This window comes from Aythya fuligula, chromosome 16 (genome assembly GCF_009819795.1).
Source record: "Aythya fuligula isolate bAytFul2 chromosome 16, bAytFul2.pri, whole genome shotgun sequence".
Lineage (NCBI taxonomy): Eukaryota > Metazoa > Chordata > Aves > Anseriformes > Anatidae > Aythya > Aythya fuligula.
The window spans coordinates 2322503-2581381 of NC_045574.1; the positions used below are offsets into that span (position 1 = coordinate 2322503).

Here is a 258879-nt window from a genome sequence, read left to right on the forward strand (position 1 = left end):
GACCCAGGGAAATGGAAGGTTTGCAGGGGAATTACAGTTGTTGAAGTTTATGAATTAAAGCGTCTGGAACAATTCAATAGTTTTCTCCCAGGGATACAGCCTCAGTGGAGCAAAGTGTACAAAAACTGGCATGAGTTCAATAGGAAATCTTACAGAAATTGTAGAGGATGGGAAGGAATAATGCAGGCTTAAGCCAAAACCTGCATCTGGAAGGACACCTTGTTGATTAAGGAAGTGTTACTCTTCTGCTAAATTGGGTCATCTACCAAGAGATCCACTTCCAAAGCCTGCTGTTTATCCCCCATGTATTTTATGCATGTTTTGTTGCATGTTTTTCCTGCTGGTCTTGGATACGTGCCTCAGATTTCCACAGAAGTGGATACTGGTGGCTAAGGACATTGCAAATGTCAGCAATCCCCAGTTTGTATTGCAGTGTTCCTATGTCAAGTTTGACATCTGATGTCCTTTGTACTCAAAGCTCATGCAGAGTCATGTCCTAATATAAAAAGACAGACAGACTTTTAGTAGAACTATTATGTACAAGTTAGGATTCTTTTTGGTATATCCATGGTAAACGGTATTGCAATTTTTAATGTAATGTTTGGGCTTTCCTCCTGGACAAGCGAAGTATTTGTCTGAAAAGTAGCAGTTACTTACTAAAATACATTTATGACTCAACAAAGCAGAAATTGGAGAAGAGATAGGAAAAGCATACTTTTGTTTCCCTAGGTACTCTGTTGCTCTCTCTAAGTGTGCTGCTCCTAAAGTCCTTGTTCAAGCTCTGAAGCTCTGGCCACTTGGCTGTACCTATCCATTGCTCTGGGTACCTCAGGTGTGTGACTCAGGTTCTGGATTTTCCAGCAAGCCGTGAAGGATTGCATACTAGTGCTAGGAATCTAGTCCTAGCTCATTTGGATGGTTTTCCAGAGTCAACAGCAAAGTTAGGAATCCCAGTTCAATGCCTTAGATTTAGTCTTTAAGAAACTCAGCTGTTCTTTAATTAATATGTTTGGTAGGGTTAGCATATTACTAAGAAGCACCAGCCATGTGGCATGGCAGCTACAGGTGTATGAATGTAGCTGTCAGGGCAGAAGTCACAGCTTATTGCTGCTGAGTTTTTTTGTACTGCTTTCAGTTCAATCTTGTCATCTCAGCCCAAAGATGCTGGTCCAGTCCCATTAACAACTACATGAGGCCTCTGTGTCCCTGTGCTGGATGTGGGAAATGCCGTCACTCTGCCAGTGTCTGAAATAGTCAATGATGAGAAGATTGTGAGAGTGTGAGTAAATCTGATGTAGTCTCAGACACAGTGTGATCCAAAAGAATTGCTTCCATGTTCTGATCTAAAACCCACTGGAGGCAGTGGGAGGCTTTCCATCTGGACTTCGGGTTCATTTATACCAGTTTGAGCTGCTGGTTTAGTATATGTCAGTAGTCTTTTAGGTTAGTTCCTAAGTTTAAACCAATCTCATGATCAAAATTAAGGGCAGAGATAAATTAGAAGAGAATTTTGCTCCAGTAGATTATATCTTAGTAGAGTCTGCTGGACAGTTCTGCAGGTACTGTCCCACCAGGCAAAGGACAGAATTTCAGGTGCCTCAGTCTGCCAGAAAGATTTCCTGTGTTTTACCTGTGGATAGCAGTTCACTTCCATCATGCTGTTGTGCCAGAGCCGATGCAAAAGTAAAGCCGATCTAGCTCCTAAAACTGCTATGATTGTCTTACACATAGGAATTAAGGGGCAAGGTGTCCCTTCAGCAGAGAGACAGATCGGCCAGAGGCATGGTGCAATTTGTGATTAAAAGGGAGCAGTGTCTTGGTGTCTCAGGGACCAACAAAACCATTCCCAGCTACCCTGGAGGGACAAACAGGCAAGAAGGAAGAAAAGCACAAAAACAAAGTGGTGACTGACAGAGTACAGCTCTGAAGAGGCGTTGTTACAGTCATAAGATTTCCTCATGACAAGACATACAGGCAAGGAAGAATATGTTCTTTGGGTCAAAGACATGAGCCTTGCCCATATAACCAATAGTGAGTGGACATTGTTTCACCATAACTGTATATATACGTACCTGTTGTGAGTATATGAATACAACTAATGTTCAAATAATGAAATAAGCACTGAGCTAAGACCTGGTATGAGAAAGATGGAAAGAAAATAAAATTAGAAACAGCCAACAAAACTCAGAAAATCAAAGCCCATAACATCAAAGTACTGGTCAGTTTCCTGTCATCATACCAAAAATATTCCTGTTTGCCCTGTTTGGTTGCACCAGACCAAACACAAGATTGTTTTCTTTGCTGGGGGATAAAAATTCAAATATTCTTAAGTTAGGACAACGTAAGTAATTCTCAAGGACAGGTGATAGTTATTTTCCTAATAGTGATCCTGAATAAGAATAAAGACTTAATTGGGCTTAAATAGAGTTATAAAGGTGAATAAATTCTAAAGTTGAGTTTAATTTTATTATCTTGAATGCTTGTGACAGCAGAGATCCTATGATAAATAAGACTCTTTTTCTCACCGGTGAGACCTTTTGCTTGGGAGATGTCTCCATGTGAGCCTGAGAAACGGTTGATAAAAAGCAAAGCCAAAGGCAAAGAAGGTTTGTGCTGTCTTCATCTTTTTTGGCACTCTACTTTGGAGATAAAATCTGCACAGACTCCCCAAGAGTGGAGCAGTGTCATTAATTTTCCTTTGGGGAGCAGGAACCCAGCATCTCAGCCATTGCAGCAGAATGTCAAGGAGCGCTTCTGGGTCTGCTGCAGTGTGGCCATGTGTGATGGCCACACTCCTGGAGGAGACAGCTAATGAGAAAGATTGTGACCAATCTGTGAGGATGTGACTTTGTTTCTAGTTCAAATACCAAATGACTAAATCAGAGCATCTCTTGAAATCTCAGAGAGCTGTGTTTTGTTTCCACATCTTTTCTGGCCTGCAGACTAGGGGCCTCCTGGGAAGAGAGATTGAGCAATCAGAACGTCTTGAGCTTTGGTTTTGGTTAGCTTTGAGGGGAAGGCTAAAGCTGACATCCTGTGAATGTCTCTGTTGAGCCGGTGTTGAAAGCTATTGTATTCTGCCCTCGGGTGCATTTCTGGGAAGGGTATTGCTGTTGTTTGTTTTGCTGTCTTAACTGCTTCTTGGTAAAAAACATAACAGAAAATCAGTGTCAAGCATGGAAATATAAAATGAGAAGAAAGATTAAATAGTTATATATGGCAAGATGCAGTCTCCAACTAAATGACAAAGGGACTAGGCTGCTGAAACTTGACTGTTATTCCTGCACAAGTTCCATGAAAGATGGAACTATGCAATGCTCTGCTTGCCTGTAACTACAATGGTGGGGGTGCGGGGTGACATGGAGGATGGCGTGTTATTTCAGTGCTTGACAGCTTGGGGCTTTTTGCAAGAATCTGGTGAAGGAGGATGTGGAAACACAGCAGGGCTTCTGAAAATGTTTAGTTGCTACCATGCTACCACAGCGCCATAGGAATACTATATGAGTTTCATCTCAAAACAAACCTGAAGGAGAAGGTACTTCTGAATCTTTGGCAAGTTTTAACTAGCTTTTTCTTGTTTATTATTATTATTATTATTATTATTATTATTATTAGTAGTAGTAGTAGTAGTAGTAGTAGTAGTAGTAGTATTTATAAAGTTGTGGGTTAGTTTTGAGTTGAATTCTTAAACCAGAAATTGTGTTGGCTAGTAAGTACAGGATAAGCCAGCACTAGAAAATGCAGTGAAAAGGGGTTATGCTCTTATGGTGAGTGCTGAGCTGAGAAAATAAACCAGGCTCCTTCATGCCTGTGAGGATCCAGGCTCTGATGTTCTTCTTTATCTCTGTCTGCAAACTCGTGGTTAGCAACTGGCTTCTTAGACTTCAAATACCTTGATGAATGGCAGACCCCATGTCAGAGAGCACTGTAAACCAAAAGAGAAACATTGTTTAATGATTGCCCTGGGATAAAGGAGTCATAAAAAGGAAAGTGGCAGCACCCCCTGTTACTGGGAAAGCCATTACAGATTTCCATAAGGGCGGAAGATGACTCTTGTATTGGGAAAAGCCTGTGGGAAAGCAGCCACCTGAATGGCAGAGGCAGAAGTGGTGGCACTGATGCAGTGAAAACTCAATAACCAAAGTTATTAAGCAGGTATTCCTTATTACGGTGCTGGGTGTGTGTGGGACTGCTCTGCCTAACACACACCAAGGGTTACTGGCAGAGGGCTTATATGAGTGAGATATATACATATTCATTTCCCCCTAAGTTTATTGCATATTAATTAGGATGAAAGAATCATTAACATAGGCTTCCACCCCTATTCACATGAGTCCTTGGGTGGTCATCCGGCATACTCTGGTGGTCTTTTGATGAAGACCAGAAGTCTTCCTCGCCACTAAACTTCTGACCTTTCCTTTCTTTGACAGATTTCAGCAGTCAAGCCAGTTCTTGCTGGTTCCGTTATCTATGCATACAGTCTTTTGACCCCTTATCTTTGGGGTCATCCTGTCCTTGTGGTTAACATACAATTGTGTTAGCTACACCTACAGAACCAACACCTTTTACCTTGTTCCCTGTCTCAGCATCAGCAGAACTTGAGTGGGTTCCTAAGTAAAGAGATATCTGTTTCTGTTTTTCTCTGTTTGTGTTTTGTCTTGTTTTGTTTTTGGTCTCAGGACTTGTTTTCCCTGCAAAGTTAGTTTAATCAGTTAATTTTGCCAAGCAGGCTATCCCAAAGTGTTCATCATTATCACAGCAACTGTCAAGTGCATACTCTGTACCCATGGCAAATGCTGCTTCTCTTCATCCCTCATTAAAGCGTGTCTAGTTAAAGTGCATCACTGTGCCTTTACCATTGGCCAAACACTTAAATACAGAGAGTTATTGCAATTCAGTGGATGATAAGCTACTGAGCAGTAGCTTATCAGATGTGCAAACTAGATACCCTACATAAAATTACTGGTGTGTCTGGTTTCCCAATTAAGTGGCATATCTTGATACACTGTTATCCACAAAAGCACTCTGTAAAACTTCTCTATATTGCAACACATAAGTGATAAAGCAGACAAGAAAGAGAACACATTGAAGGATGAATAGGCAATGCTCCATTAGTGGCCAAGCACTGCATGGATGATTGTTGATCTTCATGGTTTGTTGGTGTGTCTGTTCTTACAGACCATAAGATGACATTGTTATTGCAAGTATTCTGACTGAATTGACCATTTACAGTAAAACAGACAAAAGTGAGTATGCGATAACATCCAAAGGTGAGCATACTATGATCACTGATATTACTGGCCAAAATATTGCTTTGGAAATAGCTCAAGTCTCTGTCTTTCCAATAATGTTAACAGTTTTGCAATATTGGAAGAATACTGACCAAGAGCAAACTATCTCCAATTTTTCTTAACAGCCATGTCTTTTTTTTTTTTTTTTTTTTTTTCCTGTAAGGAGTCTGAGTAACATATAAACGTCATTAAAATGACCTAATTTTAAATGTAGTATATACTTTTAGTATATGCATTTTTCTAATGTGTGTTCTAAAGATAAGATAAGCAAGAAGTTATTTTGTGTGGCCAAAGATGATAATAAAATGAAGTGAAAATGTTCCTTTGAGGGGGGAAAAAAATGGGTATTGATTTCATTACCTGATGATGACTACCACTTGCTGGTAGTTCTCAGATTTCCTGTAAGTCTACACTGAGGAGCTACAATTTTTCACATTAGGTTTAAAAATTAAAATTGGTGGCAAGTGTGCAATTTCTTAAGAAAACATGTTATCAGTTTACATTTTAGAAAGCATTTGTCTCCTGCCTGCAAATGGAAGTTCTCCAGTGAACTCTGTGATCAGAATTCAATTTCTACTTTCATTTCAGGTTCAGGTTTCTTGCAACAAGATGGCCTACATTAAGAGATTTTTTTTAAATATTATTAATATTTTGTAATGTTAGAAGACTTTTTTCTAGACTCTCCAAGAAGAATCTTTCTGTTGTTGCCTGTTCAGAAAGAATATGACTCAATCTGTGTTTTCTTAACTTCACTGTGTGTTGCAAAACCACAAAAATCATCTGAGCCCTTCTCCTGTTAATACCACTTCAGGAAGAGTGGGTAGATTGCAGAACAGCTCTTGGACTGAGCAGGAACTGGTTTAGCTACACACAGAGCCCCAGGAACTGCCAAAGGCTATATTAGCAAAGCGACTGTCTCAGCTTCTGCAAAATATTCATTTGAATTCTGGCCAATACCCTAGGATGCATCCATCTCTTCAAGTTGAAAACAACTGACACAACCAAGGATTTATGTCTGTGGTGCAGATCTGAAAGAGACATATGGTTGAAAATGCAGGCAGCATCCCTGAAGAGAAAATGGCCAGAATGACTAAGCAACTTATTCCTACATCTCCCAGGGCAGGAATTGTCTTCCTACATGTTTGCAGAGACCATGTTGTGAAAAAGCCATGATCAAGAAGGAATCAATCTAAGGGACTACCCTTTGGGTTGCCAGACATAGATTCAGATTTCATTGTGGTTTGGTTTATTCGTTGCTGTGGCAGTAATAGAAGTCATAAATTTGGTCATGAAACAGAAGACTGTCTATTTCTTCTAGAAAAAGGGAGCTATAATGACAGACAGTGAATTGAATTTTCTCCCCTAACAACATTGTTATGTAACTTTGGGACTGCAGACTGCCTCCTGCAAGAGGCAATAGCCTCAAGTTAATTTGTTGGTAAACTCTTTCAACAAGTCAGGGATTCCCAGCTCCTCCTGTACAGAACAGACACCAGGAGCTGCTGTCCCTCACAGATACTGCTTTTCAGATGCATCTGTGCCCTGTGCTGGCTCTGCCACAACATCTGGTGTGTTGTGCTCAGTGTCACAGAGTTACAGCACAAATCTGTGTTAACCTCATCTGCCTGAACTGTGCCAGCAACTGCTGCCAAGCTTGGAAAATTGCTGAAGCTGTCTCCTGAAGAGAGACATGACCCACTCTGGCGGAACTTCATGAGAGCATCTGCAAGTAGTTGGGAAGCGATGAACATCAGAATCCCTTAGCTCCCTGTCCTGTGGTTTGGGAGTCATGTGTGATCAGGGCAGAACAATAGCTACGAAACAAATGTCAGTGGTGATAAAGCATGGGAGGTATGTTCTGAAAGGCAAGGGGACTGAGGGAAAACTGTCCAAGACATTTAAGTGCACTGGGTTCCCAGCTTTTAGTAAGCTCTTCAGGTGAAAATGAACATTTTCAGAAAGGTACCCAGAAAGGAATTTTCTTCCTTGATTCTCTCCCAGTGATGCTTTACAGAGGTGTCCTGCAGGGACACACCTGCTGAACTCCTGAAAGCCAGGCTGTCCTCCAAAGGGTGTCCCTGCAGAAAGGGTTTCGTCACGGACAGCCTCTCTGCTAAGCCAAAATCTCTCCCTCACCAGGAGATGATTCAAACTGGCCTCCTGGGCCAATTCATTTCAGAGCACTTCAGGTAAGTACCTTCTTCCTGCAAAGCTTCAGTTCAGACCAGAGTCAGTCTGGGCTGCTGCACTGTAACTTGGGCACACGGTGGGAAGGGGACATGCTCTCGAGGGTGTTTATAGAGTAAGGAGGCAGCAGAGCTCCCTACCTTATTGTAGCGCAAGCCTCACGGCACTCAGTGTGGATTTTGGTAGTTAAAAAGCTTGATTGTTTTGAAGACGTAGATGGGAGTGGATGGAGATCAGTCTTCATCTCATGCTAGCATGCCATTGAGTGTTAACATTTGTTGTGTAGGGTAGGAAATGCAGCAAAATGAGAATGCTAGTGTGGCATGCAACAAAGCAGCTGGGTGTGAGTCAAAACTTCATAAATTTCCAGGCATCTTTCAGCTGCTTTGTGTGCCCTCAGATGGGTGTACTTCAAGATCAGGGTGACCAAAGAACACTTTTTTTTTTTTCTGTCATGAATTTCTGGTTTCTTTCTCACTTGGCTCATCATAAAGAAATATATTCAATAAAAAAAGGCATATATTTACTTGTTATGAATTTCATGGCATTCCTTACTATGAAATAAACATTTATGTGAAACCTCAAACTGCTCTTTGTGTCTCCAGGCTTTTTCAGACATCTGCACTGTGAGGAGCATGGTGCTACTGACAGGTGCAGAGAAAGGAGGGCCTGGTTTCCCTTTCCACATAACCTGTTCCTTTTCTGGATCTGCAGCGCTCTGCTCAAACTCAGTCAGGGCTGGGAATTACTTTGTATTTAGTTTTGCATTTGTAGTTCAAAGACAAAAAACCTTAGATGAGTTGTCAGAAATACTGGATTGCCTAAAGTCTTTACCTTTCCCTTTACAGAGAACCCCACGGCCAATAGTAATGCTATTTCCTATTCTGGCCTACTTCCTAGAAGGATGTTGTAAATTTTATTTATTTATTTATTTGGAGTGGTCTCATTTGTGACTGGTAATCTGTTTTCTGTTTGGTCTTTTACTGTAATACTGAATATTTTCTTAGCAACCATATTAGGCACCAGTACATCATCTGCAGTCTGCAGAGAAGCACCAACCAGAGCCACTCCAACTTGTCACATCCCTTGTTGCATGGGGAGGTCAGTTTCTGCAGGTAAGTAGGGCTAGTTCTGGACTTACCTGCATGCCTAGTGTGGATCAGGGAAAGGGAGCACTGACACTTGCTGTATATGGGTTCAGGTATCCTTCAAACATCCAGGGCTGGGAAACAGTTTGGGCCCTTCCCTTCTGTAAAATTGCCACTCGTGGAGGTGACTGCACAGAACCTACAGCTGTGAGAGCAAAGAAAGATGATGGAGGGAGGGAGACACATGGCTGCCCATGGCATTCCTTGTTCCAGCAAGCTGCAGAATGGTATCTACGTATAGTGCTGCCACTGCAACATCATTACATTGTAGGAGTGGCTCACCATGCAGAGGGTTGGAGATCCTTTACCTCCCTGGCCAAGCTAAATGCAAATGTCCTTAAGTAGCCTGAATACTCCTCAAAAGAAAGTTCAGCTACTCATTCACGAATGTATTTGGTGCTGAAACTTGATTTTGTCAGATGTGCGCTTAACAAAGTGAACGCAGCTCTGGTTGTCCTTATACATGTAGAACCTGTTCTGGGAAGCCTTTGCTTTCATGCAGGCTCATGTATAAATCACCCAGATTTTTAGCTCTTGCAGACTTTTGTCTCTCTGGTGATAATTGGCAATTAAATTGCTGTTAATTTCCCAAAGATTAGCACATTCTAAAACCACTAAATTTTAGCAACTTGGCTATGTCTGGATCAAATCAAGCATTTCTCTCATGCCAGGTTGTAACTGTAGCTGTGTCTTGCATGCTCAGGGTATAAATAATCTTCTTTGTGCAATCTTCTCACAGCTCTTCTAAGAAACAAGCAGCATTCTGGGACTGACCCATTTTTAAAAATTTTTGATGATCTTGAAGACACTTTGGCCTGAAATTAAGTTTTTTATGGCAATTTCATGCAGCTAACAATCTAAAAATATTATTGTTTGTAAAGAAAGACAGGTTTGATCTTCACCTGAGATACATTTATCCTGTTGCACTGCACAGCTGAATCATCTGGCTGTTTGACAAAGTCATTTCTCACATTTTCATCACATTTCCCCTCTCAGATCCATCTGAATTCTAGAATTACTCAAAATATGATTGCTTTCATTTTGTTAACTACTGCCCATTTGTCAGAGCTCCTTCTCTAGGAAGACTGACCACTTTGGTGCATTTGTTACAGTGGCTGTATAGCACCAGCAGGTCCTATAATGATAAGCACAACCTACACACATGCTAAGGAACCAACTCTTCTAAAGCAGACCTAACTTCTTAGACCAAGGAGGTAACAAGGAAAAAGCACAGAAGCAAGGGCCTGAATTACCAATGATATTTAAGTGTCTGAAATTAATAGGCATTGAGCACTTAATATGTTCTCATAGCCTCGGGCAAAGTGAAAAGTCAGCTCCTTCAAACTTCAATTAAGCCCAAGTTTCCAGCAGTGAAGGTTCCTGCACCACCTGCATTTCTGCTGCAGGCACAGACACAACCATGGCGTTCCTCAGCACTTGCTGAGCCAGAGTGAGTGAGAGATGGCCAGTGGTAAAAGCTATCTCCTCGCAGCCATTCTTCACAGAATCACAGAATTTCTAGGTTGGAAGAAACCTCAAGATCATCGAGTCCAGGGTTTCGGTGGTTTATGCAATGAAGAACAGTTTCACAGGAATCCATGGAGCACCCCGCTGCCTCCTGGCAGCTCTATTACTAGGTCGGGTGCTGAAGGAATGGGTGATGGTGATCAGAGTTTGACTCTGGTCTGGAGGAAAAAATGAAATATAGAACATTGGCTTTCCTGCAGCCTGAGCAACACTGTTCAGAGCTGCTGCCACCTGGTCGCCTCCTGCTGGCTGGTCTGCGAGGCTCCTGTCCTGCCTGTGCACTCTGCTGGGACATGGCACGTCTGAATTAGGTTAGAGAGTCCCAGGGGGTTCAGCCCAAGGAATTTGCTTTGCAGAAAAAGCAGAGGCCAAATTGGTATAAAAGCGGGGAAGGGGTGTGCTGCTGCTGCTTCCGCAGAGGCATCTGAAGACTTTCAACAGCCTCAGTGCCAGCTGCACCTCAGAGCCTGCTGTCTGCTTTTGGCTCTACACTTCTAGGGGGCCAAGAGCAACGCTGGGAATGATTTAGGCTCAGGAACTGTGGCCGCTGTGTACCAGCCTCAAAAACAACTGATACAATACTTCCTTGCTTTTCATTGGCAGTAACAGCCTTGTAAAGGCAGCACCATTTGTTCCCACGACTAGCTATGTTCATTGTGGGAAGCAGAAGGTCTGGTTTAGATATCATGGTGCTGAGTGCAGTCACTCAGGAAATGAGGGAAGCTTTTCTGATGGTCCATGACAGTGACTGCCAAACCATGGAAGTTCGGAAAAAAAAGTATTATTAATGATGCTGTTCCCAGGCTACACAAATCAACTCTCCCATAATGTACTGTGTAGCTCTTATCTTCTCTGTGGATTTGCTATCATCATTAAATTAAGGCATTGTCTCTTAAATAGATGCTTGCCAGCCCTTCTCTGGACCTTCCAGATACAGTGGTCTTTACTGATTAACCAGCCTTTCTCATCTTGTAATCGAAGAGTATTTCCAGCTTGCTTCTGTTATATTAGCATTTAAAAATAAGATCAAAGTCTCAAGCATTCTGTTGGACTTTTTGATTCTCAAATAATTCACAGACTCAAAACAGAAATTTACTACCAGAGTGAGGGAAGTTAACTCCAACACAAGGCTACCTCTTGAACTCTCAGGATGTCTGATGAGAGTGCAACTTCATACCTTCCCTGTAAGCAATGCCATGATATGTCCAGAATAGCATTGTTGTTATTGTTGTTATTATTATTATTATCATTATTATTATAATTAATCCTGTGCCCAGGAGGAAAATTCTGAAAAATGCCACGCCTCCATTTTCCAGCCATGACTATACAGAAATCCCAGTTAGGAATGTGGATGAGCTGCACAGCATAACATAACCCAGCTGGCCACTCCGATGTTTCAAAACCTTTCCTAGGTAGCACAATAATGTGCAAATTAAAATAATACTGAATAGGTTTCCCCCTCCCAATCCCTCTGATTTTTCTACCACACCCTACCACACACTTCTGTGTACACAGCTTATGCTGACGTTCCTTGCAGTGTCTGAGTGAGGTGTTTGTTCCAGCAAAATATCTGTTGTGGCTGCAGGTCCAATGTCAGGGCTGCCTGTTTAACAGAGTGTCTTTGGTCTGTGTGAGATAGTGGATTGCTTGAAACGGCTTGTTAAAACCCACTCAGCTTTTGCCTTTTCCTCTGAGAGAATTATTTTGACTGAAGTCAATCATTTATAAATTTACAAAATAGAACAATAAGTTGCTGCTTTGGCGAAATAGATGCATTAACAAAGAGTTCTGCACCTGTGTAGCAATTTGGAACTGGATCTAACTACTTTCTTCTTTTTTCCTAGGCAATTGTCTGAACTGCAGAACCAAGAAGTTATTTAATTCTGTTGATGCTTAAAACAAACAAACAAACAAAACCAAAAAAAAAAAAAAAACTAAAAAACTGTTGATTTATCTCATCAATTATCACTAATAGGTATGTGTCAACTTCCAGTTTAGGGGTTATTATGAGAAAATAATCTAAGCCATATGGTCTCATGCATCCATTTTCTTCCTATATTTGCCTGATGAAAACCTGTGACAGAAGGTGGCATTTCCAACAAATCTGAAAAAGGTTGGTTTTGGTCTTATATCCTTAATAGATGTACCTTTGACATTTTTATCCACATGCAACTTGTTGAAACATAGACATGGAACAGAGCATTTTCTGTCAATTAAAATAGGACTTGCTTTTTGTTTATATGGATGCAATTAAAATCTTGTGTACACATTGTGCTACTCATCATCCATCCTATAACTTGACAATTCTTACTGAGTGAGATGACACTTAAGAACAGCAATGAAACTTCAAATGCTTTTGATCCAATTAGCCTTCAAGTGTGGGAAATACTTCACTGAAAATACTGGCACCTCTGCAAATGTGACTGGCTTGCAGGCAGTTTCTGTTACAAGTTAAAGAGGCTGCTGGAACAGGTTGTACTGATGCAATTTTCCTGATGTGCAAAAAAAGGTAGGAAGTCCTCTGCTCCTGTGAATATGGGAGGAATTGAACATGAACCTCTTAGCTTAATCTCTTAGCTTAGAGGACCAAGCCTTGTTTAGCTTGCTCTTTCTCAGCCATACCTAAAACTTGTCAATGCTGTCCATTCAGTTTACTTGCTGCTTTTTTAAAACCCAGATCTGTTAACCCTCTTTCTCTTCCTATTTTGTAACAGTACCCAGCAAAACCTGTCTGCATGTTACTTTGTTCCAGAATGGATTTATCTGTGGTTTTTGTTATGCAAAGCAATAGGAGGGATAGTAGCAGCATCTGCATTAGGATTCATGGTCACCTGGGAACTCCCAGACAAGCTCTGGACTACAGCTGCCATGGCAGGTATGTGGAAATCTGACTCTAGTTATGTTATGTGGGCCTGGGATCCCAAGCTGCCCATTTCTCACATACTGAATTAAATGTTTATTTCAAAGGACATACTGTGCAGCTGCTCAGGCAGAAAGCTTAGAAAATTAACTCATGATATAGGAGAGTTAGGCTGTCTGTATCCACTGTCTGCAATGGAATTTGGTATCTAATTTCTCAGCAACTGTTGAAAATGTCTGCAAACAGCGTATTTAAAACAGCATGGGGTTGGAGACAGCAGAACTAATCCCAAGCAGTGTGTTTAGGGTGCTGTCTTTTTTCAGGGTGCACTGCTAGAGGCTATTCACATAGCTGCTTTGGTGCTGCTTTCACCCAGCAGGCAGCTCAGCACCAGGCAGCCATTTGCTCACAGCCCCCATCCCACTGGGACGGGGCAGAGAATCGGAGAAAAAAGGTAAAATTCTTGAGTGAGATAAAGCCAGTTTAATAGGACAAAAAAGGAGAATAACAATAATAATGGTGATAAAAGAATAGCAAAGCAAGCGATGCACAGTGCCGTTGCTTGCCACCTGCCCACTGCTGCCCAGCCCCGATCTGAGCAGTGCGCCCCAGGATTTTATCCCCACACCGTCCCACGGGATGTCCCCCCAGCCATTGGGGCCAGCCGTCCTGGCTGTGCCCCCCCAGCCACTCGTGCACCCCCAAGGCTCTAGCCTTTAGCCCTGTGCTAAAGCTAAAACACCCGTGTGTTACCAACTCAACCCAAATCCCCCCCAAACCCCCTCCTAGCCCCTGCGCGGCCCCCTCCCCGCCGCGTCCCAGGCCTTGAGCGCGGCCCCCCCCCCGCGCAGCCCGGGCACCGGCGCCCCCTGGCGGCCACGGGCGGGCAGCGCTTCGGCACCAGGCCGGAGGGATTTTAGGGTGTTTGGCGGGGGGCCGCTGGTGATGTGGGAATAAAAACGTTAGTTTTGCACAGAGTTACACTGTTTAGAGGGAAGGAATGTGGTATTGAGGTATGCTTGCAGTGATAAGAAAGCTTAACAGATGGTCTTGTAAAATGCAGACAACCAGAATCCTTAGAGCGATTAGGTGGAAATTGGGGTGTAAGAAACGTTACCACCTCAGAGAGTAAAAAAGGCAAAATAAATTTGATTTATAACAGGCCGGCAACCAAAAGCCATGTATTGTCTGTGAAGCACCAGGTAGATTGTGAACCTGGATTACCCAGTTGAAAAAAAAAAAAAAGAAAAAAAGAAAAAAAGAAAAAAAGAAAAAAAGAAAAAAAGAAAAAAAGAAAAAAAGAAAAAAAGAAAAAAAGAAAAAAAGAAAAAAAAAGTATATAAACAGTGTTATGGAACTAGTAGGCGCACTCCTGCTGCTGGGACACCTGCCATTGCAATCGTGAATAAAATTGCTGCTTCACTGAGATCCTCGCCTGAACCTATGTTATTGGCTATGGAGTGTTTCTCACAGTGGGGAAGGGGCTGGCTGGGTGGGCACATTCAAAGGGTCACGGGCAACTGATCAAGGGCCAAGTGGAGACCAGTGGCAAGGGGTTCTCCACAGGGTTCGGTTTTGGGACCGGTGCTGCTTAACACTTTTGTCACTGACAAGGATAGTGTGATGGAGTGTGCCCTCAGCACGTGTGCCACCAGGCTGTGTGGTGCAGCCGACATGCAGGAGGGAAGGGATGCCATCCAGAGGGAGCTGGGCAGGCCTGAGGTGGGCCTGTGCAAACCTCATGAGGTTCAACAAGGGGCAAGGTCTTGCACCTGGGCTGGGGCAATCCCAAGCACAAATACAAGGCTGGGCAGAGAATGAATTGAGAGCAGGGACCTGGGGGTGTTGGTTGATGGGAAGCTCAACATTAGCCAGCAAATGTGGGCACTTGCAGCGCAGGAAGCCAACCTGGGCTGCAGGCAGGTTGAGGGAGGTGATTCTCCCTTTCCTTTCCACTCTCCTGAGACCCCTCCTGGAGTAACTGTGTTCAGCTCTGAGGTCCCCACAGGAGGATAGGGTTCTATTGGAGCAAGGCCAGAGGAGGGCCAAGAGGATGATCAGAGGGCTGGAGCACCTCTCCTACAAAGACAGGCCAAGGGAGTTGGGGTTGTTCAGCCTGGAGAAGAGAAGGCTCCAGGGAGACCTCACAGCAGCCTGCCAGCACTTAAAGGGGGAAAGCTGGGGAGGGTCTCTTTGTCAGGGGTGTAATGATAGGACAAGGAGTAATGGCTTTTAACTAGAAGAGGGCAGGCTCAGATTAGATGTAAGGAAGAAATTCCGTACTCTGAGTGTGGTGAGGCCCTGGCCCAGGCTGCCTAGAGAAGCTGTGGGTGCCCCATCCCTGGGGGTGCCACAGGCCAGGCTGGGGGGCCTGAGGGCAGCCTGGGCTTGCAGGACGTGTCCCTGCCCATGGCAGAGGAGGTAGAACAGGATGGTCTTTAAGGTTGCTTCCAACCCAAACCATTCTGTGACTCTGACAGCGACTCAGTGGAGAGGAGTGCCATCGCGGCCAGCAGCCCTCGCTGGGGGGCACTCCCAGGGCGCAGCTGGGCTCTCACCTGCCTCAGCGGAAAGCAGCAATCCATCAGCTCCATGAGGCTCAATAGCCCTGGATTTCCATGGACATAACATAACAGAGCAATTCGTTCCAAAGAAGCTTCACAGTGGGGGCATTTCTGTGGCAGGCTGAGCTATGACGATAGAGCCAGAGACCTTGCTGTTACCCGCTTGTTGTGCTTTTGCCTTGCTCTTCCATACTCGCCACGTGTTTCACAGCTCTTCATAGCTGCAGAATCCCAAAGGATGCAAGGATGAAAGGTGCAAAGGACAGTGAGAGATGAATGTGTGCATGAACAAATCTTGAAATCCAATAGCACTGGTAAGTAAGAGGCTTTTCCTCTTTGCTTGCCTGTGCTCGGGGCAGGTGGCTCCCAGGAGTACCCTCTCCTCCTGCAGATGCTCCGCTGAGCACATGTTGTCCCCGGGAGTGAGGACAGGCTGATGGATGAATGGGGCTTCCCAGCTCTGCAGGAGACACATTTTTGTGAGACGAGTGACATAGCTTGCACTCCAGCACATGTGTTCCAGTTACTTGAGGCTTATCAGTCCTGTCTATCTCATGATAAATCTTGATGCATCCTGTTATTAAATCTATGTGTGGAGGTCATTATTTTGTTTGATCTCTCAGTTAATGATACAAACAACCAAGCAGACTGTCCGCAGCAAGAAAGATGAGTATTTGCTGTTCATTGTCAGAGGGGATTTCCCAGCCCTTGGGGTATGAGGCTGGGGGAAGGAAACAGTCATATTTTCTGGCCTATGAGTGATTTGGGACTGGATATTGGAAATGATTCAGATAACAGCCCAATCCAGAAAGCAAATGGTACAAGTGGGGGTGATAGTCACCTTAATCTCTGTTACTCTTCCCTGCAGAGACAGCTGACAGGTACCACAAGGACCACCACAATGGAGAAGTGAGAAACAACCTGTCTGGATCTTGAATAGCACGTAATTGAAATCCCAAGTTCCAGGGTTAAGCTCTGCTTTAGGATCAGTATCTTTCCCATGGGAAAACACTTTCACCAAGGCCTTAAGGGCTTCAGCCCTCAGGACCAGGTCCCTTCCAGAGTATAGGTGGGGGAAAACTGAGAAGACATCTACTAGAAGATGATGGCCAGAAATACCTGCAAGGTGTACCTTAACATGTGATTGCTCTAGGCAGAAAAGGGAGTAAATAAATCCACTGGTCATGTGAGAATGGCTCTCAGGAAAAGGACCTAACTTTTTTTTTTTTTTTATATATATATATAGTTGCTGGTTATTGGAACTACCCTGTGTACAGCAAGGTTTTGAAACAGGCAAGGATGGACTGGCAGGAAACTGTCCCTGTAGCTTGACCGTCTCCTGGATTCCAGACAACAGACATTGTATATTCTTGCAAACAGAATTGCATTAACGGTAATTGATTGTGCAAGTAGCGTTATCCCTCTTTAAGACCCCCAGTCTTTGGCTTATTGTTCTGCTGAGTCTGTCAGTTACCATGACGTTAAACTTTGGACAATAACTTTCACCCTCTGTTGCATGCTGCCTCTGTCTCTGCCTGAAATTGTCCAAAAGTGACTATTTGATCTAAACCCACTGCTTAAAATTTTGCCAAGAGATTCAAACCTCTGACTTTGCTTGCATTCTCATACAATTGTAGTCCAACATAATATTCCCTTCACTGTTTAGTTGTTTGAGAGTGATTCTGCTCTTTACTCCAGTTGGCAACAATGTAGAGTCATTTTTGGAGTAAAAGATAAGAGTTTATTATGGCTAATTATGGCACGTTCCACTGCCTCATAAACAACCGAAATATGCTCTGGAAGTGAATTTCCACCAAAACACTGGTCAACAATCTACTTTAAAATAACACAAGTATAGAACCTATTTTATCAGTACTTAAGAACTTAGTACAAGAAAAGGACAAGAAACAGAGAAGAGATTGTGAAGTAAATAATGACCGTGAATCTAGCACACCAGTAGCCTAAGCACTGCTATGTTTTTCTAAGTATTGTGACAAAGAGGGTAGATTTGAAAGTTGGGTTTGAAGATTGGATTTCAGATGCTGGGTCAAGGTGTGTAATGATAGCACAAGGGGTAATGGCTTTGAACTAAGAGAAGGTAGGTTCAAATTAGATGTAAGGAGGAAATTCCTTACTCTGGAGGTGGCGAGACCCTGGCCCAGGCTGCCTAGAGAAGCTGTGGCTGCCCCATCCCTCCAGTGCCCAAGGCCAGGCTGGATGGGGCTGGGGGCAGCCTGGGATGGTGGGAGGGGTCCCTGCCCCCTCTGATCTCTGGTCCTCTTTGTGGGGCTTTGCTAGAAAGCCTTCTTTTTCCATGACTATTTTCTTTAAACCTACTTCATCCATTCTCTGGGCTTCTCCTAAGGGCATAGACCTGTTTGCTCCAGACTTCCTTCTCCCTGTTTCACTGCACTGTTGTGTAACAGAGTATCTGAAATCCAAGTAAACCCTTGCGGCTCTCTCTTTTGGGTGGAAATAGGGCTACCATCCTATCTTAGAGACATCTTATGTGAAGGGCAGTGGTTAAATGTGTGTCGGAGTGTTTCAGCCCAGTGGTTAACAACATTCATTCCATGGCCATCTTTAGAATCAGCATTTTAAAGTGAATTTATTTACTGAGAGCAGAATTAAGTGCTATTAGCAGACTCAGTAAAAACTGACTTACTCAAAACTCCTCAAGAAAATAAGAAAAAAAAAATTTATCTGTGTGGTTCTGCAACCTCTTGAACCCAGAGTGTGCTCTTCTTATCAAAACTCACACAGGATTGTTTTTCCCTAGTATCAGATCAAACACACTAGCTCCAGGTGTTCTTGGATGACTGCTGATGTTGGTAACTACTAATTATAGATAACGTAGTCTTAATTTTCTGGAACTTTTTTAATTCACAAGAAGAGCAAAGAAAAGAACAGAAGAGAAAAGCACTGCATCCTGAATAGTATTTCAGCGTAGAAGAAAAAAATCAATGTAAGGCAATCTCCCAGACATGCTTTTGATGTTGCGGTGTCTGCAGCCAGGAGCTTCAAAGACAGGAGCATCTCAGCCTTCCTTTGGTTTCTAGCTGAAGATCGGGACGAAACTCCAGCACAGCACTTCTAGCAGCTGCCATTAGCTTTTCCTCTGGCGTTTCCCAAATAGTATGTATTTTGTACATACAAAGTATCATGTTTTACTCATTAGACAGCCCAACTGGTGGAACTCCCAGGGTTGTAATCACTCCTTAAGTATTGCTGACAAAGAAAAATGTGAAACTTACTCTGGGATCTATTCAGAAATCTGTTATGGATGGGGCATCAGGGGTAATTATGTTGCTCTATTTGGTTCTGCCAAGGCATCAGATGCGAGTGCTGTGCCCAGGGTTGGGTATTGCACTTAAGAAACACATATGTTAGTAAGGTACAGAACAGAGCAAAGAAAATGAGAAGAGAAAGAAAAGACCTCTGAAAAAGGCTGGAGGGGCTGGATTTTGCACATTTTGAAAGAGAAGACATTGGGGACAGGACAGGAAAAGGCACAGCAGTATTCCAAAGTACCATGGGTTGACACACCGCGAACAGTGACCCTCTGTGTCCTTGTGGGACATTACACCTGGCATTGGATTAAGTGGTAGCAACAACGATGAAATTTATCAGGCACTTGAGCAGGCTGCAGAGAGAACCTCTGTCCATGGTGGTTTTTAAGAACAGCTTAGACAAATACTATGTGGGGTGACATAAACTATAGCTATCCTTTCTCGTGATAAGTGTTGAACCCACGGTATCCCTGTCACATAACAGCAAGTGACAAAGACACAAACGGTCTGAATTCCCAGAGGAAGGTGTTGGTATGGAATCAGGAGAGAAAAGTAATCTTAAATTTGGCTTTCAGAGGTTTTTTAGAAAACATATTTTAGTTATGCTGGGAAAAGCTAAAACTGATCCTGTCCTCACAGTACCTCCAGACTGATGGCTTTATGCACAGAACAGGCTGGGTGCCATCATTTTGAACAAAGGCAAGCAAGAAAGGTAGACAAAAGGAAGACCAAAGATAGACAAAATGGCCAGTCTTTTCTTGCAGCTGATTAAAAAGTTAAATGATGTACTGTGCATAATCTCCAGCTAATGTAAAAAAATATAGTTTAAGTTTACAGGACATACTAAGAAGCTATGGGGCTCCAGAAGTGTAAATGGCCTGCAAATATTGAAATGTAAAACCCCTGTGGCAAAGGTTCGGCTGATGGCTCTGCCTTAGCACTGCAGCTGGCATGGGACTGACGACCTGAAGGGTCTGAGGAACTGACTGAGGGGGATCTCAGCGGGGCGTGCAAGCGCCTGGGAAGGGCAGGGGAGACAGGGGGCAGCGGGCAGAGGCTGCAGGCGGGGCGGTGCCAGTACCCCCAGTGAGTGCCTCAGGACTGGGACTGGGGGGGGCAAACTGGGGAGGGGTGTGGGGGGGGGGGGGGGGGGGGGGGGGGGAGCCGTGCCGGCCGCGCATGCGCAGCAGCATCCCGGCGGCTCCCGCCCGGCGCCGCGGCGGGGTGCGCAGGCGCGGCGCTGCGGGGGAGGGGAGCGCTGATGCAAGAGGCGAGCGCGGCGGTCGCAGGCGAGGGCCGGCTGCGTCCCTGAGCCCCGCCGCTCCTCGCTCCCGGCCTCTCCTCTCCTCTCCTCTTTCTCCTCCTCCGCCTCCCGCTGCCGGCCGCAGCCATGTCGGGCGACGAGGTGAGGCCCGGCGGTCGCCGCCGTCGGGGGATGGGGGAGCCGGGCCCGAGGCCTGCGCCTCGGCCGCCATGTGGGAGAGCGGGCCTCAGGCCTCCGCCCCGCGGCAGGGCCGGCGCCTTCCTTCCCCTCTCACCGCCGGCCCCGGCGGCTGCTGCCCCGGGGTTAGGGGGGGCCCCGCGGCCGCCTCTGGAGGCGGGGGCCGGGCCGGGGGCCGCCGCCTGGCTTCGGGCCCTGCCGGGCCTCTCCCTGCCGCGCCCAGGCTCGTGGAGACGGGGGGGGGGCTCCGGTCCCGAGGGGAGGCCCAGCGGTAGGGGGAGGGCCGGGGGGAAGGCAGGCGGCCCCCCCTGCCTGCCCCCGCCGTGCCGGGCTCCTGGAGCGGTGTTTAGCGCGTGGCCTGGAGGCTCGTCTGCTTTTGGGGCTTGAGTATCTCGTCTTCTGACCCCGAAAGCTGTTTCTCGACGGTTGATAACTGAAAGCTATCCAGCTATGGTGGTTCCTTATGTACACGCCTAGGGAAGTGGACACGCCAGTCTCTGAGGGGTTTTTCAGATGTCGTAGGGTTTGTGTGCTGTACCTTTAGTAACCTCATTTCAGGTGTTCTCCTGGGGAGACAGAGAGCTCTCCCTGCCTGAGGTTATGGGCACCCTGAGGGGTGACTGTTGGGAGCTGTGCTGGCAGAATCCGTGACATGGCTGCTCTTGGGCTTCTATCTTTTTGCTGGTGTTGCTTAAAATGCCTCTGTGGCTCTCCTCCACATGAGCAGAGCACAGTCACACTAACTTGGTGACAGGTGAGTCATATGTAGTAAACAATAACTAGTGTACTTATTACTTTAATGGTAGCTGAGGCTGGTTTATTAAGCTGCTTGGAATGAATGTGCTGCATTTTTAGGCCTAATTGTGTGCCTGCAACTGCAGTTCTAATGTCTAGGTTAGGAAATTAGGACCCTTGCTTCAGCTGCTTTCTATCTCAGATGCTCATAAGACCACAGAGCAGCTAGCCTACAACTTACTGGTTTAGATTTAGTTTGTATCATTTAAATTATTTATACTGCGTGATGCATTTGTTCTGATACTCACCTGGGATCAGGAATCTAGTGTAGTAAAGTTACATCTCTGGGTTGCTTTGTCTAGCAGACTGACAGAATGAAGGTAGTAAAAGGTATGATGGTTGAACTGTCACTGTTAGGTCTTCTGAATAACGTGTGAGAGTGAGTGCGTGTGCCTTCTGCAGCTGCAGGCTGTTAGGAGCTGATGTGGAGCTTTACAAGTGATGGCTCTTTTTACAGTTCATGATCCTCGAAGGTGAAGGCACATAAATCTCAGTTAACAAATCTGCACCTTAAAACCTAGTCTAGGTGTTAGAAACCTTGGTTTGATTCACCTGTACAGTGTTCTTCAAAATATGGGCTCTGGACTGTGGCTTAAAACTTCCAGAGCTTTAAACAAAATGAAGCTTTCTGGTAGCAACATCTCCTGTCTGATTGCTGCCCAGCAGCATGGTACAACACAGGCAACGTGAGGCCTGCCTCCAAGGGAGGAGAAAGGCAAAAGGCAAACCTGAAAGTGATGAGCAGTCCATTAACCTCTATTTATATGTAGTAGGGTTTTTAATAAGATATAAAATCCTACTTAATGATAAATGAAAGTTGTGTGTTTTTTTTGTTGTTGTTTTTTCCTGGCCCAGTGGCTTTATGAAGCTCCAAGGAAATAATACTGGAAGATGCTGCATTTTGAGCAGCAAGGGGGATTGAGGTGCTGATTGATAAATAACTTTGTACTGTCACAGAGGGCTGTGCAGAACTAACCTTTTCAGTGCGGTGTTGCTCTGTGCTTTGTAGACATGCCTATGTTTATCCGGACTAATGAGATGGGATTAATAGAACCTCCAGTAGAATCCCCAGCAGTTGCCACTGCAGTAGAGTATACACCGTGTATAGGGTGACATGGGCTTATGTTTTAGGATTAGAGCTTCACAGTCCAACTTCCTTTTTTTTTTCCATTGTCTTTCACTTGCTTGAATTTTGCAAGTTGGGATTTTGACTGTATAGGCCTTTGAAATAAGGAATGGATACATGGAGTTGGATGTGAGAAAGAACCGTGGCTTAAAGAAGGGGAAAACCTCATGGGAATCTGATGTTGCGAGCAGAAACAGGATGGAAGTTTATATTCATTTCTGTATAGTAAAAGGCATGGGCTCTGGTGTTGTACCTGGCAAAACACAGAATAGCCTGGTTATGTGGTTGGTCAGTTTATATCATGACTTCTATTATTTTTAAACTGTGCATGACCCAAGAATGCTCTTTAGTTTTTACTGAAGCTCTAGGTGAGCAAAATAACTCAGGTGAAGACCTTCTCAGCTTGTCTGACTTCTCTATTCAGTTTCCTCACAGCAGTTGGCCTGTTACAACAAGGTCTGGGTTTGCAGAAGCATGGCTTGCCCTGCCTGGGTTTAGGTGCCATCTCTTTAGAGTCGAGCAGGCTGTCAGAGCCAGGCTCTGCAGAAGGCTAATTGCTTTGGTTTTTCAGCCTTAAAACTACCTGCAGAGTCCAGAAGTTGCCCTTGCTCGTTAAACTCAGCTTAGTGTGCTACTGGAGACCTTGTCTCTTGTAGACACAAGATACACTTTATGGTAGTTTGGGGTTGAAAGCTGTTCTTTTCCTTATAAAGAGGGGGGTGATATGGGGTACATGGTTCCTTAGCAATTATTGCACTCGATCTAAAACATTATCTTATGTTTGCTTCTTCATAGAAGAAGGTGTAGAAGTCTGAGGAGCCTTGCAAAGAAAGTGTCATCATTGAAATGGGTTGTGATCCTGAAACGGGTGTTCATCTGGGTGTTCCCAAAGCTGTAGGCCCTTGCCTATGCAGACAGTTTTCCTTCTGTTTCAGCAGAATCCAGAGGTTACAAGAGGAAGCCAGCAAACAGCGTAACCAGTTGTGAACATTCCTTGCTGTGCCTTGCCAGAGCATGATTCATACATGTGCATTGAGAGGGAAGCCAGCCAGCAGAACTTTCTTGAGAGCCATTCTAGCACAGCTAAAGGCACACTTCATTTTGAAAGCCTCAAGCTACGTTGTCACATACATGTAGACACTTCTGGGTGTTCGAATCACAGCATCGTTAAGTGCTTTGTGCTGCCTCTCAGCCTCAGTTCAGAGCCTTTATGAAACACGTAAGCTCCAGTAAATCAGAGTATCACAAGATTATCACATGCGGGAGAATGAGAAGTGTGAGGAAAAGAATGCTTTATGGACAGAGAAACTTGTGTAACCAAACAAGAAGTTGCAGAGTTGCTCCTTTGAAATGGTTATGTTGTCCTGAGTAAGAAGTTTTTATGACGCTGACTTGTAACTACCTGAAAGAATGTTTTTCAGCTATTAGAAAGTAAGACTCTCCAGTTTTTCTTACGTATCTAAAATTGTTTGAAGCAATAAGCATACACTATAGTGCAGAAAAACTGGCCAGATGTAACAAAACTGATGGGTAGGTAAGATGTCGAACTTGCATCTTAAAGAAAAGTAGCAGGAGGCAATCCTGTGTTGGAAGACTTGAAGAACTTGTGTTGATTGTCTCCGGTATTTAAGTAAAGAATAGATTAAAAGTCATGCTTGGGGTTAGTGCTTTCCTCATGGTCATTCTAGCTGAATTAAGCTGCTTTCTTAGTTAAAGAATCAAACAGCTTTGAGATGAGACCTCTGCTGCTTCATAGTGCTGGGAGCTGACACCTGCCTGGCTGTATCACCAGGTGCTTCTGAGTTTCTCCCTAGGCCTAAGCGTTTTTGTTGAGACGGCTTTTGGTAAGACTTGCCCTTTTAATACATCTGGAAATTCACGTGTTCTGCGTGATAGATGTTCTGACTCTTTGTTTTTGTGATGCTGAATGGTACAGTGATTTCTTCGTGGTCTGTCTTCAATGTAGGAGTCCAAAATGGTAATAACACAGGGAAGTAGCTACTTTGTCAAAGATTCACAGCCTTATTATTCTTTCAGCTGAACTCCTACAGATAGTAGGAAACTTGAAGAAAGCATAACTGTTGTGAGAAAAGCGGCAGAAGTTTGAAACTGTCAAGCATCATTGTAACTTTTTCTTTCCTTGTAACTGGTCTCCTTAGTTGTGCCTTGGAACAAAACCAGTGGTGATAACACTGAGGCTCACTGTTTTGGAGTCAGTTCACTTGTGTTGCTTTGCCACAGATCAAGAAAAATCCCAGGCTGAGCTGAAAGCCTGGTTAACATTCCTTCTGTTTGTTTAACAGAAGGAATGTGGAGAGAAACTTAAAGGTGTTAAAAATGTTAAATGGCAGGTGGTAATTACGCTGCTGATGAACTCTTGACTTTTACAGATGATTTTTGATCCTACTATGAGCAAGAAGAAGAAGAAAAAGAAGAAGCCGTTTATGTTGGATGAGGAAGGAGGGGATACACAAACAGAAGAGACTCAGCAGTCAGAAACAAAAGAAGTTGAACCAGAGCCAACAGAAGACAAAGATGTTGAAGCAGATGAAGAAGACAGCAGGAAGAAAGGTAAAATGAATCTACGTAGATGAACTCTGAAGGGTAGTTCTGTATTGTGATAGAAGCCTCCTTTCAGGAGTGTGCCATCATAATGTATGGTGCTGAGCTCCTAGTTTAAGATCTTGTTTAGATCTAGCTTAAGATACTCTGCCTATCTGAAAAGCATATTTTGCTTGTACTGCCTAAAGCCCCATTCACAAACATAGAGCAAGTGACTAGTGGCTTGTGCAAATTCTGCTTTCCTGACTCAGACAGAATCTCTTGTGTGTGACAGTGAAAAGAGGAGCTCAAAAATAGTTATCATGAAGCTTAAAATCTTCCACATGCAGTTGTTGCAATAATTGCACAATTCTGGCAATATTTCACTTCAACAATTAAGCTGTAGTGTGAATTACAGAAATATGGTTAAAAGTGTTTCTATTTTTTTAGACAAGTGTGAATGCAACTAGGCTGCTACTCAGAATCTATTTGGAAATATGCTTCTGAGTGTGTGTGTGTGTGTGTGTGTGTATATATATATATGATTTTGCTTTTTAGATTGAGGCCAATGCAATTTCAGGATGACCTGATTAAGGGAATGCTGTTAACTTAAATCCTTTTTTGATAAAATTGGTTCCTGCTGTAGACCAAAGAAAATAAACTTAACTCCTGCAGTTTTCTATTCACTTTTTTTTTGAGCATTTCTACTATAATTGCAGAAGCATCTAATTTCTCTTGCACAGCACAAAGAAAGATTAAACAGGTAAATATAAGAAAATGCAGATACAAGATACAGAAAATACAGGAACTGTAAAATAGTGCTGAGGTATCGGGGTAGAGGGGAATGATCTGTTGAAAACCAGAAGGATATCTGTAGGGGGGCTACAGATCATTGCTTATGTCTTGCTGTAATGTTTTGAAGGCACTGGATGTGCATTGGAAACCTTACTATCTGAACTCTTATTACAGTTACTAATATCTGGACTACTTTTGCTTATCCTTTGTTTTTTAGATGCAACAGATGACTTGGATGATTTAAACTTCTTCAATCAAAAGAAAAAGAAGAAGAAGCCAAAGAAGATATTTGATATAGATGAAGCGGAAGAAGGCGTAAAGGTCTGTTTACATAACAAGGCCATTTCGTCTATTGTCAAATAACTTTCCTGCTTTTCTTTTCTGGAGATTGACGTTGCAGGAACTGTTTTGAGTCTGCCATTATATCCTGGTGCAGTTAATAGTGAAACTTGTTTCACAGTGTCCTTCAAGTATAGTAGGTTCTGCTCAGTATGTTTGTATGTAAGGGCTTTTTGACTGGAAATTAGAGAAAAAAAAAAAAACTGATATGCACAATAAGCAAGTAATTCCGCAGTCAGTAATAAGGGTTGATTAGCATCAAGGTAACTGTCTTCTGGGGTGAGAGAAGAAAATGATGTCAGAAGCCATGCACAAAACAGTCCTCTACAAGTCAACCCTTCAAATAATGGGTATATATCTGCTAAGAAATCTGTTCTTACTCTCGTGTTTTCTTTAGAAATGATTGGCTACTGTTATGTATTTCAGTAGGTGTACAAGACACATTTACTCTACTCAAGTTTTATTCCAAGTCATAATTCTGGATCGCATGTCAGCGTAACTGGGAAGCCCAGACAGCAAGAGGGCAGAGAAATGTTATGCTACATGTAAAGCTATTCTTAGATTCTGCCTTTTGAGGAAGAAAATGCTCCTCTGATCTGTCCCGGACAGGCCGAATGGTTGCTGTGTTTTCTGTAAGTGCAGAAACATACCTGCATCCATGAAGGAATTGTGACACCAGACTGAATTGGCTGCAGGTGTCACAGCTTCGCCTTATGTCAGTGTCTGACACATAAGGTGTTTTGTTCCCTAGTGCCCAAATGTGGCTGATTCCTTTAGCTAAGTATAGTGTTACCTTGTTCTTGACCAGCCAGAAGTTAACTAGAAGATTGTGTTGATTACCTAATAGGAAACCAAGTATTACAAAGGAAGTAATGTAGACTAACTTTTAATACCTAACTGCACTGGTACATGTTAGGTGCATGTACCCCATTGTATCTCAACTTGACATTTAAAAATCTGTCCCTTTTTCATGTGTTGTACTGCAGTGCTTTATTCAACATATTACAGTTTCAGTTCTTACTTATTACATTTCAGGATCTTAGTGGATAATACTAGTGTTCGTCTAGTATAGTGTACAACTGGTATAATTTGTTCAATACTGTAAATTATATATATATATATTTTTTTTGTTTGTAGGACTTAAAAATTGAGGGAGATGTGCCAGAGGTAGTAGAACCTGAAGACGACCTTGATATCATGCTGGGCAATAAGAAGAAGAAGAAAAAGTATGTGAAGTTTCCAGATGAAGATGAGATAATGGAGAAGGATGAAGGTAAAAGTATAATGTAGCCTGGGAGATGTTGAAAATTATATGTAGTCCACATTATAGGTGAATAAGTTCTGTTGAAGTATCTTTTGGTTTCAAAATTAATTTTGTTACTTTTACCAGTCACGATTATCAAAAAAAAAAAATCTTCTGTAGAAGTGCTGTATGAATTCACTGTAAGTGCTGGTGTCTCTTCTAGGCAGACAAACAGGGAACAATTCTGTCCCTGTCTTAGTAAAATCTTCTTTCGATGCACTTCTTAGAAATGTACACGCAAGGTTAAAGAATTACTTTGTTTAGGATTCATTAAGAAAAACAACTTTCTTTACAGCTTTTGAAGATGAAGATAGCAAAAAAGATGATGGAATTTCTTTTAGTCTTCAGTCAGGACCTGCGTGGGCAGGCTCAGAAAGGGACTACACATATGATGAGGTAATGTTAAAAGGCTTTCGAAGTATTTTACATGTTAAAGTGCTCCGGCAGTGCAGAGCCTTGTGTTTGTGTATCCCATTTCCTACTTAAAACTAAAGATCTTACATTCAGAAGCACATGATCAGAAAAATAACAGAAAGCACATCTGTTGTCATAGTTAGTTTTCACATAAAGCAATATTAAAATGCCTCTGCAAGCACACTGAGGTACTTGGACATTATAAAGTAAACCTCTGTGAAAACAGCTTCTATCTTCTGCATTTAGTACAACTTTTTTTTTTAAAGTGTGCATTGAAAAGCTTATGGGGAAGTGTTAATAGACAAAGGCTATCTAATATTCATTGCCTCTAAACATCTGAGGTAGCATTAACAGTGTACTTCAGCATGAATGTCTTACATGTCTCAAATGATGTGAACCACCTCCCCCCCCTTTTTTTTTTGCAGTTACTCAATAGGGTATTTAACATCATGCGGGAAAAAAACCCAGATATGGTAGCTGGAGAAAAACGGAAATTTGTCATGAAGCCTCCGCAGGTCGTAAGAGTAGGGACCAAGAAAACATCTTTTGTCAACTTTACAGATATCTGCAAATTGTAAGTTTTACTCTTAATATTTCCCAAGAATAGTGGAATTTTCTGTGCTGTTGGCTGTTGAATGAATGCTTTTTGGAAACCACAAAAAAAAAAAAAACAACAGTGACAAACCAAACTGAAAGCTGTTCCAATCATACTGTTATTTTCCTCTGTTATATATGTGAAAGGTATTTATGAAGGTGATTTATTGAGACAACTTTGAACTTTGTACATACCAAAATGGTAGGCTTGTTTCATGGGCCTCAGGGACTGAAACCAAACCTAAAGCTCTTTTGAGTGTTCTCACTTCTAGAAGTGTGTGTGGTTTGGTCTTCAGTGGTGTTTATTTGCAAGACTTGGGTTGGGATGGATGTTAGGGGTGAATTCTGATCTTGAGGTGAACTACAAATACTGTTCTCTTGGTAAATAGCGTGGAGTTCAGTATTTTTTTCCCCTGTGCTTTCTCTATCTGAGTATTTCTTGTGAAGTCAGTTCTATTATTTGTGGGCACTTCTAGGAATATCTATCTGATTTCGTAAGCAAGGACTTTTCTGGCATAATCATATGGAGGACCTGGGTAATATACTAAACGAAGGGCACTGGGAGTGTGTTGAGGGTTAAGAGTGGAAAATCTGAAATACAATTCTCTCATTTTAATTAGAGAGTAATTATTGAAATTGTGCTTTCTGTTTTGTGGACTGTGAAGCTTTGTGTCCTTAGTTCATTGTCTGCATATGCTCTTTGGTACAGACCCTATGGCACTGCCCTTTCAAACTTTGTACTTTAAGATCATTTTAACTTACCATCCCTGTATAGATATCAAATTTCTCTGAAGGAGGGGGGTTAAAGATATCCATACTTTATTTTTAGATTACATCGTCAGCCAAAACATCTCCTGGCGTTTTTGTTGGCAGAATTGGGTACAAGGTAAGGCTATTGGGCTGTGGGTGTGCATGTTTGTAGGAAGCAATGACAACATAGTTGCCGTTGATCAAAAATAAGATTCCTGGTTTTAGGTCTGTACTTTATGTGCTTGAACATCAGGCTCTTCTTCCCTGCACCCAGATGCTGTGCTGGGTGATTGAAGAGACACCATTTCACAGAAGAGGTACAGAGGCAAGCTATAAGTCCCAGGGAACAGTTTGGATAGCACTTCAAATTCCTTGTCTGGGACCTTTCTCCAAAAATGATCTGATAGCAGTGCTGTTTGTCTCAATTGGTGAGGATGGCTGTTTGGCTCCTGTTCAACTTAAGCCTTAGGATTGCTGAGGAAGAGAGAATGCCTGCCTGCCTCAGGGAAGTTTTGAGGGCATGTAGCTAGTTATTCTGTTTAATGCCACAGTTAAATCCAGTTGTCTTAGCATAAAAGCTGCTTTGTTGCTTTTAAATGCTTTTGATAAAAGATCTTACTCTGTGACAATGTACTCTGGTTGTCTTTATTTCTGTCTTGAAGATAGTAAAATAATGTTGTACGTAGATGTACAGAATCAAGCTATCTAATTGCAATGTGGTTATAACAAATGCCTTTTACTCTAGACATTGAGATCTCTTCAGCTTCAGATAACTTAAACAAAAACTTAGAAAATGTGGTCTGAAAAAACATTTAATTTATTACATTAGAATGGCTAGAAGAGGATTGTAGTAGTATTCTACCTTAGTAGAGTTGTCGCGGTCACTTCTTTGAGACAAACAGGTGGTAGTTCTCAATTCTGTGCATCTCTCCTGGTAGGGCAGCTTAACTATGAGGCTGATCTCTGCTGGAGTCTGTTTTTATTGTAATGAGTTATATTTGGGCAAAACTTTGTATAGGTTTTCAAGTGCTGTCAGAATTTTACATATTTCTCTTTTTCCCCACAATGTAATTCTGGCTTACTCTTACCTTAAAGAATGCCTCAGTTAACTTGCTTCAAGTTGCTAACTTCATATACTTTTTTTATTTGATGTCTTCTGCAAATCAATTATTTAAAATTCATTTTTCTCTTAAATTAGTGGCTCAATAGATGGTAACAACCAACTTGTAATCAAAGGAAGATTCCAGCAAAAACAGATAGAAAATGTTTTGAGAAGATATATCAGTAAGTATAACTCCACTTTCCGCTACACATTTTTCTAATGACGGGCCGTGTGTGGGCCAGCATGCCCCTCTGCACGTGTGCATGCTGTAGAGGTTCTGTGCTAACAAACTATGACTTTGCTGCTTTGTGATGGAATAATGCAAGTGAAGGATACATATACGTAAGAATAGATAGGAAGAATGCATAACTATATGGTTATACTGTATAGTGAGCACTTAGGACATACTCTGTCCTGGTGCAGAGATGTACTGAGGAAGACAGTAAGAGTGGTAGAAAACTGTTTTCATCTGACATTAACTTCTTAGTTTTAATGAAGACTATGGAAAATAATGGTAATTATTACTCTTAAAGTCTGTTGTACATGCTAGTTAACAGACTGTGCTTGCAGTTTATATGCAACAAAATGCTGTTTCAGACAGTGTTGTCTGTGTAAGAGTTGCTGACATGTGGGAATGCTTTTTCAGCGGAGTAAGTCACGGGAAGCCAGTGGGAAGCCTTAGCTGGTTATTACTTCTTAAAACACTGGTGTCAGGGCACAGTGTACCAGATGTACAAAACCTACTCTTTGTTAACTTAGGAACAAGGAAGTATTTTTAGTCTATGTGAACCTCTGTGACTTTCATAGTAAGCCACTTCTAAGTCAGTAGGTGAATTTGAGCATCCTTTCAAGACAACAGTTAAACTAACGGCTGAAGAAGTGATTTTTTTTCTGATGGTAATGCATTTTTTTAACTGCAACTTAATTCCTTTCCTGCAGAGGAATATGTCACCTGTCATACATGTCGGTCACCAGACACAATCCTACAGAAGGACACCAGATTATATTTCTTGCAGTGTGAGACCTGCCACTCTCGCTGCTCCGTCGCCAGCATCAAAACTGGTTTCCAGGCTGTCACAGGCAAGAGAGCACAGCTCCGTGCCAAAGCTAACTAGTTTGCTAATCAACACTGGATTTTGCAAAGTGTTCTGGGGAGATATGACTGGACAGGTTTACAATCGGAATGGATTTACCATTGTATTAAAACAAGATTGTAAAAACTACAAGAAATTTGGCTTTTGATTGATTGGTCTGTGAAATCCTTGCAAGATGCAGATCCTCAAGCTGTTCACATACATTTGCTCATTGAATATATTTTACCAACTATAAAGAATGTGATGGGAAAGGAGGTGCTTTTTAATCCATTCAGACTTCTGTAAAACACAAGATAAATTAAAGATACTGTAACAGTGAGTGTCTTCGATTTGGATTTTTCCTTCAGTTTCCTATTTAAACAGTTGATGGGAATGGTTGGTGTGTTGTCCTTTCAGATCATGTCACTGAACTATGCCCAATACTCAGATAGAAGTTTAAGGTTATTTCGCCTTTGTGTGATGGCTGATTTCTAGGTAGGCTATTATTAAACAGAGAAACCATTCACAAAATAAGGATGATACACCAACATGAGAACTGCTTGTGCTTTTATAGCTGCATTAGTATGGGAACACATTTTGCACAGAAAGTGACATCAAGACAGGTTGATACTGCTTTATAAGGCAGAATAGAGCTTTGAGCTAGTTCAGACACCATATTGATGCTGAATCTTAACACGGGATTGATAACACAATTGCTGTATTGTAAGCTTTCATAGTGTCATAGTACTAAATTTTGCAGTTTCTAATAGAAAAATGTTTATATTTCTTAAGTCCTGCACTCTTTACCACTTTAATAAAAATATCTAAATGCAGCAAAAAAAGATTGTAGGAAACATCGTTATATGATGGCTGCAACACAGTTATATATATCTTGAATTTAACAGAAGATACTGCCAAGTAGTTTGTATTCCAAATTAACGCATTGACGTCTTTTGATTATAAAACGTACTTATCTCTGCTAGCAGTCAGTATCTGTAATCTCTAGGGGACGTGCATAGTGCTGTCCTGACTAGTTTTTTAGTGCTGAAAAAAAAATTGTTACAGCTGCCAAGTGTGAAGATGCAAATGGGGAGTGAAATCCCTTATGAGTACTGTAATGGGGGGGAATAGAAGTCAACTGTCATTTTACCACTCCCTGAAACAGTGCAGGGTTAGGATAAGGTGCAATAGCTCAGGAGTGCTGACACCCATCCCTGCAGGTAAGCAGAGTAGCGTCCTCCCCAGAGAAAATGGTGGTCATTTTGAACATGATTCATCAAATAACAGAAACTGAAAGGTTTCTACCAAGTTTTAATCTTTGTATGTATGTTAATACACAGCACAGTTTTTCTGGGAAGTCACTTGCTATTTGAAAACTTGACAGCACTGCAAGGCAAAAATCAAAGTTTTATAGTTGGTTTCTTAAAAGCATTTTGAATTTCAAGTGAGCTATAACAAATGTTGGATGTATCTTTAAGTGAATAAAGCCAGGATCAGTGCCTCTTGTAACATTATTGTTGTATTCTTTGTTTTTGTTTCTTTTTTTTTTCCCTCTCTAGCAAATAGCCTTCTACTTGGAAGTAAAACTTTTTGGAGAAGTGTTAGATGCCTTCTTTCAGTGGCATGCTGTTGGGCACACTGAAATAGCTAAAGAACAACGCTTCTGTTTTTACATGTGTGCTTTCCTGGGTCAAATACCTTTATTGTCCTTTCTAAAGAACTCTTGCCTTTAAAAAAAAAAAAAAAAATACAGTATTGCCTTGAGCTGGTACTGTGTTCTAGTATGTTAAATACAAAATTTGACTTTGTTGTATTGGATCAAAAAGATTGTTAATGAAGAAGTAAATCACTGTTCAGAGCTGTCATGGAAGGTGTCCTGGTGAGTACAGATGCTTTATAAGTGTATTTTGAGTGTCTTCATGAAAACGTTGGTTTTGGTGACTACTATTTGGCTGAAATATCTCGAGGTGTGGACTTCAATTTACTTGTGGAGGAACGTCACTGGCACATGAAAAGTCTTCTGTCTAAGAGCAGTTTTTAGATTTAAAACACCAATAATAAAAGGGAAAAAAAAACTTTTCCCAGTGTTTGTTCTAAACCAAATATAGTCCTCTGTATGTATTGTATGCATATTACTGTTTGCCAGACTGCTGTGTTTGAAGTGTAGTCACATGTTCAGAGGCAGAAAAAAAATAAGGTTATGTGCTTCTGCTTATTATAAGCAAGCAGCTTAGGGATGGATTTTGTAACAGCAAGGTAGTAGCTTTGCCTTGGGACTGCGTGGAGTATTTGGCTGCACACAGTTGTTTCTCCATGATTTCCTCTTTATGAGTTAAAACTTGGCTGTATGGAACTGGTGAAGGTGTGAGAACTAGATTTTTATTTGGCAGTCACAGACTGTGTGGAGCAGAATAAAATCCCTGTTTTAATGGGTTGGAGAAGAGCTGGGGAGCTAACCACACTGGTACTGGACCACACTGGTACAGCTGGCTTGCTTCTCTCCACATCTGCTGTATTGTGAGTCATACACCTTTAAATAATCTAAGCTATTGCAGGTCTCTTCCTCAGTAAAGATGCAACACATCTTCCAGCCCAAAACAAGAAAAAGAGTCTTGAAACACATCGCTGGAGATCCTGGGAGAACTGTAAAGGGGTCGTTTTCTGGTCAATTGGACTAAAATATATTGATATCCTTGTAAGAGAAATAATGGCTTTATAACACACTTGCCAAGTAAACACTATCTCCCTTGTGCAGACAAGGAGCTGGAACTTGAAGACTTTAGTGACTTGAGCAAGGTCACTTTTGTAATCAGTGGAATGAAAACAGGCGTAGTTCCCTGGTTTGCTGCAAGGGGGGTGGAATAATCTTCCTCTGAGGTCACCTGGCTCGGTTCTGCTGAACTAACTACTATGAAGAAAATCAGTGGGCCTAACTGCTTTTTAATGGAAGCTTTTGGTCAGAGGATTTAAAGCAATGTATTTATTATAACCTTAAATGGTATAAAGAAGCGTGAAGAAGCAGCATTGTAAGTTCTTGTGTGTGAAATTTCTGGTCATGTATTGTATCCTCTGGTCATACACACTGTACCCTGAAATCCCCAGTTTGTGTCAGTGTGGGGCTTGTTGGACAGGGAAACTTGGTCAGCTAGGATGATGGGCAAGGAGAAGAAAATGCAGACTTGAAGGATGCTGAAAAGAAAAATACTACCTCAGACTTGAGGAATTGGCTTTTCTTTTCCGGAAGAAGAACATCGTTTCCCTTCTGCTTGTGACTATACCAGCAGGTTTGTTCCACGCTGTGCAAGCTTGCTGTTCATCTTTCTCTTTTACATGTTGCAAGCAACTGCATATTTCTGAAATCCAACAGTAATAACTTGACATCTATGTTATTAATCACTTTTCTGCTGAATACCCAACGGAAATGCATAGATACCTCCCTTTTCAGTCCTTTCCATTTTCCATGGAAAATCTGTGGGCTCTAAGAGATCTTCGGAAACTATCAATTGAGATGTTGGAAGGAGAAAAGTTTATGTAAAAGTGAATAAAATTAACCGTGGTATCTGGATTTTTGCGGCTGTGACCTGAAGTTTTCATGTCAGGTTACAGGCAAGAGAAAATCTTTTTTTTTTTTTTTTTTTTTCAAACTCCTTTCTTTTTGAGGTCTTTCTGAATTCTCTACCAACACAAATACACTTTAAACCCCTGTTGTTTTTTTTTCTTCCCCCCCAGCCTTGCTTGCTGCTTTGGGTAATTATTCTGAAGGTTTCCTGTATTTTTTTTTTCCATGTGGAACTGTTTTGCTTGGGATGGAGCACACCTGTGTGCCTTGATGCCTGAACATGCACAAGCCCTAAGTGTCCAATATAACTGCTGTGTTAAGGGTCATGGCTGGATCTTGGCACTTCTAATGTGGTCTTAAAATCCTCATCTGGTAATACTCACTTCTTTAAAGAAGAAGAAAAATAAATTTTATTAGTTTTATTAGTTTTTTAGTTTTGTGTACTCAAGTGTCTTTATGGCCCTCAGAGCCTGTTGCAAGCCTTACACTGTGTTTTCTGTTTAGCACTGAAATAGCCTTTTTTCCAGCACGAATGTGGGGGAGGCTCTGTGCTTAAGAAATCTTGCGTTTCTTTTTTTGCTAGTTGGCAATTTCATGTTCTGATCACTTCCATTGGGCTCTGGCGATGCCCCTTGTGCCGTTTTTCTAAAACCTGTATCTGTGTGCAGGTGCCTTGACCTTTATTTTGTTTTACAGCAAAACCAGCTTTCAGAAAGATTTTCTCAAATACTTTGTCCACTGTGTTGCCCCACATGATGGTCTCACCAATGCGCTGCAGGTGTTGGGGAGCTTCCCCCTCTTGCAGGGCTGTCTGGCTCCAAGGCCAGGGCTGGGTTTCTACCCCTGGGGCAGCCAACTTCAGGTGGACAGGACATCCCTGCAAGGGAAAGCAAACTGGGGCCTGCACGCTGCTGCCAAGGGATGGAGAAAAACTCACTAGCGTTCAGTGGTGGAGTGACTTCACTCGGGCTGTGGTAGTCCTGTCAGTCTCCACTCATTATTAGACTTTTGCACTGGCCGTATGGAACTGTTAAAGGGTGAGCGAGCCTTGCTGATCACTCTTTGGCTCTCTAGGTGATGGCTGAGCTCATGACTGGAAACTGGGGAGTCTTGGTTGGTGTGATATTGCTGCCGATGCACAGCTGTGGTAGAGACTGGCACCTGCTGTTCTTCAACCCTCAGCAAACCTACAAGAGAAGGGTTCTTTGAGAGACTGGGACAGGCAGATAGCATAGCTGCCTTGGAGATGGAGGACATCAAACAGCTAAAAGCCCTCTGGGGTCCTTGGACTTCCCTTTCCTCATGTAGTCTATGCTGAGCACAGAGCCTCTGGGCCAGTCCCCAGGGGCTGTTCATGCCACTCATTCCCAGTTAGTCTCACTTCAGCCTCCAGCACAGTTAACTGGGGATCCCCCGCCACTCCAGAAATACAGCTTGGTGGCATTAGGGTACACTGTGCACTGCTGTCCTCCAGAGACTCACGCTCCTGTGTTCTGATGGGCCAGGCACATCCAAGGTGGATCCACGCAGCCAACAAACCTGCTCGTCCCCTTCCTCTGCTGGGCAGGGCCTCTTTGCTCCTTGTCATAGTATTCATTACTCGCTTCTTGTAAATGTGAATCCTTCCCCTTCTTAGCAGGAGTTTCCTTCCTTACTAAGCAAGCTGACTTTTACATTCACTGTTTCTTCTGCACAGGGGGGCTGGCACTGCCTCAGTCTCAGGGTCCGTCACCAGAGGTGGTGAGCTCCTCCTCGTGAGGGTGTTACTGGTGTCTGTTACTGTTTGATAGGCACATGTCAGACTCCAGTACAGTGCAGCAAGCTGAAGCCCTCTGGCATTGCCAGGATCAAGGCATAACGTTTTTTTATTCATTCTCTCAGTTTTTTAAGGATTCCGCACTTGATCAGGGGGCAAGTACAGAACTACTGGAGGTGCCAACAGTGATAGATGCCTGCCTCTATCTTTCCACACACCTTGCCACCCAGATTCATCCTGCAGACCTCTGGGTGGTATTCTTAAATATGTTTGATTTTAGACAAAACCAGGATCGCGTCCAGGATACATGGCAATAGGATTGTGCTGCTTGGAACATCCAAAATTCTCGAGAGCTATGGTAGTGAGCCTGGAGGAGAGGAGGATGATGAAGTGAGGGAAGGTGAAGGAGCAGGGGAAAGTGTCCTCCCTTGTCTTTCCCACAGATGGACTCTCTGAGGAGGAAAGGTACAGGGTGTAATTGTTAATAGCTCCCAAGAGATAGTTCCCGAAGTACAGAGATGACGACAGTGCTGAGTACAAATACCAGATTAGGCTCACAACCGGTGCTTTGATCATATTATAAACCAGTGTCACACAGCACAGCAAAGTGATAAAACTAAAAGCAACCCTAAACCTGCCCCCAAAGATGATAAAAGCAAAGCAGGGAGCATACACAGCAAGTAAGGGGTCATGTAACACAACTCTCAAAACTCATCCAACAATGAGAGCAAAAAAAGCAACATCACAGCAACTATTAAACAAATACAGCAGGCAAGTTTGTTCTCTCTGACATGCTCTGGTCAGATCTATCATTAACCCAACCCTTCGTGCTCTGTCTTGGGGTGCCAAAAGGACTGATGTGGTTTAACCCGGCAGGCAGCTCAGCACCACCCAGCCCTTTGCTCACACCTCCTCACCTCTCATGGGATTGGGGAAGGAATCAGAAAAAAAGGTAAAACCTGTGGGTTGAGATAAGGACAGTTTAACAGGTTAGAAAAGGAAGGGAAATTATAACAAAACACACAAAAAGAGTGATGCAGAATGCAGTTGTGTTCACTACTTGCTGACTGGTGCTCAGCCAGCAGTACCTGAGCAGCACCATCCTCCCCCCAGTTTTATTGTTCCCCAGGGCGCCCTATGGCATGGGGTGTCCCTTGGGCCAGCTGTATCCTGGCTGTGCCCCCCCTGCTCACTGGCAGGGCAGCACGAGGAGCTGAGAAGTCCTTGGCTCTGTGCAAGCCCTGCTCTGCAGCAACTGCAACAGCCGGTGCTATCAGCATTATTTTTCTCCTCCATCCAAAACCTGGCACCATTCCAGCCACGGTGATGCATAGGTAATGAGAAAATATGATTAACCATAAAGCATAAGAAGAACAAACGGTGAGGGTTGGGCAAGTGGGCAAATGCTGTGGAAAAAAAAATAAATGCAACCAGAAAATTATTGATTTGTGTGTGCAGAGGCGCTGGTTCTGGGTTAGGATTCCTGCTGGCTTGGAATACTGTTGTTTGAGAGCACAGCTGTTAAAAAGATGATTTTGTGTATCAGATTTACATTTCTACTTCGTAAGGCCTAGTACATCATGCCTCACCTGTTGAGCATTGAGCATTTTACAGGAGAGTGTGATGGAGTGCATCTTGTATACCCACAGCCTTGAGGGTTGAAATTATGCTTAAAAGGAGCCAAGAAAACAAAGGGAAGGAAAGGAAAAGAAAATGAAGGGAAGAGGGGAATGCTGTCAGGATCAGAGTTGATGGGGATGAAGCAGAGGTGGGAACTAACACAGCCTACAGTGCCCATCCCTCCCTGCTCACTCCCATCAGGTGCTCTGTCCAGCCACCCCTATGCCCAGTCATCATTTTCGGAAGGACAGGAGGAATTTGGCTATAAACATTATTTTTTTCACTGGTGCTCTGCCTATGTTTTATAACTCTGTGTACAAATTAGGGGATAAGCAGGACTTTTCAATCTGTAAGTTGGGTTGCTCTTCACATATACTCTGTGCCATCGTGTTCTTAGCATTTATTTTCTGGCTCGCACTCAACAGGCTCTTTGTGCTGCTCCCCAGGATGCGTTTAGCAGTTGGCCAGAGCAGATCTTCTCCAAACATCACCCCCAGACCCGTCAGCTGGGTTGCTAAACTACAAATTCAGAAAGTTCCTAGCTGTTGTCTGGGAGAAAATTATTGTTGCTCATTTGATAATGCTATTTGGGAGGGGAAATTGTGGAGATGTCTTAGATTGGAAAATGATCTCCTAGCAAAAATTCTGTTGTGGGAAAAGGTCTCCATGATTGTGGAAAGAAAGCAACGTGCAGACTACTTTCAACTTATCTATTTTTATCTAATTGAAAAAGCTCCCTGCTACCAGCACAGCTGAAACAATGGCAACAAAACAAGATGTTCTGTTTATTACAGGGAGGTGAGACAGCAGTTTTGAGAGACAGAAATAGTCTCAGAAGAGGACAGATCAAGTGTGACTCTCGTAGGTGAGCGCTGCTCTTCGGCCTGGCTGGTTCTGCATTGGCTCCAGCAGTTGCAGTACCTGGCTCCCACAGACAAGCGCTGGTTTTGCACGCTCTGCTGCTGGGAAGTGCTTTTCCTGCTGGGGGGATAATTCAGACCTATTAAGGTGTGAGTTGAAAGCCGTGAGGAGCAGTTGCAAAAGCAGCACGTGATATTTGTGTCTTCGTTTACAATTATTGCAGTGAAGGATTGTGATCTAACATCGTGGGAAGTGTATGTTGTTCCATACATAAACAGCAAAGTGCTGCTTGTGTGCTCCCTGACACTGCCCCACCACACACCCCGGTATCTCCTCTGGCTTCCTTCTCCCAGTGCAGTGTCTGGGTGAGATAACCAGCCCCAGTGAGGATGGGTGGGTGAGTGTTATTATGCCCTGCTGAATGCTCCTCGAATGCATTATTAATTTTTTTTTTTTGTAGATGAGAACAATTCCCAGTGGATTTTTGCTTTGATTCATGTAAAACCAGATCTCTCAAAAGCTTTTTGTAGCACAGCTCCATCTGCAGCTGGGATCTGTTTTTCAAGAAAAAAACAGCCAATATATCAAGTGGCTTTGAAAGCCGGGTCTGGAGTAAATTAGAGAAGCCAAACACATTTTTGGTCCTTGTTTTTGCTATTAAGGTTCTGAAATGTTTGGCTTCTAGTGTTGTTTTTGTGGTGTTAGCATTGTTCACCTCCCTCATGCCTTGGGTCGCTTCCCCAGCAGTGTTCTTGTGACCACAGCATTGCTGAGGTCCCCATGATGCTGCCGGCCATGCTACCCTGCCAGGGCTGAGCCTTCCCAGTGCTAGAGGGATAGAAGAGAACCTGGGGAAACTACGTAACGCACAGGAATGTCAGTGTTACAGACAGCAGCGGGGCTGGAGCAAGGATGCGTCGCTCTATCATTGGCTTGTTTTGGGGAGAGAAGAGCAAGAACAAGACAAAACACCAATCCCCCATGTGCTGCAGAGCCTCAGTCATTGTGGGCATCCCTCTGCTTTCTTCCTGGGAGACGGAACGGTGCCCAGCCTGGATTTCCTGTGGACACACGGCAGGGCCACGGGGCCTCCTCCCCTTGTTGCCTTCTTCGGTTGTGCTCTGCACGGGGCAGGCAGCGCCTGCTGGCTCCACGCCGATTCATTCTCCCCCTGAACGGGACAAGCGTAGGTGTGAAACAAATACCAGCTGTGTCTGGTAAGGTTTAAATCCAGGATCCTTCATGAAAATTGAAAGCAAACAGTTACAAGTAAAACTGATATGCACTATATTTTTGCTTCAGCATCACGCCTGGATACCTTTCATTTTGTTTTGTTATTCGTTCCTGGGACATCTCCTGTGCCAGAGCCATGAGCACTTGAGGATGCCACAAATGTCCCCTGGGTTACTCTTGGGCAGTGAGCAGGGGTGTCCCAGAGCTGGGCACCAGGTCGCTTTTATTAATACCTCCTGCTTCTTTTTCTTTTGGTTTTAATTACAATCCACCATCCCACATTGCTGTTAACACGTCTTTGTTGCTCTTTTTCATCTCTTGAGTGCCTCTTGAAGTTTAGGCTTTTGAATGCAAATGCATGTCCCAGGTGGCTGTGTTGGCCATGAGCTGAGTACTAGCAGGGATTTCTGATTCCTCACTCACATCCAATCAGCCAGAGGTACACGAATTATTTTAGAAGAGCTCTTAGGTGCAGAAATAGTTCTTGATGGTCTATTTAAGATTATTCTCGTTTTGTCCTTATTCCTTCTGACAGCTGCTGCTTCCTGCCCAACCTGAACTCCTCTCTTCACATAAAGCTCTCAATGCATTTATTCAAATATCACATTAGATGCTGATACGCAAACAAGCTCCTAATTTCTTGTGCTACCAGCCCATGAATTCATTCTCATCCTCTGTGCCACAGCATTAATACCCAGCTTTGGTGGCACTTGGATGTCGCTGCCCTTGTCTCTGGGGACGTGGGGCTGGCTGTGCTGGTTGTGTGCTGGATCAGGGGTTGGGGCTGGACCTGCCAGTGGGGATGAGCCTCCCGTGCTGCTTGGCTCCTGCCTTGCAATGGGGCAGGGTGCTGTGCTCGCATCCCTGGGCCCCGTGCCCACCCTGGTCTTTAAGCAGTTGAAATGGATGTGTTTTAGTGTGGATCACACCTCGCAGCAAACAAAGGGGTTTTATTAAAAGAGACGTGCAGATGAAAGATCCCAAAGCCTCCCAGGTCTCTCTCAGTCGTGGTGCTAAGGGAGGAAATTGCCTGCTGTGGCCTCAAGGAGCTCCTTATGTTGTTTTGGGGTGAATTGGAGCAGCTGTGAGCTCGTATGTGTGTGCCTGAAGCTGACATCTGTAGGATGTCATGTTTGAGGAACCCTCTCTAATCCATCAAAGAAAATAATCCACCTGCAAGGAAGCAAGCATGGATGATGAATAGGTGCTGAATTTGTGGGGTTTCTCACTAAAGATGGGATTTCCTGAATCCTGATTTTTTCCTCCATTCTCCCACCGCATCCAGCCAAGCTCCCTACATCACATACATGTAGGCCATTTTTTTAAAGGCCTGCAGTGCTTTTAAAACGTGCCATGCAGACAGGAGGGATGATGCTCCACATGGCTGGAGCCCGCATTTTCCTGCCCACCAATGAGTGTTGATCTCCACAATGTGCTGAGAGCCCCAGGCTGCTCCTCCTGATGCCCAAAAGACTGCAGCGTCCCCCAAAACATTGGGATCACCTCAAAGGAGGCTTTAGCTTAAGGGATTATACCAAAGAGGGAGTCCCACGAAATGTGGAGCAACCCCAATAAGGGGCTTCAAAGGGGCTGATGTTCAAGACATTTCATTGTTATTCTGGTCCCTGGAGCAGACCCTGAAGACCAGCAGGCATTTCTAACTGTGCACCTCCCTGTTTTCACACTTCTCTAGCTGTGTTCAGGACTTGCATCAAGGTTCTGCTTTGTTCCTCTACTCAAAGGCTGCCTCTGGACCTTTCCCATGGCCAAGCAGCATGTCTGGCCTTATGCTGGATTTCAGCTTGGTTTTGTGTGGGATTTCAGCTTGGCTTTGTGCGGGATTTCACCTCCTCCAGTGCCCCTTTCCCCATGCTGAGCACCCCGTGGCGCTGCGCTGGCGGTGATGCTCTCTGTGGCACCGGTGAATCCACCTCTGTGTGGGCACTGGCTTGGGGAAATGCATTCATTCACGGCTCACGAGGCTGTTGGAGCCTGCTCTGAACCTGCTGTGGCTCACCTCGGGTTTCTCCAAGCCCTGTCTTCTGAAGGGTGAGACCCCTGCTTGTACAGGTCTCACTTGGAGCTTCTCTGTGGGGCTGGGAGCGCAGCACAGCCCTGTGCTGGCCTTCAGGAGGATGTGATGCCCCTTGGGGATGCAGCAGTGTCCTGTCCTGCTGGGGACAAGGGGCAGAGGCACCAAGCCCCATGTGAGCAGCACTACAAGGGTGGCTGTGAGGGATCCTGCAAGGAGAGGAGGAACCCATCGGTGCTGACACCAGACTGGGTCTCATGCATGTGCCTTGTGTGTCCTGTGTTGATCAGCCCCATGTGTGGCAGCTGGATGGGGTCTGGGGGACATGCATGTCCTCAAAAATTCTTGCAAGTACTCCTGTGACATTGCATCTGATCCATGCCTTGTGTTGTCCTGTCCTGGAGGAGAATGAACAGCCCCTACTGGGAGCTGTTGGGGTTCTTGAGCATATCTCCAAATATCTCCACAGCTTTCTTAAGAGAGAGGAAAAATATGGAATTAAATCTCCTGCAGATAATGGGAAGGTGATGCAGGAGGGATGTGATAACTTCCATAGAGGCAGCAAATAGCATTTTTGAACTCCCTAAAGAATTGTTCCCATTACAACGGCAATAACCTAAATATTTCCAGAGCTCTGAATGGACTTTAACCATGTGATGTCCATTAAACTTAATGGGATTTATTAAAGTCTGTGGGATTTTTTGTTGCATCTCCTGACTGAAACCGAATGCAAGATTGCAGATATTTTGGCCTGACAGATTGTCTTCCCGTGTCCAGAAACTCATAAAAGGAAGATTTGGGACTGGACTTATACCGCTCTAATGTCTACTGCTCCAAAAAAATAATAATAAAAAAAAAGCAGAGCACCAAAAACCCTTGCACGTCTGCTCTTTCCACCCAGAGCAGCACATTTAAGCCCACGTTTAAACCTCTGTTGTTCCACGTTTCCCTTGCAGAGGTGCAGGCATGGTGTCAGGGGATTTAAGAGTTTGTTTTTGTTTCCAGCACAGGCAATGCTGCTGCCACCATCAAAAGCAGCTGTGATGACAAGAGGAGCAGAAATTACGAGAAGGCCAGTGAGGGCCGTGGAATGGGGCACTGAGCTCTGGCCTTCGCGGGTGGTGGGGAGACGCTTGAACAAAGTGATTTCTTCCAGTTCATCTGATGGAAACTGGATGTGTGCTCAGCTGAGTTGCTCGGCCTACAGCGGTGGCTTCTCTTCATGATGTGCAGATGTTGAATGAACTGCTGCCCCGGGGGGAACACCGGGGAGAATGGGCTGGCCCAGCACATCCCAGCAGGGCCGGGACAATTTACAGGGAGTGACTGCATGGGGACATCATGGAAAAGACATTCCCAGGGAGGCTGGGTGCGACTACTTGACATTCATTCAAGAGCTAACGAGACCTGACAGGTTATTTTGCATCGTGGATAGCAGGCCTGGAGGGGGGGGAACCACAAGTCCTTCTGTCCCCAGTGGGGCCTCTGCTCTGCCCTGCAGCCCGCTCCCTGCCACCAGAGCGTCTGGGAGGAGGCGCGGAGGTTCGGGTGCTGCTCTGTGCGCTGAGCACCCAGCACCCCACATACACCTCTGGGCACCTTCAGGCATGGGAAATGGGGTGGGAGGGCTGGGGGGGGCCAAGCCTGGCTGTGGAAAGCAGAGCTCAGGAGGAGGTGAGCGAGGCTTCCTTCCCTCTGTGGGTCCTGCACGGCAAAGCCAGCAGGATGCCTTTCACCTGCTCTATGGCCTGAAGGGGTGAAGGGGGAGGTGTGTGGCCCCCCTCCCCACCCCACTGCGCTGTCTTTGCCTCTTCATGAGGAGATTTGCTGCGTGGCTGCATACAGAACTCATCTAGCACAGAAAACACAGAAACTCATCTTGTTGAGGACCTCTCTGTAGCTAATAGCAAAGAGAATGGCCACACAGGGACCTGCATGAGCTTCCAAAGTCCCATCCTCGACAAAAAATCATTACCAAGACCAGAACAGTTTTGTGCTAGGAGGCTGTGACTAGGCTCTGAGGGCCCAGCACCCATTTCAGCACCACGTACAGGTACCCAGGCCCGGACTGGTTTCAGGCCAGCAAGGGCAGCACTGTGGGGATGGAGCAGGGACGCATCCTGCCCCCAAGGCACTGCGCCATGGCCACCTTCTAGGCCCAGCTTTGACCTAATGCTGTACTGATTTATGATCTCAGTAGCCAAGTGCCAAACACTCCAAATTGCTTCCTAATATTTTTTCCTCTTTCCCCCTTCCCGGGTGCACAGATGCTCAACAATTAGTCTGAACGTGCTGCTTTCCTCATCCTGAACTGACCCAGGGGCTGATGGATGCCCAAGCATCCTCAAACTCATCATGGACATGAACAGACCCAACAGGCAGCTTTGCCCTCCAGAACTGGATGATGACTTGGGCCAGGCTCAGCAGATGGCTTTTTGGGACCACAAAATTAAAGCCTGAAGTTGAGGTAGCAGCTGGATTCTCCTTGTGAGGTCACGGTTGCCCTTTGGACACAGTGCAGGTGCTGGGGTTTGGCTAATGAATGCAGCTGGCAATGCAGCGTGAGCTTTGCTCTGCTGGGGCAGTGGCTGTGGAGATGGCCAGAAGTCACAATGCTTTAGGGGCATTTATTCCTACTGCTGGCTTGTGCAAACTGGAACATTTGTCATGTTTTTCTAGCCTGTTATGAGCTGGACTAGTGCAAACAGCTAATGAGATTGAAGTTCTGGATTTGTCCTGCATTTGTCTCTTCCTGCACTGAATGAGTTTCCAGGCACCCAGAGGAAGAGCCACTGCGAGCCAGCTGCTTCGCTCAATGCCCCTTGTGCAAAGAAAAGGCAGTCCTGCAGGCAGAGCTGAAGCTCAGGCAGGGAAAGAAGGCTTGCTTGACTGAAACAGGAAAAAAAGTGTGTGTGTGTGTGTGTGTGTGTATGACAGAGAAGACAGCAAAAGCAAATTAGACTTCTTTCTTTTATTATACAGGATCATATATACAAGGTCACCTTTCTCCCAGACATCAGCATCGCAGTCAGTTCATAGCAAAAACCGCAGCTCATCTCTCAAAGCCTAGAAAACAGCTCTACAACGGCTCAGTACAACACAATGGATAAATTGTACAGGAACCAGAAAAAGGTAGGGGAAAGCACGGTTATCCCTTAATTCCTTCATGACTTATTCGAAACTAAGAAATGCAAATAAAACATTGTGCTTCAAGAGCCATGCTTGCTCCAGGATGGCCCTCTGGGCAGGGAAGCGTTGCCCCCATGACCTGTTTTCCCCTCCACCCTTCAAAGAGAGATGCTGTCCAGGAAGTCTGGCTTCGAGCGCTGGAGCAGAAAGCAGGAGTCCCCTTTCAGAGCACCCTGTACAATCAGGGGGCCACGTGGTTTGTGAGAGAGTTTCGCTGAGGAGGTGTGGGCACCATTCTGGACTCAAAGCGCCGATGTGTGTGTGTGTTTTGGGGGGGGTGGCAGACAGAGGGGAGATGGGCAGGACACAATTGCTCTGAATAAAGTGCTGTGTGAGTCTGTCCCATATACCTCTGAACTCAGAAAACTTCCATAAGCCCACGGAAGAGGAAGGAACAGGCCAAGAAAGGCTGAGAGACCTCTGGGGTGTTGTGGTATGAAAAGGCTGCCGCAGCCTTGAGCTCGCACGACGTGACATGGGTCAGAAGCAGGCTGAATTTGGACAGCAGAGGGGGGTACCAGCATGCCCACAGGTGCTGTGCTCGGGACATTCACCTGGACCACTGTGCCCAGGCGTGCTGCAGCTCTGCCAGACTGATGAGAGCCCTCGCCGCCAGGAGCAGGAGCCAGCATGCTGCCTCCTGGCCCCTCGGCAGGCATGGAGACCCAGGGGAGCTGGGGCAGGGGGTGCGAGCACCCAGGGGAAGGGGCTGGCTCCTCTGGCTGGGGAAGCAGGTAGGTCAGAGCCCTTCCAGGGGGCGGCGGGTCCAAAAGGATCTTATCCGCCTGTCTGACGTATGCTTGCATCTTCTCGTTCCTCAGGGACTTCCTCAGCCTTCCTATGGTGGTTTCCCAGTGGAGAACGAGGAGGCCAAACTGCTGAAGACAATGCAGGCTTTGTTGTCTTGCTGTCCCGCAGGCTCTTCTCACCTCCCCCTCTTGGAGCAGCACAGCACATGCACAGGCACCAGCTCCTCTCCGCCTGGAAGTGACCAGGTACCTGTGGTGGTGTGTGGGACAAGAGCCACAACAGGAGGTGGGCACTCCAGGAGCAGAGCTCACCCCACACCCTCTTCCTCAACATGACCTCAAGCGTAAGAACACAAATTGTCCGAACTGAGACAGTACTTTCCCCCAGTTAGCAAATGCTCTGTCTCTCACCTAGTATGAGAAAAAAAGTCCTTGTGGGGTTGGGCTTAGTTCTCCCTCCGCTCCTAGAAAAAGCCCTGTAGCAGCTCTGACTCATGGGGTGACACAAGTGCTCTCCCATTACCCAGTCAGTGGTGGGTACAGATTACAAAGGGTTTGGCCGCTGCCCGGGCTGGCTGCAGAGCTCTGAATCCATTGCAGAGGGTCGTGGGGATTCTCTGGGATGATGAGTTTTAGTCGTCTTTGCTTTACAGATGGATGGAGGATGTTGGGCCATGTGTCTCCTTTCGAATGCCAGGTAGAGATGACAGCAGCACTTCAATTTAGCTTGTCTTGCTCAGTGTGCCAGGACAGGGTTTAGTCTCGTGCTTTCCTCACACCATTGCTCACTGCTGCTCTGAATGGGCTGCAAGGAGAGACAAGAGGCAGTGATTAAAAAAAGGGTACATCATTTTCCTTGAACCTCAGAGAGGTAGTGTGAGACATAGGAAAGGGAGTGAGGAGCTGATCAGTGACCCAGCTGAGCAGCCAGGCTCAGTGCTAGAAAGCACAGAGGATCAGTGTGAAAGAGCATCTTCTGAAGCATCAAAAGATCCCAACATCTTGCATGGAATCAAAACTTCTGTTCAGAATCGGTCTCTAAAAAGTAGCGTGTGAGTTGTACCTGGTTACTGTAGTCTGGCATCCTCCACATCTGTGTAATGGCTGTTCTCCTGGAGGGAGAAGGGAAACAGAAACAGGAAATCACCACGTGCCCCCCTGCCCTGCCCGAGACACCGAGCTGTGTCACAAGCAGGGACCAGCTCGGTCCATCATGGGCAGGACAGCTGGCACGCTGCAGCAGGGTCAGATGCTCCATGGTGGAGGAGCTGCAGAACACACCAATGTGGAGACTGTGGGGAGCAATGGGAAACGACAATGCCAGGCAAAAACAGAAATTTCCTCTGATCCTTACGCTAGCAAGCCTCTGCCGAACAGACCTGGGATGTGTGATTCCTCCTTTGATTTTGAGGTCTGGCTGAACCTCAAAGGGACTGGGATGAAGTTGAGCCCACCTTCCCTTGGTGGTGTAAAGTCGGGTGTCTGATCAGTGCTGCTGCAGAGCCAGCACCTCCAGTGGGCAGGCTGCATGTCCCCAGGGAGGGTCTTAGGCCTGGGGCATGAGTGCTAAATAGTAAGCACTCATCATTGCTAGGTGAACATTTAGGCTGGATCCCTAGTCTTCACATGGCCAGGTTAAATGAGAAGCCCCATAATTAGCAAGTAGCTACAGCATGCGTATAACGTGGTACCTTGTTATGTGTGTTTTCACAGCTCTTCCTTGTTTTAGCCCTGTGAGAAGTTTATTTGGACCTGGGAAGGACCCACACTGGGAGCACAGTTCCTGTGGTTACTGGAACTGCCCAGGATGCTCAGGGGGAGTTGGTCTGCAGTGGCAAATCATGCACAATGCAGGGATTCTGCTGGTGAACAGAGAAACTGGTCCCAGTTTGCAGCACAGCTCATCGTCCAGAATAATACTCATAATATTCACCACTCCCAAGGCCACAATGACAGCACACCATGCTGAACTGGTCCTCACACAAGAGTGGGTTTGAAAATAAGGCACGTGAAAGTTGCCCTCCTGGAGCCATTCTGCAACATAAATCATTAAAAGAGTAAGGTGCTCAGCAGTAACATTTTATTTCCTACACAGGCTCCATTTTATGATGAACAGATGGAAATGGAGCCAGAAGGTTGTAGGTAATACCAGATGATCCAGAAGGAAAGGCAAGGGAGACCAGTCCCAACCCAGTTAGCAGCAGGGCGCTGGGGAGGGGAAATAGGTGTGTGCTATCGGGGAGCTCAGCAGGCCTTTTGCAGAGATCCTGCACGGGCAAAAGCCTGAGGACTGCAAGGCATGCAGAAGGGACAGCTGGAAACTGCTCACAGGAGCTGGGAATTGAGACTCTCAAGATGGGCAAGTGTGGAGGCTTGTGACTTCTGGCAGCAGAACAAAGGCTCCTCTGCCTGCAGAGCTGCAATTACAAAGCAGGTATAGTGCCCTGGGAACAGGCTCGTCAGGAAAACCAGGTGAGGTGGTGATTGCTCTGGGCAAAGGAAGGGCTCAGGTGCATGGGGACGTGCACTGGAATGGGAATGAGCCAGCTGAGAGCACATGGTTGAGGGGCAGGGGGCAGAACAATGTGGGCGACATCATGGCAGGCATCTGCTACAGCCCACCCGATAGAAAACCTGCTCTGATGTCTGGGGGAAGCCTCCTGGTTGGAGGCCTTCGTGCTCCTGTGGGACTTCATCCAACCTGGTATCTTCTGGGAAGTCAACAGGGCTGGGGGCAAGCAAGCTGGGAGACTTCTGAAAACATCAAGAAAGGTTTCCTGACACAGCTGATCAACAAGCTGGCTAGGGTCAACGAGGTGTGCTTCTTGACCTTCTTACCAATGAACACGGAAGAGCTGGACAAATATGTGATGGTGGAAAGAAGTCTTAGTGGCAGTGGCCATGAGACTGTGAAGTTGAGTATCCTGAGAGAAGTGACCGAGAGAAATAGCAGAAGCAAATCCTTGGACCTAAGAGAACAGATCTGGGGATGGTCAGAGATCTGCTTGGCAGAATCCCACCAGAGACTTCTCTGGAAGCCCACAGAGCCCAGGGCAGCGGGGCCACCTTCCAGCACACCTACCTTGGAGCACAGGAACAGCCCCTTCTGCTGTGCAGAAGGGGCAGGCATGGCAGGAGGATGAGCAGCAGACTCCAAAACAAGTTTTTTCCTACACAAAAAGCAGAACCCAGAAGGTGAAAGCAGGGCTGGGCCACCAAGGAGGAAGATAAAGCCAAAATTCCAGTGTGCAGTGGTGATGTTAGGAAAGCCAAAGGTAGGCAGAAGCTGGAACTAGTGAGGGATACGAAGGGCAACAGGAAGAGCTTCTGTAGGTACACCAGCAGGAAAAGGAAGGATAACAAAAATGTAAGCCCATGGCTTAGTGGGGCTGGGGACACAGGGACCTGCTGACAAAGCAGATGGAGAAGGCCAAGGTACTCAAGGCTTACTTTTCCCCCACGTTTTCCCTGGTCAAGTCTGTCTCCTGGCCTCCCAGGCCCCCTGAGCCTAGTGCTAGAGCCTGTGGGAATGCAATAGGAATGATGCTGTGGAGCAGGACACATGGGGATGGTTGGCAAGAAAGCAGCTTTGAAAAAAAAAAAAAAGACTTTGGATGCTGGCAAACAAGTTAGGCAGGAGTCAGCAGAATGTCCCTGGGGCAAAGACACCCTACCAAAGAGACCCTACCACATCCTGGGGTGCATCAGCTGGCAGGATGGGGGAAGAGACCTCCACAGGGCCCTTCCTACCTAAATTATTTTACAAGTCTGTTAGCTTTGGGCACAGCAGAGCTCCTTTTCTGACCAGCCTCTCTGGAAAGGGCACAAACTTGTTTTGGCAGAGGCCCCCTTCCTCCTCCTTGCTTGGGCCTGGAGTGTACATTTTGGACATGATTTCCCCAGCCAATGCTGGAGCCTTCACCAAGGCCAAGCAGAGATTTGTGTACAAAACCAGGCAGCCAACTTTACCCTGCAAGTAGGGCTGTAAAGAAGCATCTGTCCAGCTCTCATCACCTTCAGTGGATATCATGTGCTTGATTTCCTTGGGCTCTACAAAGCCCCTCACCCAGCTGTCCATGGACAGCAGAAGCTGAAGGTTATGCTGATGACTGTAAGCCCAAGAGATGTGGGATGAAGGAGCCACTCCCCAGGAAATTGAATGACTTCAAAGCTGCTGTGCTCTAAGGTGAGGAGCAAGATTTAAAGGACAGCTTTAAAGGACAGTTTAAGAAAACACTCCTGCAGATGAGCTCCACGGATTAACCTGCTCCATGCTGAGTACATCTGAACCTGTTTGATGATGGCAGTAAAATATTTCCAAATGCAATGTCACTTTAAAACCAGACAATTACAGAAAATCAGAAATGGTAGGGACCATTTAGTAGTGATTTTCATCTATCCCTAATGAGGATCAGCTCTTCTTAGAGACGGAGATGGAGAGGGACTAATTACAAGGACATACAGTGATAGGACAAGGTGGGATGGCATGGGGAACTGGATGGTCCTTAAGACCCCCTCCAGACCAAGCCATTCTGTGATGCTTAAATCACACCCAGTGGATGTCTGTCCATTCTGCATTCTCATCCCACTAATGGCAAGGTCCATGTTTTCTGTTGACAGTCTGTGAGCTGCTTTCTCATCATTAAGCTTTCCCCTAATTTCTACCATCTGTTTCCCTTGACATAATTTAAACCTGGCCTTCTTTATCCTAATTGACACAGAGATGGAGGCCAGCTTTTGCCTTTCTTCTTTACAGTGGTCTTTTATTTCTCCCCTTAACCAACTCTTTTCAGATTTAGCAGGGGTCACGAACTTAGCTATGAGGTCCCAGAAACTGAAACACTTGAAATATGTCGTTCAGATCCTACATCTGTCATGAGTATGGTGGGGTGAAGTGCAAGACTGCAATCAGCTGGCAGGAGTTCTGAGATCCTTGGCCATAGGCAGAGTGCTGCAGGTGTGAAGTGCTGTGTGGTCAGCCCAGCGGTGATGGGGTGAGGATGGAGAAGGGGATGGTGAGCTCCATCCTCACTTCTGCTGCCACCAGTGCTGTGGCACCTGGGAGTGGCCCACAAATCCTGCTCATTGGGTTCTTCAGCCCCTGTTCAGCGCAGAACTAAAGGCAATGGGGCTGACATGGATAAAATCAGGCTAGCCACGCTCAGAGAAAAGCGCTGCCCTTGCCATGGATGTACAGCTCCATGCACAACAGCTTGCTGAGACTTTATAACTACACTTGTGCAATTTGGTGCCCACAGACAAAAGGCCTTTGCAAATGCCCGTTTTAGGAAAGTGTGGTTAATACAGCATGGCCTGTCTTTGGCATATGTTTCAATTCATTCGAGATACACTTCCTCTGGAGCAAAGCAATTTACTTTAACCATTAATTAAATGTTGTGAAATCAAGGATAAATACAGTCCGAATTTCAGGAGCCAACTGTGTTTCTCCACCATTTGCTAGGTCAAAGCTTTTGCAAGCAGCTTAACAGATAGGAAGAACAAGCTGTGAACAATCATGGGATTAAATACAACAATTTCCTTTTAGGAAGGAAAAACTATTTTCCTGGGGGTTTAATACGTTACAGTAAAACTGTGGTCCATTACTGAACTCCCCTGGCTGGAGGAACGTAGCACCCAACTGCTCTTACCAGTTCATCTTCACACTCATCCCGTGCGAGCCCCTCTTCTTCTCCCTCATCCCCGTTCAGTGGCTCCTCTGTGTTGACCTCTGCCTCGGACGCTGTGTCTTCCTGCGAGACTTCACTTTTGCTGCCATCCACCTTCTTCCGTACCTCTGTGAGAAGAGACGAGCCAGCAGGATCAGGGGCTGGGCGAGGCAGTGGCTGCAGCCTGGTCAGACTCACCCAGAGGCCCCGGAATGGGGTCGGTGTGTAAATAATGGATCTAGGGTTTATTCCGCAGTAGGAAGCTTTGCTGCTTTTGAAGGAGCTGCTAGAAAGAAACCCAGGAGTGGGCCGAGCAGCCCAACTGGAGTGTGTGTGGGTGGCAGAAGTGACCCAAACAAGAAAGCAAATAAAAAAAAAAATAAAAACTGTTCTACAAAACAACAACAACAAAAAAACAACTCACAATTTTAAACCCAATTCCATAATTTGGGGAATTCTGGCATGTGATTTTGGCAGCCCATGTAACTGTCAGCAAAACCATTTTCTGAATCTTGACCATTTTTTTCGCAGTGATGCTTCAACACCACCTAGTATTTCTGTGATGTTTTCTCCTGAGAGACACAGATCGGTGTGTTCACTGAAGTCCATTGCTTCAGCTTTGAATTTCAATGACAAGAGAAGAGTGAAGTACCCTTAGAAAGCAGCACCCTCCCTCTCCAAGGCACAACTGAGAGCTTGGAGCTGAGAACTTAGCACTGAGCAGAATTTTAAGCTCCTCAGGGCAGGGACTTTTATCTTCGTGTTTGTTAGCAAAGTTCCCTTATCTGAGCTGGGGCTACAGAAACCTCCTGTACTGTGTCTGAGCACCCCCCAACCTGGATCGTGGGGGAGATGCTTCAGTGCTGGTGCCCAGGGGATGCTACAAGCTGTGATGGGTCTGAAGACCAGCTCTGGTGGCGTCTTTGCCTCAGGCCAGCCCTCAGGCACCTGCACGCACCCAACTGACCTGTGGACAGTTTCTGTTCCTCGGCAATCTGCTCCAGCCGGCCCAGCAGAGCATCGATGTTGGACTTGATCTGTGTCAGCTCAGTTTTGATCGTTTGCAGCTCACTGCACTTCACTTGGAAGGAAAGACAGACAGAGAGGTGTCAGCCAGCATGGGCTTTGCTGAAAGGGGGACAGAAACCTTGCTGAGAGCAGCAACGAGCTCTCCTGCACCACAGCCCCTCGACAGCTCGTCACTCCCGTTACAGCACTGGTGGTGACCGTACCGGGACAGTGCTGGGTGGCACGGCCAGGCCCCGGGCTGCATGCACATACTCACACTTCAGCTTGGCCGAGCTGTTGGCAATGGCAGCCGATCGGGAGAAGAGCTTGACGGGGAGTGTCGCCTTGACACGCCGGACAAGGGGGATAGTGACCCGCGGCCGCTTCACAGGGACCACCCTGGGCACTGGAGACACTCGGCCCCGGTACTCGAAGAGCCTGCAGGGGGGATGCAGAGGGTGAAGCAGGAGCCGAAGCACCCCCAGCCCAGGCCCTGCCAAGCCCGGACATCGGATGCCACTGCCAGAGCCTGTGTCCCCCCCACCTCGTGCCCCATGGCTGGAGCTGTGGCCTCTCTGTGCCGCCTGTCCCACAGAAAGCCCCTTTGGCTCAACCTCTCCAGCTCACCTGTCATAGAAGTCATCTCTGTAATAGTCGTAGTCGAAGTCGTAGCCGCTGCAGAAACAGAGTCAGGATGGCACACGTTAATTAACGCCAATAACGCACCACCACATCCGCCCCACCGCCATGCTCCTGACTGGCCACGGGGAGAAAGCCTAGCCTGGAGAAAGATTTGGGGCTGAACACACTGGAGATGTGATGTTGGCATGAACCTCGCTATCTGGAGGAGAAACAAGAAGTGCAGATGGATTAAAAGCTACGAACTGGGGCTGGGAACAAATGTCCACCAACCCCCTGAGGGGGTGTCCATGTGATGGCTGAGCCTGGGTAGCTCCTGGGGGCCAGCTCTCCATCTCCAGGCCACCTTGTGGAGAACTTCAACTGATGGATTGCACTGGTAATTGTGGAGGCCAGTAATTGTGGAGGCCAGTAACACGCTGTAATACATTGGTTTAACTTGTTCTCAGGGCACTGCTGATATCCTTCCATTTTGTGTGGTGGGACTGCACCTGTGCCAGGAGGACATAGCTTTACCTGCTCTACCTGGGTGGTATTCTTCCATACCATATGTAATGGTTGGGGGAGAAGTCAGGAAGAAGGGGGTATTTATTAATTTAACATTTTTGCTATCAAGGATTTTTAAACCTCCCTCCTCTCAGCAAGACCCTGTCCACCTCCTGTTCTCTTAGGCTTGAGCTGCATTTTAACCCAAGGTCACACCAATACATTTCTCACCTCTGACACTCCCTGGAGACCCAGTAATGTGTTTTCTCTCTTGCTGCAGCTGATTTATTTATTTATTTTTTTTTTCACAAGGCAAGACAAAACAGGTGATTGCAGAGGGCAATCACAGCTCTTCAGAGTGCTCTTGTGCTGGCTGATGCCCCAGCACACTTGCACACTGTGGAAGAGTAACGCTGCTGAACAGAGCAGGTAACCCCCAGCTGGGCACAGCATCTGGTTCCCTTGTGTGCTGCTGCCCGAATTGCTGCTGCTTTATGAGGAAGTTATGCTGACATTCCCTCTGCTCTGCTCTGAACAAAGAGAATCAGCCCCTGGAAGCAAAAGCTCTGTCCTGTGTCATGAAACTATTTAGTGGCTTATAAATAAACAACACTAATGGGAAGAAGGAGATAGCGATGGGAAGAGGGAAGGATGAGCACTCAAGTATGTAGCATGGGGGGTAAAGTTGGTGTCCTGCATCTCAGGCAAGAAGTGACAAAAAGGCTGGCTGGCTGGCTGGCAGGAAGCGTGGCTCATGTTGGCCCAGGACATCTGTCCTGCCTACACTGGCACTGGGCTTCCCACCTAATATTTTGGTTTCAGCAACCGGCTGGTTTCCAGCATGGGACTTTCCCTGTTCCTTGGATGCCCCCTGAGTTCCCTGATCACCTGAAGCCACGTGCAGGGACAGCCTGTGCCTCTGGGGACCCAAAACACACCTCTGGCTGGCTGAGGACAGCTGGTCTCCCTTGGAGCCAAAGGGACTTGGTGCAAGTTACAGACAACGAGGCAGCATTTGCACCTACTGTCTTTTTTGGCAGCTGGAAGTGTTTTTGTGCTGAACCTTGTCTCCAAGCAGATGCTGACCCACTGACCATCTGTGGCCAGCTCTGCGCCTGGGCTAGGGTGCTGGGTGCGGGTTCCTGTTGCCGAGCACTGAGGGCAGGGAAGGTGTGACTACAGAGCAGTTATCTCCAAAAGCCTTCCAAATTCGATTTCATCACAAAAAAAAAAAAAAAAAAAAAAAAAAAAAAAAAAAAAAGCCATTTTGCTGAAAGCCTCAGCATAGATGAATTAGATTAATTTCAGAATTTCAGCATATTTTCAGCCTTGGCACCCTCCCTTTCTGATATGACTTGTGGACACAGTACCTGCTGGCCTCAAAGAGGAGAAACAGCTGTCCCAGCAGCCTTCCATCCAAACTCTGCGTGATCTGCATTTATTCCTTGGTATGCTTTTCTCAGCTGAAAGGCAAAGGCAATTCCTACCACGCCAACTCTTGCTGGAATGTAACCAGCGTGTTCATACGGACAGAGGAAATATGTTTTCATGTGGCATTTCAAGACTGATAACTTGATTTTCATTTGGCCCCAGGATGAAACTTGGAGATATAGAAAGTGCTATAGAACAGCAGCTCCCCTCAGAACTTCAATCTATTTTAATCACCAAGTATGTTTGACTCCAATTCTGTCTGAATCCAATAAACACAGAATCAAATCAAAATAGGATGTCATTTGAAAGGAAAACTGAACAAGGGTGCTTCTACAATGTCAGGCTCTCACTCTTTTTCTTTCTTCAGGTGCAACTGAAATAAAATTGATACAGTTCTGTAATATTTATCAAACCTGACGGGCTCTGTTGAAGCGCTTCTGGCTAGCTCTAACAATGCCACCAATATTCTTTGTATCCACAGGCAGGAGAAGACAGTGGTAACCTCTCTGTAAAGGTCTCACAGACTCCGAGTGGGAAGAAGCTGGACCACCTCTCGCTGGGAAGCTCACTTGAGACCATGAGGCAGCTTTAGACCATTTCCTGATGAGAAATACAAAGCTTAGAGGGAATTTGGCACAACTGTGAAACACCCTCAGTGCTGTCATGCTTCTGAGACTCGTCCCAAGCTGGCTTTTCCTCCAGGCCACATTAGTTGGGGTGTGGACACTGGGCTCAGCACACGGCTGGCAACTCCTGGACTTCTGACTTCCCCAAAACCAGAGGGATTCATCTCGCTGAGCTTCAGATGCTGGGAATGTAATCACATAAATCCAAGCCAGAGAGCAAGAGGTAGTTCCAGGTCATGGCTTATCCCAGCCAGAGGCAGACATCTGCCATGATGCCAGGTGAACTGCACTGAAGAAAGACTTTTTTATCCAGCAAGCACAAAGGGAGCCCAGACAACCAGACCGCATGAAAGCCTCAACAGCGTAGAAGGCTGAAGGTATGTGAGATGAGTCTGTCTTAGACTCAGGGCAGCATGGGATGGCAAAAACTCTGACCCCAGCCTCTTTCAACACCTGAAAAGTGTGACACAGCCCTCAAAGAAGAAGGCAGTGGGCTTAAGTCAGGGATTTTTCTGAAGTCTGTGACTGTGGGATGCTGCTATAACATGAGTCAGGTCACAGCTTAACAGACAAAGCCAGTCCTGCAGGAGGCTGTGGAAGGAGGGAGGCAGTGGCTGGGTGCCTTTACCTGCATCCTTGGAAGTCAGGTGCAGAGCAAAAGGCAGGGCTTCCAACAGAAAAATACGAGTAAAAATCTAGCTTCAGTGGTTTACCTGGAACCTGTGTGCTGATAATTTCACAGCACATAAGATACACCTTCCTGAAACAGATGGATCATTATTCAGCGAACTGGCAGGGCCTCCTTTGTGTACAGGAATAATTTCTGCCGTGTTTCAGTCAGCTGGTGACACTGTGCCCTTTACAACTAGAGCAGGGACAATCAGAGAGAGAGGCAGCAGAAGCCTATAAGGCCATGTCAAGTAGCGTGATGCTTCCAGCTCATGATGCTTCTTCTGCATTGTTTTCCTACAGCAATTAAACAACATTTATAAATGACTCACAAAGGTTCAAAATCCACACATTTCCAATTGAAGGGGAATTGTTTTTAGGTGCTGCATTTATATTACATTTGTAGTGCTGTTTCTGAGCACGTACCTGAACAGTAAATGTAAAGCTGAGTGGCTGTGCTTTTAATTACCTGGCTGACAGCCCTGCACTGATAATCGCAATTGACATGTTGTGCTCTGCTCAGATCCTCCTATTAACGATTGCATAATCTTAATTATTGCAGTAGTAGAAACAATATCTGCTGAAACGCTACTTGGAATATCTAGCCATAATTAAATAGCGAGCTTTTAAAATCCTGCACATCTGGTATGAGATTCTTTACTCCTGCAACTAGCTGAAGTAGCAGGAAGCTGGGAGAGAAATACTAGAAGGGAACATGGCAATTCCAAGATGCTGGGTCTGCAGAGGTGCTAGGACAGCGTGCACCAGTCCTCTTCACCAGTGCTGGACCCGACGGTGCCATTGCCCACCTCCTGCTCTGCCCTGGGGTTGCTCCTCAGCCCTGTGCATGGCTTTGGCACCAGGGCTTGCAGGGCTGTCACTGGTCTGAGCACCACAGCTGAGACGTGGGAGGAGTGGGTCTGCTGGCTGCAGGTGGTTCGACACCAGCTTTTTGACTGCAGTGGGTACAGCAAAGGACACAGATGCCAGATGGGCTGCGAGGTCGTTGTCCACTTGCATCCACGGGCTGTGAAGGTGTCTGCGGCAGTTTGTGTCCACCGAGCTGCTTGGCACTTAGCGGCCCTTGCAAGACTTGCTCAGGTTGTCCCAGATCTTGCTGTCCTCTGGCTACAGAGCAACATGGGCACCACCACCACTGGGACGGGCAGGGACCCTTGCTGAACCACAGCACTGCCCACCCCAGCGCCCCGCAGCTGGTCCCAGGGCAGAGCCATCTTCTCTGCACAGCCCCCAGCGAGGAGCAGCCAAAGCACAGCGTGGCAGGGGCACCGGCACCGACCTGGCTGTGGTCCAAAATGCCCCAGGAAACCCTGTCTGGACGTGTGCTAGGCAGGTGAAAAATGTCCTGCCAGAAGGCAAATGGTTTTGAGACATAGCATGTGAAGACCTGGGGGACATGGTCAAAAGACAAGCTCGTTTTGCAGCCAGCCTCGCTAACTCTTTTGCAGCATTTCCAAGCATGTCTGTGTTGAGCAGCAGTGGCCAGGGCACAGGTTGGGAGCACGGAGGGGATGTTCTGTGTGCAAGGAGATGCCCAGGGAAAGGCACAGGCTGAGGGAGGGTGGCCCTGAAGGGATCGAGGCAGAACAGTGATGGCAGCAAGGCTTTACACTGACTGAAGGTCTAGGTTTTGTAGAGGCATCTGAGAAAACTCATGATGATGTGAACCTGGGGTATATTTTACCTGCTAGAGGTAGATGGGAGGCTACATCCCAAGGGATTTCCACTAAACACCCAAATATTACCCTGGGGCTGATGGATCAAATAAGACTGCCACTGTTTTTACTTCCTCTGTGTCCACAATGAGATAACCCTTGCCTTCCCTTCTGTAGTACTTGATTCTCTCATGCAGAGTTAGGCAAAATAAATTGCAACCATTGCAAAGCTGATCTTAGGTGTTTAACACAGCACTTCTATAAATGACAGCACTGTGATTTTTGATGTCTAACATTTAGAAAAATTTATGTCGGTTAGGAGAAGCTATAACCATGGCTCACTGCAAACCTGGATTCCTGGCTTTCCACAAGATATCGTAAGTTTTGCTAGTCCAGATGGCAAAGTTTAAATCTGTCACCAATCTGGGATGAAATATTGCTGAAGCTCAGAGCAGTGTAGTTCTCTGGCCCATATTTTAGCATATTCTTATTTGTGGGAGTAAGCAAACTTCTCTCTCTTCTTCTACATGACAGCCTGGAAGTCTGAAATACTGGTCATTTCAACAGAAGAGGATTAGTAGTCAAGGCATGGGTGAAGAGTAAATGCTGACAAAAAATGCTCTTTATCACATGATGTATGGAATGAACTGATTTGCAGTATGGCTACCAGCACCACGCAAGTCATGCATGTGCAAATAAATAGAAGGATTTGTGTCACTTCCATCTCCATATGTCAGTGTGGATGATATACGGATGCACATTTTCCCCCTGTAAATCCGGAGGGCCAAGCTCTGGCTAAGGGTGGCATCCACAATAAGCCTCCTGAGTGATTTGCAGCCAGCGTGAAGTGCACGAGACCCAGCTCGAAGAGCTTGGGATTTCAGCACAGTTTTCTGGGGTCTTTTGTCTCAGGGTGTTTTTGCAGGTGGAAGCTCTTGGACTGGCAGCCCAGGTACCCCATGCCATCTGCCCAAGGGAAACCTGTTGGAAATGGGTGATGCTGCTCCCTCTCCCAGCATTTCTTCCCTCCTTGTAGCTAGGGAGACAGAAAACAGCTGAGCCAATGCCAGCCACATGGGACACCCACAAGCTGCCTGGGGTGGCCCCAGTCACCCTGGGAGCCAGGCAAAAAGAGAAGCTGGGTTCGCTGGGGCTGCTGGACCACGGGATGCAGGGGGCAGATGTCATCCTCTCGGCTGGGTCTGGCCAGTCAAGAAGTCCTATGAGCCCAGGTGGGTGGAAAAGTGGGGAAGGAAGTGCTGGTCCTGGATGGCAAGAAATGTTCGCCTGCAGAGAAAGAACTCAGCTGCGAGGCCCAGGGAAGGACTCAGCAGGTGCCTTGGGGGTGTCATGGGAGGGTTTCGGAAGCTCTGGAGGGTTTGCCTGCATCAGAAGCACGTTGCCACTGCTAAGGTTTGCCATGTACTAGCACACTGGTGTTGGGCTGAGTCTGGATCACAGTTTTTTCATTTCTCTTTATCCCTCTCACTTTTCTTTTTATAGAAAAAGCCACAGTTCTCTCATGATTTTCTTTTGTTATAACACCCACCTATAGCACTGATACTAATTTTATTCCCAACATCACACATTCTAAATCCTGACTCAGTGCCCCAGTCTCCATACCATGAAACTGGTACAAAAATCACGAGAATTTATAAATAAAACACATTTGGGGATCTTGTTATTTGGTTTTTGGTTCTCGAACCTGTGGGGCATTCTCAAAATACCTTTTTAATTTTCCTTTCTGAACCTCAGGAGCAAGAACATAATGAATTTCTCCCATGCTCCCACTACTCCAGGCTGTGAGGCTTCAATGAAAATCTCCAATTATTGTGAGAATTATGATGAAGTCTCTAGAGGTGGCAACAGTGACATTGAAGGCTCTCTGTCATCTGTGACACCCTACGTCTCCCACAGACCTATGTCATGTACCATTGTCCCTTCTGTCCCTTGTTCTCTGCCCTCTTCACTGCTGCTGCCAGCACAGGTTCCCTCAGGGCCTCTCCTGGCCACCTCCCTGGTCTACCTCCACTTGTTGCTCCAATGCCTTCCCATCTTCTTCCTTTCTTGTCTCCCTTTCTGTGTTATTCTTCTCTTGCCCTTTTCTCCAGCATCTTTCCCTAAATTACCCCTGTTGTCCCCAACACCTGGCAAGTGCCCCTACTGCCTGCGCTCCTCCAGTGTGCTCCAGCCCCAGCAGTGCCCAGGGCCAGGCCATGCCCAGTTGCAGTCTCACAACACCATGGGTCTCGGCCAACCCTGGGTCTGCCGTGTGGCCTCCTGCTGGCTCTTCTCCCTTCAGCCTAGCCCTGAGGGGTGTTGCAAAGGCCAGGCTCAGAAAAGGCCACGGGAGGAAAAAATCTGACTGTGCACAAAAGGCCTGGGGGGCAGTTCAGGAAAATCAGCCCTGGCCAGAAGGAAATACCTGCCCGGAGACCTCACTGCAGGGAGGTGGCATAGCAGAGACCTACCTGTATAACGCGGAGGCTGCTCTCTTCAGCCCTTTAGGTCTGTTGGGTTTGGGCTCCCCGGCCATGTTGATATCTGCAATGAACAAAGCTGTAGCATTACACGGCTGTGCCCAGCGGGAGCCGTGCCCGGCCGCGCATCAAGGCAAGGTCAGACAGACCCACTGCACTCCTGTCTGCCTTTAGCTGGTCCCTGCCGGGCACGCATTCCCGTACTTAGCCAGCCTCTCCTTTTTGTTTTACAAAACTTCTAAGCACTTATTTTCAAAGTCAAGCTCCCCAGACACGATCTAACCCGTGTACACAAATTCAGGGCAGGCTTTCCAGGAGAACTCAGCGCTGTTGTGATAAGGCAGAGACTACAGAAAACTGCTGCATGCTGCTAACTGGTAGTTATGATTTACCCCTTGCTCCTTCTAGAATAAAAAATGAATGTTAAGGACAAGCCACCCAGGCATGGCTTTGGACTGGGCCGCATTAAAAGGTGCACAGAGTGCAGGTGCACGCCTGCAGGCACCCCAGTTGATCTCGCGGGCACGTCTTCAATGAGGGAAGCTGAGAATGAGCTGCTCTAATCTGCAGAGGAAATTCCTCTCCTCGGCTTCGCTGTCAAATGTGCTTTTGACGTGAGAATAAAGAGGCAGAGCCAATTTCATGCAGCCTGCAAAGAGCCTGGCAATCCAGTGCTGAGAGTGACCATGGGTCAGCCTCTGTATAAGCGCCTCTGGGCAAGGCAGATTCAAGCACACGAGGCTGGATGTCCTCAGGTAGACCCAGAAGTACTGCTTGCATGGGGCTGGGCATGGGCTGCCCCACAGCACTGGTGCAGGTCTGTGTGCTCAGCCAGCTGCATGGGCTGCAGCCTCTGAGATGGACTTGAGGATGTACACCTGGGGCTCAGGGCTTGTGGAGCTGACATTGCCAGCTGGGGGATTTAAGTTCTCACCTCTTCAGGACTTGCAGGATGCGCTGTGAAACTCAACAGCTTTACATCCCAGTCCTACCAGTCACTGCCTTTTTCACGCTGCATGAAGTGAGCACAGGACTTCATGGGGAAATAATGGGGCCCAGTTGGGCTGCTCACCATCAAAATAAACAGCTGGCAAAGTGACCAGAATTAAGTGCTCATTTTCTTTGCGGCCTTTCACCCTTCATCCTTCACCCAGAAGAGTGTTGAGCCTGAACAGGGACATGCATGGACACAGGACAGCTCTGTGGGCAGCTGCTGCCAGTGTGGGCCTGTTGGAGCAATGCAGTGCTTTTGGCAATGCTATAAAGGAAGAGAGGAATAAACTCTTCTTTGGTGCATCCCAGAACACATCCCTGTTCAGCTCCAGTTCCCGCGCTGTGAACCCTTTCTGCTGTCAGGGTGCATCTTGCCAGCTGCCAGTCACTTTTCTTGCACAACGGAGAGCTGATGACAGCACCATGCTGATCAACACCCTTCAAGGGAGATGCAGCGGAAGCCCAACGGTGGATAATGACAACAATTAGCTCAATTTGTTGGTATGCGCTGCCAGAAATAGCACTACAGAGCCTTCATCAGGGCATGCAGTCAGAGCAGGAAATTTGTACTTTCAACCCGTAGTGGTGATGAGAAGTAAGATCCCCCAGGACTCCCTTGACAGTGAACAAGGAGAGACAAGAGCTCAGCATGCACACCAGCCTGGACAGATTTTGCAACCCATTGCCATTCTGGCTCCCTCCTCAGCATCGCTGTATCCATCTGCTCAGCCCATGGCGGTGTATGTCCCCCCTGCTCATAACCCGGCATCTCTGCCCACACCGAAAGCGGAGGTGGCAGGGCGAGCTTACTGGTGTGGATCCAGATTCCAGTGCAGAGCTCCCCCACTGAAATGGTGATGGGCTCCTGCAGTGGCTGGGCTGTCCACACAGGTAGCCAGGAACTGCCTGGCAAAGCAGTCCGTGACCCAGGATGGGCTACAGATGTGGCTTCCAGACACCTCCATTTCATGATGCATCTTGCTGATCAGTTAAAATGGAAGCCTGACAGTTTGCCTGTCCGCTGACCAAAGGAAGAAGAATCAAAACGAAAAGATGGAACAAATGCTACTAGACCACCTAGCTTGAGAGCTGACTTTATGTGGGAGGAGACAGCTAGAAAGACAAGCTGCTGCCTTGCTCATTTGTTCTGCCATGGCACCAGAGATGGCAGGGAGACTGCCGCTGGTGCTCGGGAGCAGGAGCCACTGAGAGCCACAGCCCTCCACCTGAGGGGCTCTGCAAGTCCCGGCTTTTCTACAGTCTATTTCAAATTTCCTGCTCTGACTGCAAGAGCCCTAAGGGGAAGCTGGGTGGAATACATCCTCCTTGGATTATGCAAACTGTGCCATGTAGTGCCAGCAGAACCAGGATACCACAGCTGGGGCCTGGCGTGCAGGAGTGGCTCTGGCTTTGGGTGGGGATGCTGTCCTGCCGAGGGACCTGCTGGCAGTGGGGACAGGAGGCACTGCAGCACGCCTCTGCCCCAGTACCCAGTGGGGGTGCTTTGCCCTGCACCGGGCACTGTCCTGAGTGTGTGGGTGGTGACTCCCCACGCAGGATGCAGCTGCGATGGTTTGTGCCTGCACTGGATGGAGCTGGAAAGGGACATCGGTTCCAATAGCCATGGTGTCACAACTCACGATGCACATCCAGAACCCTCCTTTTGAAGCTTGACAGTTCTGGTTGTATCCACAGGTTCTGGCTTGAAGATGCCTGCCAGGGCAGGAAGCAGGTGGGCTGGGGAGGGCAGTCCTACCACAAAAAGAGGCAGAGGCAGCCTCTTCAGCAATGTGCCTACTGTGCCCCCTGTCTGTCCGATCCCATCCTTCCTCTCCACATCAGCACAGCCTATGGGGCTGTGACCGCCTCTTTCTGTGCCTTCTTTCACGGTACACTTTCAGAGGCATCTCTTTCTTCAGCACGGTGCCCACGTGCTGTCTGCCTCCCAGCTGCCCTGCTGGCATCTGACCCGAGTGCCACGAGAGCTCCTTGGCTCCCTGGCACCTTGCTCTCGTGTCAACCAGCCCCGTGCACGTGGACGACGTCTGGGCTGGAACAGCTGGCACACTGCTCCTCACCTTAGCCCAGCTTTGTGCTGACGGGAAGAGAAGTGAAGAAAAGTTTCTGGTATTTGAGTAAACCATGTATGGAAGCAGCACACTGGCTTGAAGACCAGACTGAGCACGTAACTTCTTTCTGACTGCTGTGCTGGAAGCAGAGTGGGAATGGGCTGCAAATCGCTTTCCTGATTGTCCAGTGACCACTGCCTGTAGCAGGCTTGGAAATAACAAATTTTCATTAAAAATACTGTCTTCAGTTCCAATTCTCAGCTTAGAGCTGGTGACAAGGGCTTCTCAGCATGTGACCCTTCAGAGCAATCTGCAAAATAATGATGCAGCTGGGAGCAGTTGGGGCGGTTTTGTTTGTTATTTCTTATCACACAGCAGCACAGAGGAGAGACTGTCACATATCAGGTGGGGAGAGAGTTACCTCAGTTAACATCAGCTGGCTAAAGCTAGTCTGTGATAGTCCAAGTGAGATTATTGCCTCTTTTGACAGGCTAAGGCTAAGGCTGGTACCTCCATCCCAACCTCAGCCGGGCCCAAACCCAGAGGTGTCTGTCTCTGCTGACCACAATGAATGCCCCGGTAATGGGACACGATGAGACACCTGGCTTTTGAATGGTGAAAGAAGGGGAGGTGAAGTCTCTTGTCATGGTAGGGGAACCCATACAGGTGCTGCGGTGCTGTCATTTCGGTCCAGGCACCCTGAAATTAAGGGTTCCACACCAGTGCCTTCAGGGCTGGGCTTTTATCTGGAGCCCCCACTGCCTCTCCTAAGCCCAGGCAGCGCTGTGGTCACAGCCCTGCGGGTGCCGGTGTGCCCCATGGCCAGGACCAGCCTCACAGTGCCTGCCACCCCTGCGGGGCCCAGGAACCTCCATCAAGTCCCCGTTGAGCTGTGCTGTAGGACAGCTTTGTTGCTGCTCTCCAGCTCTGTCACAGCCCCGCCTGTGCCTGCTGGGTCACTGGGGGTTGTCTTCAACACCCTGACCAGCACCAGACCTGACCCTGACCTGCAGCTCAATGTCCCACCTTGACCTCGGACTGGCCATCCCTCGACCATCCTTCAGGGCTCAGCCCGTCCTTGTTGCACCTGGACACCTACAAATTTTTAGGAACGACTTACCCAGCGTCTGGCCAGCGAGCACGCGCCCGTTCTCGCCCAGGACCGCGGCGCGTGCGTGCCTCTCGTTGGAGTACTGTACGAAGGCATAGCCCTTGTGAACAGAGCAGCCCACCACTCGTCCGTACTTGGAGAAAATGGTCTCCACATCCGACTTCTTGACCACGGCTGTGTTGAGATTGCCAATGAAGACTCTGGAGTTGATGGACTTGGGGTCATTCTTGTTCGTGATGTTGCTTGTCTGCACCTTCAATGACATCTTGAACACCTGAATGAACAAATGGGGAGTCAGGGAGGTGTGCAAGTCTTACAAAGAAAGGTGGGGGGTAAATCTCTCAGCAAGCCTGGAGCAAGGGAACCAGCTCCTTGACTTCAGCTGGTCTCTGGAGACCTCTGTGTGCTGGGGAGGGGACTCTGTCACACACAGAACTCAATGGAAATAAATGTATTTATCGGGCTGATCCTCGGAGCGCAAGCTGGTTGCTCCTGGGGGACCAAAACAGCATTTAAATACATTGTACATCCAAATATAAGGTTTAATGCTATTAAAGGAAAGCTTTTACCTGCCTATACTTAATAACAACTCAAGGACTGCTCTTTTTAAAGCAGTCTGCATTCAGCACTTATACTCGTGCCCAGCTCCTGTGGCTGCCCTCTGCTCAGCACCCCGGCGCAGGCTGGGTCTCGCCGTGCACAAGGACAGCCCTGACCAGGGCTTCGTTTTCCTGGGTGCACACAAAGAGGTTTAAGTGGCGAAGGACCCCACGAGCTCCTGGCTGACGCCTGGACTCTCGCACTGCTGTGCCGGGCTTCGAGCTGAATTCTGTGCCGACAGGAGGTGTCACTGTTAGCCTGGGAATCGCAGGCTGCCTGCTTGCTGCTGCTGCAACCCACTTCCCCCAGCTGCAAGGCACTACCCTCTGTGTTCCTTGCCTGGGTATTTCAGGGCAGCCCCCGAGGAAAGGCTTCTATTCTCAGGACAAAGAAGAGGAAGGGACAGGTCTGGGAACTGCGGTAAATCAAATCTGGTCTTGCTGCCTATCGGGCAGCTTGCTATCGTTGCCGCAGCCAAAATTACAGCTGTCCAAAGATATCAGTTTGATTTTCATCTCTCAGAAACAGAAGGGCTGTTTTGGGATCGCTGTTGAGCACTGCACACATATAGTGTGATACTCACCCAGGAAAAGGGGGTGCAGAACTGGGGCAGGTACTGACTTTCCGAGGCACACCATGGTGCTGCTCTCCCCCAGGTCCCCCCAGCTCTTGCAGAGCCATCCTATCCCCTCCCAGAGACCCCAACATCTGGCCCGATGTGGGTCTTTGGCTCTCCAGGCTGAAGAATCGGGTTTGTCTGAGCTGCCTGCCCCAAGGCAGGGCTGGTGTCTGTCCCCCAGTCCTCACTGGGCACAGAGGCACTTCCTGACATGTGCTTTGCAGTTGCACCAGGACTTTCAAAGAACCCAAGTCCTCCTTTTCCTTCTTCTCCTGAAAAGAACTTCTCCCTTAGGACATGAACTCTCCAGCTGCTCCTCTCTCCCCCTAAACCTGCAGGAGGAGGGCAGGGGGTCACTATCCATGTCACCCCTTCACCGAGGAGAGCTGCCTGACCCAGAAGGTGCCTGCAGCCCGACCCAGGCAGACAGGGAGATGGTTAATGCTGACTGCAGTCGCTGGCTCTATCTGGACACGATGGGGCTGCCAGACCTCTGCCTTTTTGATTCTCAGAGGACAAAGGACCAGGCACTCAGTTCCTCTCATCGGTTAAAGCCAGACCCAACAGGGTGCTGGGGACGCCTGGCAGGGCAGATGCTCCATGCAGAGCAGGGGAGGATGTGACCGTGCAATAAATCTTACCCAGCTCTCACCCCCGTGATTCTATTAACCTGCCACTGGAGCTGGAAATGATCTCTCTGCTAAATCCAAGTGAAAAAAAAAAAAAAAAAAGGTGGAGTTTGAGCCTGGCTCATTTCATTTTCCTTTTCACCTTTACGGATTACAATAGCCAGAGACTTTTATTGTATTATTTTTAAAACCATTCCTAGCAGACACAGTACTCCCAAAAACCCTGGAAATAATAACTAAGAACAGGATTGTTTTTTCCCTAGGAAATTTCTGTACTGACCCCCTGGGACAGCTGAGGCTGTGAGGGACCTTCAGAAGCCTGCACACGCAGAGGGTGCCCATGCCCTGGTAGCCCCGGACATTCTTGCTTCCCAAGGATGTGCCCAACCCACTGAGCATCCCTGACTCTCCCTGCCCCATGGTATCAGCGATGTCACAGGGCACTGGCGTCCTAGTTTAACTTTACTCTCGGTGACTCCCTTTGCTGCTGTTCCTGTATTTCTGCCTCAGAGCAGCTCTGCCCTGGAGCGTGGTCTCCAGAGCTCTCAACCTCACACCATCCTCACTTGTCTGGCAGAGATTGTGCAAGTCCCCAACCCCTTCTGATAGCCGCCCATGACCCCTGTGTGCTGAAGCTACATCCAAGCCCTGCAGAGCCAGCAGCACTGTGCTGGGACACCCCTGCCTGCTGCAGCTTGCTGTGGCACCCGGGGCTCCCACTTGAGAAACCACAACAAATTCTGGGTGCCTATAGGACCTGCTGTTAAAGCCTGTCTCTCGGTCTCCTGTGTGATCTCCCTGCAACAGCGTCTCTGAAGCTGCCCTCGTCTGGGTTGTGATGGCAAAAATGGGCATTTGCATCTTCCAGCTCCAGTGCTAAACAACCCAAAATACAGCCCTGGCTCTCAACACCTCCTTTCCGCACCCCGGCCAATTTTAAGCTGCTACCCCAAACCCCAGCTTAGGGAAACCCCTAAAGCTGCGGTAAGCCCAAACATTTCCCAAATTGTGGCGAGCCCAGAAGTGGGTTATTTGCATTTGTCTGATCCCTGCCCAGCTGTTTGCAGCTGTAAACTCCAATTACATCAGTGCTGAGCTGCTTAAGCCGGCGTGGGAGGGATGTGGGTTAAGCTGCCTCCGTGCAAAGGGAGTGCAGAACAGAAAGGTCTGGCAGGAGGTAAATCAGGGTAAATCAGGGTAAATCAGGGCTTTTCCTCTCAAATTTAGAGGGCTGCCTCCTCTCAACGGGAGCAACATGATTCGGCTCTGCTGCTGCAAGTGGATCTGGTCCACACTCTATGTTTTCTCTAAAAACAAAGGAGCTGGATGAGGATGTTTCTCAGGTGGGCACTCACTTATCATATGTATCTTCACTTTGAGGAGGGATAAATTACCAGGAACAACAACCCTGACACCCTGACATCTCCATGAAGGTGAGACATGAACCCCCTGCCTGCACACTGTGCCGGGATGGCAGCAGTGCCACAAGACACATCCCGTGCAGTTCAGCACTGTGCAGGGTCTCCTCAAGCTACTGTCTCTTTGATAAGAGGTGCCTCATCTCCTCGAGATACTGTCTCTTTTGATACTGTCTCTCCTGGAAAGAGTCCAGCGGAGGGCTGCAAAGATGATACAGGGCCTGCAGCATCTCCTTTTGAGGACAGGCTGAGGGACCTGGGGCTGGTCAGCCTGGAGAAGAGGACTGAGGGGGGATCTCATCAACGTGTATAAATACCTGAAGGGTGGGAGACAGAGGGATTTGGCCAACCTCTTCTCAGTGGTCTGTGGGCACAGGACAAGGGGCGATGGCCACAAAATGGAGCCCAGGCAGCTCCGCACCAACATGCCAAAGAACTTCTGCACGGTGAGGGTGCCGGAGCGCTGGGACAGGCTGCCCAGGGAGGCTGTGGGGTCTCCTCTGGAGATATTCACGGCCCGGCTGGGTGCCTCCCTGGGCAGCCTGCTGTAGGGAACTGCTTTGGTGGGGAGTTGGTGATCTCTGGAGGTCCCTTCCAACCCCTACAGTTCTGTGATTCTGTGATAATGCCATGTAAAAACCCGCAGGAGCCCCTGCAGAGCATCTTGGCGATGTCTCTGATTAGAAAAATACGTACAACAGAGACAAGTACCACTGGTGATATATTAGTATTCTAATAACTACAGCTGTCTTCAGGGGATGCATTTTCACAGCTATTATTTTACTCTTCCTCCCCCAGCTCCGGACTGCAACAAGCCAGATCTGAGTCACAAAGGAGAGTAAGAAAAAAAAAAAACAAAAACAAAAACAAACAAACAAAAAAAAACAAACAAACAAACAAAAAAAACTTGCAGTGATACTTGTCACTTGGACATAGGTAAATCAAACCTTCAGCTGTAGACCTCAAAGGAAACAGAGCAAACGTTAGTATGAATCTCTCTGTTCTCTGGAAGGGAAATTGAGGGACGATTTCCTTCCAGTTACTGAGGAACACTGGCAGTCTCGGTAGACCTTGCAGTTTTGCTGAGAAGTCCCTGACATTTGCTGTTTTGCTTAGAGCTTCAGCTGCCAGCTTCATGTGATGATGTGAAATCCCACAGATGCATCTTTTTGCACCCATGGCTGCGGGTCCCTGGCCGTGCTCCCTTCCTCTCCCTGCAATATGACCCTACCAAAAATCCCCATGGAGTCAACACCTGACTCCGCATGGCACAAGAAACCTTTCGGCTGCTGCCAGGCTAAGCAAAATAATAAACCTTAAAAATAAACACAGTAAAATACAGTAAAATAAAATACAGTAAAATAATAAAAATTAAAAAATGAAAATAAAATAAAATAAAATAAAATAAAATAAAATAAAATAAAATAAAATAAAATAAAACCCCCAAAGCCCCAGGAGCCCTGGTGCAGTTTCTGGGGGTCACAGTGATGGGGACTGCCTGGGTCACCCATGGAGCCCCTGGGCTGGACACTGCTGCATTCAGGGTACGTGGTGCCACCAGCAGCATCCCCTCCCCGTTCTCCTCACGTCCTAGGAAAGAGCCCAGCTGGAAGCGATGTCACGGTCCCCACTGCCGCTCATGTTCAAGAATCCCTTAAAGATATTGATATTCAATCCGGTAGCGGCCCAAGGCCAGAGCTGGTTTACTTGATAAGCCATTTTTCCTTCCTGCTTTAAGTGCCTTGCTGCACAGATTAGCTGTTTAATTGAGAGCCAGGTGTCTAAAAACCCCAGAGGCCTTCGTCTTAGTGATGAACTGTCAGAGAAGAAGGCGGTGAAGAAAAACAAGCAAGCCCCACCACTCTCTCTTTGCAGAAAGCTCTCTTTATTTGTGTGACGGCGACACGCAGGCAGGCTGTTATTTTCCTCTTATCACGCTTGTTCACAAAATGGGAAACACGGTTTTTCATCCTGTCCCTGGCTCTGTCCAAGTTTCCTCAACTTGGTGACTTTGTGCTCGGAGCCAGGTGACGAACGAGGTCCTGCAGAGACCTCAGGGAGAGGGTGTGGGCAAAGCTGCTCCTTGCATTGCTGCCACAGCCCCAGGCTCTGGGAAATGTTGGTGTTTTGGGGTGCCCCGGCCAGCCAGAGGGTCCCCAGCATCAGATCTGAGGGCTGGAGGCGGTGTGTCCCCGAATCCTCCATCTCCCTTGCTGGAGGAAGCCACAGCTGTGCAGCTCAGGTCTTTGTGCATCCCCTGTAGGCTCACACGGGACACAACCCAACTCTGCACCACCTTTCGAGGGTTACCTCCCTGCTTCCATCCCAAACCATTAACACCCATACCCCTTACTGGCACGGAACCCCTGCATTATTATTTCTGGGGAGAAACAGGGCCGTTGACCCACCCCAGCACCAACAAGCTGGGGCGGCTGTTGCACAGTGATGGAGCCAATTTTGACTCAGACAGCCCTTCTTGTACCTGAAAAGCAGTTTTAAAAAGAAACGTGGCCTGCTGCAAGATGCAGGGACTCCACTGATTGCCTTGGCACCAATAGCAGAGAAATGCAGATGCATCTAAAAGTAAACTCGCTGCTGCCCCTGGTGCCAATCATTCCTCCCCCGAGACCTGGGAGTAATTTGCTGGTGAGTCCCCACACACCGGAGCCGAGCTCCGAAGCACTGGTTTAATAACTATCACAAGCCCTGCAATCTTTTTAATAGCGTCTGAGTCCCCAGCAGCTCTTCCATGGAGATCCAGAGGGTCTCAGCCTTGCTCCTGGAGAGTAGAGTTCCCCTTTGTACCATTGTGTGGTTCAATAAATAGAATGAACTGGAAATATACCAGTCCTCGGGTTTTCTGGGGAAAAATAGCTTTGATTCTCCCACATGTGATTGTTACGGGACCAGGAGGTTATTAAAAGAAGGGGGTAAACAAAGATGTCAAGTTATTGCACTAGTTCTTCTGGACCAAGGTTGCTGCCTTTGGGGAAATCTCTGCTATTCCGAGCGAGCTGGGAGGGCGAAAAGCTGGCAATCAGCTCAGCGGGTTGGGTTATGGACTGGTGTGCTGGGAAGCTGCAGGTTCCCTTTGCAAGATGGAGAAGGCACTGAAGACAAAGGAGCCCACCGTACATCCTCCCTGTCCCCTGGCACTCGAGGTGTTTTTGCTGGAGGATGTCAGCAGTGAATAGCTCTTTGCTCTCCACCAAGCTCTCAGGACTGAACTGACGGGGTGGGCGAGGGGCAGGCAGCTGCTGCCTGCCCTCCATCTCCTTCACCCCTGCTTAGATGGAAGCTGCATCTGACCTGGGTGGTACAGAGGGAGACAAGAAGCTGCTGAGCAGGAGAGAGCCAAAACATCAGCTCAGTCTGGTTCATTACAGCACATCTGCTGCGGGATGTAGGAAAAATCATCAAGGGTGACACCATGATTTTGTAGAAGATCCCGAATTCTGCAGGGCTCTGCCAGGAGGGGTTGACTGTCCCGCTGTCCCACCTTGCTGTAGGTGCACTGGGAACTTTTACGTTGGTGCATCCTCTCCTGGAGCTGCCCTGGGGTTGGCACAGCTGCAGCACTCTGCAGTAATTATGCGCACGTTCATGTCACCTCTAACGAAGCAATGGTCAGCACAGGGATGTCTGAAGACTCCATCTGACCCCAAATCAACCAGAAATGGAGTTTGCTTTCCCAAATGATCAGCATTTACTGCACTGAATCAGTTTCCTTAACCTCTCTGGTTCTGAGTTGTATCTCTGCAAATCTGGGGCCCACAGCAGCTGACACAGGGTGTTCCTGCCCAGATGCTGCGTGCACAGCAGCATGGACAGAATTAGCTGCTTTATAATCTTCCTTCAGCTATCAGTCTTGCTACGCAAAGAGCCTTCTTTTTTAATTTTTAATTAAAACAACAAGCCATTTTGAACTGGAGAAATACTGCCAATCCTTTGAAAACATGGCCTGATTTAAATTTCAGTGCAACTGGCAAATCCCTCATAAAGGAGCAATAAATAATCAGTAGCTGTTTTAATAAGTATTTAATGAGTTGTTAAACTACAATGGTTACAAAGTCTATCAGGTCAGCATGCAGTTTATAGCTGTGGCTCGTAACCATCTGTCCTACATAGAATTCATGCCTATGGAAAGCTTAAAAATCTGTTTGTCAGGGTCTTAAATCCTGGTAAGTGGGAAAAAGGCACAACCTATGGCTCGAAACCCTGAGATAAATCCAAGTGCAGCAGCACCAGCCCTGCCCACGTGTCTGCTCATCCCCTTGCTGAAGCCCAGCCTGGTGCAGGTGGCCATGGCCGTGCTGGAGCTGGGGGGCTCCTATGGGCAGGGCACGGCTCCCCCGGCGAGCACCTAACCCTAGGTAAGCTCAGAAACTGAGCACATGGACCTGCTCCTCGTCTTGTGCTCATGATGCTTGGCCTTTACACCAAGGCTGCTGCTCTGTGCTGGCTTTGGAAGCAGTGCTGTCGCCCACCTGCTTGGCAAAGCCAAGCTCTCACCCTGCAGGAGTCCCCAACATGCCAGCGCTGTCCCGCACAGCACAGGGTGACAGCGAGGGGCATCCAACAGCCCCCCTGCCCCTCAGTCCTGCCCCTCAGGTCTGAGCTCAAGCCCTCTGAAGATAAAGCTGTCTGCTGGGCACCGCGCAGGATTGTCACAAAAGCAGAATTAAGGCTGAAGACTGGCAGGTATCAGCCTCAGCAGGTTAAATTTGGGTTTCCACTCCCAAGCTAACAACAGTACATTTAAAGCATGAGAAGAGTCCTGACAGCATAACATCCCACTCCCCCCACCCAAAAATAAACAAACAAACAAAAAAGCACACACAAACCCAAACAACCAAAAAAAACCCCAAACCCTAAAACACACCATCAGTGCTGTGCTAGAAGCAAAGATTTGGGCATGTTCTGGAGCCTACACAGCCCAACCTACAGATTTCAACCTGTGAGACACAGCTCCTCAGCAGCTCTTTGTCTCCCTGAACGTGGGCTCCCCACTCACACCAAACTTTTCTGGGCTCTGCTTCTTCCATGGATATATTTTTTAAATGAAGGCATTTTTCTTCTTAAAAAAAAAAGAGTTCACACCATCCTTTGATTGCAGAGTATGCAACAAGTAGACTTTTCAGGAGTCTCTGCTCCTAATCGTCTTGGGAATCTCTTGTGAACAGACTCACATTCTTTTTGACAGCAGCAAAATAAATTTTAAAGGTCAATTGAATCAGATAAGCCCAGTCTGGCAGCACTTGCAGATGCAGAATTCCATGGATAACATTTACGTTATGTTCAAGAACAGAAACAAAATTCTTTGGAGAAAAGAATCTTTAAAAGAAAAAAAGAAGAAGAAAATGAAAAGGAAACAGCAATTAAATAGAATGTCATCTGTAGTCCCACTGGTGCAAAACCTGATGATTACCTACTGGGCTATGGACAACAGTACATGTATTAATCTAATTAAAGTCCTTTTTTACAGGCATCTGAAGCCAGCTCATTAGTGTGTTACCGAGATGCTCATTAATGGCTGGCCATGACTAATTTCTTGAGAATTATACTTTAATTCTTTATCATTCACAGCCTAATGGGAAAACACAATGTTTCCATCCCTCTCTCCTCCACCTGCGCAGTGCAGACAGGTTCCCATCAGCAGCCTATTGACTTGATATTCCTTAATGAACAGCCCCCCACACCAGCCCGAATGTTGTTTTAACAGCAAATGATTTATGCATGAGGAAAGTGGGATCTTCAGCCAGCGAACTTTCTGGGAACTTCCTTAGCTTAACAAACTGGCACCATCACTGCTGCTTTTTGTGGCTCTCTGCTGGCAGCTGAGGTTTCCTGCACAGGGAGCAGGACGCTTTGGCTGCAGAAGAGCTGCCTAACCCAAACCAGGAGCCGGGTGCTCAGGTCCTCAGCTCAGCCCCCTCTGTCAGAGATCCAGAGCACCCCCTGGCTCCAGCATAGCCCCCCTGCATGGGGCAGGATGCTGCAGCACCCCCTTTGCTGCTGGCTCCTGCGTGGGGCACACGTGGACCCTTACCCCAGGACAATGCTGAACTAGGGAGGAAATCTGGGCTGCAGGTGCGACCCCTAATGATAATTTAATCAACCACACAGCTCCTGAAGAGGAGTCCCCAAAGATGGGGCTTTGCTGATGCAGCTGTCATTATTCACCACCATGCACAGCTGCTGCATGCGATGGCTCCTCCAGTGTGCAAATGCCCCATGAGACGGGTCCTGCTCCCCCAGGACTGCCATGGGAATTAACACCATTAGCACCACTGAGGCCAGGCACTTGCAGTGGGGGCAGCAGAGCCTGGGATGGGGAGCCTTAGGAGCTTAGAGCAAGAGCACGTTATGGGTCCTTGGCACACTAACCCTCTATTTTTCAGCAGCTGAGGTTTTTGACATATTCTTTTCCTCTCTCAGAGTCAATTATCAGCTGACTGCCTTTGAGAATTATTTCAGACACTCTAAATACTCAGAATGACACCAATGATTAAGACACTTATCTCCGTACAGTCACTGGGACGTGGGCTCCTACTTCACTGGCAGTGGGATTTGCTGAATTCTGTCTGTCTGAACACTACATCAAAGGCTCGGAAGAGACTGGGGAGGCAGTGGCACCCTCAGCCAAAGAAAAGCATCTCAGATGGGAGGCATAAGTGGCATCATGCAGCCAGCGGTGACAGGACAGGGAGACCTGAAAAGCTACTGAGCTGTTTGGGGTGAAAGCTATGGTAAGACCTATGTTGGCTACCATGACCTTTTCTCCTGAAAAATAAAAAATCCTGCTCCCTGTCTACTCGTCTTTGTTCTACACAGATGCACAGTCAAAGAAAGCCGGGCTCTGTGGTGGGGACACTCGCTGCCATGTACCACGCTGCCCGCTGCATCTGCCTGCCTGATGCCTGCGGGCACTGATGGTCTGGCCACCTTCCCACTGGTGTCGGCGGGTCTGGGCCAGAGCTGGAGCTGAAGGCACGTCATTTGCTGCTCTAATTCTTCATCAATAACATCAGTAACATCATGCTACTGACAGATTCCCTCTTGTGCACTGTGCTTATGGGTGATGGCTCAGGACCGCAGGGACTCTCAGCTCCCCACCGATGCTGTCCTCACCCCTTCACACTGCTGGCCCTGCTCCAGGCACCATCACCTGCCCCTTTGCAGCATTATGCTTCTGCAAGGGGGGTAAAAAACACAGGCCCCTTCTTTAGTAATACAGGAAGATTAGTAACCCATCATTGTTTGTTGATTACGGTCATCCTTTCCTATAAATGAAGTTTAAAAGTCATTAAAAGATTTGTCAGCTGTGACTTATGAGCCCTTCTTGCTGCAGGGGAGTGAAGCAATGACAAATGCCCTCCACCACTGTATCATCTGTTATGTGTTAGAAGTTGCTGTGTTCCAATTACCAGGGACCCACTGAATCTGTAAACGAAAAGCAACTCAAATATCCTACGCAGCTGCTGGGACCATTAGTCAGAGCTGGCGGCTTTCACTGCGCAGCATCAGGCTGAGAGGGAGTTAGCAATAAATAACACTTTGCATGTGTGCAGGGCATCGCTGGCTACCGCACGTGGCTTTATCAATGTTAATTATGCCTTTTGCCTGCTTCTGGGGAGCAGGGCAATTCCTGGCTTCCCAAGACAGGGTTGATGGGCTGCAGGGTCTTAGGCCCCTGGGAAATGACCAGATAGCACGTCAGATAGTCCACCTAAAAGTAAATAAAAAATTACCAGCATGTTTTTTTTTTTTTGTTTGTTTTTTTTTGCTTGCAGCACAGCGGCAATGGGTACAGCCAGTTCCAAGCCTCGTCTACCACTTGCAACAAAGCATTTTGCCCTGGAGCAACCACTGCAGCCATGAGGGGCTCAGTGCTGTGCCCTGGGTGCCAGCAACCCCAGTGGGCAGCGGAGCCTGGCTTGCCTCACACCCTGCCTTGGGAAGCTGCTCCACCAGCCTTCTGGGGGGCCTGGGAGGCTGTTCCTGCTTCCCATGTCCACTTTGCCCTGTTTCACTCACATAACGGAGCACCAGTCTTTGCTTGCACCTATCCACAGAAACACTGGCCTGTAGCGCTGGGACCAGTTATGGCCCTGCTGGGGGATGGAGCACAAGTCCACATAAAGCCCACCTGCACGTCAGGACAGCATCAGGGGGAGGAACGTGAAGCACAGCCTGTGCTTGCTGGGAGAGCAGCCACCCCACTGTGCACAGTACAGACGTACACCCACTTTTGGGTGCAGGACACTGGGCCACCTTTCCTGTCCTGTCCTGGCCCCATGTCTCTGCTCTGGGATGGGGGCACCGCCCTCCGCAGCCTACCCTAATGGAGGGGCAGGGACCAAGGCTGGCCGCCAGCCCTCTCCAGCTCCATGGAAATGCTGTAGATCCTTTACAGCATGGGCTGCTCACCCTGCCTTTCTCAGGGGACGCTGGACAGCTTTCCTGCAGCAGATGAGCACTCTTTCTGCCCCCACCCTGCAGAGCTCCCAAATACTCTGGAGAAGTCAGGACCAAGCTCCTGGTCCCTGACCACCCAGGGCAGGAGAAGCTCCCTGGGCTTCACGAGTGTCCTCCCTCTAGCCCACCCTGGGGACCAGGCCCGGTGCATGGTTTACATGCCAAGCTGGGACCTACCAGGATGAGAGCAGGCCTTGGATCGAGATCCGAGCCAGGAAGGCCACGCAGCAGATGTCACCGAAACACCTGGGTGATGCAGGGGGAATGACATCGAGCCTCTTGTTAACACAACAGCTTATAAAATCAATTAGATCACATTACATGCCAATTTGGTCCTCATCAAACTTAACCTCCTCTGTGAGAGGGGTAATGGTCCGTGGCAGTTTACTGCCTATTTGGCTTTAATTTGTTGGGCACGGTGGAAGGAGCATCGCAATGGCTGAGCTTGTTTTCCCAGGCAGCAAAGCCTCTTCCTGGCCTTGAGAAGAGGGGGAGCACCACTTGGACACTGTACTAGCAGGCAGGTATGGATGCCTGACTCCTGGGTTAAGGCCCAGCTGTCCCTCACAGCTCCCTCCACATCAGCAAGGAGGTGGCTGGTGGCCCAGGGCAGGGGTAGGTGAAGGGACACCAGGATGGTGACCAGGCAGCTTGGTCCCTGTCACCAATAAGGGATGTACAGGGTGGCAAGATCTGACATCACTCACCCTGACATCACTCGGTCAATCTAGTAAAATCTAAGATTCTTCTCAAGCTTTTCCCTACTTGAGCCCATTGGAGGTGTCCTGGAGTGACATCAGAGCAGGGTCGTGGTGCTGCAGATGTGACTTGGTCATGGGGATGTCATGAAGGACCAGGCCACTGTGTTAGAAACTCTATCCTGCATCTGGCAGTGGCCAACACCTAACCACCTCCCACACTGCCAGTAGAGAGGACCAATGTTCCTCCTGGTCTGGGCAATGAGCTGCCTTGGTGTCCCCTGGAGTGACTGGCTGACATCCACAAGGGTTGATGACCTTCCATGCACCCTCACTGCCCACGCACAATAGCAGGCAAGAATTTATCCTGCCCTGGGTAACACCCTATCCAATCTCACCTCCTGTGAGCAAACTGGCTGCCTGGGGCTCTACCATCCCCGACCCAGAGATCTTTGGAGGCTTACTTGAGCCAGCATGACTCAAACATGCTGTTTGCTTTCCTCAGTGTGTAGGGAGGGCATCTCTGACTATCACCAAGAACTGTGAGCAGGAACACATCTGTCTGGACATGGCTGCTCCACAACTACTCATTCATTGTAACAGTAGCAGCCTTTGGAAAAGCAAAAGAAGAATGATTTCATTTTCATAACCTTGAGTTCCCCCTGCCCTGCTTGGATGAGTTTGTCTGAATCACTCTCACCTCACAGGGACACAGACACCATGAGACACCGTGCTGCTCCTACAGCAGCGCACACCAGGCATCGCCCGGATGCCAAAGGTTTGGACTTAGTTCTCGGATGCCCAGGGCTTGTTCCAGTCTGACAGTTGACAAAAGCCCCCAGGAAAACTGCTAATGGCCCTAACAGATAACCCCTGGATGGCCAACCCACACCTGCATCCCCCAGTCAGTGCTCCTGTGGAAGTGCTGGCTGAGCCGGGTGCTAGGCGTGCTGCCCTGTTGGGCCGGGCACTGCACCACAGCGAGGGAGTTCACCCTGTTCAGCCCTGTGCTGCCATGTTTTTGGATGAGCTGAAGCTCATGAAGTTAAATCAGGAATTCAGGATGGTTTGTGAAAGCTCCACGGCTGAGTGTGGGGGAGTGTCCGCCAGTCCCTCCTTTTCCACTTTTTAAGGGTGCTGGTTGTGCACAGACTGATGTGCCTGCCCCGAGCCATGAGACAGCCAAACCCTCGTGATACACAAATTGCCTTTGTCTGCCTCTGAGAATGGCAAGGGGAAGGTTTTGTAATTTTATGCATTTATATTTCATAGAAGAGTCTGAAACATGCCAACATCTCTCTACATCACCGGTTACTGCTTGGAACTCACTACTGCAGAACACCATCAGTAATTTCAATAGAGATGGAGAAATCAAGGATAATTCATTTTTAAGTGTTTTCCAACCTCTCATCCACCCCAAGACTTTAATTTTGATAGGCTGAAGTGATAGGTGTTTTATTCTTTGCAGCTGGAGTGTGTAATGGAAAAAGGGCAGTACTTGGCGTTCACGTTTCATGACTGTATTGGGAACCCACTGCTAACCAGCATTTTCTCCTGGCACCCAGTGATATTGTGAGACCTTCTGAGTTGATTTTGCTTAAGGTAACTCCCGCTGTGCATTTTCAGAGGAGAATAGCAAATTCACCCTAAATACTTTGGCAGGAATAAAAATAAAAGAAAGTTCACTTTAAAAAAAAATCTCATTTTAAAGCCAAAATAAGGAGGTGAGGAGGGAAAGACCAGCTCCTGAGCCCACGAGGTTGGCAAGAACCCTCCTCATCAGCTGGTACAAGGCGGGTGATCTCCGTGAGCTTGGAAGAACCCTCTCTGGGTTTCTGGAAGAGGCAGGGTGGGCTCAGAAGACTTCACCAAGGTCATCTGCTGAATGTGTCAGCCCTTGGGGATCTGCACTAGGCTGCTCCATGGTAATTGGTCCCGTGCTGGTGGGAGTTGGTGCTTTGCATAACTGGCTGAGGATGTCCCAGCCCTGGGTACATTCTGCAGCTCCACGAGACCAGCACCCCATGGGAGCCTTTGGGATGGACTCATTGTGAGCACAGCTGGACCAGAGATGTGATGGGGAAAAAAGCTGGCTTGCTTTCTGATACCTGCAGCTTCAGCTTTTATCACATCAGGCTTTTTAAAACATTTTTTCCCCACAGAATAGGAATTCACAAGCAGTGATATTTATCTTTCTAGTTTTGCGGTGTCTTTTTTCATGGCCAGCTCACCTCTCGCTCCTGAGCATGGAGGACTAAATATCACTGCAGCCATTAACTTAGTCCATATGGCTCAGATGTGCTTTGTCTCTGCAACTGGCTGCCAATCCAGGAGGCCAACTGAAACTGAGAGGTGGACATACATGCCATCAGGGCTCTGCATTACAGGTGCTGATCATCCTTAATGTGAGGAGGTCGTAACCTCGGCCTCTGAAGCACCCATGAGAACACCTCACACAGGAAAGCTGGGAGAAATCCCCTTTCTTTCACTCTCATTTTTAACCCCCCTATGCCCACATCTGCATAAAGAGGTTGCTTTTTTGGGATCAATATAAAGGCATGAAGATTTGATCATGGTTGCAAATCACCTTGATGAACAGAAACCTGTAAATGCAAATGATGACAGTGATAGCTGCTATATATAATGTCTTTAAGATAATTAATGTCAATCAACATACACATATGGAAAACTGATCTTGTCAAAGTATAGCAAGATCATATCACAATAAGATCCTAAGTTGCTTGTAGAGTCAATAATAGTATCAATGTGATCAACTGAGACTTAAGTTGTTTGATTGGGAACATGTTTTTGTTGAGAAATCTGAGCACCACAACATCATCCTGGACTAAAATCCAGCTCAACTGAGAGGTCTCCATGTGACAGGACACCAACAGCACGCAGCAGCTCCTGGTATCTCACCACAAGTGGGTTTTGCACCCAAGAGGTTTTCTGTCTTTGTTAATGATTTGCAGGAACACATTAAACCATCACTGCTGCTGTCTGCAGGTGAGACAAAACTGGGGAAAGCAGAAAATAATAAAGAGAGTGGGTCTCAACCAAATGCATGGTGCCTGGAGTACAGCATGTGGGCAGGACTCACATGGTGAGGTGACCTGCTTTGGGAAGTAGAAAATTTGGAAAGTCTTTGTGGACCCCAAAGAGCTTATGAAGTGCTGGGGTGATCAGGCCAGGCAATGCTTTGAGAAGGCATCAATAATTCTGCTTTTGGCTCTGGTAGAATATTCCTAGGCAAAATTCAAAGCTGGCAAGGAAAACACAGACAGACTGGAGCCAGCTCAGGCATAAGAACTACTTAAGGATTGGAAAACTTTTTATTTTTTATTTTTTGACATCTCCAGAACAAAATTTCTGTAGCTGGACAAAAAGGATGTTCCATGATGACTTGACCAGGGGCTGTAAGTGCCATTACAAAGACCACAAACAGAAAGAGAATTTATCCATCAAATAGACAGAAATGCAACACAATCCATCAGCCCATAGTTGAAACTAGACAGGCCCAGATAACAAACCAAAGGTATAAATGCTTAACATTGCGGGTAATCAGCCTGAGAGACCACTTGTTTTGATAGTTTCTTTCATGTTTTTAAAACCAGATGGATTGTTCTCCTAAAAAAACCTGCTACCATGTATTTGTTAGGTCAGTATGGAATTCAGGGCAGTCCCAGGACCTGAGTGGTCAAATGAAGGGATAATTTGATTTGATAAATTCATTCAGCACCTTATTATACATGACTGCTCATGCACATGCTGCATCTGTTTCCCTCCAGTACTTCTCCTTCCTTTGTCATCACCAGGACATGCTGGTGATCCAGCAGGAGGTGATCCTGTTGCATTGCTAGGGCTGATGTTGGTTTTACCACTTTACCTGGACCTGTAGTATCTACAAGAATGTGCCCTTGGCTGTCAAATTACACTTTAAAGCCAAGCTTCCCCGTTTAAAGGATGCTCAGGTCCTACTTCAAATGTCAGTGAAGCTAAATCTACATTTTCATTCAATTTTTGACAGTCATTACTACAGATGAATCCTAATTTCAGTTCAGCACTACAACTGGGAAGGGAAGGGATGCTCGTGTTTTGTTGAGGGTTCAGTTCTCATCCAGCAGGAACAAAGAACTGTATGGTTGAACATTGGGAGCCACCTATGCAAAGAGATATGGGTATTTTCAACTGCTCCTTTCCTGACTGATGAACCCTTCTGTGTGCCCACCTAGGGACTGTCACCCGCCATGTGCCAGCACAGGCAGTCAGGACTGGCTTGGTGTGGGGAGCCTCCCAGGCCAACCTGCTTGGTGCAGCCTCAGCAGTACTACTGGGAAAGGAGACTGCTGAGCTTGTGATCCTTGCTCAGGCAAAATTCCCTGGAAGGTGGGACTCAGCTTTGCCAAAACAAAGATCCACCATTGCCAGACTGAGAGGCTGAGTGGTCTTATGCAGTCACCACGTCATTAAGCCATGGACTAGGCAATTCATGCTTCCAGCACATTAGTTGTCTGTCATTTTGAGCTTACTTGCCCATTTAGATAACAAAACACTTCTAGAACTTCCACTATTTACCTTTAATGAACCAGTTCAAATCTCAGGGAAACACACTTTAGCTGAATGAAGTGGAGATGGACAAATATAGACATTAAATAGGTGCAGGTATTAAATAGGTGTTTAGGTACCGCCCTTCCTTGATCTGCCTTCAGCAGCTGGGCAATGTGTCACTGCAGAGTGACCAGGAGCACAGAGCAGGAGGGCATTACACGGGAATTTGATGAGATTTCCACACCTTTACACAGTTCCCTGCTGCCTGGACATCTCCTGACGAGAAAGATTAAAGGGATTAGAAGCTTACAAATGATGAGGCAGGAAAGTGAGGGGCTTTAGAAAATACCAAGGTCTTAATTTACAAGAGATGTTTGAAAAATGAATGGACTGAGGATTTTCTCCCACAGGGAAGTGGGAGAATTTACTCTGAAGTAAGGTTATTTGACCAATAAAGCGGTTTGCTCATCCCACGTGAAAGTACTAATGTATATTTTATACAGTACGGAGACAAAGGCATCTCTCATTTGCTCTTGTACAAATTAGGTGAAGAGAGTGAACAGGGTTAGTAGGCTGGGTAGAATATGGTTATTTGAACACAATGAATGAAGCACTGCTAGAATAAAGCTGGGAAACAAGTTTCCAGATGAGTAGTTCATTGACTAAAAACTAGATTTTGGGGTAGGCTAACAGCTACTGCCAAAACATGCAAGAAGCCTGATTACAAAATGAGTACTTGCAGAAGAAATAAAGTGCACTTATCTTATTTTCCCCTTTCCATCCTCCCCAGGCATGGATCTAGCAGAGGGGAATGGTCAGGGATAGGAGCCTCCTGCACAAGCTGGAAAATCCCTGCCTTGGGACCAGCTCCTGGAAGCAGTCCTCCTAAGGCTAACTTAATCATTAGAATGAGTCGGGTTGGAAAAGACTTCTAAGAACATCAAGTCCAACCATCCACCTAACATTGAAAGTCCACTGCTAAACCATGTCCCTAAGCACCACATCCCCACATTTCTTAACTACCTCCAGGGATGGCAACCCCACCACCTCCCTGGGCAGCCCATTGCCATGCCTAGCCACCCCTCCCATGAAGAAACTCTTCCTGCCATCTGATCTAAACCTTCCCATGGCACAACTTGAGGCCTTTGCCTCATGTCCTAGTGTTCCCATGAGGAGATGAGGCACACATCTGGAGACACACGTTACCTCTGCCAGTAAAAAACACCTGAAGTCCAGATACTTTGGTGCACAGAAAACTGTGATGTGACATCAGAAGGGAAGGGAAAGTGGTGAAAGTTAGCAAGTGAGAAAGACCTGGCTATCTGTGATCAACCTTGTGACGCTTCTCAACAGCTGACAGCGTGAGATGTTCAGATGTACTTTTTAAATGATTCAGGATTTTTGTTGTAATGCAGATACAGTCAGATTTTCACCAGAAAACCTCCCCATCCTCAACCTGGTTGATCCAGTCTTCCTCTGCCCACGTAGCTAACTCAGCATTTGCTAAAGTCTCCTCCTGGTGCAAACCACACGTAGGCAGTGTGCAACCTCGCCGAGGAGCCCTGATCATCATGGATGGCACCAAAGCTCACGGCAGCAGCAGAGCTGAAGTGACTGCACCAACAATTCAGCCTTTGTTTTAAAGTAGCAACAGGAGTGCAGAGTCATATAAAATGTGACATAAAAAGAAATGTCTCCATGATTTTATGGTTGTGTCTACTAATTTTATGTAGTTCAGTCTTGCCTACTGTCATAAACCATAATGAAAATAGGCCCATGCCAGGGAGTATGAACTGGAGCATTAAACCCGTTAACCTATTTATATTTCAAAAACCCCATGCAAAGCTGTAAGAAATTAAGACAGATTGCTGCTGTTAATAGAATGTAATGGTTTCAGGTGTTCTGGTTAAATTTCAAAGACCTGTCTGCAAAACCCAAGAGGTGGGCAGCAGACAGGGCTGCTCACCAGGGTCTCCAGTTCCCAACTGCCCACCAAGGGCCACAGGATTGCAGCAAGATTGTCCTCTGGTTCACTTCCCCATGCCACACACAAAGGGGCCCTATTTCCTAATCTGTCCTGCAGTTCACACCTGTAGAAAAAACAGTAATTATTCTAATCACATCCTAGCAGTGACAGCAGATAGCTCATTGCTCCTGGTCTCATTCTCTCATTACCTTAATTCTGGAGGTGGTGCAACTTTGCTGATATCCATGACTTGCCACTGATTTATTTCCTGGGCTGTCACTTACTACTGTTTTCCAGAAGCCTCCAGCTTTCAGAAGGGACTTGGTGGCTCCAGGGGAGCCCGGCTGTGAAGGCAGTGGCCTCCACCCAGGGTACCGGGTGCTGTGGCTCCACAGGAAGAGCATCCTGCACCCCACCACACCTAAGACCAAGTCGGGTGGCCATGTCTCAAGAGCTGGGCTAGAGCAGGGGAACAAATGTTGCTGGTTGAGCACAGAGTCCCATTCTCCAAGGGTTCAAGTCCTAGGGTGGCTTTCATGTGTCCCTGGGTGCAGGACGGGGCCACAAGCACTGCCAGCAGCTCTCAGCCCGGCTCTGTGCTGAGAGCCAGCCTGAGCAGAGAAATGCAGAGAGGCTTTTCCCAGTAAGCAGTTCAGCCCAGCAGAGCTGCAGGAACAAGGCTGCCACACCAACCTGAAGATCTGCCTTGCAGGAGAACCCCTGGAAAGGGGATGGAGAACAGTGATGAGCTGGCTGAGCCGTGCAGCTGCTGGGGCTGCACCATCAGCTCCTGTCCCAGGGTCAACCTGCAAGAAAGTGCAAGACAGGACAGAGGCGCCTGGGGGAGCAACAGCCTCCTCGCTAGGAGCTGGCAGGCACATCCACACCAGGTGGGGATGTCCTCCCCACTGCCCTGCAGCTCCAGAGATGTGCTGGCTCCCACTTCAGTCGTCCTCACCCCTGCTTTATTCCCACTCTTGCCTTTTCCACTTATTTGCAAAACCCATGTAAAAGGCCAAAATGCTCTTGCTCAGAGCACCATCTCTGCAGGTTCTCATAGCAGCCACAGGGTGACTTAAGAGAGTGCTTTTAAAGCTTTCTGGGCCTTGGGTGAGATTTACAGAGCACTGGGTGTAGGAAAGTATTTATTGTGGAGAAGAGGCAACAGTGAACCTAGAGAGTGTGCGACGTGAAAAGGAAGGCAGCATGATTCATCAGCCAGGAAGAGCAAGACAACTTATCTGTTTTCTGCAATTCCACTTACAGCCAAGAAAAATGAGCCATCGTAACAGAAATTATGTGTGACAGGGAAGGACAAACCACTCTAATCAAAACAAGAGCAGTTCAGATAACTCCTGGAAGAACCCAGCCACAGGCGTCTGACTCCATTTGGGGATATTGGACCAGGAGGACGCTCCTGGCAGGACAGCAAGGCACAGATGGTGACACTGCACACCCTCACCTCCTCCAGGATGGATAAATAAGTATTCAGAAAGAAAGCAGGCAGGGGAGCACTCCAGCATACTGATTGCCTGGTGATAATGTTTTCTGTCTCTCTGATACAAAGCCAAGGCAATTTGAGTTAAACCAAAGCGCAATAAATACATGAGAACTTCCCAGCCGTAAAGGCAGAAGAGGAGGGTGGGGAGTAAATAAGAAAGCAATGAAAACAAACGATAGTAGCACAAGTCAGTGAGAACAACGGGCTCCCAGAAATGCTTGAAGTGGTTCCTAAGGACAACGCTTTCATCCGGGTTCCCAATGCACTGCTTATTTTACTCAAGTGAAGTGTGTACCTTGGGGTCCACAGAAATACCATGAAGGTCCTCTCAAGTTAGCTGATTCCTAAGCAGCAGAGAAATGCCTTCTGCCACTGCTAGAAACAACCACATCCCAGACCCAGATTTCTATCCAGGTTTCTATCTTCTTATGATGGAAGGAGATGACTGGACAGGTGAGGGTATGTTGGGAGTGCATGCCAACTTGAACTACATTTTCCTTAACTCCTGTTTGGATGCCAGTTAGTAGCCCCTGCTATAAAGTTTGCTTGGAGAACAGGTTCAGAGAAGAGGCAAAATCTAGGAGACAACTATCCGAAGAACAGTGCAGACCTTAAGTCAGATCATGGAACAAAGACCCAGGCACCACCTGAGTCTAAATCAAACTATTTGGAAAGGCCAGAGTGATTTGGATGCTGAAATTTGTACTTATGTTTCAAGCCTGTTTATTTTCAGCTATCCCAGAAATCAGCTGGGACCTCAGGCTGTTTGATTTTGCCTGGAGGAAGTGAAGAAGCGAGCAGACCACGCTTCATGGGAACAGCTGATCTCCTATTGCAAACGCTCTTTGATGCTTTCTTCACCTTTGCCTGTGACAAGGTACAAAAGCTGGAGTTGAGCCCTGACTCAACTGAGCCCTGGGTCCTTTTGCCATCTTAGACTGATGTGACTTGTCCATGTCCACATAGTTCAGCTTTGAATGAGGGGAACACATCATGCACACAGCAGGCTGGGGCTGAGCGCTGGACCATCCTCTGAAGAGCAGGTTTGGTAGTTTTGCTGGCACACACCCCCTGAGTGAGGAGGAGGCAGGCATCGCTCTTCCCTGCCTGGTGCACACAGGTGATCAGGCTGGGTGTAGTCAAAAGCCATCTGCACATGGTCCTGGGCATCCTGCTCTCTGAGGCCCTGCTTGAGCAGGGGAGTCGGACCAGATGGCCTCCAGAAGCCCCTTCCAACATCAACCATTCTGCGTTTCTGTGACCATGCTAGCATCCGATGATTTTCTAAACTTGTTTGATTTCTGAGCCTGGGCCTTTGCTGGTGTCCTGCAGCCAGAAGAGCTCACCTGCTTGGATGGGCACGAGGTCCAGCCCAGCCTCCCCTGGCTCACAGCCTTCAAACGCCACAGAAGCGGGGGGGAGGCAGGGGGGGATGACACTGAAATCCAGCCAAGAGCTTAATGTGAACAAGCACTCTCATTTAAAAATGTAGATCCTGTACCTGGTCTGCCATGAAGCATAACACAAAGCTGAATGTCCTTTCCCATCCCATTTGTGCAATGTGGGTGTTTTACCATCTCACCGGTCCCATCTTATCTCTCAGCAAACTCTACGTGCCAAAATCTTGTGATGAATTTAGATTCTTGATATTCTAAAAAACTTGTCTTAGAGTTTTTGAGTTGTTTTCATTTGCCTTTTCTTTTTTTTTTTTCCTAACCTGCAAGACCAGGTTGAGTTTTCAAGCTTTTTCCCATGATAGGCCAAAATTACACTACTACTTTTTTGAAAGTGAGGAAGTTTGCAACTGATACCCCTATAGGAACTCAAGTTTTAAGAAGACAGACTTGAGGCCTGTGGTAAAACCACAAGGGCTGGCAAACTTGCAGGAGACAGAGACTGCAGCAAGACACATTTGCCCCCTTTGGGTAATTTATTCTAGAACTGAAATTATGTATTCATAAAATAAACACTGCTTCTAGTCATACTTTATTACTAACCCCCCCACACCTCAACACACAATTCTCATAGCTACAATACTAATAAAAATATGAAAACATTAATGAAGATCCAAGGAATAAAAACCTACTGATAAAAAAGAAGATTTGGCCATGGTTGGAGATTTGTATAATATTAGGAGAGGACTAGCAAGCAGATTTCCAGTGGTACGAACTGAAGTGAGGAGAGACATGTTGACTTGTAACAGCCAAGAACCGTATCAGATGCTTTCCAAAAAGTAGAGCCCCAGTGATTAAGCTTTATCTTGGACAATTTTTTCCAAATTTGAAAAAAAAAAAAAGGGGGTAGGGTGGGGCAAAAGCTCCTAGAATTTAATGCAAAGATGAGGAAAGCTTTGGGTCCTGCAATGCTCCTCTTTGAGGAGAAACAGCCACATTGGGCTGGGAGCCCTGATGCCAGCCTGGGATGAGGTATAGCAGAGGGTAGATCCTGCCTCAGTTGTTTTTTGCTGCTCTCTGTTGTTTCAGCCCTTGTTCAAGGCTCACACTTTGCCTGAAGCATAAGGGAATAACCTGTGACAAGCTGGCACTGCTCTCAGCAGGCAGAACTGTCTCCACGAGCACATGCTCTCTGCCCAAAGCTTGCAGGAGATCTCTGGGCACCTTCTGGAGAGGGAGCTCAAAGGGGATGTCAGCAGCCAGCCTCATGTAGGCAATGGATGACGGGGGACAAGGAACAGGTGTAAAAATTAATTCCTGAGTTGATGCCACAGGTCAGCTGAATATATTGGTAATGACAGCAATTAAAGGCAAGCCTCTTGTCCTTGGTCTGCGTCACGGATCTCTTCTCCTGTCTTGCTTTCTCCATAGCCCCTTAGCAGGTTTGTCAGACCGTACTCTTCCACAGCCAGGCAGCACTGGCTATCCTCACAGCTCTCCCTGCTTCCCGTGATGCATGACATCTGGGAACGCTAAAATATCCAGTGGGCAGGCTCATTTGTACAGTGGTTGAAAAATAGATGGCATATGAAGTGCAATTTGGTGTTGTAGCAGAGTTCTGTCCCCCTTGGGGTGTCAGGGCATTTGATTAAAACCCTTTTATGGGAAATCAATATTTTACTCATTATAACTTTCATTCTTAGACCTAAAAAGCACTGAGATGGACTTGTAAGATGCTGCGCTACATGCATGCACACACAGTTCTATTCGTTAGCAGAGTAATCCCCTAGCACTTACTTTTCTTTCACTAGCACAGGTAAGCAAGCAGCAAAAGGGTGCTTTTATTATGGGTTAGTGACAGGCCGCAGCGGGGGTGCACTATTTACTGCTAAATCAAAGATTTCCGCACTGAAACGCTGACCCAGGTCATCCCAAGGTCTCGGCCAAGGTGAGGACAGGTAATCTTGGAGGGGTTGTACAAAGCTCTTCCAAGACCAAAACAGCCTAAAGCTTTGCATTGCACCCAGGGGAAATCACTGACACGGGAGATGAGAGATGCTCAGTTTAATGAAACGAATGAAGCATTGACTTGAGATTGAAAAGACCTAGATCTGACTCCTGCTTCTCTCTCTGGGGACCCTGGTGAGTCACTCTGCAGCTCTGTGCTTTATTTTTCCCATCTGTAAAATGGGCCGATCTCCTGTGGGGTAACACCTGCAGATACACTCACGGTAGGTGGCTGAAAAGGAATGAGACTGAGGCTTGGATTTGGCCATGGAGACTGCGGTTGGTCAGTCCTGGGGTTTTCTCAAAAGTAGCTATAGGATCTGCAGGCAGCACTGGAGGCAGCAGGACACAAACCACCCGCACGGCACACCAGGGGCGGGTGCTTTTAATCACCACCCCTGCTAACGCCCAGCAGATGAAGGAATGAAACCAGCAGCAATAATAACAACAAAGTAATATTTAATAATACCTTCCCAAAGCAGCACTGGTTTATTTCCTCTCAGGGGTTGCTTTGCCTCCTACAACCTGATCCGTTAGTGCTGAAACCATAGCAACAGCCCAGATTGAACCATTAAAAATAAGGATGCACAACCATTGTCATCCACACCAGCACCAGCAACCTGCCTGGATTTTACAAAGATACAAGATGTTCAGGTTTCACATCTGTAAGAGAGAAAAGCCAACATGCTGGTGGGCTGAAAACAGGTGGAGAGCCAGCTCCCTCTGCTCTCTTCACCTTTGTTCCTCTCTCTGTAGCATGGGCTATGGGCCAAATCCTCAGGTTAACATTCTGCTGATTTTTCACAGGTCTATCAGCCCAAATAGAAACTTGTCTCTGCCCTCCTCCTGCCCAAGGGTGACCGTGCAGCTTGCACTGCTGGGTCCCAGTGCAGAGGGCTGCGATGATGTGTCACCAGGACGGGGATGTGAATCTTGCTATGGTAAAAAATAGTCTTCTTTTGGCTAAACAGAGTTCATCACTGAGAAGGAGGCAGACTGATGTGTCCAGCACTTCTGTTGTTGTTGGTGGTGTTGTTCATTTTATTTTAACATTTAATTAAAAGTACCACATTCCAGTTTTCTTTTGGTTATTCTTTATGGTGCTTTTGCTCTTGAGAGCCAGAAAAAAAAGGACGTGACTGCAACATGGCCTACGATGCTCAAGGAGGTAAGAGATGACAGGTCCTGTCCTAGAGGGCTGAGTAGTTCCCAGTCCAACTGAGACCAGTGTTGCTTACTCCTCAACACTCTTCCCCTGTGCATCTCCACTGCAGACTGACTCTGTCCTGCATGGACTGGAATAAACATTATTACCCTTTGTTTAAAGAAGCTCAGCTGCTCAACCTGTCAGCAGAAACAGCAACGTGTGACACAAGGATGAACTTCTCAATGAGATGAAGGGAACGAAGTGACTGGAGATGGCAGAATGCAGGGACAGAGTCACTGCATTATTTGGGGAATATTTTTCTGTTTGCTTTCTTTTCTTTCAAAATACAAAATTTCATTAACATTTGAAAGCACTGAATATTTTCTACTTGCTCTCTAGAGGTTAGAAAGTGGAAAGGAAAGGTTTGTGAACATTTCATTCTATTGTTTATTCTTGGAAAAATGTCACATGCTTAAAACACATAGGAGAGTTTTGTGCACAAGCTACACAACAATAATTACGATTTTGTTGTGAGAGAAATGCATATGAGAAATACCTCTGTTAGAGAAAATTTAGGTCTGTTTCTACAGGATGAGTGGGATCAGGCAATGGGGATTTTGAAGGGGACCTCTTTGGTTATCTTGGACAATCTTCCTCCCAGTGAAGCAGAGCCCAGAATGCTTTTAGCTGCTGAGGACAGTTAACAACAGCCTGAATCTGACGTGATCTTCATCTGTGCCCTGTTATCTTCCAGCGGCTCCTCTGCTACTTCAGTCTTGCAACACAGAAAGAAATGAGTAAATTGCTCTGGGTAGAGACATCCAGACGAGGAATCAAAACAAAATCAGGCATCACCTTTCCAAGGGAGAGCAAATGACTCCTCCAAAGACATTACTCTTTTGCACTTTAAGGCTGGCACATGATTTGTCCCCTTCCCTTTCTGTGATGAGCAGAAATCTTGCTCAATGTCCCCCCCGCTGGCCACAATAAATCCCCAGTGCCTCCTGATTCCACATGTGACGATGAAAATCTGAGTAGCCGTCCCCCCCTAATGCCAGGATTTGCCACTGAGGGATTTTTGTCATTTTGAGAAGCTCAGAAAGCGGAGGGGGCCCTGCTGCTTCCCAGCACCGGCAAGATTTACAGGCAGGAGTTGGAGAAAGAAACCTCGGGAAATTTAAACATTTTTACTTTAAAAAGTGTCATTTTGTATTTACTGACCTGGTTTCCAGCCTCGCATCTGCACATGCTCTTAGAGACACCCAGCTTGTGGATTAACAGCAAGCAGGCTGAGTGCTTTCATTTTTTAAAAAGTATTAAGCATACAAGCAGGCCTCTCTCCTGTGCACCCCAATGAAATGCACCTGGCAGGGTCCCCACAGTATGCAGGGCCAGAGGCATCAGAGGGATTTGTGCAGGTGCACTTAGGAGCTGCAGCTCCAGCAGGAGCTCCAGGATGCAGGAGGCACCTTGAGGGAGGCTTTGGGCTCTGTTTCTCACTGGGTGCCCAAGGAGATGCTCAGTGCCAGGGTTAACCCACACATGTGATGGAGGTGGCCAAGAACTGGGGTGAGACAGGGCCACCTCTTTTAAAGGGTTGGGTGGTTTCCCTGCACCACCTCTCTTCTCCTCATCTCTCCCAGGTGTGTACAATACAGCGGTTCTCAGGACCTTCACAGGATGGACATGGGGAAAAGCACAGGTCAGGGATGAAATCCAAGAGAAAAGCATCAGACTGGAGCAGCATGTGTATTCTGAACCTGCTCCTAGCAAACCTGCTGGCTGCTCATGCTGCTGCACCTTAGACCTGAGTTCCTACCAGTGGTGGGAAGACAAGACTGCTAAGAAGGTCTCAGAGACTCTCCTGGGTAAGACTCTAATGTGAGTACAACCCTCTTTAGACATCAGAGAAAACTCACTTAGATCCACCAGTTTCTACAAAAAGTCAGCTTGTGCTGACATCTTGGTACAATTCAGTCAAAAAGTCGATTAACTGAGACCAAAAGTGACTCTGCATAACCTTCAGTGGCACCAACTGCTCCTGAAACTCCTGATTCTGCCTGGTGCTCACAGAAGTCAATTAACTATACCATTAACGTCAGCAGTGCACAATTAGTCCCTAATGAAAGACCAAAAAGACTTTGTTTGGTGTCATTCACCTCTGGAAAACACTGCCAGGTGACAATGTTCAGTTAACAAATTACTACAGCATCATTGCCAAGCTACATTTACAGCCCTTCCACTCCAGGTACCTTAACCACCTTCTCCAGAGCCTCTTGCCATCCCAGGGTTAGCATAGCAGCACGGTTTGGGTGAAACACTGCCTACTGTGCCATTCAGACAGTTTGACTAGCAAAAATGGTTCCCAAAAGCCATGGGGACTGTACAACTGAGCAAGTGTCACAGCTGTGTACAGATGGCACTTGTTCAGGAGGACACCCCACCACCTAAAGGCAGCTGCAAAAGGGGCCTTCCAAGTATTTCAAGAGCTAGTTTGAGAAGGAAGTGTAATTTTTTTTCCCTTTAAATTGGATCTCCTTGAGGATTGTCCCAGGCGAAAACATCTTATCTTACTGAAGTGTCTTGAGCTAAATGCCAGGAAAAATAAACTGAGAGTAAACCTCACTTAAGGAATGGGCCCCTCAATGCCAGTAGCTCAACCAGCTGTTCGTACTTTATTCTTTACCCAATTTTTGATTTTCACCCAGGGTGAAAAAGCATTGAACCTGCTCCAAAGACAACAGAGAACAGACCCAGAAAAAGCGCAGGCAGAGCAGCTATGGCAAAGCACAGCTCGAAGGAGCAGGCGCTGGGGGCTCCTCACACACACGCAGCTGGGCCGGGCCTGCTGGTCCTCGGGGCTCCCAAGGCACCCAGGAAACAGCTCAGACAGCGACCACAGTCTGAATATCAACGAGATTTAACACGACGAGGAAAAATGGGCAGCACAGCGCCTGGCTCCACACTCTCACCCAGCCCTTGCCTGTCCTGAGGCCCTGGGCAGCCAAACCCAGCCACGCGGCTGAGCCCGTGCCTCGATACGTTCTGTTGGGGCAGGACATGCGATGTTTTCATAACCTGAAGTCAACAAAATTGCAGCAGTTCTCTAGGAGAAAAGCAGTTCTTCTAGGACAAAATCATTTCTGCACACAGAAATGATTTCCTGAATAGGGATACTTTCCTACACGGGAGCCATATTAGAGGGTTTGATGGCTGAAGGCAAATCCTACTGTGCTGTGAATGTCTTGTAATACAGTGCAAGCCCACTCACAGTTAGTTTTTAAAAAATCTCTTCTAAATCTTAATCTGGGGTTTACCTTGATACCACTATTTTTCACTTTTTTTAAAAAAGAAGGTTTTAAATATACAAAATTCCACACAAATCTGTGGTTAAAAAAAAAAAAAAAAAAAAAAAAAGAAAAGATGCCAAAATTATTCTGCCTAATTGTGGAAGCTTCTGAAATTCCTGAGAGGTTCTTCATGGCTGCAACTGACAGAGCTAATAACACCTTCCACTCCTACAATCAGTGCTGTGCACTTTGGATAAGATACATTCCAAACAACATTAAATTAAGTTCGTTAGAAAGATCATTAAATTTCTTTTGAATAAGTGTCTGGAATAAACTGCAGATGAATGATGGAGTTTTTTAATGAGTTCAAAGTCTATGAAATAGTTTTCTTCCCTGGGTCAATTATAATTTCAAAGCAAAATTCCTATGGGACCAATTTATTGGGAGTGCAAAGAGGCTTTTGTTCTGCAGTTCCCAGCTGCTCTATACGCTGCCTGACCCTGCCTATGTTTGCTTAGCTGTGATTTCGCTTACTCAGATAAGATGCTGAATGCCCCAGCAAAAAGCTCTGGGGAGCAGCTTTCTTTTTCTGGCTTATAATACATATTTTGGTGTATAACCTACAAAAGAAAAATGATAAATGTCCTGCACAATGAATACTTCCCACTGATTTCTGAACCTATCCAGAGATTTTTGCAGTCACACATAGACAGAGCCCTTCAGTGTCATCTGAGTAAAAAGAGATCTTCCTCAGACAAGGAAGGCAGGGGATTGTTGCTAGAATACCTACAGGGAGGTCTTACTGCCACAGGTCACAGACTGCCTTTCCTGGTGTGGTGTGGAGTGGTGTGGTGGCACTGCATGAAGAAAGCTCTGAACCTGAAGCATAAAGAAGAACATGCCCAAGTTTTAGTCCCAGAAGTAAGTGTAAGCCAAATATTCACAGTAAGGGTGATCAGAGAAGGTGGCCAGTGAAAAAGTCCATGTGTACATCCATTTCACTGTCTTTCCACAGGACCTTGAAGTTGTTGTTGAATGCCTGTTGTGAGACAGCCTTCAGCCCCCCAGATCCCAGCACAAAGACATTAGCTAATGTCTTTGAAAACCACTTAGAGAAACTTGACATCTCCTGCTAGTACCACTAACCACAGGAACATCCAGACTGCTGAACTGCGGCCAAACAAAGATCTGCCCGTGTATCCAAGGCTTGGAGAAGAGGATATGAGACACCACATGCGCAGGGTGGCACTGAGTATATCAACTAATTTAATGGAGAAACTGAAGAAACAGGGCAGAGAAGGCAGGATGTGTGACTGCAGTCCTTCAGAGGTGGCCACAGCAGTGACAGAGAAGAGGTTCTGCTGCAGGTACCTGAACCCTCACCAATTTGTCCTTGCAAATCTGGTCGTGGCATCTAACAAGCACAACCTGGACACCAAACAACATGCTTGTCCCACAGGAAGACCACCTTTTTCCACTCATGGGACAGGAAAATAGAACTGTTGCAGTCTCTTCCCTCCCTGTCCTCCCCTTTCTGCTGTTTTTCCTGAACACTGCCAGGCTGTCATCCATGGAGAGCTGGGGAAAGTCTAGCACCTGATGGCAACCAACACCCCGTGATCCATCAGACTGCACTGGCTCTTGGCCATGAACCATTGCTTTGACCATGTATAGGGCCAGGCGCCACTCTGGCATATAACAAATCAGATCTGATAATGAAAAATAACACAGCATTATTTCTACTAAATCCACACCTTGCTCAGTAGATCCATTCTTCAACATCTTCCCAGCATATCACCCACTGCAAACCCTACAAGAGAGCACAGCGCCAGACTCAGGGACAAAACAAATGTCCCTCTGCTTGAGTGCTGACGTTCTGAATCCCTTCCTGGAGGAGAGAGTTCCGAGATTTCTGCATCCTCAGCACCTTCGTCTGCTGCCCTCACAGCCCTGCCCTGCTCCCTGCTGAAGGCTGGAGGCTGCCACCTCTGCAGTGGAGACCAAACACAACCTATGCCTCAGCAGCCACTGTTCACGGCCCGCAGTGTTCAGATAAATTGCCATCGATTTCCACTTCCATCAGCACAGCAAGGTGGACACTGCCTTCTGACCAGGCTACGTCTTAATTCTGGCCTCGGATTAGAATGTAATTAATTATCTTTCCAGATGCATGGCCTATTACCCCTCCCTGCTCCTTCAGGATCCTATAGGATAGGATCCGAACTCCACCTAATTCTTTGTTACAAGCTCATATCCACAGAATAATCCTGATGGGCCCCTTGAATCTTGCTGGTGGCCTGGCCTCATCTGCACTGCTCAGCTGCTCATTCCACGTGTCATTTCCCAGCACTTTTTCCAAGGCTATGCATCCAGAAAACACCGCTCAACTGCCTTGTTATCCAAAGTGCTGGCATTTTTGAAAACATTCCCTCAAAGCCATCACTGAAATGAAGACACTACTGCATGTTCCATCTCTCTCTCGGAGTGAAAATCTCATCAAACCTGTAAACCGAGTATATTATCTACCTCAACCCATAAATATGGATCAACGAGCATTCACAATTTTATTGCAACTATGCCATTCGTTTACCACAGGTCACTGAACACCTGCCACGTGCTAGTAATAAAATTCAAGCCCTTCTGCCCCAGGCTGGATGGAAACTGCGCCTCCCATGGCTGCCCCAGGCTGGGTACTGCGGATGGAGCCAGGCTGGCAGCCCTGACAGACAGACACCGTGTCCTGCAGAGTAATGGTGTGAGCTGGGACAGCAGCTGGCTGAGCAAAGCAAAACACTTACACATTTCCTCTGAGTGTGACTATGGACTTTCCAATGAGTTCTCCTTCGCTGGGCTTGCTCCCTTTTGCTGTCTCCAGAGAGAGGGGCTGGCACAAACCTGTCTGCAGGAAGGAAATTACAGGAGTCCTACACCCTGCTGGGGTCTGCATGCATAGACCAGAGGCTGTACGGCCCAACTCAATTCACAGGCAATGCTCTGCTCCAAAACATGAACAAGGGGCACTTTACAAGGTGCTCAGTACCCTGATGCTGATTCAGAAAATCAGTTAATTATTTGTTTAAATCCATGCAGATGAGCAGCCTAATTACATGCAGCAGGATACCCCTTCAGCCTAAGTGTTTTGCTGGACCAGGTCCCTGATATAAAATGCATAAAACCAGAGGCTCTGTGCAGCATACAGAAGGCTTTTGATTAAATTCTTCTGATGGGGAGGAGGCAGGGAGAAGTGTAGCCTTTATTCAACACCCTCCTCAGTTTACAATTTATCTTCCATAAAGCTGCAAGCTATCATATTAACTACAAAAAGAAGGGATCTGCATTGCCCGTGGCATCCCTCCCTCTCTGCCCACTGACATGAAATCTAAAGAGGAATCAACCTTGCCTTGTCTTTTCTGTGGAAAAGAAAAACCTGAAGGCTCATGTTTCACCGAAACAGAGATGAGAGCTTGTGACCAAAGCTTTCTGACAGATTTTGGATGCCCCCAAGGACACGCACACGCCTGCAGAAAGCTGGTGCGGAGGAGTGAGCCCTGAAGACCACCATGAGCACGTCCTGCGGAGCATGGCCAGCTCCACCTCCACTGCCAGCCTCACCTGGGGCTAAGCACAGTGCGTGGGGAAGACACTGCACACGTGGAGGCTTCACTGAAGGCAGAGTTGCTGCATATCCTGAAGGTGTTGAATTTGCCCAGTAGGCAGGATGATACCATGGGATTATCTCCACCAACCAGCAACACCCAAACTCTCCACCCATGTATGAACCAACAGCCTGCAACCCTGGATGGGCAGAACCGACCCCATTCCAGCTCCCCGCTCTCCATCCTCCCAGCTGCTGCCCTGGGCTCGGTGGGGCTGTGGGACAAGGATGGGCAGCCCTCGCCCTCGCCCCAACACAGGTGCTTGGCTCTGCTGGAAACCAGCAGCACTTCAGCTTCTGCAAGGCAGCAACTCCCTCCTGGGGGGTTTCCACCAGCACTTCAGTACTGTTGTTTTTTTTTTTTTTTTTTTTTTGGTTTTTTTTTTTTTTTTTCCGTATGGTTTTTAATTATTTATTTCTTTTTTTATGAACAGGAGATGCCAATTTTTATCCTTCTGCATGGTTCGAATGCACTGCAAGCGACCGGCAATGTGAAAACATTTTTACAAAGGTCAGCAGGTGAACAGCAACCCCCCATCAAGTGCTGCTCCATTCTTTTTTTTTTGCTTTGGACTTGCAGACTTGCACTTTGTAACACATTCATATCACTGCACGTGTAAAGGTATTTCATAATGTCAAGTTCAGTAGGTAAAGGGAAAATGCCTACTACCTTCAGAAAATAAAAATGCCACCTTTGCATGAAGTAGTAACGTTTTTCACCTCTAAAGCCATTTTTGCATCTTCCTCAACGGGCACACATCCACAGTGCTGTTCAGAGAGGGAGCTGTGTAGTCTCAGCAATCCTCTGCCTACAAACAGGTCAGAAACATCCACCAGGAACAAAGAGAGTAACAAATGAGAGCTGTTGAGCAGACCAAGAAACTAAAAGCAACCTTTCACAAGTGACCAAGGCCAATAGCTGTGACTCAGAGGCAAGATTAAACTTCAGGATTATCCCACTTAAAGCCTCAGAAGAAAATTAAATTAAATTACTGTCTACCTTGACTGCCACCTTTGTCAGGACAAAACAGGCACGCAGAGGAAGGCCAGTCTGGGCCAACTAATTGAATCGAGGTGTTGTGAGCTGCAGGGGAGGAGAATGAGAAGGAAGAAGGTTGAGTCGAGGGACTGGAGGTAGGAGATGTGCAGCCTGAAGCAGAAACTGGAGCAGCTGCCACATCACAGTGACAGGAGACAATTTAAAGGAGGGAATTATGAGACAGACATATCTAGTATCTCTAAGAGATATCGTAATACCAATACTATCTCTACTAGAGACTAGAACAACAAAAAAAAATGGGAATCTGCGGGGAGATGCCGGCTCGGGATGCAGCAAGCCGGGGAGGTCATGGCTACAGCTGCCCCTGCAATACCCCATCCTCACGGAGCTGGTCACTGACAGCAAAGCTGGGTGATGTCTCCATGTGTCGCTGGCATGTGGCTGATGGGAAAAAGCAGGGGGCACACACAAACCCAGACATCTCACTGCGATTCACTGCCCTGAGGGTTCTCTCACCACCCAACCTTGTTCTCTCCCAGGATCTCTGCACACCCTCCCCTTCTAACCCAGCATCTCTTTGTCTCCAGTCCAAGCTGTGCAGCCAGGACAGCTCATTTTGGGGTATTTCCCTACCTCCTCCTCCCGGCCTGGCTCAGCTGGAAGCACGGACATCCATTGCCCGTCCTTCACTTCCCTCCATCTGCCCTCCTAGCTTGGCAGGTCTCTCCCTGCGGCCGATGCAAAAGCGATGTGTGGTGGAGGAGCAGCACATGATGCTTGGTTTTGGCTGCCTGGTCTCCTTGCTGCACACCCCGTAACTGCTTGGGGAAAGGAGCACCAGCGTGTGATCCACAGGGCAGGTCCATGTGCCCTCAGGTGCCTTCCACCTAGATGTGTGTCCATGGGGAGACTGCCTCCAAACTGCTCCGTGTCCAGCAGATGGAAATACTGGAGCCGACATTGCAGACAAGAAAAGCATGCTGGCGCCTGACAAGGGGCTCCTTGCTTGTTATACAAACACCTAAAAGATTCTCTGGTACTTAAAAATAAAAATACAAAAAAAAAAAAGCCTAACAGGCTACAAGAGCATTCAAGACCATATTCTGGCTGGCCTTTAAGTGCTGCCTGTTAAATGGACAGGCAGTCTTTATTAAACAACAAATGCAGCAGAAAACTCAAGTAACAATGGAGCTCAAGAGCTAAAATAAATCTTTGAGACTCTCCAGCCACTGCAGTAGAAACACAAGGGTTTTCCAGCAATCTGTGATGCCTCTTTAATAGCAGGGTGAAGGACGTTAAGAAAAGAAATTGGCTGGGCAAGCTTTAACTACACTGAACAGATCACCTTAGGTTAGCAAAGCTGTAGTCAATACCCAAGCCTTCAGATTCAGACTTTCAATCAAGTGCCTAATTAACGGAGCCTAGGAAAGCAGGGTTCTGAAATTTAATGAGGCACTCAACACTGAGCTAAGCGCTTCAGATACCTAAGCTTTCAAAAATCATGAGAGGGTGATAAAAAAAAAGTCAAGATTATGCAAATATAACCCCTCTTTGGGTCCACTGTAAGGTTTGCTGAAAAGAAATGAGGATGCACCACCCCTGGAACGGGTCTGAAACTGCGATGGGAGTTCCTTATTATGGGGCTGGTCCTCAGCGGCTGCAGAGCTCTGAAGTTTTTTTGATTTCAAGAGCACACCCGGGATTTCTACCTGCTGCATGGACTGCTTGCTGCAGCCCCCTTTCCCTAAATATATATTCACAGGCAGGGAGAATGCTGCCCTTGGGTGAATCATGTCATAGGAACAGGTAACACACGACAGCCATCGTGGCAACTCTGAGGGAGTTTCAGGGAAGTTTGAGTCACTTCCTTGGTTCTCCTCATGAGTTTTCTGAGATCAGAAAGCAAAATGCTGAAGTAGAGCTGGAGGTGTCCTTGTTCCCCATGACAAGGGAGCACTGTTCGGCACGGGCAGCCTGGTGCTGCCACCCTAGCCTGGCAGATGCCCAGGGCAGGTTTGGGTAAACACCTCATCACTTCTCAATTCAAACCTTTAATGCACAATTCAGTATCTCCTGTTCACAGATCAAAGAAAAGGAAGGAAGTGCAGAATGCAGCCACAAAAATGATCCCAGGGCTGAAGGAAATGCTTGACATAGAAGAATTACAGACTTTGTGCTGTTTAGCTTATCACAAAGCAGATCGGAAGGTGATTTGATTACACTAGGTGAGAACCTCCACATGCAGACAGTATCAGGTACATGAGAGCTCTTAAATCAAGAGGGTGAAGATGGAACAGGAACAAACATCTGGAAACTGAGGCCAAATTCAAACAGGATAAATGGCTCACATTTTAGAAGGGACATGATTAACCACGGGCACAAGTTACAAGGTGAGGCAGGGGATTCTTTGTTGACATCTTAACTGTGTTTTTTGTGGGGAGAGATACTTGGATCAAGCACAGGTTCCTGGGTGAGGTGCACAGTGAGCAGCGGGACGGGCAGTGGGGACGCACAGTGCGCAGGAGCAGCTGTAAGCACGTGCCTGTCCCTGTAAAACTGCAGCTCCAGGTGAGACATTTTATTTGCTTCCTAAAATCACAGTCCTGCCTTTTTCACACTGCTCTAAACATGAATGCCTACCATTATTTCCAGCATTTCACACGCAGGGAGGATATATTCCAGCAATTTTTCCCCGTTCTGGTTTTTAAATACAGCGAACAATTACACTCAACTGCGCTCATAAGGCAGCATTAATGAGGCTCGTCGACGTGCCTTACCGACAGCAGCTGCTGTGCAGCACGTTACTGATCTGTGCGCCACAGACACTGCAAACCCACTCGCTAAAATGCAGTCGCCTCTGATGCTGGAGTCAGAGGTGCACGAGCCCCTGTCTGCTGCTTCTGTCACCGCCACCAGTCCCTGCCCACCTCGCGGGGCCGCCCCGGGCACCCATCGCCCACGGGGCACCGCAGGGACCCACGCCAAGCCTCAGCGTTACACCCACCGTGGTGCAACCCCACGCTGCTCCGCTTAGCCCAGGCTCAGCCATGCTGGCAGAGGATGGGTCTGCATTCCCGGGGCTGCATCAACAGAGTCGCTGGTGCTCATGGCTCTAATAGTGCTTGCCAGCTTCGCAGCAGAGCAAATATTTGTGCATTACATCCCCACCTGTCTCACTGACCACAAAGAGCATCACCATGTCCTGTGCATTGCATCACCTTGCAACTTTTTCCATACATAAACCCTTAACCACCCTCAGAGGTTTCCTGCGTGCTGCTAACTTGGTTTTCTCAGCTGCCTCGGACATCCCTGGGGTTTATCCTGCACCCCTGAGGGTATGGGAGCTGTGGGCTGGAAAATAAACTAATGACCTGGAGCAACTCATTTGGGCATTGTCACCCAAAGCCAGTGGCAGGGTGGGGGACACTCCTGGGGACATCTCAGGGAAACCTCTGGGGGTCCCTGAGGCTGCTTCTTGCTGCTGTAGGGCTGGTACAAGGATGCTGCTGGGCTTCCCAAAAATCCATCGCTGAGCAGACAGGGCACAACTGGAGGTTAACAATTCCCTTATGAAAAGCAACAGCCGAAAGTGAGAAGCTTAAAAATCTTTCCATGGGCTTGATGCATAAAACATCCTAGGAAAAGCTCCTTGGAGCTGTTGGTGCCAGGGGGCAGAAGGCTTTGGAGTCTCCATCAAAGCAATTGTTCCCCTCCCTACGAGATGCTGGAGGTTGCTGCTGGCAGTAACGATCCGGTCCCTTCCCTGTACCCGTGGGCTGCTGTGAGGAGCTGGGTCCACAGGGACGGGGTGGAGACGAAAGGCTGTGGATATGTGAACCTGAGCACAGATGAAGCACAGCACTAAGGAAACAAAGCAGAAGTCTCCAAAGCATCTTAAAGAGGGTGTTTATTAAGCTGTGGTCCGTGAAAGTGCAGTGCCCCTGCTTGTGTTGATCTGAGGAGCAGCTGGGGTACGGTGATGGAGCTGAAGGACCCAAGTTTATTCCCCGTGTGCCAATTTGTCACTCTTATCTTCTGCAGCCCACGCTCTTCTGGCTGAGCTTGAAAGCAAATTTTGCCCTTGAAAAATAAGTGTGTGCTGTGAAAAGGGATCCTCCGAAATGAGATGCACGAATGTCTGCTGGAACGAAGCGGCGCTTGCTGGAGACCATGAACGCTGCCCCGGGTCTGCGGCTTCGCAGAGACGTCTGCTCACACAGGTTAGAGAATTACCACGGCCTGGCAGAGAGCAGCTGGCAGGAACTGGAAAGGGCTTTCCATGAAAAACCTGATATATGATCAAAAAGCTCATAGAAAAACATATTTTCTCAGTTATCTTTTTTCTTAGACTAAAACCCAAGTTGTAATTCGTTGTTTCTCAGGTAAATGCTATGGCTTTCCTTCTTCTTACTACAAACACAACAGCTTTGAAATTAAATATTTTCTACAATTTGTACTGAAAAAGTCATTTTGAATTTAAAAACTCCTTGAATTAAAACTTACTGTCTTTATTTTTTCTTCCGCAGAACAATGTTACTGCTACCGAGAACTACAAAATCTATTAAAAAGGTGTATTTCCCACCAAACGCCTACGATCATTGCATTATTGATGTATTACGCTCTACAGGACTTCCCTGCAAAGGGAGTGATAAACACAGATTATCTGCAGCGCCGGTCAGCAAACTGTGAAGTGATAGACCGTTTGCTGCACTGCTCCCGCGATAAGTAAATAATACGGCCACTTTGCCCTTTATGGTATTGATCAGATCTGGTTAAAACAAAGAGGAAAAGAATCACAGGAGAAACTTTCAGTGGCTCATCAACTACATCTCCGCCTCAGGCAGGAGGTGCTGCTATTAATTAGACGGTGTCACAGACAGCTGCCATGGGACAGCAGGGATTTCACGCTCCCCAGCGGCGTCTCAGTGTTGCTCTGAAGCTAACAGCAAAGCCCTCCTTGACTTTCAGGGTGCACGATCAGAGGGGTTTATGCACAACCCTGAGCTGGGCACAGAGGTACCCAGGCTCAGCCCTGCCTGGATTGCCCATCCAGCCACCCAGAGGGATGCAGCGCTGGCCTGAAGGATCTGGAAAATGGAGTCTGAAGAGGCAAAGCAAGCTGGAAGCTCACGGAACACACCGGTGAGCAGCAGGAAGGCAGGAGAGCCACGTTCTGGCGTGCTCCATCATAGCACCTGCCTCCCTAACACATGCCTGGCAGCCTCTGCCAACAAGGCCAGAGGGCCCTGGCTTTTGGCCTTTCCCGTCCTTCTCCAATAACCCCATGCATGTTGTAATTCATGAGCCCTCAAAACCTTAGTGGACTCACAAGGACGAAATATGCGAGAGGGGAAAGCAGCCAGGAGAGCCAGGTTTGTACCCCAGTGTGCCTTTCCTTCGTCCCTGCTCCCTTCCCAACATCGCCTCATTTCACCGCCAGGCTCTCACATCCACCCCTTCGGCATCTCCCTCCTCCTCCTCGACTGAAAATAATTACAGAGAGCCACCCCAATTGCTTTCTCTGCAAAGAAATCATTTGCTCAATATTGTGATTCATCAAATGAGTAAGAGCGGAGCCTCTTCTTAGTCTAAATGTTGGTCTTTCAATCTACAGAGGCCTTTCCCACCTGCAATATAAGCTTCACTTCTAATTAATGGTGTTGACGAATCTTTCTGCACTAGGAAGTGCTCAGTGGTGTTTGTCCCAGGGCTTTGTCAGAAGGAGACCCTGGTGCCTGGTCACCTGCTGTGCCCCTGCTGAGCCCCGCCAGGGGAAGCCGTTCAGGACACCGCAGCCCCTGGCACTGTGCTTGGACCCTCCTGCTCCTCGCTGTGAGGAATGTTTTAACAATTCGTGTCCATAAAGAACAATTCTGTTTGAATCCTGTCTGCCTCTGGGCCCTGCACTGGCAATTTAATTCTTGAACCACAGATGCAGTGTGTCCCAGTCTCCCCCTCATTCTAGTCAATTTATCACTTCTTAAATTTATGAACCTGTTTGCTTTTGTTATTCCGGACTTCTATTTCTAACACTGCTATAGATGTGTCTGTGAATGGCTGGGGAAGAATGTTTTAATTACTCGTGTGTCTGGGAGTTTCAGAACAACTGATAACAACTAGTGACTGTTATGGGATACTATGTGGATCTTTGGTATCTGGTTAGGGGGGGCCGAGAGATAAAGAGGAAGGAGAAAGAAGCTGAAGGACGGCTGGGAGACAAGACTTGAAGAGGATGTTCTGTAAACTTGGTATGGTGCCCAGTAAGTACAAAGGGGGAGAGGAAGACTACGAGCCTTCAGCATGAAAGACCCCTGGAGACCCCCAGAAGAGACCCCCAGAGGAGACTGCGCATGCTCCAGTAGGAGGGACTGGACCCCGGAAGCTAATTATAATAATCTATTTTTTTAGAAGTAGTAATGAATATGTATTAGTCTAGAAGCATAAAAATCAGCTGCTTGATGTAACTGGTGTGTGTCCTGGTGGAGCGGAGACTCCCGGTGCACCCAGCGCTGTTTGCTTACCTCTATTCCTTTATATTCTTTTAATAAATCCTATTTTTTTATTTAATCCTAACTTGAATCCTGAGCCATTTATAACATCACTGTATGCTGGGACGCCTGGAGCAAGGCAGTCCTGCTCCAGAGACCTCCTCTTCCTCCTGTGCCTTCAGAGGGTGTCCGGGTTTTGTCCCCCAGTTTACAAGCTTTACTCTCCTCCATCAGTGCAGGAAAGCAGAGTGCTGTAGGCAGAAGGTTTCCCTTCCCATGGAAAACGTGTGTGAGATGGGAGGAACCACTGCTTGGAAAAGTTTCTGGTTCTCCAAGGACCAGAATGGCCTCCTGGATAAGCAGGTCAGCCTTTACTATTGATTTTTTGTGGGAGATGAAGCTCAAACTGCTCTTTGCAGCCAGAAACCTATAGCTTCTCCTGTGCCAGGAGCTCAGCCTGTATCTTGCCAGGTGTTTAAGCTCAGGCCACCTTAGCTGGGAGCTGCTCTGTTTTTTCTTCCTGAGGTTCAAACCACCCAAAGTCCCACTTTCTTCTCTTTGTCCAGCCACCACCAGCCCACCCGAGGCAGTGCATCTCTCACAGCTCCTCGCCAGTCTTAGCTTTTGCAGAACATGGATCCTCCCCGCTCTCCACTTTGCTGACTCAAAGGAAAGTGATCTTTAATGGGCCCCTGGATAGCTGTATTTTTCTTACCTAAGTGCGCACAAATTGCAGCCTACAACCAATTAAACAGGCGGTTTCTCATTTTTTTCACAACAAACATAATTTGTAATTCCAAAATGTCAATAAGAGCCCTTCACTTTTATATTCCACAGCATATGAAACTCAGCCTAGTAATTTTGGAGCCCTTTTTTTTTATTATTTTTTTAAAGGCAATTAGGGCATTAATTGAGAATCACCAAGTTACTTCACAGAACACACTGCATATTTTCTGACTTGCATGCTTTGCCCTAACTGCTGGAGGTGCTGCTGCAGCTGTGATTTCAGAGCTCTGCATCCCTCCCTCCCCAGCTCTTCCTCCCAGCCGGGCTCCTGCTTCCAGTGCCAGGAGGCAAGGGACGGATCCAGCCCAGGGAGGAGGCGTGAGGCACCGCAGTGGGATGAGCAGGATTTTCCTTGAACTGCATTTTCTGATTGCAGTGAGGTGGGAAAAAGCCTGTTCCTTATGGAGAATTTTAGTGAGAAAGGAAGAGCTTTCCAAAAATGTTTTCATCTACAAGAACCGCCATTGTTTCATTTCATAAATTATACATCGTGTTTTCTGCTTACTGTTCTGGGTTATTTTTTAAAACTGAAAGATACAAGCACACCAGTAAAGGCCAGTTCTTGGTGCTGAAACCCTCTGGTCTAGCTACCAGCCCCAGCCTCCCTTCAGAGCCACCTGAGCCAAGGTCCCCGCACCCCTTCTGCTGCTCCTGCTGACACAGGGTCTGGGTGCGGGACCCCCATGAGAAGAGTGAAAAAACAAACAAACAAACAAACAAACAAAAACCATGACAACAAAAGTGAGTATCTTTGTCAGAAGGGGCTGCTCCTAAGCCCCCCAGTCCTGTAGATGCAACTAACAGGGAACAGCCACCCCGGTGGTGTCCCCTCCTTCGCATCTTCCTGCCTTGGTGGCTGTCTTGCCACCTAACGTTTTTGGAGATGGGACGTTTTTCTTTTTTTCACACTAATATCCGAATTCATAGGAGGCATTACTGATGTGACAGATTCTTTGCAAATTCAAACATGAACTCAGAAGAGCAGCGTGCATACACATGCCCAGAAATGAAGGCAATGCACTCTGCCTTCCAAAGCTCCCTGTTGGAGGGATATTTCTGACACCAGAGTGCTAATACAGTGCAGCATTACAGGGTTTGGCAGCACACCACCTGCAGTATTAAGACTTCCATCAGCTGTCTCAAAACACAAAGAGCAGCATCTCCACAAAAACTTAATACCTTGCAATTTTACAAGTTTGATATTAATACCAGGGCTTAAGAAGAAAGTAGGAGTCAGCTGAGTACAGATGGTTCTTCCAGTTTGGCCACGCCATACCCTGTGGACAAGCTTCACTGCACTAAGAAGGCAGCTCTAGCATTGTGCTGGTGGACTCAGACACTACAGAAGATGAAGACAAAGAAACCCAAAGCATGGTTCAGAAACTGATGCATTACTGTAGGCACTACAGAACTGAGGGGAATCAGCTTAGGCAGATTATAGGGATTGAGGAACAGGGAAAGGAAGGCCGGGGTGAGAAGGCCTCCCTGCCCAGACGGGGGCCTTGTTTGTGATGCGGCATGGAGCATCCAGCTTCTGCAGCGCTGAGATGACTGATGCCAGGTCACGGTCACGGACCTCATGGGCTTCCCAGCCTGTCATTCCTGGGGCTGCAGTGGCATTGGTCCCTGCTGAAGCTCTCAGGGGGGAAGGAATTTGGGATAAGCCATCGGAGTACTCCCTGCTCCTGCATGGCTCACCTAGTGCCTCTCTGTGGAGACACCAAACCCTCCAGGCCAGAGACAGCACCACTGCTCCCCATCTTGCCTTCATGCAAGGTTTCCAACACAGGCCTGCATCTAAAGAACCTGAATTTGAGGCACTGTGTTTGGCTGGCTCCACTAGGGTGCTGTGCCACCTGGAGGGACACTTCCAGGTGTGCAGACACAGGTGACACGGGGCCCTGCCTGCAGCTGGTGCCATGTTTTCTCCCTCTGGATGCCACCAGCTGGAGTGCGAAAGGCAGGAGTGAAAGCAGAGACAAAGGACAAGCAGGGTGGGTGAGCTGCCAGCAGAGCCCATCCTGTGGCTTTGTTTTTCCTTAAATGGAGTAGATGCTGATAAAAGATGGTGAAGGATTTTTGTACTGCACGCAGCCCTGCAATGTACATGTAGGCCCAGGCCTATAGATTGCCAAGGAGACAGCTCTGTGGAAAAACGCTTATGAGGAAGAAATGCCAGTGTTGTAAAGAGAAGCTCAGGGAACCATTTTTCTACGGTCATTTCTCTTGGAACACCCTATAAAGTGACATCCACTGCCCTGCTGAGCACAGGCAGACTCTGAATGATGGACTCAGCACCCTGCTCAGAACAGGATAACCCCCCATATCCCATGGGATTTGGCCCTCAGACCCAGTCATCCACCTTGAGGCCAGCGGGACCGAGCTTTCCCTCAAGTACTTCACCAAAGGAACAAAACAAAGGCTGCGTGGTTTTACTGCTGAGGTGATACTGAGCAAGCAATGGCCCCAGTATCTGCCTGCGATGGCCCATGCATGGTTTGTGCTGCGAATTAATCCTGTACCTTTTTGACAGCCAGGCACACCTCTGGCCTTTTGAATTTACCGAATTACTTCGTGGTCCTGGAGACTTGAACCTCCGGGACCGCGAAGGACTTTGTCTGTACTCTGCTTGTGGGCTCAGAAACACAAAACTTACTGGAAGGCTTGGCCTCTCCCCATTATAAATTCTGCACAGCCTTAAACTTTTTCCTCTAACTGCAAAAAAATATGAAGTGTTTTTACAGTACCATAGGTTTTATGTGCCATAAAGCAGCATCTGGGTGATTTCCTGATTTCCACACAGCTTTGACTTACTGCATGCCTTAATTGTCCATTTTTGTTTACAATGTGCAAAGGAAAAGCTTAAATGTAGCTTTCCACCCCCTGCAAATACAGATATTGTTGTTTATTTATAGCTCCTTATTTGCAGAGAACCTACAGAGACAAACAGAAATGTCATTTACCGGGGAAGGCAGATGTACTGAATCAATCACTGTGCCGAGGGGCCTGGGGTATTTCACAAAAGAACCACAATTCACAATGTAAGATAAATTACCCAAACCTTTATGCTTCCCTTCCTGTCAGATGCTGTCTCAATACGAAGTTGGCGTAAAATACGGCAAAGCCCCTTTTTCTAGCTCGAGATCTGTTCCTCAGCCTTGAACTTGACCAAGCTGCAAACAAAAAAGGAATTGTCTCTGTATTTACCCAGCTGTTGAGATTACACCGAGGTTTTGATCTCGAGTCCCATCTAATGGCGTGTGACGTGAGATGGGTAGCGCTCATTGACCACCCAAGTGGGCTTTACATTTCCCTTTGCAGGTTGGGAAAAAAATCTGCCAGCACGAATCGGTGTAAAACTGCTCTTAGTGGCAGGGCAAGGGCTCTGCCTACATTAAAAAAGAGATATTCCTGCATCTGCAGACACAACACAGGAGAGATAGCAGGGAGCTGGGCTGCTTTTCCTGTGTAATGGTAAAAATTGTTGCAAGATAGACAGGGAGGGATTCTTAATTTGGAAAAAAAGGCCAGCACTTCATGGACACCTCTGAATTTCCCTGAAAGCACTGGGAAACGATCTGTTTTCAGAGTTTATCTGAAGGATCCTTGGATGAAGAAGGGAGAACAGAAATTAGGAAGAACCAAGACAACTGTGCACAGAGAAGGGGAGAAGGAAGTGGTGCAACAAGGCGCTGCAGCGTTTACCTTCAGGTGGTGCTGGTAGACGGACGGCCAGCCTGGGGCTGGAGCTGAGCTCACACTTCTCAGCCCCTATCTACAAACCTCTACTGGATACAGCACCTTACACAGGTCCTATATTTCATTTCCTAGCCAAACAATGCTAACACCTCACCACAGAATTAGAAGTATTTACAACCGACCCATCAATTCAATAGCATTCAGTCAGTGTCCCAGGGCAGAGACCTTCACGGGGACTGTCCTTTGCCAAGGCTCTGCTGTCCCTGGGGCAGATGTGTTCAGGACCACCCTTCTCCAGACGTTTTTACTTTCTTGGCCTGATCTCTCAGTGCAGGTATTCCTGTTCTGAGCTTTCTTCTTCAGGAAAAGCAAGCAGGTGATAACCTGTGCATCAGTGCTGCTGCCCTGCGATTTACCAGCACCACACAGGGACTGGAGAGCAACCCTGAAGGCTCCTCAGTATCCATCTCGTTACTTCAACATCTGCTCTCACCGACCCGATAGCCGGGAGACAGGAGGTGGTACATCCAAACACATCCTTTGTACAGAGCATCAAATCCTCCTTGCTTTGCTCTGGCCCTGCATCGGACACGACCAGCTTGGTGTTCATGCAGACAGACACCAGGTATGCGAGCAAGACTCTAAACAGAGCGTTCCCTTGGGTGGACAGCTCTAGAAATGTGGGTACATTATCACAGTTTTGAGCCACAGCATGCCTATACCTTATGCTTGTTCTAGATGTTAAAACCATGGTTCCTGCCACCGACCCTCTCCTGCTCCTGGGCTCTGACTGCAGATCACACAGCCACAGATGATAAAATAACCCGTGTACCTGCAGTAACTGCTTTCCAAACCCGCTGTGGTAATGGAAGGAGCTGGTCTGTAAGTAGATGGGCCATTTATTTACAGATCGTACATAAGATCATATGTAAGTTCTTCCCAACAGAAAGTAAAGCTGAATGTTCCCTGTCCCAGCCATGCACACCCAGTACCTGCGATCTGGGCTGTGGCTGGTAGGGAGCAGCTGGAGTGCCAAAGGGTCATTTATTCCCTCTCCCCTTCCTCACCACTTAAATGCAGACTGGCACCAGCTTCAGATCAGAGGGGCAGCTGGGCGGTGGGCAGCCCAAGCCTCTCCAGGACAAGGAACACTTCATCAGCACCAGGGAAACGGCTGGAACAAAGAGCCCCTGAGAGCACCAACCTCTGTCCTTGGTCGGAGCTGAAACCTGGTGGCATCTGCTCCTGGGGGGTCCTTCTTTGCCCCCAGGCTGCCAGCAGAGATGCTGTGCTGGGTGGTGGCCACCAAGGCTCCTTGGTTTGGCAGAGGCTTGTAGGAGAAGCACCATTTCCTTACGGCAACTTGGATGGAAATTACGGTTAGTTAATTCCTTGTGGAGGACAGGGTGAAAAATAACCATGAGCAAGGTGGGGACCTACCAAAGAGCAGGCTCAGCCCTGTTGGGATAGTGCCCACAAGGAAGCAAGGTCGCTAATGGGGGGAGAAATTCAGCCAAGCAATTTTTTTGGGGGGGAGAGAAGAGCATGAGACGGTGCTGGCAAGCACAGGGTGAAAGCAAGCTGGAGAAATCAATAAAGGGAAAGGACAGAGGGGGGCGATGGAACGCGGGAAGAGATAAATTAAAGGCTTGCCCAGGGGTTATGATGGCTAGTGAACAATAAATTAAACAAAAGAGGGCAACGGGGACGAGCAAGGTAGTGTGAAAAATTAATTAAAAGGAAGGGAGGCATAACCAAAGCATAAAACATGGGTGCTGGCGGAAAGATTAGAGAACCCAGGGAATGAAGAGGCTTTGGAAAGTGTAATGAGAACCAAGGCAGAGGCTGTAAAGGCTGTGACCACGTGCAACAGCCAGATAAACAATGCAGATGCGTTTTTAAGAGGATGAGAAGCACAAAACCACTGAAGAAGAAAGTAAGCATCTTGCAGAAGGAGACAGCATGGCTGGTGCTGGTACACCAAGCCTCACTCCTCGGCTGTGCGCTCCCCTCACCTGCCTGCAAGTGTTCTCCATCCAGCCCTGTGCCCCCAGAGGAGACTGAACAGGGGCTGCCCGTGGGATGAGGCATTGCAAGGTGGAGTAGTTTGGCCAATATAGCCCGTATTTCCTAAATATTACCTAAACCCTAATCACGCCTCACTTTTCTCAGGAGCAGTAGGGATGCAGTTTTTAGAGAAGTATCTGGGGGCATATGCGGAGATGGGAAATAATTGTGCAGGTATTTTCAGGCCCTTCAAATCACAGAGGAAGAGGACAAATTGGGCAAGCCTGGATCTCATCTTGTCTTTAAATCAGCATCCTTTGAAATGAATGGCCTGCCCTGGTGCCTGGAGAAGGTTGTGATTTTAAGCAAAAGGTACACGTGCCAGAGGAGGGGAGAAGAAATAGTAACAACATTTAAAGCTATGAGAGGCAAATTAAAAAAAAAAAATAAAAAATAAAGGCAGATTATTTTCAAAGAGTAAGATCAATGCACTGACAGTGGCAGTCAAAGTTGGACAAGGAGCAGCACCGTGGCACAGCCGGCGGCAGTGGGCCCCCGCATCTCAGCGAGCACTCGGAAGGGAAGTAGGACAAAAAGCCATGGATAATTAATAGCACTGCAGAAAGCTAAGTGGGTTCCCTGACCTCTCTCCGCCCTCACAAACTTGTCTTTGGCTTCTGGTTAAGCTGGATTATAAATAGCTAAATTGATGGTGCGTTTTAGCTGACAGATAACAGGAAGCAGGTAACTTCTCAGGGACGCGGTAGTGCAGAGAGGCAAGGCACAGGGTGTGTTCCCAGTCCCTTTTAACACACCAGAACAGAGCCACACAGGGCGATAAGGGTCAGATCAAGGAAATATTCATTGTGCTGTGATCACAGGCCAGCATTGGGCTGAGATGGGCACTGCAGGATGCTGATACCCCAGGGAGCCTGCACTGGACCTGACCCCACTCAGCATCCCCACCAGACATCACCATTTTCCCCTTTTTGTGTCCATTTCTTAAAATGCACAGATCCAGAATGCAAACACAGACCCCTGGAGTATTTTCCCTGTGCCTTCAGCACTCCCTCTAGGATTTGCTGCTGGGACTCAGGGGAATTTCAGCAAGTGACAACAACAACAGCTGCCTTACTCTCATATATGAAGGTAGAAGCTGATGACGGAGAGCCTCTGGATTATCGCAGGGTGAGGTTTTGCAGCCCAGCAGCTGGCCCCCAACTTTGCAGTGCTTTAAATTAATGCCACAGTGCAGGGCAGGCGCCAGCAAAGCATCCCTGCAGCTCACCTGGAAGTGGGAGCTTGCTCAGCAGCTCCAGGACACACAGGGACACTGCTTGCAGTGCTTCCCCCAGACCTGTACTGCAGCAAGATGTCCCCGAACTCACTTGGGAGGCAGATCTGAGGAGGACAACATCCCCTTCCAATGTTACTTCTCTGACTACACCTGTGTTTTAAACTTATGCCCTTTAAAACACTAATTCCTGCAACTAGCAACCTTCCTAGCTACAAAGAGTCAGTGTTCAGCACTGTGGTGTGTGTGTCACCTTCTGCTCAGACTGTGTGTGGCTCAATCCAGCTCCAGAGGCGTGAGTCTGCCCTCCTGACCTACTGCTCCTTTGCAGCACTTTCAAAAAGAAATGTTATTCAAGAGGATTCACGCAAAATCTGTGTTATTTCCCAATTCTATCTGAATTAGAAGAAATTCAAGAGTAATGCCTGTATCTTCCCACAAACACACACGCTGAGATGAGTAGCACGGAGCCACCAACCCTATTTCTAGCTAAGCAATTCCTAATACTTGCTGCAAGCTATGATGCCACAGCCTGGAAAACCCCAAAACCCAACTGTATTCAGTCTGGGGCTTGATGCAACACAGAGATGTGTTCAACCATCAGTCACAGTCTGCAGGTGGGGTTATTTCATCTGGAGGAGGAGATAACCCAAGGGAGGTCAATGGGATGTGGGTGTGAGACCTGTGCCTTGCCAGAAAGCAAAGCCAAGGTTGTAGGGACAGATGCTGAAGAACAAAGCAGGGTTTGATTACAAGGCTTTTCCCTGTCGCTCTAGAAAGAACAAGCAAGCAGAAGACCAAAGCCAGAATTTTGGAAGAAAAGCGCCCTTCCCAAGACATGGACTGTGGACCATCGGCGTGGGGACGCATGGCACTCAGCGCTCGCCGGCTGTCACAGCACGCAGGGGACAGGAGCCCAGCCCAGCCCCGGCAGCACGAGGTCCCCCACATCAGTGCCACCTCTCTGTGCCACCGCAGCCTGCAAAAGGTCACTGCCTCACGGGGGAACCGTGCATGAAGATGAAAATGCTGCATAATGGGAGTGGTAAAATAAGTGAGTTCTTGGCTAATTTTCTAAAATCCCCAATTCAAACCACGCTGAAAGCAAGTCCCAGGCCCAGATTTCTATTGATGAAGGGTGCAGCCATCTGTTTGTTTGTCTTCTCTCCATTTCTTGCTAACTCCTATTTCTCGTTTTAAGAAAATCCACGCTCACATGTCATGTTTGATGCATCTGACAAGGTCAGAGCCATCACATCCCATCAAGCGCACGCTGATACAGCCTTGTGAGGGGAAGCCAAGAAAAGATGTACAAAAAGAGATTTATTTCCAGGTTTTTGTTTTAAGGCATCCCTTTGCCTTCTACTTCCTGACTCCCCTTCCAGCTCTGGTACTCAGAGCGGCAGCCAGAAAGCTGCACCTGGTCTGAACCCAGCATCTGAGCACTGCACGAGGTAATGTCTTCGCAGTTACAACAGCAGGTGAAGCTGGAGCAGATATAAATATTCCCTTGTAAAGGTTTAGAATTGAAAAATTCAGGCACAGACCCTCAAAGGTGACTGGATACCTCTGAAGGATTAAGCACAGCTGACTGGGCAGGGAACCTGGGAAAATTACGGTGGAGAACTTGAACTGCAAGGCATAGACTTGAACCTGCCTTCATCTGGTATTAAATCCTGTTCCCTGGCTTATCTCTGGCTTATCTTATAGCATGGAATAATCCTTGAGTGGGCAGCAACTGGCTCTTGCCAGGAGAGGGAGAAAATGCCTCCTGGGTGAAGGAGAAACAAGCCAAGATGGTTGGGACCTGGTGGTTCAGACCCAGGTGAGAAGAACCTCAGTCCTTCTGGCTATCAGCTTGTTTCTCTAAGAAGCCAGGGTGTCAGTAAATACAACCTCCCTGTGCCAAGCCTGTGAGCACTTCGTTGGGCTCTGCAGTGTTCAGTGAATGCCTGTCTGTAGCTGGGGGACACGTCTGCGACCGACCACTCAAAGCTTAGAAACCTTTAAAGTTTCATTCTGCAAGCATTTGTGCCTGAATTTTGAGCATGGGAGCTACCCTTGGCCGTAGAAGTGACTCGTGTCATTATCTGTCGGGTGGTGCCTACACAAGCAGTCACTTGGGAAAAGATTTTACATTTTTGATTCACGCACTACCTCAATCTGAATTAACCTTCAAGCGTGGAGAAGCTCTGGGAAGCAAAGATAATTTCAAACAGCAAATCCCAGAGTTAAAAACCAACCCTCCCCCCTGCCTCCCAAATCAGATCATTTAAATTGACGTGTTATTTTGATAAGTTCAAGATGTGCAGAGAACTCAGCTCTCAGCTCCAGCGCTCACTTGCTCATTTCGGCCGATCGCAGAAAACCACCTCAGCTCCAGCACTCAATCGCTGCCTTGGGGAGGTATTTTAACCCCAGCAGGCACAGTGCACTGCATCACACGCGCTGTGTGAAGGCATTGCTCAGGTTCTGCTCACCCCCAGCAGAGCAACAGAAGCTTGGCGTGGGCAGAAGCGAGGACCGAGCTCCTCAGCCAAGGTCAGTGCCCACCTCTGGGAGCTCAGCACACCAGGAAAACCCAGTCCGTGGTCGGGGCTGCTCAGGTTCCTACTGGGAACCAGCCAGGCCCAGCTCTGCACAGGTAGGAGAGATGTGGGGGCAAGGGGAGGGGATGTCTCCGTCCTGGGGAATTCGGTGCTGGCCAGCAGCAGGACCCGCGTTTTGCAGAGAGTGCTCGTGGTGCTTGCAGCCAGGAAATAACTCCTTAATAATAATCATCCATCAAAACCACTTTCAACGAGCTCTGCTTCCGTGACAGCTTCACTGCCAAGAACATGGCTTTTCTAGCTCAACACTCACCCAGCCCGTTGTGAGAGCGGTCACAGAGCAAACCAAAACACATGCTTCGTTTTATCTCCTGGGAATCATCTGAGGGTACTTTCAGGTATTTGGGTTTCTTTTCCCTCCCCTTAGGATATGGTCTCCACCTGCACGGCTCTGCTGGCAAGACGATTGCATTCAAAAACTTCCTCTGCACATGTTTGCCAAAGTAAAAATAAATTAAGGCCATGTGCGTGGACACCTCAGAACCCACACTGCAGAAATCACGTAATCTAATTGCCTGCAGAAGAATACAAATTTTTTAAAAGGGAACAACCCACGAGGGGCAAAGCAGGTCAGCGCTGGGCGTGAAGCGCCTGCCCACGCTGGCTGAAATGCGAGTGCTGCAAAGTGCTCGCTGCAAGCAACGGGCCCAGCAGCTGAGAACCTGCTCTCAGGGCTTCACACGCTATCGCTGCTCCCAAAGGGCTCAAGTTATCTTCTTGTGGCTCACAGCACCTGCAGAGCCTCTGGGAAGAGCAACAACTTTACAGTCACTCGAGGTACATCAGTTCCTCAAGCTGATTCTTTTCCCTGACCGAATTATCCTAGGCACAGAGGGTAACTCAGTCCCACGGTTAGGGTTTTGTAGCCTCATGCACAGCCCCTAGGAGTGCAGCCCCCATGTCCTGCGGCACCAGCCAGGGCAGCCCCATGCCTGCCCCTCAGCCACGTCTCCTGCGCCTGGGACCAGCACCTGCGAGTCCCCACCGACCCACCCCATCTCTTCTAAATTAAGCAACCTGTTACATCGCTTCCTTCCTTGGCCCACAGTGTGCTAAGAAGGTCACTGCCAGATCATAGCTTAAAGCGTGACCGAGCCCCGTCCTAATCCAGAGAGGACAGGAACTGCCAGAGCTGATAAATGACCTGAGCGAGTGATTACAGTCTGGATTTATTTGTGATTAGACACTGTGATGGCCCCCTCTGATGCTGTCTTCTGAGACGACAGACAGAAACCTTCATCCACACAGTTTTCATTGAGCTACTGAAACCCTTAAGGATGCTCTGGGTCCTCTCACTATGGGACACTTCCAAACCTCTCTGGGTCAGCCCTGAAACAGGTGTTTCTGTGATCTTCCCAGCATTGCTGAAATAACAGGCATTTTCATCAGCTCTCCCCATTCTCCATAGTTACTCTCAATGCTCTCCTTGAGTTGCCTGAATAACAGATATTTTCACAGCTTTTTGTATGTCCCCCAAGAAATAGGCAGTTTCACAGCTCCCTCTGGAATCAACCTTTATTCTGTGAGCTGCCCATAATTGCGGCAAATAATCAGCCAGCAGCATTCAAGGGTTCACAAGCCCTGGGAAAGCACAGGGCTCGCCAATTGATGAAGGTGCTGCAGCTCAAGCCCTGCAGCCTCTGTACGCAGGATAAAAGAGACTTTCTTCTGCTTAGGGACAGCACAGCTGCGCCTAGCTGCAATTAATACCCTGTAGGAAAAGAAGGCTCTGTAGTTGAAAACAATATTTAATATGCCAATGACCAAAACAAAAGTTTGAAAAACTTCTGGCAGAACTCTACTTAAAATGCCCTGAATGTTAAAAAATGATGTATTTCTGAAGAGCCTGGAGTCGGACTTAAGCCATGTGGGTCTCTTCCCACTCAGGATATTCTGTGATTCTATCATTTTCCCATGCTGCTGAATCACATAACTTAATTTGCTGAGTTAAATCTTGGTCTCTGGAATTAGGGTATAGTACTCCTCTTGGTCATGAAGAAGGAGACTTTCAGTCCACTTGTTTGCTTAACATGTCCACATCAGAATTCATTAGGCAACAAGATGTTTTCATTACTACTAAAGGGAGGTATATTAAGCTAGAAAGAGAAAGAGGTTTCAGCCAAATTGTAAACAAAGCCAAATTCCCCTTCTCTTTCAACATCCTGCTTTTGGTTTGAAAGCATTCAGGTGAATCAGGGGTAGCCCTCTGTTATCTTGGAGTGTCATGTATCAGATTTCCAAATATGATTAAAAGTGTAAACCTGAGCGTGGTATCCCTTGGTGTCCACCAAGCAACAGCAGAGCTCTTACCCACATGGCAAGAGGTTCCACCTGGTAACACTTATTTTTTCTCTTTCCTACGTAAGTTCCCAAGGAAAAACTCAACCACGCTACCAATTAAAACAGATGTGTTACACCGTGGCTGCAAGCCCAGCAGAACTGGAAACGGAGAAGCTGCTTTTATCTGCCTGGGAACTGGAGGGGAAAGTCCATTGCTGAAAACATTTCACTACCTCATGCTCGTACCATGCATTGTGCATCGTACAATTGCTTCCCATAAGTCCTGAAATCTTCATTCAGTCTCTGCTGAAGCAAACTCCATTTTTTATTCAGCTGGAGCCCTTTTACTGTGTGCTCAGTGAAACAGAACTCCCACAAACACAGCAAGAGATCTCCCAGCTCAGGACTACACTGACTTCGGGTGCTCGACAAGCACAGTGAGTTTCTAATCGCACCAGCGCTCCCTGGAGCAGCATTCCCAATGCTTAGGGCACAGCATCACTGACCCCCAGACCCTCTTCCATCCCTCCACAAAACTTCTTCTTCCATGAGGTGCTTTCAGCCTGGCCTGAAGCCTGTGTCCTGGCTGCCCTTGGACCAGAGCTGTCCGAGTGCCACCTGAGTGCTTTCTCCATGCCCCCCATGCACCTGTCACAGCCACGCTCTTCTGCCTTACCCTGGAAACACCACAGATTGGGGCTTGGCTTTCATCTTCCCAAGCCCTGACACGGCAGAATCAGGAATTAAAAGGTGCTGAACCCCACCACATCCGAACCATCACTATCTGCACATCCAGGCGTGATGAAGGCACTCTCACCTCTAGTGCCAGCAGCACAGGTCCTCACTGCAGCCATCAGCCTCTGACCCCCTGAATGCCTGCACCAGGCCAGGATGAGTGTGCACCCAGCAGGCTCAAAAGGAAAGCCTTCAGCCTGACTGCAGAGCAAAAGCAGCCAGAATATGAAGCCAGGTGTTCTTAGAGGCTCGTGGTGAGCCTCTCCTTGAAGAGCAGCCGCAGGAATTAAGGGCAGGGTGCTCCCGTACCACTCACCACCTCCGCGTGTAACGCAGAACGCAGCTACTCACCGGGAATGGTGTGGGCACTTGTGTTTGTTAGTCCTTCCCGTCACCAGGTCCGGGAGCAGGCGCAGCACCCCTCTATGGTCTCAGCTTCGCCCTACAAGAAGCAGGACACACAGTTTTCTACCAGTTGTGGCAAGCAGATAATCCAGTACTTTCTAATCCATGGCAGAGGAGGGTATGGCGCATCGGAAAGATAAGCCTCTGGCTGTTTGTCTGCACGGATCAGACCCAAGACCTTCGGACTTAAGGCTCTGAGCTGCTTAGCAAGGGGCTCAAAGCCGGAGACAGAGGCAGTTGTGTTTGCAGGGCTGAATACTTGGGATAGCTTGCTTCAGATTGGCTCAGGCTCGGGAAATCCCACAAAACCTGCTACATCATGTTAGTGCTTGCAGAGAATGAGGTACCCGACGGATAGAGGATGAGAATTTTCTGTCATGATGGCTGGGATTTGTTAAGGAAAAAGAGAGTTTCTTCAAAATTAAATATTTCACAGTAAAGCAAGCATTTTGTTCATTGAACTGAAATGCTATCCTTTAAGCCAGTTCCTCTGGGTTCCGTTTGAACTGCCAGGACACCCTCCAGGACTGCAGCTAGGGTGCCTTCCCTTTCCTCCCACAGGCTGGGACACCCGGTTGGACTGTGCAACGAGCTGCTTTGTCACCTCGAGAAGCCTGTGAGGCAGAAACTAACTCAGGGAGTTACAGTTCAGAAGTGGGAGCTACAGGATTACCCACGGCATTTGTTATACTGGGCAACACCAAGTGCCTGCTTAGCACGCTGCTGGTGCAGCACCATCGGCACTGCCAGCCCAGCAAGTGTTTCTGCTGGCTGGGAAGGCTGTGGCCAAGACAGCAGAGATCACTGCTCATCCCCAAAGTGGACTGACCGCTTTTTCAGTGGTGGGATCCAGATTCCACCAAAACACCCCTCCTCTGCAACCAGCTGAGGCCTCAGCCCCGCAAGTCCTGGGAGAGGACCCAGGAGCTGTGCTCAAACAGCTGGGGTGCAGCGAGACATCCCCGTGCTCTCTGGCCCCCAGGCAGCGGCCGCATCTCTGAGTTCACAGCCCCAACAGTCTCAAGTGTTCACGAATTGGATCCAGTCCCCATACTCCGAGTCTTAAACCATTAACGAGTCCATTAATTGGAACCAATTCCTTCAAATCAGCCTGGGCTAGCTGACAATGTACAAACAAGCAACAGAGCAAGGTGAGGTTCCTGCGCCTCCTGCTCCACCCTCCTGAAGTCGGTGATGATTCCCAGCAATGTCTCCTGAATGAGCACCCAGGGCTCTCACGGATGGAGCAGTACTTTTACACCCTGCTCTGTGAAATACTTGGCACCCGGGCTGCCTGCTCTGACGGGGAGGAGCAGGCAGGGATCTGCCAGCCGTGGCTAACAGCAGGGTGAGCGGTGAATGCAGCCAGCTGCCACCAGCCACGGCCCCCCGTAATTAGAGGCTCACTTCAGCCTCAGATGTGCCACAGCACTGCAGAAGGTCAAAGTGGAGTGAAGCTTTCAATTAAAACAGAAAAAGTACTAAGGAGACAGAGAAATGAACCACTGGGCTTAAACCACCACCAAGGACAATTCAGTGCACTGATTAGCGGCAGAACAGCGGCTTTCATTGCAGAAGTCTCAGCTCTCTGGCAGTGCTGAAGGGACAATCCCTTCTGCATGAAGAAGCCACCACAGTGACACAGGCTAAAACCAGGTGGCCATGGGGCCACTTTTGCTGTCAGCCAAGAACCCAATAAAGAGTTAACTTGACAATGCTGTTTCCTCAGTTCCCCTCTGTTTCAATGGGCCCTTCATCCAGGTTTAGTGGACCTCTCAAGAGGTTTGGTTGCATCTCTCAGTACTCAATGAGTTCAGAGATACCATGAGAATGGGCATTCGTGCAAGAGAGATGCAGAAGAAGGGAATGAATGAGAGAAATTTGGAGATAAACTGGGTGGGAGCAAAGCCCTGAACATCAAAACTCTCAGTGACGCTGGGGATGTGGCAAACAGAGAATTACAGGAGCAAATCCCAGTAAGGAAGAAGGAGCAGATTTTTTACCAGACATCTGGATGAACTGCTAAACACCTTCCCCCATCCTTCTCCCAAACTCACCCAGGTCCCTTGGCTTAACGAGCAAACGAACTTTATCTTGCTCCTAAAATCTTCCACTTTTGATAAGAAAAACCCAATGTTTTTTCAGTGGGGGCTGGAGGGAGGAATGAGGAGCAGAGGGACACTGTGCAAAGAACATCAGAAGCACTTAGTTGTGGTATTGGCACCATGCGCTGGTGTTGCTGTGAGACCAAGGGCCAAATTACTCATCTCTGTGCTCCTTAGGATGTGAAGTTTGACTCAGATGAGCTCTACGACATTCACCTCAGATGGAAGGTGTACAGGAGGTGGCGCAGAAGAATCTCACCACTAGCAAGGTCCTAGGGGCTAAGAAAAGGAAGTCCCCTTCTGTTGCTCTGTAACCCCTCGTTTCTCAACGCACAGCTACTTTGAAGACCAAATTGTCCTGCTCTTACTCTAAGACCGTCTTTACTGCATGAGATCGAATGAACTCGGCAGGAGGAGCAGCAGGCTCCAGCCTTTGCAATGCTGGAGTCCACCCGTGCAGTGCAGCGCAGCATCCTGTGATTTTTCTAGAATCACTTCAACCCATGATGGAAAAGGAGGAAGGAGGTAAATACCCTGCCAACATACAACAACATCTTTCAAACTAAGTAACTGCACCAAAATGTGCTGTTTTATTTTCACTCTGGGCTCCCAAAGCATTTCCCTTCTCTCCCTGAATGATAACGGGCATAAAAATTAAATATAAATTCTCCAACAAAAAGCGAAACACACTGAAGGGTAATAAATCACCACTACTGGATGGCATTCAGAGGAAGTTGGGGGAAGGAATAAAGGATGAAATAGCATAGATACTGACTAAGATATATCATAGACCCTTACAAAACCAAGAACTCATCTTCAGGGCAGGGGATTCACCACAGTGGGCTGAATTTTGATAAAGAAGCAAAGGGAAGTCGCAGAGAGAAGCGGTGGAGCTGGAACACAGCGCAGCCCCAGAGGGCATGGAGAACCTCACCCCAGCATCCCGATCGCATCCCCACTTCATGCTGAAATGAAGTCCGGAGGGATGCGAAGACCATGTGCCAAACATGACCCACTGGCACCAGTGGGATCAACTGGGATCTCTGGAGACAGCGAGGAAGGTCCAGCCCCACGCTGAAGTGGGGCTGCTGGCAGCTCTGAGCAGCAGCTGTCACAGGCTGAATGCTCTCACCTGATGACCTGAAATTCCTACATCTGCATTTCCAATAACCTGAAACACTCCCTGGGGCACCACACAGAAGCACAATATTCTGGAAACATTATATATCAGCACTGATCTTCGTCTTACAAACAAGATCACCTTTAGTTTTGCAGGCACCTCCTACTTCATTAAACTCAAAGATCTTGCTCTCCAGGGGTTTCCTCCTCAACTGGGGCAGGAAATGAAAAGACAGAAAATGCAATTTAATTGGGGATGAAGCTTCATCTTTACGCTGCCTATCATCATTATGTGTCATTTAAAAACAAGCACGGAGCAGGTGTGAAATGGCACCGGCTCTGGATGCACATAAAAAAGGTTGACACCAACAGCACGAATCAGATGGTGTGACCTGAAAACTCCTTTTCTCTTTTCCTTTTTTTATTTTCCTCAGATAAAAATCCTTTTGATATGGGATAGAAGAAATGACAACTCTGTGAAGCCAAGTGGTTTGAAAAGAAGAGGAGCCAACTTCAGGACATTACCTGGGGCTGCTGGGGCCGTTACCCTTGCCAAAACCTCGCGGTGCAGGGCTAGCGGCAGCGCAGAGGGCAGGCGAGCGGAGGTACCCTGGCACAGCCTTCACCTCACACAGAGGTGCTAACACTGAAACTGCTGCTCCTGCTTCTTCCTTGCCAGACATCACTTTGCTTCCCCATGCCCTGATGAAGTGTCTGACCGGGTTTGATGCACCCCCTTCTCCTCGCAGGTTACACCGCAGCACACAGCCGCAGAGGGGACCCCGGGATTTGGAAGCTGCCCTGGGAATCGAGTCAGGTGGGAAAGGGCTCTGCTTTCCCTCAGGTTGCCCAAACCCTTCCTTCACACTCCAGGAGTAGGGAAAAAAGTGACTAAACTCTCTTGTCTAGTCACTACTGAGGATGCAAGTCAACTTTGTGCAGAGAGCAGAAGAAAGGAGAGCTCAGAGGACAGGTGGTGCTGCTCACCGGGGGTTCTGCTAACACAGGAGCGTTATAAGGGGAAGGAGACCTGGAGTTCATCTCTTGTACTGACAGAGAGTCTGAGGGTTTAGGGTAGGTTGTTTGGCTCAAGCCTTTGCAGAACAGCCTCCACCACTGAGGCTTTCAGTCTGAGGATGCCCAAAGTCAGATGGGCTTGGACCTGCCTGTGCCCAGGCTCTGCTCTGCCATAAATGATGGTGCTTGTGGCACTCAGCTGCCTGTCAGGATACTTCCAATACCTGCTGGTGAAAAGGTTCCAACCCAAGTGCTAAGAGAGACAGGCAGAAAACGTGGATGAGCTCAGCCACTTAACCTCAAAACCACAGCAGCCTGGTTCAGCTTGGAGCTGGGTTTCCAGGCTCCTGGGTTGTTGGCTGGGTTGGTTTTACATGGCGGTGTGTCTCCTGAAAAAGGAACGACTGAAATGTAAGATCTCTCAAAGGCCTTTGTGTCGTACTGGATGGCATCGGTAACACTCTGGAACTAAATACTGACTGTTTTTCTAACAAGTGCCATTTCTGTATCTCTGGCCACCGGAGATAAAATAGGGGTGAACTATGTTAACTAATGCGCTCTAATTAGTAGCTGCCCCTCATTTTCGAAGTCCTGCCCCACATTCTGATGCAAATTCACTGCCTTTCATTTTAAGCAATACACCAGCGTGGTTTTAGTCTTCCAGTGATCCTTTAATGTCATATCTTCTCCCCAGTGAATCAATATTCAGATCCCCTAATTGGAACTTATCTGCTCACCCAGCCTTGGGCTAGGTTTGCTCAGCCTCTGAGTGTATCAGACGCTCTCAGTGACTGCATCGGCAGCGCCCAGCTTTGCACCATGGCTGCTCTGCAGGAAAGCGAGGGGAGATGCTGAGAGCTTTCTGTAATGGAGACATGAAACCCAAAACCATTTCTCAGCCCAGGATGGGATCAGGGACAAGTCAGTTTTCCTGCTCCACTTCAAGAAGTGGAGGCACAGCTCCCCACTGCTGCTAATTTTAAATCACATCTCCATCTTCTGCCTATAAATTCTCTCCTGCTGCCAGAAGGTCACCAGGCCAGCTGGAAAGCTATTTTTCACAACCTTGCTAATCCAGAGGCACCTTGCTGCCTCCTCCCACCAGGAAAATGCTGACAACAAAACTGACTGGTGGCCAGCAGGACCGCAGGTTGGGCATGGCATTGCAGGGAGGACTGGCCTTTACGGTACCACCGAGGAATCCAGGAGACCCAGGATCAGTTCCCGGCTCCTCCCCAGCTGTCCTGCTTGACCTTGGGCTCCAGCTCTGTGCTTCACCTTATCTCTACTAACTGAGGCTAACAGCACTTCCCACAACTGGTCATGTGGATAAATTAATTTTTTTTAGGAAATAGTTTATTATAATGGGCACAATGGCCCTTTTAAAATAAAAGGGGATATTTTTTTCCCTTGCATCACCACTAGCTTTATAGGAATGAAGCCAAGGACGACTGTAACACATCATGTCTAGGGCTGAGATTTTTATGAGATTTGTGCAGGCTCAGCTCCAGGATCTTCTCCCATCACCTGCCATCATTCCTTGGCAATAAATATTTCCAAGGAGGAGCAGCTGCAGGGCACAAGGAGTGGCCGATACCTCTGCAGTGGCTCAGGTGCTGCAGGCATGCAGGAAAGCTGGTGGAGCAGTGGGGTCCCCCCACCCCTTGGAGGGGCTGCTGGGGTCAGCCAAAGAGACAAAACTTTGGTCTCATCCCTCTGCAGGCCTCCAGACCCTGCTTGTGAGGAGACTTTTGCAATCGCCCAACTGACCTTTGCGAGCTCTTGTTCACCCAGGAGGCTGCATCGTTGCACCTCCCCTAACGCCTGGTGCATCAGGTCCTGCGGGAGGGACACGGGGTGGGAAGGAGAGCACTTGCCATGAGGCTGGGGGCTGCTCTGTGCAAGCACTCCACCAACTCCTTCTCCCAGAAAACCAGCCCGATGGCATCACCACCATGGTGGACTACGTCCGTGCCCCGGGACCACCCTGAGGCTTTTCCAGGCTGCGGGGCTGGGCACACAGAGCTGCTTCTGCGAGCAGGGCTGGTCCCCAGGGGGACCCCACCACCAGGATGGCACCAGGCTCTGAACCAAGTGGCTGAACAGAAAGCTTCCAAGCTGCTCCGCCACATCTGCACACACGGAGCGGTAACAGCATCCAGCGCACGCAGCCCCAGGGAAGGCAAAAATAACTTTAAAAGCTTCCATGTTATTATATTTTTTTAAAAATGAAAAGAAGTGTAAGAACCCCACAGACACCCCCTGCTGCCCCAGAGCTCCAATCATGCTCGCCAGCCCTCACCCAGTGCCAGCAATGCACGTGGGGCCCATGCTCCAGCCCCGCCACCCTCCCCACACCTCGTGGGACCTCCCCACTTTGGCAACAGAATAAAAATCATCGCAGCATCCACTGCCAGTGATGATTCTCCCGAATAGAAAGCCCAAGCAGCTAGATCCTACCCATGCAAGAGGTGCTGCTGAAGCACAGCGCAGCAGAAGCCCACAGAGACAGCGGGGAAAGGAAAGGGAAACCTCAGCCACCCGTCAAAACCCCAGCAGTGGAGATAATTGGCTTACACACATTTATCCCTGCACCCAATTATCAGCTCAGTTTAGTGTTTGATTTTCCACAAGTCCGGTCCGGCAGGCTGGCTGTTGTTCTGCTCCATTCTGCCTCCCTCGCTCATTTATATATATATTATCCACTCCTTAAATCATTTTAATAGCTTCTTTACTCGCATGCCCTCCCTTCTCATTCCAGCACCATCAGCACAAGGCAGGTTGCAGATATGAAGGAGCTGACATTTCCCTTTTGAGTAATTTGCAGTGGATTTCTTGCCTGTTTGATGTAGTCGTTTTGTTCTCTGCGATGATGTGACATTAATTATTGTTAAATATTCTTATCTGTTACATACAGTTCTGTTTAGATAAAGGTCAGTGTGTGAACCCCTGACAGTGCTCATCGCTGCCACGCTCTAAAGCCAATTTGTCATTCTCTGCCTTCAATTGCCTCACTTTAGTTTCAGTCCATTTTCCTGTTAATTCAGGCACAGTGGAGAACCATTAAAAACCGCAAAATATCTCAGCTGCTCGGATCAGCACTCGGAAGGGAAATTACCACCTTGGGTCGCTCTGGCTGCACGGGAAGGTCAGGAAACACTGCCCATGCAAATCCAGCAGCAGCCACTGCCTCTGCGCCTGGCCCTGGGCACCACTGAGCGAATCCTGGCTCCATCCCCTCCACACGCTCCCTTTGGGCAGTTACAGACAGCAGTGAGATCCCCCTGAGCCTCCTCTCCTCCATGCTGAGAAGTCCCCGCTCTCAGCTCTCTGCCAGCAGCGTCCCAGTCCCTTCCCCATCTCTGCAGCCCTACATCTGGACTCTCTCCAGAAGCCCCTTGTACCTCCAGTTCACGCCCAGTAAAACCTAAGCCTGCATCCGCTCGGTCTCACTCTTCCCTCTCTGCACCTTCCTGTGATGCCAGGGTAGGGATGCAGAGGCCAAGCCCCCGGGCACAGCCGGAGCCCAGCAGGCAGATGTGCCACGCCAGGAGCTGCAGGAGAGCAGCTGGTGACCTTGGGTGGCTCCACAAGGGACAAGGTGGTCACACAATCTCATGCAGACACGTGTCAGCACAGCACAAACAACAGCCCGTGGGACATCCAGCCTTCGGCAGCAGGGAGAGGTCACAATTACATCTCAGCTTACACCCACAGCTACTGGGATGAGCAACGGGGCTGGCAGCCCAGGTGCCCCCCAACAACCTATGTTGTGGCTTGGTTGAAATGCAAGAGCTTCCACACCTCCATCCAAAGTGCTTCAGCGTCTGCTTCCCCCCAGGCACACAAATAGCCCTAATTGCATCAAGGCAACTGCTCAGATGCTTAAACTCAAGTCCAGGCTGAAGTGAGTGTCTGAATGAGGACTTCAGTGGAGATAAAGGGAGGTGAAAGGATGGTGGAGAGTTGAGCCCGCAGCCCCATGGAGCTGAGGATCAGGGGAGCTCAGAAGGCAGGTGTGTGTAAACGCAGACACTGAGCTTGCCAAAACCAGGGATGCTCCTTCCCGAGTCCCACCTGCAGCAGCAAAGCACCAGAAGCACCACAGAGAAATGCATGCTAGCTCCAGCACTTTCCACATGGAAAGCATTTGCTCAGTTAGCCAAAGCGATGTTTAATTTTGCATTATGCTAAATTGTTTCCTACTTTTAAATAAGAGAATAAACTCTGAACCCCCTCCCTCTCTCTGTAAGACACAAAGAAACATCACGTTTTGCTGAATGTAATAAAATGTCTCTTTTACTCTATTTCTTTGTGTATGAGTAAGACAAAAGATAGAAAGGGAAAACACTTAGGGCCCCCTCAGTTCTAGACTTGAGGGAGTAAAGAGTGCCTCCAACATGCTGGATCTCACGGGTTGTGGCACGACGCATACCTGGGAGTTGGACTCTGTGATCCTTATGGGTCCCTTCTAACTCGGGATATTCTGTAGTTATATAATTAAATTCGATAATCCCAGCCCAGGAGGAAGTAGGGCTCCTCCACCACTACTCCATCACATCTCACAGGGAGGACAGAAACCGTCCCCACATGCATTTATTCAGCACAGCCACCAATAAGACAAACTCCAAAGAGAGATTCACACCCCAGGCCCTCAGCTCAGTCATGTGTTAGGGTGTAAGGGGGAAGACATGGTGCTGACCGACATCTCCCCTTCCCCTAGGTAGGACGTGGTGAAGGGCAAGAGCTGGCTTCACATGTTCAGGGAGGTATAAGAAACCTCGGGTCCTCGCCAGCTTTGGGGACAGGGTGTCCTGCAGCTAAAAATACAGAGACAAGTCAAAAACTCAAGGCTAGCAAGAAGCAGTGGTAGGTTGGCTGAAGACAAAAACAGATCTTGTTTATTTATTTAGCCACTGACTATCCAGCAAGGATAGTCACACATGCTGCTTGCATGACTGACAGGCTCCTGCCAACTGCAGGAGTCAGATTTCTCATACAGACCCAGGGCTTCCCTCTCCCCTTCCCTCACTGCAGGCTCACAGCCGTCCCTGTGATTATTTCTAGCTGTGGCACCACGCAGGACATTGTGCAGGAACACTGTGAAACAGCACAAGATGGGCACTGCTACTCCCTGGAGTTGCACTGACTCAGTGCCAGAGCACCCGGGGACTCGACAGGAGGTGCTGGGTGCATCAACCCCATGAGCTGCTGGTAAGGCCCGTAAAATCCAAGCCCCTGCAAGGCCTGGGCTCAGACCTGTCAAGAGTTTGGGGCATCCAAGCTGAAAATCCATCCCACCTGTCAACTCAGAGCCAAGCTCTCAGGGAGGCTTTGGAGTAGCATAGCCACATGGCAAGTCTGGGAACACGTCCCAAACTGTCCCCAGATGTGCAGGGACCTGTGTCCTCCTCCTAAGTCACTTCCCTCCTGCCTTTTTGCCTTCCAGCTGGAGCGATGTACTTCACAGCTATTTCTTTCTGGGCAAACTGGCCCTGCTTGTGCAGCGTGTTTGGTCCAGGTGCTCCCCAGAGGTCCCTTCCAATCTCAAACTCTGCAAGAAGAGCTACTTACAGCGTGCCCCAGCTGCCCTGAGCTCACCGGCGTTTTATCCTTTGCTACTGCTGCATCACCAGAGGAAGCTCCAGTGTGAACAGACCCGTCACAATCAAAATATTACCAAAGCATTTTAATAAAGCAGGTCGATGAACATCCCGGGCCACCTGAGACACAGCTGCTACCAGCACACGTCTGCTTCCCACCTGCTCAGACCGGGAAGTCAAACAAACACGGCCAGCCTGAACCACGGGAGGGCTGGATATCATGATCCAAATCAGAATTTAATCTCTGATCCAGAGCAAAGACTTGCCAAGATGCCACAAGTACTTCTGCAACAAATATTTGACACCTCATCCAGAAGAGGCTACTTATAGCGACGCCTTGCAGGGCTTCTCATGGAATCGCAGCAATGCGGGGATGGAAAGGCTCTGGCTCGGGGCTGGGCACATCTAGCTGTGGAGCTTGGCAAGATCACCAGGCTGAGTGCTCCACAGGTCCGCAAAACCACTGCAAGATCAGAAACAAACCCAGTGAGCACACAGACCCAAGTATTTAAGTAAGGAAACAAGGTGGGAGGTTTGCTTATGACTTGCAGTTTTTCTTGTTGGGAGTTAAAATGGTTTTAGGCATTCAGCTCCTTTCAGCCAGCGCAAACGAGAAAGAGCTGACACCAAGACAGCCATCAAAAATAGCAAAGGAGCACCACGAGGAGCCCCTGAAACAGGCTACACGCCAGCTTAAGCTTTCCATACAGGGCAATTCAATTTAATTTGCCTTACTTCATTAACCTCAATGGATTTACACCTGAGACCAGAGCTGAAAAAAAATCAATTATCTATTTAACCTCAATGCCCTGATATTATTTCCTCTGCCCAATATCTGGCTCCCCACCCAAGAGATGAATTCTTGCAGACCTGCCAGAGATTCGGGTGCAGACTCCATGCTGTGGGATAACTTCACGCTGCGCTACCGTTAAGGAAAGCACAGAGTCCAAGTTGCTTTTCCAAGAGCGATTTCAGCAAGAAGCTACCACAGCAATATTAATAGAAAACTCCACTCAGGCCCACAACTGCATCTGTTGCCCCTGCAACTGGTGCTCGATTGCACGGATTAAGGCTCGTGTCTTGCTGTAGGAAGCTGCCCCCTGGCCAGGACACTGCAGATCTCCTGGGAGCCAACGGGAGGAATTGAGAGCCCAGCAAAGGGAGCAGCTAAGCCCTGACCAGCTCCCTGCTGTGGTTGGTGGTGGCTCACCAGAGCTTCCAGGAGAGCAGACATGGAAATTCAGCCAAGGCGCATCCACTGCTCCACAGCTGCTGAGCTTCAGACAGAAAACTCACTAAATCCCAGCTCAGCGCCCACCCAGATGCTCGTGCACAGCCCCACGTGCACCGCAGACCACTGTCCCTCCAAGCCGAGCACCCCCTGCCCACTCAGCAGGGTCTTTTAACCCCACACACCACGCAGACACCTCCTGGGACCCTACCTGCAGCAGAGGCAGAGTTTCCAGCCCCACACAGCAGTGGGGCCGCGTGGGCCTCCCGGGAACACGTGCCCAAGCTGCTGCTTGCACCGCTCCAGCTGGGGAGGCGTATATTAATCCTGCACTAAATTGGATGGTTTGTTGTACACAAGCAATTTCTTTTTTTAATGAAATGGGTGTATCATTATGATTAGGCATAGTCGTTCCATTCAGCCTTTAATTAGATTTGTGTAATTAGAAATTCACCGAATTATTTCACAGAGTGGAAAAAACATTGCTTGGATGGGGTTATATAGCGTCGCGGCAGGTCCCGCCGTAGCTCTCAGGGCTGACTGATAACCTGAGAAAAATGACATCTTCCATTTTGAAGCCATCGCGCGGTGCGTGTAATTCTTAACTTCTGGCAGCTTCTGCATGGCTAAGAGGCAGAAATCAGGCAGGAACAAGTGGAAAATATGATGGCCCGTTCCTACAGGTATTTACTGCTGTCACCTGCCCACCTGGGGACGTTGATGCAGCAGCTGCACAGGAAGCACCAGCTGGGCTCGCTGCGATGGCAGTACCAGCAGGAGCATGGCGCTGAATAAAAACATCCCCCAGGGGCTGAGATACCTCCACTGCACAAAGAACTGAGCCCAGCCTGCAGACTGGACAGTGCTGCAGCCGCCAGGACACCAGTCCTGGGGCTGGGCTGGAAAGTAGACAGCTTCACGTTCCTGAGCTGAAAAGCAATGATATCTAGAAAGTGGTTGCCTGATTTGGGCTTGTTTAGCCTAGAAAAGGAAGGCTAAGAGGTGACACAGCTGCTTTCCAACAGGCTAGGCATCAGACCTTCACACTGGAGCTAATGGAAGGTTTGCCACACAGCCATAAGCTGGCAGTGAACACTCAAGCAATAAAGCACGCAGCTACCAGTGCAGGAGAGCTGGACTGGCTCCCCTCCCACGTAAGGAGGCAGAGATGCCTAAGAAAAGCCCCCAAAGCTTATGCTTGGGGTTGCTCATGGACAGCTGCGAGATGGAAGACCTGACACCCAAGCTGGGTGCTGCCTTGCAGTCCTTACAGCCCACATGTAACATGCACCAGTGCAAGAGGCTGATCCAGGCATGTCTGATTTAGTGTTCAGAACTAATTTTTTAATTCATTCATTTACTGTCTTCAAGCATTACTAATCAGAAAAATAATCCTGAAAATATATTTCTTACTCTAAGGTCATTTTCAGGAAAGTACCTTCATCCATCCATCACATCCTGTCACCAAGGCAGGAGAGAGGACATTTTTTCCAACAAATACACTACTTGCTAAAGGTCCAGATACAGAGTGAACAGCTATATTTATAATATATATACACATTATAGTAGCTATATATATAAAAATGCAGCTTGGAGCCCGTAAATGTGCATGTGAGAGAAATACAGTTCCTTCATGGCCTCCTATCAAAACAAACCACCTTACTGCCCCTCATCTCAGCACCGCCCTTCCTGACACCACCACCCCTCTTCAGAGCAATATCCTCCTCTCTCTGTCCTGGATCACCAGGCACTGCTGGCTTTGTAGCAGAGCAGTTCACTAATTTCAAGATAACCTGCCTGCCACAAAAAACATTAGCATAAAATTAAGATAATATAAAAAGTTTATCTGATAATCTTTCTTTGGACAAACCTGAATATAGACTTTTCCCCTTAACCCCCTCTTTCTTGAAGGAATATTTCTAAATTTGAGATCAACATAATCTAGCCTCATACTTCTGGAAATGCCATATAACTCACACTTTACCTCCACATCTCACTCGGAGGCGTGGACGGAGTGCCACCACCAGAGAAAAGCCAGCTGACACCACACGTCACCCTCCGGACTAGCACCAGTCACACCCTCCTGCCACCAAAGAAATGGAGTCTCATTTTAAACATTCCTGTGCTCGGCCAAAAATGTGGAGGGAAGTCCAAGCTGGCATCAAGCGCTGCCTTGCTCTTCTCCTCTGTCTGATCAGCACGTGTGGGGACCCTCTGGCAATGTTCTTCTCCCATCCCCACCCACTAAAAACACCCCCACTGATTCCCCAAAGGGCTTACCTGGTGCAGTGCACAAGCTTAGGGAACAAAGGATGGAATCGCAGGGAAATTGTCAGCTGAAGGACGCAGGGAAGCATAAATTCAGCATTTTTTCCTTCACTTTATGTGAATCCCTTAACAGTGCTGCTGCGAGCAACACCAACCTTGCATCTCCATGTGTTTGCAGTGACCTGCCCCAGTGGTTATTGATTTCTCGTGAAGTGTTCATGGAGCCCCTGGATGTCTCGAGTCTCATGACAGCCCCAAATCCCTACCCAGGGGGCTGAGCCCCCAGAACAAGAGGCATCTTCTTGCCCAAGATACAGCCATCACCAGGTGCTCCCTCCCTGCTGCCCACCAACTGCTCCTTCCAGGCACAGGAGGGAGTACCCTGGGTGTGAGTACCCTTTACTAGTCAGTAACAAATGGTAGTAACTGGGACAAAGCAGTGGTGAAGCTGTGAATGCCTCATCCCTGGAAGCACTCGAGGTCAGGTTGGATGGGGCTTTGGACAACCTGGTCTAGCGGAAGGTGTCCTTGTCTGTAGGAACCCAGTGGTCTGTAAAGTCCCTTCCAACCCAAACCATTCTGTGGCTGTGGTGACAGCCCCATCTGTGCAAACCTGGCACCTCTCCCACACACTCCGCTGCCACCTCTCCTGTTTGTGTGGCCTGTGCCCTCTTCCACTTGGGTCATGGATGGGCATCCACAGAAATCTCCTGGCCAGATTGCCTGGAGGTCCTGAGGGCTCTGAAATCTGCACTCTGGCTCAGCTGTCTGTGCTGAGGTAAGGCAGGACTTGACAGATGCTGGAAAAGACAGAAAAAGGATGTTCTAACCTGTGGAATCACAGAATCACTAAGGTTGGAAAAGCCCTCCAGGATCATCTGGCCCAACCACCCCCCTACCACCACCATCACCCACTAAGCCATGTCCCCAAACACCACGTCCAGCCTTCCCTTGAACACCCCCAGGGACGGTGACTCCACCACCTCCCTGGGCAACCCGTCCCAGTGCTCTTGCTGAGCAGAAATGTTTCCTTATTTCCAACCTGAACCTCCCCTGGTGCAACTTGAGGACATTCCCTCTAGTCCTATCACCTGCAAGAAGAGGCCGACCCCCAGCTCCCCACAGCTTCCTTTCAGGCAGTTGTAGAGATCACTGAGGTCTCCCCTAAAGCTCCTCAGGAGCCTTCTTATTAGATGTTTCCCATTACATTGCCTCTTGAGCAGCAGTGCTGCGGTGGGTGGGAAAATGGGGAGCCAATTACACAAACAACAACGATGCACAGCATTTGATTAAGGAGCACTTTAAAGAAACTCCTTAAAAACATTTGAAGGACCCCTAATAGATGTTTGCAGTCATATTTGGAGCTAGTTTAAACAAAATGTTTATTTGCACAACCAAGGAAGGGTCAAATTATGAAGCAAAGTCTTGTTTTCTCCCTCTTCCAGAGCCCTTCCCCAGGTCCCTGCTGCTCCCACATCTCCCAGCCCTGTCTGCAGGGATCAGACTCTCCCACCTGCAAGTTTTGAGGCCAGAAGTGCTCACTTGCTCATTGCAATCACAACGCTGAGTGACTCTTAGAAACCCTCCAACTTATCAGGCCAATCACAAATAAGCAGCACGGCTTGAATTTCAAACATTTTTTGAAGTTGAACAACTCTAAGAGCTCATCAACAAAGCCACTTGATGAACATGTCTGGGAGAAGAGGTGAACAAGTCTGGCAGAAGTCTCATCTCTGAAGCCATGGCTGGTACGGTGAAGGCAGCAGTATCCACAGGAGCTCCTGGCCATGCGGTGTAGCTGCTTGCCTCAGCATTAGGCACATTAAACCACGTCTCCTTCCTCCAAAAGGAGAAAAAAAACAAACCACAAAAACAACAACAACAAAAGGGTGATGGGAGCACAGAAATCTAGTGCTTTAGCGCAGTACCAAAATCGTGGGCAGCCATCAAATGACGTGACTTTTTCCAAGTTTCGCTTCCTCCAGACATCCTACGTCTTTGTGCAGGATGCTTCACAAAGCAATATAACAATCAAACAATAAAGTAAACAAAGCGTAGGTGCAAAAGGTATTTGTACAGTAAGCAGGGACTTAGGGCAGTGCATTTTCACTTTACTTAAAAGCAGAAATATTGAATTGTAGCACAAAGCTACCCCTCAAAACAGTCCCTACAGAATATGCATGAGGTGAATGGTTCTAAAAGGAGGAAAATGAAAATGAACTTGCAAAAATAAATAAATAGAATAAATCAGGGCTGAGTAATCAGCTGGTCCCAGAAGAACTCAGTCCCACACACCTGAGACAGACCTTGAACCTATGTTTCTATGAGCTCCAAGAACGAATCCTGGATATTCAAACACTCAGTCTTTCAGAACTTTACAGCTCCCTGGTGCTTTTCCTCTGGAATAAAGTTTCATCTGATCAGGACTAAAACGAAGGGCCATTTTCATAAACGACTAGCTGGATTGCCCACAGCTGCCAAGGCTGGGTGCTGGCCACGCTTAGGTCTCTGGAGCCAGCCCCAGGAGAAAAAGGATGCTGAGTTTGGCCACTTTAGCCAGTGTCCCAACCTGAACCCATGCTGGGCTCTTGCACCATGTCTCTGGTGGCCTCCCTACCTACACTGGGCATTTAGGACCTCAAGGAAAGAAGCCAACGATCACCACTAAGCCCCTCTTCCATAGACTGGGGACTGAATTCCTAACCCACAGAAGCTTTTCACATCTCAGCATACCCTTTTTTCTGCCTGATTTGAATTTAATGCTTACGGAAAAAAAAAAATAAATAAAGCAAAAAGTGTCTTCCAAATTTCCTGCAAATCAAAAATGCTGAGAAGGCATGGTTTCGGTAAATTCTATTTGAGAACCCCAAACTTATACCTGAGAACATTTGAAATTGCTTAGATTCACCATGATGCCTTAATAACAGAAATACAAACATGAAAAAAACCTCTACCACAAGCTGTAACTTGAAACAAAGAAGCTGAATTTACAAAACAGACTTTGGAGTGGGCTGGGACTTTTTTTTATTTTCAGTTCAACATTTTTCCTGCAGGAAACTGGCACTGAAATCATTTATGTTTTTCCAAGCATTTCAAATTTGATTAAAGAAATTATTTTATGAAAAAGATGGCATTCAGGATCTCTCTTGGACCGATTACGTGAAACAATTTTGCAGTGACTAAGTATTGATTTACCTGAAGGTAGTAAGTGGGTGGTAATTAGAAGAGGGCAGCTTTTTATACACTCGGGAGAAATGCATGTTCCAGACAGTGCATCCCACACGGTGCATAACAACGCCAGGGCCACCAGAATAGGTCCGCCCTTGCCAAAAATCCTTGCCCAGTAAGGTAATCATCTTTCAGTTGCTATTTCAGTGTTCTCAGGAATTTCCTGCTTTCTTAAGATTTTGGGGGTTTGTTTCTTTTTCTTGCTAATCACTCTGGAACCAGTCACTGGAGCTTCCTGCAGCTTCTGGGAGAAGGCCCGCTACCCTCCAGTGACACAGGACAGCTTCAACTCTCTCCAGTCTTCCAATTACAGCACCTAGGCCTTAACTGAGGCTCAGCTGCACGCTCAGGGCAGCGCAGGAAGGCTGCAGGAAAGGGCCAGCAGGACGGAGATGGGGAAGCCCAGTGAGGAGGGGCCACCTGCGTCAGGCACGAGGCAGCACTCACAGTCTGCTGACAACCACAGGGCCTTTCAAGTGAGCAGCAGCCTGCAACACCATTCCCAAATCTCTCCACCATGTCTTTGGGAACGTGACCCTGACACCTAGATGAGCTCTTTGGAAATATGTAGGAAATGGGGTTTGCTAGAGGAGAGCAGCAGCAGGTCTGCTTGGATAAGGCACAGGGAGGATCTCGACGCCCTCCTCAGCTGCACAGCGGGAGGCTGGGGAGAAGATGGAGCCAGGCTCCTCTCAGCGGCATGCACAGACAGCACAGGAGGCCCTGAGCACAAGCTGGCACATGGACAAGCACGTTTACCACGAGGGCTGTCAACCGCATTAGCAGAGGCCCACGGGAGTGGTGATATGCCCATGGCTCGACATATTTTAGCAACCTGTCCTAATCTGTTTCTGTTTTGAGAAGAGACTCAACTAGGGACCGCCACAGGCCCTCTCCTACCTAAACTACTCCATCTTTTGAGGTTAGGAGAACCGTGTTGGGCTGACAGAACCTTCCTCTTGGTCCTGAGATGCCTGAAGGACAGCAGTCCTCCATCTGCAGAGCAACAGGCAAACCAACAGGGAATCTTTTAATTGTAATTAAAGGTGAATGTCTTTTCTGAAGGGCTACAAAGGGCTACCTGTTGAAATCAGAGCTGATGACAGACCCCTAAACGAAATGCCAGGCCTTCGTTTGGAATACCACATGTAAAACAACCCCTGCTACAAGAACTAGAGCAGTCCTGCCCCCCACCCTGCTTTCTGCATTGTGCATTATCTACGAAGCAACTCAGAACTTCCAGGAAATCCAAAACACAAATCGCTCACTAAGTCCCATAACTCGATGGCAGATTTCGCAGCTGGTTCACGTTCACGGACCCGGTCCGAATCCTCCACCTCATGGTCACAGCAGGAGTGGCTCCAGCAGCTGGAAAACTCCAGCAGGTGAGGCGCTCTGCCCTGCGAGACGGCGGCGTCTAGAGAGCCCTGGCAGTTCAGCCAAGGTCGAAGCAATAAGGCAACCACAACTGTCCCCTGCTTGCTCAGCAGCTTTCAGCTGGGTCCTCCTGGCTCGCTTCACTGACACAAACAGTATAGACCCTGCCAGGACAGACAGAAGCAGCTGTGCACAGAGGGAACATCCTCAAGCAGACATCCAACATTTTGGAAAGGGCCTCGCTTAGGGAGCACCCCAACATGAGTTTCTTTCCCACAGGAAATACCTACCGTGACTTTGGAGGATCTAACCCATGTCCCGAGCTTCTTCCTTCACCTGAGCATTTCCTGATGCCCTGATGCCAGCTGAGCTCCTGCAACAGCCGCAGCACTTGCCTCCTCCCTCCACCAGCCCTGGCTCCCCCAGACTCACAGCTGTCAGGCCCCTGCTTTCCAGATGCTCAGCACACAGCAGGGGCGAGCCATTAACAGTTCACACCAGGCTACACAACCCTATGAACAAACACGAGATGGGATCCTGGGAATGCTATCTCAGAAAGTGGGAGAGGCAGCCCCCGTTGCCACCTCCACGATGACAGTCCCACTGTACCCTTCAGTGAGGCTGGAGCTGCCACGGATTAATGGGAGTTTGTCACCACCTGCTGCCTTCTGGTTCTGCACCCAGCAGATGTGACAGCCCAGCTCTGCAGGGGTCCTGACACATTGCCCCACCATCCCTCCGTTCTCTCCTGGGCAGACTGACTGCGCATCACCGTTGTGGCTTTAGGAAGAGAGAAGGATGCTAAGCATGTGTCTGCATAGCCAAATGGAGGAGTGGGGGAGGTGTAACGATACGGTAACGAGCTTGCAGGAGAGAGCATGGCTTATTGTTGTAGTGGTTGCTGGCAGCCAGAATCTGCCCTGCTAGCTATGCTCACAGAACTGTGCCTTTCATGGACTACAGTCACACCATTTTCCCCGGCAGCCTTGTCCCAGGAGACAAAACATGCTGACGTCTGTTTCTTAAGACCACGTCCCTCTTCAAACAGAAGCTGTAAGTGCTTGCAGCTCCCCCAAACTTCAGTGGGACTTCTGGCATCCTCCAGTAAGAGCCCAGCACACGTGGCACCAGTCCACAGATGCCCAGCTCAGCAGCTCGGTGAGCAGCTCTGGGCACAGAGATGTGAGGAGCTGGCCCTTCACTGTCTGTTCAACACAGAGCTAGAAGGCTGAGAAATAAAAGATCAAGATCATTCATGCAGCCAAGAGCCCAGAAACCGCCCAAGAGTGAGGACTGGTCTCCACAAACCCAGGGGTCAAGCAGCTTTTCCCATCACTTCTACTCTAAACACAAACAGGGCAGACTTCCAGATACACGTGCATGAGGCATGTGAAAGCAACTGTAGGACATATGATTCCTTGATAAAATCTTAGTTATGGTCTTAGTCCCATCTGGGAATTGCACTTGTGTGCAAGAAAGGTGGGTTTTAACTGCCAATAAGAAAATAAAAATAATACAAAATTCAAGCCACCATAACAGGGACTTTCATGCCTTCCAAATCATTATTTACTTGCCAGATCAATGTACAGACTAGGCCTAGGCACTTGGCCCTGTGAGAGCACTTCTTGAATGAGGGTCTCTGGAGCAACATAAAGGGAAAAATAGCCAAGAAAAATAATGCAGTATCAGATTCAAGGATCTGCTGATAGGGACTGAGACTCTCAGCTGAGTAAAGGAGCAGGGAAAAGCAGTTGTAAGCTTCTATTTGCTCTCAATTTTTCCAGCAGTGATTGATGGACAGAGGGCTGTTGGGGCTAGGCAAGAGGAAGAAAGGCCACGGCAGCACCCCTCCAAGATTTAAAAAGGAAAGTCCAGATACAGGCACACAAGTGATCGATACCCATGGATCTCTCAGAACCGCATCAGTCTGAACAGGGCCTGTAACGCTGTTCCTGCAGCAGGACCTTCCTCCAGGGACACCGACCAGCTACATTTACACTGCTGCTCTTGCCTTATGCCCAGCCACCCCGTGATGTCTGCAGTCCTATAAGTTCCAGTTATATCTAAGCAAATAAAGAACATCTGAGAAAACCTGTTGCCTCCAGATAGCCTCTTCTGTTAGCATGGCAGGTGGTGCACAGCCGTTGAAGACCTCTCTTTCTCCAGCACAGCAACGTGCGTTTTCATACCAGCCACCACTTACCCTCAGAGCAGCAACCAGCACCGTAAAAAGGAAGAGCACAGAGATGGAGACAAAGAAAAAGTACCCAGGTACTGCTGGAGATACCTACAAAAGTGTTAATGCCTTTTTGCTGCCCTGCTCATGGGCTGGGGAGCAGAGGCATGGGCAGATCGGGCATCACCTTGGTGCTGAGCAACACCCCCGGCACACACTGGCCCAATCTGATGGGCTTCCTCAGCAGCCTGGCTTAAATAAGCATTTCCCCAATGTCAAAAAGCATCATCCCTGGTTTGATTTCAGAGATAGGTACTTTTCTAACTCCCAGATTTAGCCAGATTTGTTCAAAATTGATTTCCCATTGGCTTAAGGGAAAAAGAAAACAGGTAGGAGCTAAGCAGATGCGTGCAGTTCAGAAAACAGAGGTCTTGTTTTGTGCTGAAGATGCAAGGCAGGGATATCAAGCTGGGATTTCTACTTCTGCATGCAGGCAGGAGGGGCAACGCATCTCAGTCTTTTCCCTGGTGTCCCCACGCTTTTGGGATGAAGGCAGGACCACAGCCCTGCTCTGTTAGGAGCCAGTGCCTGCTGCCAGCCAGCGCAGGAGGTCGTGATTTAGCAAAGGGCAGCCTATCTTGCTCTGCCTTTCTACCCATTCTCCCAGATTTTAAACAAATTTTATAGGTACTAAGGCTAGATCATGTGAAACGTATGGCAGAATACATCAGAGAGGAAGCCACCTACCTTTACATGACAAATGTCTACATATAAGGTTCCGCACCTAACTTCATTGTTGGCATTACACACCGCTTGTCTTTCTGCCTTCCCTCCATCTGTTGTTAGGCTTGGCTTTTCAAAAGTGCCCAGGGAAGGTATCTGTGACTACTACATACCCTTGGAAGTCACTAAGTTGCAAGTCAGTAGATACTTGGGCTCTACTGAAAGTCCTGCCTTAAACATGTTGTCTGAAATTTAATCTTGCCTTCACATTATGCCTTGCATTGCAAGGGAGCCCAAAACACTTCACAAAACACAACGTATGCTGCTGGATCTTCACCTGTTGAGGCACACCTGGACTGCAGTCAGGCTGCTACTCAATGCCCCCCGTGACTGCAGAACTGACCTTCCCCAGAGCCACTGAGAAGTCATCAGCAGGGCAGCATCCCGGGCACCCCCTGGCCTCCTCCTGTTTGCCAGGCTGCTGCTCCTCCTCTTGCAAAAAACAAACAAACAAAAGCAAACAAACAAACAAAAATCTTTCAGTGAAAAAAAGTTTCCATGAGAAATTATGCTCAGCCAAGTTCCTCAGCCCATCTGCTTACAGGGCACAAAGGCTCTTCTACATCCAATCACCACTGAAGTTCAAGGCTGACTTTCTTCCTGGGGTCTACGGACAGGAGGAATAACAATTACAAATATATAGATTCTTTTTTTAATGTACTTTTCTGCTACACACATTAGCAAGTGTTGCATTGACACTGCACAGACAAGCACTAGAAATCCAGGGCTCACCAGAGAAGGAAAGATCAGACACAGGCTTGAGACGTTTCCCTGGCTGCACCATGTCTCCACAGAGAACCAGAGAGGTCCACAGAGACCCTACTAGACGCCAGGCACCTGACAATTATGTTTCTTATTTCTTCACATTCATAGGAAAGATGCTTTTTACCTAATTTCTTTGTAATAGCGTGGATGGTGCTAGAAGTACCCTGGACCCTGAAGTCCATCCATTATTTTCACCCAACCTCATGCCTCCTTAAAACTGCAAGAGCTGAGCACTTCCTTGGGATTTTTGTGCCAGTCCAGCTCAAACCTCCCTGCCATCTTTTGTCTCTGCCTCATCACTGATGCAGAAATGCTACAGAGATGCCAGACTTATCTCTATCGCTGTCACTCCAGTCTATTATCTCAGCAGTCTCAAATGTGCATTTTTCCACCATGAAAGCAAGTTGCACAGATGAGCAGCAACAAAGCATTTTGCTTACACCAGGAGCCCGGAAATCTTCTGTGACACCAGAAAAGGGTTTCTATGGGGCTCTGACTGATCACGGCCCGATAATCAGGCAATAGCTTGCTGATCTGTGTGTATCAATTCACACCCACATTTTAAGCTATGAACAGCCACAGCAATATCCAGGTGGTCGCAAACCGATGCACCCCTCCTCTGTTCAATACCTCTGCCTGTTGCTGGCAGGCTGGAGTGTGACACAGCAATACTTCAGAGCAAGGCAGCAAAATAAAAATGCTCACCATAAAGCATGATGACAGCACTAATTCACCAAGAAATTGAACATTTTGGGGGGTGCGGTGGTGTACAGAAAAGGCTGGTAGAGAGAGGTGAAGGAGAACAGTTCAGAGGAGGCAGCTGGAAGCAGAGCGAATGCAAGCCCTCGCTTGCTGCTCGCATCCCGAAGCTCCTCGTGCTGCAGAGGCAGGGCACGCACGGCACCCACGGGGCTGTTCCGCACAAGCATCCCTCTGAAGCACACACTTCAGGAGGTCACAGACGGGTCCAAGCAGCTGGACCTGCATGGAGAAGGGAATCGGTGCCGACTTTCTGTTCCCCTGATGAGAGCACAGGCAGCAGCTGACAGCCCAGCTCCTGGACCCATCCAGGCCCTGCCTCTTCCTCTCCTAGCTCAGCACTCAGGATGACCATGCTGCACCATCCTGGGGGCTGCTGCCCTTAACTCACCCCAGTAAGTGCTGCAAGATCAGCCTTGCACCCAGCCAGAGGTAGGATTCACACGCACACCCTGCAGTCTTTCAGTCCTCCTTGCCTTTAGATGGTCTTAAAAGCAGCTCAGCACTTCTAATCACAAATGCAATCGCGTGGAGCCTTATCAAGGGGCCTGTGTAAGCCAAGCATGTCAGTAAAACTTGGCACACCACATGCATTCCCCCACGATGCTGGGTGTGGGATGTTCCTCTGGCAATCTCTCACCGAATCCACCTCCCTCTAATTTTACCAAACGGCAAAGGACTCACATCCAAACCTCATCTCCAGCAGCACAATATCCTGTTTGATCCAACGCAGACACGCACAACCACCCCTATGTGCACACAGAGCAGGAGAAACAAGGCTTAGAAATATGGTAGTAAAGGGCATATCCCTACCACCTCACTGCTCTCTGGTCTGGATAGCAGCATCCATACCAGCAGCACAAGGAAAAATGGTTTGGAGGGAGGCCCTGGAGAGCCAGCCTGGGTGCACCTGGCTCTCCAGGTCCAGCTGCAGAACCCAAGGACACAGTGGTGCCTTGAGGGTGTTATTTACAGTATAGATGTGAGATATATAATCAGATAGAAATAGGTAGCTTTGTCCAACATCTTTAGGAGAAGCAGGATGAGAACTCAGCTCCTCGGACCCCTTGCAATGCCTCTGCTACAAGTCCAGCAAGCTTCTCCTCTTTTTTTTTCATGGCACTCTCACCTGCATGTTTCAGACTCTGTTCCCTGCTCACCCACAGGCAGGCAGGGATGAGGAGGAAATTCACGGGCCTCAAAGCAAGGCTCTGCACCCCAAGCACCTTGATTTCCAAGAGAAGTCTGGATACAGGCATTGATCCTCCCAAACATGAACCCCTCTGCATTCAGAGACGTTCCTCTGGACAATGAATTTCCTTTTACTGCAACTTTCTAGGCTGAAAAAAAAAATCTGAAATGGCTCAAGACAGTATTTGGGATGGTATTGTGCTCACCCCACGCCCAAGCTGGAGGTTCCATCTCAGTTAACACCTCTTGAGAGCCAGGATGAAGCCTTGGTTTCCCCAGCTTTATCCAAAAGATGAAACACCAAATATCGAGCCTTTCATAAATCAGCAATCGATGTTAAAAAAAAAAAAAAAAAGTAATTACTTTACAGCTATCTTTAAGGCCATTGCTCATTTTGGTCCTAGCCCTTCTGCAGACTTCTCAGAGCACAATGAATTAATTGGGGTATTGAATTAGCGAGGTTAGATCCAATTACCTCAATTTGACCCAGATGCTTTAACCAACATTTTTCTAATATATTGGAGCTCGTTATCATGCAGATTCACCTCTGCCCCAAGTAAAGTGATCCATCCCAGAGCAGCCTTCCCACGTGTGCCTTGCTGACCCTTGGGCGCATTGCCATCCCTCGGGTGGGGGGCAGCCCCACAGCCACCGCAGCACCTCAAGGGAGCACTCTTCCCATTTCCACTGAAATTCAGAGCCAGAGGAAGGAGAAACACACTTCTTGCAGCAGCTGGCCCTAAGAAAACTCAGGAGAGCCAAAGAGGTTTCTTGGTACCAAGGGGCAGCTGCTGGGAGGTGACAGCACCTGGGGCAGGCGCAGCAGGCTGCACCGCTCCCCTCCACATCCCAGAGGTGCTAACATTGGTCACCAGCAGCAGCCACAAATATTTAGGCACCTAAGGGATGTGTGTTAGCTACACCACGTGAGCCTCTTCTCCTTACAAGGATAAAGTTCTTAAAAGATTAGCAGGCGAGGAGTAAATTGAGGGAACAGCAAGGATATCGTTGGAGGACGAGCAGTGGACTCGAAGGTAAATGCCAATGCTGATGTTGTCAAAGAAGTCACAACTTCAGCTGGACCGACACAGATCACATCACCAAGCTCACAGCAATCCTGGACAACAGAGATTTTGGCAAAATAAATAAATAAATCCTCAACAGAACAGTTTCCATTTTCCTGAGAATATGTGCTACTATGTTGTTGTTACTTTTTTTTCCCCTCTCCTCTCATTGCAATAAGAAATACAACAGAAAAAAAGAGCTGTTTGTGTTTTCTTTTATGAACTAGTATTTCAAAACAACAAACTCATCCCCATTTTGATATGCTGTTTAATGGCATTCAGCAGCATGCTCTAGGATGGTGCTGCAAAACAAAACACTGCAACGAGAAACACCGGATCCTCTGAATTTATTTTCATTCTGCAATGACTGCTTTTCCTGTTTCAGGTGTTCTTGTCAAAATGCCACATATTGAAGCATTAGCCTCTCCTGCAGACAAATTCCCATTTCCAGAAAACCTCTGAAGAGGGTGGTGGGGTGCTGCTCTCCGCCTGACAGTGGCAGCAGCTCTGGGTAGGGCTGCAGCCCACAGCAGGAGACCACCCAGCTCCTGCCCAGAAGGGACAACTTCTGCTAGGCTGGGTTGTCCAAAGCCCCGTCCAACGTGACTCTGAACACTTCCCAAGGATGGAGACTACTGGGTCCACAACTTCTGAATCGCTAAAAACCAGCCCTAAGCCTTGTCACTCCTAGCAAGGAGGCGTCGTGCAACAGGGCCCCACGCATGGCCTCCCTACAGGAGGTCACTCCACCTCCCTGCATTCATCTGGAACCCCCAAATCCCTGGCTTGGATGCCTGAGGTCCCCTCCTAGGGCTTCCTGCCCCACCGCAGGACTGACAGCACTGGCATGCCCTCCTGCAGCCTGGAGCAGCCCCCAGCTCCTTGCATCTGCAGCACCCACCACGGTGGGAGGACCTGGTCAGGGTCTCACCTCTCCCTGGTCCCAAAGGCAGGAGTTAGAGCTGAAGATGCAACTGGTGCAGGGCTGGGATGGCTTCCCCCCACTAAATATAAATGTGAAATAGATCAAAGCAAACACGCTCATTGAATAAGTGCTCAGTGCTGTGAAGAAGAGTTGCGTAACCCAGCCATGAACCCTCCCTGCCTACTTCTGATTGAAATCATGCATATGTATAAATATATATTTTATCTTCCCCTGACATTCTCTTATAACAACTGCCAAGCCTACCAAATGCAATTAAAACTAAAAGTCTCTCTTAGTTTCCTTCCCTTCTTTTGAGCAGGTTTCGTCATCTTTGTTATTTATTTATTTTTTAAATAAAAAGCCCTGCAATGGAATAGCAACTGAAGTCAAAACCTCAACACACACAATTTGATATGCAGGAACAAAACCCCAGCCGGAATGAATAGCTGTTCCACCAGGATTCCCAGACACACAGCCTTAGAGATCAGGGGAGCAGAGGGGCTTTGTGCACAGAGCTACAAAATAAAAATGAAATGTTGTGTTGGGCCAAGAAGAAGGCAAATTAACAAGGGTATTGCTTTCTGCACGTACCAGTTTCAGCTGGCTGTGTTACTTCCTACAAGTCTAATTGGGAGGGGAGGCAGGTAGCCCGGCAGCTGCTTAGTAAACTTTATCATTTTATTCCACGAGGTCCCAATTTTCCCTGCTACGTCGGATTCACTGTGCCTTGGCACACTCTACTGTTCTTTACTCTGTTCTCCTTCCTCGTCTGCCTCCCTCCATTTTACTGTGACATCCAGGTCTGCCTACCCAGAACCTTCCCAATCCCTGTAGGACCAGGCTGGAGAAATTATCCTGCCCAGCCCCAAGAGAAGCAGCAGGACAGCACGTTGGAGCATCATGGTGTGGTAGCGATGCCATCTGCTTTAGGAATGCAGCTACAAGGCTGCATCCCAGGCCCGTTACGCTGTGACTATCTGTAAGCAAAGGCTGTGCTGGCCAGTCCAAGGCAGCCCTTCTCCTCCCTGCACAACCCCACAGAGTAGGTGGCTTTGCATATGTGGAAGGAGCATCCTGCACATGCCTCTGTGTTATGGCAAGAGCAGATGGTCTGAAGATGGTAGAGGTAAGGGTCAGGCAAAAGCTGAAGCCATAAAATTAATGAATTGTTCATCTGTATCTGCATCAATGCATGCACCAGGCACGGCAGAGCTGTGCTGCAGCTGGCACGGCCATCAGCACGTGTACAAGTGGAAAAAGCACTCCAGCATCAGGAAAAGGGAACAAGACCAGGGCAGACAGCACCTCACAGCTCTCCAGAGAGGTCTTGGCTGTGTTCCACTCTCTGCATCACCTGGGTCGGCATCACCAAGGTCCTCCCCGCAGCAGAGCTCTCTCTGTCCCTCCCAGCAGGGATGGAAAGGTGATCAGCAGCCCCACCTCAGCTGCTTTTCTTACCCAAGGAAGTCATTCATTCACGACGCCAGTTCTGGTGGATGGCAAGGCAGACACAATGGCTTTGCTGAGACCAGTGTCCCGAGACATTTCCTGCCAACACGAGCCTGTGACCAGTTTAACTGCACCTCGTGTGACAGTGTCGCTGTCCTCAGGTCCGTGCTCTGATGGGTCATCTTCGCACACAGCCTGGCACTGAGCTGGTATTGATCATTTCCTAATTAAGCTCAAAACCATCCACCACTCCAACCATAAGGTCACAAGCAGACTGTTCTCTGGAGGGACTCCTCACTGGCTCGCCGCCAGCTTCCATGCGTGCCTCTGGACAGTGCTGAGGATTTATACACTTCAGCTTCTGTCATTTTCTACCCTGGAGGAAGCAAGCCTCCAAATTGAATTATCACAAAGAAATCAATTCCGGATCAAACCTCTGTGAAATTATAATTGCTTTAATGATCTGCAGGCTGGAATAGACAGGGCCCAGGGAAAGCGCCACATAATTTTCCCCTTCTATTCATAAAACTCCTATAGGAATCAGCCTTTGTTCACAGGGAGCATTAGTGTTTTCTAATTATGTATTAATTTAATCTACTATTAATTTTCAATTATTGTTATTACACAGGCACTTCCTTTTCCCCCTGATGTGAGTGCAATGTAAGATGCTGAATTCCAAATAGCTCTGTGGTAAGCTGACAGGCAGCAGATTAGCCTTTAAAAAGAAAAAAAAAAAAAAAAACCCTCAACAACTAATTTTGATGAAGACATTCCAACCAAACAAAAAGAATATAAAAAGAGAGAAACAAACCTTTCTGACTCATCCGAAAATGCTATCAGCAGCCTGATTTGCCTAGAGGCTTAAATCACTCAGGTACAGCATGTCTGTGAAGTCTTTCATTACAATTGACATTTTGACAAGTATAAAAAAAACCTGCAACAACCCAACTCACAACATGATGGGCAGTTTAAAAATAATTATCAACCACATAACAAAAACATGCAAGGAAATGAAGTTTCGGTAACTTCTTTCCTCCCCAAAGATGCTACTGGATGTTGTACTGAAAAAACAATCAAGTATTCTCCCTTTATTAATTGTAGTTGCAAAAAGAGCTTAGAATTTGCTTCATTACATGTTAGGAAGAAGATAACTGACACTGCTGTGACCAGCGCTGGCCTGGATGGAAGGCAGGAGTTTCTGCAAACACGGATGGATTTAATTCTTGAATTTCACATTCCAGAGATTCTGCTCATCAGAAAGCTGCTGGCTCCGGGGGTAGACTCTTTACTATGGAAAAAGATACTAAGGGGGAAGAGGAGGCACCTGGAAAGCACAGGACACTTCAACCCCATCAGCTCCTCCTGCCTTTTTCATAGATTCTGGGGGGAGAGGCTCACAAGAGGGGATGGCGAACAGCTGCTTGTGGGCTCTGGGCCAGCCCGCACTGGCCAGCAGAACGTGCTCACATTTGCAATACACAGCGAGAATCACATCCAAGAACCAGTAAACTAGTGAGACTTTCCAAAGATCTCAATCATTTCGTATCAGACAGGTGCACACACTTCCAGCGTGCATTCAAACAAAGAATTAAGCAATTAAGGAAATTCTGTGAAATAAAGGCCTGGGAAGTGCCACATCCTCTGCTGGTATAATACCGTGCGAGGTGAGCCCATCAGAGTGGAGAGCAAGCAGCATCGTAACGATGAGCAAAGCTCCTGCAACAGCACGTACGTGCGCCTCCTGCTAGGGCTGTGCTGCACCAGCCCTGTGGAAGAGCCTTCCTGCAGCTTCCAGGGCTGGGACACCCACCTTGCCCAACCAGCCCTGGGAACTCACTTTGAGCATCACTGAGCTGCGATCAACCTCTCACCATTCAGTGACATGACAAAGCTGGTCTGACACAAACTTGGAGCGCACAGACCACCCCAGAAGCACGCAGCTATCCCATCCCTGAAACACGAGGTCTATCAAGTGCACAGAAAGGAGAGGACTTTGATCAAAAGTCCAGAGGACAAAGAAGAAGAGATGTCCATTTCTGCATGAATAATATAATATTCAGGCTGACTTCGGAGGTCAGATGATGTCTTTTGAGCAGCGTGGCCCAGGACTACAGGCAGCTGCTCTGGCTCCACCAGGGCACTATTTATCACAGAGCTCCATTCTTCTATTACATTATCGTGAAATCAAAGCAGCTCTAGCGAAATCAGAAGAATAACACCCAATTCATACCACAGTATCAGAAAGCTAAATCTGGCTTGTCAGCTATAAAAGTGTTTTGGGATGAAAAAAAAAAGTTACACAGGGAATAAAATATTCTTGATGAAAGGAAATGGCTCTTTTTGTGTGCTCTACCTGGCTCCCCATATCAATGCAGCCTCCGTAGGCAGCCTGAGATCAGCTGGGTTTTGGCCTGCCTGGAAGCCCGGTCCGCAGTAGGCGGCCGCAGCCCTGTGAGGACGAGCACTGGGCCTCCCAGTCCATCCACCATCTGACACATGCCATGAGCAAGCAAAATAGCAGGGCAGATTATCACGGCCTGTCCACAATGCAGACAGCGAGAGATGGAGACAGCTAAGATTTCCCTTGGAACACCAGTGGGGCTCGCACAGCCAGTTACATGCTCCAGCCCATAAGTGATAGATCAATGACAAATTTGTCCCGGAGACCATTCATCTAGAGCAGAACGGTCTGCCACCACGAAGACCAAGAATTCAGCAAACTTTGAAGTCAAATTGGTCTGTTCTAGAGAGGAAGCCAACAAGAGAGGGTATCTTCAACAAACAGAAATAACTTCCTCTGCCATTTTTGTGCTAATCCCTGTGAGACCAGATCCTAATCCTGAAGATCTATGGCATGGGTCAGGAGAACAGTTTGAGTTCTACATCCTAAATAACCCCCCTATCTGCGCAAGACAAATCTCAGGCACCCAACTCCTTTGGCTAAGGAGTGAGCTAGGATGAACATCAGGCTGCTCACCGACGTGTTCTTTAAGGAGGGGACAAAGTGACACCCACACAGCCATCATGCAGAGTCACCTCTGTCTGGCATTTTGTCTGCCTTTCTAGGAACGAGGTCAACCCTGCTACTTGAGAGGGAATAATGAGTAGTAGATGAGGCTGGATCAAAGCCAACATGTTCTCCAGCTATCCGTACCCACCCTGACCCATGCAACCTCTGCTCATTGTCCAGACACAAGCACTGTGTTACTAATGCCAAGCTACACTCACTCTCTCGTACGCTGCTTCTGCACTGCCAAGGATCCATGCACAGACAGTGGGTAAAGCTTAACAACAGGCCTACAGCATTTTAGTCACTCAAGTCATTTATTATACCCACACAAGCAACGCCGTGAATCGGAACAAAACGCTAGAGTCATAAAAGCCACCTTGCAGTGCTAGTGCTGAAGGGGCTTGCTCACCAGCTCAGCTGGGAAATTCAGCCACCAGGCTCCAGTTCCCTCTGCACGACGTGGGAGAGCACCGGGGAAGTCGTCAGTTCGCTCCCAGACAGCAGGCAGCCAAACTGAACGGGAAGCAGGGCCGTGAGGGGCCCTTACAGCACGGAGACACCTGACGCTGAAGCAGACACACGCTGCTCCTACAGGGAGCATGGTCGATAACACGTCCTGCCCTCATACCCCAGAGCTCCCCAGACAATGCTTATGAAACTTCTTCCTATCTGCCACAATCATTTTCCCATGCTGTCTTTCCAAGATCACTGCTGTCACCTACATTACAGCTGCTTGCAGCGACATCAAAGCAACAGTTAAAACGCACTCAGGACAGAGGAGCTGTAAGGAGCCTCAGGGCTGCAAAGAAAGGCACCTAGCCTTGCCTTCTGGGGCCTAAATAGGCTGGTATTTTTCTTTTAATCTAAACCCCCTTGATTGATCTTACACAGAGGTGCAGCACTGCATTTCAGAAAACACAGCATGCACCTCCGCCGCAGAGACCTGGAAGCACCATGCAAGGATCTCCAAATGCGCGTGGCACGGGGTCGCCAGCTCCCAGCACCTTCCCAGAGCCTCAGCAGGGTTTCCTGCTGGGTTTTTACACCTGGGGCTCCTGAGGTCAAGCGATGTGAAGCTCTGAGGGTTTTTTACATCAGTCTGTTGCTGGCCATCATGCTAAAATGGCTGCAGGAATGGATCTTGCATATATCTTTGAATAAATTGTAGAAAAAAGATCCCTGGAGAAGTTCAGGCAAAAAAAAGGGGGGAGATAGAGGAGAAAAGTGCCACACTCAAATAGCACAGAATTAGTAGCCACGAGAGCACTTGTTATTTAGGGGAAATTTGTTGTCTTGGAACAGAAAAGGGCAGAAAAAAAGCATGTAAGAGGTCTCGACTGAGAAAAAGAGGTTAATGAAAAGTATTTTTACTCTGGAAGTATGTGAAGTAGGAAATGTTGTTTGGCTCAACTTCTGAGTTGGTTATGCAAAATTATTACCTCCACACATATAAAATTCCCCCCAAGGGGAATGGTGCAATTGCGAGGGGACAGCACAGACATGCAGGGTTCTGGCTGAAGTTTCATACAGGGCTTTGAGCTCCCATTTTGCATCCTCCATAGGGACCCAGTCCTGCCAGCTAGCCTGCAGGAAGGCGAGACGCTGTTCCCAGGTGGGGATTCCCATCCCTCCTGAAATCACAGCTCATGTTTTTCTCCAAGGACAGAGCACAGGGGAGCGTGAGAAGCCCCTGAGCTGACACCGGGGTGGCCCCAGCTCAGCCCCACCAGAACCAACACAGCCTGGTGACACCATTTCATTCCCCCACCTGTACGAGACAGGAGAAGCCGCTTTTCTCATCTCCAGAAACCTTTCCCAAGTGAGAACCTGGATGTGGATGCACACACAACCACCACCACCGGCAAGCTGGGGTACACTGCAGCGCAGATAAAAGTAAAGTTTTACCAAATTGCTTGGTCTGGCATACTTTAATTCATTTAAACCAAATAACTCATGCTAAATTGCAGCCAAATCACACAGTATAGGAGACACTGATAGCATCAGAAAGGGTTTGATTCCTATTCCAAGGGACAAGTAAGATCCCACAGACTGCATCCAGCTTTGTATTCTTATCTTATGAAGTCTCAGGCTATGCTGAAGGAGCAGGAGATACCTTGCTTTAAACATCGTTTCAAAGATGGGCAGAACTACAAGTTGCCCACGGAGGAACAGGCTGGTTTCTGCAGGGTCATGTTTTATACATGATCCAGCACTGCAGTGTCTCTAGCACACTGCTTTGAAGAGTTATTGTTTATGAATTTGTTATTTTAATAAACTGGAGCCAGCAGGGAACACAGGATTTCCAGCTCTAATAGCATTCATATGATTTAGGTCAAAGCAATCCACATGCTCAGAGCCAAATCAAAGCACACCCCTGGCTGCGGGCTGCCGTACCGACGGGGAGAGCAGCAGCAGGACGGGCTGGAGCCTCTGGCCCAGCACACCACTTGAACTCACACTGCTGGTACCTGAGTGCCATGGGCCGACAGGGACAAGCTCACTGAAGCACTGGAACCACACAGGCACCTCCCGGACTGACCGTGAGGGCTCTGATTCTCTCCCACCCCAGCGGCAGGGACGCATTCAGCTCCCACCGGGAAGCCGGTTTGGCAAGGCTGTGTGGCTGGGCAGGTTTAGTGGGTTCATGTGGCAAGATTTTGGTAGCAGGGGGCCATAGGGGTGGTTTCTGTGAGAAGGATCTAGAAGCTGCCCCATGTTTGGTAAGGGCCACACTGTTTTCCAGAGCTGAGCCAATAAGCGATGTTGTTTTGCACCTCTGTGAGAGCATATTTAAGACAGGGAAAAAATGCTGCACCACACAGCAGCCGGGAGAGTGAAGGGAGTGAGGAACGGCCTTGCAGGCGCCAAGGTCAGCAAAGAAGGAGGGGGAGAGGTGCTCCAGGCGCCGGAGCAGAAGTCCCCTGCGGCCTGTGGTGAGGACCATGGTGAAGCAGGATGTCTCCCTGCAGCCCATGGAGTACCACGGTGGAGCAGGGTTCCACGCTGCAGCCCATGGAGGAGACCACGGTGGAGCAGGTGGCCCTGCACCGACGGAGGCTGCCGCCTGTGGAAGACCCCTGCCGGAGCAGATTCCGGGCCGGACCTGTAGCCCGTGGAGAGGAGCCCACGCAGGAGCAGGTGACCTGGCAGGAGCTGCTGCCTGTGGGGGAGCCAGGTTGGAGCAGTTTTCTCCTGAGGGATGGACCCCGTGGTACAGACCCATATCTGGAGCAGTTCTGGAAGAGCTGCTGCCTGTGGGAAGCCCACGCCGGATCAGTTCATCAAGGACTGCATCCTGTGGGAGGGACCCCACAGCACAGGGGACGAGAGTGACCGAGAAGGAGCGGCAGAGAAGAAGTGCTGTAGACTGACCATAACCCCCATTCCCCTGTTCCCCTGTGCCACTCGGGGGGAGGTGGTGGAAGAGGGTGGATGGGGGGGGAAGGTGCTTTTGGTTTCTTTCCTTTGTTTCTCACTTCTCTAGCTTGTTAGTAATCTTACTATCTCCTTATGCCGAGTCTGTTTTGCCCGTTAGAATAATTACTGAGTGATTTTCTCATCCTTATCTCAACCTTTGAGCCCTTTTCATCATATTTTCTCCCCATTCCTCTTTGAGGAGGGGGAGTGAGAGAGCGGCTGTGGTGGAGCTCGGCTGCCCACTCGAGCGGAACCACGACAGCAGGGTACGGGACACCCAGCCCCTAGGGCAGGGCATTTCCCACGCAGCCCTGTGCAACTAGCTGAGGGTCTCACGCTGCCCCAGCTGCTTCAAGCAGCGAGGGATCAGACAGAAAATAACTGCAGGAGGTTTACCAAGTCCTTGCACAGCAGCCGGGGGCATGCTGCGAGGCTGGTGGCATCGGTCACCCCAGGGAGCAGGAGCAGAGCTCTGCAGGCCTGTGACACCCCAGGACCTCAGCTGTCCTTGCCCCCCACATGAGATGTCACGCTTGGTTGCCAGGGAAGCTCCCGTGCCAGCCCACGACTGCAATTTACTTTTAATTATAAGGAAGGAGAGCACGAAAGGGCCAAAGCCCAACCAACACAGCAGCTACAAGCACACCTGATGCAGAGCTGCCTGCCCCGAGCTGTGAGCGTGACAGCAGCAAGGAACAGAGTTCTTGGAAGTGTCGCTATACCGAAAGCTACGTTTTCCAACACTTGAACTTCATCACTTTTAGCAGTTGAGACCTTCAAGCCAAAAGTCTTTGCTAGGGAAAGCCAACCTGAAGATCTGTGGGCAAAGCAATGGTCACTCGCCCACAACTAGAAGTCCTGATGAACGAGCAAGACTAACAAAATCTGCTCTCCTCCAGACTCTGGGGCTATCAGCAGCATCAGAACTCAGCCTTACCCCAATTATCTCCAATCTAACTCTGAATTTACACAAAAATAATAAAGGCTTTTTTGAGCTGCTGGAAGTCTCAGCCAAGCTCACTCCCCTTCATGGGCAAGCTTCATCCGAACTACTCTTAAATGACATTTATTGCCACAAAACTGTTCAAGTTCACTGGTTTCAGACAAAACCACCATTTCATTTCCTATGTAGATGCAGAGCAGAAAACAGCTTTCTTTACTCTCTTTCTTACAGTCAGAAAACAAGGATTTTACACCCTGCGTTTAGAACCAAGTCAGGTGAAAATTGCAAAACACTTCAGCGTCTCTATTTGCTTTGTAACCAGAATAGCTGAGAGACACCTGACAGCTCTGGGGACTCCACTTCTGTGCTCATGCATAAACCAGAGACAACAGCATGGCAAGATTTGTGCACGGCTCTGATCCCTGCCTTTATTTTTAAACTGGCACTGTCACCACTGCATCTCAGTTCACCTTCTGCCCGAAACAAATTGAACAGATTTCCCAGAGGGTCTCCTGACTCACCAATGCATTTTCCTTTTAAAGGTCAAAAAAATATGTAGTGACAATAGGGATTTCATTAGTTTCCTCTTAGTTTCTGTTGGTCAGCAGGGACTTAAGCAAAAATTGGTTGCACTCGGGAGCTTCCACAACAATGCACAGTTCATATTATATAGGATAAAGGGAAAGAGCAGTTGTAGGATACATCTCACCCCTTGATTGCCAGCTGAGCACAGCAAGAGAGCACTTAGCAAAGCAGACTCTACAGCAGAGATGTCAGTCCTGAGACACCTCCACACGCTCAGTTCACATATGTACACACCCAGAATAGGATTCCAGCCAGAATTCCTGCACAGGACATACAGAAATTTTGCTCCAATTTCCCTTTAAATGCTCCATCACTCCTCTTTTCCAAGCAACTTTAAATAATTCCACGTATTCCAGAGCTCATCTCCCGTGCTGGTGGCCTGGCACAACTCCTCCCCAACATCTAAGACCAATACTCCTAAATCCATGACTCAATGACAGCCAAGTCCATCGAGAGCTCTCCACCTCCTGATATTTACTGTTCAGTCGCAAGGATCTGCTCACCACTGAGAGGCCTCCAAGCGCTGGGTACTCATCCAGCTGCTTCAGAGTGCAGAACTTCATATTCGGTTTCGAGACCCTCAGGAGCCTGCAGTGCTTGTAGGCGCTTGTCATCTGCTGAAGGAAGGAACAACAGGTGCAGCCCTTCTTCCATTTCAAGTGTTTCTTGATAGTATTGTAGAGCAAGCAGATCAGCTTTAATACTAGAAATATCTCCCACACTGCACCGGATTACAAGGACATTCATACATCCACCTTCATCTACGCTGATCCTTGTCTGCTACTAGTTCAATTGTGGTTGCTCACAGGCTCATCTCATCTGGGAAACGTAATTCAGGGAGCAGAGTCTCCACAGAGAGAGCCTTGCAAAGTTCCCTCTTCAGCTGTAAAATAAACACTAGATCCCCGACGTATCTGTTTTTAAGGGATGCTTGGAGTCCCGTGGTGTCACACCTCCAGGTTCTCCTTCCACAAAGCTAGGAGTATCCTTCTTTGGGAAACAAAATTCTTGCATCCTTCACATGCCTTCAAGACAAAAACTGCCAAACATGCAAAAAACAACCAGGTGGGTTTAGGTCACCTACTGCGTGGACCAGTCAAACTACGATCAGAGGACAAAGCTCCAGCTGGGACATCAAGCCATGGCTTTGATACCTACTGATGTAACCCTAGGACAGCATCTTCCCTGGGACCACACACATCTGTCTCTGACCTGTGTCCATCGAAGCAAAAAGGAGACTCAGCTGTTTTAAAGGGCGCTAGACTGGGTTCCTCACATGCTTCTGTTAGGAAAGCTGCTTGTTTTCAACTCAATTTATCCTCCACCGACACAGCCTGAGTGAGAAAAGGTCAAGAAATACCAGAACAAGATTGGCTGGGGGGAGAGCAAGGCGGAAGGAGAGTGATTTGCGTTTTAATAACCCCTGCTGTAGAAACACAAGCTTCAGAGGTCGGGAAACAGGCTCTTTATTCAGAGCAAAGCAAGAGGCACCTGCTAGACACGCAGCGTAGAAACATTTAGTATTTTGAACCGTGAGGCTAATCTGATACGACGCTCCGTCATCCCTCGGTGCACAGCTTGCATTAATCTTTCAGCGGCGAGGCTCTGTCCCAGACCCGCAGCACGTGCAGAAGAGCACGCACCTCTCGCCCACAGCCCTGCCGGGGCTCTGCCCTCGAGCACGGCCCCGCCGGGGCTGGCACGGCGCTCCCCCCTCGCCGCAGAAAGGACGCGCTGTCAGGTTCGGTCTTGGCAAAGCAGCCAACACGCATCTGACCTACATAGAGCGCACAGATGCGAGCAGACACGCACAGCGCTCCCCAGGTTTTTAAGCAAAAAAAAAAAAAAAAAATTAAGCGCCACCTGCTTGGCCTGGAAAGCCACGTGAAAAAGAGGCAGCCGCGCAGAGAGAGGTTTCACCAGGTTGCAAGCTGGAGCTTGGTACCACCACCTCCCTCTTAATACACCTCAGTGGATATTTTTCATGATTGAGCTATCTGTTGTACCGAGACTGGAAGCACTGAGCAAGTCAGCTGTGAGGAGTGCCGCACACCCCCAGCTGCACTGACGACCACCTCAAAAACCCCTTCGGCCATCGAGCACCGCACAGAGCCCAGGTTCTGTCCTGGAGCTCCCATCCCTGCCCCTGCATGAGGACGTCATCCACCAAGTGACGTGCCTGGCCCCAGGGCAGCACCTGGGTGACCCTTTAGAAGGCTCGTTGTGTTAGGTGCCTGTTTCTGGACCAGTTTAATCTGGAGGTAAGAAGCAGATAAGCAGATGCAGCAGCACAAAACAAAATTAAGGCCACCGAGACAGAGCTGCCACATTCCTACGCTGGGAGGGCTTACAGCAGAGGTCACCTCCTCGCCAGCCACCGCCAAGGCTCGCAGAAATGACTGTACGCTCCTGGGCCAAGCGAAATGTCACACGCCAAGCATTGCTGAGACTCCCGTTCCCTGCGGGGTGCCAGCCCGAGGAGCCACAGGGTGAGGGGGGAGGCTGGGCTGGGGCAGCCAGAACACCCCCACCGCCCCCCCAGGTCAGGTTCTGGAGGCAGGGGTGCGGAAGGAGGGCTGAGAGAGACCCACAGACCTTGAGAGGCTGAACCATGAGCACGGGGCCTGGCGCTGCTCCCAGCCCTGCCACCACCACGGTCCGTCCATGTACGTGCTCCCGTCTGTATGTGCTCAGAGCATAAATTCTGGAGCCACGGCTGCTGGTTGTAGGCACAGATCTTCAGGCACTGTTGTACTGTGTGGTAGGACACCTACACAAGGCCTCCAGACCGCTGGTATCTGCTCAGTTCCCCTCCAGGAAGGGAAAAGAACCACATGGGGTTGTTTTTTTTGGGGGGGAGGGTGGCAGGGAACCTTACCATTTGCTTCCTGGTCTCCTTTGTTCCTACTGGATGACCTCAAGTAGAAATAAAGTTCAAGGAATAAACTAGAACAAGCAGACTAATCAGTTCGCATTTATTTCATCAGCTGGTCTTTAGCCTACTTGCTAGAGACTTCCCTTGCTCATGACAGTGAGGCTCTGGAGGCAAAACGAAGAGAGAAATTTTAGGGTCAGAAAAACCCAGACTTACTGCCTCCTGCCATCTGGAATTTTAAAAGCCAGCCCCCAGAAGCAGAAGTCCTCGCTGTGTTCAGGCACCTCCCCAGCATGAGCCTGCTTCTGGCAGGACAGGACACCACCACAGGGCCTGTGCTTCCAGAAGTGTTTTCTCCTCAGGCATCCATTTACCAGATCTAACACTGCTTTCCATCGTGGCACATTCCCATCGTTGTCCTGGGTCACAGACACACTTGGCAATACCACCCTTCTCTCATGACCACAATAAAATAAAAAGCAGATCTGTATTTATCACATTGCATGGGCTGCTGCATTTCATCCCAAAACATGACAAGTTCCCAACCTGAGCAGCTTGGCAGGACACAAAGCTTATCCCACCCCCTTTTTTAGGGCTTCTGGAGAAAAGGCTTTGAGTAATCACACACTGTGTACTCCCTACACATGCCAAAGATCAGCAACCCAGCTGTGAAGACTTGGGGCAAACAATAAATCACCCGCACTCCTCGGTGGGCCAGAGCCTCCGACTTGCAAAGCCACAATCCCATGCACCGCTCCCCCACAACAAGCTATAACAGATAGACGTTTACACTATACATAGGGCTAAAATCTATCAATTCTGAGGTCATGAGCACAGTGTTTTTCCCTCTTGCAAATCAGTACTTGAACAGACATGTATCATCAGCAAGAAGCACAAAAAAGTGGAGAGCGATACGACATCTGCAAATTGAAATGATAATAAAGGCAATGAATGCAGAGGAAAGCCTGAAACACCACTTCACAAGCTGCCCTCCTCGGCTGCTCAGGCTGTCAAACCCACCCCTCTGCTCCGAGCTGTCCAGAAGCTCCTCTCACTGTCATTTTGAGACATGGGATGGGAGCAAAGATGAGCATGCACCTGCATGACAAGTCAGCAATGCACTCCCTCCAGCTGAGGTCAGGGAAGACACTATGAGAAAAAAAAAAAAGTACCTGTGTGCACGAAGTAGCCACCAGAAGCAGGCTACGCAATGATTAATTAAATCTTGTTTCTGTTCAGCTGTAGCTTCTGGGCTTTTCCACACTGAATTAGCCCCCTCTACCATCTTCTGTTTTTTACAGCACACCTTGCTGTGGTGGGACGTTTCACCCCAGCCCACCACACATGTGGCAGGGCTCGAGAGAGAAAGGAAGGCAGGGGCTGGAAATTCTCCAGACAATAAACAAAGCAGCCCACGCTGCCGGGCACGCAGCGCCATGGGGCAGCACGGAGCAGCAGCAGCAGCCCCATCACTGCCACAAGCGGGGAGCCAAGGACATGGAGGTGGGACCCAGCCCACCAGCTGGAGCACCAGCAGATTTTGCTGTGAAATAAAGAAGCGCTGTGGCCTTCTGTTTTCCCCCAGCCACTGCTGCTTTTCAGATTTACAGGTTCAGAGGCTGTGCTGGAAGGGGAACTCAGGAGAGGCTGGAGCAGCAGCACTGCCTGGCTTATACTTGGGCTGAAAGCACCTCGTTCACCAGGAGTACGTACACAGCCTGTTCATTCGGAGAGATGAGGCAATTTAAGACAGGTTTTGTAGCATTTGCCAACAAAAGATGAAGGACTATCCGGGTGAACAGCATTCACGTCCATCTTCAAAGTGATGAGCTGCCAAAAACAAACATGCAAACAGGGCCCAGGAGCAGGGGTAAAAGCTGAAAAATAAATTGCTTTTTTTCCTATGCAAACAGAAGGCAGCTAATAGCTCGGTGCACGGAGGCTGAGCCCTCTCCGCTCGTCGTACAAGCAGGGCAAGAGACCGTGTTTAATTTCTTCCTCACAATAACTTTAATTAAAATCATCTAAGCCCTTCCTATCCCTCTCCTACCACAAGGTGTGGTTCTGCTCACAGGAGGTATTAGCAAACCCCGGCTTATTAACGCACACTCCCTGAAAACGCTGTTTGCACTGCAATAAAACGGCTGGGGAGCCCATCTGCAGGCAAGCACTCTGCTCCTAATTACGAGCCAAGAAGTCCAGTGCCTACTTCTGATGTACATCCATTGCAACAGTCATTCCCCATGTGCCTGTGAAGCTGTTCTCCAGTATGAGCTTCACAGGGCATCCTTCAGCAGACTTCACCTTCAGAAGCTTCTCTTCACCAGCCTATGCCCCGTGGGTGCCGAGATAACTACTGGAGGTAAAACACGCACCCTGGCTGCATGAGATGAGCTGCACCAGAGCTCCTCCAGGAGTTTTATAGGCAAAGAAGTTCCCAAACCAGCTCTACATTCTCACTCCTCTTGTGATGTAATCTGCGGTGAGAGCTCCTGTGCCTGCATGGAAACTCGCTGCAAGGGTGTGGGGAGGTGGCGAGAACACACCGGACCTTCCAACCCATCCCTAGTGCAGCTGGGACACACACAGGCCAAAGCTTCACTGCCCTGCTGAAATGAGCGAGCACAAATCACGCAACAGAGCAAGCCTGGTAGCAAGAGCAAAGAGAATGAAGCCTCAGTTGCTGGAGAGGCTCAGAAGGATTTTCACAGAGCTTACAGCTCTCACCAGCCCTCGACAGCAGCCCTGCAGCACCTTCCTCTGCAAGGTGCCCATCCCTGGGCACTGGGACATGCGGCTGGGGATGCAGCACCGTGCTCTGGGGCACCTGAGCACAGCTGGGAGCCACCGAGGGTCGAGGGGGCCCCACTCCCTGGGGAAGCTGCCCCATGCCTGGCACCCAGCACCTGCAGCGCGCTTCCCCTGACCCAGAGCAGAGGGATGCTTGCTGCCACGCAGTCCCACACAGCCAAGGGCCAAATGCTGGCACTGGACAGCCCTCGCTTCTCCAAGGCACTCGGCTTCATCTACAAGCTGCGGTCAAACAGAGCCCTCACCACGGCACCTGCACCATGCAGCTGGCAGAAGCAGCAGGTCCCATGTCCTAAAGCAGCATTTTCCCCCTCACAAATGCTCTTAGAGCATCTTTCCAGAAGAATTCACTCAAGGCAGGATAAAAGCATGAGGTTTAAGCAGTCTTGTAAAGGCACTGGGAGCCCAGGTGAGGAGCACCAGCTTCCCATCCCTACCTTGCGTCCGCTCCAGTCTGCTCCCCAGCTCAGCAATCCGCGCACCAATACAGATTACACTGCTGATCCACTCCCAGCTTCCACAGCAAGCGGCCACTGCCCTCATTTCGTCAAAATATCTTTTCTTGGCAGAACTGCCACCCGTATTTCCACACCCTGCTGCCACCAGAAGGCAGGCCCCGTGCAGAGGGCTGTCCTCCCCCGGGGGTGGCGGGCACAGCGGGAAGACACCGCAGGGGACACACGGCTCCAGCCGGTCTGTCCGTCCCCCAGCCTGCAGCAGCAGCCAGAAGACAGGTTCATATTTTTTCCTACCATGGCCACATTTGTCAAAACACAACCTGCTTGCAAAAGCCCCAGATGAACCATGTCCCACCTCCCACTGCTCCGCGCCATCCCACGGGGCAGCCGACGCCGCAGACTTCACCTGGGAATTGCTGCGTTCATGCGGCCGCAGCCCGGAGGCGCCCATGCCATTCACCTCGTTCCTCTTCTCTACGAACAAACTGACACCGTGTTTCTATTTTAAAAACTGACTTTTCAGATAAAAAAAAAAAAAAAAAAAAAAAAGACTGTTGTGCAACATGACTGGTAGAGGCTGCAAACGGATACGTTCAGTGAAGGAAGCGCTCTGCTGCAGAGGTGGGAACGCTGCTGGAGCCTGGCACCCTGCCTGTTAGCACAGGCCCCCCAAAATCAGTGGGAGAACCTGCCCCACAAAGCCAAGGCTGAGTCCTGCCTCACGCATGGCTTTCTACACATTGCAAAGGTTTATTTTAAAAAAGTGCATTCCCGTGAGGTGCTGCAAGAGCAGGACCCACCCTCTCCCATGGAAGCAGCAGCTGCCTTTCCAGCAGAGCTGGTGCACCCACTCCGGGCCCTCCCACGCAGGAAGATCCGAGCGCCCTCAGTGAGGGGAGCAAACAGGACTGTTTGTGTTGAACAGTGCCACACGAGAGCCAAGAGATGACTCACACCGCCCGTATAGCCTTTCCCTGGGCATCCAGAACAAAGCAAGGCAGGGCAACAGAAGTCGGAGGGTGAGGTTAATTCCCACAGTGTCTCCTCTAGCTTTGGACCATGTTAACAGGGTAAATGCTGCTTCCTTAAGGTTTCCCAAAGACAAAACCTGTTCTCATTTTACTTGGGAAAAATAAGTCATCATCAACACTGGCAGTGCTTCTTAAATGAGAGGGACCTTGCTGAGAGCTTGCAGAACTACAGATTGCAGGCAGTCTGCTTTCTCACATCCAGGCTGGGGCATCCTCCGTGGTACCCTCCGCGTAGCTTCTGCTGTTTGCCTGCAGCCCAGCAACCCTGGGATGCCAACTGCAATTGCTTTCAGCTGCAAGGAACACCACTAGCCACAAGAAAAGCTTAAGACCTCCCATTAGCATGCATACTTCTCGTTTCCATGCAAACTGTGGATTTCCTAGGATGTGCAAAGAAAAGCAGTCTTTGCCCATTGTTACCAGCCTTTGCCTTGAAAATTCCAGTATTTCAGATGCAAAACCGGAGACTTGCATGCAGGTGTTAATTCCCCAGAACAGGGCTTTTGTGTCAATCTCTGCCCCGGTGTCACCTCCACTCTGCCTTTTGTAAAGTACATACAATTAATTTTATAACCGAGATGCAGCTGCAGACACCTGACCTGCTAATTAAATACACACTCACAGAGGAAAAGCACTAAAGAACATTACTCACTTGAATTGAGCTGAAACAGGTAGACAGGGACTGGTGGCAAAAATAAAAATAGACCCTGTTCACACTCCTGCGAGGAAGGCAGCAGCGTTTTGTGCACAACAGCAAAATCAACTTAAACACAAATGACAACTTCTGAAAGCCTCTGCTTTGGATTCATCCTTGACATTTTTCTAGGCCAGCTGGAAAACAAAAGCTTTGTCTTCTTAAAATGCAATTGCCTGAGGCACCTCTAAAAAAAGTGACATAACTCAGGTCTGAAAAATGCCTCCTGGGTTTCAGATTCTCCTAAGAGCCTCTTTGCTGTTCAGCTTGATTCAGATCAGAGTTCACGCTGATTACCCACATCAGCAGGAACTCTGCAGATTTAGCCTTGGCTACAAACACAGGTATAAAAAATAAAACCTAAACATGTGCTTTACGCCGTATAATAAAAATTGTACAATTATATAAAAAATAATAAAAAACTCGTTATTGATCTGAATGATTCCTCCCTCCCTCCCTGTACACCAGCAGGTTCCTGAATTTCGAAGCAATCCCCGATAAGCGTTTATTCTGAAGTTACCTCCGTTCCGTCTGTTTCCTCCTAGCGTGTTTCCCAGGCATTTTTAACCTTCCCATCGCAAACCTCAGCCCACGACCTGAAGGAATCGTACCTTGACCCGAGGTTTAACCCCTCGCTTCTCCCCCAGCCCCCCTTGTCCCAGTAACTGGAAGCAAAGCCTTCATGCCCCTGCCGAGCCCCGAGCCGGGCAGGACGGTAACTCAGCGGGAAGGGAAAACACCCGCAGCCCCTTCCAGGCACAGCACCGTCCTTCCCACACGCGGGCAGCCCGGCGGCACCTGCTGCAGCATCCCCCCAAATTTCCCCCCCGATACCGGGCACGGCAAACCCGGGGCGCTCCGCGGCTCCCCCGGGAGCGCTCGGGACGGGCGCGGCGGCTCTGCCGGGACGCGCTCGGGGCCGGGTTTTGGGGCAGGATCGGTCCCAGGGCTCGCCCCAGGGGGGCTCAGACCTCTCTGCACGGCCCCAGCCAGCCGCACGGAGCAGGGGTCCGCGACCACCGGGGCTCCCGGGGACCCCCCTCCTGCCACGGAGCCGCCCCCGAGCCCGTCCCCGGCCCCTCCGGACAGGAGCGGGAGGCGCCGGCCCCGGGAGGCTCCCCCCTGCCGCTGCTTCGCCCCGGGGCACCGGGGGGCAGCGCGGAGCCCGGGCCGAGCCCCGGCAGCGCCCAGCTCCCTCCCGCCGCGCCTCCCGGCGATTCCCGTTAAACGCAGGATTAAGGGAAAAAACCCCAAATGAGAGAGTAAAAAGAAACGACCACGGACCAAAAGGAATTAACGCGGGGGGAGGCTTAAAGGAGGGGAGAAGAAAAGCGGAGCCCACCGGGAGCCCGACTCACGCGCAGCGCCACGCCGGCTCCGGCCGCTCCCGGGCACGCCGCGCCCCGCAGCACCCGCGGGCGGCGGAGCCCCGCCCCTCGCTGCAGCCCCCGCCCCTCTTCGGAAAAACCACGCCCCCTTTCTCCCCCGCCCCGCCCCTCCAGCCGACCGTACCACAGCGGCGCGGCGGGGGGGGGCGCTGAGCAACGCCAGCCTCTGCTGCCTGCCCTGCCCCGCCTCGCCCCGCTCCGCCACCATGGCGCTGTTTCTATCACGACACAGACGCGCTGTCGGGACACGGACGAGGGAAAGCGGCGCTCGCCCCGCGCCGCCACCTCCGCCCTCCCGCTCTCCTCTCCCCGCAGACGGCGCGATGGGAGAGTCCGGCGGGAGGGGCGGGAGAGGCGCTGAGGGGAGGCGGTGGCTGAGGCGGGGCTGAGGAGCGGCGCCTCCCCCGGCAGCCGCGCGGCCCCGAACCCCGCCGGGCCCCGGCCGTTAGAGAGCGGCGGGGCCCCTGGGAGTGGGCACCGGGCCCGCTGAGCCCCCGAGCAGTGTCCCCAAGCACCACAGCCCCGCCTCACGCAGCCCCGGGGACGGGGACCCCCCCGCCGCCCCGTGAGGCGCTGCCTCGCGTCACTGCCCCTGGCGTGACGGGGCTGGCGCCTCAGCCCCTCTCGCCCCCCGGGAGAAGAGGCGGGCACCGGCCTCCTGCCGCGCCGAGTGGGTGTTCAAATGCTCGATTCTGCTTAAATGTGAGAAAAAAGTTGGCGGTGAGGGTGACGGAGCTGCCCAGGGGGCTGTGGCGTCTCCTCTCATCCAAACCCCGCCTGGGCGCCTCCCTGTGTGACCCGCTCTGGGTTCGCCACCGCCCGGTGTCGGGGCATCCAGCTTTTAGACCAAAACTCACCACACAAAAAGCCCCCGTAACATCTTTAAGCTTCTGCAAAAGCAGGTGCTGTTCGTACTAGTCCAGAGTTAAGTTTGCATCCAAACCAGCTTTACCCCATTTTTCTTTAAAGTCCTGTTTATTGTTGCTTTACAATCACTTTAAAGTCTAAGGGGGGGCAGCAGTACAAAAACATCTTTCATTATTTATTAAGGACAAACGATGCAGGGGTTCTGGAGGAGAATGGAAAGTACACATCCTTTCCTGCACTTAAAACAATTATTTCTTATTAATAACCCTGCAGAAAGGTGTCCCACGGAGAGCTGCAGGTTGGATGCTTTTGAAGTTAAGCCTCTTGATCACAAAAAGAATTGCTCTTCCCCTGTGTCGTTCCTAAGCAAAGATCCTGGGAAATGTTTTGGATTGTCACTTTTATTTTTTAAAAAGATGTAGGTCTTTGTTTGGGGTCTGTCCCTGTCATGGGGTGGAAAAGTAACGTAGGGGTAATTACAGAAGTTGAGGCCTCTCATGAGGAAAAAGAAAAGCTACGGCACAGTAAAGCAAACCCAGAGCAGATCTGGGAAGAGGATCAAGGATCCGCAGAACCCCAGGAGAGTTCAGGTTGGCAGGGACCCTGGAGGGCTCAGCTGGGTGTCTCTGAACTTACCCCAGTTTAGCACCATGTCTCGCGCCCCGGTGGGTCCTTGTGGCACGAGCTGTGCCAGACGTGGCTGGTACGTGCCAGTGAGATTCCCGTTCCTCCAGCCCATGCACACCCTGCTCAGTGGCAACCATACTCTCGAGCACCTGCGAACTCCTCTTTGGTATTCCCTGCAATCTGTTGCATTTTATCTCCTCCTTAGGTTATCACTAGGGCTGTTAGGACACATCCCTGGAAGACTGCTGAGAAACACTCCTTGTAACTGGCCTCCAGGTAGGGCACAACCCACCCTGACCCCTTTGGAGCCCAAGCACCCACCTCATTTCTCAGTGCTGTACAAAGCCTCCATCTAGCCCCAGGTTGGATGCCAGGATGCTGTAGGAGACTGTGTCAAAATCATCGCTGGCCCCAAGGTGGCAAGTCTTCCTGTGAGACCTTTCTTCAGCTCCTAATTGGACAGTGGTTCCCTGGAAAGGAGGCAACTGTTCCTGTTTATCAGCATAGATTGCTTGCCCAGGACACTGAGTGTCTGGTTATGAACCTTTCAGACATTTAACCCTCCCACCCCTTTCTTCCCATAGCCCTGATTTCAATCTCCTACATTTGATTCTTGTGCTGGGAGATAGAGAAATGCCAGTGCTTTGCTTTCCTTCCCTTTTTTCTCTGTTTTTTAATGAATTTTTCATTTTGTTCCACCAGTACAGAAAGAATAACAATGAAGCAACAGTGTCAACACAGAAAAAAAATTCTCCAAAGTCACACCGTGGCCAATCTGAAGAAACAGTAATAGATTTTATGAATCCCACTAAAGAGAATAGTTAGTGGAGGAGGCTAGGGGTGCCTCTCAAAAGGTCCTAAGTTATTTGTACTTTCCACACCATGAAGCCCTGTTATAAGCAGCTATTTGAAGAAAGAGCAAAAATGATCATTCTGCAAAAGGGGTTTTCTAATAAAAGAAGAACAAAAATATACATGTGCTTTATGATGTTTAAAAAGAAAACAGTTTGTCTAAAAAGGCAGCTCTTTCCTGCTTGCTCTGGGTGCCGGGATGGATGCTTGCAGGGGCTGAGGATCACAGCTGGACTGAATGGGCTTTGGATTTTGTCTACACTCGCAGTCCTGCTGTAGTCACGCTTCACAGAGTCTGCCCTAGTGACGGGTATGCCTCCAAGTGTGAACAAGATTCTCTTTTTATATGGCTTTTATTTTTTATTTTTTTTTCCAGGAGGCGTTAACACCAATTTATGAGCTCAGTGGGATGACAGAGACGGGTGAGCAGCACTGACCTTGGAACTTACCGCTGTCAGATTTCTTTTTCCACCCCGTCTCAAAGTCACTCTAAAAGCAATAAAAGGATGTTGGAAGGGGGGAGCTGGGGCTCATCTAACTTTGTGTTAACAGAGAAAAACTCTGTGGACACAGACGCAAAAAGCAGATGACTCTTGCATGGCTCTGCTATATGCGCACAGCTGCCCTCATGGGGAAGGGACACACATTTTGGGTCAGTCCTGCACAATGCTGCTGCCACGAGTGCAGGAACGCCCGTGCAATATGGCATTATTACTGGCATTATTTTTTGTTCCTGTGTACACACCGTGTATATCCAAGTGTTTTTCCTTCCAGGAACTATACACTACATGCGGCTGAAGATGGTCTGAAAACAAAACCTGTGCTTATTTTTATGTTTTCTTACTGTCGTCAAAGATACGCTCTTAAACAGTTGCTCCACCTCACCCATGACATGCACCAACTCATAAGGTGTGAACGTGAGAGCAGGAGCAGGATTCTCTCTAAAAAGAAAAAGAAACAATTAACATGGTGGGGAGTGGGGAGCAAATAATATTACTTCCAAGGATCATTCAAAATGAATCTCTTTGCCTGGACTTTGGAGGTTAAACAATTGAGCTGAGAACATTTCCTTCTTAAAAACATAACACAAGGTGCTTTTTGGCCCAGAAATGCTGCTCAGCTCTGATACTGGTAACTGTTTATGAGTGAAGGTGACTGGTTTAAAGGGTTGTGCCGAGGGAAGGGAGCAGTGGCACATGGCAAACTCCTGCCCAGGTCGCACTACTCCTCCCCTGGATGCTGTTTGGGCACAAGCACCAATAAATCTGTGACCAGGATGGGTATCAGCAGCATTTCTGGAACTGACATTTCCCATGTTTGGTTCAAGTGCCTGACAAATGACAGGGCATAGAAGCGCACGAACAGTAATGACTAAATCTTTTCTTAATAGTCTTTCATTATTAACTGTCTCCGGATTTATTCATCACTCAGTGCAGGAGAGAGCAAGCCAGACACGATGCTGGTGTGAACCCAGGCAAAGTTTCTGACTTTACTGGAGCTGTCTGATTTCCATCAGTGCAAATCTGACCTTGCTGTTTGCTTCTCTTCCATTGCCTTCGCTGCCTGCAGAGGAACACTGCCCAGATGATGCTCTCACCTCCTGCTGGCTCATGGCTGCCCGGTCCCTCTCTGTCCCTCTGCGCTGCCCCAAGCTGCTCTGGAGAAAAGTGGGGCACTGGTGCTCTCTAGTCAGTAGCTAGGAAAGAAGAGCACTGAGGTGCTGGATAATCCCCATCAGTGTGCTGCCCTCGGCCTTTTCCATGCTCTAGGAAAGGAATGTGAATGTGCTGGATGAGGCTTTATTTTCCAGCACTTTAAAGTGAGAAATCAGAAATTTTGGGGGCAGTGGATAAAAGAGGAGGAACCTGACAGAGGAGGTAGGGTGCTAAAACCTATGGCCAGCAATCCCACTAACTGCAAAAGCCTGTGCTGATGCTTTGCAAACTGGTACAGCAGCAAGGAGACAGCAGTACAGAGCAGCTCAGGGCAATATACGTCTGCCCCAGTGCAAAACCCAGCACCCCCAGGCAGCACCTCACAAACTATGCGATGCTTGCACCCACTCTAAGTGTGGGATCACTTTTCTAGGCGGACCTTAGTTTATGTTTCCCTTAGCACTTCTGCTTAAAAAGGACAGCTTCTGCTGAAGTTCCCACCCTGGAGTTCCCTTTCTTAGTTGGACCACGTCCACTTCTCAGAGACCTGCTGTCATTTGGTGCCCAGCTGGAATCCCACTGAAATGCTTTAATTAAAATGGACATTAAGAGCTCACTTTTTCAAGCCAAAGAACATTAGGAGGAATTTAAATGAAGAGGTTTTTAAATCTATGGCATTTGTTCTAATGAGAAAACACTTTCTAATCCTGAGTGTTTCCTAATTCAAAACAGATTGCAAAAGCTGTAAGTGAAAACAATTTTTTTCTTTAAATAATAAAAAAAAAAGTCCTGTAATTAGTAGACCTAACTGGCAAATAAGATTCATTTTTTCCCTACAGCTTCCACATCAGCTTGAAAGCAGGCAGTGAAAAGCAATGTGTGGGTGCGCCCACACGTATGCATTTTCTCTTAGGACAGGTAACAGAACTCACAGAAATTGCCATCGCATCAATCCCAGCATCAGAGGAGGAAACTATTATGCAGGATGCAGAGCTCTCCTGGTCCACATAATGAAAGGCATATTGCTGCCGCTGTATGCTGAATGCTGAGGAAGAGCAGGGAAACAATCTGTTTGCAACAGAGGAAAAACACTTCCAGTAATTTGTTGGAGCAGGACTACTTTCATCTGAAAACACCAAGATAATGAAATGTAAAATAACAGCAGAAAGAAAAGTGTGAGACCTCAAATGATGGTGACTTGGGGATCAAGTAAACCATTTCAGTGTTGTTACAGAGATGCTAGGGAGGTGAAATACAATCCCTTTCTTCATGGTCTATTTTTTAAATCATAATCCTTCCCCTGTTCTGTTTATTTTTATTATTATTTTTTATTTTGGTTTGTTTTTTGTTTTGTCAGCCTGCTGTATTTTCTGACCTTCTAGGGCTGGGGCCCATCTCCCTCTTGTTCATTTCAGTGCATAGCGCAGCACTGAATGGATTTTGTTGATGACAGAGTACTGAGAATAAACAATAGGAGTAAACTATTTTTGGTAGCTTGCAAATACAAAGGGAAGGAGAGAAGGCAAGCAACCAACCTACTTACTTGGGAAAATTGTTGTCTGCTTATTTTTCTGTACATTTCACAAATGAAAATCCTGAGCAGGGGAAGCTGAGGCGACCTGCCTCTCCCTTGGCTGCCTTTTATCTGTGTATTTCAACCTCAGCATAAAGCAGTAAGGCAGAAAACGTGCTGGATACTTACTACTATATGGGGAACACCAGTCATCCATGGTCCATAAGGACTTTCTCCTTTTCCCTAGGAATGAAATACTTGAATGTACCAGCAGAAATCCTTAAAATATCATAAATTAATCAGTTCTCCCAGTCTCTGCTATGCTGGGACAGCAAACTCACATTGTGACAGCTTGTCCTGTTCTCTCCTTTGGGTCCTCACTTCCACATTTTAATGCCCTGTGACCAGAGGCAATGCAGGGCTATTTCACGTGCAGCACATCTCCTCTGCGCTATAGCCTGGGGATTTCTGAATGAAGGCAAAGTGTTCTGGGGTACTCAGCAGAGGAGAGATGCATCAGCCTGAATCCAGTTTCCCACCTCCTTCAGATTTTGCAGAAGCTGGCTCCAGATTTAATTCCCTGGCAGTCTTATTTCTCTAATGGCAAAACCAAAAATCTGTTTCTAAAAAGCCACATCTTGAAGCCTGGATGAGGTGTGAAGTTTGTGGCAGGTATCCACCTTTGGTTCAATACACAATGTTACCTTCATTAACAAAGAAAGAAGTTGCATACAATATTACCCAGGCCTGGCTGGCTGTTGCTATTGAATGGATGTCAGTGCCAGTGGCTCAGACGGACTGCCCTTCTGTTGCTTCTGGCTGGTTTGGTGTAAATTCACTAGCATAAAAGGCAGAGATGTTCCCAGAAACACCTACTTTTAAGTGTGTATCTGTAACTTTCTTAAAGTGGCTCTGAATTCATCCTACTGAGTATTCACTTTGGAAATACGGAACATGTTACCTGCAAGTCCAATTAAAACAACTTTGGTTTTAAAATTTGGATACTCAGACACCTTTTTTAAAGAACAATCTTTTGTTGGCTTAAATGGGAAAGAATTAACAAATTTCAAGGGACTGATACTCATTTACGACAACCAATGACTCAACCTACATCTTACTCAGTAAATCGCCTCAAACACTGTGGAAAAAGATGGAACTGTTCTGGAACATCTGCAAAGAAAGAGACAGAAAAAGTGTCTCCTAATTCAGTAGGAATTAATTCACTGGAAGTATGGGGCTCCTTAATTTTTGGATGCCCAATCAAGCACCTCCAGTCATTTTACAGCTTTGAAAATAGATCTCTTAACCCTGACTGTCCCCTCTGAAAGCCCATCTATATCCCCAGGCAGCTCTACTGCTCTTCTTCCAATGTCCTCCCCCTGCCCCTTTGACTTTGTCACCATGGTTGGATGCTCTCACTCCTGACCTGTTGGGCAGGAAGACTGCAGAGCCCCAAGGGTCTAACTGAGGTCTCCACCCTGTAAGTGAGCCTGCAGTTGCCTCCTGATCCAGTTGAGAAGATAATGATGCACTCATGAGCCCCGATGGGACCAAGGCAATACTGTAAAGGCTGCCAATTTCAAGCCTGTTCCCAAACAGGTAGCAGGATATTTCACCAGCAAATGCCTAGGAAGACAGATTGGGTGAAGGCTCACTAGGTGGTCACAGGAAAGATTTAAGGATCTCAGCTTTGAATTTCTGCCCCGCGTTTCTCATCCCAGTCTGCTCCAGCCCTGCACCCGAGCACAAGGAGGGGGCAGTTTGTGCCAGACCAGCGCCAGGTTGAGGAACACAGACCTGGCCTCTGCTTCTCAGATTTATCCAGTGACAGTTTGCAGCCACGTGGCACAAAACAAGGTTAGACCTGAGTTTGGACCCAGGCCCGTGCTGGCAATGCTGTGAGGTGTGCGGCAGACGTCAGCAGCAGCCTGTTTTTTCCTAGCACTTGGCTCGTGCAGGACCTGCTCTTACAGGTTTAAACTTACCTCCCTGAAAAGAACAGAACCGAGAAACTGAAAAAGAACACAGCTAGAATTTACTTCAAGGAGAGGGTAACCAAGAGAAGGTCTTTAGGCTGGCATCGTGGTGGCCCCTTCTGGTTAATCTGGCTTTTAAAAGGTGTCTCGTTTCCTGCAGAGGCTGCAGGGCTTACCTCAGCTGTGCTGCAGCCCCCACTGCTGGGATCACTTACCCACCGCAGCCAGGTGCCTCCTGACACAATGTCAGGCGCCCCTACAACCCCCCCTCTCACGGCCATTCTCCAGGCTTCGGGTCCTTCGAGGGCTTGGCTCTGCACATGCTCTCACCTCTTGCAGCCTTTTAAAATGTCCCGTGCTAGCACTTGGTGCTGAACAGGGCTGGCTTCCTGAGGGCTGAATGGCACGTCCCAGCCTGGCTGGTCCCCCTGTGGGTAGATAAGAACCGATCTGAACAAACTGATTTCTTATCAGTTTGGGGTCTGATTCCACACCCGTGCTACTGCCTGATGCTTTCCTTTGGAAGTTGCCTTGCAGGAGCTGTGGGGACAGCTCATGGGTTGTCTTACTCTAAGCAAATAAGGGTGGCAGAACTAGGTCTGCTGAAAGGAAGACGTAAATGAAATTCACCTTCCAGCGCTCACTGCAAGTGAGGCTGATCTGCATTTCTTATACCAGGCAGAGGCTACAGCTCAGATGCTAATTTTATCTTGCTGGCTTTGTAGCATCCTTGATCTTCAAGAGAATTCAAAATAACATGTACCAAGTGTATAACTAAGTCGTTTTAAAGATGTAACTGCAAAGTGCATAGCGCTGCTCAAGGCGAAAGAGCCGCTGTGCTAAACGCGGGGTATGAAATCAGATCACACTGACAGCCTGAACAAACAGACTCTTTTAGGGGTTATCCTCACAACTGGGCTGTTAGGGGAGACCTCGCTCTCCATCTGCCCTACAAACCCACCCACAATGGTAGCGTATAACAAGGCCAGGCCTCTTAATGGGCTGGGACAACACGATCCCTTTGCCGTGCAGACACAGGGTGGTTGCCTGTCAGAGCCATCACAGCTGCTTTATGCTACATCGGACACAGCTGTTGCCAGAGACCCTCCCCACCCCAAGTGTAAATACCTGGTGCCAAGTGCTGCGGGGTGGGTGGGGTGCTCCTTGCCCTTTGAAGATGGGCAGCACCCCTGTGATGGGCCAGCAAACCCAGGGGAACCAGCTGGTCCCACTGCTGTGTGCTGGCTGGGGGCACACTCAGAGGGAAAGCACCAGCCCAGGGGAGGTGGGTCTGGAGAGCTTTAAGCCCTGCCAGCAGCTTGTCGATGCAGCTCCTGTGATCAAAGCTTGGGCTTTTCTCCCCTGCGGAGCCCCAGGCAAGGCAGGATTTTAGCATGAGCTGTAAGGCTTGATGCTCAGGTCCCAGGAGGAGCGTCAGACCTGTGCAACGCTGCCCGTATAGACTTCTGCTGCAGTGGTTTTCCAGGCTGTCTGGAAACAGCACAGGCTGGCAGAGCAGGGCCAGAAAGCAGGCAGAAGCCAGGCGGAAGGCAGAGGACCCCATACAGTGAGCGGTGCCTGTGTTTCAACCAAGATCCCAAAGAGCACGAGGGCAGTAGGAAAGACAGAAGAGGGTGAACAGGCAAGGCGCCCAGGCACCGTGCCAGCTATCTCGCTGCCCACACGGATGCCCAGCACCGCTCTGGCTGCAGGGGTGGGGTTTGGGATAATGCAGGCACCTTCCTGAGGCTGTGGGCAGACCCAGCCAGGCAGCTGCTCTCAGTGGTGAGAGTGAATAATCCTGCTCACCCCATGGGGCCGCTCAATTTAACGGTTACAAAACCGGCGTGGACGCCAACATCACAGCCTACCAAAACATCACCAGCTCTGCTGCTCATTCACTGCTGCTGGCCCCACCACGTTTTGTGAGCACGACGGCAGTTACTGGAAGGAATGGGACCTGATTAACCTCACCTCCAACATCAGGTCACAGATGAGATGGTGAAGAGCCTGGACACGCTGCACACAACAGGCATGGTTCCAACCCCCTTCTCTGGGACTGCTGCTGCTCTCCTGGGAGCCCCCCCGAATTATTTCCTCAAGCTGTCCCAGGCAGAGCTTTCTGGCAGGGAGGAAAGAGAAGATTCCCAATGTAACAAGGAAATGCTGGTTTGGGGGGCAGTCAGAGAGAGACACAGTTTTTCTTACTCTGCTCCACATTCACCTCCATGCTTATTTTTGAGGGTGTTTGGCCATCTTCCTTCCTTCTTAGCCAACACTGCCATCTCACAGGCTTATCAAACATAAATGCTGGGTCATGGACACATCCAAGGAGCTGTGTCCTCCTGAAGATGGAGGTGAGGAAGGATCCGACCTGGCAGCACTGATACCTAATCCCCACACCTGCAGAACCGAGCTGCACCTGGGGATATCTGCCGTGCACAGGGAACCAGGATGCTTGCCAGCAGAGTTGGACTTTGCCCTGTCTGTAAAATGAAAACAAGGGACTGGAAAGGCTACTGAATTGAAAATGAGAAAGGAGCTGCATTTGGTTTGCTCAGTTTTTACAGTGCTTGGAACAAGAGAGGGGAGAGCCAGCTATCCTCTTTCCGAGCTGCTCCTGCCTTCCCCACAACTCACTGTCCTCTGAGCCTCTGCACGTTGAGGGGGCACGCTGCACACAACGGCGCTGGGAGCTTCAGAACTTCTCTTTTTGAGCTCACTTGCACCCAAAGTTCTTCCTCTGGTCTCTCAGTTCCTTCACAAAGCAGTTCCCTTATTTTCAGAGCAGTTGCTTGTTCCCATTCCTAATGAATCATACTGCTCACTTGTAAACAAGAACCTTATTAGCTCCACAAGCATGCGTTTGTTTCTATTTATACCTTTTCCATATCAATATTTGAAAGCACACTGCCCTATGCTGAATTCTTTCCCTTTTTCCCTCCCTGCTGCCTTTTCCATCTTTTTTTTTTCTTCCCTTTTTGTCCTCAGTTTGCCCTCTCCCAGGTTTATCCATGCCAATAAAATCAACTGTAGATTTTCTGTTTCCTTTGTTGCCTTGAATTAAATAATTGGCAACTTCCATTCATGCTCATTGAAACGGGATTTTCGTATCCCTGTCTAGGTGCTAGTCCTTTGCGTTCATTAGAAATTGGTGGGAACTGAATGTACAAATCCTCCAGGCAGATCTCAGAAGGTCTACTGTGCACCTTGCTTTGGAGAAAGCCACACGCCTGCTTGTTTGCTGGATGCTTCTGTACCTTGTATTTTAAATTCTGGTCTTAGTAGTCCAGGGAATCAGTGTTTTGGGGCTTAAATACATGAAAACAAGGTACTGCTTCCCTTCTCCCATCAGCTGTATCCAGGGACAAGACTTCAGTTTCCTTTATCGGGGGTGCTAGGAATAGCTTTGTAATGTAAATAGGCACTTATGGTATTTCAAACAAGCACCTGCTTCATCACACTGCCTAATGAGAGCATGGAGAGAAATGCAGTGAAAGCAAAGGAAGGTAAGACTACTATTTAAGCTAATTAACAGCGAATTAAATTAAACTGACACACACATATATTTTGGGCTCCTGCATCTAAGGAGAGAGAGTGCTGCAGAGATTTCATTATTCACATTTCTCATCATCTATTTTTTCCCCAACATCTACCTACCCAATTACCTGGGGAAGGAAGAAGGAGAAAGACACTAAGGCCAATAAGATAATTCTCATTTACATAATAATTTTTCTGCATTGTGTTTAATAGTCTGTGAGTAACTGTAGAAGAATATATAGTCCATTCTTTAAAAAGCTCCAATGCACTAATTGAAATTAAATTACATGGAACTCAGTCTCTGTCTTCTGTTCATTGGGAGATAATATGCAAGCCACAGCTTTATGTGTTATTATTAATATTGATAGATGAACCACAGTACTCACCACAGAACCGCTTCCCAGATGTTTTTCCCCTTCCTTCAACTGTAGGTGAGATGAGAATGATGTTTTTCCCCATTAAAATATCTCATTTGATGCGCCCAGGATTGTGATCCTTTAGCATTCAAGACAGTCATCACTGCAGGTAGCAGTGCCTATTTGCAGCATTAACACTGGGTAATGCAACTGCATTCTTTTCTCCCATTATTTTGCATACGTTATAGCTCAATTAATCTGTCAGGGTGACATTTCCATCACAAACAAAGATTTTAAAGAGAATTTAACACTAAATTGGCAGGCCTGGAAAGCGAATTCTGATGTTAGGATCCTCGGAAGAAGTAAAACATCAAGACACTTCCCCTGCCTCGCAGCAGTCACACAAGGTGCTGGTGCTTGCGGGAGGTTTGGGCTCTGTGGCAGCTCGCTCCTTGCCTTCACTCCGAGGCTGTTAACAAGGGAGCCAATTAGTGCCAGTTGTTATGGGAGCACTTTTTCCACCAGGAACTGGACTGAAACCTTTAATTCATTTTGCATGAAATGTTCAAGCATGGAAAAATCCACAAATTCTGAGGTTTTATGGTATCCCCTTTAGAAGGTGTCTTGCCCTTTTAATGGTGAAGCTAATTTTCTGTAACTAAATACCAAGCTTCCCTGAACTACCTGAGCTGAAGTGGCCCCTTTCTCTCCCTGGTGATGCTGGGACCTTGGAATAACAAGGTGCCAAAGCTGCCGTGGTGGTTTCACACTGATGGGCAGCCATGCTCCACCACACCACTCCCTCCCTGCCCCTCCTCAGCAAAACAGAGAGAGAAAAGATGAAAAAACCTCGTGGGCTGAGATAAGGACAAGGAGATCACTCACCAGTTACCATCAGGGGGTAAAAGAGACTCAGCACAGGGAGATTAACATAATGTATTGCCTGTTGGTAGCAGACCAGAGCAGTGAGAACTCAAAGCAAGCTAAAAATGCCTTCCCCCCATCCACCCTCTTCTATGTCCTTCCCCTGAGCAGGGGAATGGGCAATGGGGGCTGTGGCCAGTCCCTAACACTTTGTCTCCACTTCTTCTTCTTGGTCCCTCCCTGCTCCTGCTCCCCGTGGGGTCCCTCCCATGGATGCCGTCCTTCCCCAACTGACCCCATGTGGGCTGCCCACAGGCAGCAGCTCCTCAAGAACTGCTCCCACACGGCTCCGTCCCATGGGTTCCATCCCCCAGTCCCAAACTGCTCCAGCACGGTTCCCCCACGGGCGGCAGCTGCCCCCAGACCCCTGCTCCTGCGTGGGCTCCTCTCCACGGGCTGCAGCGTGGAGATCTGCTCTGTGGGGGACCCACGGCCGGCTCCACCAGGGGCCTCTCCTTCTGCCCTGGCACCTGGAGGCCCTCCTGCCCTCCTTCTGCACTGACCTTGGGGGCTGCAGAGATGGGTCTCTCTGCATTTCCTTCACCGTCTCCAACCCACATGGCCTAGCTACACCCTGAGCGCTCAGCAGGTCCTGGTGAGGAGTGCTGCCCAGTCCTCGCTTCCATCCTTCATGGGAGGGACTTTGATATGCTCCTCTGCACCAGCGCTGCCTTCTGCTTGGACCTCTTCAGGGTGAAAGACAAGAGAGGCTGCCTTTTCTCCCACAGGACTACTCCAGGACCTTTCTCTCCTGCCACACACATCCTAGCAGGTGTAAGGTAGACCTCTGCTCTCTGAGAATCACAACATCACAGAATTTCTAGGTTGGAAGAGACCTCAAGATCATCGAGTCCAACCTCTACCTAACGCTAACAATCCCCACTAAGCTCTATGTCTAAACGTCTTTTGAAGACTTCCAGGGATGGTGACTCCACCACTTCCCTGGGCAGCCTGTTCCAATGTCTAACAACCCTTTCAGTTAAGAAGTTCTTCCGAACATCTAACCTAAAACTCCCCTGGCTCAACTTAAGCCCATTCCCCCTCGTCCTGTCACCAGGCACGTGGGAGAACAGGCCAACCCCCACCTCACTACAGCCTCCTTTAAGGTACCTGTAGAGAGCGATAAGGTCGCCCCTGAGCCTCCTCTTCTCCAGGCTGAACAAGCCCAGCTCCCTCAGCCGCTCCTCGTAGGACTTGTTCTCCAGGCCCCTCACCAGCTTCGTCGCCCTTCTCTGGACAAGGATGCAGAAGGTCCACCAAGACTTTGCAGAAACATCCCAGGGGATGGTTTGCAGCACGCAGAAGTCTCACCCACACCAGGGAATCTGGTTGGAGGCACAGCAGCACTGAATGGGTCAGCAGCCACAAATGGGGCTACAGGGGCTGGCGTTTTATGAATGCACAAGGTGCCACCTCCAGCTCCCTTCCATCAGCAGGGCCTGGGAGTCGGCACTGACTTTGAAGAAGGCTGCACCTGGTGTGGGTTGCTAAGCCCTGCCCTAAAGACTTGAAATCTTCTAGAAGGGCGAAACTTCCTTTCAAAGAAACTGATTCATCAAAGCCTGCTCATGCACTAGCGGGAGGGGATCATTTTCCATCCAGGTAAACGGGGCCGCAGGCTCCCCCCGTGTGCAGATGAGTCACCAGGAGAACGTTCCTGAAAGTCAAAGCACGTTCCTCCTGTCAAAGACTTTGCATTATAGGCAGTATCAGAGAGCACAAAGTGTTTTTCTCAGGACACATACCACATCCTGCAGCTAATTAATCCGTACATTTACAAAAGAAATGCTTGACAATACACACAGTTCAACTGAGTCCAGGTTACAAAAGAAAATACCAGAAGAGGAAACCTACACATCCCTGGTCCATAACATCTCTCCTTAGCAGCAAGTCCCAGAAAGAAACTTCACTTGTTTTATTTCTTTTTCCCTTCAGTAAAATCCCATAGTAACCTGTTTTGTATTATCATTGTTATTTTACTCAGCCCACTGACCTTGTGAATGTGCAAACCCCACATAAGGGCTCCAGGTTCTCCAACACTGACTTATCAGGAATTCACTTGGGAAAGGCCCTCACTCCGGTGCAGTGCGCGGAGGAGCTGTGAGTGTTGGTGCGCAGAGCGGCAGGATGCAGGACTTCTCCGTGAACACAGCAGGTGGGGCTGAGGGCCGGGCTGTACTGGGTCTGGCTGGGATGTTAACTTTCCCTGCAGCAGCCCATAGAGTGCTGTGCCCTGCACTTGTAGCTGGAACAGCAGTGGTATCACACCGGTGCTGTGTCTGGTGCTGAGCGGTGCTGGCACAGCATCACGACCCTTCCAAGGGGTGGGCAAAAAGTGAGGAAGAAACATCACCAGGGCAGCTGACCTAAACCAACCAAAGGGATATTCCATACCATACGGGGTCACGTTCAGCAATAAAAGGTGGAAAAACGAAGAGGGGAGGGGTGGGCTCTCGTGACAATATCTGTCCTCCCAAACACTGGCTACATGCGTTGAGGCCCTGCTTCAAGGAAGTGGTCAAACATCACTCATTTGTGGGAAGCAGAGAGTAATTTCTTTCCTCTGCACATCCACACAGCCTTTATTTATTTTTTTTTCCCCCTTTTCCCCTTTCCCTTTTTTCCCTTTGGTTTAATTGTTTAATTAATAATAATCTTTCCTTAATAATTATTTTTCCCTTTAATTCAATTATCCTTATCTCAACCCATGAGTTGTTCTTTCCTTTACTTCTTCCCCTCCTCTTCTGAAGAGGGGGAGTGAGAGAGAGATTGTGGGGGAGTTCAGCTGCCTAGCACGGTAAAACCACCACCCTAGATGGCACAAGGAGGAGGAGGATCCAGCTGGTGGGCAGTGGGGATGCAGCACTGAGTGCTGGTTCGCTCAGGTGCAGCTCTGGGCTTGGGCGCTCACACCAGCATCCCACGGCTGCTGCAGCAGCAGCACAATGCCCCATGCAGGGCCGAGCCCCTTGTCCTTTGGAGGATTTCCAGCCCCGTTGTGGGAACAGATAGGGTGGAGAGACCTGGTCAGCAGAGAGGATGGCTCTTATATAAGTGACTTGCTAACTTCCCCAGTCTTCAAGAAAAAACAAAGTGGCAGCAAAGGAGATTGGAGACTACAGCGCAGAAGGGAAGTAAGGCCCCTGCTTGTTTCAATCCAGCTTGTTACAGCAGATGCTACAGCCATCGGCTGTCTCTAATAGCACGGCTGTGGGAGCTGTGCCAGTTCAGCTAATGCTCCCTGTAAGCAGTGATGATCTCTGCATCCAGTGAAGCCTTCCACTCTACAGGCACCTCCAGCAATGGGCAGAAAGCTGCGAGCTCTCACGATGAGAGGAACTAAGCAAAGCATAACAACATCCCAGGAACATAATGATACTTGGCATGGGGGAGGAAGTACAAAGAGGCAGCAGACTGGAGATTTCAGAAATGGCAGCAGCCATAAGTGTGACCCCAGCAGACTACATGGCATGAAGAGTGCTGCCCCTTGCTTTCCGTAACAAGCAGGAACGTTCTCTGCCTAATTCTCTGAGTGGGATTTGGAGACAGTAAGAATTTATTGTTCATTGGTTTTATGGTGCTTCTGTAGGTTCAATAATTCAGTTTATAGCTGTATTGTGCAATTATATTGCTCATCGCCTTTGTCAACAAATCAGGACATTCAGAGTTCTGGCTTGACCGTGTGGGGTTTAAAAGCTGACCAGATAATGAGGACAGGGAAAAGGGATATGAAGGATAATAGTGCTGGTGCCATTGCTTCTCCATCGGTAAGTTCCCCAGCACAGGGACCTTCAAGCACTCACACCTGAGCCATGAAAACAGGCTCAATCTTGATGGTACCTGGAGGGAAATGAAGTGCCTGGCCCTCAGGCACCCCTCAAATGAGCACCCCGTGAATGGGCACCCCCCATCCTGGGGCTGCAGCTGCCTCTACCCCATGCACACCACCGCTGGCTGGGAGCTGAGCCCAGCAAAGGGGCTAAATGCAGCCCTACTGCACCCCCTGAGCCAGGGTTTCACTGCAGGGAACACATCAGGTGGCCAGTGGGAGTGGAAACAATCCCCTATATCACTGTGCATCAGTTACAGCCGTGCTGCAAGCCATGACTTGCAGGACAGCCCGTGGGGACGCAGCTCCCACACCGAGGGCAGGCAGTGCTGGAGGAGCTGCCCTGCACCAGCCGGTGCTGTTGGGGGCTGGCACCAACAGCGGGTCTGTGTGGAGTGCACAGTAAGGTGGGAGAATTAAACTTACTCTAATAAATACCCCAGGCTCATCACTGACATGATGGGTATTCAAGCAACTATTTTTTTTTTTTTTTTTTTAAGTTTCCCAGCTCTCAAAGGCACAACTTGCTTGAAAAACTCTAGCTTCTAGTTCTCAGCAGCAGAGTGAATATATCTTCTCTTCATGTTCTCCAGTCAGGTACTGAACAGATTTAAGAATGGATTAATCCACTCTTGTCATTTCTAAGTTCAACAATGCTTAGTCTACACAAAAGACCCCTGGAGAAACAAGTTGATACCAGCCAGCACCTACACTTGCATGTTCCTTATGCTGTGCATGTGATGAGACTGACCTGCTGTGCCAGGGAAGGCAGCTCTGATGCATCCTGAGGGCACGGACAGACCCTGAGGTCAGGAGTCAGCGGGCTCCAGCTGGTACAGCATCATCCTGAGCAAACACACACAGCTCACTGCACCTTTCCTGCCCAGGTTAGGCAGGCCAGCACACAACGCAGCAGGGCAGTGGAAGGCTAGGACCATCCAAAGGGTTTGAGTAGTGCTGCTCAGAGCTGCTACACTGCCTTCTGCGTAAGGACCTCAAGAGACGGGGGAGATGGGGCACGGAACAGATCTCTAGCTATTCCACATTCCTTAATTATTTCATAATAGCGTCTTTAATGCATCTTAGAAGCTTGGAAAGATTCCTTTCATGCCTAATTGCAAAGCTTTCTGAGAAAGCAATCACTGCTCAGAGGCATTTTCCAAGGATTTTTCTGTCTTTCGCCTTTGTAACATCAGTCAAGCAAACCACTATTCAGCTGTCTCTGTAGTCTGGCTCCTTTTTAACCTCTCCTGTAAAACCCTTGGATATTATTATCCTTTCCCTATTTGTTCATGTCTTACGAGTACAGATGCTTATTTGGAGCTTGCATTAGTGCACCCGCTACACAAAGACGACATGAAAGGAGCAAAGAGAGCAGCTAAGTTGAAAGTCTCTTGGATGGGCTTGGAAGTTATTTGTTACCAAATGAGAAGCAATCTTTCATCTGCTTTCACCTGGCACTGCTCCGCAGTGGTGGGGAGCAGAGGAGGAGGGCAGGCATACAGCCGCAGGTGAGCAGTCTCTGCCGATGGCTCTGGCTCCTGTCAGATGGGAGAAGGCTCCCCCAGGGAGTGCATTTGAACACTTTATCCCCGTGCTGCAGCACTACAAAGACTCACGCTGAGCAGAGGCATTTTCACCATGTCAGTCACTCCTCCTGGCTTACAGGAACAGTAAAGTCAAGTCTAATACCCCCGCTGCGCGCGGGCGCGCTCGCACACGGCGCCAGCAGCAGCTGCGTGCCTGGCTCCCCGGGGTGGCCGCAGCACCAGCAGGAGCCCCGGCCACCACGGGCACCTACTGAACGGCCAAACTACAGGAAGAACAAAGCTTCCCTCATGCCCAGGTCAGCCTGGCACCAGGCTGGAGGGACAGGCAGGGCTGGCTGAGGAGGGGCAGCAAGAGGAGCCTCACGCAGGCTGTGGGAGCCGTGCCCCCGCAAGCGGGGACGTGATGTTCCCCATCCCTCACACCACTGTGGCATCGCAGACCTCCTGGGAGTAAACACAGCAACCATGACCTTTTGAAGCTTGTCTTCCTCTGTGTAATAGTTGTCTCTAATCGTGCAGCCGTTAATTGCTTTGTAAGAAGCATGCTGCTCAGCCAGTGGGAGTTGGCCACAGCGGCTCCGCTGCCTGGGAGGGTGGTTGTGATCTGTGGGTCTGAGCCCAGACCCCCTGTGTGGGGTCAGGCCCCCTGAAAACAGAGGGGTGAAAGGGGACTGGGTTACTGCATCTTGCAATGGTGGTGCCCCAAGGGACATTAACTCCCCTCCCAAACTTCTCATTTAGCTTAATTTGTCTGCATTGTGGCTGGAAAGCCAGCTGGTGGTTCCTCAAAGTATTTCATGAGTACTCCTCAAGAGCTGCTGGGCCAGAAGCACCCAGAGAGCCAACCTTAATGCCTGTCCTGTGTGCTCACACTTACTTCTGCGGAAAAACATGGAGACCACGTTCAGTTATGGTGCTGTCAGGTGTGTCAGCTCTCCCCGTAAGTAAACTCTATGTCCCATCACAGGTGCAAACACAAGACCAGATCAGGTTCACAGCTCAGAGGAGGTGAGCAGAAATATCAGTGCGCCCCAGCATGTACCATAACCATGGGACATGGCACTGCTCTTGCTTCAGCCCCTGCACAGGGGCTCAGAGAAGGGGCTGGAGGCTGCGCACCACCCTGTGTATTCTCCTGATCTATAGAAGCAGTGATGGTGGGGATTTTATTCTGATGAGGTGTGGATGAAGTGAGGGGAATTGTGATCACTCTGATAACTCTTGCTGTACATTTAAAACCCAACCTGTAGCATTGCTTTTCCCGCTGCATCTTTTCATAAATGACAGAACAAAAGCAAAAAAGCAAAACACAGGAATCATAAGAATGGCAAACCCACACTGGGTCCTTGCACACAACCCAGGGAAGTTTGATCTATTATCAGATCATTATGTGACCACACTGTGACAGGGCACAGTGACAGTCAGACCCTTTAGATTTCCCTGTGATCTGTCAAAAGAGATAGCTGATCTGCTGCTCAAGGTGTCACACACACCTGGCACACAAAACCACAGCCGGCACCAGCTATGCCTCTGTTGAAACCACACACAGAAGATACATTGCTAGCAGTTAGGCTGTTACAAATACAAGCTCAGAAAGCCAGGATTTTGAGAAATGTTCTTGGACAACAAACATAGGTCCACCGAGCATTACTGCTTTAAATCTGATGAGGATCTCCTAATGCTCTCTCCCTTCCCCGTCACCACCTGGCTGGGTTTCCTGGTGAAGCTGCACAGCAGATTGAGGAGGAACATCCCTGGAGATGGCCATTGCCATCTGACTTCTGCTTCTCCAGGCTGCTCATCAACTCTGCCTTCCAGGTGCTCCTAGTCTGCCTGGATATGGTTTCAAAACCCAAAGGGAAGGCTTTTTTTTTTTTTTTTTTTTTTCCTGTTCAAGCTTTTTTATTTCTTGTTTATCTGTTCATTTTAGTTTGGAAAGGAGACAAAGCAAGGCAAGGCCCCCCCAGGTCCGCAGGGCATGAAAAATGGAGTCAGTGCCAGCCTCCCAACCCTGTCAGCATTGCAACAGCCAGGAGCACTCAAACATACCATGAATGCTGACTCTTTACTTCCTACATGAGACCAGTACCACACCAGCCCATGGGCCCTAAGGCAGGAGGGAGCAGTTGTTGCCATACTTTGAGCTTTTAGCCAGGGCCAGATCCCAAAACCTCTCATTTGTCCAGGAGTTTTCCTCACAAATGTGGGAAGCTTCTCAGCTGGCATGCCTTTGTGGGCTTTGTCAGTCACCCTAATGCTCATGCATTGTAGAGCTGGTCCAGAAGTTGAAATAACAGTCAGCAGTGGAATTAGAAAAAAGGGAAAGAACATGGTGATGATATTCGAAAAATGAAAGCATTCAGTCACGAGGCCAGAAAGATTTGCATCAGAGGGAGCTCGGAATAGAAGTGGAGCATCACAAGTTTTGGCCACTGGAGTACTACAGAGATTTAACAACCCAAGTGTTTTCACAGCCAGCTCTAATAGCCAGGTCTTAGCCTCTTTGTTGTTACTCTGTAGTCAAAGCACTTCATACAGATTTTTCTTCTACAAGTCCATCAAGTGCTTCACCTGGACCAGCTCCAGGGGTGAAGGTCCCACCAGACATCACAAAGCTGGTTTTGGAGAACACTTAGTTGAGCGAGATCTGCAGGAAGCTCTCCACTTATATTAGTGTCATCCTTCACCTTGATGATAACTAAAAATAAAGTGCTGCAATAATCAACTAGATTGACTAAGACAGATGCAGCTTTTAACATGTGTACTGTAATTAACTTACACAAGGCTAGAAAGCTCCATCTCAGCCTCTTCCCACAGTGGAGTAAGTTTGGCTTTCTAATAATAGGAGCTGGTAACACATGTTGAATTATAAAGTAATCAAAGTTGGTTTTGGCAGGAACAATCTAGATTTGTCGTGCTTCCATTTAATCTCCAAGTCTGACAGGCGCTCATTTCCCAATGGACCTGCTGCTTTGCTCTTAGCTCCTTCTGAATCTTTCTTTTCTGGCATAAGGTAGGGCACAAATTCTTCGTGCGGGGAGGGGAGGATTGCTTTCTCTGACTGTCCTCTTGACAATGCATGTGCTGACTCGCTCTCACTTGCCATATGGTTTGCACACACGAGGTAGGAGCCATACACACACATCGCGGCTGATCTGGATGCACGTTATGTGTGCACACCCACACAAAAGCTGGCGCAGCTATAAACCGTACACTACGGAGTGGCCTGGCCCTGAACTGTCACATATGGGATTACACAGGGCTGTCTGAGCATCCTCTTCCACTTTTGCAGCCCGCATGCATGCAATACTGTGCAGTATCCTTTCACTGCCTTTCGCTGCTGCTTGCATAGATGTCCCTTGTTATTCTGGGACACAGCGTTGGCAGTAAATGCACTTTCTAGGTTATCATCTTTCTTCAAAAATTCTCTCCTAGTCTCAAGTTTCAGATTGTGAATCTGATCAGCCTTAGCACCCTTCATGGTATCCCAGACATCTCGGGATCACCTCTGGTACCACCAGCTCCCTCCTGCACCCCAGACCTCCTCCATCTATGACTCCTCAGCTGTGCTCTCCTTTCTTACTCCCTCATCCCTTGCTTGGCCAAATTGCATCTCTAGGCAGTGACTGAGCAGGACTGCTGCTCGGGCAGCCAGTCCCTTGCTGTCTTTGATCTCATCAGCTCAGCAAACTTCTACACTAGCCAGGTGACAGGAAGTGTCGCTTCGTGTAGGCTAAACCCCATAGCGAACTTTTAATTTGGGATACTAAACCATGTCCTATGCCCTCTCACCTTCTTGATAGTGTTTCTTGCCAGGTTAAGAAGCCCATAATGCCCTCGCATCTCTAGTCTTGTCACAGTGACCCTCCCTAATACATCCCAGTGTGTGCAGAGCATCCCAGAGGGAACACCAGAGCTGTCCCTCTTTGTCTCACCACTTCAGATCAGCTGGATTCACAATAACTGACCCTCATTCTACTTACACATTTGCTGCTTCCATTTCCCTGTGCTCTTAAATTTGCAGAACAATTATCCCCATCTGACTCCCCATTGTGCACAAACAAAATGCACCTCCACAATAACACCTGTGTGCTACTCGTGTGTGTGTACCAACAGCTGTGAAAGTCCTCATTCCTGAAGGGGCATCCCTAAGGCAGAAAAGCTCAGCTGTGCTGGGCCAGGAGCATGCTCATGCAGACAGCCCTCAGCTGCAGAGACCGCACCTCCCAAAGCCAAGTGCTCAACAAGCACCACGTGCAGAGCCTTCAGGTCACTGCACACACAAGGGAGCACCCTCCCAGCCTGCTGCACCTCCACAGGTTCCTATCTCTGGGGATATCCAGCTTTGCAGACCTGATGGGGACAGCCAGCACCCAAAAGCCTCACCTCAAGTTCTTTCAAATGTTAACTTGGAAGTGAGCAACAAGGAATTTATTCAGATGCAGTTGGAGTCTGAACTTGTTCTCTCTATTTTTTTTTTTAATCTCATCTGGATGAGAGAGAATTTTTGCCCATGTCCACAATGTGTAGCCCTGACCTGGCTTCTCCAAGCACCATCTGCCTCCTCTGACATCTGGGGAGGTGGAGATCCACCAAGCAAACTGTGCCCTGCATGGACAAAGGTACAAATGGTGTTTTCTGAGTGCCTGATCCAGTGCAGACTCAAATTCAGCCTTGAATTTGCTTTGGCGTGAGACCTAGCCTACCTCTTGCCGCTTACCTGTTATTTATTCTGTCTGGCCATTATGCCATGCAGCGGTCACTCACAGCACATGTGCAGTGCTGAGAAGAGGCATTCCAAGAGGATTGGAGGGAGTAAATCAGTGTAATTTTCCTTCTGATGTATTAAATAAGAAGAAGGCATAAAGCAGAAAAGCATTCTTGTAATGGGAGAAAAGGACACGCGCAGAGACGGAGAGGCTGGCTGTAACCATGTTAACTAAACAAGCCCTGCAGAGTTTACCGTCCCTCATGACTTTCATCCCTTTCTGTTGAGCTTCCTAATGAGGACACATGACTTTGCTTCGCTCTCAGCTGAACTGAAGTGACGTGATGCAAATCAGGTTTGCTCCTGTCTGCTTTCTGCATTAACAGCAGCAACAGGGAGGTTGTATCCCTGATGCCCTCATTAGATGCAGCACCACCAGCCCTGGGCAATCTGGTTGCTTGCTTCACTGTGCTCAGGCACAGCCAAGGAAGGAGGGCTTAGCAACAGGGCCTGAGTGCTCTGAGACCATCGGAGAAATGAGCCCCATGAGCAGACAAGAGTTTCTCAGCTGGCCCCAAAAGGCAACAGCTCCGTTTGCTGCAGCAGCCTGCGTGCTAGGGAAATAGCCCAGAGGTCTTCTGCTGCGCATCAGAGGGGCTCTGTGTGGTGCCCCTGCTACAGCTGCCTGTCCTCCCCCTTCCCCATAGGAAAGAGCAACTTCATGGGGAATCCAAAGCCAGAGGACCCTCTGCTTCCTGATCCAGCCTGCTCCTGTGCTTCCCCAGGGCTTTATTTACAGCTCTGCTCTTCACCACAGATGAGTGCTGTGAACTGTGCTGTAATCCCCTGCAGCTTTCACTGAGATGAGGAGCAACTGCCTCACATAAGAGAAGATGGTCAAAAAATTGGAGAAAGATGGAGAAGTGAGCACACCATGTCCCCACTGCATTGTCAGTACCCAGAAGGTGCCTTTTCAGGTCACACTGGAAACCAAATGCTGCGTTTCAAAGCACAATGTTTTGATTCAGACTAAGTGCACGCACCTAATTAAAACAAAGTGGTGGTAGTTTGCTTGTAGCAGATAAGGAAGTCTTGAAGATGGTCAAGTTGCATGGCATTGAACTTGCCTGTTATACAACATACAAGGTGCTGGACATTTTTGGCATCCCTTGAGGCACAGCCAGCAGCACAGCACCAGCATTTTCTGTATTGCAATTTATATGCATGATTTTAAAAATTTCTTATTTCAATTGAATCAGAGCAAGTTTGCATCCAAACATTTTTACCTGAAATCTTTGCATAAGTAATGCAAATGTAATTCTCCCAACTCTCTTTCAAGCTGGGAGAGAAGCAACGTTGCTCTTTCCTCAGGTTTGTGCCTTTGGACAAAGGGTAAACCTAAAACAAACTCCAGCCCATCCAAATGGGAGTTAGATCCATAAAGGGAAAAGCTGAAATGGAAACACGTGGCAGAGACCCTGGCTGCTCTGACTTGATTTTCCAAATGGTGCCAGGTAGGAAACACTGCTCTGAATGCTTTTTTCAGTGATTTCTAGAAGACAACCCATACCCGCAAGTGTAATGCATGCGTGGTGAATGCCCAGGCAAACGGCCATTTTAACCTTCACCCACGTACTCTAGCTCTTTATTGTAAGCTGCTGTTTTTCCCTCATGCTTCTCACTGCAGGTAAGCAAAGTTAGCAGGAAAGCGGTGTTCAGGAGGCTGACCAGGCCAATGCTGTAGCTGGAGCATTTTGTATTCAGTGAGACTCTTCCCCTCCAGTGATTAAGATCAGCAGGGAAAACCTGCGTACCTGGACCAGAATATTTCTTGGGTGAGCATAGTCAGGACTGGTCTTGGCAGCTGATCCAGAAAGAACCTCATGCCCAAAGGGAGGGCACAGCCCTGCGCAAGCAGTACCAAGTCACAGCTCACTAGCCTGGGGCTGGTGGCTGCAGGGGGAAGAGGCACAGAAACCAGTAAAAAGGCAAGGGAACAGAGAGTAGAGACTGTGCTGGTGGGCTGAACCACCAGAGGTGGCTGGGGACCAAGAACCAGCTCAAGGACAGGCTGGACCCCAGACAGTCCCATGTTCCCAGAAACAGGGATCTCACAAAGTGCTCCCATGGGAGGGCAAGGGGCAGCTCCCCAGGATGAGCTGGAACAAGGGACTTGCCAGCACCAAGAAATAGCAAACTTGGCACTTGGAAATGCCATGTCCAGCTGCTGCAACGGGATCCCCAGCCTGGAGGGTACAAGAACCCTATTGGTATTCTTTACCACGCTCTCACCCAGGCATAATCATAACCTCTGAATACTTGTTCCAGTGGAATTACCCCTCATGTTAAGATTATAGTGTGCAGCTGTAAATGGAACAAAATTTGGCTGGCTGCTTTTTCTGTAACTCCAAGTTCTCAAAACACAGTCAAAGCCACTTTCAGCTAGTTTCACTTAAAGAAAGTCTAGCAAACCTGTGAGTTACACAAAATGCAAGCCATAAACCATCAAAGGTTCTGTTAGAGGGTTGGTGAACTTTAGCAATGCCTTTGATGAAAATGGTCTGAGTTTCAAGTGTGTAATGAAACCCCAAATCATTCAAGTTTCACATGGTTGCAAATATTTCTCACAGTTCTGATCAAAGGTGCATTCAGCAGGGAAGAAGCTTTGATTTTGCAGTACAGGGGATGTGCTGAAATTTTCAAAGCCAGGCCCTGGGATTTAGATGAGCAGTTCTTCTTGGAAGCGATGCAGCTAAACTTAGCAACGCTTAGGGGGAAGTTACATGAAGATGGCATATTTGGATTACTCCTGTTACCCCTAACCCCCTTCCCAGGGGGGACTTTTAATCCCCCACGCTGACATTCAGGAGGCTGCATGCCCCCGCAGTGTGCTCGGGTTCAGCAGCTGCCCTCCCTACGTATCTATTTCTAATGCTCTTCCCTGATTTCACTCCATCAGCTGCCAACATTCCTGCTCCGCAGCACTTCCGAGGAAAAGCTCAAGTGTGTTTTGGGGAAGAGGCGTTAATGCTGCAGGACTAGTTGCTGACCCCCACAGCAACAGGGAGATGTGGGGGCCACGCAGCACAGCTGGGGAGGTTTCTCCAGTGTCTCTATACAGTCCCACCACCGCCCTGTGCCTCCCTGGCCAGCACCACCCTGGGAGAAATAGGAAAGCAGCTGCATCTTTCACTGCAAATGACAAGACCCAAATCCCCCTGGAGCCAGAGGCATATGTAAATGTCTGGTTTTAATACCTCTGCCTCGCTGTGAAGTCTTCATTTGTGACAAAGATTTCCATAGCAACAGACTGATCTTGCTAGGAGGACTGTGGTCCCCTTGGAAGAGCAGGTGGAAGGAGGGAATAGAGGAAGCACAGCGCTGCTCAGAGAAGTGGATGTAGGTATTTACGTAACCAGAGTACAGGCTTCAGCACTTCAAAACTCCCCCAAAAGAGTTCACCAGAAGAACTATGCAAAGGGCACTCTGAAGGCATTACACAGACTCTGCACAAGCCACATCTCCCCACCTGGAGCACAAGGATCCTGATGCTGCTCTCCTCTGCTGTGACTCCTTGTCTCCGTCAAGGGGCCTGGTACAGGTACCTGAGGCCAAGAAGCAGCTTTGGGTGCTGCAGCCCTCCAGCTAGAGGTATGCAAAGCAGAGGAGAGATTACACGCCAGGCATCAGCAGGTGCTCTTATCGCAGCCCTGCCAGATATTTGCTCTATCCCCAGATCACCCTACTATCCTATTTCTGTCCTCCACAGGCAGCAGCTACTAACACTGACCCACCAGGCTGTTCCATAATTAGCCACAAGCTAATCAATGTTTAGATACTGCTTTTAAATCCTTAGCTACTTAGCTCTATGGCAATGCAGAGCTGTGTCATGCTGATAGATCCAACTCTGATAGACCAAAGACACATTGCTGGGCCCACAGATGCTATTTTTCCCGAAGAAAAACCCATTTTACAGGCAGTCTGGCATAATATAGTGATTTATTCCCACATCCAGCTTCCAACCAGTACAAATAATATGCACATGCATTACAGAGCCATCGGCTGCTTCCTAAGAGGTAATAACGGTGTTTGGTCAGCGGGGGCTGGGGCAGCCAAGGACTTTTAAGGAAGCAGCAACTTTTTCTTTGCAATGTGTTTTGCCTCCTGATAATTTTATTATTTTCACTGAGATATTACAGTAAGTGGCTTGGTAGCACCTTGTGATTCTGACAAATAAATCACATCACAGCAATTTAAGTGCAGAGGTAGCACCTTTGGCTGGCATATTTCACTTTAATGTGTCTAGAGGCATTTACGCAGAAAGCCCTGCAAAGGCAGAGCAGATTCTTTTCCTCCTGTCTATGTAATTCCCTACTCTGTTGTTTTTATCACCCAGATAAGAGGCTACTGTTACAGCAGGTTCAAAGACTCGAAGCTCCAGGGGGAGAGAACAAAATCCAGCATCACAGAAAACTTTAGTGTCTTTGGCTTTAGTATTAGATGACTTAACACTTCACCCAATGATATCAAAACCCACCCTGCCTGAAATTCAAGCCTATTAAAGCTCTTCATGGTTTCTGAGACAGACAGATGTTTCTAAGAGCTTTCCCTACTCAGATCGCTCTAAAGTCCTGAATGATTTCATTTCTGAAGGCAACATCCCTACAAGCATTACCATTATTCTCTTTACTTTACAAAAGCAAGTAGAGGATGCCCTGAAACAACACACTCAGTTTTTGGACAGCTGATTGAGTTAGCTTATTTATAAATGATTCCTACGTAAAACTGGTCTTGTTCCTTCTACCAGCAGCATCCACCTACCAGAAGAGCCCTGCTGCTTTTCTCTTCTACCCCTCATCTCTCCCAAAACAGAAAGTTGAGTTAAACAGTACCAGAAAACTACCCCCACAGAAAAAAAAAAACTAAACACAGGGAACGCTACATTACCACTCCACCTTGCAAAGCCTTAACGCAGACTTACTACCTCAGCTGTTGTGCCTGCAGCAGCTCAAAAGATACTAGCCTCCCCATCTCAGAGCAGCACACTAAACACAAAACACCTCTCTCCTTATACCAGCAAACCTACAGGCATTTTAGGATCCAACCTCTTATTCCTCATGAGGGTAAACAATCAGCTTCTTGTCCAATTTGCTGAATTTGATATTTTCTCCCCCTGCATGCAAGCAAGCTGTTAATTATTTATAAGCCTGTCTGTAATGCTCTAGTTTACATGCTGGAATTTACATGATTTATTAAACAAAATAGCATTTAAAAAGAACTCCTGTCATAGATATGTTATCCTTAAAGGAAACCAGACATTTTTTACTTAAGAAAATAACTAAATTGAGGAATTGCTTAAAAGAAGATGCCTTCTTTTGTTTACAGACACTTACCCACTTAAATAAATCATCTCCCTCCTCCCTCTCATTCACAGGTTTTGCGATGAAGTCTCATTAGTTGACTAACCTTTGTGAGTACGTTGGTGTCGCAGCAGCAACTGCTTCATGAAGAAGATTATGCATTAATCATGAATTCCTAAGTGACTGTCTTAAAAAACTGGGAAGGTCAGCTGGTAACTGTACATTGATTAGTGGCCCAGAAAGCACAACAGTGGGAAATTAAAGGGGTATTTGACCCTTGCTAGGTGTTAACCCAAATTTACTTACTTTTTTTCCCCACCACCACGAAACTCAGATTTGGTCTGACAAAATATTTCATATTGATCATCATGCATTTTTTTTTCCCAATAAAAACCCTTAAGAATGTTTTTTTTTTTTTTTTTTTTTAAAAAAAAAAAAAGGGAGAGAGAGATTTCATTTTTCTATTCCAATTTTTCTTGAAACAATATCCCATTCAGAAGAAGTGCTGCTGCTAGTTCCTAGATGTTATTCACTACAGAAACAGACTGTGATGCTGTAAAGCCTGACCCGTTTCTCCCTGGGAAATACTCCATCCCCCTCACAGCTGGACCTTCTCTATATTCAGAGTCAGAGTCCTGAGCCTCCAAATACAACCAGCTGAGCAGTGTCTCCTAAGTAGAAATAAAGCTTAATGCATTTAAGGCTGAGTCAAAATGGTTGAAACTGAACTTCAAATAATAAACATATCAATCATTTTTCCTTCATTGGATTACACCTGTATCAATCATGATCTTCACAGGAACCACAGAAACATTGCTACTATACTTTCAACATTGCTTTATGTATCAGTGTCCTTGTTCCTGGCTCTGGAGACCTGCAACCTCTAACTCATCTTTTGTCAGGTAAAATGACAGGTTTTAATTTCCTTTCTTGACAAGCGGATATGATCCATAACTGCTAAAACAGTAGGTTCATTTGTGAATGCAGGGAATTTAGTAATTTAGTAGAAAATACCCCCTAAATCCAGTAAATAACAACGATTTTGCTATATGTAAAAGCTAGATATATTCAAATAGAAATAAAGTTCACATTTGGGCAGTGGTGGTAATTAGATTATGGACTCAGGTTACTGAGAGATGGATACAGAGTCTTTGAACTGAGGCCCTGTGTCCTTTTCCAACACACATTCTGCTGCCAGTCACTGGCTTTGATGTAGAAATCCTGGTGTGAACTTTGCTTGCCTGGGTTATCAGGAAAATCAAGCCAGATAATCACAATGGTCCATTTTGGCCTTAAAATCCCTGACAAGCCAAAGCTGTGAATCTGAGTATGAATTTTTTGGCACTGACATTAACGTCTCTCTTCTCTTGGGGAGTTGAGCTATGGAAATTCTTGACAGCAACTGAATCGGCACAGCAGCTCACACCAGAGTAAGCATCTGTGGAGAATTCTTTAAGCAAGATTATTGCAAAATATTGCTGTGCGTCATGTTAGGGATATAATCAAGAGGTTTATTCCTTTCTTTTTGACTGTTGACAGTAGAGGAACGCTCGCAGCCCACTCGCTCGCAGCATGGCTCCCCTCTGATTTTGGGAAGGCTGGAAATAGCCCAACTAATGGAGTGACTCCAGGCTTTTGTGAGAGTGAATGGAGTGAGACTCCAGCCTCAAGGGATGCAAAAAATAACCCATGTTTTCCTTGAGTCTCACAATACAGGAGAAAGATGTGTGTATAATCACAGATAAGGACGTGCATCTATTGTGAGACTCGAGCAGTCCCCAGGTGCATGAGATAAAGCTGTGCCTATTCCTACTCTGTAACTGTCGAACCCAGGCAGGGGCCCAAGAGCCCCTATAGCCTTAGAGGACAAAGGGACACAATGCAACAGACATGACGTGGGAAACAAACCTTACTGAGTGAAGAAATGGGTCCCTCCTGGATTGCAGCATTTGTCAAACCAGAGAGTTGCCACCTGCTTCTCTTCTCTATTTAATGAATATTCCCTGAACAAAAGAAAAGGATGAGCAAATCAGCTTTACATGAAAAAGAAAAAATATCTTCTGACATCGTCATCTTCTTCCCCTGTCCACAAGTAGCTGTGTTTAGGATTTGTGAATAGGAACTCCCCCTTTGAGTGGGGAGTTCCCCTTTTTGGTTTTGTTCCTGCAAAACCAGCAGCAGCGACATGAGCTTCCCCTCTGACTCCCTCTGCATGCCTGAGCTGTTACCTGAATGCCCCATCTCCTTAACAAGATGGGAGCTTGGCATCTTGGGCTCAGATAATTCTTGGCCTGGACATCAGGGGTGTCAGACAGATCATGATAGCTTATTTGTAATGAATGTAGTAAAAAACTGAGAGCACCGCTATATGCTGATGGCTTCTGAGCTTCCAGCAAATGGCCTGGGCCTGTGGTCAGCAAGAACTCCGGAGAGTCACTGGGAGCTTCTCTGCCAACCCCAGGGGGCATTGGATTGGATTTGTAAGGTGATAACACAGACATCTGCATCCTGTAAAACTCTTCTTTCTGTATGACCTGTAGCCCCCAAGAAGTGCTCAGGAGATGCTCTGCAGGCTCAAACCCTTGCTGATCCAGGCTGGGACTAGGTGGAGATGGGAAAGCTGAGAAATGTGTTTCTCAGTCCTAGACCTCTGACCCTGCTGATGGTTTGCTCACTTTCTGAACATGTGGTTTGCATTTATAAGGCTTCCCTCACTTGCAGTCATTTGTCCTCCTCCCTGGGTAGTCAAAGGACCTGTCTCAGGCTGGTTTTATGCAGGCTTTTATTGTCAGACCAGACCCTTCCTGCAGCCTCCAGGAGGGAAAATTCTCTGAGAGGTGAGGAAAACTGGAAGGTACCATTATGTCACCTCACACCGGGAGCCTTGAGAGGCCAGCAGAGACCCCCAAGATCAGTGCCAGGTTGATGCCTTTATGAGCAGCTTGTCTGGAGCAGGCATTACCCTATCACATTGTTCTACGATGCACACATAAAACAAAGCTGCCCTCCTGCTCTGCATGGCTGGAGCAGCTTTCCCCTCAGTGAGAGCACTGAGTTGGCAGAGAGAGAGAGAAAACGAATGCAGAAGTTGCTTTGGACTCCAGCTTCTAACATTGTCTTTGGAGCTGAATCCTCCTTGTCCCTGCACCGTTGGCTTGAGTTTACACGGGGTCTGCTGATTCTTCATCTCATTTGCTTCAAACACAGGATTACGCAAAGCATTCAAAATCAGAAACAACCACCAAAAAAAAAAAAAAAAAAAGAAAAAAAGAGAAAAAGAAAAGCCCTCTGCCATTGAATAAACAAATACAGGCCTTTGCAGGGTGAAATCAATTCCTGTTAGTATTCTATACATGCAATAGAAGCAATTCTACTTAGCTCTAACTTAAATGCCACTGTATGTCACACTTTGCAGAAACTGATAGTTCCATTTTCAGCGTATTGATCTCCAATTAAATCAATGGCTTTGAGCAAGTCCACCTGTCCAATCCATAGAGCAGATTTGAGATACCCAATCTTCAGCAGGTGTGTAGAGAAAGGGCTGGCTGAAAATGTAATTGGAATTGGAGGAGTCTGTGGTGTGCTGTGCATGTATGCGGCATCTCCAAGCTCCAGGCCAAAAGAGACATTTCTTTTGTTCATTGAGGAGCTCATTTCTGTAGGAGCGACCACAGATCTTCCCTAGCAGGAGCTTAGACTGTCCAGTGACAAATATGTACACTGGATGTGGCCAGCAACCTTCTTGAACAGCAGACACTGTGTGAGACCTCCTTTGAAAGACAGTCTTAAAACTCTTCTGGACCTCACATTCAGCAAAAGTATTACGTCAGTGCCAAACACTGAAAGAGCAGCTCACGCTGAAGTGCTAATATTTATTTATTTATTTTTTACAAAGCCAGGATCTTCTGTGTAGGATGTATGTTGACCAGCTAAGCCTGCAAGATCGAGGGACAATATGTCAGGAGTGCTATAGTTAATGCACCCCTGGGACAAAGAGTCATCTTCGTTCCTTACTGAGGAGTGCATTTAGACAAGGGGGATACTGATGTCTTTCCTCAGAAAAAAGTCTGCCTGAACACATATACCTTAAAGTTTGCATAGAGAGTACTAGAATAAAGCAATCTCAAGTTGCTGACATAAACTAATCACTAATATAACTCCAATCCCACACTCACTGCTCGTTACTAAGCACCAGGCTGAATGTGGGCACTTGACACAGCAGGCAGCAGCAATCCCGGAGCCCTGGGCTGGAACCTTTGTGTTCCTGTTTGTTTGTTATTGTTGTTGTTGTTTTAAATAAATGTAGCAAGAAATACCAAAGGCTCCTAATAGTCGAGGCTGCATCTTATTAGAACACAAAAATAATAAAATGGAGCAAGACTAGCAAAATTAACTGTAGTCACACACACAAATCTCTCTTTCAAATTATATCTGATATTCTGGGTTGAAATAAATTCTTTGTGGGTCCTTCTTTGTCTGTCAGCTCTGCATCTGGGCTGTGAGCTGTTCCCTGTTGCAGGCCAGGAACTTCCCCATCCATCCCCTAACCACGCTGACGGCTCTTCATCACCATCTCCTGTCCTCTTGCTCTTGGCACCATCTCCAAGCCAAAATGCTCTCAGAGATCTCCACTCCATGCACCAGTATCAAGGACAAGGAGATCAGACAGCCTTTCCCTTCCTGCCTGGTCATACCACCACTTTGGCAGGCTGTCTCTGTCCAGAGAATATGAACAAACAGTATTACTATCTGTCTCCTGCAGAGATGCACACAGACCCTCTTCTTACTAGGACATTCTCAGATTACGCAGACGTGACAACTAGAGGACATTCCCATACAGAACATATAATTATAGGGGTCAGCTGAAATTAGTGACAATCTTTAGCCCAGAAAAAGGCCGAGCAATTACCAAGGACCGTTTTGGATTGTCTCTTTCCTAGTGGGAGAACAGAAACACAGTGAACAAAAAACTTGCCTGTCTTGTCCCTTAGGGAGAGCAGGAAAAGAGATGATGCTTGAAAAAGGACTTCTGGGGGTTACATGGAATATCTGTTAAGGAGCATCTTTCCGTTCTCTGCTAGGCAAACTGGGAATGGAGCTGGTGAAAAACACTGAGGGAGAGGCAGAGAGTGCTCTGGAGGTGTTCACGATGGCTGAGTTTTAGACAACATGCTTTTACATCCTTCATTCACATGCCCCTGATGCTATGATGGGTTATATTTATCAAGCTCCTCTGACAGTCTCCTCTGGACTCTGACCATCAATTCATCTCCTTTCACCTGCTTCCAGTCACCTCCATTTTTTAAGAGCTGTCTGTCAGAGGAACACGTCTCTCTCTTCTGCAGAATTTTGTCACTTCTTTTCTTTTGTGTACAGACCCCTCAGAAGGTGAGATATAAAGTGTTGCTCTGCTCCCTCACTAGACCTTTAATCTACTGGGTATAAAGCCATCTCCTGGAATATGAACCCAAGACTGCCGTGTCCTAACCTTGTCTCTGTTAGGTCCCCTACAGCACACAAAGGATGAGAGGATGGCTCCTGGTTTCCATGGACTTATGGGGAGGGGAGTTGCTGGGCGGTGTGCTTTCTATGACTAGGTGGGCTGATGTGCCACACGAGGTACTCTGAGAAACAGGCAGCCCAGAGGCAGGCATTCTGTCCCTTTTCCTAGTTGCAAAACAGATGTGCTCACAGAGCCACGACAGGTCCAGCACTGTGACAATGAAAACAGGGCAAGAAATGAACAGGGGGCTTCCAGCACCCATATGAAGCCACATAGAACAGGCTGCAGCCCATAAGAGCTCATTAGATTACGTGCAGCCTGAAAATGCCTCCATTTGTTGCCTGAATTGTGTTGACGTGGCCTGAATCAATACTGTTGTGAAGGTACAGCATGACATCCAACCTACTGAGTCCTTTCAGATCTGTGGTGGCTTTGCATTGTACCAGCTGTGGCAGTGCTGCTTCCTTGGCACAGTTCCTCTCCATAGGCATTGCCTTATCCCTGCATGCTAATCTCTAAGCCCTCCATACTCTAACATCCCTTGCACAGTAGTAAAGAATGGGCTGAGTGGCACAAGTATTTTGATCAAATATGTATGGAAGTAACTCTGATACATTTGCTATGTTCTTACATACCTGCCTTCAGCAGAGTCCCAGTTTGGCAAAGACTATCTCCATATTTTCAGAGACTCCCGTGCAATCGGCATATTTCCTAGTAAATAAAGAAGTACAACTTGCTCAGTGGGGATTAGATGTAAGAACTTTAATCTTTCAAGTCTGCTTCCTGGGCTTGTGAAATGGGTCCAGCTCCATCCCACTCGGTGGCTGCTTTGTCCTCTTTCTCAACACGCTCCTGGCTATTGTGGGGAAGTCTCCCCTGAAGACAGGTTTGTGCTCTCTGCCTGGGCATTTTCTCATGCAGCTGAAAACATGCCTGAGCAGCTCACATACTGAGCCCAAGGTTGGAAGCCTGAGAGTATTAAAAGTGACAAACAAAAACATTATGGAATAGGAGCTGGAAGTTATTTCCTCCTTTTCTGACCTATTGTTAGTGCAGTTGTGGGGGAAATGGCAAATTTTACTGCTCTGATCTTTGCTTGTAACAAGCTCTCCAGCACCCCTGCAAGGAATTTTACTTTAGGTTGATGAGTTTTAGAATTTAATTTCCAGTGGCTCAGAATTTGTGACCCTGAAGCCCACCTGAACTCAGGGAGCACAAAAACATTTTTTTCTTCTCTTCATCATGCTGTACAGTATTTGGCTGAATTTCACTTTCAAGTTTTAGAGCTGGAGGTATGAAGAAAATAAAGTGCTCATGAATATTCTCTTCAACACACTCCGCATATTCCTACAGGTGGGCTTCAGAGCTTGTCCTCTTGCTTTCCAATCATTTGTGGAAGACGGGTTTTTCATTTGGAACAAACGTTGGCCAGAGCAAAAGTGTCCCGATACTCACGGTGTCTGACTGCAGCCCTGCAGTTGCAGGCTCATAGTGCTGGATCCCTTCGCAACCCATAAGTTTCCTTGCCAAAAGCAAGTAGCATTGGTCCTTTTGATGACGGACAGTCTGCAAACAGTCAAAAAGTCCAGATAGGTTTTGCAGAGCACAGCAAAGTGCAAAGTGGACTGAAGGGAAGCGCTGATTACTCTGATTTTGCTGGTTTTTGAGAGAGCCATTTTCCCTGGCCTACACTGTGCTCCATGGGGTACAGGCCAGGCTTGCGCTAAGCTTTCCACCCTGTTACCCAAACCTTCCAGCAGACATCAAATAAAGGTTAACACAGTAAAGGCAGCAGGATGAGGGACCCCACCTAGCACCCTGGGGCTCTATGTCTGCTCCTACCCCAGCACCAGGCCTGAGCTGTGCTGATGCTGCCTGTGATGGCCCTGTCCCCAGCTGGTGGGCAGAGGCCTGACCCTAGGCTGTACCTCAGGGATCACAGCCTGTCCCCACGCCTGTCTCTGCTCTCTCCCAGGGACCCAGGGCTGTCCCCAGCTGTCCTGCCACACTGACCAGCCATACCCTTGGCCTGCCCTGCCCATCGTGTCCCACAGCTGAGGTGAGGGGGGGCTGTGAGCGGGGGCCCTACCACCACCACACTCAGTAGGACTGCATTTATTTACATCTCTTTTATTTCCTTTCTGTCTCCTGCTGATTTTTCTTGGCTTCATGCACCCCAGATATTTATGACTGAAGCAGGGGACTGGTTCTGATGAAATCTCCCTCAGGTGTGATCTGTGGGGCCAGTGCTGAGCTATGCTGGCACGGCACCTGTGAAGCTGTTTTTGTAACAGGTGCTAGAACCTTTGAAATGTTTGCTATTCAGGTTTGAATCTTGCTTTTAATCATTTAGCATGGTTTAATCATCTTGTCCTGACTGCATATGGCTCCCAGGTATCATTTCCACAGCAGAGCATTTTGCTCCACCCCATCCTCCTCCCAGCTCGGGCAGTGCCCGGGGCAGGGCCAGGAGCAAGGCCTGCTGAGCACTTTCTCAAAACTCTCCCATTCACATGAGAAATAAACCCAAAGCCAGTGACGAAAATGCAACTGCATTAATGTGGGGGAGACATGGTGGGATACACCGCAGGATGAGCCATTAGCGTTTGGCTGAAGCAATGCTAATACAAGCCTGAAAAATATGCAGCCCAATTACTGCAGATATACCAATGAAGTAATGGGGAGCTTGGGAGAGGGACTGATGAGCAGCTTCGTAACGGGCTAATGAGCAGCCTGGCTGCTCTCCATCAAAGGCCTAGCGGAATTTGGTTCAAGACCCCGGGGGTGGTACAGGAGGGGAATGTGCAGACTGGGAAATGTCCAAAAAGTGCATTAAAATACAGCAGGAGCCGAGTGGGAGCTTATGTTTAGCACGTGAATAAAATAACTTAAACATGACAGGTGCATGAGAACCAAGATATTTCAAAAGGAGCTATATTTGCATGATACAAAATACGAGGAATAGATTAAATGTATTTTTAGGAGAGCACTTTTAAACTTAGAGCTTCTGGGTGGCTGGAAACACCTTTTATTCCAGATAATGGAAGAAGGTGCCAAAAAACCCAGCCTCTTAGGGTTTGACTCATAGGGTGTATTAGAATAAAAAGGGAATAGATAAATAAAGAAGGGGGAATAAAAAGGGAGGAAAGAGCAGGTATCAGGGATGGGAGGTGGTTTGGGAGGAGCTGCCAAAGATGTCTGAGGAGGAGGTGGGCAGAAGGCAAAGAGGAGTTTAGGGAGAGGCTGGGGATGGCCAGAAGCATCTGACACAGGAGCGACTGGACCCGTTACTCAGGTGTTTGCATCTGCTGTCTGATAAATAGCTGAAAACCATCTCCATCCCTTGGTCTGTAAGGAAGCTAACAGCTTTCTGCTGCTCCTTGTTGTAGTTTAACTGAAACAACTAAAACAATTGTGGTAGATTCAACTTCTGAACATTCAAATTCTGCTGATAAAACATGAGAAATTAGTACAGCTGGATTGTAGGATAGTTCCTCTCCTCAGCCTTTAATTCTTAAAAAAAAAAAAAAAAAAAAAAAAAAAAAAAGGAGCTGAGGGCATTAGTAGGTTGGCAAAGTCGATCTCAAAACTTAGGCACTGTCTACAAAGCCTAAATTTGCCTCTCTGCTTATGCATTATGTTATCTATTTTAATGAACTGTTTGTGTGCATCCAAGGGCTGACCTGTATCTGCTTATGCTCCTGACAGCATAGCCCCTGCAGGTGTTTGGTTATCATCCATTTTTGTTGTAGCTGGGCAACAAGAGGTTACATGACTGATTAACTGTTATTCAACATACCTTTCCTTGACAGGAAACTATTTCAGCATGTGCTAAAGTGTGTTTGGGAATCATATCCTAAGGTAGGTCAGAACTGGAGTTCCAAAGGATGTGAGCAATTCTCAGATTAAGATAAAAAAAATGCTCAGGTGAGCGAAATAGTTGACATAGATGATAGTTATTCAAGAAATGATTGAAAAGCATCTCTCACTTCTGGACATGCAGTGTAAGAATAGCCAGCACATGGGTGAGGTCACAGCACATGGGTGAGGTCCCTGCCTAGAAGTGCTGATGATCTTTCTTAATCAGTCTCTAATGGCTTCCTTCCGATTTCTTGCATTGTAATGATCTTGTTGCACTGGATCTCTAATTCCAGAGTGATCTCTCAAAAGCCTTTGATGAAGGCGCTAGGAACCTGAGAGCAGTGACTTGCTTTGAAGTGGCTGGGTGATGGTCTCAGAGGGACATTGAATAGGGTAGGTATTTTGCAGTGTATCATCACTTGCTATTGAAGTGCTAACATGAATCCCTTGCCAGTCATAGGCTGCAAACAGCAATCAGATCCTGCCTGTTATACTTTTGATAAGGGAAGTTGTAGTGTCTTGGAAGTAAAACTGTCTGACTGACGTATTTTGCTTCAGCTGCCACGGCTATAAGTTACTTCAGTGCAAAAACTGAGATGTAATTATTCCTAATGGTGTCATGTTGACTTGCTTCTTGTAATGCTAGGCAGAAAGGTAGCTTCTGTAAATCAGGAAACTAAAACCAATTAATAATAAAAAGGATGACTTCTGCAAGTATATGCTTGAATGAAGAAAGTGAAGAGATGTGCGTGAACACTTACTCCAATCAAAATAACAATTTTTCCAGCAAGTTTTTTCTGATCCTTTCTGTCCATTCCTCATCAGCATTCACAGAAGTACATACTGTTTGTGAGAGCGTTTGTAAGGAAAAGAGCACATGAATATTTATAGAAATTACAAAAAATGACATGCAACTATATGTGCAAAATCTGTATGAGAAGCACTTGGGTGCCCATCGTGATCTTGGTAGAGTCTGCACCACTCAGCAGCATCTCTAGTAACAAATGGGGGTGCAAGTACCAGGGGACTGATCAAGCCTTACAGGCACTAAGTGGCTCACATTCAAAGTAAATGAACTCTGGAAAAATCCTTGGCTCAGATATCTCTTGCTTCCAACATTTAGCTAAGAAATAAATATACATATATTTTACTAGGATTTTAGGGTAAGAAGTGGAGAAAACAGCTGCTGACTTCAAGAAGGTCAGGTTTTTACCTTAAACTCTTCATACACAATTTGTGAACTGAATTTGCAAACAAAATACAGCTGAATTTATTAGTTAATCCTGTGACTGAACATCTATGCAGAATTTTATACTTGGGCTTGGACTGTTTTTTCTGCTGCTTTCAAGTAGATAATGAACCAGCAACGAAGTAGGGCAAAGCAATGGCTCTCTCAATAAATATATGTAAAAATCTACTTTTTAGATTTCAGGACTGTTTTCCTGTTTTGAATCAATACATAACCAAGACAGGCTGACACTGAGAGGTTATGATTTATGATTTCACTTTCACTCCCCCTCCATCTTCCAGATGGTCAGTGGGGTGATTATACTGATGCTAACTGAGGTGCTGTTACAGTGCATATGCTAGAACAAGTGTGTTATTAACCCTGTTACCCTAAGTTGCAGTATTACACGCAGTTTCTCCTGAGCTTCTAGCTAAATCCAAAGTAGAGATGAATCTGTAGTGCTCTCCTTCTTAACCAGCTGCTCTCTGGTCTTTGCTTGGTGCAAGTTCACATTGATGGAGTGTGTTGTTCAGAATCATTTCCTATTTTTTTTTTTTTTTTTTCAAGCTGTGTTTGCCCTTGACTTCTTTTTTCATATTGAATGACAAAGTGTTTGAAACTGTTTCATTTTATTTCACCTCAAAAGAGTTCTAATAGCTTATCTGCATTGCTGTTCCCACTCCTCTCTTGAATGGTGTACTCTTCTGGCATTCTTTGAATCTACAGGCTCCAAAGTTGTTTTCTGTGGATGTGATGTAACTTCTTAAATGAGACTGCTTGTCAAATGTTTTTTTAAATAATAATAAAATAATAAAAAAAAAACTATGAAAGGGCAAAGGTTAATTTAATGGAGTGTAAGTTCACTGGAACATTTGGAAATACTTGCTTGACTCTGAAAGCTGTGATTCATAAGTCCTTTTCTACAGTGTCTTGGGAAATAGAAGCAGGAACAGAGACAAACAAATTAAAGGTGGTTAGAGTGCTGCCACCTTTTGGTACAAAAATAGGGAGAGCTCTTGCCAATACAAAGAGAGAAATGTCTTTTCAGTACCTAAACAGCAGTGGAAAGATTACCTGGACATAATCTGCTTAGCAAGAATGTTATTCCATGTAGCTGTTGTGGTGTTTTTTGTTTGTTTGTTTTTTCCCCTTTGTGCAGTCTTTCCATCTGCATGTTCTTTATTTGCTAGTTCTTTTCAATAACAGTCTTCATTCCATTGTTTGTCATGTTTGTATGTATGAGGAATGCAACATGAAATTGCTTGCAGCATCCCATAGCCTTGGGAAAGGATGCTCCGATGCTTCTTTTTGGAGGTGCAGTGGCTTAAATCAAAGACATAGCAGCTGAGCAGGTTGTGGAAAATTGCTTGACATGGAAAAATGACTTGTGTCTAAGTGTTGCTTGTCTCCTGGCACTCTAGAGCTAGGGTGAGGAGTGAGCTGGTTTATCAGTCTCGCTAAGAGTCAGCAGTAATATGCAGTTAGACTTGGAACACTGCTTCTTCCTCTGTGCACCACTCAGAGACAGACAGAGATAAAGGGGACAGTGTGTGGCATCCACATGCAGTTTTACTTCCTGCCACAATGTGTTTAAATGCTTCTGGTGTAAATTTTAAGCAGTTTAACCCATACGAAAAGACAGACATTGTATAGACAGAACATAGGATTTTTAGTTTTATTTTTTTCCAGTGTGTTTGTCTGCGTAGCTGGAAGGAACATGGGAACAAACCAGAAATCTCGCTTCCTTTCATGAGTAACTTCTTAGAGGGGGATAAGAGATGAGGGGATAAGAGATGCCACCTGTGATGTCTCTTCGCAGAAGCTGGGAGGGGAGGTTGGTGTTGGACATGCAAATATCCATGGGGATATGTAATCCCTCATTACTGGACCTTGTAGGAGTGGGGGCAGTGCCTTTATCAGGAAATGGCTGATGCCCCTCATGCACCAGTACAGCACTGGGCTCTGGTTTGTGCTGGGAGCTGATCCTTCATGGAACAGTGCGCTTGGGGGCTGTTACCTGGGGGCACTGCCGGCTCCTCCTGCCTGTGGCAGTGCTGTGAGCAGTAGGCTGTGGATAACTAGTGGGTATCTGAGGTTTTTAATAACCATTTTCATGGTAGGCAATGACAGTAATATTTTAATAAATGAGAAAGCTACCCATTTCTTTACTCTGCAGGCTCCAGCTTATAAGTGATAGTTAAATTGTGCTATAATTCTATTTTACAATACGTTCAAGACCTGTTTTTGCAACTTTGAGTCATGCTTTCTTACAGGAGTAGGTTCTTTGACTATAAAGCAACAGTCACACGGGTAAAGATGCAGAATCATGCCTTGTATCCGTATTGAACATGCTGCATCTAAGTTATTGCATGGATGCTGTAATGATTATTTCTGTAGATTTTATGAACTCAGCATAAATGCTCTCAGGGTAAGAGTCCTGACAATGAACAACTGAGAGGAAGCTACAAAGGGATCTTAGTTGATATGCAAAATACAAGATGTCAAGATCTGACATTCTTCATCACTTATAAGAAGACATCTAATAACTCATAAGTGAATGTAAATGTCATATCACTGCTAAAGCATTATGCATTCTCTATCAACCAGAATAATGAATGATTACAAATGTTGCAGTGCACAAAACACCAACAAAACAAAAGTGAGGCATGAAATTAAATTAAAGAAATAAAGCGGAAAATAATGATAATGCTACTATACCTTGCTTTATTAATACTTATCATCTGGAAGGATCTCAAAGCTCTGTGGGCAGGACAGCTGCTTGCTGGTCCCCGACAAACCTGACCACACAAATATAAATACTCATACATCGTTTATGTGTAGCTGTTGGCACAAAGAACAGTTTTGTTCTAATTCTTTATGGACTTGCAACAAGGCAGACACAGTATTCTGGAAAAAAAAAAAAAAAAAAAAAAAAGGCTTTTTAAGGGTTTCTTTGCAGTTGCAAGCACTGGAAAATTAGTTTTGGCAGCAATGGCATTTGTAATCACATGACTGCAGGAGCTGAATCCTGTAATTCCTCCCTTGGAGTGACCAAAGAGGGCATGTTCAGCTTTCTGAACATCCTACAGCTATTCATTGTAAGAGTAGCTGAAAAAGGGAACATCTTAACTTCTTAATTTTCTTTCTTTCTTTGCATACCCTGTGGCCAATCTTCTTCTAACATTTAACATATTCTGTGCCTGAAATGTCTACACCATCATTTCCACCCTTTCTTTTTCTGTCTATTTCTAGTTTCCTGCTGGGATGTGGGTAGAAGACATGGTTACTGTTGTTAGTTGTTGTGATCTGTTTTTTTTTTTTTTTTTACTTAAATGATAATTAGTTTATGATAATGATAATAAGTTTAGTCCTCGGGAACCTTGAGAAATGTTCAGCTGAAAAACGTTTGAATATACACCTGAAATCTATGAAAAAGCTGGTTTTAAAAATTGGTCATCATAAACTTAGACTAGAGAAAATACTGAGTCTATTCCCTTTTGTATACTCCTGGTGAGCTCTGCCCTTTTTAAAAAGTAACAATGAAAAAAGTGCATGTTTTTAAAATCATAATAGCAAATTCAGAGACTACTCAGAGGCATCATAAGAACATCTTCTAGCAATGTATTGTGGGACTCTGGTACCTGACTGCAGGTTGCCATTAAAACTCTGCTCTCTTACCATACATTTTTAAATGAATATTTCTTTCAGGGCAGAAGTAACTGGGCTAAGCTGGCTTCCGGGACAGAGGAAGGTAATCAGTATACAGATGTTTCATCAAAAAACACTGAATGCTGTACACTGACCATATGCTTCTGCAACTGTGCTCCTAAGGGTCCCTGATTTAGAATAAGCACTCCTGTGCAGATATCCTCATAAAAAATGAATGAAGCAGTTATCTCACATCAGCACTTACTGCAGCAGCCATCGGTGTGTTCCCCCCTGTGCCTGTATAATGCTGTTACCATACAAAGGGTGAGGCCAGGGGAAAAAAGGGCTAGGTTGTCCCCAGGCAGGTTTTAGAGCATGTCCCAGGCTGGGCAGCACTGCAGCTGCATGCAACGTGGTTGCTGGTGCGGTGTGCCTGGGGTGAGCTGTGCAAGCATGCCTTGGCTGGCAACTCCTTGCTGATGCTGTCACGTCGTAGGAAATACCAGGAAAACTCCATCAGGCATGAATAAACACGGTTCTTTGACCAGCTTCTTCAATCAAGTTTTCTTCCAGCCCTGTAGGTTGCCTTATAAATCAGCAATACAGCTCTTTCTTTAGTTTTGTTGGTGATGTTCTTCCTCTCCAATGTTTTTCTCCTCTTTCCATGTCTGCCATTACTAGATGACATCACCTTCTGTCTTGCTCATGTCTTGTAGTGCCCTCCTGGATCACCTTTTCCTTTTTGGCTCTTTTCTTCCTCTAGACCCATGAAAGCCCACTGCCCTAAATCCCTTCTGCTTCACAAGAGGAGGGACATTGGTGGTAGGAGGATGGTTGGACCAGATAACCTTGGAGGTCTCTTCCAACCGTAATGATTCTGTGATTCTATGAGATGAGAAGCCAAGTGAATTAAGCCAGCATACCTGAATGACTTGCATCCTGCCTCAAGTTCAGTTATTTTCCAACTTCTATTTTAGTCTCTTTTCAGATGTTTCCTCAATGGATTAATCACAGGCAATAGGCACAATTTGAGTCATAGTTTCATGCAGAGGCCTGGTGAGTCACAATGCACTTTCAACAAAAATATTTGCAGGGTGAGATTTTCTACCTCTGCCCACAGTGGCCAGAACTCTGCTAATGCTGATAGGCACAAATGTTTGTGCACACAGTATCAAATTCATGGCAAGAGGCATTTTATTTTTACTCAAGAGCTGGTGTATCCGAAGAGCTATGCTGGTACAAGTTCACAGCATGGATTGCAACTTTAATAAACCAGTGTAATTTTTGCAGAAGAAGCCCTCTAACAGCACATTGACCTTGTTCTTTCTCTGCTGCACACAGGGAGCATTTTCAAAATCCCTGTTTCTACCTGCTGGTAACATGTTATAACTGATGAACAAAGGTTTTGTGGTAATTCCTAGGTGGACAGCAGTGTTTATAAACAGATATTACAATATGTACTAAATCATTCAAAATGAAATAGTTAGTACACCAAATAAAGTAAATGCATTTCATTGTTGTCTCATTATAAATGCTTAATCACTTCCAGCAAAGTACTGTATATGCACATATAAATATTAGATACCTATTTAAAAAAGCCTTACGGGAAAATGGACAAACCTGCAAATTAAATCAATGCTGTAAATTCTGTGGTAGCTCCACAGAGGTTGCCAGAGCAGTCACTGCACACTAATATTTATCCAGGATGATCTCCCTCTGTTATAGATAGTGAACTTTGTGAAATGACCTCGGCTTTTCATTGCAATTCTGGTTAAGCCTTTTTGAAAGAAACAGAACGGTATTGATTATGGAAAATGTTCATAAAGCATTTTATGGAGGAAGAATGGGGGCACTTAAAAACAGGCTGCTGGGATTTGGCTAAAAATTGAATTTTTAGGAAGAACGAGAGAATGGCTTCAAGCCACCTCAGCTCCAAACATTTCCATCAGCTGTAGCTTAGCTCTCCTGTGTCCTCCTTTTCACCTGCCCGTTGATGTTCTCCACCAGCTGGTGTCCACCAGCAGCTGACCTCGGGCCAGGGCTCTCCTGCTGCGCTGTGATGTTGGCATGGCCAACGGCCTCTGCCGCCCGGAGGGAAGGGCTGTCCTCTGTGGGATCTCATCCTGCAGTGTCGTAGGGTGCGCAGGTGGTTGCTGGCATGTGCTTGTAACCTGTGAGCTGTTAAACCATGCTGACGGATGCTCCTGAAGGTCTAATTAGTAAACAACTTGGTAGCTAACATGGGGAGAGGTGGGGGGGGGGTTGACGGCCAGATTGTCAGTTATGCAAGTTGAAGTCCACCTGATACATTTTCCTCATGCACTTTAATGAAAAGAACAGTTATAAAGGTTAATTGGAGTGCTGTTAAGCTGATGGTTCCTCTCCTGAAGCTGATGCAAGGTTGACCATAGGATTCTGTTTATTTATTTATTTATTTTTCAGAAAGTGACAGAAGGAGGAAAACACGTGCAAATAAGCAGATAAGCAAATAGATCAGCCCCAGCCAGTGCCTGTGATTTGTTTTGGTGAGCCCTTTGATATCTGATTGTTCACTGGTCCTGGAGATAATGTGACTGTGTAAAACCTCTGGTTTATTACAGAGTGACCGTACCACAGGGCAGTAGAAACACGGAAGCTTATCTAGCCTGGTGCTCCTGGGGTTGTCCATACCACTCTGCCCCACTCGACATCTCTTACAGTCCCATCCTCCGGACTCCTCTGGCACTCTCCTCATCCTGTAGCTACTGGCAAACCAAGAGGCTGCACACTGCTTCTGAGTGAGGTTTTGCTGGTCAGCAGGTGAAATGAAATGGGGTAACAAGGGGGCTGAAGCTTTTTCTCTGGTGGGTGCTAATTTAGGTCTCTCCCTCTGTCCTGCTTGCAACTTTCAGGAGCTTGGTGAGATAATCACGTATCTACAAAACAGCTTCTCCTTTGCGACTTCATTAAAATTTAGCCAATGAGTTTGAAAATCTTTGGAAAAATGGGCTGGGAGGAGCAACACAGGCAGCATAACTAAGTAGATCAAATTCCTCTTTGAATTTTCTCTGGAAAGACTAACTGTTCATCAACCCACATTGCCCAGAGCAAAGTCTGCACTGATGGACAGTGATTAACTATCCTTTCTTAAAAACCTCTGAAGGGGATTTCACTGTGTATTTTGGCATAAGCTGAGTTGACAAAGTCTCTCTTGGTGGAGTGTCACAGATTTAGGGATGTACTGTTGACACGTTTTCTTTCAATGCCCATCTCCTAATCTATAGTTCCTCCTCTGATTCATATGCTGCCAAGGCAGCTCTTTAAACACCAGATGTCAAGTTGGACACATAAACATTTTTTGGAGTAGACAGGTTTTAAGTAAAAAATCTGTGCAGAGTGCTTCTCTTCTCTTGGCTACTACATGAAGCATTCAGAGCAAAATTGGAAAGTAGCTTAAAAATTAAAGAATTTATGGTCCTTTTTAAAGGATAAAGTGGAAAATACTTCATTGGTTACCCCAGATAAAAATGAAGAACTAACCTGAGATCATTCCCAACCACAAATGATAAAGAAATCTGTGAAATCCTGGTTGTAAATCTCAAGACAATGCTAAAATTGCCATTGAAATGAGTGGGAAGAGTCCCAGGCTTTGCTTGAAAGAAAGCAGAAAACAAGTTTGTTGGCTTTTTCCTTCTTGATGCAGGAGAATTGTGACTCTCAGCGGAAAACTGTGCTAGTTGAGAAGTGCAACATAGTAAAAGCTGTGCTAAAGGTTAATACAAAAGTGTTAAGCCTTCTGTGCTTGGACTCAAGCCTGGAAATTGCCTTCCAGCTATATGGATCGTTACCAAAGGGAGGCACATTATGGAGAGGATCTTGATGATTGTGTGACATAAATAGATAAGCAAGTTCTGATAAGCTTTTCTCTTCTCTCCCGTGTAGAGATTTCCTTGCACAGTTGCTCTCAGATGGCATAGCAGCAACCAAAGCAAGACAAAAAATTGAGTTAAAAAAAAAAAAAAAGCAAAAAAAAAAAAAAGCTAGCACTCAGGTATGATTGTCACCAAGTTCATACCTAGGCTGTGCCCGAGAAAGAGCAAAACTGCTGTGTCTGTCATCTTTGGGGATGCTGAAGGAATTCAAGCCTTTCCAAAATGAAAAGGTGTTGATGGACAGTGTCCCCAGCTGAGGACAAAACCTGACAAGTTTTGCTTTGTAAATTTTCCTTTAAGTTAAATAGCAGCAATTAAAAATAAAAATAAAAATAAATGAAAAAAAATAATGGTGGCAATGCTAGAAGGCACAAGGCTAGGAAGAACGAGTGGTGGAGTGGGATATACATGCTGCAGATAATGGCTGCTGTTCCTGCCACCTAAATACAGAGAGTAAAACAAGGGAAACAGATCCGTGGGTGAGATAGAAAATTACACCCAGAGAATGGAAGGTGTCAAGATATGGCACCTCTTGTTCATTCCAACATCTTTTAGGACAACTTCTTCGTGTTCCCCATGGGTCAGTATTGGGTCCCATCCTCTTTAATATCTTTCTTGATAGTTTGGAAGAGAGAATTGAGTGCACCCTCAGTAAGTTTGCAGATGACACCAACCTGGGGGGAAGTGTCGATCTGCCAGAGGATAGGAAGGCCCTGCAGAGGGACCTGGACAGGATGGGTCAATGGGCAGAGGCCAATGGGGTGAGGTTTAACATGGCCAAGTGCTGGGTCCTGCACTTGGGCCACAACAACCCCATGCAGTGCTACAGGCTTGGGGCAGCGTGGCTTGAAAGCTGTGCAGAGGAAAAGGATCTGGGGATGCTGACTGATGCTCACCTCAACATGAGCTGTCAGTGTGCCCAGGTGGCCAAGAAGGCCAGCAGCACCCTGGCTTGTATCAGGAATAGTGCAGCCAGCAGGAGCAGGGAGGTGATCGCCCCCTGTACTCTGCTCTGGTGAGGCTACACCTCAAGTGCTGTGTTCAGTTTTGGGCCACTCACTACAAGAAGGACACCAAGGCCCTGGAGCATGTCCAAAGCAGGGCTACGAAGCTGGTGAAGGGCTTGGAGCACAAGTCCTGTGAGGAGCGGCTGAGGGAACTGGGGGTGTTTGGTCTGGAGAAGAGGAGGCTCAGGGGAGACCTCATTGCTCTCTACAGCTCCCTGAAAGGAAGCTGTGGGGAGCTGGGGGTCAGCCTCTTCTCGCAGGTAACCAGTGATAGGACCAGAGGGAATGGCCTCAAGTTGCACCAGGGGAGGTTCAGGTTGGAAATGAGGAGACATTTCTTCTCAGAAAGAGCAGTCAGGCACTGGGACGGGTTGCCCAGGGAGGTGGTGGAGTCACCGTCCCTGGGGGTGTTCAAGGGAAGGCTGGACGTGGTGTTTGGGGACATGGCTTAGTGGGTGATGGTGGTGGTAGGGGGGTGGTTGGGCCAGATGATCTTGGAGGTCTTTTCCAACCTTAACGGTTCTGTGATTCTGAAAAGTGGATATGAAATAGCACATCTGAGAATACAAAGCTGGAATAACTAAGGGTGACCTCCACCACTTTTGTTCGCAGAGGTCTCTCCTGCTTTTTCTGTGTGCTGGCCTTGGCAGGTGGCAGGGACCAGGCCTTGGAGAGACATCAGATTGAAATCTGGTTTAGGGGATACTTGCTCTGCTCCTGCCTCACTTGTTTGCTCTTCTGAGAAGGCCACTCTGATTAGGAGGATATATTTTTAATTGTGCTTTTGTGAAGCCTTTTGATATGAACAAATTAACTTTGATCTCCAGCTGCTTTTGCCTGGATCAGATGGAAAAAGCTCCCTTAAATACTGAGGATGAAGAAAAACACGGGGTGATGGGGGCTAGTAATACTTCCCACATCAAATGGATAGAAACAGAATAACCTCTCGACACCAGCTTAAGGCAAGGAGAGCTCTCTGAACACTGAGGCTGATTCACTGTGTGAGACCAGACCTCAGTGCAAAAGCTGGAATGGTAGTTGCAAAAGCAATTACTGTTGATAATTACTTGTGTTTGGACATGAACTGCATTTCTGCTTTTACTGCAAGACAACGTAAAGTAATGGCCAAACTTCTTTATTATGGACAGGTCAATTGTCCTTTCCTGGCACTGTCTGCGTGGTGGTTAATGGCTGTGTTCTCACCTGCCTGACCTGCCTGAGGACAGACAGGTCTGCATGGTCAGCTCCTGTTCCAGCTTGCTTTAGTTCTCTTCTTCCTCTTCCTTGTACCTGTGCCCATAAACTGGGCCAGCAAAATGTGTGTGTTGATATCACCAATGTTTAATTAATGCTCCCGGTTGCTAGCAGATGTATGGAACCAAGAAAAATGCACTGACTCATTCCAAATTTGCAGCTCACTTTCAGGAGTACTTAGAGGATGGGTGTGCGTTTGCATATGAGATCTCTAAATAGATGGACCCAGATAGATCAGGACATGAAATAGGGTATGGGAAAAGCATGTTCTTTTTCCAAGCTATTTGTGATTGTACAATTTGGATGGGCAATCTTAGAAGAGCTGGAGATTTTTAAGGACTTCTAGAAGTACCCAGAGAAGTGGTCCCTTAAGGATGTAGTTCATGTTTCAGCATGTCTGGATGTAAGAAAAGGCCTGTTACTAACAGCATGCTACCATTGTCTTTCAAAGCATATTTCAATCAGACAAGATTCTCATATGGCATGGAAACATGGGCAAAGGAAATAGTCACCAGACAGCAGTCGTGGAGAATTTTTTAAAGAGGTAAGATAAAATCTGGCTTTAGTAAAGTTTTCTGTAGCCTTGATTTTCACTTGAGCAAGACTAAGAGCTTCTTCCTTTCCACCTTTAGCATCAAATCATTCATTTCCAGGAAAAAAAATAGCAAAGAAGGAGTGTTTCATGCTGGGAGATGGCCTCACGTGCAGGCTGTATGTTAGCTACATAGATAAAAATGTTTTAAGCCAAATAATATTTTGTTGTAGCTGAGAAATGCTTGCCTAGTGATTTCACTTATTATAATGCTACATAGCAATTGCTGTGAAATAGCAGCAAAGGCATGTTTGTGAAAGACTTGGCTCCTATTCAGATCTGCAAATGAACATGAGATCAGTGGAGCAAGAGATCTTATTTCTCCCAGCTTGGCATGCTCACCCCTGCTAGCAGGTATGTGGTTCAGTTTGCATCCATTTAATTAAGGTACTTATGTTACACTAAGGGAATGGGAAGTTGTTCACAGGACACTAAGAACTGACGATGAACAAGAAAACCAAGTTACCAGCTAAGATGGCCTAAATCAAAGGCTTTTATTGAAGTGTCTGGATGCTAAGATTGAAGATATTAATGAATCATCTGTGTATATCTTAACCACCTCCTGGCTTTATATCTACAGAAGCAAAGTTTGACTTTGACACTGGCTTTCAACTTATCTGAGGTTTTCATATAGATTTTCACATATATTCATATATATTTTTTCATATATATTCATATATTTTCATATAGGTTTTCGTATAGAAAGGGAAGGCACTTATGGTCACATTTTAGATGAAAAGATTCTAACAGGGGCACAAGGATCTTGTCTGAAAAATGTGAATTTGGTGTTACAGACTTTAATCACCCTGGGAGGAGCCATCAGTTACAACAGGTATGTCTTGTCTAGGTCAATTGCTGTACTGGTGTGCTCAGGAGGGACAAAGGACATTAACATGGACTTGTGCCTTTGAAACCCTTGACAAATAGCTCAAAGTGCCCTTCTTCTGGAGAAACATCTCAACATTTAAGCCTTGCTTGTAGTAAACCTTGAACCGATTAAGCTAACATCAGGTTTTTAATTGCTTTGGTTAAGTTGATGCAGACCTCAGTGTGTGTACTCATAAATCAATTTAAAGGCACTCTGTCCCCTCTTAGTGTAACCTGCATTAAGGCAGCAGATTTTTTCTTCACCCCTCTTCTCAGGTGCGGCAATGTCAGCCTTGCCTTGGGCAAAGCCAGCTGGGATTTACCTTTTCTTCCCCAGCTTCTGGTGCTTTCACCCTGAGTCTCCTGTAAGTCCAACTTTGATTCGGTGATTTTTTCCTTATGAGATTTTCTGGATGGAAAAGAGGAAACCATGCCTTTCTTCTCTCTGCCATGCTCCATTAAATTAAACCTCCCTGCTTGGAGTTTCCCTCTTGGCCCCATCAGCCCATGCGCTCTGCACACTGTGGCTTCTTGCAGCTCCTCGGGAGCAGAAGCAGTTCAGAAGAAAGCTGTGATCAGTCCAGGAAAGAAAGAAAAAAGAAAACTTGATTGCTCCTGCTCTCACCTGTAGACACTCCAGCAACTCTCTATCCACACAGCCAAGTACAATGGCTAAGCTGGGTGAAACAGCCTACACCAAACCCCTTGGTTCTCACTCTTATTCCATTTTTCCTGTTGCTTTCAGGATTTTGTCTCTTACAGTTAGTTAGCCAAAGCAGTGTGGAAAGAGTAAACACTGCCACAGCAAATTACTAAGCCTTTAAGCAGTGATTGGTGGTGCTGCATTGCTTGCTGTGTACTCCTCTGCCTGTGTCCAAGAGCCAGACCGACCCGGGGGCACAGTGGTGCCAAGAGTTGGTAGGTACAGGGAGACAACGGCAAGTGGAGCATGTGGAAGGGATCATTGCCCAAACCTCTTGCTTAGAAAGGAAAGAAGTGGTGAGAGAGGAAAATTCCTCCTAAATTTCTTTTTCCATTTTTCCTATGGAAAATTTTTTGGGCAAGCTTTTTCCTAGCTGCTCAGCAGCAAGAAATCCTGGTATGTTAGAGTACTCCAGTTCATTCTTTTACAGGTATATTGTTTGTGGGGAGCTTTTTTGTCTCCCTGTTAATTGCAGTTACATACTCACTGTGGAAAAGGACATTGAGTATACAGCAGGGAATCTATGAGGTCTCTAGGGGTGGAATTTCTATGGCTGTGATAATGTCTCCTTAGTTCTTGGGATGCTCAAGTATGGGATTGGGTAGCAATCATTTAATAATGCATGTAAGCCTCTAATGGCTATGAGTGTGTAACAAAATGTATCCAACAGCCTTATCTGTACTAAAGAGGATATCCTGGGCTTCTTCAGCTAACATCTGAAGTAGAAATAAAAGTCTTAATGAATTACCACGTGTGACCTGAGCTGTTGTAAGAGGCCACGTGTGAGCTAAGAGCACACGCAGATGGTTGAAGTGGCAGAGCCAATGCACCATTACTTGCTACTTGCTTGTGGAAGTGGCTGTAGAGACAGCTTACTGGAGACACCCATGCTAGAAAGGACAGATAGGATAGCCAAAGTAAACCTAGTTCTCTGTATTAAATGCTTTGATTAAGTGACACTGCCTCAAGGCTTGGTTTGGTTCTTGGAACATATCGAGCGTCCTGGAGGCAGTGGATGAGGAATTGCAGGACTTGCCAGATTTTCTCTGCTGGATCTTGGGAGGGAGCTGGTGCGCGAGGCTGCGGTGGAGGAGGGTGTCAGCCTCATCAGCTGTGTGTCTGCTAGTCAGCAGAGGCAGGGATAGATAGACAGAAAAGAAACCCCATATAAAAAATACAAGGGATTAAGGATTAATTAATTACTGCCTTCTGACCGAGTTTTAAACTTCTCTGAGATGTCTCTTTGCTCTCCATCCATACTTTCCCTTCCAGTCCTTTGCCAGCTCTTTTCACAAGCAGAAGTTGTTTTAAGGTTGGAGTTGTACCTGCACGCACTTGGTGAAGGGGAAAAGATCCATTCAAGCGGCAGCAGCAAATATTTGCCAGAGCTAGTCAGGAGCTTGGTTTGTGCTGGCCCAGAAAAAATAAATAAAAGGATACTTACAGAAAGCTAAGTCTTTCTTGTATACACAACGCATGTGCGAGAAGCCTGCGGGTGAAAGTGGACACAGTTTATCAGAGTTGTAACTTAGGGACTTTATCACAAGGCCATCAAGCAATTGTATTTTAGATCGATATCACATTTTTATATATTTTTCCTTCCTTCTCCCCCCTTCTCCTTAATTGGATGTCATCCACATGGCAAAGTTAGTCTGTTAGACAAGCTGGCAGATGACAATGACAGGATTATAATTAAGTGACAGGACATGCAGCCAACACAATTACCATGCTAAAAGAAGCTAAAGAAGCTCATAAAAATGCTGTAAAGAATATATGTCATGGGATATGTATATAGTTGGGGAAGAAAATGTTTCTTGCTTTACTAAAGCCCAACTAGTACTAGAGGACTCCAATGAAAGAGATGTTTCCTTGCTCTGACAGCTTTCCTCCTTTCAAAACAGTGCTTTTGTTCAGCTTCATGCGAGGTGCTGCAAATGTTAATACTTTTTAAGCTGGAATTTCTCCTTCTGTATTCAGCCACTGCTTTCCTTTGTACCTGCACCATTGTCATGTCTGGCCGAATCTTACCAACTGTCAGCCTTTGTGAGGGCATCTGTCAGTGCTGGCAATGCTGCTGATTTCCTTTGATGAAATAGTTAAACCAAAGCAAGTCTGAATCTGTTCACCGAAGGCAGAAGACCCAGGGAACTCATGTGAAAGATGCCACTTACACAAAGCACTGGTTAATAGCATTTTCTCCAAGTTCTATTTTCAGTCTTTATTCTTCAGATGAATGGTGAATTTGTGGTCGGCACTTGTCACCATTTACCTCAAGTCAAAAAAAATTTGTTTTTCAATTCCAAAGAGAAGCCTATCTGTTATCAGTCAGTTCCTTGCCCTCACAGACCTTGGGCCTGGAGTTGAACATTTCAAAAACGCAAACTTCCCAGAACAGAACTGGTCAGGAGGAGCTGTGGTGCTTTGTTTTCTATGTCTGAAGGCAGTCCTGCTGAAATTACAATACCTCACCACACTGCCATTTTGATAATATTTTGTTTTGGATCATCTTCTCCTTAGAAAGTTGCCACTCCGCTATCTTCTGGAAAACAGCAAAACCCTTTTTCATCTTTTAATTGGCATAGGTTTCTGCTGTGCTGTACAGAGCTAAAATTTCAAATGGTCAAATTTTATCAGTTTGAAGAACCCGGTGCTTTGAAATGAAGTGTAAAAGAAGTTAAATTTTCTCCACTGTCTGTTTTGATTTGTGATCTAAACATTCTGGTAATTTGAGGTATTTGAAGATATTTAGGGCTTTGAATTCTAAACTAATGTGCTAAACTCAGAGATCTTGATGTGCTCAGGGTCCTTCAGATCTGCTCCAACACCTCCAGTACCTAACTCCTCTCTCAAGGCTAATCAAGGACAGCTTAAGTCTGAAGGAATATATGTTGAAATCCCAGACCGCTTCCCTGACTCTGCAAAAGACCCCAGGCTCCTCCTGAGCAATGTTGCAGGATTGGGCCCCAGGTCCTTCTGGCTGAACTATTCACCCCATTAAACTGAAATAAAGGCAAAGAATGGTGGGTTCTGCCAAATCTGCACTGGTACAGATTTTGAACTATAGACCCGGTGAACCTGATTTATTGTCTCAGTAGCTGGTAATTAGCATGGCTATTTGTAAGCCTCGTGCTGCTGAATTTCTGCTGCTGGAAGTTCCGTCAGTTCAGTCTCTCCCTGATGCCAGCAGTTCCTCCTGCTCTGATGTTGCCTGGTGAGCATTTCAGGGGCATGGCCTGAGCTGGCTCGCTGAGGGAGAGAGGCTTGGGGGACTCGAGCAAAAATCACACGCCTCCGTCTGCCCAGGTCCCAGGGACATGGCAGTATTTCTCTGCAAGCTGCCCTTGTGACAGAGGGCTGCCAGAGGCCTTTGGTAAAGGCAGCCAGAGACAATGTAGCCTCTACTTTCAGGGAGTTCTTATCACACTCAGTCCTGCATAATGGAGAGAACTGCAGAGGTGACAGGGTTTTATTATTTCTTCTTATTATTTTAAACTTACTCTTTCATAAAAGGCAGGACAAGAGGCTGCTGCCTGACATTTCAGTCAATTTCTTCATTTCATATTTTAAAACGTAATGAGGAGCCTGATGTACTGACTGGCAGCTGCAGGCGAGCATCTTATTCATCAAAAGATTTAAATGGAAGAGGAGTTGTTCGTTCAGCACTGATCTCCTGCTGGGACACCCGAGTCTGTGAGGAACAGAATTCAGCCTTACGTGCTTGGGAGGATTTGGAGGTCTGTTCCTCAGGTGCATGAAGGCAGAGCACAGGGTTCGCTTGTAAAAGCAGCTCGATCAGTACCGTGTCTGAATGATCCTGTGAGTGTGTCGGCACGGGATGGTCTCTGCGTGTGTAAGGACGTGGTGCACATATGGGCTGTAAGTGCCATGGAGCAGCCGTGGGTTCAGGACTGTAAGTCTGAGCCTCTGCCTGATGGATGAAATACTTACCACAATGAGAAAAGACAGTCCTCGTGCAGCAGCCATGAGGTTGGTCCCAGCAAGAAGGAGCTGGCCTCTACCTCCACCACTGCCATGACCCCAGCACCCACAGCAGCACCCATTTAGCCATGTTTTGTTTAATGGTTTCTATACTACCCTCCCTTTGTGGAAGGGAACAGATGGAACAGGGAAGCTGGGGATTTTCTGAGCTCCATGCTGCTTGGCTACAGCCATAGGGACACAGCAACCAGACAAATGCTGCGGCAAGCTCCTCTGCCCGTGCACAGCCATCAAGGTGGCCCCTCCATGCTCATCACTTGCCCTGTATCTGCCTCTGATTCCCAGAGCTGCCCCTCTTGCAGCAGCTGAGCAGTTTCTGCTGAGCCTGTTCTTTCTGTTCCTGGTGTATTTTTGCCACTGACTGGATGAGTGGGCGAGTTACGCTGTGTGGTGCGCTAACGCTATCTGTAGCACACTCATGCGGGAGGGGAGTGGGGAGCTGCCAGGCGGTGCAGGGCCTCCTACGGACTTGCCTTGGGTAATGCTCTCTCTCTATCGCTTTCTCAGCTTCTGAAACAAACAGGTTAGCATCTGGTCTTCCCTTCTGTGCTGGAGCAGGAATAGTCAAGTTACATTTCTGGAGAGACTTCTGTGAAAGGGAAGGCAACTGACTGACGGTGTAGCTGGCAAACCCTGCCCAGAGAGGCCATTCACCACAGCCGTGCTGCAGGAGTACTAGAGACCAAAACATACCTGGGTCCACCGTGTTGGCTCTGTTCATCTCTGTATGGGATTTTGCCTTTTTATTAAAAAAAAAAAAAAAAAAAAGAAGGAAAAAAAAAAGTTCCAGTCGCTGGAAACATGATTAAATGTAAATTATATCCTTTTCTCTTAATTTCCTTTTCCCTGCAAGTGACTTTCTTGTCTTCTTGCTCACATTTTGGTTTGAGGCCAGGGACCTGAATTTGCAAATTACACATTACTATATTTTTTCCCTGTCATTTTAAATGGTTTCTGGACACTATGTGTAGGCAGATGCTAGGCAGGATCTTTTCCCTAGGCCAGGTACTCATGTCCTCACAATTAGCTCACGTGGCCACAATTAGCCTATGTGGCAGTGGAGACTGCTGTGCTGTGCTCAGATGGCACCTCTGGGCTGCGTGACCACCAAGATGCTCTGCTGCCCCTGCCCAGAACTTCTGCCTGCTGTCTGTGCCACACAGCATGGAACAAAGTGAGCAGTGATTGAAGCAGGAAAGATCACTGAGTTTTATTTAAACAGGCTGTCTGAAAGCTTACCTCAAATTTTTTCAGCTGGGGTAAAGGTGGGAAGTGTCTGAAGGTGACTGCAGGGACTCAGCATGCATGACAGCAGGGCAGCTGACCTGATTTTCAACATGACACTGACCATGGAGACACGAGGCATGAAAGACCAGAGGCCTTGTCAAGACTGGTGCTGTCTGAGGAGCAGGTTCTGCCTTGGAAAGGTTCAGGGAGGTTTTCTCCCTTCACATCTCCTACCATCACCTGAGTCCAGAAACGTTTGTCTTCCCTTGATTGTCATGACTACTAATGCAGAAATGGTAGCAAGGCTAGAGACACCAAGTGGAAGTTGGTGCTTGTGTATGGCAACCCAAAGGAACCCAGGGCATCAGACTTTTGGGCTGAGCCATTTTAGTGAGGCCAAAATGGAGGAGGAGGATGGAGAGCTGATCCTCAGCAAGGCTTGAGCTTTACACCCATGCCACTGCACTGGTTTCAGTGTTGAAACAGAATCAGAAGAACATGGCTGAGATTCAGGCCTTTTTCCATTCTCCTTTTTACCCCCACAAAGATTTACAAAGATGCCCCCAAATGTACCTCATTCACTGCACTAATGGGCTGCAGAACTAAAGGGGAGTGAAAGATCAGCAGAAGCAACCCCCTCGAAACACAGGGGATGCCCTGCATGCCCCAGGCCTCCTGCTGCTGGGGGCAGTGGGGGGCTCCCAAATTCTGGCCCCGTGGCAGCTGCATGGGAGGATGCAAGAGCCCGGGGACACGGAGGTGGCTTTCTGAGACAGGGGTGCTTCTTCAGCTGCCACGAGAAATGACTGTCATGACCTTTCAAGAAATTCAGAGGGGCTGGGGAGGGCCTGGAGAAGAAGAAAAGTTGTTTTTTGAAGGGGAGGAGGGAGAAAATAGTAAGGGAAGATTGTCCTTCTGTGGGCTGTAACCCAGTGGGATGGTGGATGGGGGTATAAATGGGGTGTTCAGCTGGAAGAGTTCACCGTGGTGCTATCCTCAAAGGAGGCTATTGAGAGAGAAATAACAAACCGGGCAGGATAATGACTGGTGGCATTCAAGGGGGAAGCTGACAGGTCTGTAAGGGCCAGCAGAGGACACTGCCAGTGGGCGCCTCCTTTCCAGTTGCTTGGAAGTGGGAACAGGAGACCAGCGTGTACTGGCCATGCTGGGGCTTCTGCCCATGCAGGCTGTTCCGGGCTCAGTTGTGCTCAGAGCTGACTGTTGTACAGCTGCAACGTGGGGAATTTGTCTCTGTGCCATACCCTAGAAGTATTCGAAGGGGCTCACGGTTGGCCTCCTCCATGGACCAGTGCAGCAGATGCTGAGGTTTAACCCTGCTCGAGCGAGAAGCAGCTCCGAGCAGCTGGTGTGACTTGCAGCCGGTGCAGAGCTGCAGATGGTGTACGTGGTACAGAGCTTTGCAACAGCAGCAGGGCCGGGAGGGCTCCAGACAGCGGGACCAGCCCTTCATTCCCCTTCTTTTGTATGCAGTGTAAAAATCAGTCAAAACAGGAACAATGTCCCTACAGGGAAAGGCTGGGTCCTGCAGGGTGCAGTGCAGGGTATTTGCATGTCTGCCATTTTCCTCCAGTTGAAGGCTGGTCCGGGAAAGCAGCAAGTCAGAGCCAAACCAGGGGGATTTGGGTCAGAGGCTGTGACTGATGTATGGCATCTCTACTGACACGTGGACAATCCTTGCTGCTTTCTATGTCAAAAAGCACAATGCCAGCATCGATGCAGTGATGGCAGTGGCCATGCAAAGCTCATGCACAGGTGGCTGGAGGGCAGCGGGTCGAAATGGCATGGCCACATAGAGCTCTGTGCTATCAGTGAGATCTGGGGGGCCAGTTCCCTTTGCCTCGCTCATGTTTCTCCTTTTCCCTAAGTGCTTTTTCTATAGAAATTCAGCAAACAGCAAACACAGCCCAATTTGCCCAGTTGACTAGGAAACTGATGCTCCCAGAGCCGGCTCTCAAATAAATGACCTACTAAAAATAGCTTCACGGAGAGCAGGTGAACAATGCCATTGCAAAACCTGCCTAGCTGTTTTAGTAAATGCTGCTTACTGATCCCAGGGGCCGAGCTGTTTGGGTATGTTATCCCTGCCAGAGATGATTGGGGGGGGTTGTGTTGATTTCCAAGCCAAGGGTCTTCAGCTCTTTAGCTTTTATGTGGACGCACTGTTATGCCTCTTTGGCAATATGCTACCCTCTGTCAAAGCACAGTGGTCCAAACAGGGCTCTCAGGGCTCCAAAAGGGGCTCTTGAAGGACATGGGACTTGTCCGTGCTGTATCCAGCAGCACAGACTGGTGTCAGACTGGGGTGTGGGTGTGAGCACAGCATTTTGAGCTGTCCCAGTGTTCATAGATCCGGGCTTTGCTGGCTACTGACAAGATAAAGCTGGGAGCTGGTGGGAAATGGGGCTTTGTCATCTTGACATGACAGCTTGGATAACCAGATTTGGTTGGCTTTTTCCTATCAAGTTCAACTGGCTTCTGTCGTGTCACCAGAAAAAAACTGTTTTTCTAGACTCTGGTTGTTCTGGTATTTTTAGGAATGGGAATTTCTGTGGCTGTGTCTGGCTGTTCAAAAGAAGCCAACCCGCAGGCAGATCTCTTTTGATTCCTTTTTCATGGCTCTGCTCAGCTCTTCCTCCTTCATCTCTTGATACAAGATGTTCAGAGGAAAGGTCAAAAGGTGCTGTGTTTGAACCCTTCCCAAGCCACCATCCCACTTTTTCTCTGCATGAGTGATGTGCTCATGTGTGTGATGGGACAGATGTCACCAAAGACATCGCTGGTCCTAGTCCTTGCACCAGTCTCTGGAGAACTCCTGCCTGATCTGAGTGCAGTGTTCGCAATGGAAGCCTAATGCTGTGATTTCTTTGCATTTTAGGGAGCTTGTCGCATGTCCAGGCCTTGTCCTCTTTCAGCAGTTGTGTATGTCGAGGCGTGCTGTAGGTGCTGAGATAATTCAGAGCGTTCTCACTCAGATGTGTTCCCACTTTACATTCCCTCCTTTATGAACTGTCTCCCACTCAGGATGCCTTCTGGCATCTGCGTTCCTCTCATTTGCAGTCCTGGGAAGATGCTGTGAGGGTGTCTGCAAGGCTGTCTGGATGTCAATAAGCTGCCGTGGTGATGGAGTACAGAAGTAGATCGGGTGTGTGCAGCAAATAAACGGTGCTTGTGGAGACACTGCAGAGCAGATCAGTCACCTCTCTCCTCTGCCATGCCTGACATCTGTCCTGGGCATGCAAGCCAGCCCTCTGCTAAATGACTTATGGGTCACTGCAGAATGATAACAGAGAGGGAAAGGAAAGGAAAGGAAAGGAAAGGGAAGGGAAGGGAAGGGAAGGGAAGGGAAGGGAAGGGAAGGGAAGGGAAGGGAAGGGAAGGGAAGGGAAGGGAAGGGAAGGGAAGGGAAGGGAAGGGAAGGGAAGGGAAGGGAAGGGAAGGGAAGGGAAGGGAAGGGAAGGGAAGGGAAGGGAAGGGAAGGGAAGGGAAGGGAAGGAAGGGAAGGGAAGGGAAGGGAAGGGAAGGGAAGGGAAGGGAAGGGAAGGGAAGGGAAGGGAAGGGAAGGGAAGGGAAGGGAAGGGAAGGGAAGGGAAGGGAAGGGAAGGGAAGGGAAGGGAAGGGAAGGGAAGGGAAGGGAAGGGAAGGGAAGGGAAGGGAAGGGAAGGGAAGGGAAGGGAAGGGAAGGGAAGGGAAGGGAAGGGAAGGGAAGGGAAGGAAAGGAAAGGAAAGGAAAGGAAAGGAAAGGAAAGGAAAGGAAAGGAAAGGAAAGGAAAGGAAAGGAAAGGAAAGGAAAGGAAAGGAAAGGAAAGGAAAGGAAAGGAAAGGAAAGGAAAGGAAAGGAAAGGAAAGGAAAGGAAAGGAAAGGAAAGGAAAGGAAAGGAAAGGAAAGGAAAGGAAAGGAAAGGAAGCAGAGTAGAAAGTCCTCTGTATGTCCCATTTTAGATTTTCCATTTCTGAAAACAAAGCCTGGATGGCAACACTGAAATCAAAGTTTTATTGTATTAATGGAATTGCACAGAGTACAGAGTTACTGAGCAAATCTGAAGGGCTGGCTTCTTCTCACTGACCATTGCACATGGACAATTATATATAATAATTATAGTATTAATTTAGACATTAACGTCACTGTGTCCAAAGGCATGATAGTTTCTTTGAGAAAGTTAACTGATTTTTCTGTCTTATCTATTCTTCTCTGACTCCTGAAGATCTCAGCTTCCTTTTTCTGCTCTGGGACATTCTCATTATTTCATTTTCTCCTATATCATCTGTCTTTGTACTACATACTGAAACATCTCTGCTTGCCCCTGTTTCAGAAGCTGAGCTAGAGAACTGTTCAGAGAACAGAGAATATCATTCTCTCATGGTGAAACAGAGCTGCAGAAGAGCACACTAAGTGGGACCAAGCAAACAAGCAGAGTCGATTGAAGGGTCACCCCAAGTGAAGCTGTCAAGTGCCATGTATCTGCACAAGAGAAAACATGTCCTCAGCCTGGAACAATCCCAGCAAAGGAATCAGAGGAATGAAGGAAAAGAGCATAGAGTGATTCCTGACAACTCCTGGAGAAAAGACGGAGCTCGGTGCTGTTGGGATCTGGTCTGGCTCCTCACTGCTGTGCTCCAGCATTACGCATCTTATTAAATCTGTCCATTTCCTCTTTTCCCTGATAAGGCCCCTTGCTGTTCTCATCTCTGGGGAATACACCATCCTACGTGGTTTTCATGTAGATTGATTCTTTTCATTGACATGGTCCTATTTCTGCACTGAGCTCTAGTTTCTGATGATTATCCAGCTATGAAACAGCAGGAGAGGAGCAGAAGAGGACCGGCAGCAGATTCATTTTGAAGCCCTACCCAACCTGCAGAACTGGAAGATATGAATCATTTAAGTTGTGCTTTATCAGCTTTTTCAAAGTTTGCTACTTTGAAAGTAGCCTGGTTGAAAGTCAAGAGAAAGAGTACCTTTTTATGTTTCCTGTCAAACTGTGCCCTGGAAAGTACCAGGGCTTCACTGCAAGGGTGAGTTTTAGGGGACATTGGAAGGGCTGTACTATAGCCCTCCCCAGGATGGAGTTTTCAGACCTGTTTGTGTATAGTGGTTGTGCACAACAACTTTCAGTTCTGCCTTTTAAGCTACATTCCTCTGACCTACAGCAAGACCTGTACTCACAGCCATTTGTGTGGCTTTCCTCTGCCCCATTAGAGCGTGCAGTTCTGTTGTCCAAGGAGATAATCCTGAAGGATTAAGCACCTTTACTCTGTCACGCTTGGTCATGGTGAGTAGTGTAAATTGGCCTGAGAAGCTGGCTGGGGGATGCTGTTGGAGGAACATGATAGTCTGTAGTTGCAGAGTTCAGGTTTAAGAGACATAAGCAAAGCCATGGAGAAAAGTGAAGCAGACTCGGGAATTCCCCCTTTTTTTTTGCAGTGCTTCAGCTGCTCGATTTTGGCATGGCTGAGGCATATGAAAAGACTAGGCTGTTTCCGAAGGTCTTTAATGTGCTAGGACTATTGAGGCAAATTAATATAATGTGATACAAATGGGTGAGCAGGGAGGCTGATTTTGACAAATCACTTTGCAGACAATCTGGGTGGATAAAGACATTTATTTTTGTCCGGTTTTGCACATGATACACAAGGTCAGCTCTGCAAGGCTGTACTAGCCAAGGGAAAAGCAAGTGTTAAAATCTTCTGAAAATCTTCCTTAAACCCTCTTATAACTATAGTTCCGTGGAGATGCTGGCATTATGACTCTGTGACCAAAAACATGAGTATTTTGTTGGTGACAAATAGAATCCATTCTTCACTTGCCTTACTGACAGCATACATTTCAAATTGGAGCAGATATAGTACTTTTTTACAGACACTGTCTGTCAAATACAAGACGATTATTTGAACCACTTTAGAAAAATCAAAATATTTAATCTAGAAAAACTTGAAACTTGACACTAATTTATCCATCCCCCCTTTCTCCTTCTTAGAGGACTAGCTGCTGATGCAATGGAAATCCAGGTAGGTCTGATTATTCTAAAACAGCATGTTTGGTCAGAAAATTATTTCTTCCCAACTATTAGCCTTTTTTTCTTTGCTTACCTCGACTGGAGAAAAGCTCACACTGAGCCATACATTACTGGTTATCCCATTTGCTTTACTGAGATACTTTGTTAGGCTGATTTTGCTATGGAGGCAGCGCGACAGAGCCCCCACAAAAGAAATCTAATGGCTTCTAAAGAGTTGCATGTGCTGACACCAAGCAGCCACATGATCACTGTCCTGCATCCTGCTTCCACTTAAATGCTGACTGGTGGTTTCATCTCTTACCATCTCATCTGGCTCTTGCCTCTTTTTGCCAGAAATGAGTCAGGTCAAATATGGTAATTCCTGAGCCTTCTTCAGTTCCAGCTCCCTTTTCTGAGGCAAAAGAGGAAAGTCTGAGACTCCCTCACTGTGTGTTAGAGGCTAAGCCAACCCCACGAAGCCCTGAGCCCTTCATTTTAATAGCTGAGGTCTGTCTACATCTTGTAAACTAGATTTTATGTTCTTTTAAAAGAATCTCTTTAGAGTGGAATATTCACACTTCATTAACATGTCAAGTCTCTTCTTGTTTCCTAAGTTCAAAGCCTTGGGCATCCTGCACTGGAGGCTCCCACGGAGTCACAATGGTGTGGGAAGGGGCAGGGCAGTCTCCTCCTGAGTTTGGAACCTGGCGCGATGATGTTTCACCAGTTTTTAACTTGTTCCAGTGTTGGGAAATAACAAAGAAAAGTGCTTGTTCTCCCCTTCCTTGATCTCAGGGTTTTGCTTAGCCTGCTCGTTCCCTTTCTAAGGCAAATTTGTGTTTTTGTTCTCTCTCCATAAGAGTGGAAAAAATCATTCCCATTACTGCACTGCGATTCTTTGCCAAGTCTTACTAGCTGTTCTGCAGTGCCTGGACACCAGGCAGGTCCAGATGAGGTCAAGCCACTGTTTTGCCTGGAAACACTGCACTGCTAACTGTATTTGCCATTTGTTCCGTGCATTAAATTCCCATTGGTCTCAAGGATGAAAATTTGAAATGTTAAAATTTGTAATGCAGCATGGGACCCTGTAGAAATAATATGCATTTGATATACACCATACAAATGACTTGTTTTAAAGCTGGATCTCTCCACAGGGCAACCATGTCCAAATTAAAATGTCATTCCGAGAGCATGGCATGGCTCTGAGCAGTGGTGGAAATCTGTGATGTGATCCAGACCTTTATAAAATGAGGATTAAAGACTTATAATCATGAAGCATGTCTGTCATTCTGCTGCATTTTCTTGTTTCAGACCCTCCCCAAATACACATCCTTTCTCAAGTGCTCCAGCTGATCTCTCGTGTCCTCCATACAGAGTGACTTGTACGGGGGGGATACCACCACATTCAGCAGATGTATGGGCTTTCTGCTTTGTTAAAGTCTGTTAAATTTACACCCATTATTATAAGATGCAAATTCCTTGGCTATGAAGAGAAGGAAAAGATCATTTCTTTTCCTTTTCATAACCGTCTTTGCTAGTCATAGGGCAGTTGGAATAATGTGTTCTCTTTCAAACGAAAACAAAGGCATAAAAATAGATCTTCAGAACCTAGAACAGTGGCAAGAAGATCTTTAAATAAACCCCCTCAGAATACAATACTCTATTTTCAAATTTCCTACTTCAAATGGATTCACAGCCTCCCTTTCTCTCCAGAAAATGCTTTTATCAGATCCAAAACTAAAGGGCATTTAGTCAGAAAACCTTTTGTGATACTTTTCTAACAATCAACTGTAGTACCTTAGCCAAAATCAGGTGTCTTTATGTGCAGATATATATATACAGTTTTCTCTGCAGTTTTCAGTGGGTGCAGTTGTCTTCATCCCTAGCCACTGCTGGTAAATTGCTGCTGCATTTCCCCACAGAGAATGCTGCATTTGGTTGATACATGAAATGATTCCAAACAATCCCTTGTCCATGGCAGTAACTACTTTTCTTTACAGAAAGCCCCTTAGCGAGAATGTGAAGCTTAACAAACAAAAAGCAATGCCAGGCTCACTTGTGGATGAAACAGGAGGATCTCAGGACTTAATTGGTGTGGTAAAATGAACATATTTCTGGGTAATGTCCATCACCTTATTCTACCACAATGTGGGTGAGTATGTGGGTCACCAGAGCAGGCAGCAACAGCTGACAACTCAGGACTAGACATGCTTGTGGTGGCCAAGCAGAGGAGCAAACGTCCACTGCAAGCAGCCTCCAGGAAGGCAAAAGCATCCGTGAGCTTGCAGCCCAGAAAGGAAGGCACTCAGGCTGCATAAAGCTGCATCCTTGATTCACCGTTCAGCAACCCAGTGCCCCAGATGTATGTCCTGGTTCCTGAAAATGAGAGTTTCTTTCCTTCTCCTCTGTGGCTAATGAATTATCATGGGCATGTTAGTGCCTGTCCAGTGATGATGCCGAATCTTCTCTGTAATTCTTTTCTGCTCAAGGAAAATCCTGGATATGAGCAATGGTATGGGTCATAGAAATAAAAACATCGCCAGGTTGGCAGCTAGAATTTCACACTCGAGCAGATTGTTGTTGCCATTCCAGCACCTCCAGCAGTGGAGTGGCTTGAGTACGAATGCTTCAGCTCGGCAAATCTAGCTTTTGGTTTCTGGCTTTTCTACAAACTCACTGTGTGAATTTTGGCAACTTGCTTAATTTCCCTGAGCACAATCCAAAACCCAGGGAAGTCAAGGAGAGTCTTTCTTGGAACTTAAATGTGGTTTAAATAGGCTCTTCAGACTGTGTTTCTAGTCTATAAAATTGTAAATGCACTCTCTCTCCTCTAAAGACAGCAAGCCCTGCATGACAGCATTTATTTCTTACTGTTAGCACAACAGAGCTCTGATTTGGGTTGGCATTCTGTAATTTGGAGGTGAACACAGCCTGTGAACACCCCACAGATACAGGAACTCAGATAGGTGGCATGCCTTGCGCTTCCACTGCTAGTGTATGGGAAGAAGTAAAGCTGATTCCCACTGCCTGGAAAGATATTTCAGGCAAAATTAAAAATTTAAACAACAGCAGAAAGGGGCCAGACATTTCCATACTTCATGGCTGTGGTTTGCTTTTTGCTCAGAGATGCTGCCAAGCTACAGTAATGAATATGTTCATGCAAACAGCTCACTTTACCTGTTTTCTGTATACTTTGTGGGAGCAGAGGTGCCAACAGGACCCTCTCTGTATCCCCCAGGCCTTGAACCACAGCACAGATCTGAAGGGCTCGGCTGATTTACGTGGCACCACGTCTGGCCTCTGTTCTCATCACGGCTGCAGGAGCGCAGTCCGGCGATGTGAGATCGCTGCCTGCCAGGGTGCCAGGTGGCTGCAGCAGCCCAGTCCTGCCCTGCCAAGCAGTGTTTACTGATTGCTGGGCAGAGCATGCCTTCCAGATAGAGGGTCTTGGGTGGCTCATATTAACCCGTTACAACAAGCAAAACCCCACAAAACAAACAAACAAAAATACACCAAAAGGCTAGTGGTGGGATTGTGGTAGTTAGCTTGGTAGGCTGGTAAAGCAAGAACAAATACATTGGTAGGACTTAAATAGAAAGATGGATTGCTGCAGGCCCCCACTGCTCTGTAAGGGGTTTTTGCTTGAGTAGACAGCATGACGGAGCCCCAGAGCCCAGCACAGCAACCTTCACGTCGGAGCTGGATCCCTCTTCTGTCCCATGGTGCCTGCCATCAGCTGAAGCTGAGACAACACCTGCATAGGTGCCTAGCAGCTAGGCAGAAACTCTTGTCTCTGCCTGCTTTCTCCCATTTCTTCCCATCTTCTTCAGGAACCCAAAGTGTCTTATCACACCTGCCCTACAGCCTGACAAGTGTAGCTGAGCCCAGAGGTCTGCCGTGCATTCCTGCAGCGCTCAGTAAATGTCACGGTGGGGGACAGCCAAGTGATACTCATGCCCAGCCAGCCACGGGGCTGGGGACACTAGCTGCAAGCCAAGTATGTTCGAATTCACATCTCTTTCTTGTACACACTGTCCTTACGGCCTAAAGTACAGGAGACCATGACCATTCAGTCACCATTCCGCTCCTAGGAGGAGGGCACATCTGGGCAGGCTGTGAAGTGGAGCTGGTGCTGGTGTCTCCAGCTGGCTGGCTGGAGCTTATTTTGGTCACTTACGGGTTGGTACGGACATATGGCTGGTTTGGTCACATATGGCTGGTATGGAGATCACGGGGACAGCCCCGTGTCTCAGGATGTACCCAGGACCTAGCATAAGGACAAGGACTGCTTTCCCTGTGCTGTGTGCCTCTATTTTGCTTCTGCAAATTCAGTAGCTCTGGGCACTCTGGCGTGGGACGCCAGGTCTTACACCTGAGCAGGTACACATTTGGCAGCTGCGGGAGAGACAGAGAGGAGGTTCAGCCATAAGGTTCGGTGCATTCAGCTACAAAACTCTTCAGGTTACCACGTGGCCTAGCCAAGAAGGAACAAGTGTTTTCTAACTCCCAGTATACCCCTGTGGCAATTTCTGTCACCCATTAATTTTGTTCATTTTAAAATGTGGCCTTGAAATTGTTTCTTAAGAATAGTATTTCTGGCATATTTGAATGGAGAATGAGTAGATGTATTTATTTCATTTCAGCTCTGCATTAGAAATCTGCTCCAAGCTTGGTGTGGTATTGTTGTCTGCCACCATGACGTGAGAGAGATGGGCTGCACTCTTCATCGTGAGCTCCTTCTTGCAGAGTGAAAGACAAGCCTATGCCAACCGTGCCCTCTGCATCGGTAGGTTAAATTTGGGACTGTCCAGAGAAGCTTTGGAACTCTGTTTCTAAGGTCAAATCTAAGGTTGTTCAACTTTAAACGATCTCTGAAAAAAAAAAAAAAAAAAAAAAGAATGTAGATTTAGGATTCTTTGTGCTCGTTTGTAATTTTTATTCTTTCAGTACTACCATAAGTTCCATTAACCTGGATTTAAACTAAGGTTATGCTGTTGGATGAGCGTAATAAAATGCACCACCTTGACTACAGAAAGTATTTCTTTCATGGTGCTTTAAGAGGTCTATAAAGCTCTGATAAATGATGTTGAAGTTTAGCTCTCCTTCAGCATTCTGCTGAGAGCAGAACCAAAGCCTTGTTGGGACCTTTTCTTTAATATGCCACAGTCGCAGCAGTGATCAGATCTAGCAACTCTGCTTATTTTAAGCCAGCAACAGCTGTGGTGCCAGCAGTCCCATTGCAAATGCTTGCAACATGATGCTCACGTAAGTAACGGCCCGATTCATCCTGCGGTTCTGGGGAATGTGCTGGTCCGTGCGGGGGGAGCAGCTGGTGGCAGATGGAGGGCTGGGGAGACTGAGAGATGCCATGAAGCAAGCAAGCTGGGCTGAGCTGGGTGCTGGGATGGGCACATGCTGTGCCACGTTTGTTAAAGTGAAACAGCTGCATGTGAGGAAACAAAAATAATTAAAAAACAAACAAACAAACCAAAAAAAAAAAAAAAAAAAGGAAATGAGGAGATCTTTTGTCCAAGCCAGTGGATGCTTGCATCTGCTTTGCGTGGAGGCTGCATTGTTTTTGTGGAAGAGCAGCAAGAAAAATCTTGCTCCTTTTTTAGTGTGTGTATGTGTGTGGTTTTGTTACCCAGGTGTTTCAGCTTCCCTGTGGTTTACTGGGAGCAAGGTGCTCCCCTGGGACTGAGCATTGCCCAAACACAGCTCCATGTGTCATTCATGGCCACCACACCTCAGACTTCTGAGGTGAGAGGTTCACATACTTAAGTGGGTTCATGTCCCAGTCAGTGCGCTGTGCTTTTCCAGGGAACTTGAGCACAGCAGTCAAGTGGTCGTGAAAAATCAGAGCCACTTTGCTCTGTGAACAGCCAGCCATGGCAAGGAGCAGAAATCCATGGTTGGGAAGAGCTGGTGGTGAACTCCAAGAGCTCAGACTCATGCAGCCAAAAAAGTTAAGTCAGACTTTCTCCTAGAAGTGAACTGAGTGATTGTCCTTGGGACTGAGAGAGTAGAGCTTGTTGCTGTGGTGGGTTTTCTTTTAATACAGTTTGTATAACTTCACCTCTCTCTGAACTCCTGGATCTTTCTGGCTGGGAACAGGAACAGTGCCATAGCACGAACTCAGAAGCAAGAAGCCTTGGAAACTTCCCAGGAAGGCTGGTGAATCAAAGACGTGTAGCTTAATATAGAGACAAAGTTTAATCTGATAGCAGAACAGCAAGCTCTTAGACAGAGTCTATATGAGCTCAGATTATTACCCACTTTCACAGCCTCATCTCCCTCAGAAGAGGCAGCTATATAAGAAACTCTTTATCTGGCAAAGAGTGTGGCCACCAAGCAACTCCCATATGATTTATCTGCCTGTGTGCAGCCAAGGGTTACACCTTATAAGACTGTGTCCCTGTGGTGCTGTATGTTTGAGACAGTCTTTGCTCAGCTTGTGAATCGTCCAAATGCTGTGTGGGATGGGGAAGGGTATCTGAAGGTGCAGGAATGATGGTGACTTTTGCATGGTCACACCTCGGGGAGTGGCAGAAAACTAGAGGGGACTTCATGTCTTGGGTCTGTCCCAAAGCCAGCAGGCTGCTTCTGCTTATAATTTCAAGGATAGGGAGGGAAGAGTGAAGAGGGCAGGTCCCCCTCCTGCCTCACCTTCACTTGGGCACACAGTTCTGCCAACCTCCGTCCCCATCCTGATGCCCCACCACTGTCTTGTGGCCTCTCAGGCACTTCCAGGCAGGACTTGCTTCCCAGAGTAGGTGTAGCCATGTGCTCTAAATCTTTCTCCTTTTAGCAGAGCCAAGAAATCATTTGTAAGTAACTTCTAGTCCCCTCTTACCTCTGTGACAGCTCTAAGTGTTTTAAACTGAGCAATAGGTGTTATCCACTTGAGAATCTTGAAATGTTGGATATTGTGTGGTATGCGAAGCAGGACCTGCTAGCCATAGGCCATGGTCATGCCCTGCCAAAATGGTTTGAACTCTGAACTTTGTTACCAAACACATGCTTGCTGGGGCAGGTCACTCTTTTCACTATATTTGCTGCTTTCATACAGAGTAAGATGCGAGGCTTGAAAGAAACATCTTTTTCTTTCAAGCAAGCCTCCTCCTGGAATACTTGGCTGAGCTGCTAAATAGACAGAAAACTCACTCAGTTGGAAAGGACTTTGTGCTGCCCCTTGAAGCTCTGATCCTCCAAGTGCACCAGAAGAAATATCAAGGCAAAATCTTTTATGAGAGCTCACAGACATTAGGAGGAATAAATGCCAGCCCAGACACAACTTCCTGTCATTTAGTTGAGCCAGTGGTCCAGCAGACAGGGAAGAGTGGAAATAATTCCCCTCTCTGGAACATACTGTGCAGCCTCTGCTTTTTGGTAAGCCAGTCCATCCATTGGGAAGCAACTAAAGGGAGGTTGAAGTATACTTAGAGAATGATGCTGGTTGTTGTAAGTACTTGGTGGTGAGGAGAGGTGGAGCTGACACCTTGTGGCTGGATGCTCTGAGCTTTGCAAGCCAACTGCAGTAATCTGTATTTGCCATGGTTTTGGGAAGAGCATAGATTGTTAGCCAAATTGCCTTGGGAGGTTAGGGAGGATGAACATCAAGAGCAGGTGGATTTAGGCCAGACAGTTCTGCAGGATTTTGTTGAATGAGCTTTGATCTATGTAGCACCTTTGCCAGGCTTGTAAAACAGGTATCAACTAGTGGAGGGAACAGAGTTTCCAAGCCAGGATGAAGCGTTTTAGGTGTTTTCTAGTTGTGTGGCAGTGCTTACTACAGAGCTGCAGCACAAGAGCTCTCCTGGTTTCTGTAGGCATGACTGGCCAGATTTAGGAAGACTGGAACATTCTAAAATGTTGGGAATTGATGGGTCCATTGCATGTGGCAGCTCATACAGACACCTCCCTGCAGGAGGATTTCCCTGGATGTATTCCCCAGACATCTGCTGGGTAAGCAACTCGGACAGGCACGAGCAGTCCAAACAGTTCCTACACTGCGTTGAGGACAATTTTCTGATGCAAGTGGTGGAGGAGCCGACGAGGCAGGGGGTGCTCCTGGACCTCGTTCTTACCAACAGGGATGGCCTTGTTAGGGATGTGAAGGTTGGGGGCAGCTTGGGATGAAGCGACCATGCTTTGTCTGCTCTCCCCTTCATTTAAACAAGATAACTTGACGAGTGGCCAGCCAAAGTTAGGAATCACAGTCAGCAAAGATGCTATGAAAGGCTAAAGGCCATTGAAGCCCAACTCCAAATCTCTCTGGTTGTTCTTATTCCCCCAGTTTTCTCCCTGCATTTTCATAAAGGCTAAGAAGGCTCTATGAAGCCCAGGAAGCAGTACAATCTACTAACAGTTTCAGATGCGCAGTCGCCACCAAGTATTTGACTTAAGAATGAATTCCCATCAGCATTTGGTAGGGATTTCAGTGACTGTGAGCAGGTGGAGAAAGTGGCTTAAACTCAGGTTGAGGCCTCAATTCAAACTCATTCCTGAGAAGCGCAGATGGCACAGTGCAGTTTCTTCCATGAGTAGCCTTGGATTGCAGAACCCTAGCGCTTCTCCTGTGCCTCTTCCTCCCCTGTGAACTACTGCAGACCACTCAACCCCTTAGGTATTTGTCTCAAAACAAAGGAAGCAAACAAACAAAAGGCCAGTCAGTCCAACACTGCAGGCTGAAGCTCAGTCTGAAATACAAGCTATGGCACGATGTACCTGTTTCCTTGGCAGGGCACGATGCAGTCACCTGACGTGACCCCGCAGAAGGGCTCTTTCCAGCTCCTTGTGAAGGAACGGGAGTCCGCCAGGGCCACAAGACCCAGCTTGGTGCGCCAGCGCCCACCAGTGCCACGGGCACGGCCACGGGCACGGAAGAGACGCATCCGTGTCAAATCTGTGGAAATACTCCGCGCACGGGGGCGTCTCATGGAAACCATCGAGGAGGAGCCCCTGGGCGCCCCTGGCGAGATTGAAAACTTCCCGACTGCTGACAAGGAGCTTCAGAGCCACTTTGAGAACCTGGGTGGCAGCAAGGTGAGTGCAAGAAGGTTCTGCACTTGACAACGATTCCCCCACCATCACTGTGGCCTTGTGATTCTAGCACCTCTGTCAACATGAGGAAAGCATGTGCAACTGTGCCAAATCTCCTTGTTTTGCAAGGACACCACGGCAAATGGAAAGTGCGAGATACTGCTAAGCACCATGGTGCCATGAGCTATCAGCTAAGCAGCACATGAATGCACCATTCACAACCTGCAGTGCCACAGAAATTGACCATAGAGCATCCTGGAGAACACTGCTGCCAGCACAGCACCCCCTTCCAATCTGCTGCTGCTTCATGGCATTTCTGCCCCCGAGAACCCTAGCAGTCTCCTACCAGTAGCTTCTAACTCCCATCCCCTTGACGTCTTCTAACAGGGAGCAGAAAGTGAGATGCGCTCACTGTCACCAGCTCGGACTACTCCGTCTGACAGCAACGCAGACGTAGCGGAGTCCACTGTTAAAGGGAGGAGGGCAGTCTCTGAGACGCTCTCAGAAAATGGACAAAACACCAATGCCAAAGGTTAGTCTGACCACTTGGATCTGCTTTCTCGCTTTAGTTGAGTGCACTCGATCTCTGTTGTGACGAGGGGCAACCACATTCGTGTCATCAGGGCAGCCCCCAGGCTGCCCAGGAAAAGAACGTGGTGTTCTTATTGATGCCAAACAAACTTTTCGGCTTTCTCCATTTTATCTGTGTGCTATGGAGGAGTGCCCGAAGCCCTTTAAACACTTGTTGAGCAGAACACAACAGAACGGTGTCCTATGTTTAGAGAAGATAACTGATGATGAAGACAACCCAAATCTAAAACTAGGATATCAAAAATATGGGCAGCATTCATCCATTATGAAAAAGCAGGAACTTCCTATTCTCCGTTGGTGAAGATAGTTTGGATTTGGAGCCGTGTTGCTTTCGTAACAACACCTTAGCTTTTAAGCGTGGCTTTCAGGTTTCCACAAGTCGAATGCTCTGTGCTTGATGTGTTCCAACGTAAAAGTTGCTAAACGGTTGCTAAAAAGCTGGCGTTCCTGTTCGTTTTGCCTACTGCTTTTCTTTCAAGATTTGAAACACGTGCACCCATCTCCCTCTCCCCACCTATGATGTCTCTTTGTAGTTTCAGAGGGTGGTCGAAAACTTCTCAGAGGACTTCGAGAAGCGCGCCCTCCGAAGCCTGGCAGCACGCTGCAGCTCTTTGAGGAGAATGTCTCCTTCAAGGATAAAGAGGCTCTTTATCAAGCTGCAGCGGCCAAAGCAGAGAAGGGGAACTGCTTTCCTAATCATGTAAGATCCCAATGTCTCATTAGCTTCTTAATTCTACGTTTGCTTTGCACAGGCTCAGACCCTAACTGTCTTTATTTCTACAAGCAAGCTATCAGATGGCTCATGGGGTGGATCAAAATTTAAATCCAAAATTAGGAAACTTAGATAGCAAACATACTCATCCTGCAGTCTGTCTCTACCAAATGAGATTTTTCATGCTACATACCTCTGGTCTTTTGGACAATCCCTTTTCATTCATGGAATTGCTCTTCTTTGTAGTCCACCTTGGCCTGAACTTCATTGATGAGGGCCCTAGGCGTGAGAGAGAGCAGCAATGCGCTTATCCTATTTCCTCACGTTCACAAAACACGGCAGTTTCTTTCCCACAACAACTATTCTTTATCACCAAATACTAAAATCCTATTCAGATGCACAGTGAGCTTAGAGCTCTTGCTGCTCAAACTGAAGGATTTGAAATCGCTGCGTTATAAAACAGCGGCTGCTTCACATAAGGTACGGGAAGAGTCCAGGTGTTTTCAAACCACACAGTTCCTGCCCACTGGCTTCTTGATTTCCTCATCGCTTTGGAGTATTCGGAGCAGATTCCTGCGGTTCCTTGGGCAGAGAAGGTTCAAATTCCCTCCTCCTGACACTGCAAAGAATGCTGCAGTTAGCTCTCTCTCGCCAAAAGGAAGAATTGTAGGAAGCCTGGCCCAACTGAACTGTGTGGAGAACATAGCAACTGCTTCATTTACACTCGAGAACCCCTTGCCCTTTCTTGTTGACACGGACAGGACGTTCTTGCTGTTGGAAGACCACCTGTGTTGGAAACCACCTGACCTTATTTAATCCCTCTAGATTGCCGAGGAGATCAAGGCCTGCACTGCGCCTGCTGGCCTGGCTGCAGGCAGGAGGCTCTTTGACAACAGGCAGACTGCCTCCTCAAGGATCACCGTTGCTCGTTCCCAGCACGAGCAGAAAACTGAACAGCTAACAATGCCATTTGTAATACTAAGCAAGGAGGTCTTCCATGCTAAAGAGCTTGAGGGCAAAATCCCATGATTTGCTTGCTTCCTGAACTAGTACACCCAGTTTTAGAATGGTGTCCTACGCAGCGTTGTTTGAATGTGGTAATGAATGGGCTTTCCCATTCTTGCTGCTCTGCAGTGGTTCAAAGACGGTGGCAGAAATATGGAAAATGCTTAGGTGTTGCACTAAATCCCCCAGTAAAGCGAAGGTTTTGTGCGCAGGTTTCTCAGGAGGGAAAAGGCACTCCTCAGACAAACGGAGACAAGGCTTCTACCGTGCTGCAGCATGCTGCTGGAAAAGGTAAGAAGTGGCTCGAGAGTAAAGGCTCCCAGAGGAGCACAATGGACCAAGTTCTTGGCAACTGTCTTCACTCCCCCAAATGTGGGGCTGCTCTTAGGATGCAGATGGGGGACATTGCTCCAAGTTATTCAATGGGACTTAAGAAACAGCTTTATATGTTGCTACACAGAGAGGAGTTTGGGATGAGAAGGTAGCTTCAAATATGTGTGGAGCTGCTGGAAAGAACTGGGCATATGAAGAGTTGCCTGGAAACACATGCAAACGCTTGCCCCTGGATAGAGAACATTGTGGACGATAAAGGCTCAATTGATAGCCAAGCAGAATAGGCCTGGAGACCATAAGCACCATGTTGAGGCGCTGCTTCTGCAGTTTAGTCCTGGGATTAGAATTCACGTGGTAGGTTACTTAGGTGAAGACCTAGGCCAGCTCTGAGCCTGGCTAATGCAGGTATGGCAAAGCAGCAGGCAATACCATGTCCCATGTCCCTCAACAACTGATTTCTCTTCACTTTGTTCATTCTGTTCTTTTTTTTGAATTATTTTTCTTTTTTCATATTCTTCTGCATTTTTTCCTTTACAGCTGTCAATGTGGGGGCACGGAAGATGGAAGCGCTACGCCAGCCAAAATCTACAAGACCTTCAGCGGCTTCCAGAATCAAAGAACTTAACGCAACCATCAAGAATCAGCAGCATGCTGTGAGATGTCCACATCACCTCACAGCTGGTGCACCAAATCAGAACTGTGACAGAAGTGAATTCACAGGGGTCCAGGTGTTCCCTAATCTTCGGGAGCCACAGAGGAGGGAACCACTGCGCGAGCCAAAAAGGAAAATCAACTTTGCAGCTTCCAGACTGAAGCTCATCAACGAAATCCATAAGAACGAAAGAAATGCTCAAAGATATCCATGCCAGCAAGAAGCTGCCTTACTGCTTTCTGACGCGCGGTGGTCTAAAACCCCAGAAGGTGATGGAAAGGACAAAGATGAAGCCCTCACAGGCCGCGTGTTGTGCAGCAATGCACAACACGTTTCCAATAAAAACCCGTAATAACTTAAAATTAACAGACTTGTCCGAATGTTTGCTGCCTGTCTCTCCTCCTAGGAGTCTCAGCAGTCTTCTCCCATCTTTCTTTGGCTAAGGCATGTAGTGAAAGTGTGCCTAACAGATACTGAGGTGGAGGTTTAAAGCCTCTTGAAATCCTGACTGAGGCACTGGCCAGCCCCTGAGATGCACATTTCTGCTGGTGGTTCATGAATGCATGTTCCATTGCTTCATTTGGTGTCCCAGCCCTAAGAGTATAGATGGCAAACGCGGATCCCTCAGGAGCATTTGTTAAGACCAAAGCTTTGGGGTACCTGGAAGCAGGCTCTGACCTTTGGAAATGCAGGTCTCCAGCCTGGGTTGAAGTCGTGAAGGCACCCGATCTTTTGAATGGGGGTCACCATGATGGTGACCACCTCTGAAGTGATGTAAAAAGCAGGGAAGCTTTTTCCGACTTGTGCATCGTGGGCGTGCTTAGTGAAGCTGGCTCTCACTCAGCAGCGTTTTCTTATGTGTGGGAATGAGGACGAGAGATGGAAAGTGGGATGGAATGGTTGGGAGTTCCTCAAGGAATGCGTTTTAATGAAACAGAAGACGACATTTCAATGCGGGGTTTGTTCCACTGCAGATTTTTGGCAGTAGACGGGGCCCTTACTGGAATGAAATTCTGTGGGGTTGGGAAGCCTTTGGGAGATGGTGCCCACATGCAGTATATTGGTGCTGCCTCCTGAAGATCAGCTCTGATTTGACTCAGGCACTGAGCACCGAGCTGCTTGATGAAGACCAGGCATGGCATTGCAACTACAGACTTCTGAGTTCACGTGCTGATTCTCTCCCTCTCGAGGTCCACAAATGTCCACGTTGGATTTCTCCCTTAATTCCCCATTCCGAAAGAATGGCTTGGCCTAGGGGAGAGTCCTTCAATAGTTTTGTTGGCCAAAGAGCTGGAGCCTGAAAGTCAGAAGTCTCCGTCATCCTACAGGAAGAGAGAACGCCTCAGGGGTACATGACCTGACATTTGGATATTTCTCTTCAGTATCAAAACCAACCAACCACTCACAAAACCACCAACATGCATAAATGAAAGAAAACCAAGCACGGCGTGCCAGAGCTGCTCCAACCGTTCTTCTGGTTAGCTCGAAGATGGGATTTGAAGTAGTGGACAATAAGAATGACAAAGTGATGCTCTCTCTGAGGGCTCTTAGTATCTACGGCCATGGTCTGCCCAAGAACTTGTCTCTAAGGACCCCAAGTTCTTTCTGGACGTGCTTCTGCAGCAGCAGAACCAGGTTCTGCCCCGGGGGTCTCTGGCCTGGTCTTTTGGGGTAAGGAAAGCTGGGGGTGCCAGCTTGGCTGTCTCGCTTTCCGTATGCCCATAGATGGAGACCAGTAACCTGGCAACTGTGGCACTGATTAGTGTGCTCATAATGCAGCCAGGCAGGATAAAAGGCAGCGCCTCTTCCTGCGGTCATCACTTCTTGGAAGTGCAGCTGTGACGAACGAGGTAGGATAAGGCTTGTCTCCAATGTTGCCACCAGCTTGTCTCCAACAGTTCCATCCTGTGGAACTGCTGATCAAGCTTCACGTTCGTTAGTCAGATGAGACCAGTGAATACAAGAAGGTTTAAATTTGCCTTCCTTTTAACAGGCACGAGATGAGTGCAGCGATGTCACAGGCTAAACGGTCCACTGAGAAGACCCTAGCGGTAAGATTAGCTCCTTCAAATCTGCAAAACTTCATGCACTTTTTTGGACATAGGTGGTCTAGTGCAAAGCTTGATACTGTTCATATGATAAATGGGCGAAGAAAGGGGGCAAAAGAAACAAAAAGTGAAATGCTGCGGATACTTGAGGCTCTGCTTACCTGCAGCAGAAACTGCAAGCTCTTCATGTGATGGTGTCCGAAGCGTGCAGCTAGCTCCCACGCGCGCTTTCAGGGAGTCTTTAGTGGAGACAAGATCCTCTGGTACCATGGGCAGTGAATATTGGTCCCCAGATCGAGGGAGAAGCAGCTTCTGTTCCTCTCTCTCGCATCCCCCTGCCTCTCGTCCCAGCATGGTCATAAACTAAGGGCTCGGCTGCTCTCTGTTCTGTCCTTTCCTCTGGGTCCTGGGGGCTGGACTGCAGTGCTTGGGAAAAGGCATCAGCTTGAATGAGTTACAGCCCCATGGGCAACGTGTCGGTCCTTCTCCCACAGTGGACGTACTTCACTGAAACACAATAACTTCACGAGTGGCCAGCCAAAGTTAGGATTCACAGTCAGCAAAGATGGTATGAAAGGCTAAAGGCCATTGAAGCCCAACTCCAAATCTCTCTGGTTGTTCTTATTCCCCCAGTTTTCTCCCTGCATTTTCATAAAGGCTAAGAAGGCTCTATGAAGCCCAGGAAGCAATACAATCTACTGACAGTTTCAGATGCGCAGTCGCCATCAAGTATTTGACTTAAGAAGGAATTCCCATCAGCATTTTGTAGGGATTTCAGTGCCTGTGAGCAGGTGGAGAAAGTGGCTTAAAGTCAGGTTGAGGCCTCAATTCAAATTCATTCCTGAGAAGCGCAGATGGCACAGTGCAATTTCTTCCATGAGTAGCCTTGGATTGCAGAACCCTAGCGCTTCTCCCGTGCCTCTTCCTCCCCTGTGAAATACTGCAGACCACTCAAATCCTTAGGTATTTGTCTCAAAACAAAGTAAGCAAACAAACAAAAGTCCAGTCAGTCCAACACTGCAGGCTGAAGCTCAGTCTGAAATACAAGCTATGGCACGATGTACCTGTTTCATTGGCAGGGCACGATGGAGTCATCTGACGTGACCCCGCAGAAGGGCTCTTTCCAGCTCCTTGTGAAGGAACGGGAGTCCGCCAGGGCCACAAGACCCATCTTGTTGCGCCAGCGCCCACCAGTGCCACGGTCACGGTCACGGGCACGGAAGAGACGCATCCGTGTCAAATCTGTGGAAATACTCCGGGCACGGGGTCTTATCATGGAAACCATCGAGGAGGAGCCCCTGGGCGCCCCTGGCGAGATTGAAAACTTCCCGACTGCTGACAAGGAGCTTGAGAGCCACTTTGAGAACCTGGGTGGCAGGCAAGGTGAGTGCAAGAAGGTTCTGCACTTGAGAACGATTCCCCCACCATCACTGTGGCCTTGTGATTCTAGCACCTCTGTCAACGTGAGGAAAGCATGTGCAACTGTGCCAAATCTCCTTGTTTTGCAAGGAGACCACGGCAAATGGAAAGTGCGAGATACTGCTAAGCACGATGGTGCGATGAGCTATCAGCTAAGCAGCACATGAATGCACCATTCACAACCTGCAGTGCCACAGAAATTGACCATAGAGCATCCTGGAGAACACTGCTGCCAGAACAGCACCCCCTTCCAATCTGCTGCTGCCTCATGTCATTTCTGCCCCCGAGAACCCTATCAGTCTCCTACCAGTAGCTTCTAACTCCCATCCCCTTGACGTCTTCTAACAGGGAGCAGAAAGTGAGAGGAGCTCACTGTCACCAGCTCGGACTACTCCGTCCTGAGAGCAATCGCAGGCAGTAGTGGAGTCCCGGTGCTAAAGGGAGGAGGGCAGTCTTTGAGACGCTCTCAGAAAATGGACAAACACAGCGATGCCAAAGGTTAGTCTGACCACTTGGATCTGCTTTCTCACTTTAGTTGAGTGCACTCGATCTCTGTTGTGACGAGGGGCAACCACATTCTTGTCATCAGGGCAGCCCCCAGGCTGCCCAGGAAAAGAACGTGGTGTTCTTATTGATGCCAAACAAACTTTTCGGCTTTCTCCATTTTATCTGTGTGTTATGGAGGAGTGCCCGAAGCCCATTAAACACTTTTTGAGCAGAACACAACAGAACGGTGTCCTATGTTTAGAGAAGAAAACTTATGATGAAGACGACCCAAATCTAAAACTAGGATATCAAAACTATGGGCAGCATTCGTCCATTATGAAAAAGCAGGAACTTCCTATTCTCTGTTGGTGAAGATAGTTTGGATTTGGAGCCGTGTTGCTTTCGTACCAACACCTTAGCTTTTAAGCGTGGCTTTCAGGTTTCCACAAGTCGAACGCTCTGTGCTTGATGTGTTCTAAAGTAAAAGTTGCTAAACAGCTGCTAAAAAGTTGGCGTTCCTGTTCGTTTTGCCTACTGCTTTTCTTTCAAGATTTGAAACACGTGCACCCACCTCCCTCTCCCCAACTATGATGTCTGTTTGTAGTTTCAGGGGGTGGTCGAAAACTTCTCAGAGGACTTCGAGAAGCGCGCCCTCCGAAGCCTGGCAGCACGCTGCAGCTCTTTGAGGAGAATGTCTCCTTAAAGGATAAAGAGGCTCTTTATCAAGCTGCAGCGGCCAAAGCAGAGAAGAGGAACTGCTTTCCTAATCATGTAAGATCCCAATGTCTCATTATCTTCTTAATTCTACGTTTGCTTTGCACAGGGTCAGACCCTAACTGTCTTTATTTCTACAAGCAAGCTATCAGATGGCTCATGGGGTGGATCAAAATTTAAATCCGAAATTAGGAAACTTAGATAGCAAACATAGTCATCCTTCAGTCTGTGTCTACCAGATGAGATTTTTCATGCTACATGCCTCCGGTCTTTTGGACAATCCCTTTTCATTCATGGAATTGCTCTTCTTTGTCGTCCACCTTTGCCTGAACTTCACTGATGAGGGCCCTAGGCGTGAGAGAGAGCAGCAATGCGGTTATCCTATTTGCTCATGTTCACCAAAACAGCAGCTTCTTTAACACAACAAATATTCTTTATCGACAAATACTAAAATCCTATTCAGATGCACAGTGAGCTTAGAGCTCTTGCTGCTCAAACTGAAGGATTTGAAATCGCTGCGTTATAAAACAGCGTCTGGTTAAGATAAGGTACGGGAAGAGTCCAGGTGTTTTCAAACCACACAGTTCCTGCCCACTGGCTTCTTGATTTCCTCATCGCTTTGGCGTATTCGGAGCAGATTCCTGCAGTTCCTTGGGCAGAGAAGGTTCAAATTCCCTCCTCCTGACACTGCAAAGAATGCTGCAGTTAGCTCTCTGTCCCCAAAAGGAAGAACTGTAGGAAGCCTGGCCCAAGTGAACTGTGTGGAGAACATAGGAACTGCTTCATTTACACTCGAGAACGCCTTGCCCTTTCTTGTTGACATGGACAGTACGTTCTTGCTACCAATGGAAACCAGCTGACCTTATTTAATCCCTCTAGATTTCCGAGGAGATCAAGGCCTGCACTGCGCCTGGCGGCCTGGCCGCAGTCAGGAGGCCCTTTGAGAACAGGCAGACCGCCTCCTCGAGGATGACCGATGCTCGTTCCCAGCACGAGCAGAAAACTGCAGAGGTAACAATGCAATTTGTAATACTAACCAATGAGGTCTTCCATGCTAAAGAGCTTGAGGGAAAAATCCCATGATTTGCTTGCTTCCTGAACTAGTACACCCAGTTTTAGAATGGTGTCCTACGCAGCGTTGTTTGAATGTGGTAATGAATGGGCTTTCCCATTCTTGCTGCTCTGCAGTGGTTCAAAGACGGTGGCAGAAATATGGAAAATGCTTAGGTGTTGCACTAAATCCCCCAGTAAAGCGAAGGTTTTGTGCGCAGGTTTCTCAGGAGGGAAAAGGCACTCCTCAGACAAACGGAGACAAGGCTTCTACCGTGCTGCAGCATGCTGCTGGAAAAGGTAAGAAGTGGCTCGAGAGTAAAGGCTCCCAGAGGAGCACAATGGACCAAGTTCTTGGCAACTGTCTTCACTCCCCCAAATGTGGGGCTGCTCTTAGGATGCAGATGGGGGACATTGCTCCAAGTTATTCAATGGGACTTAAGAAACAGCTTTATATGTTGCTACACAGAGAGGAGTTTGGGATGAGAAGGTAGCTTCAAATATGTGTGGAGCTGCTGGAAAGAACTGGGCATATGAAGAGTTGCCTGGAAACACACGCAGACGCTTGCCCTTGGATAGATAAAATTGTGGATGATAAAGGCTCAATTGATAGCCAAGCAGAATAGGCCTGGAGACCATAAGCACCATGTTGAGGCGCTGCTTCTGCAGTTTAGTCCTGGTATTAGAATTCACGTGGTAGGTTACTTAGGTGAAGACCTAGGCCAGCTCTGAGCCTGGCTAATGCAGGTATGGCAAAGCAGCAGGCAATACCATGTCCCATGTCCCTCAACAACTGATTTCTCTTCACTTTGTTCATTCTGTTCTTTTTTTTGAATTATTTTTCTTTTTTCATATTCTTCTGCATTTTTTCCTTTACAGCTGTCAATGTGGGGGCACGGAAGATGGAAGCGCTACGCCAGCCAAAATCTACAAGACCTTCAGCGGCTTCCAGAATCAAAGAACTTAACGCAACCATCAAGAATCAGCAGCATGCTGTGAGATGTCCACATCACCTCACAGCTGGTGCACCAAATCAGAACTGTGACAGAAGTGAATTCACAGGGGTCCAGGTGTTCCCTAATCTTCGGGAGCCACAGAGGAGGGAACCACTGCGCGAGCCAAAAAGGAAAATCAACTTTGCAGCTTCCAGACTGAAGCTCATCAACGAAATCCATAAGAACGAAAGAAATGCTCAAAGATATCCATGCCAGCAAGAAGCTGCCTTACTGCTTTCTGACGCGCGGTGGTCTAAAACCCCAGAAGGTGATGGAAAGGACAAAGATGAAGCCCTCACAGGCCGCGTGTTGTGCAGCAATGCACAACACGTTTCCAATAAAAACCCGTAATAACTTAAAATTAACAGACTTGTCCGAATGTTTGCTGCCTGTCTCTCCTCCTAGGAGTCTCAGCAGTCTTCTCCCATCTTTCTTTGGCTAAGGCATGTAGTGAAAGTGTGCCTAACAGATACTGAGGTGGAGGTTTAAAGCCTCTTGAAATCCTGACTGAGGCACTGGCCAGCCCCTGAGATGCACATTTCTGCTGGTGGTTCATGAATGCATGTTCCATTGCTTCATTTGGTGTCCCAGCCCTAAGAGTATAGATGGCAAACGCGGATCCCTCAGGAGCATTTGTTAAGACCAAAGCTTTGGGGTACCTGGAAGCAGGCTCTGACCTTTGGAAATGCAGGTCTCCAGCCTGGGTTGAAGTCGTGAAGGCACCCGATCTTTTGAATGGGGGTCACCATGATGGTGACCACCTCTGAAGTGATGTAAAAAGCAGGGAAGCTTTTTCCGACTTGTGCATCGTGGGCGTGCTTAGTGAAGCTGGCTCTCACTCAGCAGCGTTTTCTTATGTGTGGGAATGAGGACGAGAGATGGAAAGTGGGATGGAATGGTTGGGAGTTCCTCAAGGAATGCGTTTTAATGAAACAGAAGATGACATTTCAATGCGGGGTTTGTTCCACTGCAGATTTTTGGCAGTAGACGGGGCCCTTACTGGAATGAAATTCTGTGGGGTTGGGAAGCCTTTGGGAGATGGTGCCCACATGCAGTATATTGGTGCTGCCTCCTGAAGATCAGCTCTGATTTGACTCAGGCACTGAGCACCGAGCTGCTTGATGAAGACCAGGCATGGCATTGCAACTACAGACTTCTGAGTTCACGTGCTGATTCTCTCCCTCTCGAGGTCCACAAATGTCCACGTTGGATTTCTCCCTTAATTCCCCATTCCGAAAGAATGGCTTGGCCTAGGGGAGAGTCCTTCAATAGTTTTGTTGGCCAAAGAGCTGGAGCCTGAAAGTCAGAAGTCTCCGTCATCCTACAGGAAGAGAGAATGCCTCAGGGGTACATGACCTGACATTTGGATATTTCTCTTCAGTATCAAAACCAACCAACCACTCACAAAACCACCAACATGCATAAATGAAAGAAAACCAAGCACGGCGTGCCAGAGCTGCTCCAACCGTTCTTCTGGTTAGCTCGAAGATGGGATTTGAAGTAGTGGACAATAAGAATGACAAAGTGATGCTCTCTCTGAGGGCTCTTAGTATCTACGGCCATGGTCTGCCCAAGAACTTGTCTCTAAAGACACCAAGTTCTTTCTGGACGTGCTTCTGCAGCAGCAACAGGTTCTGCCCCGGGGGTCTCTGGCCCGTCTTTTGGGGTAAGGAAAGCCGGGGTGCCAGCTTGGCTGTCTCGCTTTCCGTATGCCCATAGATGGAGACCATAACCTGGCAACTGTGCACTGATTATGTGCTCATAATGCAGCCAGGCAGGATAAAAGGCAGCGCCTCTTCCTGCGGTCATCACTTCTTGGAAGTGCAGCTGTGACGAACGAGGTAGGATAAGGCTTGTGTCCAATGTTGCCACCAGCTTGTCTCCAACAGTTCCATCCTGTGGACTGCTGATCAAGCTTCACGTTCGTTACTCAGATGAGACCAGTGAATACAAGAAGGTTTAAATTTGCCTTCCTTTTAACAGGCACGAGATGGGTGCAGCGATGTCACAGGCTAAACGGTCCACTGGGAAGACCCTAGCGGTAAGATTAGCTCCTTCAAACTGCAAAACTTCATGCACTTTTTTGGACATAGGTGGTCTAGTGCAAAGCTTGATACTGTTCGTATGATAACTGGGCAAAAAAAGGGGGCAAAAGAACTAAAAAGTGAAATGCTGCGGATACTCGAGGCTTTCCTTACCTGCAGCAGAAACTGCAAGCTCTTCATGTGATGGTGTCCGAAGCGTGCAGCTAGCTCTCACGCGCGCTTTCAGGGAGTCTTTAGTGGAGACAAGATCCTCTAGTACCATGGGCAGTGAATATTCGTCCCCAGATAGAGGTCTATGGACCACTATGGTCCTTCTCCCATAGTGGACGTACTTCACTGAAACACAATAACTTCACGAGTGGCCAGCCAAAGTTAGGAATCACAGTCAGCAAAGATGCTATGAAAGGCTAAAGGCCACTGAAGCCCAACTCCAAGTCTCTCTGGTTGTTCTTATTCCCCCAGTTTTCTCCCTGCATTTTCATAAAGGCTAAGAAGGCTCTACGAAGCCCAGGAAGCAATACAATCTACTGACAGTTTCAGATGCGCAGTCGCCACCAAGTATTTGACTTAAGAATGAATTCCCATCAGCATTTGGTAGGGATTTCAGTGACTGTGAGCAGGTGGAGAAAGTGGCTTAAACTCAGGTTGAGGCCTCAATTCAAACTCATTCCTGAGAAGCGCAGATGGCACAGTGCAGTTTCTTCCATGAGTAGCCTTGGATTGCAGAACCCTAGCGCTTCTCCTGTGCCTCTTCCTCCCCTGTGAACTACTGCAGACCACTCAACCCCTTAGGTATTTGTCTCAAAACAAAGGAAGCAAACAAACAAAAGGCCAGTCAGTCCAACACTGCAGGCTGAAGCTCAGTCTGAAATACAAGCTATGGCACGATGTACCTGTTTCCTCGGCAGGGCACGATGCAGTCACCTGACGTGACCCCGCAGAAGGGCTCTTTCCAGCTCCTTGTGAAGGAACGGGAGTCCGCCAGGGCCACAAGACCCAGCTTGGTGCGCCAGCGCCCACCAGTGCCACGGGCACGGCCACGGGCACGGAAGAGACGCATCCGTGTCAAATCTGTGGAAATACTCCGCGCACGGGGGCGTCTCATGGAAACCATCGAGGAGGAGCCCCTGGGCGCCCCTGGCGAGATTGAAAACTTCCCGACTGCTGACAAGGAGCTTCAGAGCCACTTTGAGAACCTGGGTGGCAGCAAGGTGAGTGCAAGAAGGTTCTGCACTTGACAACGATTCCCCCACCATCACTGTGGCCTTGTGATTCTAGCACCTCTGTCAACATGAGGAAAGCATGTGCAACTGTGCCAAATCTCCTTGTTTTGCAAGGACACCACGGCAAATGGAAAGTGCGAGATACTGCTAAGCACCATGGTGCCATGAGCTATCAGCTAAGCAGCACATGAATGCACCATTCACAACCTGCAGTGCCACAGAAATTGACCATAGAGCATCCTGGAGAACACTGCTGCCAGCACAGCACCCCCTTCCAATCTGCTGCTGCTTCATGGCATTTCTGCCCCCGAGAACCCTAGCAGTCTCCTACCAGTAGCTTCTAACTCCCATCCCCTTGACGTCTTCTAACAGGGAGCAGAAAGTGAGATGCGCTCACTGTCACCAGCTCGGACTACTCCGTCTGACAGCAACGCAGACGTAGCGGAGTCCACCGTTAAAGGGAGGAGGGCAGTCTCTGAGACGCTCTCAGAAAATGGACAAAACACCAATGCCAAAGGTTAGTCTGACCACTTGGATCTGCTTTCTCGCTTTAGTTGAGTGCACTCGATCTCTGTTGTGACGAGGGGCAACCACATTCGTGTCATCAGGGCAGCCCCCAGGCTGCCCAGGAAAAGAACGTGGTGTTCTTATTGATGCCAAACAAACTTTTCGGCTTTCTCCATTTTATCTGTGTGCTATGGAGGAGTGCCCGAAGCCCATTTAAACACTTGTTGAGCAGAACACAACAGAACGGTGTCCTATGTTTAGAGAAGATAACTGATGATGAAGACAACCCAAATCTAAAACTAGGATATCAAAAATATGGGCAGCATTCATCCATTATGAAAAAGCAGGAACTTCCTATTCTCCTGTTGGTGAAGATAGTTTGGATTTGGAGCCGTGTTGCTTTCGTAACAACACCTTAGCTTTTAAGCGTGGCTTTCAGGTTTCCACAAGTCGAATGCTCTGTGCTTGATGTGTTCCAACGTAAAAGTTGCTAAACGGTTGCTAAAAAGTTGGCGTTCCTGTTCGTTTTGCCTACTGCTTTTCTTTCAAGATTTGAAACACGTGCACCCATCTCCCTCTCCCCACCTATGATGTCTCTTTGTAGTTTCAGAGGGTGGTCGAAAACTTCTCAGAGGACTTCGAGAAGCGCGCCCTCCGAAGCCTGGCAGCACGCTGCAGCTCTTTGAGGAGAATGTCTCCTTCAAGGATAAAGAGGCTCTTTATCAAGCTGCAGCGGCCAAAGCAGAGAAGGGGAACTGCTTTCCTAATCATGTAAGATCCCAATGTCTCATTAGCTTCTTAATTCTACGTTTGCTTTGCACAGGCTCAGACCCTAACTGTCTTTATTTCTACAAGCAAGCTATCAGATGGCTCATGGGGTGGATCAAAATTTAAATCCAAAATTAGGAAACTTAGATAGCAAACATACTCATCCTGCAGTCTGTCTCTACCAAATGAGATTTTTCATGCTACATACCTCTGGTCTTTTGGACAATCCCTTTTCATTCATGGAATTGCTCTTCTTTGTAGTCCACCTTGGCCTGAACTTCATTGATGAGGGCCCTAGGCGTGAGAGAGAGCAGCAATGCGCTTATCCTATTTCCTCACGTTCACAAAACACGGCAGTTTCTTTCCCACAACAACTATTCTTTATCGCCAAATACTAAAATCCTATTCAGATGCACAGTGAGCTTAGAGCTCTTGCTGCTCAAACTGAAGGATTTGAAATCGCTGCGTTATAAAACAGCGGCTGCTTCACATAAGGTACGGGAAGAGTCCAGGTGTTTTCAAACCACACAGTTCCTGCCCACTGGCTTCTTGATTTCCTCATCGCTTTGGCGTATTCGGAGCAGATTCCTGCGGTTCCTTGGGCAGAGAAGGTTCAAATTCCCTCCTCCTGACACTGCAAAGAATGCTGCAGTTAGCTCTCTCTCGCCAAAAGGAAGAATTGTAGGAAGCCTGGCCCAACTGAACTGTGTGGAGAACATAGCAACTGCTTCATTTACACTCGAGAACCCCTTGCCCTTTCTTGTTGACACGGACAGGACGTTCTTGCTGTTGGAAGACCACCTGTGTTGGAAACCACCTGACCTTATTTAATCCCTCTAGATTGCCGAGGAGATCAAGGCCTGCACTGCGCCTGCTGGCCTGGCCGCAGGCAGGAGGCTCTTTGACAACAGGCAGACTGCCTCCTCAAGGATCACCGTTGCTCGTTCCCAGCACGAGCAGAAAACTGAACAGCTAACAATGCCATTTGTAATACTAAGCAAGGAGGTCTTCCATGCTAAAGAGCTTGAGGGCAAAATCCCATGATTTGCTTGCTTCCTGAACTAGTACACCCAGTTTTAGAATGGTGTCCTACGCAGCGTTGTTTGAATGTGGTAATGAATGGGCTTTCCCATTCTTGCTGCTCTGCAGTGGTTCAAAGACGGTGGCAGAAATATGGAAAATGCTTAGGTGTTGCACTAAATCCCCCAAGTAAAGCGAAGGTTTTGTGCGCAGGTTTCTCAGGAGGGAAAAGGCACTCCTCAGACAAACGGAGACAAGGCTTCTACCGTGCTGCAGCATGCTGCTGGAAAAGGTAAGAAGTGGCTCGAGAGTAAAGGCTCCCAGAGGAGCACAATGGACCAAGTTCTTGGCAACTGTCTTCACTCCCCCAAATGTGGGGCTGCTCTTAGGATGCAGATGGGGGACATTGCTCCAAGTTATTCAATGGGACTTAAGAAACAGCTTTATATGTTGCTACACAGAGAGGAGTTTGGGATGAGAAGGTAGCTTCAAATATGTGTGGAGCTGCTGGAAAGAACTGGGCATATGAAGAGTTGCCTGGAAACACACGCAGACGCTTGCCCTTGGATAGATAAAATTGTGGACTGATAAAGGCTCAATTGATAGCCAAGCAGAATAGGCCTGGAGACCATAAGCACCATGTTGAGGCGCTGCTTCTGCAGTTTAGTCCTGGTATTAGAATTCACGTGGTAGGTTACTTAGGTGAAGACCTAGGCCAGCTCTGAGCCTGGCTAATGCAGGTATGGCAAAGCAGCAGGCAATACCATGTCCCATGTCCCTCAACAACTGATTTCTCTTCACTTTGTTCATTCTGTTCTTTTTTTTGAATTATTTTTCTTTTTTCATATTCTTCTGCATTTTTTCCTTTACAGCTGTCAATGTGGGGGCACGGAAGATGGAAGCGCTACGCCAGCCAAAATCTACAAGACCTTCAGCGGCTTCCAGAATCAAAGAACTTAACGCAACCATCAAGAATCAGCAGCATGCTGTGAGATGTCCACATCACCTCACAGCTGGTGCACCAAATCAGAACTGTGACAGAAGTGAATTCACAGGGGTCCAGGTGTTCCCTAATCTTCGGGAGCCACAGAGGAGGGAACCACTGCGCGAGCCAAAAAGGAAAATCAACTTTGCAGCTTCCAGACTGAAGCTCATCAACGAAATCCATAAGAACGAAAGAAATGCTCAAAGATATCCATGCCAGCAAGAAGCTGCCTTACTGCTTTCTGACGCGCGGTGGTCTAAAACCCCAGAAGGTGATGGAAAGGACAAAGATGAAGCCCTCACAGGCCGCGTGTTGTGCAGCAATGCACAACACGTTTCCAATAAAAACCCGTAATAACTTAAAATTAACAGACTTGTCCGAATGTTTGCTGCCTGTCTCTCCTCCTAGGAGTCTCAGCAGTCTTCTCCCATCTTTCTTTGGCTAAGGCATGTAGTGAAAGTGTGCCTAACAGATACTGAGGTGGAGGTTTAAAGCCTCTTGAAATCCTGACTGAGGCACTGGCCAGCCCCTGAGATGCACATTTCTGCTGGTGGTTCATGAATGCATGTTCCATTGCTTCATTTGGTGTCCCAGCCCTAAGAGTATAGATGGCAAACGCGGATCCCTCAGGAGCATTTGTTAAGACCAAAGCTTTGGGGTACCTGGAAGCAGGCTCTGACCTTTGGAAATGCAGGTCTCCAGCCTGGGTTGAAGTCGTGAAGGCACCCGATCTTTTGAATGGGGGTCACCATGATGGTGACCACCTCTGAAGTGATGTAAAAAGCAGGGAAGCTTTTTCCGACTTGTGCATCGTGGGCGTGCTTAGTGAAGCTGGCTCTCACTCAGCAGCGTTTTCTTATGTGTGGGAATGAGGACGAGAGATGGAAAGTGGGATGGAATGGTTGGGAGTTCCTCAAGGAATGCGTTTTAATGAAACAGAAGACGACATTTCAATGCGGGGTTTGTTCCACTGCAGATTTTTGGCAGTAGACGGGGCCCTTACTGGAATGAAATTCTGTGGGGTTGGGAAGCCTTTGGGAGATGGTGCCCACATGCAGTATATTGGTGCTGCCTCCTGAAGATCAGCTCTGATTTGACTCAGGCACTGAGCACCGAGCTGCTTGATGAAGACCAGGCATGGCATTGCAACTACAGACTTCTGAGTTCACTTGCTGATTCTCTCCCTCTCGAGGTCCACAAATGTCCACGTTGGATTTCTCCCTTAATTCCCCATTCCGAAAGAATGGCTTGGCCTAGGGAGAGTCCTTCAATAGTTTTGTTGGCCAAAGAGCTGGAGCCTGAAAGTCAGAAGTCTCCGTCATCCTACAGGAAGAGAGAACGCCTCAGGGGTACATGACCTGACATTTGGATATTTCTCTTCAGTATCAAAACCAACCAACCACTCACAAAACCACCAACATGCATAAATGAAAGAAAACCAAGCACGGCGTGCCAGAGCTGCTCCAACCGTTCTTCTGGTTAGCTCGAAGATGGGATTTGAAGTAGTGGACAATAAGAATGACAAAGTGATGCTCTCTCTGAGGGCTCTTAGTATCTACGGCCATGGTCTGCCCAAGAACTTGTCTCTAAAGACACCAAGTTCTTTCTGGACGTGCTTCTGCAGCAGCAAACCAGGTTCTGCCCCGGGGGTCTCTGGCCCGTCTTTTGGGGTAAGGAAAGCCGGGGTGCCAGCTTGGCTGTCTCGCTTTCCGTATGCCCATAGATGGAGACCAGTAACCTGGCAACTGTGCACTGATTATGTGCTCATAATGCAGCCAGGCAGGATAAAAGGCAGCGCCTCTTCCTGCGGTCATCACTTCTTGGAAGTGCAGCTGTGACGAACGAGGTAGGATAAGGCTTGTCTCCAATGTTGCCACCAGCTTGTCTCCAACAGTTCCATCCTGTGGACTGCTGATCAAGCTTCACGTTCGTTACTCAGATGAGACCAGTGAATACAAGAAGGTTTAAATTTGCCTTCCTTTTAACAGGCACGAGATGGGTGCAGCGATGTCACAGGCTAAACGGTCCACTGGGAAGACCCTAGCGGTAAGATTAGCTCCTTCAAACTGCAAAACTTCATGCACTTTTTTGGACATAGGTGGTCTAGTGCAAAGCTTGATACTGTTCGTATGATAACTGGGCAAAAAAAGGGGGCAAAAGAACTAAAAAGTGAAATGCTGCGGATACTCGAGGCTTTCCTTACCTGCAGCAGAAACTGCAAGCTCTTCATGTGATGGTGTCCGAAGCGTGCAGCTAGCTCTCACGCGCGCTTTCAGGGAGTCTTTAGTGGAGACAAGATCCTCTAGTACCATGGGCAGTGAATATTCGTCCCCAGATAGAGGTCTATGGACCACTATGGTCCTTCTCCCATAGTGGACGTACTTCACTGAAACACAATAACTTCACGAGTGGCCAGCCAAAGTTAGGAATCACAGTCAGCAAAGATGCTATGAAAGGCTAAAGGCCACTGAAGCCCAACTCCAAGTCTCTCTGGTTGTTCTTATTCCCCCAGTTTTCTCCCTGCATTTTCATAAAGGCTAAGAAGGCTCTACTGAAGCCCAGGAAGCAATACAATCTACTGACAGTTTCAGATGCGCAGTCGCCATCCAAGTATTTGACTTAAGAAGGAATTCCCATCAGCATTTGGTAGGGATTTCAGTGACTGTGAGCAGGTGGAGAAAGTGGCTTAAACTCAGGTTGAGGCCTCAATTCAAACTCATTCCTGAGAAGCGCAGATGGCACAGTGCAGTTTCTTCCATGAGTAGCCTTGGATTGCAGAACCCTAGCGCTTCTCCTGTGCCTCTTCCTCCCCTGTGAACTACTGCAGACCACTCAACCCCTTAGGTATTTGTCTCAAAACAAAGGAAGCAAACAAACAAAAGGCCAGTCAGTCCAACACTGCAGGCTGAAGCTCAGTCTGAAATACAAGCTATGGCACGATGTACCTGTTTCATCGGCAGGGCACGATGCAGTCACCTGACGTGACCCCGCAGAAGGGCTCTTTCCAGCTCCTTGTGAAGGAACGGGAGTCCGCCAGGGCCACAAGACCCAGCTTGGTGCGCCAGCGCCCACCAGTGCCACGGGCACGGCCACGGGCACGGAAGAGACGCATCCGTGTCAAATCTGTGGAAATACTCCGCGCACGGGGGCGTATCATGGAAACCATCGAGGAGGAGCCCCTGGGCGCCCCTGGCGAGATTGAAAACTTCCCGACTGCTGACAAGGAGCTTCAGAGCCACTTTGAGAACCTGGGTGGCAGCAAGGTGAGTGCAAGAAGGTTCTGCACTTGACAACGATTCCCCCACCATCACTGTGGCCTTGTGATTCTAGCACCTCTGTCAACAGTGAGGAAAGCATGTGCAACTGTGCCAAATCTCCTTGTTTTGCAAGGACACCACGGCAAATGGAAAGTGCGAGATACTGCTAAGCACCATGGTGCCATGAGCTATCAGCTAAGCAGCACATGAATGCACCATTCACAACCTGCAGTGCCACAGAAATTGACCATAGAGCATCCTGGAGAACACTGCTGCCAGCACAGCACCCCCTTCCAATCTGCTGCTGCTTCATGGCATTTCTGCCCCCGAGAACCCTAGCAGTCTCCTACCAGTAGCTTCTAACTCCCATCCCCTTGACGTCTTCTAACAGGGAGCAGAAAGTGAGATGCGCTCACTGTCACCAGCTCGGACTACTCCGTCTGACAGCAACGCAGACGTAGCGGAGTCCACCGTTAAAGGGAGGAGGGCAGTCTCTGAGACGCTCTCAGAAAATGGACAAAACACCAATGCCAAAGGTTAGTCTGACCACTTGGATCTGCTTTCTCGCTTTAGTTGAGTGCACTCGATCTCTGTTGTGACGAGGGGCAACCACATTCGTGTCATCAGGGCAGCCCCCAGGCTGCCCAGGAAAAGAACGTGGTGTTCTTATTGATGCCAAACAAACTTTTCGGCTTTCTCCATTTTATCTGTGTGCTATGGAGGAGTGCCCGAAGCCCTTAAACACTTGTTGAGCAGAACACAACAGAACGGTGTCCTATGTTTAGAGAAGATAACTGATGATGAAGACAACCCAAATCTAAAACTAGGATATCAAAAATATGGGCAGCATTCATCCATTATGAAAAAGCAGGAACTTCCTATTCTCCGTTGGTGAAGATAGTTTGGATTTGGAGCCGTGTTGCTTTCGTAACAACACCTTAGCTTTTAAGCGTGGCTTTCAGGTTTCCACAAGTCGAATGCTCTGTGCTTGATGTGTTCCTAAAGTAAAAGTTGCTAAACGGTTGCTAAAAAGTTGGCGTTCCTGTTCGTTTTGCCTACTGCTTTTCTTTCAAGATTTGAAACACGTGCACCCATCTCCCTCTCCCCACCTATGATGTCTCTTTGTAGTTTCAGAGGGTGGTCGAAAACTTCTCAGAGGACTTCGAGAAGCGCGCCCTCCGAAGCCTGGCAGCACGCTGCAGCTCTTTGAGGAGAATGTCTCCTTCAAGGATAAAGAGGCTCTTTATCAAGCTGCAGCGGCCAAAGCAGAGAAGGGGAACTGCTTTCCTAATCATGTAAGATCCCAATGTCTCATTAGCTTCTTAATTCTACGTTTGCTTTGCACAGGCTCAGACCCTAACTGTCTTTATTTCTACAAGCAAGCTATCAGATGGCTCATGGGGTGGATCAAAATTTAAATCCAAAATTAGGAAACTTAGATAGCAAACATACTCATCCTGCAGTCTGTCTCTACCAAATGAGATTTTTCATGCTACATACCTCTGGTCTTTTGGACAATCCCTTTTCATTCATGGAATTGCTCTTCTTTGTAGTCCACCTTGGCCTGAACTTCATTGATGAGGGCCCTAGGCGTGAGAGAGAGCAGCAATGCGCTTATCCTATTTCCTCACGTTCACAAAACACGGCAGTTTCTTTCCCACAACAACTATTCTTTATCACCAAATACTAAAATCCTATTCAGATGCACAGTGAGCTTAGAGCTCTTGCTGCTCAAACTGAAGGATTTGAAATCGCTGCGTTATAAAACAGCGGCTGCTTCACATAAGGTACGGGAAGAGTCCAGGTGTTTTCAAACCACACAGTTCCTGCCCACTGGCTTCTTGATTTCCTCATCGCTTTGGAGTATTCGGAGCAGATTCCTGCGGTTCCTTGGGCAGAGAAGGTTCAAATTCCCTCCTCCTGACACTGCAAAGAATGCTGCAGTTAGCTCTCTCTCGCCAAAAGGAAGAATTGTAGGAAGCCTGGCCCAACTGAACTGTGTGGAGAACATAGCAACTGCTTCATTTACACTCGAGAACCCCTTGCCCTTTCTTGTTGACACGGACAGGACGTTCTTGCTGTTGGAAGACCACCTGTGTTGGAAACCACCTGACCTTATTTAATCCCTCTAGATTGCCGAGGAGATCAAGGCCTGCACTGCGCCTGCTGGCCTGGCCGCAGGCAGGAGGCTCTTTGACAACAGGCAGACTGCCTCCTCAAGGATCACCGTTGCTCGTTCCCAGCACGAGCAGAAAACTGAACAGCTAACAATGCCATTTGTAATACTAAGCAAGGAGGTCTTCCATGCTAAAGAGCTTGAGGGCAAAATCCCATGATTTGCTTGCTTCCTGAACTAGTACACCCAGTTTTAGAATGGTGTCCTACGCAGCGTTGTTTGAATGTGGTAATGAATGGGCTTTCCCATTCTTGCTGCTCTGCAGTGGTTCAAAGACGGTGGCAGAAATATGGAAAATGCTTAGGTGTTGCACTAAATCCCCCAGTAAAGCGAAGGTTTTGTGCGCAGGTTTCTCAGGAGGGAAAAGGCACTCCTCAGACAAACGGAGACAAGGCTTCTACCGTGCTGCAGCATGCTGCTGGAAAAGGTAAGAAGTGGCTCGAGAGTAAAGGCTCCCAGAGGAGCACAATGGACCAAGTTCTTGGCAACTGTCTTCACTCCCCCAAATGTGGGGCTGCTCTTAGGATGCAGATGGGGGACATTGCTCCAAGTTATTCAATGGGACTTAAGAAACAGCTTTATATGTTGCTACACAGAGAGGAGTTTGGGATGAGAAGGTAGCTTCAAATATGTGTGGAGCTGCTGGAAAGAACTGGGCATATGAAGAGTTGCCTGGAAACACACGCAGACGCTTGCCCTTGGATAGATAAATTGTGGACGATAAAGGCTCAATTGATAGCCAAGCAGAATAGGCCTGGAGACCATAAGCACCATGTTGAGGCGCTGCTTCTGCAGTTTAGTCCTGGTATTAGAATTCACGTGGTAGGTTACTTAGGTGAAGACCTAGGCCAGCTCTGAGCCTGGCTAATGCAGGTATGGCAAAGCAGCAGGCAATACCATGTCCCATGTCCCTCAACAACTGATTTCTCTTCACTTTGTTCATTCTGTTCTTTTTTTTGAATTATTTTTCTTTTTTCATATTCTTCTGCATTTTTTCCTTTACAGCTGTCAATGTGGGGGCACGGAAGATGGAAGCGCTACGCCAGCCAAAATCTACAAGACCTTCAGCGGCTTCCAGAATCAAAGAACTTAACGCAACCATCAAGAATCAGCAGCATGCTGTGAGATGTCCACATCACCTCACAGCTGGTGCACCAAATCAGAACTGTGACAGAAGTGAATTCACAGGGGTCCAGGTGTTCCCTAATCTTCGGGAGCCACAGAGGAGGGAACCACTGCGCGAGCCAAAAAGGAAATCAACTTTGCAGCTTCCAGACTGAAGCTCATCAACGAAATCCATAAGAACGAAAGAAATGCTCAAAGATATCCATGCCAGCAAGAAGCTGCCTTACTGCTTTCTGACGCGCGGTGGTCTAAAACCCCAGAAGGTGATGGAAAGGACAAAGATGAAGCCCTCACAGGCCGCGTGTTGTGCAGCAATGCACAACACGTTTCCAATAAAAACCCGTAATAACTTAAAATTAACAGACTTGTCCGAATGTTTGCTGCCTGTCTCTCCTCCTAGGAGTCTCAGCAGTCTTCTCCCATCTTTCTTTGGCTAAGGCATGTAGTGAAAGTGTGCCTAACAGATACTGAGGTGGAGGTTTAAAGCCTCTTGAAATCCTGACTGAGGCACTGGCCAGCCCCTGAGATGCACATTTCTGCTGGTGGTTCATGAATGCATGTTCCATTGCTTCATTTGGTGTCCCAGCCCTAAGAGTATAGATGGCAAACGCGGGATCCCTCAGGAGCATTTGTTAAGACCAAGCTTTGGGGTACCTGGAAGCAGGCTCTGACCTTTGGAAATGCAGGTCTCCAGCCTGGGTTGAAGTCGTGAAGGCACCCGATCTTTTGAATGGGGGTCACCATGATGGTGACCACCTCTGAAGTGATGTAAAAAGCAGGGGAAGCTTTTTCCGACTTGTGCATCGTGGGCGTGCTTAGTGAAGCTGGCTCTCACTCAGCAGCGTTTTCTTATGTGTGGGAATGAGGACGAGAGATGGAAAGTGGGATGGAATGGTTGGGAGTTCCTCAAGGAATGCGTTTTAATGAAACAGAAGAGCGACATTTCAATGCGGGGTTTGTTCCACTGCAGATTTTTGGCAGTAGACGGGGCCCTTACTGGAATGAAATTCTGTGGGGTTGGGAAGCCTTTGGGAGATGGTGCCCACATGCAGTATATTGGTGCTGCCTCCTGAAGATCAGCTCTGATTTGACTCAGGCACTGAGCACCGAGCTGCTTGATGAAGACCAGGCATGGGCATTGCAACTAACAGACTTCTGAGTTCACGTGCTGATTCTCTCCCTCTCGAGGTCCACAAATGTCCACGTTGGATTTCTCCCTTAATTCCCCATTCCGAAAGAATGGCTTGGCCTAGGGGAGAGTCCTTCAATAGTTTTGTTGGCCAAAGAGCTGGAGCCTGAAAGTCAGAAGTCTCCGTCATCCTACAGGAAGAGAGAACGCCTCAGGGGTACATGACCTGACATTTGGATATTTCTCTTCAGTATCAAAACCAACCAACCACTCACAAAAACCACCAACATGCATAAATGAAAGAAAACCAAGCACGGCGTGCCAGAGCTGCTCCAACCGTTCTTCTGGTTAGCTCGAAGATGGGATTTGAAGTAGTGGACAATAAGAATGACAAAGTGATGCTCTCTCTGAGGGCTCTTAGTATCTACGGCCATGGTCTGCCCAAGAACTTGTCTCTAAAGACACCAAGTTCTTTCTGGACGTGCTTCTGCAGCAGCAACAGGTTCTGCCCCCGGGGGTCTCTGGCCCGTCTTTTGGGGTAAGGAAAGCCGGGGTGCCAGCTTGGCTGTCTCGCTTTCCGTATGCCCATAGATGGAGACCATAACCTGGCAACTGTGCACTGATTATGTGCTCATAATGCAGCCAGGCAGGATAAAGGCAGCGCCTCTTCCTGCGGTCATCACTTCTTGGAAGTGCAGCTGTGACGAACGAGGTAGGATAAGGCTTGTCTCCAATGTTGCCACCAGCTTGTCTCCAACAGTTCCATCCTGTGGACTGCTGATCAAGCTTCACGTTCGTTACTCAGATGAGACCAGTGAATACAAGAAGGTTTAAATTTGCCTTCCTTTTAACAGGCACGAGATGGGTGCAGCGATGTCACAGGCTAAACGGTCCACTGGGAAGACCCTAGCGGTAAGATTAGCTCCTTCAAACTGCAAAACTTCATGCACTTTTTTGGACATAGGTGGTCTAGTGCAAAGCTTGATACTGTTCGTATGATAACTGGGCAAAAAAAGGGGGCAAAAGAACTAAAAAGTGAAATGCTGCGGATACTCGAGGCTTTCCCTTACCTGCAGCAGAAACTGCAAGCTCTTCATGTGATGGTGTCCGAAGCGTGCAGCTAGCTCTCACGCGCGCTTTCAGGGAGTCTTTAGTGGAGACAAGATCCTCTAGTACCATGGGCAGTGAATATTCGTCCCCAGATAGAGGTCTATGGACCACTATGGTCCTTCTCCCATAGTGGACGTACTTCACTGAAACACAATAACTTCACGAGTGGCCAGCCAAAGTTAGGAATCACAGTCAGCAAAGATGCTATGAAAGGCTAAAGGCCACTGAAGCCCAACTCCAAGTCTCTCTGGTTGTTCTTATTCCCCCAGTTTTCCTCCCTGCATTTTCATAAAGGCTAAGAAGGCTCTACGAAGCCCAGGAAGCAATACAATCTACTGACAGTTTCAGATGCGCAGTCGCCACCAAGTATTTGACTTAAGAATGAATTCCCATCAGCA

General features: G+C 47.7%; 2 protein-coding genes across 4 annotated transcripts; one reads left to right on the top strand and one right to left on the bottom strand.

Annotated features, from left to right (window-relative positions):
- Window positions 1-20115: 20115 nt before the first annotated feature.
- On the top strand, window positions 20116-32871 carry EIF2S2 (eukaryotic translation initiation factor 2 subunit beta). Its single transcript, XM_032198265.1, has 9 exons — window positions 20116-20272; window positions 24620-24800; window positions 25783-25886; window positions 27042-27177; window positions 27503-27603; window positions 28047-28195; window positions 29045-29101; window positions 30164-30249; window positions 31007-32871. The coding sequence occupies exons 1-9, from the start codon at window positions 20258-20260 to the stop codon at window positions 31180-31182; spliced, it is 1005 nt and encodes a 334-aa protein (XP_032054156.1). The 5' UTR covers window positions 20116-20257; the 3' UTR covers window positions 31183-32871.
- Window positions 32872-45157: 12286 nt separating this feature from the next.
- RALY (RALY heterogeneous nuclear ribonucleoprotein) lies at window positions 45158-162553 on the bottom strand. Of its 3 annotated transcripts, none has more exons than XM_032198318.1 (10): window positions 162489-162553; window positions 118193-118283; window positions 65003-65267; window positions 60812-60884; window positions 53441-53488; window positions 53091-53251; window positions 52773-52886; window positions 51788-51933; window positions 47203-47251; window positions 45158-46944 (listed from the first exon to the last, which is right to left on the bottom strand). In XM_032198318.1, exons 3-9 carry the CDS (start codon window positions 65256-65258, stop codon window positions 47207-47209), a joined length of 843 nt encoding a protein of 280 aa, XP_032054209.1. In that variant the 5' UTR covers window positions 65259-65267; window positions 118193-118283; window positions 162489-162553; the 3' UTR covers window positions 45158-46944; window positions 47203-47206. The 3 variants fall into 3 exon arrangements, with proteins under 3 accessions (XP_032054209.1, XP_032054206.1, XP_032054207.1); XM_032198315.1 differs by having other exon boundaries at window positions 162473-162543; XM_032198316.1 differs by lacking the exon at window positions 162489-162553 and adding an exon at window positions 162415-162463.
- Window positions 162554-258879: the final 96326 nt, after the last annotated feature.

Excerpts from the sequence above, each read along its gene's own strand:
- RALY (XM_032198318.1), bottom strand. The coding sequence starts at position 65,258 with ATGTCATTGAAGGTGCAGACAAGCAACATCACGAACAAGAATGACCCC. Across the intron at positions 52,887-53,090 it reads CAGCTCGGCCAAGCTGAAGT|TGAAGTGCAGTGAGCTGCAA; the intron begins GTGAGTATGTGC and ends TTTCCTTCCAAG. Across the intron at positions 51,934-52,772 it reads GGAACAGAAACTGTCCACAG|AGGTACGGAAGAAGGTGGAT; the intron begins GTCAGTTGGGTG and ends CTCTTCTCACAG.
- EIF2S2 (XM_032198265.1), top strand. Across the intron at positions 27,178-27,502 it reads GATAATGGAGAAGGATGAAG|CTTTTGAAGATGAAGATAGC; the intron begins GTAAAAGTATAA and ends CTTTCTTTACAG. Across the intron at positions 29,102-30,163 it reads TTGGCAGAATTGGGTACAAG|TGGCTCAATAGATGGTAACA; the intron begins GTAAGGCTATTG and ends CTCTTAAATTAG.